The 285278-nt window shown below is 52.5% G+C and overlaps 3 protein-coding genes across 13 annotated transcripts; 1 reads left to right on the forward strand and 2 right to left on the reverse strand.

Annotated features, from left to right (window-relative positions):
• Positions 1-5192: 5192 nt before the first annotated feature.
• On the reverse strand, positions 5193-27550 carry LOC131412648 (NADH-cytochrome b5 reductase-like). 9 transcript variants are annotated; one of them, XM_058552498.1, is made up of 7 exons: positions 27493-27550; positions 22435-22707; positions 21375-21523; positions 18831-18918; positions 15382-15486; positions 12051-12254; positions 5193-8446 (listed from the first exon to the last, which is right to left on the reverse strand). In XM_058552498.1, exons 2-7 carry the CDS (start codon positions 22624-22626, stop codon positions 8243-8245), a joined length of 942 nt encoding a protein of 313 aa, XP_058408481.1. In that variant the 5' UTR covers positions 22627-22707; positions 27493-27550; the 3' UTR covers positions 5193-8242. The 9 variants fall into 9 exon arrangements, with proteins under 9 accessions (XP_058408481.1, XP_058408479.1, XP_058408473.1 ...); XM_058552496.1 differs by lacking the exon at positions 27493-27550 and adding an exon at positions 27334-27426 and having other exon boundaries at positions 22527-22707; XM_058552490.1 differs by lacking the exon at positions 27493-27550 and adding an exon at positions 27334-27426.
• A 41-nt stretch (positions 27551-27591) lies between these two features.
• On the forward strand, positions 27592-42686 carry MRPL37 (mitochondrial ribosomal protein L37). The gene is made up of 7 exons (XM_058552489.1): positions 27592-27937; positions 31277-31460; positions 31554-31669; positions 34438-34623; positions 36891-37048; positions 40566-40769; positions 42463-42686. Exons 1-7 carry the CDS (start codon positions 27592-27594, stop codon positions 42538-42540), a joined length of 1272 nt encoding a protein of 423 aa, XP_058408472.1. The 3' UTR covers positions 42541-42686.
• Positions 42687-51278: 8592 nt separating this feature from the next.
• SSBP3 (single stranded DNA binding protein 3) lies at positions 51279-213561 on the reverse strand. Of its 3 annotated transcripts, XM_058552500.1 has the most exons (18): positions 213442-213561; positions 212375-212447; positions 212092-212153; positions 209385-209469; positions 99488-99577; positions 77312-77392; positions 76370-76429; positions 72183-72249; positions 71995-72071; positions 64615-64679; positions 63860-63908; positions 63162-63197; positions 62589-62643; positions 61218-61288; positions 54355-54433; positions 54077-54105; positions 53834-53935; positions 51279-52979 (listed from the first exon to the last, which is right to left on the reverse strand). In XM_058552500.1, the coding sequence occupies exons 1-18, from the start codon at positions 213495-213497 to the stop codon at positions 52950-52952; spliced, it is 1167 nt and encodes a 388-aa protein (XP_058408483.1). In that variant the 5' UTR covers positions 213498-213561; the 3' UTR covers positions 51279-52949. The 3 variants fall into 3 exon arrangements, with proteins under 3 accessions (XP_058408483.1, XP_058408484.1, XP_058408485.1); XM_058552501.1 differs by lacking the exon at positions 77312-77392; XM_058552502.1 differs by lacking the exons at positions 76370-76429; positions 77312-77392.
• Between the last annotated feature and the right edge of the window lie 71717 nt (positions 213562-285278).

Genomic DNA, 285278 nt, shown 5'->3' on the forward strand with positions numbered 1-285278 from the left:
GGGGCAAACCCAGCCTGGAACGGATGACTAAAACCTGGCACTCGGGAGATGTTCAGCAATCTTGCTCACCTCCATGCTCATTTTCACTTACAGAATCGGACATCTTCGAGAACACAGTCGGCTCCAGCTGAACCACCAGGGCCCATGAGCATCATCCAGAAGCAGGTGTGGGCCAGCGGCCTGGGGGCGCAGGGGGTGGGGGGAGTCAGGCCATGGGCCCTAGGGCACTTATAATAGGCTGAGCCACTTGGAAGCCAGGCCAACCTCTGCACACCACGACACAGTTATAAAGTCATTTTCTTGTTCCAGGTTCTGTGTTCCCTTTTCCATCCCACTGTTCCAACCCACACGCTCCAACTCAGGGGTCCACACCCAACATCAGAGGCTTCACACCCGAATGCAATGTTCTCCCACCGTCACCTCCCTCGTCTCCCCCTTCCGGGTTCCCTTCTGGTCGGCCAGGCCGGAGGTGAAGTTCCCCTGCATCTGGGTAGAGGTGCTGATGCAGGCCCACCTGCCCTCCAAGCGGGCCGATGTGGCCCACCAGCCGGTCCATGTGCCCACCTGGGCACGGTGCTCAGCGCCAAGATCCAGGACCTGGTCAAGGCTGCCACCCCGCCCTGCTACAAGCTCGTGTTCTCCACCAGCATCGGGATCAAGGAGCAGGACGACATGGTGGTCTCCAGCCAGAGCCGGTGGGACCCGCACGCAGACAGCTTTGTCACCTCCCAGCACGTGAACCCCCACGCTCTTCCGCGAGGCACTGGTGCACACCATCTATTTGGAGTGAGCCCTGTGGGATGGCCCCTTGCTAGAGCCTGGCACGGAAAACTCAGCCCGGCCCGTCAGTGAGGGACTGTGGAAGCACCCCCGCCCTAGGCAAGGCTCACAGCCACTGAAAGGAAAAGGACGATGCATCTACATTTAGCCCTCCTCAGGCCACCCAGACCACACACAGTCCTTTGCCTCTGGCTGGAATTACGTTAACCGCGTGCAGCTCCCAGCTGGTCATACAGATCAGAAGCTCTGAGGGGCAGCTATCTATGTCTTTGATTAATAAAAAATGTGAGATAAATTAATAATGACTTAATACACGCAATTTGGGATCAAAATCTTCCAAAGCATGGGAAAAATAATAAAAAGGAGAGTTCTCGATAGTGAAAGTTTGAGAAGAAGTGCTGTCCTCAGAGGCCAGTCATGAGCCAGGCACTGCTGGGGCCACCAGGGAGAGGAGAGACAGGAGGGGACTGGGCTCCCACCCCCACTCCGGGCCAGGGGCTGTGCTCGCGCGTCATCCTCACGCAACCCTGGGAGACAGTGCCACCATCCCCATTTTATAGATGCGTAAACTGAGGCTCAGACAGGCCAAGTTACTTGCCCTGGATACTCACAGAATCAATAAGAGATTTGAACCTAGGTCTGCCTCACTTAAAAAGGAAAACGAAATGAAACAAAGAAAAAAGAAGAGTCCAAAACTGTGGTGTCTGGACAGTCATTCTGGTTTGAGTTTATGAGGAAAAGAAGAGGGACAAGCAGAGGGAGCAGCATGTAAGCTAGGAGTGCTGACACTTTATACCACCTGTTTTATCTAGACTAGGGCACACAGTAGGTGCTCACAATACAGTCACACGTCCCTTAAGATGGGGATACGTTCTGAGAAATGCGTCGTTAAGCAATTTGGTCGTTGTGTGAACATCCTAGAGTGTACTTGCACAAACCTAGAGCCTACTCCACACCTAGGCCACAGGGTACTAATCTTATGAGATCACCGTCGTACATGTGGTCCGTCGTTGACGGAAATGTCATCGTGTGGCGCATGACTGTAGTTTCAAAGACAAGTGTGGAGGCATAAAAGGAAAGAGCTTGAAGGCATAAAAGGGCACAGCCCACCCCAAGGTGGGGGAGAGGGAACGAATGTTTTTAAGCCTCTAGTTTCAGAAGTGCATTGACCAGGCATATTTAATCTTTTTTTAAAAAAACTTTAATTATGGATCTATTTCAAACACAAAAAAAGTAGAACATAATAAAGCAGACGTCAGTGATGCTTCAATTTTTCCATATTCATTTCAAATGTTTTTATGATCAAGTGATAGAGACAAAAAAGCCCCCACCCCGTTCCCCTCCCTCTGTCTCCACAGGTCACCGCGTCCGTGAAGCTGGTCTATCTCCTTCCTGAGCACGTGGCATTACTGCGTGTTCTTAAACTCTGCAGATATTGATCTCTCACTGTACTCCTTTCACAATTTGCTTTTCACTCAATTATTATGTTTTTTTGGATTTAGTCTATGTTGACACATGTAGATCCAGTTCCTTCATTTTAACTGCTGTATGGTATTCCACTGTACGAATACCCAACAGTTTACTTCTCTATTCTTTTATTGATGGACATAAAGGTAGTTTTTCTTCTTTGCTATTTCATACAGTGCAGCAATGAAAATCTTCATACACATCTCCTGGTGTGCTCATGTGTCACATACAGCCTTCGTAACAACTGCAGCATGCTGGAATCTGTGTACCCCTACATGACCCTGAAGAACCGCTTAATGTCTCAAAAGCTTAGTTTCCTCATCAGTAAATTGGGGTAATAAAACAGTATGCATTTTGGTGACAATTATGTGCTTCAGTGTAGATGAAGAACATTTTGCAACCTGTAAAGTACTCCACGAATCTTAGTTGTTTATTATTTAGGAATTGGACATTCAGGATGTACTGAGAACCCTCCCATGCTGGGCACACAACGAACAGGCCTCAGTGTGGGCCCTGGATGTGCTCACATGCAAATGAGACAGTCTGAGAAGTGCAGCCACAGAGGAACGCACAAGAATCTGCCCACTCATCTAGCCTGGAGTGGCAGAGGCAGGCAAGGCTTCTGAGGAGGGGGCACTGAGCTACACCCTCAGAAGACAAGGAGGCAAAGGCGAGAGGAGGACAGGAGGGTGGGAAGAAGGCCCAGGCAGAAGGGGCAGCAAATGCGAAGGAACTGACTGACGCAAGGGAACGAAGAGTTGGGGGGAGGAGAATAAGTCTGGAAAGGCAAGCAGAGCTGAGGACAACAGGGAGCCATTGAGGGATTCTAAGCAAGGGAGTGACAGGCTCAGATCTGTGTGCTAGAATAAGCTCTGGAGACCTGCTGTACTGAACGTTGTACCTACAGTCCACAACAACATATCGTACACTTAGAAATGTGTTAAGAGGGTAGATCTCATGTTGTTACAGCAATTTAAAAAAATCGGTGTGGCTGCAGTATGGAAGCGGGTGTGGGGGGAGCGGCTGGAGGCCAGAGACCAAGGAGGGAATGCTGAGGTGGTGCAGGCAAAACACGGAGAGACGGAACTAAGGCAGCTGTCGTTTTTGCTCCTGCCACCTGACAGCGCACCTCCCACGACATGCAATGGGGCATCCTCAGGAGAGATGGGAGGAAGGGGCCAGTTGACGGGAACCTCACCCCCCGTTCAAAGAGGTCCACCACCCTCACACATCCCAACCAGCCCTCTCCCTGGGCTCACTTATCATCCTGGGAGGCACAGGACCAACACGAGCCCTCAAGTTTCCGGGTGATATGAGCCCTTCTGGCATCTTGGCACCAAAGGCATGGCTGGGTCCTCACCCCTGTCCCATGATGAGACCCCACCAGTATCCAGACTGCACAGACCCCACATGGAGTGAGGGGACAGGAGGGCAACACATTCTAGGACAAGATGAGCTGCTGGTTATCACTGGGCGGCCTCGTCTAATATCTAAACATCAAATATCTAAAATGGAACAAAGACAGACGTACCAGAACTGCCCCAGACCCCCACCCCTTAAGTGGGGACCCCCACCACTCCTGAGTCTGAGTGGGAGCACTGCCTTTGAAACCTCTGTCCTCAGTGCACTGGCGTGTCCCCGGCCCCGCCATAACCTCTCCTGGCACTCCCTACTTCCCTTTTCAGAACACTCATCCCTGCTAGAATTACAGGTTTAATTTCTGCCCTCCTTGTAAGCTGTTAGCTCCCAGATGGAGTTTACCAGAACTGCATCTGCCTTGTTCACTGTGATTTCCTCATGCCTAGAACAAAGTCTGGCTCGGAACAGGCCCTCCGGGAGTATCTGTGAGTAGAATCAATAGGATGTGCTGAGGGAGAGGAAAGGGTGGAGGAAGACACCCACAACCCAGAGGCCCTGAGAGAGGAAAAGTGCCTTGCCCAAGTCACCGGCGAGGTGGTTAAGAGATCCCAGGTCCTGCTGGGGACTGAGGTGCAGTGCAGGGCCTCCCGCTCATTACACTGTACTAAAAAGAGGCCGTGCAACAGACCAGCGTTCCCAAAGCATATTCCACTCAACGCTAGTCTCAAAAGATTCTAGAGGTTAAAAATGTCCTCTAGTCAAATAAGCTCGGGAAACTGGGTTAAACAAAATGAAAAAAAGTATCTTTTCCACCAGACTCTTCAGCCTTTAATATGCTCACGTGCACGATTCTTGGCGAAGGTCAATGCAGTATTTCCCACATCTTTGTGACCGTGGAATTCTGCCTGTGGAACTTGGCTTGAAACCTTTGGTACCATCCCCCAACTGCTTGTCATGATTATTTACTGAACAGGGCATAGCAAGGAGATTTGTTGCAACTTTTTGGGCAGTACAAGAAAACTCTTTTGCACAAATGAAAATGACTCCAAGCTCCAAGATATAAATGGGATAAAAATAGAACTGCTCTGCAATTAGGCAAGAAAAAGGAATAAACGGAATCCAAAGAGGCAATGAAGAAGTGAAACTCTTGCTATTTGCAGATGACATGATTTTAATTTTTTTTTTTTTCCCCAAAGCCCCAGTAGATAGTTGTATGTCATAGTTGCACATCCTTCTAGTTGCTGTATGTGGGACGCGGCCTCAGCATGGCTGGAGAAGCGGTGCGTTGGTGCGCGCCTGGGATCTGAACTCGGGCCACCAGTAGCGGAGCGTGCACACTTAACCGCTAAGCCATGGGACCGGCCCACAGACGACATGATTTTATATAAAGAAAATCCTAAAGAATCCATCAGAAATCTATTAGAAATAATCAACAACTATAGCAAAGTTGCAGGGTACAAAATCAACTTATAAAAATCAGTTGCATTTTTATACTCTAATAATGAAATAACAGAAAGAGAACTCAAGAATAGAACATTTACAATCACAACAAAAAGAATAAAATATCTAGGAATAAATTTAACCAAGGAAGTGAAAGATTTTTCAATGAAAACTATAAAACGTTATTCAAGGAGATCGATGATGACATAAACAAATGGAAAGATATCCCATGCACATGGATTGGAAGAATAAACATAGTTAAAATGTCCATATTACCTAAAGCGATCTACAGATTCAATGCAATCCCAATCAGAATCCCAATGACATTCCCCATGGAAATAGAACCAAGAATCCTAAAATTCATATGGGGCAACAAAAGACCCCAAATAGCTAAAGCAATCCTAGGAAAAAAGAACAAAGCTGGAAGCATCACAATCCCTGACTTCAAAATATACTAAAAAGCACTGATAATCAAAACAGCATGGTACTGGTACAAAAACAGACATACAGATCAATGGAACAGAATTGAAAGGCCAGAAATAAAATCACACATATATGGACAGCTAATCTTCGACAAAGGTGCTAAGAACATAGAATGGAGAAAGGAAAGTCTCTTCAATAAATGGTGCTGGGAAAACTGGACAGCCACGTGCAAAGAATGAAAGTAGACCATTATCTTTCGCCATGCACAAAAATTAACTCAAAATGGATCAAAGACTTGAAGGTAAGACCTGAAACTATAAAACTCCTAGAAGAAAATATGGGCAGAACACTCTTTGACATCAGCCTTAGAAGGATCTTCTTGAATTCCATGTCTACTCGGGCAAGGGAAACAAAAGAAAAAATAAACAAGTGGGACCTCATCAGACTAAAGAGCTTCTGCAAGGCAAAGGAAACCAAGATCAAAATGAAAAGACAACTCACCAGTTGGGAGAAGATATTTGCAAATCATATATCCAACAGGGGTTAATCTCCATAATATATAAAGAACTCACACAACTGAACAACAAAAAAACAAATAACCTGATCAAAAAATGGCCAGAAAATATCAACAGACATTTTTCCAAGGAAGATATACAGATGGCTAACAGGCACATGAAAAGACGTTCAACATTACTAATCATCAGGGAAATGCAAATCAAAACTATAGTAAGATATCACTTTACACCTTTGAGAATGGCTATAATCACCAAGACAAAACTAACAAATGTTGGAAAGGACGTGGAGAAAAGGGTACCCTCATTCACTGCCCATGGGAATGCAAACTAGCGCAGCCTCTATGAAAAACAGTATGGACACTTCTCAAAAAATTAAAAATAGAAATACTTTATGATCCAGCTATCCCACTTCTGGGTATTTATCCAAAGAACTTGAAATCAACAATCCAAAAAGGCTTATGCACCACTATGTTCACTGCAGCATTATTCACTATAGCCAAGATGTGGAAGCAACCCAAGTGTCCCTCAACTGATGATTGGATCAAGAAGATGTGGTATATATATACAATGGAATACTACTCAGCCATAAAAAAGACAAAATCGTCCCATTTGCAACAACACGGATGGACCTGGAGGGTATTATGTTAGGTGAAATAAGCCAGACAGAGAAAGACAAACACTGTACGACTTCACTCATACGTGGAATATAAGCTAACACATGGACAGAGAGAAGAGTTTGGTGGTTACCAGGGGGGAGCTGGGGGGGTAAAGGGGCACATTTATGTGGTGACTGACAAATAATAATGTGCAACTGGAATCTCACCATGTTATAAACTATTATGACATCAATTAAAAAAATAGTAAAAAAAAAATAGAACTGCTCTGGTTGAAGGGGGGTCTGGAGACCCCATCTGGCTGTCCCTTCACTGCTGCCATGTCAGGAACCCTAGTGTCCTGGGAGCCCAGTTTGTAAACCACAGGCACAGAACTCTGAGCACGGGGCTGACACTGGGAGACCTGGCTTCTAGAGCTGGCCCTCCGTGAACTGTTTTACCCTGGGCAGGTCACTTAGCCTCATTGGCCTTGGTTTCCCCATGGATACAATAAGTCTGGTACCTTGGATGCTTTTTGGAATCTTGAACTTTAATCTCTGATATGATGGGGACTGCGGTTCTACGACTGTAAAATTCTAACTCTATGATTCTATGGTTCTCTAATTCTGAGATGCCACGGCTTAATATTCCAATTCTGGGATTGCCTGTAGCCAGCCTGAGCTGGTGCCGCACACTGGAGCCCAGGCTGCAAAAAGCAGAATTCATTAACTGCAGTGCACTGCCGGAAGCGCCGGGTTCCCTGGGGAGGGCATGTCCCAGGCAAGATGGAGGGGGCGGGGTGGAGGGGAGGGGTGGGTGGATCGGTATCAGCAGCGCTCAGCGGCAGAGCAGGGAGACGGACCCAGGTCTCCTGACTCCTGCTCTATCTTTAGATCTCCATAGCAACCGTCACCAGGGCGCCTGAGCCTAAGGCGTGGGCTGAGCTGGCCGCCTGCAGGAGGGAGGGGTGTTTGATTCTGTGCCTCTTTTGCTGGAGAAAGGACTCTGGGCTGGGCTCTAGAGCCAGGGAAGAGTGAAGCCGTCTGCAGAAGGAAAGGCGTGGGGCCAATATAAAATAAAGGTAATCCAGGGCCCCGCCTCGCTCTGAGAACGTGGTCAGGTCACAGAACCCAAATCCTTCGTTGTGTCAGGCTCACGGCACTGGAGGAACAGAAGGCGAGTTCCTCCACCGAAGAGCTCTCAGCCTCTATGGTCATTCCCTAAACACTCAGCGAGCGCCTCCTCTGAGCCAGCCTTAAGGCCACAAGAGGGACACACAGTCCAGGGAAAGCAGGCTTTGCAACAGTCATGGCAGGGCAGGGTCCTGCGGGAGCCCCTCCAAAGCCCTCTAATCTGAGGAACCAAGGAAGCCCCCTCTCCTGCCAACTCCTACTCATCCTGGGGCTCAGACTGCCAGGCTGGTTACTCTCCTCCCTGAGGCTCCTGCAGCCCCCGCCTCCCTCCACACGCAGGATGCCAGCCTGAGGGAGTCAGTGACCTCATGGCAGATAGATGAGAAAGAGAGGTGCAGAGGTAAAGTCATTCGCCCAAGGTCACCTGGAGAGTTAGGGACGGTCTTCCGCCCACGTCTTCTGATTCCAGTCTGGGCTCCTTCCTGTGACCCAATGGCAGGTCCCCCCCCGGGCTTTGGAAGGGAGGCCAGACCTAGAAGAGGAAGTAGGAGTCCTCGGCCAGGCCGGCGTGCAGCAAGCAACTGGCCATGTCCTTGGTAAACTCGGCCGAGCCACAGACCAATGCAAACGGCTTTCTCCGACAGGAGCCGACCAGCTCTTCAATCAGGTCCTGAGCCAGGCGGCCAAAGCGGGTCTTCTCCCGGTAACTCCAGGGAAGCTGCTCCAGGCAGTCCTCCTGGGATGATGAGAAACAGTGGGGGTGACTACTGGGGGGTCCTCAGAGTTCACATAGACAGCTCTTCTCTGCCAAATGAGGCAACTGTGGCAGAGAGGGTGGGTAGCCAACCTTCACCCAACCCTACCAGGAGCCAGGCACTTCCTCGCGCTGGGACTCAGAGCACCCTCACACAAGCCTGTGCGGGGTGGTTATCCTACAACAGGAGAGGCACAGGAAGGAGGACGGATGTCCCCTGGGGCACACACGAGACACGGGCAGCCGCAGGACTAGAACTCGGGCCCCACCATTTCTCACTGCCTCCCGGGGCCGCTGCACCTGTCACTCTGGGGGAGTGTTTTCTCCTCATCACCGTGGTCTCCCAGCATCTCTCCAAGACTATCCATCACCATCACTCTCGGAGCATAACTTGTTCATTTGTTTTAAGGTTCAATCAACTTGTTAATTTAACCAGCATTTTCTGAGTGGTCACTCTGTGCCTGGCACTGTGCTAGGCACTGGGGACACGGAGCTGTTCCACACGGACAAGGTCCCAGGCCTCACTCTGGCTCTGTGTCCCAGAGATGCCAGGCAGCACGGCCTTCACCAAGGGACGGGTTTCGTTCTCCCTCATAACAAGGCTAGAGGTAGCATCCAGGGGTATGTGCCCGAGGGACCTCGGCTCCTTCTCTTCCTGCCTTCTGGCCTCAGCTTGTGGCTTTCGTCCTCAGGGTCACAAAAGAAACCTCCACCGCCAGCTGACTTGGAGGGACTTCTTTTAAGTAAACATTATATTGAAGTATAACATGCGTAGAGAAAAGTGTACGAATCATTAAGTATATCTAGTTTGAAAACTTCTAACAAAGAAGAAACCACGTAACCAGAGCCCAAAACAAAACAAACAACACAGCAGGACTCGCAACTCAGCAGGCCCCACTGAGGCGAGCTTCTAGTTTCTGGGGCGAAGCAGACACAGGACAGGGGTGCTGGAATCCAAGCATTGCTGCCACTCCCTGGCTAAGTGGCCGTGACCTCTCTGAGCTCCCGTGATGAGTGCAGGGTGAAGCCCTGGTCGAAGCTCCATGAGTGCAGCCTCTGGACCCAGGGGCATTCACAGGGCCATGACCCCGAGGGCCCTCTGAGGACAGCACTGTGGTGCTGACAGGGGCTCCTCTGTCATGATCTGGATCTTTCTGTGCTCCTCCCTGCTCTGACCCTCCAGATGGGCCCTCGAGGGGAGGGACCAGCAGGGCCCGTTGGCCTCGCCTTTCCTTCCTGCTGCCCAATTCCCTCGGGCCTGTTTGGTTCAGCTCAGCTCACCCCAACTGCACAGCCAGAGATGCGTTGGGTCTGGTTGCTGCTCAGGTTGGGGGGAGGACCTGTAAACAATGATGGCACAGCAGGGTGGGTGCTGTGAAGGAGGAGAGCTGGGCTGTGACGGCAGAAACAGCTACGCCAGCCTGGGTGCTCAGGGAAAGCCTCCAGGATGGAATCACACCTCAGCAGAGAGAGGTGAGGGATGAGCAGGTGCTGGGTGAAGAGGTGGGGAGAAGCGCTCCTGGCAGGGGGAGCACAACGGGCAAAGGCCCAGCAGCCAGCAACACGGAGCACTTGCAACCACAAGCAGACCAGGAGAGCAGAACACAGCGTGCAGGGAGGGTGGGCCAGGAGACGAGGCTGCAGAGGGCTGGCATAGGCACGCGGGCCTGGACGTGGTCCTGAAAGCAGTGGGGAGCCAGGGAAGGGCTGGAAGCAGGGTGGGGCGTGGTCAGAGCTGCCCTTCCGGCTTCAGGATGAAGGACGAATCGGCAGGGAGTGGCTGGAGCAGGGAGACCCGTGAGGACGCTGTCACTGTGGCCGAGGCAGGAGAGGGAGCACCCCGAGTGGAGGGGGTAAGGGTGGGCAGGAGGCACCTCTCACTCCACAGCCCCTCACCTGCCCTTGCCATTGAGGCCATCCCAGGCCACCAGCTTCACTGAAGCCCCGGCCCAGGGTGAAGGCCCTCCGTTGCCAGTGAACTTGAACTCTACCCTCAAGCCCAGGCTCAAATGCCCTCTCCTCTGGGAAGCCCTCCCTGCTTGCTGCCAGCATCCTGAACCCCCTCCGTAGCACCTATCCCTGTGCTGTCTTACACTGATGAGCAGTGAGAGCACGGCCTCTGGATCAGGACCACGGAGGTCCAACCCAGATGGCCACCAGCTCGCTGTGTTACCTTGGGCAAGGTTCTTAATCTCTCTCTGCCTCAGTTTCCACATCTGTAAAACGGGTATGATGGTAGTACCAGCCTCCTAAGATTCTGGTGGGGAGTAAATGAGCTAACACACACCAAGTGCTTAGAACAGCGCCAGGCACAGAGAACGTGCTCAGTGAAGGGAGCGCCGTCAGCGTCCCTGTGGCTGTCACCCCACACACAGGTGAGCGCCCGGAGGGCAGGGAGCAGGTCATCTTCCTGCCTTCTTGCCCCTCCTCCCGCCTCCCTGACCAGGCTCTCTGGCAGGGCTGAGTGAGCTGCCTAGCAGCACGGGCCTTCCTCACCCCACCCCCTCAGGCTGCACCTGCCCTGGGCACTGCTGCTGCTACTAATGGTCACCAAGCATGGCCTTCTCCACGTTCACACTGCTGAGCACCTGCCCAGCGACAGGCCAGCAGACCCTGGCCCCTGGGGATCCCAGGACCTCTGGTGTTTCCTGACAGCCCCCACCCAGCCACAATGTCGAGGATCACGTAAGCGTTTAGGGACCCTCGAAAGCTGCTTCAAAGAGGAAACTGATAAGAAGGGTGCTCCAGAGTACACGGCAATGAGGCTGACCCTGAGCAAGAGGACGGAGGAGAGGCCCCAGCAGGGGACCCCAACCCAGGGGGTGCAGGAAAGAGAACTAAAGCTACAGACCAGCGGATGGCAGGTGAACAAGAGAGCTGAGGGCCTGGCTTGAGATAAGGCCTGGCTGAGGGCGTGCCAGAGCGGACACCTGGGAAGGGAGGCCTCAGTGCATGGAGGGGATGGGGAATGAGAGGGGCGAGGGGGCATGAGGCAGTCGCTTCCAGCTGGAGCATCTGCAGCTTGGCGAGTCTGAGAGCAAACGTCCTCCCACGCAGGGACGACGCGACGTGGCAGGGCCCTAAGAGCTGCAGTGACCTGGGGCCCAGTTCACTCCCCAGTCGAGGGAGCCAGTGCCTCCTCTGGGCCTGGCACCACGCTGAGCACTGAGGAGCGTGTCATCCAGACACGTGTCCTTGCCTCAAAGAGCTTATCACAGCCTAGAGAGATCAGTGGCCTGACCCGCTGACTCCACAGCCAGGCCCCCAGCCATGCACCTGATGACGCCAGAGGGCGGACGGCAGGCAGCAAAGCACGGTGAATCAGACAGCCCCGGCTCAAAGCCTGGGTTCACTCATCTAGCAGCAGGACACCGCTGGCACCTTCGCCTCTCTGAGGGGCAGCTCCCTCATCTGCATAGTGAACATGACGATACTGGCCTTCCTAGCCAGGCGCGTGGTGGGGGCTCCACCAGTGGCAGGGATTCTTATTATGGCCTGGGGCAGAGAGGCCACAACAGATACTAGGACAGGTGCAAGGGGACAGCAGAGTCTCAATCAGGGAAGCAAGTCACCACTGTGGGCTCACCTGGCTGAGTACAAAGAAGGTGCGGACGTTCCAGAAACGGTCCTGCTCCTGGAGGAAGGTCTTCAGGTAGATGCCCTCAAAGGTCTTGAAGCAGCCGACCAGGGTGACAAAGGTCTCGTCATCTGCATTGTCTGTGATGCTCTGCAGGATGGGCACCATGGGGGCCAGGCCGGTGCCCGCAGCCAGCATGAGGAGCTCACCGTACTGGGGATGGGACAGGAATATGATGGCGGGGGCAGGGGGGTCACTCCCCACCCACCTGCCACCCACTATGGGGCCTTTTCTTGGTCATGCTTCACTTGGACGGCACTGCCCTGCCTGATGTCCCCCAAGAGATGCCCCCTCCACCTCCTCTAGGAAGCCATCCTTACTTGTGAAAGGTTACAACTGGTGAGGTCTAAGTAACAGAAATCACAGAATGTGGGGGCTAAAAGGGAACCTAACGGTGTAGCCCATCCTACAAGTGGCTAGGTTGCCTTCTAAAGCATCCCCACAGGACTCTGCTCACGTACTTCTGCTGACAAGTAGCCCACTACCTCCTAAGGCAGTTTGCTCTATTACAGGCTGACTCCCCTTGCCAGGGAGGTCTTCCCACCTCACACTGAGCTGAAGTCTGCTCCCACCAGAGGCTTGCCCACCGCCCCCAACCCACCCCTGCCCTCTGCTCCCTCTGCCCCAGGGCAGCCCTGAAGAGACCTGAGGGTCCCAGCTTGGACCCCTGAGCCTGCTCTTCTCTGGACTAAATAAGATACTATCCATAAGTGCCTAGCACAGTGCTGGCATGGAACAGCCATGCGATAAAAGTGAGCTTCCACCCCAAGAGGCCCCAGTTCCACCAACTCCTCCTCACTGAACCCATTTTCTGACTCTAGGCCCCCTAAAGTGGGGCAATCCTCCTTAAGGTTTTCACCTCCATCATTCTAGAGATTAGACCTCTGTGAATGCAGTCCGAGTTTTCACTCTCTTTACTGACAGCCACTGCACACCACACTACTGCATGAAATACTTCCTGGAGTATCAGGAGTCAGACAAATCTGGGTGTAAATCCCCAGCCATACGATCTGGGCGAATTCTTTCACCTCTCTGAGCCTTGGTTTCCTCACTGGTAAAAACCTAATAGCACCTCCCCATAATAGTGGCTACCTCAGAACTGTCGTGAGGATTAAATGAGATGACACCAAGTGCCTGGTGTGGAGCACAGGGCTTCATACCATCAGAGTCCTTCCCCCACTGAGCCCCCACTGCTGGCCTGTCACCCGTCCTGTGTCAGCGCTCTCCCAGCCTCCCGGGCTTCACTCTGCCGTGCTCCTCCTTTCTCTCCCCTCGCTGCGCAGGCTCTCCTGAGCCCGGGGCAGATGAGAGGACCCCCTTTGTGTTGCCACAGCCCTCTGTGCACCCCTCCTAACACTGGCCACACTGTGTTGTCATCATTGTTTGTGTGTCTGTCTCCCCATCAGACTATGAGCTTTTGGAGGACAGGGGCCTCGTCTGACCATCTGTGGCCCTAGATGGACACCTGGGAAATGTGTGTGGAACAGACGCACACACAGATGCTAACGTGCCAGTCTCCGGGCTGACATGACATCCACAAACTGAGGATGACCGCAGAGTGGCAAGGCAGGGCTGCGAAGAGGGCGGCACCACCTGGTGTCCTCACAGGAGAGGGCCAGCCTCAGCCACAGTTTCAGTGGCCGAATCTTAACACGTGAGATGCCATCGCTTTTTCGTCACGGCCAGGCCCTACGACCTCCCTAGATAAGAAGTACAGAGGCTTTCCAGTCGATTCTGCAGAGGCAGAGGAGCAGCATCCACAGGCACCAAGAGGCTCCACTGGAAAAGGTGGGCCCCTCCAGGTTGGGAGGAGACAGGGACAATTCCCAGTCCCTGCTCTCAGGGGCCTGGGGGACACAGGGACACCCTCAGCTGAAATGCAAGGCTGAGCGTGGTTAGTACTGGGAGAATGCTAAAGAAGAGTATCAATGTGCACATGTCTGTAAGCTGGGGGTAGCACTTCCCAAGAGCTGCTGTGAGGATTAAATGAGTTACTACACGGCAGGTGCTAAAATCAGAGCCTGGCACAGAGGAGGTGCCACGTGCATGTTTGATGTTATTGTTATACCCACATATGTGTGTGTGCGTGTGCTTGTATGTACACACACGTGTGGAAGAGGATCTGGAAGGACATACGCCAAGGCAGTAAGGCTGGTGTGTCTGGGTGGGCGGCCTGCAGGTGCTCTTTATTCCCTCCTTTTGCCTCTCTATCGCTGCTGAGTTTTTTGGTAATGAACATGTGCTGCATTTGTAATAAGAAAAATATCAATAAAAGCTACTTTTAAATTAAACAAAAAGAATGGAGAGAGAGAATGACTCCTTGTTTTCCATTTGTTTTTATTTTCCTAATTATAAAGGTAATAGGTGTTCTCTGTGGATAATTTGGAAAGTATAATGAAGAAAACAAGTCACCCACAATTCTACCACCCAGAGCTGCTAACATTTCACTGCTTTTTATTTTCATATTTTTTCTGTGCATTTTAACTTAATTTCCCAAGCTGCTGTATATTCAGTTTTTTACCTAGTGTCTGTCACTTGATCTTATAGCATAAACATATAACATCATTTACAAACATAATTTTAAAATCCAAGATAATATTCTATTAAATATCTGTAACCCAGTGTACTTAACTGCTCCCCTGTTGTTGGATATTCCGTTGTCTCCAATTTCTTGCTATCATAAATAAAGCTGCAACGAACATGTGCCAAAGAGTCAGTATTTTGGATTCTTTCCAGAAGACAGACTTCCACGAAGTGGAATTACTGGGCCAAAGGATTTAAAGATTCTTAAGACTCCTTGTACATACTGCTTTCCAGACATGTACTGACTGATGAGAAATTAATAACTAATTCCTCCCTGGAACATCAAAGAAGGATGTGAACACTCCGCAAAGACGAGGGGAAGAGCCTTTGGGTTGTGAAGCAGTGGGCTCCCAAGCCGCGAGCTCTGGGGTGTATCGAGGGAGCAGTCTCCATAGTCTTGCAAATGCAATGAGACACTGGAAGGTATCTGAGGGTCAGATGGTATAGGGGCCCTAAATACCACATACACAAGTCTGGATTTTTCTAAGCAATGGGCAGGCGTGGATAGTTCTGGAGTATGGGCAGGCAGTTTTGTTTCTTAGTGCCTATTGCATCCCCTCCCATGTCTAATCCCAGTGATACTCTCAGGATTGAGTTTGGGCTCAGGAAGAATGGTGCAGTGAGATTCTATAGCCTAAAACATGAAAATTGAAGTCCTGGAAGCTAAGCTGGAAGGACTTAGCCTGCTGGTACTGACCTGGTTTGGCTGATAGCAAAAGCCTCCAAACGGTCCTCGCCAGAAAGCCGTGTCTCCTGCTCTCCAGGACTCGACATACTGGGACATCAGCCCAGTCTGGTAGCACTGGGAGCAAACACAGGGAGACCTCACAGTACACAGAAGGGAGATGGTGAGACTGGGATGAGAATCCACAGGACCTACAGCCTTAACTACAGAGGTCTCAGACGCAAATAACTGCAGGGCCATGCAGGTAACATAACCCAGTGGAGAACCGGATAGGAGATGATTAATGGCAACTAACACTCAGTCTCAGTGTCAGGGAGACAGGAGTGAGTGGTGGTGACTGTGGGATACTGGTGAGTGAATACTCTTTCTAAAGGAGGAAGCCACTTTGCAAATTCCAATACATAGTCTGTGGGGCCCATGATCCCAGATCTTCTGATTTTCCAACAAGGGCAGGAATCCATATTTTACAAAAAATCTCCCATTTTTGAAATGTCAGCAATTAATTCAAAATTTTAAAACACTGCAGGCCAAAACCAAATATATTATAGGCTAGAGTCAGTTTGCAGGCCACTCATGTGCCATCTCTGCATTACCCTATACTGTCTCCTAGCTGGATGAAAAAAATGAAGGTTGTGGAGGGGATTCCTCCATGGGGAAGAGCAGTCTGCATTTCCTGGGTGCCTACCCACTCGGGGCCAGGCACCATGCTGGGGCTGCAGGGCAGCCAGCCGGACCTTAAGCTCCATGAAGGCAGCCAGTGCCTGAACCACAGAAAGGACTTCATCAATATCTGAATGAATGAATGAATTAATTAATCAATCCAGATTCAGGTTCTCCCCTTAAGGAGCTCCCAATCTAGGAGGGACCTAAGTCTCAGATATACACAAGGCAGAGACTACCTAATACCCTATGAGAAGCATCAAGTGCTAGGAGAACCCTGAGAAGGTGCAATCACTTCCAGTGGAGGGGGACTGAGGATACTCCCTGGAGGAGGAAGCATTTGAGCTGGACCTTGAAGGCTGGGCAAGATCGAATTCACTGAGGAAGGGCAGAGAGGATTCTGGGCATCAGGTATGGTATGGTCAGGGGTAGGACAGCCCAGGTCATGTTCTGGCAACAGCAAGTGGACATGGTAGGATGGGGTGCGGGGGAAGCACTGGGAGACGGGACTGGAAGGGGGTTTAGAGTGAGATTATCACCAGCCTTGAAGGAGAGATGGGGCTTTGGTCACCAGACATGCTTTTATGCACCCACAGCCACCTCTGGCACCATCCCTGACTTCCTCAGGCACCATATGCATAAAGCAAGGGAAGTCGTTGGCTCACTTGGGAGAGGTCTGGGAAGAAGGCTACAGTGTTTCTCCTAACTTGCTGGAGGTTGTGTCTCCGAGCACACCGTATTTTCTGGCCCCAGCCTTGTGGGAGGCACAGCCTAGCTGTGCCTTAGAGGCCCCACGGCACAGATAGCACTCAAGGGGAGATGAAGGATTCTTCTGTGTCTCCAGCACCCACACAGAGCCTGGCACTGAGGAAATGCCCAACAGACACGTGTTAAACAGAACTGAATCAAACTTCTGTTCTTCCACTTGGGATCATATTACCCAAAGGGGCCTTGGGACAATGACATCATCTCTCTGAGCTGCAGTTTCTTCATCTGTAAAATGGGGATAATATGATCTACTCTTGCAGGGTGGTTATGAGGTTGAAAGGAGACAATGAAAATAGCCAGAAGCAGTGCCGGGTGCCAGAAGGTTCCTGAGAAACGGGAGTTCCTCCTTCCCATCTACATGGGAGGGCAAACTGAAAAAAACCCGTCTGCCTTACCAATCTGCAGACATTTCCAGCTCTTCCTGGCCAGTGGCTTAGGGATAATTAAGCATCTCTCTAAAGAGAGGCTTTCCGGTAAACGAAGGAGAAAATCAGCCTTGCAGCTGGGTAAGATCCAGCTGCCCTGAAGAACTGTCTCCAGGCTCATCCTTTCAACAGAAACACACCCGGACAAGCAGCCTGGGGAAGCAGGCCATTTGGAGAGGATTTGTGGAATCTCTCAGACAAACAGCTGTGTGGAGAAGGGATCCCATCCAAGCTTACGTGGGAGGGAACAAACGCTCGGGCTCTGCAGGCAGGCAGGGAAGGTGGGAGCTGGAGCTGGGCTCTTGGAGTCAGGAGTCAGGGCTCACCCACCAGCTGCCCTTCTTACTAGCTGTGGAGCTCAGGTCCTGCTGGGGCCTCAGTTTGCTTATCAATGAAATGGGATAATTCCTGGCCTACAAGGAAGGTAAAGGATGTGAAAGCTACTCTTAAATACTGGTGTTTCCTAGCATTCCATTTGGGAAATGATGATCTAGAACTATATATTAGGTTGACCCACAGGAAACTGCTGTTTCTGTAGGTTAAATACATTAGCACATCAGCAACTTCATGTAGTTCCACCTAATTATTTTTTCCACGTGATTGGACCTTCATGACTTCTTATACATTTGGTGCCTGTTCCTCAGGTCTCTGGGGTATTTGTATCCAGCCCACTTTGTTCATCTCATCTCTGCCAACTCCCCCACACACCTTGGCTGCCCCCACAAGCACTTCTCCTCCTGCCGTTGAGACTGGGGACAGTTCCCACAAGACCCCCTGTTCCGTTTCACCCCTCCCTGCCTTTGGTTATCTGTCCCCTCGGCCTGGAATGCCATTCTCTGCCACTGCCAATTTGGACTCCTTCTTCAAGGCCCAACTCAAACGCCCCGGCCCACCTCCCTGGCAGGTGATCTCACGTTAGTTTGGTCCACAAGGTCCTCCATGTCCCACCTTTTCCTGCACGCCCCCTTCTGATCCAGGACAAATGACTAACAGTTCCCCAAATCATGCCTCCTCTGCCGCTGTAGGTGCTGTTCCAGCACAGAGAGCTGCCTTCCCATGTTTCCCCTGTGGTTCTCCACTCCTTACCTTAAACATACAACCAATCTTACAGCTTCTGCTGGGAAGCCCCCCTGCCTTCCCTGCACCCCAGCTGCCCTGTGTTGGGTTGGGGCCTCTTGTCATGGTGTCTATCACACTGTACTGTCCTGTTCTGGTCCTCTGCCCAAGAGCAGACACCGTGTCTGACTCATCTCTGGACTATGTGCCCAGCACATAGTAGGTGCCCCTTTTCCCCTGGCTCAGTGCTCATTTTCCACCAACAGGTAAGAAAGTAAGAAGGAGCAGCTTTACCTTTCTCAGTCTGAGCCTCCTTTTCATAAATTTGTCAGGAATATGCCCTCTGTTGGTGGTCCAGCAGCCCTCCCTTCCCCAGGAAAGAAGGAAATGGGAGAAGCCTCCTTCACTATCCCCACTCTTCCCCCAAGCCAGCCTCCTCCCATGTGAACAGTGGTTTTTCCCACATGGCTGGGAACTGCCCCAGCCCAACTAAGCTGTCAAATGGAGGTTCCAATCCACAGCATCTTAGAGCATCAATGTGAGTCAGCTTACCTTGATTAAAACTTCAAAGTATCCTTCTGCGTTGACAGGGCTGATGGGCGTATAAGCTCTCTGAATTTCTAAGTCATCTACTATCCCTCTGGGAAAGAGAAGCACTCAGTCAGGCAGTCAGCCAGTCAGTCAACAAACTGTTATAGGTACCTACTCTGTGCCAGGCTGGTGAAAGTGAAGGTGGGGTCTGGTCACCCGTAGTGGTCTTCACTGAGGGGCAGGCAAGGTGGAGCAGAAAAAAAAAGAACTGGGCTCCCCCACTGCCATGTGCTGGCTGTGAGACCTGGTCATTAATCTCTTAGCTGCCCCTTCTGTAAAACAGCGACAGCCATCTGTGTCCCTGTTGTACGGTTCCATTGGGGTTACACATGGGAATGTGCTTCAAAAAGTACATAGATGATGTGAGCTGCTTTGAGGACACTACTGTGGATTTTCCTGACCTCTTCTTGACCACAGAGTGATAAAGATAAAACTACCATGTTCAACATTTATTAAACACTTACTGCCACGTGCCAGGAGCATGAGAATTGGAAGGATCCTCTAAGGAGCCCTAGGTCAAAGCCCGACCCCATGTATGAACCCTCTCCACAAGGTCATTGAGAGGCCAGGATGATGATCCTCAGTATGTAATAATAATAATAGCAGCCTTGTATTAAATGCCTACTATGCAGCAAGCATATTATATGCATTATCTTATTTAATTCAAATAATAAGCCAAATGAGGAAACCAAGGCTTAGAGAAGGGAAGTCACTTGCCTGAGGTCACACAGCTAGAACCCACCCACAGCTCTGCCTGACTCCAGAGCCAGTTTCCTCAGCACCAATCCTCAGAGCTTCCAGGAGCTCCTAAGCACTGCTCTCTCTAGTCCTACGATGTACGAACTCTCTTCTCTGAGGTATGCAAAGATTAAAAAGGCCCCATCCTAATGCATCAAAAGTGGGAGAGCTGGACAGAAATACTCAACAAATGCTTGTGAAACAAATGAGGAAATAACAAACAGACATACGGCGTGGCTTGGATGCAAAGAGCTCCAGGACATTTGCTACCACAGAAGTGAAACTCGCACGCTTTGGAGAAAGCGACCACTCTCATCGGAGGAACCTCAGGAGGCCTCCCAGAGCTGGGAATTAGAGGATGAGCAGGCCACTGACAGGTGAAAATGGGGACAGGAAGGGAAGTAATTCCAGGCAGGGCGAACGGCCTGAGCAAAAGCTTAGAGACAGGATAATGCAGGCCAAGTCAGGCACTGGTGAGTGGATCACGAGGCTGGAATGAGAGGCAAGTATAAGGGAGGGGGAGGGAGAAGAACTTGGTGGGAAAGGAAGCTGGGGCCCTGGGTTAGCATGGCACTGGGGAGGCATCGTGGAGCACCGGGTATGGAAACAGGGAGTGACATAGTCAGCTGCGTGTGTTAGGAATGTCACTGGAGTGGCAGAGAGGGTGGAGAAAGTCCAGCCTCGAGGCAGAGAGTTCTGGGGGTCCCTGATTTACGCATAGAGGGTTGCATGGGGCTGTGACCTGCCCTGTGGCCCCTCCTGTCCACCAGAATAGGGAGCTTTAAGGACCACCAGCCAGGGCACAGGCTGGAACGAGCCAGGTACAAACACCAGGGGTCAGGGCAAGGCAAGTGGCCAGAGAGTGACCAGTAACATGCTCTCTCCTGGTTTTCCTTGTCTTCTGGCTGCACCTCTGCCTCCTTTGCTCGCTCCTCCTCCTCTTGCCAACACCATAAATGCCGGAGCTGCCAAGATTCAGTCCTTTGCCCTTCCCTCTCCCCATGCCACACACGCTCCCAAATGCCGTCCAGGTACACGCCGATGATTCCCACATCCGAGTCTGTAGCTCCAATCTCTCTCCTGAGCCTCCGATGCACAGAGTTGACTGCCTGGCAGACACCTCCAGCTGGAGGTCCCAAAAGGTCTTGTCCCTGGGCAGGTGGGGGTGGGGATCGAGGTGGGAAGAGAACACAAAAGCAGGCTGGGAGGAAGTTCAGAGGAGTGGCTAAGAGTGTAACTCAGGAGCCAGGCTGTCTGGCTTTGAACTCTGGCTCCACAATTTATTAGCTGTGTAATACTGGGCAAGTCCCTTATTCTCAATGACAGTGTCGTTTCTATCAGTCACATTAGGATACCACAGGCTCTAGAGCCAAACTGCTTGCCTTCAAATCCTGGCTCCAACATATCCTAACTGTGTGACTTTGGGCAATGTACTGAACCTCTCTGACTTCAGTTTCCTATCAGGTATGACAGTGGTACCTACCCCACAGGATCTCGTGAGGATTAGATGAGTCCATGCACATAAGCACACAGAACTGTGCCTTGGATAGTAAGTACGAAAGAAGTGTCTGCTGTTATTATTATTATTTATTAGGCAAATGCATTATCTAGTTCAATCCCAAGAACCCTTTGAGTCATGCATTACTATGTCTATTTTGAAGATGACAAATGGAGGCTTAAGGGGGTTAAGCAAGTCGCCTAGGCCACACAGCTAGCAAATGGCAAAGCAGGGCTGCAAAGCTTGGTCCCCCCACTACCTGAGTGTACCGTAGGATGAGGTGCTGGCCAGGTCGCAGGCCCAGCTGGCTCTTCCCGGGCAGTGCAAACCGGACATGGTAGGTGTCCTTGGTGAGTCTGTGCACGGCAGTGATGCGGAAGGCCAGGAAGGTGTCTGGGCTCAGCTTGGAGGGGCAGCTCTGCAACGGGAAAAGATCCAACAGCTAGAAGCTGGAGCTCGGGAGACACATAAGCACCCACAAGCACCCACCCCACCCTCCCCAAGGAGAGGCTGTCTTGGCTGCTAAGTTTTCCGTGTAACAGACGGTAGTCCTACCTTATTTCCCTCTCATCTCTGATCTAAGAATGTCAGGGTACTTTACATTGAGCTCCCCTGCTCTTAAGCCTTCCATGGCTCCCCTAAGCCCCAGGATAAAGTGCAGCCTTCTAGCTGGACACTCAAGGCCCCTGTGGATAACCCACAAACCTCATTTTATCTCCCATGCATCAGATGCCAGACTTTTCTCCATCCTCCCAAGAACACCCTGCTGCCTCCTACCTGGGAGTCTCCATTTGCTCAAGCTGTGCCCTCTACCCAGTACACTCATCTCCAACGCATGAACGACATACCCATCCTTCAAACCTGCTAAAATCCAGATTCACAGAATTTAGAAATTAATGGGACCTTAAAGATTATCTAATCCTATAGGCTTATTTTACATGTGGGGAAACTGAGGCCTGAGTGGTAGTGACTTACTTGTCCAAGACCACATCATGAGCAGGGACTCAAATTCATGTCTTCTAAGTCTCAGCTCACTGCCCTTAACATTCCACCCCACCTGCACCTCCTCCAGGAAGCCTTCTCTGAATGCCATGCCTCACGGATCTCTCTCCTGTAAAATGCCCACAGCCAATTCACTCCTGGGACCCCCTATGCCCAGCTCAGGGCTAGCCTTTGAACCTGGATCTGTCTGCTTCTGCTAAGCACACTCTTTTCTCTCTGCTGTACAGAGTGAGGGAAAGCTTCCCCGAGCAGGCACCCCCAGCAGGGCCGAAGCCAGGTAGATGCTGCCACCCTGGCCCTCTTGTCTCAGGGACAGCCCTCCCTCACCTGTGACTCCTCCCCACTCAGCAGGCTCCTGTCTTTGCTGACTCGGGCTGCCTCCCATCTTGTCAGATCTCGGAGATAGAGGTCAAACACACAGGGTGAGCAGCCGCTGCCACAGCACTGGGAGGGCAGGGGCTCCACAGGCCGGAGCTGCAGCCAGGCTTCCTCATCGTCGTCCTCCTCCCTCTCGTCCATCGTCAGCGGGGCCTGGACAGCCTGGGAGGGAGAGCAGGCCTTGCTCTGTGAGGCCACGGGCCCAGGCCTGTCCCCTTCAGTCTGGGAGAGGAAAAACACATGGTCACACTCTGGTCACCTCTATTCCTCCCATTCTCCCTGAGGCCTGCAGGTGCCAAGCTCTGCGTGAGCGCTGGGGACAGGGATGAACCAACCCTGGGATCTGCTGCCTGGCGGGGAGGCAGGCAGACAGGACACAACAATCCTCACTGGCCACCACGGTTTCCGACCTCTTCCAGCTCTCAGTGCTGGATTACGCACTTCACATAGAAAATCACACAGAACTTAAAAGATATTTTAAATGATGAAGTGCATTTATGTACAATAAATAATTATAAAAACTAAATTAAAATGTTATAAAAGAACACCTTTGTAACTACCACTCAGTCAAGTAAAGAACCTACCAGCATCCCAGAAGCCTCCCGCATGTGTCGCTTTCTGATCACACCCCTCCCCTCAGGTAACCACCAGCCTGACTTTTGCTATAATCATTTCCTTGCTTTTCCTTAGTTTTGCCACCTTTGTTTGCCACCTTAACGACTACTGTTCAGCTCTGCACGGTTTTTACCTGCATACGAACAGAATGACATGATTATATTCTTCTGTGTCTGGTTTCCTTCACTCAGGATTGTCAGTGATCGCCCACTAGAGTGCTGCATGTCATTTAATCTTTACAACAACGAGGCTGGTACTAGAGGTGTCATTTTATAGATGGGAAAATCGGGGTCTGGAGAGATTTAATAACTTACCCAAGGTCACATAGCTCCTAAAATGGTTGCACTGGGATTTTAACTTTGGTCTGTCTGGTTTCAGAACATATTGTTCCTCAACCACAGGAAAACAGAAGGAGGAGGTTGTGATGGTCCAGAGAAGTGACAAGGACCTGGACCAAGGTAGCTTCAGGGAGGATGAGAGGGCGGAGTCAGCTAGAGAAATCCTGAAGAGGGAACTAATAGGACATAGTAACTGACAAGATGTGAGGTGAGGGAGTGACAGGGATAGAGGGGTTGATGGGACATCCAGGTGTCTGGCTTGGATCCCTGGGTGGACAGTGGGCTCAAGAGAAGGAGTTTAGTTTTAGGGGAAGGAGGAAGGGGTGAGTGCCCGTGGGGCACCCAAGTACACAATCCAGTTCTCTTGTTTGATGAAATAGGCCTAGGAACATGAGTCTGGAGATGGAGATCCAGGTAACAGACACCATGGGAGAGACGAGCAGGTAGCGGAAGAGAACAGGCACAGGCTGGAGCCCGCTGTGAAGGCCTGCCTGGCTTCACCCCTCCTGCGAGCACTCACTGCACGTGGTCCAGCCCTGGTCATCGCAGGTGCTCAATACTTTCCAAATGAATGAATCTCTATCTTACAGCATGCACTTCACACTCACCAGAAATTACATGTTTACATGTCTTTCTCCTCTTTGAGACTGTAAACTCCCTGAGGGCAGAGATCTGTTTTTTATTCATTTTATGAAACAGCACAGTGGATATTTAAAATTATGTGTGTTATATGAAAGGAAGGCAGGAAGGAAAGGGGCTTGGTTTCAGGGCTGTTAGGTAAATGTAGTCTGAAAGATCAGTGAGGACAAGTGAAATGGCTATGATTTATTTTGAGATGTTTCTGTGAGGGCAGTTTGGGATTTATCAAGGTTCTCCATATGTGGAATTCCATACGTGGAACTCCACAGTTTATATAGAAATAGACCTGATCATCTCACCTGCAAGCAAATTATTCATTTAAAATTCCATAGGCAAATCAAAGGAAAGGAGGGTGTTCCTTCCCTCTTGTCTGAGAACAGACAAGGTCCGATGTCACAGAACATTATTTGATGTAAATATCATTCCTCTAAAATGCAACTACGGTCATGAGCTGCATGATGTTTCGGTCAATGAGGAACCACATATCCGACAGTGGTCCCACAAGATTAGGACCATATAGCCTAGTGTGCAGTAGTCTATCCCATCTAGGTTTGTGTAAGTACACACTATGATGTTTGCACAATGACCAAACTGCCTAAAGACGCATTTCTCAGAACGCATCCCCATCGTTAAGTGACGCCTGACTGCACCTCTAAGAGCTCCAGCCTCCGCCTTCCTCCCATTCATTCCTGCCTCACACACTTACTGGGCAGGGGCTGCAGCATGAGGCGCTGGGATGCACAGGTGAGTGACACTCTTCCCTGCCCTGGAGGAGCTCCCGGCCTAGTGGGAGAGTCATCCACTAAGCAGATAATAACTGTTATAAGAACAGATGTCACTTACTGAGCACGTTGGTCTGTGCCAAGCACTTTGCAGTGACTCACTCAATCCTCCCAACAGCCAGCTGTAGGCAGGCCATGCTCTTCCTCATTTCATAAGAGAACTGAGATCAGGAAACCAGAAGTGGTAGTACGCACACCTGGATCTCCTCTGCCTCCAGGCTGGTGCTCTTCCTCACTAGACTTCATGCTTCTGGAGGGCGGGGGGGGGGTGTGTGTGTGTGTGTGTCTTCATCTCCAATTCCCAGTGCCTGGCACTGGGCTGGCACAGAACAGGGGCCCAACTTGCCAAACTGTCACTGAATTTTATGGGCACCATGGAGCCTCCCAATGGCACTAATTTCATTCATGCATTAGGTGCTAGGATCAAGATGTGGGCCAAGTCTGTGGACGAGTAGAGGAGCAAACCACCAAGTCTGCCAGAGGACAGGGAAATCCTATTTCTTGTTACCAATCATTTCCCAGGAGTCTTAACCTTCAAGATCTTTTCCACTTTTCCTCCTTTCCACGGGCCCAGAGGATCTGTTTTCAGTCTCTGCCTATACCATCCATCAGCACACCTGCCACCAGCTCTGACCACACCAGTCCCCTGCTTAGCAACCTTTAACAGCTCCTCATTGCCTCCTGGATAGAATCCACTCCTCTTGCCTGGTGTCCAAGGCTCTTCCTGATCAGAACTTGTCCAAATTCTCTTACCACTTACTATCATTGGTTTCAGAAGGGCAGTCCCTCTGTGAGCAATAAATCTTTCTCTTATAGAGGAAAGGGTTTGGTTTCAGAAAACCTGTATCTGCTGCTGGTTCTATGATTTCAGGAAGGTTTAGCTGGCTGGGACCCCCTTGAGGGGAAGAGTGGTGTCTAATTCTTTCTGTATTCTACCACCAAGCACAGGCCTGGCAGATGGAAGGCTCCGGTGAGTGGCGAGTGCTCATTCAGTTTACAAATAAGGTCTGGGAGCCAGTGCAGTGCTAGGTGCTGGGATACAGCAGAGGTAAATAGAACGCGGGCTCCACCCTCATAGAGTGTGCAGCCTAGCCTGGTGTCACAACAGTTCAACCCATTGTTATTGCATGTTAGGTACCAGGTATGCATTATGAGTGAATGAGGTCTGGTCCCCTCCTTATGCCGATTTCTTACTCCTGAGGGTTTTCAGAGATAAAGTGAGGTTAAGCGAAAGAGCTCTGTGAATTGTAAACTGCGGTACAGTGTGAGGGTTATTCATATCAGTCTTTGCCTTAAGTTTACCTTCTCTATATTTTAATAATCCCACTTTCCCTGGTATTTTGGAAACTGGTAGTGAAGATGGCCACGTCAGTCATGAAGTTTAAAGATCAGCTTCACGCTTCCTCTCAGTCTCTACCTTTTCAGTCCAAGAAGCACCACCTTTAAGCCAGGCCTTGACAAAAGTTGTGCCTCTGTCCCACAACTCGCCTCACCCTTCAGGCCTTGCTTAAAGGTCACCTCCCCTCAGAGGCCCTCCCTGAAACTCTCCTTTCTCATTCTCTAGCAGGTTTCCCATTTGTTTCTACTATGTATTCCTTCACTGAACATGTATTTACTATGTGCAGGGGAGATACAGCAGTGAAGAAACATACAGCCCTGCCTCCTGGGGGTTACATTCCAGTGGGAGAGAGACATTAAACAAGATCGAAACAGAAAATACAGAGTATGTCAGTGTTAAATGCTAAAGAGAAAGAAAATTGGGGAAAAAGGATAGGGAGATAGGGAGATAGGGAGAGAGGGAGAGAGGGGGAGAGGGGGAGACGGGGAGAGGGGAGGGGGCGGGGGGGGGCGAGAGAGAGTGTGTGTGTGTGTGTGTGTGTGGCGCACTTGCTTTATTTGCTATGTTTACTTGCTTTCTGTCTGTTATCTCCCACTAACCTCCAGGCTCTACATCGCACATCTGTTCTATTCACCAACGCAAACCCGATGCTCAGCACGGTGCCCGACACACAGTGGGCACTGGATAAATACGTGATGCGCAAAGAGCGGGGAACACCTCCACCGCTCCGCCCTGGCTTCCAGGGGGCGGAAAAGGAAAGCCCGAGGAAAGAGGAGGAAAGTACCTCACGTTGGACGCCGAGGGAGAGGCATGCAGTAAGAGCTGTCGGGTGCGGGGTGGGGCAAGGTCACTCTCAGGCTCAGGGGAGGGGCAGGGTAAAAGCGCCCGCAGCGGTGAGAAGCGGGTGGAGAGGAAAGGAGACTTAGGGCGCAGCCACTACGGGCCGGCGCTGTACAGGCGCGCTGGTTGAGGCACTTCTAGCCCCATTTTCACAGCGAGCGACGTTGAGGCTCAGAGGGACACGCCTGCCCAAGCTCCAACTGCGCGTAAGCAGTCAGGGTTGCCCTGAGTTCAGCTTTGAAGCTCTGGTGCTCTTCTCCTAGGCCCGTCCCAGCTCCTACACATGATCACTCACCTACACTCCTGCGCTTCTCCTCACCTGAGGATCCTTCAGGTTCCCTCCCTCCCCGGGAAGGCGGAGAGGGTCCCACCAAGGAGAAAATGAGAACGGCCTGCGGGGTGGGGCAAGGCAAGGATTCCCTGACTGTGATTGGTGGGAGTGGCTGCTACTCACCAAACGAGCCCTGGCTTCCGGCCCCTTTCGTTCCCAGCAGGCTTTGCGCGCGGGAAGATGGCGGCGTCCAGGTGGGGGTCTTGAAGAGACCAGGTCGGTATGGCATTGGCGTTGGGGCCCGCAAGGCGGGCGCTGGTCCGCCCCGGGCTCCTCAGCCTTGGGGGCTGCGAGGCCCCGAGACGCGGGGCGTACGAGTGGGGAGTGCGCTCCACGCGGAAGCCCGAGCCTCCTCCTCTGGACAGGGTGTACGAAATCCCTGGACTGGAGCCCATCACCTACGCGGGGAAGATGCACTTCATGCCCGGGCTGGCACGGCCAATCTTCCCGCCCTGGGACCCTGGCTGGACGCACCCCAAGTTCCGCCGCTTGCCCCCGATTCACGAACAGCCGCTATACAAGGACCAGGTCTGCCACGTCTTTCACCAGCGTTGCCGCCTCCTCGAGGGTGAGGCCCCAGGACGAGCGAGAGGGAACCTTGTTCCTCTGCCCAGCACTGCCCCCAACCTCTTGTGGCCTTAGGCAGGATATTGAAACTCTGTGGGTCTCGGTTTCTTCGTATGCGTAACGGGGCCGATAGTGATTTCCATCTTTCCATCTTCTGAGAGTTGTCAGAATTAAGTGGGATGTAAAGAGCTGTGCCTGTGTGAGAGAGTTTGAGTGGCAAAGGAAAAGACTGGGTTTCTAGGCCCAGCCCTGCCTCTTACTCTCTGTGTGATTTTGGGCAAGTGGCTCAACCTTCCTCAGCCTCCATTTCCTGTGGAATGAATGGTTTTGACTAGGTGGTCCACACTTGCCCTTCCAGATCTTGACACCTCGGAGATGTAACTGTACATTTAACAAGTAGATGGAGGAGGATTATAGTACAAAGAGACAGCAGAAGGAGTGCCTGATCTCCTGGTCTGTTGCTTGATTTCACATGATTGGTAATCGTGACGGAGAGGGGAAGTAATTTGCCCACAGGTATACTGTGGGTTAATAGTGAAGCCAGGACTACAACTCTGGTTTCCTAGGTCAGTGTCCTTTGTCAAGGGTCAGAGCTGAGATGTTTTCAAGGAAAGGATCTGGACCTAAAAGCACACTTCTGCTTCCCTTTCACTCTCACTAAGAACAAGTCAAAATGACTTGAGCCAAAGCCAGGCTGTATGTCTAGAGCAGTACCGGAAATTATTTTCTGGAGTCCATGGGGGGCCTTGTTTATTGACAGTCCCTTTCCCCATTCTTCCTCCCCATTTTTCCTTAGTCCCTAAATCAGGATGGGGATAGCGCAGGTCCTGAAAACACAAAATGGCCAAGGTAAGTGGGAGCAGTATTTTCCAAAGAGTGATTAGGAAGGAAAGAGACCTGGCAGGATTGGGGGACTAAGCCAGAGAATAAATGCTAGGTTTGAAAAAAACTTAAGTCAACCAGCCAGCCTCTTAAGCTGCTCAAACCCATTCCTGAAGGCTGATTTCCCAGCCTTTAAACACTTCCATTGTCCTCACAGAGTGCTGTGAAGGCCCTCACAAGACTTGGCACCCTTGAGTGACCCTGGTAACATCACCATGTGGATGAATGCATTAGCGGTATTTTAGAAGCACTCATTTGACTTACACTTGTGTGATTAGACTGAAAACATACCCCATGCAGAGAGATTCTAAAAGTCTATAATAAAACTCTGCAAGATACAGTGCTAGAGAAGCAGATTGGGGTAATGGAGAGATCATGGCCTTTAGGGTAGACAGACTCAGGTTCTCCTCCCAACCCCATCACTTACAAGGTATGTGGCTTAAAGCAAATTCCTTAGTCTCTCTGAATTTCATCATCTCCATTCCATAAAATCTCATCCAGCTTGTAGATAAAGCTCCTGGCATGGGGTAGATGGTGATGCTCAGTAAATGGCAGCTCTAATTATTACATACTATTCATATATTAGAACCATAAAATCTTAATATTTTATCCATTTTCAAGTTTAAGGAAGAATGGCAGTGTCAGGACTAAAACTCAGATTACCTGACTCCTAGTGCAGGGTTTTTTCTGTTGCACCACAAAAATCAAGAATTTACAATTCTAAATGTTTGTATTTCCAATGTCTTATAAGCCGTCAAGTGAAAAGTCTCATTGCCTTTCTTATTACCACAAAAGAAATTGCCTGAGGGTGTCGTCTCCAAAGTGTCCTAGGCTCCCTTTAATCCCAGACAGCTTTTCAAAGGAAGATATGCCTCTGAGTCACAGTGGTGTTTTTCCAGCTCGGATGAATAGCCTGCCAACCAAAGCAGTCACCAGCCTCTGTCAACTTGCGGGCACAACCATTGGAAAGAATACAGTGTGCACTCTGATCTGAGGGTAGAGGCCTGGTATGTGGACTTAATGCAGAGCTTAGGTCCCTAGGTCTGTGCCTGTTCCTCCCTTCAGGAAGCCAGGTCTGGGAAAGTGAAGCAAGGGAGTTTTGCCCGGCACCACAGGCCATTCCACTGAGAGGAGCTGAGGCTCCTTAATGTTTAAAGACTAAGTAGTCTGAATCATATCTATTTTAGTTTATTTATACTCTATCTTTTCCTGAAAAGTTTTTGGGGCATCTTACAGAAATTTACAACACAGGTACATTAAATTAAAACTAGATGAGTGAGGGAACCAGCACAAAGGAAAAATAAAAAACAGTGAGGTGAGTAAAAAAATCCGTTCTGGGGTACTGCCTGCTAAAGGGGCTCTTGGTTGCTAGCAGTCAACAAATGGTGCAGAGACAGGGTCAGCTGACTAGGCCAGTTGCCTGTTTCTGTAAGTAGTTTTATTAGATCACAGCCATGCCCACTCATTTACTTGTTGCCTGTGGCTGCTTTTGTGCTACAGTGGCAGAGTTGAGTAGTTGTGACAGAGACTTTATGGGCCAGAAGCTGAAAATATTTACTATCTAGCCCTTTAGGAAAAAGTTTGTTGACCCTTGGGATAGAGAAAAACATTTTTAGTTATGCAATTTACCATGTCCATAAGACAAAACAGTACTAGACCCAGGAAAAGCCCAACCTTCCTATACTAAGGCCAGGGAGAGGTTCCGAAGGTCTCAGGGAGGACCCTGTGTAATAAATAGAACGTTGTCAGTATGATCCTTTTGACAAATGTGGCAGTACGTTTCATAGGGCTTCATACACAAATCCACTTATAAAATAGCTCATTATAGAATCTCAGGGTTAGATGAGATGTGAAAAATTATCTAAGTGCTCCCAAACTCAGGGCTTCTCAAGTTATTCCTGATCCAGAAGTTATTTCCATTATTTCCAAAAGCTGCTTTCCCTTGGTAAAGCAGCATGGGCTTACTCCTGGGCCTACACCTGATAAATGAGGTGTATATGGTGTACTTTGTATATGTATATGGTGGGCTTTTCCGGTCAGAGGCTGAGGTTTGGGTTAATAGAAGAGGGCTAGGTTTTGAAAGGTTGGCATCCATTGATCTAGTCCCATAGTCTGGGTTCTGTGAATCCTGCGGTCAGCTGACAGACCCTTGCCTGCAAGATCCAGCCTTATGATCTCAGCCATCTTTGAATTCCTCCTGTGGCAGGCACTAAGAGCCTCAGTAATCAACTGTTAACCATCCTTATGTAGACAGTCATTCCTGAAGTTGAGTTGAAATTGGGCTCTTCTAGCTTTCACTCTTTATTTTTAGTTCTGACCCTTCAGATGTCACAGAACAAATCCTGCCTCTCTCTCGAGGCAGCCTTTTCCCCAAGATGCTGCCTGGCAGGCTTAAGCATCTCCTCCTGAATTGTCTTCCTTTTTTGTTTTTTGTTTATTGTGACTGATAACTCCAAAGGTGTAAAACAGGCCCTCTGGCTTACCAAGGCCAAGTTAATAGAAGGCCTTCCTGAGAAAGTGCTTAGCCTCGTTGACGATCCAAGGAGCCACATAGAGAACCAAGATGAACGCGTTCTGAATGTGATCTCTCACGCCCGTCTGTGGCACTCCACTGAAGAAATCCCAAAGAGAGAGACCTACTGGTAAGTTTCCCCGAATCGATAAGATTTCTAGCTGATGGATCTTGGGGTCAACCTGTTGCTTTACATCTCCAAATGTCTCTTCTTTTCTCCAAGCCCAGTCATTGTGGACGGTCTGATACAGCTGTGTAAATCCCAGATTCTCAAGCATCCTTCTCTGGCCAGGCGGCTCTGTGCCAAAAACTACAGGTTATCTACCACCTGGAATCGAGGTTGGTCATCTTGTACACCAGAAAGCCTTGGTCTGTTTTTATCTTTCTGCTCTTAGCCCCACCACCAGCTCACATCTACCCTACCTCCAATACCTATCCTCACTCCCATCCTTCCTGGTCCAACTTTGTAAGCTCAGGCACAACCTTAATAGCATTAGCCCTAGCCCAGCCTTTTTTTGTTTTAATCACTTCTTTCCAAGACTGTTCATTCAGCCATATCTCTTGAGTACCTCAGAGTGCCTAAATGTGGAAGGTAAGGAAGTACTAAAGCACGTACGGTCTCTGCCCTGACAAAGCTCATATTCTGCTGCAAGAGCTTTCTTACCTGATTAATGCTTTCCTCCTTTGCCAAATCCATTGTTCGCATAGCTGCTAGAGTGATCTTTCTCAAGGGCAAGTCTTTATGTCCCTCCCGTTTCAAAGCCTTCACTGTCCCCCAATGGCTTCAACCATTTATCCTGGTATCCCAGGCCATCTGTGATTTGGCCAGCACCTGGCTTTCTAGTCTTCATCTCCTGCTTGACTGCCCCAACCCCATCCCCAAATTTACGCTTTAGCTACTTGCAGCTTTCTGGCATCAAGCTTTTATACCTTTGTGCCTTGGCACATGGTATAGGTCCTGTCTGGAATGCTCTTTTCTGCTTTCCTCTTTTGACTAAATTGTACTTGTCTGCAAGTCTCGACTCATCCCCCTTCCTATGTGAATCCGTAGGTTAGCTGTTCCTCCTCTGTTCCCTAGACCCATTATGTCTATTTTTATCATAGCACATGTTATACTATATTGTAATTATCTAACATCTTTTCTGTCTGCCCTACTAAGCTCAACTGCCAAGGGCAGGGACCATGTCTTATTCATTTTTATCCATAGTGTCTAACAGTTCATGGCACACAATAGGTGCTGACTGAAGGAATGCGTGAATACACCAAATCTCAGGTGTTTTGGGCAGGGGTGTTCAGAGTACATGGTGTTCTAATTGGTGGAATCCTGGAGCAAGGAAACCAGCTATGGAATAATTTGGGATTTTCAGGACATCTGCTTGGTCAGGTTTCTCTAGCTTGCTTCCTTTGCCCCAGGAAGTATGGACCTCCGGGCAAGGAGTCAGCTTTGCAGAGGTAATGGTGCCACTAAGGAAATAGTGAACCTCATTAATAGAGGAGTACTTGTTGGCCCATCATCAAATATTAGCGCTAATTAAACTGCCCCATTTGGAGCTGTCGCTGGAGGAGGGGTGTGGAGGGAATTGAATTGGAAACCACTCTAGAGTGGTCTGTGGGGAGAACCTAAAACCCAGGGTTAGGAGAGGTCCAGGCACATTTATCTTCCTTGCAGATTCTACGTGAGGAAACAGGAAATACTTTAGAAAACTATTCTCGAGTGTGAATATGATGTATTTTATCAGGCAGATCAGAGTTTATCCATCCACAGATATGCTGTCCCGTTTTTACCTACCCAATAAGGGAGGCCACATGCTAATTAGATGACAGTGCTGTTGGCCAAACCAGTTTTTAGACATAAGATCATCACCCTTGATCCGTTACCATCACACTGTGAATTGACTATTTGTAAAAACCCAAGTACCTTCTCAGGAAGATTTACCTCCATGGAGAACCCTCAGGAGGCCATTCTCAAGGAGTCTTTCGAGGTACTTTTTGTCTGGTGGTGGCATGTGGCCTCCTGCGGGGACCTCTTTGAAGGGTGTCCGCACACATTCACAGTGGCAGGCTTGCCGATGGTTGGACATGAGTCTGTTTCCTTGCGCACCTGTGTCTCCCTGTAGCAACTATGCTAATCTGACTTAAGTGACGCTTTCTGACTGGCCCGATCTTTTTCACTCCTGGTTGTTGAGGACAACCTGGCCCTTTTCCTGGGTTTAATGGCCTTCCTCCTTGGCCTCTAGTCTCAGTGCTTCTCTCTCTCCATCCCTCCTTCCCTACCGTATCATACTCTAGTCACGTGGATTTATTTCCTGAAACTCTGCCATGCACTAGCGCACTTCCATGCCTTTGCACGTTATTCCTCCTTCTCTAGCATGCTTTTCTCCCTTTCTTTGCCTGGCAAACTCTTACCCAGCGGTTTTCAGCTAAGGGTAGTTTTGCCCTCTATGGGAGATTTGGCATTGTCTGGAGACATGTTTAATTGTCATGACTTGAACTGGATTGGGGAGGGGGTTGTAGGAGGAGTTCTGCCAGCATCTAGTGGATAGAGAGGTCAGGGATGTTGCCAAACGTCCTACAGGGCAAGGGACAGCCTCCCTCACCAAAGAATTACCTGGTCTATAATGTGAAGAGTGCCAAAGTTGACACACTCTGCCCTCATCCATCCTTCAGAACCTAGTTTGAAGGCATTGCCTCTCTCAGGAAGCTTCCCAGAGGAGGTCAGGTTTCCTCACCTCTAAATCTCCTAGGATGGTTCATACTTTTGTTGTAGCACTTACTACCTGGCAAGCTCCTTGAGAGCAAGAGTAACTCTCACTCGTGTCTGGGTCCCCAGCTTAGAGCAGCTGCTTGGGAAGAGCTGTGTTGGGTAGCCCTGAACCCTCTGGACCACCAGGCCTCAGGATTCATTGGAGGGGGAACACAGGAAGAAGAGTGCATTGGTTCATCCCCTCAAGAATCCCAGGTTTAACATCTTAACCCAAAGTTTTGTTTTCTGTGATTAGGCTGATCAGCTAGGAAAGCTATAAAAGACTTGGAGCACGGCAGGATGAGGGCTTTAGACTTTGCTGAGCTTAGAGCAGGCTAGACTAATTGTCTTTCTCCTCTTTTAGAGTCTCTTCTCCTTCAGGTCCGTGGTTCTAGTGGAGCCCGACTGAATGCCAAGGATCCTCTGCCCCCCATTGCCTCCAGAGAGGAGGTTGAAGCTACTAAGAATCATGTTCTTGAGACCTTCTATCCCATATCTCCCACTATTGATCTTCAGGAAAGCAATGTTTATGATGTGAAAGACGACACAGGTAAGTATCAAAGCCTTTGACTTTCAGGCAGCGTGGAGATGAGGGACATGCTTTTTCTTTTTCTTTTTTTTTTTTTGTGAGGAAGATCAGCTCTGAGCTAACATCCATGCCAATCCTCCTCTTTTTGCTGAGGAAGACTGGCCCTGAGCTAACATCTGTGCCCATCTTCCTCCACTTTATATGGGGTGCTGCCACAGCATGGCCTGACAAGCGGTGCATCGGTGCGTGCCCGGGATCCGAACCCCGGCCGCCAGCAGCGGAGCACGCGCACATAACCGCTACGCCACGGGGCTGGCCCCAGGGACATGCTTTTTCTGAAGGGACAGAATATACTGGATACTTAGTATGTGCTAGGGACCTCACGTGCATTTTCTCCAAAGATCCATGTAGCAGCCTGTGAGCTAGGTACAATTATCCCCATTTTATAGGCAAGGAAACTAAGGCTCAAGGAGGTTAAGTGATTTGCTCAAAGGCTGACTTTTGCTTTTGACCCCCCTGAGAAGTAATTGTTAAATCAGAGTTTTAATGGGTGGCTTGAGGGCTTTTTGACCAGGCACGAGATATTTCCTTTATTCATAGGTCCCTTGAAAGACACCGTCTTTCTATCTACCCTGTCGACTCTGGCCAACTTCCTACTAGGACTGAGGAAGCCCCCCAGGTCTTGACTGTGGCTCTTCATCCAGAATCCATCAAACAAGGAACCTCCATCTACTCGGTCAGCCAAGACAGAAACTAGGGAGTCAGGCTAGGCAGGCCCACAATGCCTGCCATCCACTCAGTCGTCATGAGCTGCAGCATCTTCTTCCTAACTTCTTTTCATTTCCATAACTACAGCCTAGGTCAGTCCCTATTGTCTCTCACCCAGCCTGTTGCCACAACCTCCCAACTGTTCGTTCTGACCCGGGCTATTTTCTCTCCAGTCCGTCTAGTTCACAGTTCCAGAGGAGCCTTTCTAAAACACAAATTTAATCCCATCTCTCTCCGTGCCTGCCTCCCCATTGCTTATTGGATGAAGCTTGAACTCCTAGGCTTATCACATGAGGGCCTTCACGTCTGTCCTCTGCCCCTCTCTAGCCTCATCTTGCCTGCCCTCCCCCACACACGGCCCCCTTATTCCAACTACACTTATCACATCCTGCCCTTTCTCACCACCATTCGTTGGCACCTCCTCTTCCCTCTGTCTGGAGCTTTTGACCATTCACCTCTTTTTGTCTTCAGCTTGATAACTCCTCATCTTGCACAATTCATCTTAGAAATCACCTCTTCCCAGAAATGCTCTGGGCTCTTCCAGTCTCATCAGGGGCCGTTACTCTGTCCTCCCACAGCCCCCTGACTCCCCTCATATCTTGACGTGTCCCTCTATATGGATATGATCAGCTTTCCTGTCTGTCTCCCCTGCAGACTTTGTGAGCTCCTCAAAGGCAGTGGCAGGCTCCGCTTGGCCCTGTTCCTGGTCCCTGTCTTAGAGCTTGGCACACAGTGAGTGCTGAGTGTTGGGTGTTAACCTGTGTGGGGAACTGAAGCGAGGACTGAGGCAGACGGGAGAGCCAGGTCTCTCTCTCTTAAGTCGTGCTCTCCTCTGGGATTTTCAGAACCCACATTTCCCCAGCCTCTTTTCTCCCTCCTTTTCACCCAGTTTCACTAATCCAGGTCAGTCATTCTAGAATCCCCCAGCCTACCAAGGGTTTACTCACAGCCCTTACGGGGAAGAGAATGATGACCTGGCAGGGCCATGGCTGAGATGAACAAGTGCTAAACCTTGATTCTCAGCGCCAGTGTTGTGCGGATCACTTGTGAAGTATGAGGCAAGTCATGTGTTACTAATAAAAGTATTGAATTTTGCAAATGATTTGCTTTTTAAAAAAATAATGACCATAGATTTCAGGTTATCCATCTACTAACATCACTGTCATCTGTGTGCTTGAATAAGAGAGAGGGATGGAGTTAGAGCTGTCACACAGGAATCACCTATCGAAGGTTGGCAAACATTTTCTGTAAAGAGCTAAATAGTAAATATTTTAAATTTTGCAGGCCACATATGGTCTCCATCACAGCTACTCAATAGATATATGTCAGTGAGTGGGCGTGGACGGGTAGGAGGCCAGATTTGGCTGCGGGCTGCAGTTTGCCAGCCCCTGAGCTGAGGTGATGATACCCACCTTGACTGAGGCTGTGTAAGTGCTTGCGCTGAGCTGAGGTGACTTTCCTGAGGCTCTGGGGCAGGCTGATTAATCTTTTCCACCTCCATGTGATTACATATCTTGCAGGATTCCAGGAGGGTTATCCTTACCCCTATCCCCACACCCTGTATTTCCTGGAGAAAGCCAATTTACGACCACACCGCTTTCAACCAGATCAGCTGCGGGCCAAGATGATTCTGTTTGCCTTTGCCAATGCCCTGGCTCAGGCCCGGCTCCTCTATGGGGTACGTATGTGGAGAAGACCACCGAGCTGCTGTGCATGGTGTTAGTCTCCTGCGTTATTCTGCTCAAAGAAAGAAGGGGGGTCTCGGGGGAGTCCTTGCTGGACTGAGGAGTTTTAGGGATAGGCGCTTCCATTCACCCTACAGAGATGAACTGACATCTGCTGGGGCCTACTGTGTGCCTGTCATTTACATAAAATACCTCATTTGTTGATCATAGCAGCCTACAACGTTTCATTGTGATCCCAATTTTCCAGATTATGCCACTGAATCACAGGGAGGCTGAATGGCTTGTCTAGCATTACATAGCAGTCAGTGGTAGAGAAAGGATTGGCAGCAGGTGTACCCACCTCCTAAGGCTTCAGTTGTCTGTGCTGTAGCACGCTGCCTCTGTTCTGTACTATCGGAACTGGAGCACGAGGCTCCATCGGGCAGGCAGGAGGAAGTGAAGCAGTAGAGATGGTCCAAATGCCAAGTCAAGACAGGTTCTGACTTGGTGGTAGCCCCTTGATTCTAAGAGGAGGTCTCAGGGACCAAGATGGTGTAGAATGCAGGCCAAGTAGTTGTCGCACAGAGCTGTCCCAAGATTAGGGGAAAGCCTGGCCCGAGAGCAAGGGCCCTCAGGGAGAGGATGGTAATATGGGAGGCCCCCAGCAGGCCTGGAACACCAGATACCTGGTTTTTTGGAGGGGGCAGTGGGAGAAGCGTGTTTCTGAGAGCTGCTATCTGGTTCCTAGGTCTTAGTTAGAGCCTAAGGCCCTCCTGGAGGAGTGATGAAATTCCGAGTGTTCTGTTTCCCCTCCTACTCAGTCTAGGAACTAGGTAGGGTTGGGGAGGTGTGGTTAGCCAAATGAGCTAGGGAGTGGAATGGACTTTCCTGTATTGAGCATCTGCTACGTGCCAGACTTTTTTTTTTCAATTACTTTATTGAGGTCATATTGGCTGGTGTAAATTTCAGGTGTACATTATTATATTTCAATTTCTCTATAGATTGCATCGTGTTCACCACCAAGTCTAGTTTTTATCCATCACCATACATATGTGCCCCTTTACCCCCTTCACCCTCCCCCCCCCACTTTTTTTTTTTTTTTTTTTTTTTTTTGGTGAGGAAGATTATCCCTGAGCTAACGTCTGTTGCCAATCCTCTTCTTTTTGCTGCGGAAGATTGGCCTTGGGCTAACATCTGTTCCCATCTTCCTCTACTTTGTATGTGGGACACCTGCCACAGCATGGCTTCATAAGCAGTGTGTAGGTCCGTGCCCGGGATCCAAACCTGCGAATTCTGGCCACCAAAGCAGAGTGTGTGAACTTAACCACTATGCCACCAGCTGACCCCCATGCCAGACGTTTAATTAGGGTCTTTATATTGGTGGTTCTCAAAATATGGTCCTGGATTAGCAACATGAGCATCATCTGGGAACTTGTTGGAGATTCATATTCTCAGATCCAAGCCAGACCTGCTACATCAGAAACTCGGGTGGGCCCAGCAGTCAGCGTTTGAACAAGCCTGCCAGATGATGCTGGTACAGACTTAAGTCTATAAACCACTGCACTGAAATTTGAGAACCACTGCATTATTTAATCCTTGTAGCAACCCTCTGTGGCAGGTACTGTTAGCTTCATTTTACAGATGAAGAAACTGAGGCTCAGGGAGGCTAAGTAACTTGCCAAGGTCACACAGCTAAGAGATGAGCAGCTGTCACATCTTTATGTGACCTTCTTGTGTCTTTCCAATCCTTGGGAAGTTATCTTTATTCTCATTCTCTGGCTGTATACTTCCTGACGGCTCTGGAAGTTTAGGTAACTTGCCCAAGATCCCACAGCTAATGAGTGGGGAGCAAGCATTGGAGCCCTGATCCCTCCAGCTTTGAAGGATATGCTGTCTCCCCACTCTGCTGCAGGGGAAGGAGGCAGAGATAGTCACATGCCAGGTCCCAGGCCTGCAGGCTCATTGCAGCGTCTGTGCCAGCTATTGCCAGCAGAGCATGGGTAGCAATGCTGCCACTAATTGCCACTCGGTTGGGTAGGAGAGGAGGCTTCCCCAGCCCCTCCAGGTACAAATTATTCCTGGGGATGTGAAGTTGAGCAATTATGGGAAGAGCCTTCGTGTAAAAGGTAAAATTGCTGAGAAATTTATGTACTACCTGCAGTTTTATTGATCTGTAGAGGGAGATAAGAGTCAATACAGAATTCTCAGCTGACACTTAGAGGTACTTTTCTTTTTATTTATTTCTCATGCAGCTTAGAACAGGTATTTCTAAGGCCAACAGTCCCAGTGTGGCCCACACCGAGCTCTGACTTTAGCTGTTCCTAATGTCAGATTCAGCCCTGAAGCAGTGAATGTGGGAGCGTTTTTGGATCAAGGATGCTCTGCTTCCTAGGGCCTGCCTATTGGATCTTTGTCCAGTGGGTAGCAGTCACCAAACTGGATTGCTGCGAAGTCTCAGTAGGGTGAGCATAAGAGTCATTATCCAAACTAGGACACTACTGGGAGTGGAAAGAGGGGCTGCTCTCAGATACAGTGGGACACCAGGTGTAAACCGGAGTGATAGCATTGTTAGTGATTTCATAGCGTGGGGTCTGATCCTGGCTCACACCTCATGATAGGTAACCTTGAGCAGATTGTCCCACCTCTGTGAATCTCGGTTTCCTCATCTGTTAAGTGCAAATGTACCGCTAGATTTAGGAGATTAGAGGTGACTACGTCAAACTGCCGTCATGCATGGCACATGAGAGGCCTTCAGTAAATGGATGCTGGTATTATTACTCTTACCAAGTGGCACTAATTGAAAGAGAGAATTAGCAGATATGTGGACTGGTGAAATCCTGATGCTGACGCAGCTGGAGTGGACACTCTGGGAATCTGATATGTTCTGAGAGTTGCACCGAGAGCAGGAAGCCCAGGGACGATGACCTCCTGCAGGCTTAGGGCATTCCCCGATGCCAGGCTCTTTGGAATAAGGCAGAAATGGAAAATGTGCGTGGTCTAGCATTAGCCAGTCTGGGTTCCAGTGCCACACGTCTTTGTGACTTCAGACAAGTCACTTTGCCTCATCGAGTCTCAGTTTCGTCATCTGTCAAATGGAGTGAGAACTGAATGAGATGACATCTGTTCGTTGACCCTCCAGGTTAACATTTGGTAGAGCTGATGTTGCCATCAGGTAACGCCATGAGTTTGAGGGATTTCCTGTCATTAACCTCCCAGCTCGCCTTCCTGTACTGTGTGCATGGTAATCGCCTCTAATGGCAGGAATTAGTACTTGAATGTGCTCAGCTTGCAGAGCAGGCACCCTGGGGCCACGAGGCATCTGAGACCAGGCAGAACCAGGCTGGGTGAGGGAGGGAAGGCCTGGCCCTTGACAGTGCCCGGAACTGCTCATTCTGTTCTCACTGCCCCGTGGTGAAACCGTGAAAGGGGAGTGGGTGCTTGTGTTAAAGCCAGGACTAGAAATTGCTTGGTCTGTCTGTTCTCACACCCAACAGTTTCTGATTTGATTTACCCATCCTCTTTTCCTCTCAGAATGACACTAAGGTTTTGGAGCAGCCCGTAGTTGTGCAGAGTGTGGGCACCGACGGACGTGTCTTCCAGTTCTTGGTGTTACAGTTGAACACCACGGATCTGGCCTCCAATGAGGGCATCAAGAATCTGGTCTGGGTGGATTCAGACCAGCTTCTCTATCAGCATTTTTGGTGTCTCCCAGTGATCAAAAAGAAAGTGGTTGTGGTAAGTGCAGCCATCTGGAGCCTGGTGATTGGGTTAGGGCCATGGCCGCCGTACCCAGAGTGAGCCTGGGGTGGGCTTGTGAGTGGGACCCTGGCTTTAGGAACTGCGTGCCTAGGATCTGTGCCTGGAGGGCTGCTTCATCCCTGCCCATCACCTAAAACGGCACTTTCCACCCTCGGCCCTGCCCAGCTCTTCCCCTCACCTCCTGCTTCCCCCACACCCCTCCACGCCCAGCATCTCACAGCTGCCCAGTGTGCCCTGTGGCTTAAGTAGCTCTGGATCTTAGTAGATGCTGCTGCTTTTGTATAGGAGATTTCTCCCTCCTCTCCCTCCCCCATTTCTCTTTTGTCTGGCCATCCTCTACCTATCCTTCTGGGTTTAGCATAAGGACCCACCATCCCACTCCCAGCCTCCCAGTCCCCACCCAGCACTGTTCTGTAGTTATCTGTTTACATGTTTTTCTCCTCTATCATACTGAGCTCCGAGCCCGGGGAGGATGCATTCTTTCATTTCGTTCCACAGATATGGAATTCCTCCCATGGCATTGTCACTGCTGCACCCCCAGTGCTCAGCAGACAGAGTCCAGGCCTGCTTTCTGTGCAGTGGACAGCAACAGTATCTCAGTAAATTCAGAATATAACGTCAGGCAGTGATCAGCACTCTGAAGAGACAAAGCAGGCTCGGAGACGAGAGAGAGCAGAGTAGGGGGTGCTGCCGGCTCTGGGTCTCGCTGTGTCCCGTGGCCCGCCCGGGGCCTGAGTAGATTTGCTCAGTGGAGTTGCTGAGCCTTTGAACCTTATCAGCATGTCGGTGGTAGAATGAGTTGTCCAGCACCTGTTGTTTCTACTCTTGAAATGCCTCCCGGGTCTGGGCCCTTCTCGTTGGCCCCGGACACCATTGTGTCTCAGCTGCACAGCCACACCAGCCACCTCGCTTGTCTCTGCTCTTAGTCATGCGCTCCCTCTCTCCTGCATGTCTTCAGCTCCTCAGCTGCTCTTCCTTCCAGAATACTAACTTAGTGCCAGAGCCGTCCTGGTTCAGTCAGATGACTCCTCCAACTTCAGCTCCTGCCCCTGCTTGTCTCCCCGCCCCCAGCACAGGCCTTGGGCTCCAGCCTCACCCTGGCTCTCTGGACCAGTGCATATCCTGGTCTCACTGAAGTCTCCTTCCTTTTCTTTTTCTTTCTGGCCCATTCTACTTGCCCTTTAAGACTCATTCATGCATGGTCTCTTCCGTGTAGGGAAGTCAGTAAGTTCGTCATTTTCTCCCCTGGTTTCTTAGTGTCTTTTTCCTACTTCTGATATGAGGTCCATCACCTTATATTATCACTGTTTGAGCATCTGGCTGTAAGCTCCCTGAGGGCAGGAGCCAAACTCAGGTCACGTTGGGTTTCCAGAACGAGGGAGAAGGTGGTGGTTTGTGGTGGTTGAAGTGAGAGGGATTAGGGACAGTGTCGGCAGACGGTCTGGCTGGAAGGTGCTGGAAGTGCTTCCTGTCCTCCATCCTCTCCATCCGCCCCCCGCCCCCCCCTCCCCCCCACATCTCTCCTGGTCAGCTCCCAGCACCCCTCCTTGGTCACAGAGAAAGAAACGGTTGTGATGCAGGCACTTAGGATTTACATAAAACTGACTTTTGTTTTAATTGCTGCCATTAAACCTAGTAGCAGGATCCTAATGGGCTGTGTTCTTTCCAGGAACCTGTTGGGCCGACTGGTTTCCAGCCAGAGACATTCAGGAAGTTTTTAGCTCTGTATTTGCACGGTGCTGTGTGAGCCAAGGACCGTTCTGAGGCCTGAAGCCCCCTCGCCCCTCTCCCACTGAAGATCCTGCGTCCTGGGCGGTGCCTGGGGCCGGCCCGGAGCCCTGGGGATCTTTTGGCCTGGTGGTCTCACTGACAATAAAGAGCCCTTCCGGTGCACTGGAGCCTGTGCCTGGTGTGAGGGTGCTGCCAGGAGGGGCCCTGCTGTGAGCCTGCCTCTGCACAAGTGCAGGCCCTAGGGCCTCACCTTACGCCCAGCTCTCCCACGACCCATTTTGTGACTTTTATAGATAAGAATCTTCATCTCCCTGAGTTTCAGTTTCTTCATCTGAAACTTGGGGCTAATATGATCTACCTCATTTTGAAGACTATAGATTATGTCTGTGTAGTGTCTGCCACATAGTAGGTGCTCTGTGATGGTCGCTAGGTTCGTATGGGGTTGTTTAAACTGTGGACACTTTCCACAATGACTGTAGAAAATCTGCATAGAATATTCCTTGTAGATTTCTCACTAGTGTCCTGGTTAATGGACTGAGTACATCCCTGGTTCAGCTGGCCTTGTTTTGTTCAAATAGCATCGAGTCCTGCTCTGGGCCAGGCACCTTATACACAGCATCTTGTTTAATCCTCATACAACTCAAGAAGCTTGTTGAGTGCCTGCTATGTGCCAGCCACTGTTCTGGGCCCTAAAGATGAGGAAACAGATAGTGTAAGGAATTTGCCCAAGGCCACACAGCTGGTGTTTTAGGTCAGCTTCCCTAGGAAACATTTTGAGATGGAGATTTGCAGGTGCAAGTTGGGAGGGGAACCTTGGGGATCAGGCCGTGTGGGGGGTGATGGCGGCAGCTCTGGGCAGAGCAGAGACTGGGCTCAGTGGGTTTGCACCTGTGGCCTCGGCCACTTCCCAGTTGGGTGGGCACTCCAGAGCAGAGGTGTCCCACCCAGAGGCAAGGTGCTGAGCCTTTCTACAAATACATTGGCCTGTCACCAGTCCTTGGATACACACTGGTCCCACAGCTGGGGAGACCTTGGGTTAGGTGGCTTTGTCGGGCTGAGCACAGCTCCCAGAGGGACTTTGCTGAGAGCTGTTAGCCGCGGACACTTACTGCTGCTGCTGGAGGATCTCCCTGAAGAGAGATCTGGTGCACATTGTGCATCCACCACAGCTGTAAAGTGCAAAGCTGAGTTTCCAGCCCTGTCCATCTCAAACTCCCAGGCTTGTGCTCCTTCCACTGTACAACTTACCTTTTGGGCTTGGCAGGGCAGGGATGGGGGCAGCAAGAGCGATTACCAGAAGGAATCAGATTAGACTCGTGGTGGCGCGTGTGTGAAGGGGTTACTGGGAGCAGGCAACGTGGTGTGCAAAGGCAGGGAGTCACAGAGGATCCTGGTGAGCCGGGAAGTTGGGAGCACAGGGGCTGGAGGGGCCAGCTCACAAGGGGCCTTGAATGCCACACACCTCAGGCTGCTTTGGCATACGATCTGGGGCCAGGGGAATTCACTGAGCCCTGTTGCCCATTTTACTTTTTATTTTAAAGATAAGGATTATTACATTACATATACATGGTGAAAATTGAAAGAACTCAGAAAAGTATAATATATAAAGTTGTCACCCACCAGCAAGCCCTAGTCCTCTTCCCTGAGGGTTGTAAGCACAGCTTCGAGGTCCTGGCGCAGTGCCATTAAAACGTGTGTGTATAATAAGAAGGTAGGTATGCGCAGTCCTCAGTGTCATCCTATCTCTAGGCTCTTCTACACCTTCCTTTCGTCCCCTAATACCTTGGTATCGCAGCATCTTGCCACATCAGGACATGTGAGCCACCTCGTTCTTTTGAGCAGCCGCATTCATATCTATCGATGGACATTCGAGTTGTCCCCAGTCGTTACCTATTACAAGCAGTGCTGCAGTGAGCATCCTTGTTCACGTGTCTTAGAGGACTTTTGCCAACATAGCTGTCAGATAAGTTCCTTGCAGAATTGCTGAGTCAAAGGGATTTTTTTTGAGAACACTTGGGTGGGCGTGTGGAGGATAAGTTGGCAGGGCAACTGTATGGAGTCCCGCTGGAGGCCAGTGCCGTAATTCTTGGGCGAGTGATGGTGGTGGCTGGAAGGCAGGCTGAGAAGGCTGAAGCCCCCGGAGACCGGGGGAAGAATGGCAAGTGAGAGGGCAAAGCAAGTCTGAGTCTTGAACATGTGGGACGGAGGCTGCGAGTAAGCGGACAGTTGGCAGACGACTTGCAGCTTGAGGACTGCCCTGGGAGGGCGCCCGTGCTGCGGGGCAGGCCTGGGCAGCGTGCCTCGTCCTAGCCCACTGAATGAGGACAGCCCTAATGGTTGGCCTTGGTGTGTCCACTGTGGACCTCGGAGCTGAGCTGTGGAGCCTGGCACCCACTGCGTTCTCCCTTCAAGCCCCTTGTAGCTGATCTGCGAGGTGAGGCAGGCAGGACTGGTGGGTCTCATCCTCTGTACAGATGAGGAAACTGAGGCTCAGAGACCACGTGGTGTAGTGTGAAGAGCTGGAAAGCTGTGTGATGACAGCTGCCCCCTCCACAGAGATGTGCCCACTTCCCCAAATCCCAAATGCCCACCTGCCTCACCCGCACCACCTTCTTCCCTTCCTTTCCTCAAACACAGCAAGGGAGGAAATGCAGGATGATTTTAAGGGCCTGTTTGGCCTTAAGGCCTGAGAACAGACTGCCCGCCAAGTCAGAGGGAGTCTGGGGGAAGGAAGCAGGGAAGCACTGTGTGGGGGATGTCACACTATTGGTGTAAAAATCCCACCATAGGGACTTCTAAGCAGCAGACTTTTGGAACTAAGATTTTGACACTGCCATTGTGAACATGTGAACAGATTCTCATTTAGTCATATATTTAGGCATCCTGTTGATCCATTAGAAAGGTCCTCAGTTCATTTCCAGCAGACTTACGTGGCAAGGGTATTAGAATCTTGAACCGGGGAAGCCATTTCTTGGAGCCTCCTGTATTCCAGCTTCCCTCTCAGATCGTCAGTTTCCTCATCTGCAAAATGGGGATAAAGCACCCCCCTTTCCGGTTTTGCCCCCTTTGGGATTAACAGGCTGCATTTGACTGGAAGGCTTCAAGTAGATGAGGTTTTCAGAAGCCCCGTGAAAAGGCAGAATCACTCTGGGGGCACTTCAGGCTGTTGTCTGTCCTCCCACGGCTGGCTCAGGCTGGCCCTAGGGCAGGTGCTTGCCAGAGGCTCTGACTTGCTGGGCTCTGTCCCTCAGCTGCAGGCCCAAGGCTGGCGAAGGAGCAGGCCAGGGTCACCTCAGGCTTTAGACAGCACCCCCTTCCTCTTTGGTGGCAGGAGTCCCCTACAGCATGCGTGTGACCTGAGTGTCTCAGACCGTCTGCCCTTGGACGTGAGTACGCAGATGACCGTGACTGAGGGCCTACCTGCTCGGCTGCTGGAAGACCACCCTGTTAGAGGGACCCTCCCCGCCGATACGTCTGGAAGCCCCAGAGATGTGCACTTGTTACAGATCAATCCTAGTGCCCAGGACTCACCTCAGGACGACAAGCTCTCCGCCACTTGATTCATTCATCCACAAGTGTCCTTGAGTATCCACGAGTGGCAGGCAGGCCGCGAGGCCCTGGGTCTAGAGCTGTGAGCCAGGCAAGGTCCTCGTCTCACGGAGTTGGCATTCGAACATGGGGAGACGGTGAGGAAAGAAGCGTATGTCGGAGTGACAGGAAGACAGTGTAGCAGGCTGTCTTAGGGCTCCCAGGACCGGACTCTGAGATGGAGAGCCGTGGCCGAAGGTTTAGTGTGGAGAACTCTCCAGAGGCCTGTCAGCAAGCCAGGAGGGCAGGACGGGGCAGAGGGAGGAGCTGGGGCCTCGGCTCTCCCGTAGAAAGCTTGGAGCTGGATGGCCCTTCAGACTTGTCCCAAGTCAAGGCAAAGTGGTGGGGCTTGAGGTCCCACAGTGGCCATTGGCCACTGGCCACCGCCTGAGGAGGTGAAACCTGGGTGAGGCAGTTCCCTGGGGCCCGGGGCAGTGCCCAAGAAGGGACCGAGTCGTGAGCTGTCAGCAGCAGGGGAGGGGCGTGTTGGCCCTTCCGCGAAGGGCGAGGGTGCTCTCTTAGGTAACCGGGGTCAGGGAGCGCTTCTATGAGGCAGAGACTGAACCAAGTGTGGGAGCAGGCCAGGGAGAGCGGGGAAAATGCAGCGGCACTGAGATGGGCATGGCATGGGTGTGTTTGCGGAACAGCGAGGAGGCCAGGGGCGCCCTGCTGGGGCACAGGCTCCATCATGGGAACTCGTGTCCCCACCTCTCACCCCCGCCTGCAGCCACCAGCCCTCCCTTGCCTGCAGCACCTGTGGAACTGGACTGGGCGTGGTCTTTGGCAGAGGAGGACTTAGAGTCACAGATCAGCGGAGTCTATGGGGACCTCTCCCAGAGGTGGCGAAACAGCCAAAAAGCTGGGAGGGACCTGGAGGTCAGAGTTGGGCCCAACCCCAGCTCTGCCCCTGAGAAGGGGCTTGTTTATCTTCCCCTCTGCCCCCGACCTGGGATCCCAGGAACCGCCCCCCCCCCCATGCATCACATGTACCTGCCTGTCCTTCCCCCCACTGACTTACATGCTTCCAGTGATGGGGAACTTACTACCGCTCAGTGCAGCCTCTCATTCTTTGGCAGCTCCAGCTGCTAAGTGTTCTCATATCTTGGGAGGAATGTCATCCTGTAGCTTCAAATCAAGGGTCCCAGCTCCACCCTTGGGGGCCCCACCTCCCATCTGTTCTCGATTTGAGGCTGGGAATTACATGCTTCAAGGTCAAATAGCCCAGTGTCTGCCTCCCACCACACCTCTAACCCACATCTCAATCCACGGTTCACCTCGGCCACCAGCTCCAGGCCGGTCACAGAGCAGGACCCAGGGACCCGATTCTTCAGCTGGGCTGACACGGCAGGGTGAGTGAGGCCAGCTCCTCCCCTGTCCCGGACACTCTGCTTTGGTTATTGCCCCCTGAGATCCTTACTCTATCCCATGCCAGACACCCCAGCCACATCTCCCGGTACCCAACGCCCGCATCCAGTGGGCTTTCTGCCCAGGGCAGGAATCCAGCCTGTCAAGGGCAGCATAGCCCCTCCCAGCTTTCTGTCACTCTCCCCCTCAACACACACACACTCACCCCCCCCCGCCCCCGCAGGTCTCCTCCTCCCCAGCTGGGCCAAGACTAGGTCAGGACTGGAAACTGAGCCCTGAGGTTGCCCACTACAGACCTCCTCTAGGGGCAGTCCAACAATTCAGCACGTTTTATAAATACCCACTGCATGCCAGGCCTCGTGCTGGGAGCCAGAGATACAGAATGAGAGACAGGGTCCCTGCCCTCCGGGGGCTCCCAGTTTGCTGGTAGACGCTGACAGAAAGCCAGTCTCCTTTGGATCTGCAGAAGCAGGTCGTGACAGAGACCACCTGTTGTCCACCTGTGGGCACCTACCCACAGGTGACAGCAGGCAGTGGGGAGGGATGGGGAGGGGTGACAGTACTCAGTAAACTTGCAGTTACTCTAATACTCACTGAGCACCTACTGGGGCCAGGCCTTGTGCTGGGTGATTCTGGGGCAAGGAACTCTTAGATACGCTCCCTGGCTTCCAGGAGCTCCCAGCCTGATGGGGGAGGCAGACGTTGAACCATTACAGCTCAGGGCGGCGGGGCCCGGAGAAAGCCTCTAACTCGGGCTAGAAGGCTGCCTGAAAGAGGGGCCATTTGCGCTGGATTTGGAAGGACCAGTAGGAAAGGCATGCCCAGAGGGCACAGCAAGGACAGGGGCCAGGTGGGCAACAGTCCGGAAGTCGGTCCACACAGCTGGAGCGTGAGTGCTGAGGGCCCAGAAAGAGCAGTAGAGGCCTGCAAGGCCCGGCCTCGCGGGGTCTGAGTGACATGATGAGGTGGACTGCGTCCCTGGGCGTGGCGGGCCTGCCGTCTTGGCCCCTTAGCAGCAACCGCACTCTCTGCTGTTTTTCCTCTTCTTCCGGTCTCCAGGGCCCCTCGCTCTCCCACTCCTTCTCTGCCTCCTCGTGGTTCCTCCTAGTTCCCTGCTCTCTCAGTGCTGAGGGCCCCGCGACCGGCCTTGGGCCCTTCTCTGTTCACTCTCCACATGACCAGACCATCCAAACGCCAACAGCTCCCCATGTCCTTCTCCAGCCCTGACCTGCCTGCTTGACACCTTAACCTGGACGTCCAACAGCATCTCAAGTTTAACTTCCCAAAACGGAGCATCAGCTCGGCCTGCTCTTCCCGTCCCTGCCCCTCCTGAGTGAGGGGCAGCTCCATCCTCCCACGTCTGTCTGTCCACTCCTGTATCCCTCGTGCTAGGACAGTCCCCCGCCTATAACAGGCGCTCAGTAAATACATGGACGACGGGACAGATGGAGGGAAGCGTTTAAGGACACTCAGAAATGAGCTAGGTCTTTGTGGCACTGGAAGGGCTGAGATGGAGGCAGGAAACCAAGGAGGTGGCTGAGTGTCCAGGTAACAGATGCCAAGGGCTGGGGCTCCCGAGGCACCAGGCATGGAGAGGAAGCACCAGCACAGGACACAGTGGACCCTCTAACTTTCAGCAACCACCCCCTGCCTTGGTCTGGTCTTGTTTCCAGCACCCCCAGTGCCCATGTCCAGTGAGGCCGGGGCAAAGCAGAGGAGGACACATGGCCTCTCGCCTCTTCTCCTCCCCTGCCCAGCCCAGCCCAGGGGAGCCCCAGCTCCACTCAATTTAGGGCAGAGCCCACACAGAAGCCCGGGGTGTGCTCCGGGCTCAGCCCCCCGGAGACTGTGGAATCCTCGTGGAACAGCAGAGGCCGGGGGCAGGGGTTCCTCAGGGTCACCTGGGAGTCCTGTTCTGGCTCTGCGCCTGGGCTACAGACCTGCCCAGCCCCCTACTGCTGGCCTCAGCTAGTTTGCCGCAGGATCCCCTCTTCTGGCTCCAGGGAAGGGTGCCCGGCCAGGAGGGAGAGGGCGCGGATCTCTAGCCAGGCCAGCTTTTCCTGACTCAGGCCTGGACCCCCTGGCCAGCTGGCCCCTAGAAGTGGGCCCTTGTGGACAGTGATGACTCCAGCAGGAAAGCAGCTGCCGAGCTTGGGCCTTTGGCCCGGCTCCTCCACTCCTGCCTGTTCCAGTGACGGGCTAAAGCCCTCCTCTGTGAAAGAGCAGGAATGACGTCCCCCTTTCTCCTGCCTCACTCCAGGATCCTTATCCTGGCGCTGCAGTGCCTGGGTCTGGCCTGGCCCCGCGTCTCTCAATCAGGCCCGGACACGGCAGACACTTTGGGGAACAGGAGCCAGTCCTCTCCTCAAAGATCTGCCCCTGGTGAGAAGGCCAACCCTGAACCAGCCCTCGCCAGCGCCGTGACTGTTGCAAAGGCAACCACGGGGATTCCTGGGGGCCACAGGCTGAGGGGTGGTGTGGAAGGGCGCTCGGTGTTCTCACCCCCCAGGCAGAGGTGGGCAGTGAGGCGAGGCAGGCTCTCATTACAGGCTGGGCCCTTTCCTGTCCTTTCCGCCGGGGCCCCCATGACCTGGGTTCCCTTCTAGCTCGGTCCCCAGGCCATTGGTCCTGTCTGTGCCTGAGTCCTGCTCCAGGGAGCAAAGGTGGCAGCAAGGGAACTGAATGGATGTTCGCCCGTTATCTCCACCTTCTCTATTGCCCAGCACTGGGCTGGCACGTGGCAGATGCTTAACGCAGGTGGAACAAACGCAGCTCAGTCACAGTGGGAGTCCCCTAGACATCCATCAGTGATGTTTTCCCCGTAGTTCAAAGGTGTCTGTTCTGGACAAGGCCTAGGAAACCTTCTTTCAAGAGGAAAGAGCAAAATGGAATCTTCTAGACCCTCCCAGCTACTCCCCATCAGATCCATTTGGACTCTCCCCAAACATGAGCAACAATACCACTAATAGCCAACACTGCTGCTCTTACCACGTGCAAGGCACCGTTCGAGCCCACAATTCACTCAGACACTGTTTTCCTCCCCTCCTGCTGCAGGCGTGGAGTGAGGGCGCCAGAGCTCTAGGGAAGCAGGAGGTTCTATTTTCTAAATGTTCAAATCAGCACCCAGCGCTGCTCACCTCACCCCAGCTCTCAGTACTTCCTGCTGGACGGCAGCTGGGGCCGAGTCTCCCCTCATCTGGCCAGCCCCACCCACCCACCTTCCAGGATTCGGCTTGCACCGGGTTTCTAAAATTCAAGTCAAACTGTGCTGCTCTTCAAGTCCTTCAAGGATGCGCTCCCACTGCGTTGGAGGTAAAAAAAAAAAAAAAAAAATCAACCTCTCCGTGGCCCTGTACCCTAGGACCGGTGAAGTGAATTCCACCAGAAGGCAGAAAGCAGGGTGTGGCCGCAGCCCACAGGGCCGTCCTGGCTGATACCAACTCTCGACTGAAAAAAGGGCACCTTTTCAGGAACTTCTTCCTACTTTCAGAAAAATAAAGACATCCCGGCAAACCAAACTGTTTGCAAGCAACGAAACCCAAACTGGCTTTCCAGATGCCCCCAAGTATTTCAAGTGAGGCTGATGTCTTACCTCCAGCCCACCTTCCCCAAAGGCCACCACGACTCTCCACGGAAAATGCAGAATGAACCCGCCCAGGAAAAGGCGGCAGATGCTCAAACACAAAGCAGCATCTTGTTATGCGCCGGGAACAAAAACTCTGTGCCCGACCAGTCGCCTTGCATCCTGTAATCGGTCTAATCAACTCCGACCCACGTCCCCCCAAACATGTCAGGAAGGGCTGCGGAAAAAAGATGTCCCTTTAATAAAACGTTATCAACATATATCGTACACAAACTACAATGTATCATAATTACTTTTTTTTTTCCTCTCTTAATTCAGAACCAGACTACAAGGTAAGAAAAAACACAGAAACAGCTACAATGTTCCCAATAATCCGCACAAGGTCTTTTTTCAGGCAGATGATATCTCACATAATATGATATACACGGATCAGAGCGGGGAGGGACGAAAACAAAGGCCAGCTACAGGGGAGGGGACGGGGCAAATGTACAAAGAATTCGGGTGTCCTCAGGGCAAGACACAGAGGTTTCCATGGGGGTGGTGAGGTGAGGCGGCCACGGTCACCCCTCCTGGGAGGGGACAGGCTCCACTGTCGCGTTGGTTGGTTTTTGAAAATAAAAACAGGACTGGAACGGCACGTCTGTTTGGTTGTCGGTGTCCCCCCGCCCCCACAGCTATTCCAAGGTCCTTCCATCCAGTTCCGAGCATATACAGAGCAATTCGGGTCAATATCCCATCTTGGAAAAAGAAGGAAGAATCAAGAGAAAAAAACAAAAGAAAACCCAAACTCCAGCCCTCCAGTGGCCGCACACACGACGAGGACGCGAGGGCCACGGGGAAGAGAACGAGGTGGTCACGGTTTCCATGTCCCAGGTCATGGCCATCCTGGTGGGGGCGCCTCCCCCACTCTGCGCCAGGCCACCACCCAGCTGGCAGGACTCTCGCCGGGAAGACCAGGCGGGGCCGGGGCGGAGGTCCAGGAGAGAGGAGGAAGCAGTCCTGGGAACACAGTGCATGCCACCGGGTCACAGCGGGTCTCCGCTGGGGCAGAGTCCTGAAAGCGGTCAGGTGGTCTGGCCCCTCCGGCCACTTAACGGGGTGAGGGGTATTCTGGGGTCCAAATTGTGCAGCTGCTGTCACCACCACCTCGGCCGGGAGAAACCAAGCAAAAACAAAACAGGTTCGCCCTCCCTTGCCCAGCCGTACAAACAAAAGTCCCCAAGTGGAAAAAGGTGACTTCCTTTTTTCTTTCCAAAAAAGGCCTTTTGAAAGAAACCACTGATTGTAAACTGCCCAGATTATTATTATTATTATTATTTTTAGATGGCTACAAAGATAGCGAGAAACCTCACACCTAGACTAGCATTCCTGGTGGGAGGGCTCGGGGATAGACAGACAGCAGGGCTTGGTGGGTTTTTTTTTTGTCCTTTTGTTCTTTTTTTTTTAAAGAAAGCAAAGAGGTTGATTGGGGTGGGGGTGGGGCCTGCTAGAAGCTTCCATTTTTAAAAATTTTTCCCCCAAAAAACCCCCCTGAAAACAAATAAAAAAATCCCAACAATGGTAAAACCCCAAACAAAAAACAACAAAAAAGTGTCATGTACATAAAAGGTCCTTTTGGGAAAGGGCAAGGGTGGGGTGTTTCTGGTCATTGACTTGAAATATATTTTTGAGTTTTGTCCTTCATGTTTTATGGAATAAAAAGTTCGGCCTTTTTATTGCATGAAACTAAACTTGGGAAAGGTGGGGGAGTGGGGGGCGGGTGGGGGAGGGGGCAGGCGATGCCCCTCCCCCAGCTCCTGGGTAGTAACACCTCACTTCTTGCATAATTTCTGGCATCTTCCCGCCTGCAATGCCGGCTCTCTCAGCGTCTCGGAGAAGAGGAGGGGGGATCACACACTCATCGTCATGCTTGGAGAATACTGGAAGGGGAGAGCAGAGAAGGGGGGGGGTCACGAGGGCTGGTGTGGGAGCCTCAGGAAGGGTTGACTGCACAGAGCTGGACAGGGCCAGCCTCAGGGCTGGCAGGGCCGGGAGGCGGGAGGTAGGAGCCACCTCAGCATCAGCCTGTTCCCCTATAGGGGATGCCTCACCTCCCCCTGCCCCCTCCCCTCTCCAAATCGCCCCTTCTTCCCAGCGAAGGAGCAGCAGCCCCTGCCCTCCCCAGCGTAGGGCCAGGGCTTTCCTGGAGTCAGGGGCCAGGGGACTTGCGGGGAACTGGGGTGTGATGAGCCGGAGCACGGCCAGGGCGCCCTGGGGCGGGAGCCAATCTGGATTCTCAAAAGCCGCTTAACCATGACGTTCGTTGTTCCTTCAACTGAGACCATAAATAGAGGCCAATATGGAAAAAGAGACGGCCAGCCCCTCAGTGCTGAGACCCCAGGAACGCACTGGTCACATGAACCTCTTCCCTAGGACAGATGGAAATGGATCGCCAAGGACAATGACCCAGTCCCAGCCCAGGGCTTTTCCAGCCACATCAGCTTCATCAGTGCCAGAGGCATCGTGCCTGCGTGTAGCCTCCAGAAGGACCTGCCGGCAGTGAGATGCGGGCGGCGGCGGCGGTAAAGGCCACGCAGCTGGGAGAAAGGCGAGGACTCTGCACCTGGTGTGGAAAAGTACCCACGGCAAGAGGCCTACCATACGGCTGCCGGACACCGGCCCAGTGGCCAGGGGGCCAGGAGGCTCCGAACCCTGTGAAATAAACAGTCGCCAGACCCCAGGGGATGAGACGGTATTCCAGGGATGAACTGAGGGTGGCGGTGGGCACACTTACATTGTCGTTCTGGAAGGAGTGGAGGAAGTTCCCTCCTAATTCGCCGTCGTCTCGAGGGGTGCCTGGAGGATTGCTAATGCCACTTATGTTGTTAGGAGAATTCTGCAGAGAGAGGAGAGGAGGTGAGCCCCAGGGGGCCCAGCAACCTGCCCACCCGGATGGGGAGAAAGGCCTTCTGAGGGGGTCTCGGGGGTGGGGGAAGGGGGCGTGCTATCAGGAAGGAGACATCGAGTACACACTCACTTTTGGAAGTCCATCTATGTCACCTGACCCTGGAGAGAAAAAAGAATCCGACTCAGTTTCCTGCTTGCCCTTCCATGGAGGGGCTTCCAAGCCCTTCCACGCAAACCCCACACTATTTCTGCACCGAGAATTTTCTATCCAGGCGGTATCTTGCTCTCGGGATCTTCCGGTGTGCCCAGCCAAGGCCAGGGCTGTGGACCAGGCCTACTTGAGCCCGGAGCTGAGGCAAAGGGACGCTGTCCGGGCAAGTGCAGCTCGACAGGGCGGGCGCTGCTTACCTAATGATCCGTTCATGTGGTGTGGCTCCATGCCGCCCATGCCCCCCATCGGGCCGTCGGAGCCTGGACCCATCGGGAACTGAGGGAGAAGCACAGAGCGACGCACTGAGTCTCACGGGCCCCCATGCCCGGCTCTGCCCTCAGGGAGCTTCCACTCCGGGGGGCTCCTCTCTCACACACACCCAGGCATTTAACGCCGGGAGGCTGGAGCTGGTGTCCCCCGCCGGCCCTCGGAATTGTGCGGAGCAGAGGTGCTCTCATTTCTACGCACACGCGAGGAAACAAACCCAGAGAGGGAAAGGGACTGACTAGCCCAAGGCCGCCCAGCGCCATGCAGAGGCAGCTCTCAAACCAATCCTCATGGATCCCATCTGCAGCTCTTCCCATCCCTGGGGCAGAGTGCAGGGCTCCGCAGTCAGAGCTTCAGACAGACACACAGGCAGGGTGGCCGACTGTGCCAGGCCAGGGACACTAACACTTTTCGCCCCATTTCACAGATGAGGAAACTCAAGCACAGTGTAGGAAACGCTCTGCCCGAGGTCTCCCAGGTAGGGGAGGGAGGAGCCGGGACCGGAGCCTGGGCAGCCTGGCCCTGGAGCCATCACACTAGCCTCCCCCAAGCTCTTCCTCAGAAACCAAGTTTCATGGGGGTGGGAGATGAGAAGAGGTCGGGTGTCCTGAATGATGGGAGCTGGGACGTGGGCGGCAGGAGTTTTCAGGACTATGTGGGAGGGAGGTGACCAATGAGGCCCCCAGGCAGAACTGATGGTGCAGTCTGCTCATCCTCAGGCCTGTCTGGAACTATCAGGCCCACCTCAGAAAAGAAGCAACCAAAGGCCAGAGGCCACACTGCATGGCCGTGAAGGGATGGAGCCCATGTGGAGAGCCAAGGCCCTGTGACGCAGATCGGACATCGGGGTAGACGGGGTGGAGGTGGCAGAATGGAGGACTGTTTGGCATCTGGCCTGTACTGGGAGCTGAGGACACAGTGCCAAGCCACACCTGGGTCTCCGCCCAGAGGAGGAGCTCACAGCCACCGACACCCAACTACCCCACAAGACAGATGTGCCGAGTTCCAAAGGGAACTGCAGACAAAGCATGGCTGCAACTTCAGAAAGAGGCACCGGAGAGGGCAGAAAAATCACAACAGGCTGCATGCAGGAGAAGGCCAAGTGTCAAAATAATTGAGGGACAGAATTTGGGCAGGCAGAGACAGGTCATGGAAGTCTCTCCGGGCAGGGGGAGTGACTGAGCAAAAGAGGCCTCCTAGCAGGAGGCAGCAGAGATTGGCTGGAGCAGAGACCTGTGTGATGAGACTGCGGGGTTGGACGGGGGCAGAGGCAGCCTCCTCATGCCCATCTGCCCACTCACACACACTGTGGGTGCAGCATCCTTGCCTCCCAGGGCTGCTCACCGGCTCTGGGGCACGTTTTGCCATCTGGCAACAAATTTCATGCTTATTAACCCAAATGATATGAGGATGAGGGTGTCAAACTTCCTAGGGAGCCAGCCCAGGACATAGCCATACCAGACCAAAGAAATCCCAAAACACGATAATATAATAAACAATTATGCACCTGCGTTATTATTTCAACATAAATACATTAAAAAACAGACTATCTTAAATTATATATTATTGTGTATTTTTTGATTAATAGCTTTATTGAGATATAATTCACATACCATACAACTGTCACAGTTAAAGTGTACAATTCAGTGGTTTTTAGTATATTTACAGAATTGTGCAACCATCACCACAATCAATTTTCCAACATTTTCATCACTCCAAAAAGAAACCCTGTACTTTCATTAGCAGTCACTCCCCATCCTCCCTCAAAGCTCCAGCCCCAGGCAACCATTACTTTATTTTCTGTTTCTACCAATTTGCCTATTCTAGATATTGCATATAAATGGAATTATATAACATGTCACCTTTGGTGGCTGATTTGTTTCATTCAGCATAATGTCTTCAGGGTTCATTCACGTGGTAGGTAGCATGTATCAGGACTTCATTCCTGCTCATGGTCAAATAATACTCCATTGTATGGACATACCACATTTTACTTACCCATTCATCGGTCAGTGGACATTTGGGTTGTTCCCACTTTTTGGCTATTATGAATAATGCTGCTATGACCATTCATGTACAATTACTGTGTGGACATAGTTTTCATTTCTCTGGGGTAGACTGCTAGGAGTGGATCTGCTGGGTTATATGTTATATGCTGGGTAACTGTGTCCAACCCTTCCAAGAACTGCCAGACTGTTTTCCAGAGCAGCTGCACCATTCTACATCCCCACCAGCAGTGTACGAGGGTTCCAGTGTCCTCCCATCTCCACCAACACTGGTCATTATTCGTCTTTTTGGTGACAGCCGTCCTAGTGGATGTGCAGCGGTAACTCATTGTGGTTTTCATTTGCATTTCCCTAATAACTAATGATGCTGAGCATCTGTTCACGTGCTTATGGCTATTTTTACACCTTTGGGAAAATGTCTATTCAGATCCTTGGCCCATTTTTTGTTTTTTATTATTGAGTTTTAAGAGTTCTTCAACATATTTTGCACTTAAGTCCCTTATCACATACTTGATTTGCAAACAGTTTCTCCGTTCTGTGGGTCGTTTTTTTACTTTATTGACCATGTCCTTTGAAACAGAAGTTTTAAATTCTGATGAAATCCAATTCAGCTACTTTCTTCTCTGGCCACTCGTGCTTTCGGTGTTGTAGCTAAAGGGCTTTGCTTAACCCGGGTCACAAAGATTGACTCTTATGTTCTCCGCTGAGTGTTTTACAGCGTTAGCTCTGACAGTCAGGTCTCGGGTCTACCTTGAGTTCATCTGTGTGCTGGTGTAAGGAAGCTGTCCAACCTCCTTCATTCACATGTCAACAACTGGTTGTCCCAGCACCATTTGTTTATTCTGTATTATTTACTTTTCTGTTACATAAATGCTATTATTTAAACAAAACATCAGTAGGACTAGGTAACAGTGGCAATTCATAGGAGGACTAGTTAAACATCTAGTCCAACCTGATGGGGCCTCCAGCACTTGTGTAGTGACGGGACTGCTTGTGGCACAGATTGAGGCTGCTTTTCTGGATCAGACCACGTCGATTTGAGAAGACACGGCAAGACGAGAACCCTGGCTGAGTTTCCTCAGGGGCTCAGCCGAGCTGCTGGGGACCCATCTTGCTTTCGGGGGTGCAAGAGGGCGAGTGTGCTTGCTTTTCCACTTACAATACTTCTCTGAATTGCCTGCAGCCTCTGGGACATCCTTCTTTTCCGGCACGTGGTGGTAAAACTAAATACAGAGTCAAATGTAAAATTCACGTGGACTTGCTGCCCTGTTCTTATCAAGCCCTGGTGTCAGTCCAACGTGCTAACACCAAGCCAACCATCCTCTCCACAAGAACGTCTGCACGTGGGGTCTTAGGATTTTATTTACTCACAGAGGGTTGTGGACCCATAGGAATTCGCTTCCAGCTCTCCAAAGACGTCCATCCACTTTGTATCTACAGGCTGGTTTTGGTAGACCAGCTGCTGTCAGGTGGGTCCTTTGTATCCATAAATCCATCCGACGGGCTATCCCTGTCCAAGGTGTCCATCACTTCTAAATGTTCCCAAGCATGCTGGATGTCATTACCAATTAAACCTCTCTTGCTCAGGGACAATGGTTTTAAAGCACAAAAGTAATTTGAACTTGTGAGATCCCAAATAAGTTACAGTTTTAATAAAGAAATTGTGAAAGTCCTGTTTAACAACTTGGCTGCCCTTACTGGTGACATTTTTGGAGTTCTCAGTCTCATCCCAAAAAACGAGTCGTTACTTTGGCCATATGAGGTTTTGTTACTACCCCCTCCCTCCGCCTGCGGCTATGAACAACTCAGGTGCGGTCCGCTCATCCTCGTCTGGGTTCCTCGTAGCCTCTTTAGAGATCATCACACAGTTCTGGAGAAACAGCACATACACTTCTGTTTTAGTGTAATTCCTTTCTCCATTCTCATCTCTACGTATTTCAAACTAGAAATGGACGGCACAGCAGGCCGACATTTCCACATCTATTCTGTGGGTAGCAATAACAAAAGCCATCTTGTGGGCGGGTGCGTGCCTGAGGCTCTCTCCACGTCTACAAAGTCACAAATCTCATGAGGTGCTTCTGTATGTTTTGAGGAAATTGACGAGTGACCAAAATCTTTCATTTTGAAAGCCTAGTAACAGAGGTAAATTATCACACCCCTGGGCAGCAGTGTGGGGACAAGGGGTGTGGGACGTTCAGCAGGTGAGACATTTACAGACTAAACGACATTTGCCAAATTAACTGTGTACTATCTGCCAAATATGCAGACAAATGAGCAAAGTCTAGTTTGTAACTGGACAAGAGAACAACACCTGTTGTCTTCTGCAGTTTCATTAACATCTTCATAGAAATCCAGGCGATGATCTGAAGCTCCAGTTTTCAAGTCAAGCTTCCTAAGAGCTGGGGCCAGAGTCTGATGCACCCCCTGAGGGACTGCAGGAAGCTCACCTGACGGTTGGTGAGGTCCATCCGACAGAATCAGCTCTACCTGTACAGGACCAACACATTTGTCACCAAAATTCCCCTCTGTTCACCCACAGGCCTCAGCTGCAGCCTCTGACTCAAGAAACGTGCCCTGAAGGTCATGGAGCAACGGGGGGAACAGCCTGGTGATGGGGTCCGTTCAAGGGGGATGCCCAAGCCAAGGCTGTGGCCGCTGTTTGTAACCAAGTGTCAGTGTCTTTTTGGTTGACTTAGAAGCTCTGCCTGTCACACCCCAGACCTGTGTGATTTAGTCTCCAGCACGCTTCCACATGCCCCACCTGCACGCCCCTTCTCTCTTCAGCGTACTGTGCAGTACGTCCGCTGTGGTCATTTACCTCTAATCCGCCCACCTGGCATTAAAATAACATGGTCCATTGGCCTTTTCTTCTGGTGATGTCAGGGTCAGGCTGATGCTGGTGTTGTCATCATTCCCATTTTCATTATCTGAACTCTTAGAAAACACAGTCACACTACTCACAATACGAAAACTGAAAGCTGCGCTATCTCGACAATAAGCGCCACAATTAACCTGCAGCAGAGTCGAAGGCAGACCCCCGGTGCCCACGACTGCGGCCACTTGAGTCGCACCCCTCGGAGCCTTGCAACATGATGAGCCATCATTGAGAGCCACGGGTCATGACCACCAGCCTCCGTGGTCAGGGGAAGACAGCCACCATGGGAGGAGGGTGATCTACGCCATTTCCATCTGACACCAAACGCAGCTCTCAGTCCGTCTTTTGGGCTGCTGTCTGGGTCTTATACTTTTCTGCCCAACCTTCTGCATCCATTGCCAACAACCAGGACTTTCTGTGTCCTGGGACCTTGTCTCCCAGGACATAGGGCTTCTAGTGCTCAAACCTGGGTAGCTGGTCACTCTAAGGAGAGCCAGGGGCGATGAGGCCAGGTAGTCGGAGGTCCTGGCTGCCAAGAGGGGAGGGAGAGGGGTGGTGGAGCATCAAGGGTGGCGTGTGGTTCCCACACCTCTCAGTCCCAAGCCCCTCTTGGCACCCCAGGAGGCAGGCCAAAGACCCTCACCCCAGAGGCTGCAGAGGATTAACCACGTGCAGTGTCCAGCATGGGGCAGCTCTTGATCAGAGTTTAACACATGGGGTGATTCAGGTGTCACATCCAACACTGAACCACAAAACCAGGGGCTGGCCCAGTGACCCAGTGGTTAAGTTTGTGCACTCCACTTTGGCAGCCCGGGGTTCACCAGTTCGGATCCCGGGTGCAGACCTATGCACTGTTCATCAAGGGATGCTGAGGCGGCATCCCACATAGAAGAACTAGCAGGACCTACAACTAGGATATACAACTAGGTACTGGCGCTTTGGGAAGAAAAAAGAAAAAGAGGAAGATTGGCAACAGATGTTAGCTCAGGGCCACTCTTCCTCAAAAAGAAAAAAACAAAAACAAACAGAGCACCCCAAAAGGCCACAGACAACTCTGGGGCCCCAACCCCACCCTCTGGCTCTGCAGTCCACAGACTGTTGATTTGGTCACAAGGCAGCCTCGTTTCCAAACCCTGAGCTCCCCAAGGCCAAGGCTGGTCAGATTCACCCCCCGCCACCTGGCACAGAAGGGTTGTCTGTGGAGGTGAGTCAGCCAGGCCTGTCCTCACGGAGCTCCCAGCTGAGAGAGGGCGCTGCAGCTAAACATCCAACATGGGACATGGGAGCACGGGGCCGGGAGGGGTCGGGGGGGGGGGGCGATGAGCAGGCCCAGAAAAGGTGGGAGTTGAGTTGCAACATCACTGAGGGTTGGAGCTTTGAAAGGCACAGAAGGGGGAGTGGCTTCCAGAAAGGGACTATCCACAGAGAGACAAAGAGGCTGCAAGGTGCCAGACTCACAGGGCTCCTGGAGCGCAGGCAGGTCCACAGACGGGCCACGTGCTCCTGCCGTGGCCTCCACCCTTAGCTCCACAGCCAAGGAAACAAACCCGAGAAGGTGAGGGACACCCCAGGGTGGCACAGCCAACCAGCCACGACCAACCACCCCACCTGCAGCCTGGTGCTCTCCCTCACCAGCACCCCACACAGAGCAGCGGGGGTACCCACATCAGGGCCTGGTGTTCTACTATGACCAGAAGGGTGGGAATCCGTCTACCCCCTTCTCTCCCACCCCCGCCAGCTATGAAATGGGAACTGAGTTGCCCAAAAGTTAATCATTTCCCTGGCAGTTTATTTTATTCATCTTTGGTAACAAATGGCTGAAATCAATTAAACTTGCTTTCCCCTCAGCTGATGAAGTTAATTATGATTTGTTATGGTATCTGATATGTAAATTATTAGAAAGCAGACTTACGTTGGACCGGCTGCCTCCAGGCGGCACGGGATTAATCATTGTGTAGATGTTGTCACTGGAATTTGTTGAATCTGCAGAACAGTGGAAACCCGCAAGTTGGGGTGATTAATTCATTTCTTAATTAAAACAAACTCGTGCCACTTGAACTCATTCTTTTGTATTTCATCACCTAAAATTTCCTCTAAGTACCACCATTTTCTGGCTAATTTGTATTTAATGAAGATTCACAAAGTTTTTAATCACAGAAAATTCAACTGTGAAAACCACTCAACCCTGAAAGGAAGAATTGCAGGGTGTCTGGACGGCAGGGTGGACACAGCAAAGGGGGATTACAGGTTCAAATTCTCGTCTCCCCACCCCAAACCCAATCTGGTCCCCTGACGCTGCCAGGGATGACGCAGGGGCCGCCAGACCGCCACCTGTGCTCTCCCAACCCCACCAAGTGGCCATAATCAAATCAGCAAAGAGAAACGCCACCAATTCCCTGGGGGCCACCCTGCCAAGCTGATGGGGCAGGAGGGAGAGGCAGGGATGGGGCTGGAGACACATTAACATATGGAGTGGTTTAATGTGACCCAGTCTGAATGTAGGTCATGCTGCTCATAGAAATGCAGCAGCGGAAAGAGGGAGCCGGAGCGGGAGCCGGAACATCACGGGTGCTGCCAGCTCCACCTCTGCAGCCGAGCAGCTTCCCTGCGATGGGGAGCTGAGGAGGGGGTGGGAGAGAGGGACCCCACCAGCTTTCCAATTAGCCAGAAAAGTCTCCTTAGGAAATGAGCTCGCCTGTTTATATTAGGAGCAGGCACCATTTCTCGGGCAGAAACCCAATTACCTCTCACTCGATATTTTGGGGAGGGTAAGGATTGTATGTTGAATTCCTTCTAGCGGATGGTAAGCTATTCTTAGCTGGGAAAGAAACACAACTGTGATACTGCGTGTGTGTGCGTGTGTGCATATGCCCACGTGTGTACACGCATGCCCTCCTTTGATTAAAGAAAAACAGAAAAGGGGTCTCCTACATAGAGGACCAGAAGCCAAGAGGCCTCATGCCAGAGAGTCCTGGTCCCAGGATGCCAGATCCCAGAAGCCCCTTTTCAGTCATCTGGGGAAACGCACAACCAAGACAGGGTTCTCTCTGATGGTGGGAGCTGAGGGCAGCGAGACCCCTCGTGTGCGGATATCCTTGCTCTGCCCCTTTTAACCAGAGATGAGGAGACCTGACTGAGGCCACACAGCAGGCTGGGGTACCAAGAGCCTCCTGCCCCCAAAATCCCTGAGGCTAAGATGCCCAGTGGGGACATGCTGCTCAGGAAGAGTGGCGGGTGAGCCTTGGCTCTGCACCCGGGCCCCTCCAGGACTCCTCCCTCTTACCTGCAGGACTAGGCATGATGGGTGTTCCTGGGGGGCCGCCACCACCAGGGGGTCCCTGCACATGAGACAAAAACTGACATCAGAAACCCACGGTGATGACATATGTGGAGAGAGGCCACCAAGCTCCAGCCACGTCAGCAGCAGCTGCTCACAGGAGCCCAGCCCAGCATCCAGCTCTCGCTAAACCTCGGGCGCCAGGTGGAGCCCAAGCGGTTAAGCCCCGGGGGAACTGGACTTGGATCCCTCCCTTCCTTTCTTTAAACCAAGAGGCAGCTGAACGTGTGTGCACGTGTGCGCTCACACACATGCCAATCGGTGAAACCAGAGGCCTGTGGTGGAAGCCAACCGGCCCACTGGTCAGCGCCCCAGATGGAGATCTCAGCTCCGGGTCTCGTTTGGGGACTTCCAGGCCACCAGAAGGTACAGATACCGGAACACTGACAGCAAGTTCTAGCACAGTTGGAACCTGTGCTCAGAACATGCTTTGAAAGGGAAGGATTCCCTGAGCAGCTCTCTTGCACACTCAGTCCCGTGTGGCTACACATGCGATGCCCCACACTCGCACACACTTACCACGTAGGTACCGGGTGACGAGGAGGAGTATGGAATCTAGAAACAAGAAGTGAGGGAGCCACGTGTCAGAGTCATTTCCTCCGACAGGCAGCGCCCTTTGGTTTCCAAATCCACTTGGGGCCACAACCCCACTGTTGACAGGAATGGCTGTGGGACCCGCTGAACCATCCGGTCAGTTTCCCTAGGAGGGCCTGGGGCAGGAGCAAAGTCCAGCTCCTATGCGGAACTGACCCTGGGAGCCTCGGCAGGGAACCTGGGGGCTGTGGGCCATGGGAGGCCCTCCAGTTCGAGAGGGCAGGAAAATGACAGCTTTGCCCCAGCCCCTGGCCTTCTGCCCCAGACTGCCTGTGCTGAGGCCCCTCCCGGCTCCTTCCTCTGAGTGCTGGAAGCCAGCCCTGCCAGGGAAGAGGAGACTGGCAGGAGCCCCCATGTGAAGTGCTCTCTGAGCCAGGCTCTCAGTTCCCACCTCGGAGTTTCCGCAGAGCAGTGGGCTGGAGTGGGCAGGCCCAAGCCGCTGAGGGCCCCAGCGTGTCACTCTCATGCCTCCACCTACAGGTGGGCTTCTCCTTGGAGGCGTCAGGTGCAGTCCTGCTGCATCTCCCCTCCCTGTGACACCTCCAACCTGGAGACAGGACCCCCCCCCTGCACCCCAGAACCCCCTCCCTGGCAGACACACCCCACTTGACCTGGGTACTCACTGAGTTAGCACTGTTAGGATTCGGCCAGGGTCTGCCGGCTCCTGGGCCCCTGAGAGAGCGAGAAAGAGACGGAGACAATGAAAAATGTGCTATAAACTCCAAGATGGGGGTTGGGGGGGGGCAGTGCTGGCAGGGGCAGAAGAAGAGGGCTGCCATCACTACAGGAAGCCCGCCCTTCATACAGCCCTAGGGCCTTAGGGACTGTCTGGCTCTGGGGTAGTGACAGGTTGTACCATGGATAGAAACCTCCAAACTCCTATAAATTACTTGCAAAGTATATAAAATTTCCTCAGCATGTGCATCTTCCCAGGAGGGGAATCCATAGAGTCTCATGAGGACTGATCATCACAAAGAGATTAAGAACCACTAAAGCCTAGAACAGTGCTCAGCTGTACAAGGTTCAAATCCTGACCCTTCCACTTTATGCTGTGAGCCCAGGCAAGTGACTTCACCTCTTTGTGCCTCAGTTTCCTCATCTGTAAATGGGGGATAATAATAACTGCTTCCTAGAGTTACTATGAAGATTAGCTGAGCTGGTCCACGGAACATGCTCCAAACCATGCCGGGCACGGCGAAACACCATACAGGGGTGAGCTCTCAGCACCCGTGTTGTCCACATCCTCACTTTACTGAGGAGGAGACTGAGGTCCAGAGTGGTACCAGTAAATACTTGGATCACGAGTCTTCCGGGGAGGGCAGTAGAGGGTGGGGAAGGCCTGGGCCCTGAGCGGCCGGCAAGGTGGGTTTTGCCTTACATGTTAATCCCGGGCATGGCGGGGCCGAGGGAGTTGGGTGGTGGTCTCATGCCGCTGCCGTAACTCTGCAATGACAACCAAGGGTCAGTCTATGAGAAGGAGGAGGGGAACCGGAGAGAGGAGGAGGGGGAGAAACAGACAGAACACAGCGAGAGGGTTAGTCTGTGAAAAGGATCTGATGAGAAACAACAATCTATTTGTTTAAAAAAGGTGTGGGGAGGGTGGGGAACAAGCGACAGGACCATAGTGACAAGCCAGCACAGAGGGACAGTCACAACTGTAAACGCATCGACTTTAAGATGGTTCTCTCAGGAGCCTATGGACATCAAGCAGGCTGCTCCTCTCTCCAGGATCAAGGCGCCGGCTGGCACCTTCCCCGGGTCTCAGGCGGGTAGAGTGGAATGGACTCGGAACAGAACCGACTGTGAACATCAGCACCTCAGACACTCTGGGGGAGGAGAATCTGCTGGCGGCTGGGGCCAGGGGCCGGGCCTGGATGTGGCAGGGGAAGAAATGCTCCTGAAAGGCCTGCCCTGCAGCAGTCCCCAAGGCCTGGCAGCTAGAGATGCCCCACTGCACCCCAGGTCTGTGTTGTCCCCCACCCTCACCCCCAGAGCAAGTTGCCTGATTCAGGCGTCAGCCCAGGGGGCCCTCAACAAACACAGCGCTAGAGGAGCCAGAGGAAAACTCCGTTTCCACCTTAGAGAGCATCCCTGTTGTTTGAGAGAAGAGTCTACACAGAACTCAGAAACTCCCAGGAGTCCCAGCTCAGCTCAGCACAACCCCCAAGGCAGAGGGGGCGGGTCACAGAGCGCCTGGACCAGGCACCCCAGGCCTCTCATCTGGTTCATCTCCTGTCACAATCAAGCCAGTGCTGCCCCCTGACTCCCCTCTCTCAGTGCTATTTTCTTCGCAGGTATAAGTGCCTTGCTTCTCTTCTCTACCTGGTGGGCTCCTATACATCCTCCAATACCCAACTCAAACATCACCTCCTCTGTGAAGCCTTCCCTGCCCCACCCCTTGGAGCTAACTGCTCCATCCTAGTTACTCCCACAATGCCTTGTAATTTCCCTCCTCCACAGCCTGTATCACATGGGGTTCTGATCGTAGCCACACGTTCATCTCTCCTACTGGACTCTGAGTGCCTTTTGAAGATAGAAACTGCGTCTTAGTGATCTTCAGATGCCCCCTCACTCCCTGCACAGGCTGGCACAGACTGGGTGCTGCATCAGTCAGTGGAGGGTTGAAGAAGTGAACGAAAGGCAAGTAAAATGGGCCTGGCCACAGCTTAAGCTCTGTCCTCGTAGGAGAATCTGACGGCAGCAGTTGGTGGAATTCTGAGGGCAAAGGAACAGCTGGCGCTAACTGTCCTTTACTGAGCACATAACACGCTTTACATAGTCTTTGTTTTGGTCCTTACAACACCACCATGAGGCTGGTATTATTCCCATTTTACAGAAGAGGAGACTGAGGGTCCGAGGGGAGAAAGATTTGCCCAAAGTCAGTCAGCAAATGACACAGCTGGGGTTTAAACCTGGACCTGGGAGCCTCCGGAGTCTGCGCTCTACGCCCACACCTGGTGAGCGGAGAGTGGGAAGGGGGACTGAACAGGCGGCTCGAGAGCCAGCGTTCTTCAGCCAGGGCCGGTCCTTCAAACCTCACGGCCTCGGGGCCCCCTCCTCGGCTTCGTTACTCACCGAGTTGCCTGAAGGCCAGGAGAACACCCAGACGGGGTGTGGACAATGACAGGAGCTGCACCAGGCAGGCTGGCAGCAAGCGAGGCCTGGAGTCGGGGTGGGTGGGGGCAGGGCAGGTGCCGCAGGGGACCCTCAGGAAGCCCACGCCCCTGTGCCCATTCACGGCCGAGCCCCGGGCCAGGAAGATGTGTGCCTGCCTCCAGCACAGCGGCAGGCTCGGGGGACATGCAGGGGCGGGCCCCTTTATAGAAGGGCGGCGTGAGGCAGCGTGCAGGGCCTCGGGAGAGCTGGCCCGGCTCAGCCATGTGCTGGTGACTTTGGGCAAACGGCACAAGTGACAACAATGCTCAGCCCAGGCCTGGCCGTGCTACGGGCTTTTTATCACTACACTTAATCATCACAGCAACCCCAACCCTGTCCCCACTTGAAAGATGAAAACACTGAGGCGCAGAGCAGAGCGGCGGCCCCTGCGCAGCGATGCTCGTGGCAGAGCCAGCACCGAAGCCCTGCAGCCTCTACTGTGCCGCCTCGTCCATGAAACGGGGACAAGGAGCCCCCAACCCTCCAGGCCCCGGGGGATCACAGGGAAGGACGGCTCTGCAGCGCTCGGCGGCCGGGGAGTGTGCGCTGATTTGGGCCGTCAGCAGCAGAACAACTGCCAAAGCCCTTAATGCTGCCTTAAGCGTCACAGAACCTCGGGTCTTAAAGGGCCCTTTCTAAGCCCCACGTGCAGCCGCTAAATCCCCGCCACAAATCTCAGCTTCGCTTCCGCTCCTCCAGAACAGGAGGCTCACCACGTCCCTAGCAGCCCACTGCTCCACCGCGTGCAGCCCGCCCAATCAGGAAGCTCTTCCCGAGAGAGTGAGCTCTGTTCCAGGGGCCGCAGCTGCATCCTGCTGCCTCTCCCACCACAAGAGTGACCGGCACTGCGGGGCAAGACGGGAGGGCTGTCCTGGGAGCTGGTGGAAGCCCAGGACACTGCAGCACAGAGTGAAAGGAGAGGACGGGGGGTGCTCGCTCCCGAAGGAGGTCTGGACATGCAGCGCGAAGCCACTTGGGAGGCTGTGCGTGCACCGTCTGCTCTTCCCGACCCCACCCGGCCACCAGGGTGGAGGGAGTGTGCCCACCCAGGGCCTTCCTCCTTTAGAGGTGCTGACCCTGGAGGCTCACTCACACCTCCCCATTTCACAGATGATAAGCTGGAGGCCCAGAGAAGCTAGAGACTTGCTGAAGGCCACACAGTAAATGAGGGGTGAAAGTAGGGCTACAAGTCAGGTTTTTATCAAGTTTTCAAATCAGAAACACCAGCCCTTTCACGGAGGGCGAGAGGGCTTAGAATCATGGTTTCAGAGACTGGTGAAATGGTCCTCTCTGCCAAGTGCCTGCTCCCTGCTCACAGCACTGGGCCGCAGGGTGTTACGTCCCCATTCCTCTGCTGTCAGCACTGCTTCGCAGGGACGGGGCAGCTGGATACATGGGGGCAGTCCTCAGCGCAGCCGTGGGGCCGGCCACAGCCACGGAGGTCTGTCCTACACACCCCGTGCCCTCATCCCAACGCGGGCACCCAGACCTTGTGCAGAGGGGTCTGATCCACAGTCAGGAACAACAAAGGGCCCTCCTGCTGGCCCCACCCTCTCAGTCTCTCCGTGCTCTGTGCAGGATCCACAGTGACTCAGGAGGGCACTAGCAGCGAGCAGGGGCTGGGGCCTGCGACTCCTTTCTGTAGTACCTCCTCGTCAGAGGGGCTCTCTCGGTGCTGCCTGCCGTCTGCCCTGCGCTATCTTCACCTCAAAACAGGAGAACAGCCATTTGGTCTTTAGGCTGGATCTGTCAATGCAGACTTCTGGCCGTTGAGAAAGTTTCCTGGGCAGCAGGGTCCTGCCCTCCACCCCCTCTAATCACAGGGTGGCCTGGCCATCTCACACCGGAAGGCCTCCAATGGGCCACCTGGGCAAATCCCTGCAACGGCCACCTCCTTCCTCACCCAGCTCCCGGCTGCTCCGGCCAAGTTTACAACCCTTCTATCTCTTCCTGGAGTCTCTGGTCAGAGGACTGAGCTTGGGCTGTCCTGGCTCAGCCGGGAGATGTGGTTTCTCCCGGGAGGCACAGGAGCGTCCCTCGGGATTGTGGATTATCTTTCATCTGAACTTTCTCAAATGCAGACAAGACAGAACAGCTGACTCGAGGCTGTGCTGGCTCTACCCACAACCTGAATACCAGAAACACGGGGAGTCGGGACCTCGGCGTCTGTGAGCCACAGCACCTCTGACGGCCTCGCAGTCTCTCCGCATGAACCTGGCTGGCAGCCCCTGCAGTCTTGGCCTCATTCTAATAGGATTCACTTCTGAAAAACTCAGCCAAAGGTTCCCACCTGACACCAACATGCACGTAATTCTTTAAAAGAAAATACAATTAAGTGGAAATATGACGTCCTTTTTAGCACTGGCCATTTGGCAAAGTCAGAGTAAAATCTCCCCAAGGCTCCGAGGGCAAAGGGGAGGGCGATCCCTGGTCGGCCGGTTCCTCTGTGACATTTAGGCTAAAATGCAACACAGGCTCAGAAAGTGTAACGTCACTCCATTCGGTTTTGAAATCTCTAAAGTAGCCCCAAGACCACAGTATGCCTATTCTTTGTTCAGAAAGTTCTGGAGTGCTCACTGACTATTAGCAACCTTATTCCTTGCTTGGAATAACAGGCTGATGGTTCCCCCCCTTTGTGTCTGGTCTTAGCACAGCATTGTGCATGCAGTGGTGCTTACTAAAGGCTGCCTGGAGGGCTGGCCACCCTTCCTAGCAGCCCGGGCTGTGGCAGACACAGGCCCCCTCTCTGAGCCCAGGACCTGGCGAGGGAACGGAATCTGGGGAACACCTTGAAGGCGCCCGTGCTGAGCTGTGTGTCTCACAGCTGCTGTTTCACCCAGCCCCACAACAGCTCCTGAGGTCATTTCCCAACCGCCCATTTCACAGATGAGGGGACTAGAGGCCCAACCGGGCTGAACTGCAGCCAGAACCATGTTTTCTAGCACTAAGTTCTCAGCTGGTCCCCCTCCTGGCCGCTGGGAGAGTCTGCCCTCTCCTCACCCTCAGCCTTGGGGTCTAAAACTTCCAGGCTCTGCGGTGCCTGCTCCCGGCTGACCCCAGACCCTGTGATCCACCCCACACCCCAACCTTGCCCAAGCCAAGTCCCACATGACGCCTGGCCTTTCTGGCCCCAGGGAGGGGCTGGCGCAGACATTCTGAGCTGCTCTGGGGAGGTTCGGCTCTGGAATTTAACACTGCATCCTACCCAGCGGGTACAGGAGACACAGGAAAAGCCCTTTAAGGTTTCCTATTGATGAAACAAAGTAAAATAAAGGACCAGAGAGGTGTGTTCAGAGCCCCCGAGGTGGGTGGGGTGGGGAGGGTCAGAGGGCATCTCCCTCCCCTCTGGGCACCCTCTCAGGGCCCACGGGGCAGCTCCACCCTTGCACACTGCTCGGGGAGGCCAGGAGAGCCACACTGGGCCCAGCAGGCCCTTTTCGGCAAGACCTCAGCCTTCAGCACCATCACCTCTTTAAAGCCGCCAGACTGGCCGGACCGCTGGTCTGGGACAGACACGATGACACACCCACTACGGCAGGAGGAAGTCCTCAACTTCCAGAGCACTCTGCCCTCAGCCAGTCTGACAACGTCCAATGCCAGCTTCTAGAACCTCAGTAGTACTACAGGCTTAACAAACCATTAATGGCCTTTGCCAGAAAAATAAAAATAAAAAAGAAACCAAAAGCGATCACTAAACCCAAGCAACTAGAATCCTGAACACTGGTTTTAAGCCCCCAAGTTGGACTATAAATTGCTCCCTAACGGCTACCCCGCGCCAAGCGTCACACCAGGAACTTGACCCTCCTCCTCTGGGTAACCCTACAACTGGTCTCCTTTCCATTTTACAGACGCAGCTGCTAAGCCTCCAAGAACACAGAGGGGTGGGCGGTAAGGCAGGAATGAAGGTTTCCTGCCCCAGCTCCATCATCTTGTATCTCCCAGATCCCGCGGGACGTTCTGGAAGTCCCAGGCCACTGCCGATTTCTACACCAAGAGTATTCCTAATGTGTGGCCGAGGCTGAGGGAGACTCGGGAGAGGGAAGGCTCTGCTTCAGACCCCGCCACCCCCACGGGTTCCTCGGCCGGGCGTCCCTGCAGAGGTCAGCTCAAGACACCACATGGCAGGAAGGGGTCACTCTGCTGGCTTAAAAGCAGCTGGCAAAAGTACAAGCTTTTGGGGATTTGAAGAAAGAAAAAAACAAGAAAAGTGGAGCTGCGATTGGTGTGGGCTTGCTTCCTTTTAGGATTATGGGGCCAACAGAAGACAAAGACCTCCCTGAAACCTTTCAACACCACAGATGCTGCAGCACCACCGAGAAGAAAGCAGCGGGCTGGGTGTGCTGTAAACTCAACTCCAGACAGAGCGGAGGAGCACGGGGTGCACAGACACCTCTCCCCACAAAAGGGTGGCACGTGTGTGTGAGCGGGGGCACCACTTCACCCCAGGAAACCGGAAACCCGAGGAGGGGCCCAGAGAACCCAAACATCGACAAGTAGGGGTGGGAGAGACAAGCGGGCTGCCAGGTAGGGCAGAAAAGAAGGGAAGAACACCCGAGAACAAACCCCCCTGCTCTGTGTGCGACTCCCCTCCCCTCACTCAGACCCCTAGCTTCTGAGATGGTCAGATTCCAGAGAATTCCCAAGGAGAGCAGAACACAGCAAACTCTACCACGGCTACTGTAGGACACAGAGCCACACTCATACCTCAGAAAGTGGGAGCCAATCCTGAGAAGGTTCTAGAACAGGAATGGCCTCAGACCCCTGCCCGATGGTCCTGTGGGACCCTGTACCTGTGGGGTATGCGGCTGGGTCACAAGGAGTGACCCATGTGTTGGCTCTGTAAAGAGGTAGACAGGGCACTTGAAATAATTTCTTCTAGAGGTTTCTAAACTGTCTTTTTGGCAATGGAGTCCCTCCGGTCAAAAGAAATCTTAGACAGGAGCCTGGTATCTGAAACCGGCCAAAGCTCTGGGTGAAGCGGGTACTGGGGCCCTGGCCAGCCTGGCCTCCTCTCACCAGGGATGGCATCGCTGAGAACCATGGAAAGACTCATCCCCACTGCACAGATAGGAAAACCGAGGCCTCTGGGGCTCACAGAGGTCACAGGGATCCGTCCAAGGCAGGCAGAGTTGCAGGCAGAGCTAGGACCGCCACTCATGTGTCCCGCCTTTGGGTCCTGCCTGTGACCCCTTGAGCTAGCTCCAGTCCATCCACATAGAGTGGGAGGCTTTGTGATTCCTGGAGGACCCACAACACTGCTTGGGCACCAGCCCCCCACATTCTGAATCCCTCACACCACATGCTAGCACACCCCTCTCCTGGAAGGGTCTGCCAACCAGAAGGAGCCCAGAGGCCCCTCTTCTCCAGCTCCCTGGCGGTCCCTCACCTCTGCCTGCCACCTGCCAGGGAATGGCTGCTCCTGGTTGTGGTGGGGCCAGCCCAGCCGTGGGCAGAGAGGGCAGCTGGGGACCTGGTCACGCCCTGTCTCCTCACCCCCGTGAGCTGAGAGATGTGGAAAGACTGACAGACTGTGGAAAGAGGAGAGAAGGCGGGTGCACACAGATGGCCACGGAGATGGACAGACAGACAGACAGGCGGTTACCTGTGGGCCAGGACCCATGGGCCCCATGCCTCGGGGAGGGTTCATTCTCTGCATTGATCCTCCCATGCTGGGGTGCCCTGCGTGAGAGAACAGGGGAGCTGTGAGGTGGCAGGAGGCAGAGGCAGACAGAGGGGAAGGAGGAGCCCTTCCCGACTCCCCCACCCCGGCAGCCCCGCCCTGCCAGCTACCTTGTTGTCGTGTGGGATCCATGGAATTGGGCAGCAGTGGCTGTGTCCCAGGAACTCCTCCTGGAGGCTGAAAGAGATGTGAGACATGAGCTGAGAGGCTGCTCCCCGGAGCTGGGGGACAGAGGGAGACGCAGTTGCCTGCCCCAGCTCCCCACCTGAGCATTTGGGGCCACCTCGATACCATTCCTGCAGCCTGCTGGCTGGGGGAAGATCCCCTGGGAGCGGAGGTGGGCTCGAGCTGCCATTAGGGAAAACCGCAGCACGGGTGGGTCAGGCTTCATCCGGGCGAGAGGAACCACTGCCCTGCTGTCTCTGTGGGTCTGTGTACCATCCCGCTCTGGCTGTGCGCCAGCCACAGCCCCTCAGAGGGAGCACGCTCCCTTGCTCTCACCACCTGAGCCCCAGCCACTGTGGTGTAACCCTCTCTTTCCTTTGCCTCATGGAAACCTAACTCATTTTATCTTCACCTCCAAATTGTGGGAACAGAGAGACCCACCAGCTAAAATCCTCACTATGGGGGGAGGACTCTGGCCTTTGAGATTTAGATGGGGAGACTGAGGCCTGGAGGCCAACAGCCCCAGTCACCCACTGGCAGAGCTGGGATGAGCACTCAGGGCTCCCGACTCTGTCTTCCTCCACCATGTGACACGCCACCTCCCGGCCCCCAGGGAGAAGAGGAGGCCTCTAGGAGAGGGGCGGGCAGGATGCTGAAGGAGAACCTGCCCCCAAAGCCTGAGGCAAGTGGCAGAAGCTGGTGTGAGTACTATTAAGGAGGTGAGCACAGGGTGCCACGGGTTTCCTGAGTGAATGCCTGGCACACCCGCTGTGAAAACCTATTAAAAGTGATTTACTTAGGACTGAAGTTATTTCAGCTGCAATTTGAAAAAAGAGAAGCAGAGCTGGGGGGAAAAGTCTGCTTCTAGAACCCCATGCCTTAGGACTAAGCATTGCCATTGGCTTTGAGAGATAAGCCTCTGTGAAAGCAGCAGGTGCCAGTGCTTCTCAAAGGCTGGGCACTTGTGACAGGGACCCCCATCCCAGCCGCCGAGGGTCCCCCAGCCCTGACCGCTGTGGTGGGGATGGCTGAGGGGGCAGCTGGTTTGCTTTTGGCCCAATGGTGAACTCCAAACTGGTTCTGGAATGAGGTGGTGGGAAGCGAAGGGACAAGTCCTCACTGTGCAGCTTCACAACAGGTGTGTGATGTGCCCCGGGTAGGCAAAGCTGACAGGAGGGCCACACCAGCCTGGGGAGGACCTGACGTTCACCACGTGGAGTCCGGCACCAGAGTTTCCCTCTGCCCGGGGTGCTGAGTCTGCTCTCCAGCCCCTGGGTCTTAGCCGTTCTGACCTCTCGCTTTCTCCCAGCCCTGCTTCCTCTTCCTGAGTTTCCAGCTCGAAATCACTTGGCTGGTTTGTGTCTTCCCACTTGGGGGTTTGAGCCTGGTTATAGGACTCTGAGAGGACACGGGAAGGCCTGCCTCTGAGGGTCTGGATTGGGGGCTCCCAAGATGCTGAGGTGGATGGGGAACCCTCCAGGTCATGGAATGCCCCCATCCAATGCTGATGGAGCAGCCATGGGGGTCGAGCAATTGCTCCTCTCCAGGTAGCCCAGTGTTGACCACCGGTTCTCACAGGAAGCTCCTCCTTGGGTTCCCCTAACCCTGCTGTGTGTCAGGACTCAGGAGCAGAGCTGGGCTGCCCAGAGGCTCAGAGAGGACCCAGGAGTCACTTCCCTCCTTCCCTCACTGGGGTGACCCTGAAATGAGACAGGGCAGTCTGGGCCTCCTCTATCAGGGAAGGCAGGCACGCAATGATCAGAGAAAAGGGGTCTCGCACTGAGAAGGCTGAAGCCCTCAAACATAAGAAAGAAGAAAAATTAACAGCTCGTATGTGGGCCTGCTGGGGAGAGAGATGCTCTGGGGCTGTCCCAGGGGCTCCTGAAGTGGGCCAGTGCCTCGCCTACAGCACTGTGGGGCAGGCGCAGGAAGTCTGCCCAGGGAACAGACAAATCCCAGCAGCGTCTGCATGGTCACTCAGCTGCCTGCCCGAGTCAGCCGCCAGGGGCTCTGCTGGGACGCGACGGGAGGGCTGCCTGACGACCTGGATTCCAGCCCTCCTCTCCTAAACCCAGCTGAACCCCACTGTTCACCACCCACATATTCACCCTCGTTTAAAACACAGCAGTGCCCTCTACACGGGCCGACCTCTAGCCAGGGAGGCAGGTGGGAGGCCAGCCTTGCAAGACTTTGAGGCCAGCCTTGCAAGACTTTGAGGCCAGGCCAACGACCCTCAGTCTCGTCTCCCTAAGCACCCCTCTCATCGCCCTAACCCAGCAAGTCACGTGAGCCTGAGCGAGTCCCGCCGTCTCTGCTGCCTCCATCTGCCATGGGGGAGGGCTGAGCTCTCTCAGGCAGCACAGAGGCTTCTGTTCCCCCAGCAGACCCAACAGAGGCAGGCTCTCCAAGAAACCCCCAGGGGCAACATCTGTGAAAGGAGCACATTCCTCCCTCCCCCTGCAGGAGGACAAAAACTTCTCGAGTTCACAGGAAACCAGAAAATCAGTGTGGATTTCTGAGGGGGGAGGCAGGGAGGCGGGGAAAATGGGTCTGTAACACACAGCGCAGATGACAGACTGATTCTCCACTGGCTCTCTTGGGGACTTGCTCATGCTTAATTGATAAACAGAAACATACGTGTTCCCTCTGGTGTCCCTTAGTTGCTGGAGGAAGGACCACAATTATGATAAGGAAGCACCTGTTCTCTCCCTGGGGCAGAGGCCACTTGGGGCCAAGGAGAGCCCCTGGATGGGCAGAGGGAAGATTGCCACTAGGGCCCATGTGTGCAGTGGCACAGGAGGCCCGCCTGGTGACCACTGAAGACAGAGGCCAGAGCAGAACTTTCACAACTTGGAAAGCTAAATGAATGGGGTGGGGTGGAGACCAACTCGAGCCCGCTCACTGGGAAACTCTGGAAGTCACTCCTCCACTCTGACCTTCTGTTTCCTCATCTGTGATGTATTCAAGGGTGCCTCCTTGCTCAAAAAAGTTGAGTCTCTAATTCTTGTCCAAATTTGTCCCCTTCATGTCAGAGAAAACAGGAAACGAAAGACTTTTAGAGAAAAAAAAAATAAGTGGAAACCTGATAGGCTATTTAACTTTAAAATTACAGTCCCCTGGCTATGAGCATCTCTCTGTAGTCCCTGCGTCGTTTCACCCAGGGGCTTTCTTGCAGAATACTGGGAATGGAAGGAGTCACACTCAGATAATGCCAATCTAGCTGGTGACTAGACTGCAGCTCCACAGGCCACAAGGGCGAGATGTGCTGGCATCACTGTCAGATGTTTTGAAGGGCTTTCACAAGGTCACTCTAAGGATTACGTGTAAAAAATATTTTGGCATGAAAAGAAATTTCCCTGATGTTTCTTTCAAGTTTCTCTTAAGTCTCTCTATCCTCAAAAGAGGATACTCATCTTTCTCTCTCCAGCTCCCCTCCCTGGATAGGCTAAACCAGTGAGGGCGGTGTGGGGGCCGATTTCTCCAGACCACCAAGAAATGCCAACCTTAATGGGCCAGCATAAGGCACACAACCCCAGGCTGAAAAGCCCTCCCCACAAGCAGACCACTTTTCTAATTACAGGAACAAATCCTTTCTTGTTTTGAGTTGGATCTGGGAAGCAGGCAGACATTGCTTAAAAACTCACACATGTCCTGCTCCGCTGCACCCAGGCTCCTGATCTAAGCATCCCTATGGGCCATTTTCCCCCTTAATAGCAGGATTACATTTACCAGCCTTGGCAATTCTCAAAAGCTTCCAGGAAAAATGCACGTTGTCAATTAACTTCATTAAGGAGGAAGACCCTTTTCCAAGAAGGGGCTGGAATGGGGTGGGGGTGGGGTATTACCACTTTCTCTAGAATAGCTGAAACCCTGCATTCCCACCCTGGCCGCTTCTGCTGCTGCCCTCCGAGCTCCCGAACCAGCTGCCCACAGCCCACCAGGAGAGGCGGGTGCAATGCTGGGAGGGTCCCGAGACTGCACCATGGGCACGCAGCGGACACAGGGCCCTCTCTGGGGACCTGCTTATGAGCCACCTCCCAATCCTTTCCCCACATTTTGATTTGAGTCAAAGTCCAACTGGGGTCAAGGGGTGGCCAAGCGAGGGGAGAGAGAACACAAAAAGGTACAGTACCTGGTTTCCCATTCTGATCGGAGGCCTGGGGCCGCCTGCATATCGCGGTGACATAAAAGGCTGCAATTACAGGGAATGAGTTCAATGACAGCCCGCGTTACTGCACGGTGACAAACACAAACGCACTCCACTCCTCAAAGTCCAGGTTTGTTACAACCAGTGATCTTTTAAGCTCTCTTTCTCCCGGTGGCCTCTTCCCTCTGGGCAAAACTTCCTCTGGGCAGAGGGAACAACAGATGCACACACCACATGTGACTCTCAACTCCGCATCTGCTCACGGAGATCTACTGGGTGATGGGGCAGCAGTTGGGACTTTGCATGGGACGTGGAAGAGAAGTTACATCAATGCAGGGCCAAGGAGGGGACCTCTGCTCGCAGTAGGGCCAATGAAAAAATCAGAAAAGGACTTACACATAAAGTTTTCAGGGTGTGCAGACAAAGCTGGACACTTGCGCACACGCACACACACAGAAACCACCGACAAGGTGTGGGGAAGGGGAGCGGGGGTTCTGGGGGAGACACAATGAGAACGGTGGGTGACAGCGCGCTCCCTAACTGAATGCGGGGGAATGGGCAGAAGCTTTCTCAGCAGCGAGTGCACAGAGACCAGGCTGGGGATGCAGCTTTGGTTACAAACGAATGGTTAACCAAACTCAAAAACCAAACCAAAAGTGAGAGAGGAAAAAACAAAAACGCAAAGGCCGCTGACAAGGTCACAGAAATATTTTTTTTCTTTTCTTTTGGTTTCATAGCCAAGCTGGGTGTGATGTCCAAGGAATGAAGACTATCTTTAGAAAAAAAAAAAAATTTTTTTTTAATTTCACTTGTTGATAAAGACTTGAAGGCAATGGCTAGAGCACGTTTTGATTTTTGTTTTTCCTCTGCGGGCGCCGTCCTCCTGGTGCCCCGTGCCCCCCGGCGGGCGGCGGCCACAGTGCGTACCTGACTGTGGGGTCCCATCATGCTGCTGGGATTGTGAGGTGGAGGCTGTGCGTGCGGCGAGGGCTGTGACCCCGGAGGACCCTGTGAGGCCAGACAGTAGAGGCAGGTTATAGATCACAGCACATGGAGAAGCGCAGGAGAAGCTTAAAGAACAAAAATTAAACCAAAACGAAGGGTGGGCGGCGGGCGTGCGGGCTCTGGTGGGCAGGGAGGCGCGAGCTGCTGCTGAGGTCGTTGGCTCAACGTGTAAAACGGCGAGCGGGAGGGAGAGAAGCTGATAAACACACTCACGGGGATTTACAGGCACGAAAAATCAAATCCAGCTCCTTCGTAAAGCACGCAGGAGCAGGGCCCGGGCACAGCCTACCGTGGGAGCGGAGTTTGCCATGTTAAATACGTTGGTTGAGCCAGGCTCGGAGAGCACAGAGGCGCACAGAAGCTGGACCACTCTGCAAAGCATGGAAGTGCTGCTCATGGGGGATGGGCAGAGCCGGGTGAGAGCCTGCCCACAAGGAGCTCCCAGGCTGGGGGCACAGAGACAGGTCCTCGGCACCTAGAGACCAAGCCACTGAGGGCAGGGGCCCTGATGGATGAAGGAGAACAGACAGGAGAAGTGAGGTGGTGCCAGAGACCGAACAAATGGGGACCAAGAGGAGGACACGGTTACCAAGCGCCCACTCAGTGCAGATCATCAATTCACCTTCACTTGAAAAACGGCCCTGTGTGCTGGGGTTTCTCGTTCCTATTTTTACCAATGAGGAAACTGAATCTCAAGGGACAAGGGGACTTGGCCACGGCCACACAACTGGCAAATGGCAGAGCCAGGATGAGAAGCCTGATGAGTCCAAGGCTCACCCCAACCCCTGCAGCCCAGAGCTCGAGTAGGCATGTGCAGAGGAGTGGGGATCAGGGCTGGAGGCCTTTGACCGCTGGGTGGGCGGGTGGAGGGGCTGGGCTTTCCACTCTAGTTGGTGGTGCACCACCCACGGTTCCAAGCTGACCGCTGAAGCCCTGGGCTATGCTGACCTTGACTCCCCACAGAAGAGATGGGCAGATGAATTCTCTTAAACCACAGGGTTGGTCAAACTGTGGGTTGCAACCCATTAGTGGGTGGTGAAATCAATTTAGTGGGCTGCAACCATTGTTTTTCAAAAACCTGAAACAGAATAAAAAAATAGAATAGAAAATACTGGACCAACTTTGTGTGTTGTAAGGCAATTATTTTCCATTAACCTCTATTTCATTTGTAAATATACACATGTGTATGTGTACATGGGGTCACAATGTCAAATGTATTTCCTACTGCAAGTCACAGTCAAAAAGCATGACAAGACCATCTTGGAAGCGCCTGCCCGGCCACCTGGGGCCCTCAGAGCTGAATACTGGTGCTCCCCAGTGATTCACTCTTCTCCACCAGTGACGGTGCAGTCACCCTGGAGGCTGCTTTTGATAAAAATTCAAAACACGCATTGGGGATACACCGGTGTGGTTAAATTAGAAAAGAAAGGGAGAAAGCATCTCTGAGAGACACAGGTAGGGTCTTCTTCCTTGTCTTCTCCCCCAAAGCCAGGCTGCCCAGCCTCCTGCCTGCCTAGGAAACACGGTCCAGAGCTGGGAGGGGGCGGAGGGATGGACACAGAGACGCAGAGAAGAGGTGTGCAGAGCAAGACAGAGGGGGCTGTCCAGGAAACCAGGGGCACCACTGCAGACAGGCCTGGAGTTTTCTGGCCAAGCGAGGGGCTGCTCACTTCTGGAAAGCTCTGCGGAGCAGATGTTCCCCTACCTGTCACGCTCCTAATTTCAACAAGTGTGTGTCTTTCTAGCGGCTGCCAGGGAAGGCATGGTTTGTTACCATGAGCAATTTTCTTAATTAACAGACATTAATTAGCCATTTAGCAATTTTGCAAGCATTTGTTTAGCGGCTTTCCTAAACATGAATACCACTGTGATAATGGCACTGATTAGAGGGTCCCCTAATTAACAGTACAGGGAAGGAAAATTGAAATCACATAAATTAAAAAGGGAGGGGAAGTTAATGAAGGCGGGACATATTTGCACCTGCAAGTCTTTTGTACCATGAAACTTGGGTGCAATGTAAACAAAATAAGATAATTCAAAGCCAACCCCTAAGAAAAGAAAAAGAAAAAGACCAGAGGAGGAGGGTTCAAGGGTGAGGTCCAGTTGCCAAGAGGGGGCAAAAGGCGTTCTGTGGGTTCCTTGGCTCTTGGCAGGAAGGGAGCACCTCCTCCCTCCCAACCATTGGTCACCCTCCCCAGGAACAGCCCGGCACTTCCTCAGGGCGAGCAGTAAGGCTCTGGCAGGTCCTGCACACCTGTGCACCCCACCAGCCAGGGGAGGCTATGGTGGCTGACTCGCTGACAGATCAGAGAAAACCTAAGTAAAGCACCCAAGAGTCTCTGACACCCACGGGGGCCTCAGTCGATGGCAGCCCTTACTGAGGGCGGATACCCAAACCCGAGATTGCAGGGCTCTGCCTGCCCTTCCAAGCTGCCTCTTGGCCCTGCATCACGGCTCCTGGGCCCCCAGAGGTTCAGAGGACAGGCCGGTGTGTGAGATGGAGCTCTGGGTGGATGTGGGCGACCTCTATGTCTCCCGCAGAAGCTCCCTGTTGGCTCTGGTGACTGGTCCCTGAACGGAGAGATGTGGCACAAGTTGCCTCAAGACAAATGCCTGATGAGTAGTTAAGGACCCGGCATGGCTGGTCAGCGAGGCCCTAGCCCAGCCCCAGCAACCTCTCTGGCCTGTGGAGAGCAGGGGGGAGCGGGCTGTTAAGTGTGGAGAGGGGGCAGCCACTCAGAAGTCTCCCCTCTGACTTGGAGCCGGGGTTCAGAATACTGAGGACACCCAGGCCAGCCGGTCACCCAGAGAGAAACTCCCACCACAATCTCAACACAGGCAAAGATACAGCTCAGCATTCACCCCTAAAGGGCACGAAGCTCCTCTCCCACCCTGGGCAAGTGCCAACCAGGTTCTGCTGACGCACCTCCCAGCACGGCCCCCAGCACTCCAGGGAGCTCCTCCATGGGGCCAGAAGCCTACCACTTCCCATGGTCGCCCACATCCACCCAGAGCTCCATCTTCTGCGTCTCTACTACCTCCACTCGGCCTAGAGCTGTCTACACCTCTCTGGGCTCTGTCCCCGAGACTACACACCACAGCACAGGCAGGGACCCTGCACACTTGGCACATTCTCAGGAGCACAGAATGGGGCCCTGTATTGGGGGAAATGTTTGCTTCTGTAAAGAAGACGACAGACGTGTTGCCCATCCCCATGAGGAGATATGGAATCTGCTGCCCTGTGTTTAATCAGGCCACAGAAGAGTGTTCTCTTCCCAGCCTGCAGTCTCAACAAGAGACCAGCAGGTAGGTTTAGAGAAAACAGATTTTATGGTCTTTTCAACTCTTTACCCACTTCGGCAAAAGGCTACAGAGGAGGCAGACCAAAAAAGGATCTGGTTTGAGGATTTTGATCTTTGTTGGGATGTTGGCTTCTCTCTTCCCTAAACTCTGAACAGATCTGGCGGGCAGGTGGGGAGGACCGAGGCAGAGGTGAGAGGAGGAGGGAGTCGTAATACTGTTGAGTTGCCCCACGGAGGACAAGACCCCACAGGGCCTTCCTTTCTGGCTTCTACTTGCTGACAGCTTTAAAAAAACCCCAATAGGTGCATCCGGAACTGGCTTGGCCAGGACGGGCCTCTGAGCCCAGCTCCACCCAGACCGTCTTTAAACCTCGGAGGCTTCCTGTCCCAGGTGCTGCCTAATGAACCCTCCCGGCATGCCATAGAGGAGGTGGATATGGGCAGCTGGGGTGCACAGAGTATCGGGCTAGACCAGGGTTGGGGTCCTCACTAGAAGCTTCGGGAGAAGGGCACCTGCCCGACAGTCACCTGTTTGATGGGTGGTCCTGACGGATCCTGCCATCCCTTCTTCCAACATCCTTCATTCACAGGAGAGAAAAGAGAGGCCCAGGACAGAGGTGTGGCGCCCAAGCCCACAGGCAACTAGCTGGTGGCAGAGCCACATCTCCTAATCCAGCCCAAGGCTCTCTTCATGATATCACGTCCCTGTCCACTGAAGATAAAGAAATAGGGTTTGGAGAGAACTGGGTTCAAATCCTGACTCTGCCACTGACTGCGTTTCTGTTCTCATCATGAAATGGGAACAATTATAGCAATAATAACGGAGCCACACATCCCACACGCTGGAGGTGGCCTGCATCTGCATTAGCTCACGTAATCCTCGACTCCTTGCAGTAAGGGCTATCGATTACCTCATTTTATAACCAAGGTACTGAGGCTGAGGAAGGTGAAGCCACTCACCCAGGCTTGCAAAGCTATGACGTGGTGGAGGCAGGCCTCGAAGTCTGATTCTAGAGCCCCAGGGAGCCTTAGCCGGTCTCCACATGCGAGCCTCCAAATCATGTTAGAGCAGGAGGAGCAGAGGAACGAATCCCAGAGGCCAAAGGACTTGTGGGCGCATCTAGTCACCCACCACGTACACATCCTGGGCGCTGACCTCCTGTGCGCCTGGCCAGCCCCTTGCTTGGTGGGGGGATGTCATGGAGGTGCATCAGACTCGTCTTCACCCTGGAAGCTCCCAGGCTACTTGGGGAGAAGGATGAGGATACAGTGACAAACAAGCTCGAGTGTCAGCTTAAACTGCCACAGGCTCCAAGAGAAGGTGACAGGTAAACTGAGGCCCAGAGTGGCTGTAGAATGGAGGCCGACAGGGAGCTGGGATGAGAATGGGGCCCCCTGACTGGTCAGAACTCTTCCACTGCACTGCACTGCCTCCACGGGGTGACGGCAAGAAGACCTGCGCCCTGGAGACCCCAACACAGGAAATCCCTCTACCGAATCTGGGAAAAGGAAGGAGGCAATGTGCCCACTTCCTGTCCGGGTTCACTCTGCCCCAGACTGTCTTAGTGGACTTGCCATTTCATCTCAGATGTTCCCAAGATCTCTGACCCGAGGTACGTAACTCCCGCACTTCCTTTTTATTCTTTTTCCTGCAATTTCAGCTTGGGTAGTGTTACGTCTAGCAGCCTCTGGGAGCCACTTAGGCAGGGCCCGGGGAGGCTCCACTATGGGTGTGATCGAGGCAAAAGCTGGGCCGTTCCAGTAAAATGCAGGACACTGACAGTTCAGTGAAAGAGCCTTTGCCAGGATCAATCAATGTGGTGGGAGCAGAGCGTTCCCACAGCACAGCGGATCCAAGGTCTCTGAGAAAAAGCATTTCAGCACCATCAGTAAGACACACCTATGACTCCCTGTGCTTCACCTGAAGCCATCCTGAAGAGATGGGCTTGTGGCACGATGGGGAAAGCTCCCAAGTTACACAGACCCGACAGCCCATCCCAGCTCCTCCAGGACATGCTGTGAGTCCAGTTTCCTCATATGGACACGGGATATTCTACAAATATTGCAGGGGGTGGTCCAGCTGACAGCGCTAGGCACACAGAAGGTCCCCAGTCTTCCACCGTCCCCATGCCTCATGCTCCAGTCGCCACTCACTGCCCATTAGAGGGAAAGTGGGAGCTGGACTTGCTCTGCCGGGAACGCCCTCCTCAGCCTGTTGAAAGCCCACACATCCTCCCTCGGGGAGCCTATCCCGTTCTACCCAGTCAGAGGTGCTCTCCAAACTCGGGGTGTCCTCTTCAGACATACTGCCTTATCCGCTGCATGGGCTCAAGGGCAGCAACACTGCCTTCCACCCCACGCAGACATCCAGGCAGGGCCCGAGCAGGGTGGCGAGGCTCAGCCAGCAGGCGGACCCCACAGCCACGGTCAGCCAGCCCCTAGGTAGGCACATCTAAAGCCTTTGAGTTCAAGGGACCAGGAAGAAAAGTTAGCACCAACAGGGTGACCAAGTTGGTCCTTTGAGCTAAAGACTCTTGGGGGTGATGAAGGATGGCTCCTTCAAATTAAAAATCAGATAAAAAAAATAAACCTGCATTGATTTTATAAAAGTAATAAAAGCTATGTGCTAAGTTTAATATTTCCAAAACTCACTGCTCCTTTCACCAAACACTACCCCACACTCCCCAAGACCCCAAGTCTAGAAATCATGGACTCACAGAGAAACAGAGCTGAGACTTAATTCCAGGCTTTCTGGGTGCACAGGCAAGCCTGGGAGAGAGCACAAACAAGGCCAAGCTGTGGCCAGCGGTGAGAGCACTGGCCTCAAAAGCCCAGAGCACCAGGGGTGGAATCCCGCCTTGTGTCCCTGGGCCGCAGGATGCTCATCTGTAAGGGGCGAACTTGCCTCACAGGGAAGCCGGGAGGGTACTTGGTAAACTGCCCGATGCTACCTCATTGCCACCCAGGCCAAATTTGCCTTTTGTCTTCACAGAAGGTCTTTGGGGAAAGGGGACTTGAAGTTTTAGGTTGCCAGGAGACAAAACACTCCACACATTCCTGTCCCTCTCAACTCCTGGGGACACTGGCCACGGGTCTGGCAAGGCTCAAGGGGTGGGTTTTATCGACTGGCAGCAGGAGAGGGTGACTTGCATTACTAGTGGCCTCTGTAATCCGCCTGTTGGGCGTGTCGCCTTAATTGAGGGAATATAGAATTACATTAATTATACAGACGGTAAAAGGCATGCAACAGACAATCCAATTTGCTCCTTGGACACAAATGCTGACAGAAAATGCTGTAAGCCCACTCCGGGGTGAGGGCCAAGGTATGCCTGGGTGCCACTAACACCCTAAATCCATCAACATGGTGTGCCTCCACCCACGGCCTCCCTGGAGCGGGAAGGTGACAACCTGGAGGGGTGAGGGAGGGGGAGCCTGAAATTCTCCCTCCTTTTAACATGCAGCTCATTGGAGGAAGTTATTTCTTCATTTTGACCCATGGGAACAAACTCGGCAGCGGCTTGGACAGGTGCCTTCCTATCCTGCTTCTCTCTGTCCCCACAAGAGGGTGTGCGCGCACGTGTGCGTGTGTGTGTGTGTGTGTGTGTGAGTGTTCAGCCCGGAGCTGAGAGTACCAACTCGGGGCAGAGGTAGCCTGAGCTGTGTGCCCATCCAGCGTGGGCCTGGCACATGCACGGTAGGTCCTCAGGGGGCTGAGGTGGGCCACACCCAACAGTGGAGCAACTGTCCAGGCTTCGGCACGGCCCCAGAGAGCTCACAGTCAGGGGACTGCTGGCCGCCTAGGAGATGAGCCCACAACAACCAGGACCCTCCATGGGCACCAGACAAGGGAGATGGGTTTTGCCAGGGAGAGTCTGGCAAGTGGTGGTCCCACCTTCCTAGGACAGCGGGCAAGTCATCAGTTAGGAAGAGCAGCAGGACAGTACATGTTTCCCCCCAGCGTCACCTCTGGGTAACATCAGGAATCCTCACAGCCATTGCGGTCCACTCCGTGCAAAGATCAGCAAAAAACTCAACTGATTTCCGTCTGAACAAAGGCCCCAGCTGACAGCCCCCTCTCCCCGTGCCTCTCTGAGGAGCCGGGACAGCGCTGGGCAGTCAGCAAGGGCGAGAGGTACGCACACTTGTGAATCTGGCTTCCAGGACAGGCCGCCAAGACACCCCCAGGAGGCGCTCAGCGAATGTTTTGCTCAAGAGGCATGAGGCACGCTTGCCCACGGAGACAGAGACACAGAATCAGCAGGCAGCGGTTTTCAAAACAAAGGGAGGAAACATAGCAAATGAGAGTACAGGCGGCGTCCAAGACCTAACGGGGAGTTCCTCCACATGCTGCTCCCTGCCTCTTCCCCTAGCCTTACGCACGGACAGGAAGACTGAGCCCCAGGGATGTGCGCTCACGGGTCCCAGGTCCAGGTTCGGTCCCCCACACCACACTGCACACCCAGAGTGGAGGCTGGGGTCAGCTGCAGCACAGGACCCCGAGAGCACGGCCACCACGGTGAGCCAGCAAACTATGGTACGGCTCAGGGCCAAATCTGGCCTGCCACCTGTTTTTGTAAACAAAGTTTTATTGGAACACAGCCATGCTTATTTGTGTCCCGGCCACGGGTGCTTTCGTGCTGTAATAGGAGAGTTGAGTAGCTGTGACAGAGACGAGATGGCCCACAAAACCTAAAATATTTACAATCTGGCCCTTCACAGAAAAAGTTTGCTGACCCTGAGCTTAGAGGTAATGGTTTTCAAGACTAAAGAGGGAAAAAATTGGGGTCTTTTTAAATTCTCAAGGAAAATGAAAACAGTACTATATCTACTTTCTAATTTTAATTTTACATCTCTCTAATAAGACAAAGGAGGCAAAAATTAACCCCATTTTACAAATGAGAAAACCAAAGTCCAGGGACATTATAGTATTGTTTATCAGAGCCAAGATTTATCCCACTGAGGACAAACACTCATTGAGAATGAGTGCCCGAACCAGGGGTCAGCAAACCCAGGTTCTAGTTCTCCCACCAACATACCTCTGAGCCTGGTTTTCTTGGCCACTGGTCTCGAACAAAATGATCTTTCATCATTATAACACAATGACCAGCATTCACGTCTGGCCAGTCAGTCCGAGTGTCTCCTTGCTGACCATCTCCCTGTTTCATCCCTGCCACAGTTCTGGGGAACAAGCTCCTCCCTCACTCACCAGCACAAAACATCCTGGGGGCTTGATTCCAGCCCCAAGTTCTTCAGCAGGGTCCACTGTTTGACCCTCTCCTATGCAGTGACTTCACAGAGGAATTCCCTAGGGTCATCGCAGGAAAGGGCTCTACTGTGAATGGCTGTGGTTGGGATGGGGTAGGGGATAACAGGGCTGACTTTGCCTCCATCCGCTAAACCTTGGGGCCTCCCTGCTGGAGATTCTTTGTATGCACCTGTGTCCATACAACCGGGACACCGGAAAAGCATTAATACCCAGAACATATGAGCAGAACCCACGCCTGGCATCCAACCACTGGGTCCCAGCACCCTGGGCCGCGCAGGCACTAAGCCCTGGAGACACACGAACAAGCAGGACTCTGACCCTCCCCAAAAGAGCCCCAGGCAGGCTGGAGAGACCAAGGTGTAACTACTACCACAGCAGCACTCCAGCAGAGGCAGGGACCAGGTGCGCTAGGGAGCGTGGGGGCAGCGATCACGCAACAGTCACATTTAGGCAGGACCCGGAAGGACTGACAAGTGTCTTGTCGCAGAGAAGAAATGGAAGAGGCTTCTGGACCGAGAGATCAGCATCTACGCAGCAGAGGCAGAAGTGGGCATGCTGCTGGAGGGCCTAATGCACAAGATGGTGACACTGGGGCTGGGACCTCCAAGCTGAGGAGCAGGGTCATCAACCTTTGGGAGCTGGTGCAAGGGACTGGCTATCAGATCTATGTCTTGGGAGTCATGCATCCATTCCATTCCTTTCCATAGATGTTTCTACGCCCTCTCTCAAGTCAGAAATCAAGACTTGTGGCCACTGGAAAACAGTGAGTCCATAGCTGTCTGAGGTGCTAATTCCCATCTCTTGCTGACTACACATGGAGCCTGTACCTGCTCCTCCACTGAGCCACACTCCAGCCCTGAGCAACCAGCCCTCTTCAATGCTGGTGAAGGAGCTGGGCCCCGAGCGAGTTGGGCCCAAGCTGGCCCAACACTCAGTCCTAGCCATGTGAGTTTCTGGCCAGGATCCAGATAGCACACCTCTCTCTTCCCACCATCTACTCACTGCAGTAGAGACCAGCTTTGCAGGTAAGTGGAGGAGGTAGAGATGGACCCAGAATTCAGAACCATGCCAATCCCTTGCACCACAGGCGGAGGACGCCTACCTTGCCAAGAGAACCAAATCCCCCCAACAAGACTGCCTTTTGCTCTGAAAATGAATAGTGCTGAAAGATGCATCCCGTGCCAGCCCGCCAGCCACACCACCTCTCGCCAGCACTCAGCCTCCGCTTTTAATCACGACAGCACAGCAAAGGCGAGGTGCATATTAAGAAGGCACTGCCTCGGCCACCCAGAGAATTCCTGCTCTACTTTAAGCTCTCCAGACACAGGCGCACACACAGCCTTCCTGCCCTACCCCTTCGCACCCCGACAGACAATCCAAAACGTAAAGATTCATCATATCCAAGTAGGAGGCGGGGATGCAGGGCTCTGGAAGCCACAAGTCCAGAATGCCAGAATTCAACCCCAACTGTCCACTGAGCAGAAGAGGGCTGAGCAGGGATCAGGAAAGTCGGCCAAGGTTTCTCCTGTAGTTTTGCGGTTCCCTGGATGGCTGGTGGTTTCTCATCCCTCTTCCTCCCCGAGAAGCTTGGGGAATGGCCCAGAATCTTGTCCTCCTTTCTCAGCTAAGGGGAAGCAACAGAATAGGGTGAGGAAAAGAACCAGGGCTCTGGGAAAAATGGGTTCAGGAAACCTGCCCATGGTCACCTGGGCAGCAGGCTATAAAGCCTGGCGTAGCTCAGCAGAAACCCGAGGGGCAGCCATGTGGTGGGTGCTGTTGGAAGAGCCCCAGGTTGACAGGCCAGGAGCACGGCCTGCTGTCCCCTCTGAAACTCGCTCACCTCGCCTGTAAAATGGGCCACCCCACCTCCTCACAGAGAGCTGGAGGACCGAGATACCGAGAGTCAGGAACCTAGCCCAGCGCCGGGAACTGGCGCTCACCAAAGGGAGGCTGCTGACACCTAAAGCTGTGGCTCGGGATCCTCCTCGCCTTGTGGAATTCCAAGAACCCCCTCCTTCTCTAATTAAACCTTCCATCAGCCCAATCCCAAGGAGCTGCCTCCTTGCCCACCGACATGTAACCTGTCCTAATCTGAGCTAGTCTCGGGCTGGAAGCACGGTCCTCACCGAGAGGCCCTCGCGAACCCCACCTGATGCTGGGGTGCTCTTCAGCAAACTCCACAGGAGTCGTCTAGCCTTTGAAGTGGTCCCTTATTTCTTCTGCCCCCAATGCCCTTGATGCCCCCGAGGACACAGGCCAGGCTTCTTCTGCTTTCTACCGCACCTCCCATGTCCACTCTTTCTAACACTGCAGTTTACAGACGGGAGACGGAGGCCCAGAAAGGCAAAGCCACTGCTCCGAACAGACTGCATGTCCAAACTCCAAGACCTTCCCACAACCCCAGAGTACATTTCTTGGAATCAGATACTATAACTAATCCGAAGAAGAGGCATTTAATCAGATCCACATTTGGGGCATATCTTTTTTGACCTTGGGGCAAGATTGTGTCAGCCTTTTTGAATGAAACTGACTCAAGATTGAAGAGCCTTCAGAATGGAGGGTGGGGGGAGCATCCTGCATCTGTGGAAGAGGCTGTGAAGACGTGCTGGAGGGGCAGAGGCTGGGTCTGAGAGCAACAGCTCTGGCCCTGGTCCCGGAGGATCAAGAGCTGAGGGGTGAGGGCAGCAGGGGCTGGATCAGAACGAGCTCGGGATGTCTTAACACGAACCCGGGTTCATTCTTTTAATGAAGGGCACCAATGACAGGAGAGCCCTTGGTGGAGGGATGAACCACCCCACCCCTGCACTCAGCCCAGGCTGGAGACCGCCTGTGGATGAGGAACACCTGGGGCCTCCCAACCCTGGGAGCCCAGCAGGGCCGGACAGAAAGCTGTCACTCTCTTATGTATGCTTAACGAACCAGGAGTGCCAGCCCCTGGGAAGGAGCGCTTGTGCAGATTTCTGCTCTGCCTTTCGTTCCCACCATATTCCCAAACTCATAGCTGGTGAAGCCAGGGGAGCTGAAACTCAGATGTCACCCAAGTGAGAGTCAACAGTGACCGAACTCAGAGTGCAGGCAAAGACCCAGCCCCCGGGGTGGGAGCGCCAACCTTAACTCACAATAAGGAGCTCGTGTTAATGGGCCTGGCAGGAACAGATCAGAGGCTTCTGGACATGCAGCCTGCTTCCCTACCTCTACGTCCCCGTCACTCCTGTAAGCTGGACCAGGGCCCAAGGAGTCAAGGTGGCAGGGCCCAAGGAGGTCAGCCAGGTGAGCAGGGTTAACTGAAATAACATATTAAAGGGCCAAGTAGGGTCTCGAGCTCAGTAGGTGCCAAAAATGTCAACCTAACCAAAAGGTTAAGCACTAAACAGCCAATTGCTCTGGGGAACACCCAGAACCTCTCCCACACAGCACTGCCACCACGGCTGTGCTGAGCCCCAAAGACTCCCTTCTGGAAAAGGGAGAAAACTCATGGTGGCGCTTGCTCTTGGATGAGCTGGAAGATTTAGCTCCACCCTGACCTCTAGCTCACAGAAAAGAACAACCCCAGGACACAGCTGCTTGTGTCCCCAACATGGGATCCTGACTGTTTACCCATACCAGGCGCCAGGCAGGGCTTGACAGGTGTCATCTCATGGTGTCCTCACACGTGCCCCAAGAGGTGGGGGCTACCTGCACCCCCTGCTGTAATATGAGGCAACTGAGGTTCAGACAGGTTAACTGACTTTCTCAAGGCAACTCAAGTGCCAACCCAGGCTGCGTGACCCCAGCAAGGACGGAGTGCCTTCGGAAAGGGTGAGGGAGGGGTGGGACACGGGGCAGATGAGCCAACAGGCACACGAGAGCTCCAGGGACCCAGCTGCTGGGCTTCTGACCACTGGTCAACAGGGATCCTGAAGCCAGTGGGTCATGTTTCAATGGCAGTAATGGACCACCACTGAACACACAGTACATATAGTACATACGTACAGTCAGTCCTCATCAGAGCTCCAAAAAGGAGGCATCGCGATTTGTTGAATGACTGGTCCTTGGCACAGCTGAGGAAAGCAGTGCCCAGGGAGGTGGGGTAACTTGCCAGGAAGTGGCAGTGGGCTGTCTTGCTCCAAAGCCCCTGGTCATAGCCACTGAGCGTTGTGATGCCTCTCTTCAGAGATCATCTCCTTAGGGGGCTTCTCCCACAGCTGGGCGCCCTCCTGCTCCCGTCCCTGCACTGCATACAGAGCTGACGTGGTGTCCCCCGGGTCAGGGAGCCCCTTGGGAAGCCCAGCACCCAACATGGAGATGACACTTCATGAAGGCTGTGGTCCCCTACCCATGCTCTCATCAAGTCTAACCCCACCATGTTGGTCTTAGCAAGAGACAGGGGGCTTTCTGGAAGACAAGCTCATAGAGCCACCAGTGGGCCTGGCCCAGGGGCTTCGTTTATCCCAAGGCGTTCATTTGGGGGAGGGAGTTTGTCAGGGAGAGGCGGGCTGGGGAGTTAATTTACACAGAAACGAACCCAAAGCCACATTGTGGGTCTCCTGCTGTATCCCCAGCTCTTAGGACAGCGCCTCACACTCAGCGAGGTGTGAGAATGCCCTCTGACCTCCAGCCACACCCCTGGCCTAGCCAAGGGCAGCTTCCTTTCAGGGTGGCATGATCTTATTCAGGGGGGTCTATCCTGATCCACCTAATGCCAAGGCATGTTATTACAGGATTCCGCTGGAATTCTCTTCCTCAAACCTCTTCTGCTACAAGGGCTGAGGAATTTGACTTTCTTTCTTTTTTTTTTTTTTTTGTGAGGAGATCAGCCCTGAGCTAACATCCGCCAATCCTCCTCTTTTTTTTGCTGAGGAAGACGGCCCTGGGCTAACATCGGTGCCCATCTTCCTCCACTTTATATGGGACGCCGCCACAGCATGGCTTACCAAGCAGTGCGTCGGTGCGTGCCCGGGATCCGAACCAGCGAACCCCGGGCCGCCGCAGCGGAGCGCGCACACCTAACCGCTTGCGCCACCGGGTCGGCCCCTGACCTTTTTTTTTTTTTAAGGAAAAGAACCTCAGCATGATTTGCAGAGAAGGAAGGTGGGGGCAAGAGCAGAGAAGGGTCTACCCCCTCAGCCAACTACGAAGAGACAAAACAAAAGCACAGCCCCCCTCATAAGAAGCAGGAGGATCTTGTCGGGGGACATGGCCACAGTGCTAGGACAGCCCACAGCAGAACAGCTCTCAGGCACAGGAGGAAAACGTCAATTCTAAGAGAAACCCAAAGTAAAAACCTCTGCCTCTGCCTCCCCGAGACTCCGCCCCCCCCCCCCCCCAGGTCCAAAGGGGGAAACGATAAACCAGCCCAAGCTCTTAAGAAACAAGAAGTGAAGGCAGTGCCCACACCAATCCTGGAGTATCGGATCCAGACAAGTCAGAGATCCGGGAGTCAGCTCACAGCTCAGGAGGAGAGGCCCAGAGAGAGGGGGCACAGCCGCTGGGGTCTCCAGGCACAAGGAGCAGCAGCAAGAACACAGCCCAGCCTCCCATGTCCAAGGGTCCTTCTGAAGATGGGCCCCTTGCTCTCCCTCAAAAGGGGGCAGAAACCGGGGGGGGGCGGAGTCTCGGGGAGGCAGAGGCAGAGGCAGAGGCAGCAGTGAGGAGCCGGCTGCAGCCCCGCTGGGCTCCTGGGCGCAGGGACGGCTCCGCGTTAGGGGGCAGCCGAGGCCCGCGGAGCGCTGGTGGCCGGTGCGGAGCGCACAGGGCTGCCGAGGTTGATTGATGTTCAGCTCTCCATTTCATCAGCGCGAGTCATGGCGTGACATGGGCAGTTCACGGGTTTTTTGGGGGGTGGGCGTGGGCCAAGTGTGCAGACACAAACATGCTCGCACGCGTGCACACAGGCACATACGTCAGTCAAGGCCACAACTTTTTTTTTTTCCTTTCTAGGAGAGAGGGTGAGGGGCCCAGGCAGCCTGGCACGTCAGGAGTAACCTTTTGTCCACTGTTGCTAGGAGCGCCGGCTGGTCATTTGCGGCTGGGCAGACGCTAGGCACCAGGCTGGCGGCCGGGCAGGGCAGGAGCACAGTGACCTTTGTGGGGGTGGTGTTGGCAAGAAATAAAGGCTTTTTCCCTCTCTCCTACCTGGGCCTTTCGACACAGACCAGGCACTTGTTGGGGGAGGTCTATGTATGGGTCCACGTGGTGGGGGAGGAATAGCCGAGACAACAGCGTTTCACAGTGGCCAGGGGTTTATAAAGCACTCTTGAGCACCCCTCACTGGAGTGATGAGCAAACTAAGGTCCAGAGAGGAGAGGACAGCTCCCCAAGGACACACAGCAGTTTGGCAGCAGGGGTGGACTCAAACCAGGACATCCAACTCCCTGAAGGGGTCTTCAGGCTTAGAGCCTGTTGCTGGCTTCATCCCAGTAACCAGATGAGGGGCTGCCACTGTGGGAGCCAAGTTGGCCTGGAACAGGTGGGGGCTGGGGGTGGGGAACAGCAGCGGTTCCCCACCTCCAACCGCCGGCGCAGGGCCCAGCAGTTGGGGCACCCCGCCTCCTCTCTAATCCTTCTCAGCAGGGGTGACCCTGCCTTCTGTCAGTCTGGAGGCAGACAGCAGGGCGAGGGGTGGGGAGGAGGGGGAGGCTTCTGTCCCCTGGAGGAAGGGGCACACTCATCCCTGACCCAGTACCTCCATCCGCCTCTCCCACAGACCAGCACATCTCTCAGACTCCTCGGCCCACAGGAAAGCGGACAGGGCAAGGGGCTGGGGTCGGAGAGCAGGGCCCAGAAAGGGGAGGGGATTTGCTCCCCACCAGACAGGGGTTCATCAAGAAGCTGTGGATCCCACCGCCCGTCCAGGCCTGTCTTCCTTGAGCAACTCCCTCGCCAGCTTGAACCTCGGGTTTCCTCATCCATACAGAGGGAATGCGTTAGCTCTCAGGCCTGCTTTACAGGGTTCAAATGAAATCACAGACGGGGACGCCTTTTCTAATCTGGAGAGCAACTATAAGAGGGGGTCAGACAGGTCCACTTTAGGGCCTGAGAGCACTGGCTGCGGCGGCCAGGGAGGACTAGGCTGGGCGGCCACAGGACCACATGTGGGAAGGGAAGGGTCCTGCAGGGTAGGAGGTACCTCAGACAGCCTCTCCCACCACAGCCCCCACCTCAGCCCAATGCAGGCCAGAACCCTGGACCTCCTCCCAGCTCTGCGTCCTCCCCAGCTCCAGTATCCACCAATCAAGGGCAAAGAGGCACCAGATACCGCACCCGGTCACCACCCCACCACCCGAGGGACCAAAGCCTGGACTCCCCACTGGCCAGCCTGCCATAAGCTAGCCCCTCCAGGCCACTGGGGCTCTTCCTGGGACCATGTCACTCCCCTTTCTAGGAACCTTCCACGGCTCTCCTCTGTCCTTAAGTTAAAGTCCACGTGTGTCTATCCAGGCCTCCTGCCACCCTTGCCCTTCACATCCTCTTCCTGATGCACTGCCCCCGCCCCACTCACTGGCCAGTGTCTCCTGCTCAGGCCTCAGCTTCTGCGTCAGATCCTCAGGGACGCTTTCACAGACAGCCCTAGGGCCAGGCTAGCTGCTCCCTTTGCCTGCCCCCATGGCACTGACCCTCCACCAGACTGTGAGTCCCTCGAGGGCAGGGGCCATGGCTGCCTCCTTAGTGTGCAGTGCTCACCAAGCCTGGGTGACTGTGCCCTCAGAGACCACATCTGGCCGATGGGCTAAGGGATGATCAACAAGCCTGGCTGGTCTCCCAAGGCTTAGGTTCCCGCCTCAGACTTGCCATATGTCAAATGGAGACCCAGGCCTCACCCATCAAGTCCTCCCTAATAGCAGGCTTTGACAAAAACAAAAACAATGGGGGTTAATTTTTCCCAAGTCTCCCCAGGTCCCAGACTTGCCCTAGTCAGCAGGGAAATCCTTCCTACTGCAGCAGCTTTCTGGCAGGAGGAGTGTCAGCTCCCTCTGCTGCTGCCTGCTTCCCGCCAGGGAGGAAGGCAGGAAACGGCCAGCACTCAGCCCCGCTCCTGGGAACTGCCATGCTGCTGCCACCGGCATGTTCTCATTCACTGGGCTCTGATCTCCCTGGAAACTCCTCACCCAACCCCAGGGCTCATAGTTCCCAAGGCTCTCTGCTGGGCAACTAGTCTCTGCTTGGTTACTGCTAGTACCAAGGAGCTCACTACGCTCATCATTAAATTTGGCAGGTGGTAGAAGTGTCCTCCCTACAAAGATTCCACTTGGCCTCCCTCTTTTCTCTCAAGGATCTAAGATCTAAGGGCTGATGCCTCACAGAGGCAGGTCTGAGTATCTTCCACATGGCAGAACTTCAGACACTTCAGGTCAGTCATCAGAGCCCTCCTGAGGCTGCTCCTCTCCCAGAGAAACCCCAGCTACTTCTGGGGGGATGAGGAGAGAGTGTTTCCTGTAATCTCAACAGGAAAGATCAAGGTCATGTGTCTCTCTCTCCCTCCTATTTCTGGATCATTTCTCTGATTCCTGAGGTATACACATCATTTGCTCCTTCTCCTCTCCCCCTACCACTGACGGGGAGGGTCCCTGGAGAGAGAACTCAACCTCTTTCCCAGGTGGGTGGGCTCAGCCTGCAAGAACAAGGACCCACGGAACAGGGGGACACGTCAGCCCCTCTTATCCCCACCACGCAGGCAGTATCGGGACGCTCAGAGCAGCACCGGCTGAGCTTTTGGCAAAGGGAGCTAGGTCCCCCAGGACTGTCTTTCCCATAGAAGGCACAGTCTTCAGCCCTATGACCTCTGCTGGGTCTCTGCAATGCCAGTGTTCATCATCGATGTGGTCAGCGCCCAGATCCCTGCCTCTACAGAGCAACCGTTCTGGAACACAGACCTGGCCAAGGCATCATCCAGACCAGGCTGCTCTAGTGGCTCCCACCACCCGCTGGATGGATCCCGCCCTCTTCAACAAGGTTCATCAACAACTGCCGGCAACCTCTCCACCACGTCTTCTACTGAGCACCTGCCACCTACCTCCTTCTAGGCACCATCCCAGCCAGGACCACACTGCCTCTAGGAATCCCCTCTTGTCTCCCACCTGGGCAGGCAGGCCTCTCCAGTTCCTGCTACAGTGCAGGGGTTTACCTGTTAGTCTCTCTGGTAGGCTGGGTGCTCCTGTGGGCACACTACAGTTGATTCAGTTCTGGCCTAGAGCCAAGCCCCATGTTTTCACAGGGGGGCCGATAACAGCCACTAACCACAGGCCCATCTGCCTCTGGGCCTCCATTCCACATCATAAAGGAAAAGTCTGGACTAGATCGGGGATGGCATATACACAGGACATGTACTACCATTTACGTGCCCATGTTCATGGTGGACACGGACAATTAGTATTCGTTGAGCCTGGACACAGCTTCAGAATCATTCTCAACCCAGTGTTCTAAGCAGCCACCACTAAGCAAACAGAATGGCAACATTGCCTACTTTGAAAGAAGACGGCTAGAGTTTCTCTTCCTCCCTCCGTTATTTCCCTCCTTTTTTCTCATTCTCTCTTCTTCCTCCAGACAACCAGATGTGTCCACATCTGGACTCTGACTGCCGTGGAAGAACACGAGCATCAGGAACCAGGAAGCCTGGGCTCAGACTCTGAGTCCAGCCCTCGGCAGATGACTCTGGGCAGGTCATCCACCTTTCTGAGTCGCACGTTCCCTGGCAGCCATGCCTCCTCGCAGAAACGCTGCGATCAAAATGAAAGTAAGTCGCATGTCTAAAAACACTACACAACTGAAAACAATTATTGGAATTTAAAACAAAACAAGAACAAAAACAACCTGTACCCAAAGCTCTCTTCTCCGTGACCCCTGCCCTCCCGCAATTCCCCAGCTCCGGACCCGGAGATTCTCATTGGACAGTGCCTCCCTCAGAACCACCTTAGGGCCAAGGAGCAGTGGACCCACCCAGACCAATGGGCCCGGCCAGAGCCAAGCTGAATCTGCCAGATGTGCAGCCCAACTGACTTAAGCTGCATGAAAAAAAATGCCACTGCTTGATTATGTAAAACCCATCTGGATCCAAAGCAGAAAATCCAAGTTGGAAGGGCCCTCAGAGACCACCTGGTCCACTCTGCTTCATTTACTGGTGAGGAAATGGGGGGCCCAAGATGGGAAGCAACTTGCTCTAGGTCACTCAGCAAGTGACAAAGCAGGGGACCAGAACGGGCGTCCTCGGGCTCTGGCCCTCTGTATCCTTCCCCATTCCAGAACACCACTCCTGGACCTCCAACCCGGGTCAGAACGCTGGATCTAGAGCTTTGGGGCTGGCTAGGCTCCACTCCTGGTAATGTGAGCAACACAAATAAATTCAGTTCAAACATTTCCTGGGTCCCTAGTGCACGCCAGGTGCTGCGGATGCCAAGATTAAGGCAGGCTTTTTACAAGGAACAACAGAAGTAGAATGCCCTTGCTAAGTTCTGCCACGAATCCGAGAACCTCACAATATTCCCCAGGAGTGAGACAGGGTCAGGTCGGGTCCCAAACCACCTCCTGCAGCCCTCATCTCATGCCACAGGACCAGACCAGCACTGTCCACCTTGGAAACCTGAACACTGAATAAGAAAGAGCAAACAGTCAGAACCCAGTGTGTGGACAGCCAAACCTTCTAACCCCAGGAGGCCTGTAGCCTGACAGTCGGAGGCCTGAGGAAGGGAGTCCCCAGCGTTGCTTTCTGAGGGGCTGGATGGGAGGCGGACAGATGCTCCCTCCCACTCACTCTGGAGGCCCTAAATTTAGTTGGTGCTGGGGGTAGAGTCCTGGCCTGAAAACCCGCCTGTCCACCTTGGGACAGGGTCTGGCCAGAGCTGAATCAGTCAACCCAGGCTGGGTCCTCAACGCAAAGACCCTCCTACAGCAGAACTGCCTGCCCAGGCCGCGGCCAAGCAGGGGAAGAAGCACAATTGTTGGCAGCAGATAAAACCCTCGATACCATCTCTACTTCCCTTCTAATATCAGAGTGGCCGCCTGCAAGATGAGCGAGAGGCAGGGCCGGCAATTAATAGCTAATATTCCTGTTGCGAGCCGGCCTGCTCCGGAAACGGGCAGCCACTACCTCCTTCCTCCAGAGAGATACCCTTTCCCCTCAGCAGTGACCCAGCCCAAGCGGGTCAGCATCACGGCCAGGAAGGACCCCATTTGCCTTCATCTGATTGACAGGGAAATGACTCCCCAGGGAGTGCTGGGGGTGAAGTTGGCCAGTCACCCAGGAAGCAGAGGCCAGGGCACACAAGTCCCTGCTCAGTGACCCAGCCAGCTCTCGATGTGTCCCCAACTGGGATCAGAGAAGACCTCAAGAGGGTCCAGAAGTTACCGCCGCTTGATGGTGGCTGATGGCAGCTAAATAAGGACAGGAATCAGTCTGGGCCTTCTGACCACACCCCTGAGCGTCACAGGGGAGGGCCCGAGAAGTATGTCTGGAATTAGGCCTCAACCATGGACAATTATACCAAAGCAGGAAGCTGGGACCTGCCCACAGATCAGGCAGATCTCCGCCTTGCCCCAGACTCAGGCCAAAACAGAAGTCAGTGGCCTTTTTAAAAAAATACAGCTGGCTCTTATCCACCTCTTCCCGCCACAGTGGCCTGCACTGGGCGCCCAGAGGCCAGCAAGCAGCCTGAGCAGGGAGGCACACAGGTGGAGCCTGGTACCTGGGTGGGCTCTGTCCATCAGGTAGGAACGCCACATCTGCACTGTATCGAGGACATCGATGGCATCACGAGCGAGCACATGTGAATCTGCGACAGAAGTCCCAACAAGACAGAATGCTGTGGGAAAGACCACCAGCTCGGTATAGAATGCCCATTTGCAGTGGCCACAAAGACGGCTGCCCCTTGGCATGGATAATCCCTTCAGACAGTAGCCACTTGGGTTTCCCCTCGGGGGAGAGGGCAGAAGCCCACCCGGCTCCTGTCTTTCTTGGGTCCACGGGTTTCCAAAGATTTGAACGTCTCACTTTCTCTTAGAAGTCTGGCCCCTCTTCCCGATGCCTGTGGCCTTACCCCAAGCTGAGCCCCGGGCAGTGCCTGGTCTGGTCCAACCTGGAGCTTACACACTAATTTCTGAGGCTATACCCGTTTCCACACCTGGGACAAGGCCCTAGTTTGGGCTGCATGCTAGAAATACATACAGATACACGTTGGCCATTCACTGCCGCAGAACCACTATCCCCTCGTCCCTCTTACTTCCCTCACTGCCATCTTGGTGGGAAACCTGCTGTTTCTGCTTTCGGGAAACACCCAAATTTCACTGATTCCCTCCTTGGCTGGTGAGCAGCATGTCCTAACCCTTCTCTCCTGGGAGGTAATATCAACTGAAATGTGAAATCTTATCAATAAGTGTCTTCCAGGTTGTCTCCCATCCAGGGAGGAAAGCCCCTTAACATCCCTAAGAGGTTTTTGTCCCATCTTTGCCCAGATCTCGCCAGTGCCAGGGAGCCCCTGGTCTCCCGCCGCCTGTGTCTCATTGCTGGACTCAAGAGTTCTGGCTTACGCCAAGCAAAGTCTCCTTGGACTTTGCCTCACTGGTCCCATATCTGAATTCTTGGGCTTCACGGAGAAATCTCTGCCTTCTTTTCTATACAACAGCTCTTTCCATACTCTTATCTGGAAGGCTAACCCTTCAAAAGCTGTGAGGAACTCAGGCAGATTCTCAACCTCGTTGCAGACAGGTTTGAAAGAAAGATGTTATACTCAAGAGCTTCATCATAAAATTCATTCCAGCCCCACACGCTGAGACCTCTCGAAGACAGCGTTTCCCAGTCTCAATCTGGTTTCAATAGAACAAGACCCCGGAGGGGAAGGCAGAAATGGAGGCGGCAGCGCAGAGGGGGTGGAAGCTGCATCCAACCCGGACAAAACAGAAAGCCCCCGAGAGCCCAACAAGGTGTCTTTTTGAGAAGGCCAGGCTCTCACCCCACGTGGGATCTGCTCCCGCCTTTGGTGGGCAGAGTGTGGGCACAGAGGCTTGTGGGACGCCGGCCGTGATCGCACTCGGAAAAAATCAAGTGGTTAACCAGAGGGAGAGGATTCCGAGACCTGCCAGGATGGTGGGTTTTTTGTTGTTTTAGATTACGCCTAAGGTTTGTAGTTTGGACAGGCAAAGTAAACAATGACAAGGACAGCAGCAACAAAACAGAAACGAAGAACAGTTTACTTGTTTAAAAAAAAAAAAAAAAAAGCCTTTTGTTAAAAGACAGCTCCACACGGACTTGGAAGCAGCCCCACAGCCTCCCTGACCAGGGGCGGGTGGTGTCGCGGCTATGAGGCCAGTGTGACGAAAACAAACTCCAGCAGAAGTGACACAGCACATGCAGGAGGCGTCTGCTCTCCACCTCTCTTCTCCCCCCGCGTCTTTGGAAGGGGTGGAGATGGGGATGGGAAGGGAAGGGTGTGAACCAGCATAAAGCAACTGTATTTAGACCATGGCAAACTGGGCTGCTACTGCCTTCTCTCTCCCTCCCTCCCGCCTGCCCGGGTCGGGCCTGCAGTGAGAGGAGCAGAGGACGCAGGGCCCAGCACGTACCTGAAAGAAACCCGGCGGGATGGGGCCTCCCGGCATCCCATCGTTGGGGGGAATGTTGCCAAGCACAGGGCTCGGGGCGGCTGCCGCACTCTGTGGAGACAGGAAGGTGGAGAGTTAGAGGGAGAGGGAGAGGGAGAGGGAGAGGGAGAGAGGGAGAGGGAGGAAGGGAGGGAGGGGAGGGAGAGGGAGAGAGGGAGGGAGGGGGAGGGAGGGGAAGAGAGGGAGAGAGGGAGAGGGAGGGAGAGAGGGAGAGGGAGGGAGAGAGGGAGAGGGAGAGAGAGGGAGAGAGAGGGAGAGGGAGTTCCCACCCCTGGCCCACCCCCTCCCTGTCTGCCCACGTCCTCCACAGACCCTCCTCAGACCCCATCTTTCCATGTGTGTCACTGACTGGGCAAGAATGGAACTCTCCAGGCCTCTATTTTCTCATCTCTAAAATGGGGCAACGACGTGCACCATGTGGGGTGGCTGTGAGAAGGGTGTGACATGCAGCGTGGAAGGCACCGCACACACCCTGCAGAGCAGCAGCAGGCGGCCAGCACGCCGCTGCTTCAGGACGCTCCTGGAGACCAGGCAAGGTGCTCCATAAATGCCTGTGCCCTCTACAAAAGGCTGGCGCATCGTACAGAGCCGGAGACCAGTAACTATCCATGACTCAAGGAACAGACAGCCCAGCCGGGAAATGTCCCAGGAGAGGGTGAAGGAGGGCAGGGCGAGTTTTGGTCCCTTCAGGGTCCTTGGTGCCAGAGGAGATGAGGTAGGCCGCATGAGGGAGGACTGTCGTCACGTTTCTTTTTAAACGCTGCTATTCCAGCATTTACCTGGTACATCTGCCTCCATAAATGCCTCCCGGGGTGAACAGACGCTGTTCTTCCCAGCCTGGCCTCCTTCCAGGCAATCTGGGTCCCACCTGCTCATGTGGCCGGCGTGTCTGCGCCTGGCCCCGCGCTCGCTCAGGCAGGGTGAGGCTGACTGGGAAGCCACAGGCCTGACCACCCCACTGGGCCTGGGCCCTGCTCCTCCCTCTGATTCTAAACTGCCCAGGTGCGCCTCCTGCAGGAAGCCCACCATCCAACCATGGTGGTCTCCAAACCCTGCCAGGACTGAGAATTTGAAACTGAATCCCCAATCATCTCCCAGGGGTCTGACTGGTTCCCTGGGACAAGAGTGAGCCCCTGAGGGTCAGGAAACAGAGGGTCTCTTTCTCTCTTGTGAACGCAGCCTGCCATCACCACCTTGAAGAAGCCACTTCTCCCTCCCTTTTCCCTCAGCCAGAAAACAGGAACCAGAACCCCTAACTTCCAACTCTGATGGAAGGAAATGAGGTAATGTGTGAATCCTACGAACACACAGCATGCAGCAAAATGAACAGATACCCCTGGGAACCACTACATCGGGATTCAAGCATTGTCACCTGTGCTAGCGAGGGATGGCTGTGGGCAAGCCACTTGGCGTTTTTTTCTTGTTTTTGGTGAGGAAGACTGGCCCTGAGCTAAGATCCATTGCCAATCTTCCTCTACTTTATATGGGACACTGCCACAGCATGGCTTGATAAGCGTTGCGGAGGTCCGCGCCTGGGATCTGAACCCGCGAACCCTGGGCTGCCAAAGCAGAGCGCACGAACTTAACCACTATGCCACTGCGCCGGCCCCCAACTTGGCCTTTCCGCATCAGTCTCCTATAAAAAGTAGGGATCACTACCATCCTGCCTGCTGCCAGGGTTGCAGAGGATTGAGTGACGGGATGGGCTGTGTTTTGTAAACCGGGAAAGTTGGGTAATCTGGAAGCACGGAGGACTCAGTACAGGGCATGCAGCGGGTGTTTTAACAGAACCCAGGTAAAGAGAATGGGGTGGGAGTGGGCTGCCACTCCAGCCCAACATTTCAAAATGATCCTGCCTACAGAAAAGCAACCCTCTCTATAACTAAGAGATTCTGCCAACCATCCAGTAATATGTTTACAAGTTCCAAACATCCCAAAACGTCACGGAGCTGGGTCTTCCTACCTCCCCAGGTTCGAGGCCACAGCCCCACTTAGAAGGAGAAGCCAGCCCGCCCCTGCCTTGCCCCTACCCCAGCATTATCTGGGATGAGGGCCGCCCGGGAGAATCTGCCAGGTTATCCATTAGCTGCACTGTTGTTTGTTTGTGGTTGGTGGTTCTGTGAAAATGCAACTTTACATGATTTACAGCCAACAATTACTCCTCAGCAGCAGGAGCAGAAAAGTTTAAAAAAAAAAAAACGAGGTGAGGTAAACATCCACCTGTATTTTCCTCAAGTTCTTTCAGAGAGTGGTTTTACATTTAACTCTTTAATCCTTCAGGAACTTATTTAGGTAAAGAATATGCATTCTACTCCGCAAACAGTCAACTGCCTCAGTATGATTTTCCCCACTCATCTGAAATCAGAGACAAAATTCCACAAAGGCTTGGGTCCCTTTCTGACCTTTTTAATTCCGCCCAATGCCTCTAAAGCTCCGTTCTAACGACCAGAGTTTTACAACGTATTTTATTAACTCCTTCAATTCTTTTTTTTTTTTTTTTTTTTGGTAAGAAAGATCAGCCCCTGGGCTAACATCCGTGCCTACCTCCCTCCACTTTATGTGGGATGCGGCCTCAGCATGGCCTGACAAGTGCTGCGTCGGTGCGCGCCCGAGATCTGAACCCCGGCCACCAGCAGCAGAGCGCGCGCACTTAACCACTACGCCACCGGGCCGGCCCCTCCTTTAATTCTTTAATGAAAGTTTGTTTTTATCTACTCATCCCTCCAAACTTCAGATCATTTATAAAAGTTACCTCCCTACCAAAAGAGAAAAAAAGTTCACACACACACACACACACACAAATTTGGAGGAGAACTGACAACTTTCCAAGACAGAGCTTCCCTCCCAGGACGTGGTCTTCCTCCAATTTTTCACATCTTCCTTCAAGTCCAATAGTTAAGCAGAGTGGGTGTACCAACAATGATTAGAAGGCAGGTGGGAGTAGGCGATAAATGTAGGAAAACCAAAACTCTCTCTTGTACTGACTAAATGTTTTATTCAACAAACGTGGTACACTGAAAGTTACTAAGAGAATAGATCTTAAAAGTTCTGGGATCGGCCCCGCTGCGCAGTGGTTAAATTCGGCGTGCTCTGCTTCGGCAGCCCAGATTCACGGGTTTGGATCCCGGGCACGGACCTACACCACTCGTCAGCCATGCGGTGGCAGCAAGCCACGTACAAAATAGAGGAAGACTGGCACAGATGTCAGCTCAGGGCTAATCTTCCTCAGCAAAAAAAGGAGGAATATTGGTGGTGGATGTTACCTCAGGGCAAATCTTCCTCAGCAAAAAAAAAAAAAAAGTTATTAAGAGAAAAAAAATTTTGTAACTATGTATGGTGATGTATGTTAACTAGACTTAGTGTAGTGATCATTTTGCAATATACACAAATGTTGAATCATTATGCTGTACACTTGAAACTAATATAATGTTGCATGTCAATTATACCTCAACAAAAATAAATAAATAAAATACCAAAAAGAAAAGTGACACAGACTCGTTCCTGGGATGAGGATGAGAAAGAGATGGTCCTGGCTGTGACGTGAGGAGGGTCTGGTGGAGGCACAGCCCTGGGGGTGCAGACGGCAGGAGCCATCTGGTCTGACGCTCAGAAATGGGCTGGGCGCTTTCAGACCACCTCTCCCTGAACCCCCAGGTCGCCTTCTGATGTAGACACAAGCACCCCCACTTTACAGACGAGGAAACAAACACCCATGCGGAGAAGGCTCAAGATGACCTTTCTCCACTTTTCTTCCTCAGAGTCCAGACCTCCTCTTCTTCAGCCTTCAGCCCAGAAACAATGCTTTGTTTTTGTGCAGTTTTTTTTTTTTTTGGTGAGGGAGATTGGCCCTGAGCTAACATCTGTGCCAATCTTTCCTCTACTTTCTACATGGGACGCCACCACAGCATGGCTTGACAAGCAGTGTATAGGTCTGTGCAAGTGATCCGAACCCGGGAACTTGGGCTGCCGAAGTGGAGCATGCCGAACTTAACACTACGCTACCAGGCCAGCCCCCAACAATGCTTTGTTTTTAAAGAAAGATCTGGAAAGCTTCACCAACTCAACTTTCTACATTAGCATTTATAACATAAAACACTTCCCTGTTATAGAACAGAGCAAAGTAAAAAGAAAATTAGTCACCGTATTTTGTTAGATAATGTCACGAGCACTTTCCTTCCTCTCACTAAATGGTCAAAGAAAGCACGATTTTTTAACCAGCTTAATATATATAGAAGTATCATTATTTAACCAATTTAATTAACAGGCATTGCATTGCTGTTTGCTAACTTCGTAGTTACAAAACGGTATCTCTTTGGTATTTGGTACTTTGAGTTACCTTCTGGATCGCTATATTTTGAAATGGTTTAACTGGCCACTTACAGATCTACTTTTATGGTAAAACATTCATGTCCTTTGTATTTGGGTATTTGACATTTTTCCTTAGTGATACATAAGAGCTCTTTATATATTAAGGATATAACATAAGAATATCTTACAATTTTTACAATTAAAAAAAAAAAAACAGTTTTAAAGGAAAACTTGAACCTGGGAGCACGACTTGTGAGGCTCCCTCACTCCAAGATCTCGTTTTCCTACAAAATCAGGACTGAGTCAACAGTTCTAGGAATGAGGGCGGATGGGTGGTCCGTGGTCCTTCGAATGTCGGCCCGGGGTAACCATGGTTCTCCTAAAGGGATGATGTAATTCTCTGACATGTGGGTGGAGGACGCACTTGCTACCCTCCAACGAAAGGAAGGCCATGTTAGCAGTGACTGTAGTGACTCGGCAGAAGCTGAGGAGACAAGTTTTATCATTTAAAGCCTTCTCCGGCAGCAAAACGAAGTAGCTCTGCCGTGCTTAAATCTGTGTCCTGGATTATGACAGTTACCGCGATTCTTTGATTACGCAGCGAACATGTGCTCATAACGGAAAGCTTTCAAAAGGACAGAAAGGCGTGGAGAAGAAAATGAAAAGCAGCAATTGGTGTTTTTAGGGCGACAAACAGGTTAAGAAACAACTGTTGCTCACAAAACCCAACCCAAGCCCCCTCCCACATCTATCAATATTACACTGCCCCTCACCCATCTCCAAAACTCAGCATGGTGTGAGGCACACAGCAGGTGTTCAATAAATGATTACGACCTTTATTATTCAAAGACCTGCTCCAACCTGGCCATCTGGAGCCAGGCCTTTCCGGATTGCTAGGAATCGGCCTCTCCTTGCGGTTTCTAACTTTGCGTCAGAGCTCCATTAAGGCACTCAGCAAAGCGTCTCATGTGAGTTTTCTCTAAAAACACAAAACCCAACCAAAACCCCTAACATTCACCGAGGCAAACAGCATGCCGGGGCTGCGGGAGGTGCGCGGGATGGGACTCCTTCACTGAGGGAAGAGAGGAGAGAGAATTGGACTCAGAAGCCAGAGCCCTCCCACGTACGCTCGGGTCCTAGCTGGGAGCCCATGGGCAAGTCCCTTCTCACACTGGGCCTCCGTTTCCCCATGTGTCCAATGGTGGAGTTAGAGGCGATGACCTCTAGGGCTCTTCTTCCAAGCTGCTCTCCCCAACCAAGTCTATACACCCAGGGGAGTGTGGAAAGAGCAGCTTCTGTATGCACAGGAGGGAGATCCTCTTCCCAGAGGACCTTGAATTTTAAGTCGCCTCTCTTCACTATAGAACACTTAGAGGTCAAAGATTAAAAACCACCCAGAAACGTATTTGTTATCAAAGCCAGCAGGTAACGGCAATGACATTTGGGCTCTGCCCTCTCCAGGCCCCCCTCACCAACATTTATCCATATATGCATACACACATGGACCAAAAAAAACCAGAATCAAATCAGGCACACAGTTTGGTAACGCATGCATTTTTTTCTAAAACTAACTTAAACACCCTTCTAAATAGAAAACAGGCCTTGCACCGGGTGGCGTGGCCCACTCCAGCCAGCTGCCTCTGGGGGAGAGTCAACTCGAAAAGCCCGCGGTACCTTCAGACAACTGCCTGAAGCTCTCCAAGTTCTCTCGCAAAGTATTTTCTTTTTGTTCAGAGCCAGGGAGAATTCCAGTGAGGGCTGATCCCATAACTTTCTCCCTAAAGAATAGGGTTTCTTTATGGTCACAGGATGGTTCCACAACCACCAGGGCTCGAGGTTCACGGCAGCCTCTTAGCCCCGCTCTGTGCTCCAGACACAGGCCAGCCGGTTTCATGTGTGCCGCTGCAACCACAGGAACGCCCGCCACCCAAATCTGGCTTTCCATAGTGAGGGCATACCTGAAACTCCTCCCTGGCCCCAGAATAAGTGTATTCTCTTTGAACCTGTTTGAAGCAGGTTCAAACCTGGGGCCTCACCGTCTAGGTGACTGGGAGGAGCCCTGGAAGCAGTGCGAAGACATCTGAACTTTCTGCTCTAGGCAGTGGGGCAGAGCCCTAAGAGAAGAGTGACCTCTGAGAACCACGCCTTATCAGTCTTACCCCGTGAAAAGCATCCTAGTGCACTGTTGACAAATCTACCCCAACAGCACCCGAGTACCCAAGGCTCCACGAACAAATGGGCTCAGCAAGTCCCAGAGGCAGTGCTGGGCCCTTCCCTCGCTCTGTGGCAAGAAGTTCCCTGCAGCTCCAGGAACAGCAGGGTCAGTCCAGAGGAACCAAGAGACGTGCTCCTAGGAGGCTCCCATCTCGTGGTAGACAACAAGTGTGAGTGCCTCCTTCAAGAAATGAACATCTAGGGGATATTCCCTATAAGACTTCATCTTCCAGCCTCATCCTGAGAACCCCAGTACCCTCACTCACAAACTAGCATGGGATCCCCCCACCCATTTTTACTCTCTTTTAAAACCATTCTAAGCATATGAAACTCCTGGAAAACTGACTAAAAACAAATGCTCCGAGTGAAGGTCGGGACTCCTGCCAGGTCGGCCAAGCCCTCCTGACTGATTTACAAGGCTGCAAAATGGTACTTTGTTCTGCAAATCCCCTCCCTCCCCGCCCCACCCCAATACTCAGGCCTCGGCGTGCAGCAGCGCGCACGGGGGCCCACACGCGAAACCACGAAGTGCAGGCTTCCTTGACTGAAACTCCACAGGCCACGTGGCCAAGCACCCAGGACGCCAGGGGTACAGGGTGTATGCCATGGGCGTGGCTGTATACACGCAGCTGGGAAATGGAGGTCACTTAGGGGAGTGGGGGGCACCCCTGCACTGACTACACAAGGAGGGCGAGTGAGAAGCAAAGCCCTCGAGTGATGCATGAAGAAGGCAGGGAGGGAGGGAGGAGGGCTTGCTCTGCTATCACCAAGACACAGGCATCAGCATCCTGTGCAAAACACTGGAGTGACCTGGGTCCTTCTGGGCCAAGTTTCCTGGAGGAAATTTTAGCAGCATCAACAAACTGAAAATGTAGCTGAGGGAATGGAGAGAATGGAGGGAATGTCATTGCCCAGACGGAAAGGCCAAGACTGAGAGACGTGGGGTCAAAAGAGAGAGGTACCAGAAGAGGCCTCTTGGTGTTGTGCACAGACCACGGAAGAAAGTCAGTTCTGGAGGACGGGGGCTCTAACTCTGCAGCTTGGAGAAAACAGAGAGCTGGTGCTACGTGAAGGGACAGAACCAGCTGGCATTAAAAATAGGTTCGGATGACACACGGGAGTGAGTGACACAGGATCCTTGCCTTCCAACAGCCAGGGAGCCGTCATGTGGAAGGAGTGGACGTGCTCTCTCGGCACCAAAGGATGGCCCTGGGTCCAGCAGTGGATGCTCTGAGCTACAAAAAGCTTTTCCAGATGGGAGCATCAGAGTGCACTGCCTTGGGAAGTGGTGGGCCACATTAACGTGGGGTGGCTACAGTCAGGACAGGGCAAAACCATGCTACGGATCAGAATATCTGGGCTTAAGCCCCAGCTCTGCTACATCAGAGCCAGGCTTACTGTCTCAGCCTCAGTTTCCCCTCTGTTAAAAGGAAGATACACATTACCTAGCACTGCCCGGTGTTCCCTGGGGATTATTATGAGACAAGAGCCCTGGGCTGAGGGTCCCAGGGTCAGGGTTCCAGCTCTGGCTGAAAACCACCTACTGTGTGACTTGGACAAGCCTTCCTGCCCCTGTGCCTCTGCTCAGCTCCAGAAGAGGTGGCTGAGGTCCTGCTGATCCAACGAAACAGTGGGTGTCTCAATGAGCTCTCAGCCAAGCAATCTACAAAAGGGCCACGTGTAGACAAAAAAAGACCCAACCTGCCACAGCCAGACCATCAGCCCAGGTGAGATCTGTCCCGACACCAGAGCTTCTTCCAAACAGTCCCCACCTCACTTCTGATTCCAGAGTGAGAGGATGAATGCAGGCACACAGAGAGGGAACGCAGAGAGGAGCCACTGCCTTTTCATCCTGATCCCACAGATCCCATAGAGAGAGCTAAGGGGGTACTATTTACTCTTCAACATCCCTGGGACAATGTCACTTCTGTTTACTGATAAGGAAACTGAGGCACAGAGAAGCACATTATTGTAAGTGGCTCTAACTTCAGTCTCTGCCCCTCCACCCCCGATCTTGGTCCAAGAAACCCAAATAACGGGCCCCCTCAACCCCTGCAGTTCTCAAGAAGAGTTCTGTGTACTTTTTGAAGAGAAACAATGGATAGAGCATTACAAACATAAGGTACCATGCGCATTCTCTGCGTCTGAGATCATCCATACGCTTTCTCTTCCCTATGGACGCTGACCTTCTAACTCTGCTCCTTCCAGCAAATATTCCACTTGAGTTGGCCTTCACTGCGGAGTGTGTGAGTGGTGTGTGTGTGCTTGCGCGCGCACAAGATGCTGCTGCGGAGTCTGCTGGATCTAACTGGGAAATTACCCTGGGAGAAGGAGAAAGAAGGTAGGTGGGGAGCTCAAGGTTACGCGTGCTTTACGCACGTTGGATGCATTCAGCGAACACTTGCTCCTGGGGCCGCGCTGTGCCCGCTGGGACGGGAGATGACAGAGGCCTGGCTCTGCCCTCAAGGTCTAGAGGATGAAATGAGTTGTGGTGACAGAGAACTGAGGGATGTGGGAAGGAGCTCCGGGCGGGCGCTGTGAGGCAGGGATTAGGGGGATCAGGAAGGCTTTATGGAAGAGGTGGCACTCAAGCCAGGGCCTTAAAGGACGGCAGGGCTCGAAGATGCGGGAGGTGATACGGAGGTGAGAGATTACTGCTGTCATCTTAACCCTCCGCGGGAACCAGGCCTTCTGACAGTCTCTCCTTCAGAGCACAAATCCCGCCAGGCAGCCACCTTCCCAGAGCTCCGTTCCATCTCCTGTTTACGGGGTGGGCATGGGCTTACTCACTTCCCCTCTCACAACGAGGGGGGCTCTTCAGCAGGAGTGGGGCCGGCCACCCACTCAGTCTGAGAAGCTGCCGCTGCTGACCCAGTTGGTCCAGCTAACCTTGGTGCGGCTTGTCCACTTTCCCCAGTCCTCCCGATAACCAGGTAGGGACCACAGATGAGAAGACAGAGGCTCCCAGAAATCAAGGGACTTGTCCAAAGTCACACAGCTCAGAATGAGCAGAACCGGAAGTCAAGCCCAGATCTGCTAAAACCAGAGCCCAGCTCTAGCCACGTCCTGGCTCCTCTGGCCAAGTTTAGAAACTGATGCTTAAAGGCGGCCGCCCGGGAACAGAGAGGTCTGGGTTCAAGGCCCAGCCCTCCCATTCTCCAGGAGCCAGGGTACTCGGCCCCTCACTTTACCTTTCTGAGCCCTTCATCATCACCTGTGGGAGGGGAGCCCTCTACCCTCTGCAGGGGTGTGGGGAACTTAAATACGACTCTTAGGTAAGGGGCTCAGCTCTCAGGTAAGGGGCTCGGGCTGCGACAGGTGCTCAGCAAACAGAAGCCCCTGAGCTAGTGACACAGCACCAAGCAGATGACAGACGTGCTTTCTTTTTACGATTCCACGAACAGAGCAGGCTGGGAAATGAAAGGGGCCTCAGGGCTGTCGGAAGATACTGTCCTCTGCTGGGCAGAAGCCCCTCTTCTGAGGAGTGGCTTCTCTCTCCCCCATGTTAGAAAAATACGATTTCTTTCTTAAAAAGTGAAAGAAAGGCACCCCAATCAGAACATTTCCAAAAGAAAGAGGAACTGGCTTCTCTGTGTGCAGAAGGCCACGGCCACTACCCCACCGGGCCCTGCCCATCCATCCCAGGATGTGCCCAGCTGCTTCTGGGAATTGGATCAAAGGGCACCATTCGTGTAATAGGCAGATCCTTGTGTAATGAATACCTGCTTATACCATGGATGCCGGCCAGGGCGCCCTCAGTGTGCAAACACCTCCCGCTAGGCTGCACAGCACAGAGAGCAGGTCCTCAGCGTGTACACGCAAGACAAGGGGGATTAAGGGCTACAGGTGCCCCCACAAATGAACAGTGTGGAGTGGATCAACAGCACACTATTTGTACAACACTGATTTTCTCCTTAAAGAGAAATGAGCTTCAGGCCCCAGTTTATACCATTAGCAAAACACATGCGCGCACGCGCGCACACACACACACTTCCCACCGTCTTAAAGGAGCTACTTACAACTGCAAACATGTCATGGTAGGCCAGTGACAGCTCCTTAACAAGAACACTGGCAGTCGCTTCTGCAAAGTGGAAAATTCCCTGGCGTGGACCCGCAAACACGTTCCGTTCCAATGACAACTTAATCCTGCCAGGACTGAGGTGTGCAGAGAACAAAAAGCTGCCTGCTTCTAAAAACTATTTTTTTTAAGTTTAAAAGAAATCATTAAAGGCATGGGCCTCAGAACATCATTCAAGAACAGGAGCCCACACTCGCTCAGCTGGCACCAAGTTTAGCGGGGACAGAGTCACTGCCCCTCGGCGCATCCTCTGCTGCAGTGACAGGACAAATGGGCAGTCCACTGGGGTCCCCTGATATCAACGCTGGGGGAGTTTAAGTTGGCCAGGGAGGGGTGTGTAAACGAGGGGCTGGGAATCGGAGAGCTCTCTCCCCAGGCCAGGAGGGAAGCAGCGAGCAGCCCACCAGCATGGCTTGCACGTCGACGCACAGGCTCAGAGCTGAGCAGATGCCGCCTAAGCCTTTAAAGCACACGCTAATTGCACTAATTTAGCTAACAGTCTCTGTTTGGTCCCCACCCCAGTCAACCAGCGTCCTTTGGTACTGCTGGAGAGACGCAAGCTGTTGGCTTTAGTGTTATTTTGTCAGCCATTAAACGATTCATCGGAGTCATTAATTGATTTATTACTGCTGCCTGCTCAGAGGGTTTAGCAAATAAAGAATGATGTAGGTCACCACGCGACGGAAATTGGACCAAACAACGCCACAAGGAGCTGGGCACTTGGAGAGACTGCTGCTGTCCACTCCGACAGCCCTCCACGCACAGCTGTCGGATGAGGGACAGTGTAAGCTGGCTCTCCTGCCTGAAACTGGAGTGCCGGCCTGCCTCTCGCTCAGGAGCCAATACTGCCAAAGATGGAGAAGGCGAAAACCTTTTCCAGAGGCCCCTGACAGCTGGCTCCCAGGCACCTGCCAGGCACCATCCCCAGCAACTGAGTATGAGGGGAAGAGAAGCCTACGCCGGCCCCCCACCAGGTGGGTGCTTGGTTGCAATGGTTGGGCCTGCGTCTCGGCCCTCCGGGGCACCAGGGAGAGGCCCCCAGCCAGGGCTCTATTCCTCTGGAGGTGACATGCTCCAGCCACCACCTCTCTCTCCATGCACTGCCCAAAGGAGTGACAGGACAGCACCAGCCAACAGTAACAGGTGCTCTTAATGCCAGGCCCTTTAGTACTTATCTCTGATGCTCTCAGCATCCTACGGGGTGGGTGGTGTTATTGTCCCTATGTCACAGAGAAGAAAACTGAAGCACAGATTGCTGACCTGCCTGTGGTTACACAGCAGGCCAGGAAGTGGCAGTCCTGGGATTCGAACCCAGGTCTACCTGACTTCAAAGTCCACATTTCTTCCCCTCCACCAAATTCTTTTTTTTCTTATAATTTTATTTATTTTTTCCCCCCAAAGCCCCAGTAGATAGTTGTATGTCATAGCTGTACAACCTTCTAGTTGCTGTATGTGGGCCTTGATCTCAGCATGGCCAGAGAAGTGGTGCATCGGTGCGCACCTGGGATCCGAACCCAGGCCACCAGCATCGGAGCGCGTGCACTTAACCGCTAAGCCATGGGGCCGGCCCCCCCTCCACCAAATTCTTAAGCTGACACAAAAGGGCGCTAACAGCGCGGCCTCAACAATAACCCCAACAAAAACTAGCTAGGTGAACAAGAGCAGGGCACCCCCCTCCTTCCCGGAGCCCCAGGTGCCTCGTTTATAAAACGACAGGGTTATAAAACGACAGGGTTACGGTGGGTGAGCCCTGAGGCACACGGAGGAGTGAGACTGCAGAACTCAGGCCCCTCTCCCTCCTGGCCCGCCCCGCCCACTGCAAGGCCGATGGGCTGGCCGCCCGGTGCCCCTTCCTCCTGTGAAGGCCCCTCGTGCTGGGAGTGAGCCCTCCCCATGGTGTCCCCTGCTGCCCTACCTGCCATTCAAGCCCCAGCCTAAATGCAGTAGGTCCAGGAAGCCTTCCCAGGATGAGGCCAGGCACCCAGCAGGTGCACAGTGAAGGTGTGCTACACTGGATTAGACCACAGAGAAGGAACCCTCATCCCGCCCTGCTCCCAGTCCCCGGGGCGCTGAGCAAACACAAGGGAGTGGTGTTGAGAGGAGGGGACCAGAATGGTCATTTTACAGAAATGTTAACACCCCCAACAAGAGGATTCACAAGGTCACAGATTCTGTGTGTGTGTGTGTGTGTGTGTGTGTGTGTATACAGGCGTGTTTGTGTGTGCACGTCTGTCTCTGAGGCAGGAACGGTAATGGCTCTGGTACTTAGTGTCCCCTAAGGAACCAAACACAGTCGGTCTGTTTGACTCAAATTCTGTGATCACAGGAATCAGCTCATCAAAGACACAGCACACCCCAACCCAGCCTGCAGCATTCTAGAACAGAGCCTGCCCTGGCAAGCTTTCAGAGGAGGCCCTTGGAGGGTGGTGGCTGTTTAGTTTGCTCCAAAAGTGATGGAGAGGGGCTGAGGAGGCGGGTCAGGCACACACCAAGAACTGGTCTGCTTCAGTCCTGACACAGCCCCAGCCTGCTGTCCCTTCCACAAAGAGGTCCACAGATATCTGCTGGGTGTCTACCATGTGCACCAGGCGGGGTTTCTCATTAGCATCCCCCAAGAATGGGTCTGGAACATCCCAGAACACACACATCCTCTAGGATCCTAGTAAGAAACCTGCTAAAGGAGTCAGACCAGGAACACGGCCTGGAAGGACCAAAGATGACCTGACTGGTCAAAGGCTTCTGAGGGGACAGGGGAGTTTATCTACTGAGAATTCTGACCCAAACTTGGCTTCTGAAACAGACATGGGATTTCTCACAGAGGTCGTCTACCCCCTGCACTCGATCCACTTAGATTCGTCCCATTAGAAAAAGAATAACCTATCACTACTTACACATATTTAGCGCTCTCCAGTGTACCAAGGCCTTCCTTCACCCATATTCACTTGACGAGTATGCCCAGCCTCCCTCTGCACAGGCTGGTCCCTCCCTGGAACGCTCTCTTCCACTCTCTCCCCTGGGTGCTACCTCCTCGTCCTTTATGTGTTCCTCATCACAGCACTTGTCACATCTGCCTGTTAATACCTTATTAAATTTACCAGCTGTCCGCCCAGGGATAGGGGCAGGAGTGGGGTGCACAGCACAGAGAAGGCATTGGCTCAGTAAATATTTTTTGGATGAATAAAGTTTTTACAGAAATCCTGCTTTTCAAGAATAGTCATTACGTCTACAAGGTCAAATTCCAAGACTAGCTAACTCAGTCACATACTAACTCACCATTTGGCTACATCCACACAACTACCCCCCATCCCCCCGCATACACACACGTGCACACACCTCACCTTGCCCTCGCAGGCCTTAGGATGCGCACCGTTCCCTCTGCCTGTAAAACCCAAGCGTTGGATATTCAGAAAGCCTGGCTGCTGATGCTGCTCCGCCCCTGCTGGCAAACGACACAGGCAGGCTCCTTCTAGAGTCACTGGTCAGGCTAGTAAAACAGGGTCATCACCGCACCTCCCCTCCTAACGCAGCTGTGAAGACAGCCTAAGCTACCTTCCAGGCAAAGCATGTGCAGTTCCAAGGAGGGACAAAGGCACTGAGAGGGTGTGGGGTGGCCTCAAGGAGCTCAACTCCTGTTGTCATTCCCACTTTGGAAGGAAGTCAAGACGGGCCCATCGGGCTGGGTACAGAGAGGGGATCCGAGCGGTCTTTCTGCGTTGCTAAGATCTAGCTGCCTCTCCAAGCCCTGTCGGCCAAGCCTCCCTTCCATCTCCAAAGCTAAGCATGCTGTTTATTCTCAGACAGGTTAGATGCCCTGGTTCTTGGCCCCCCTGAACACAGATCTCTGCTCCACTGGCCCAAGGAGCCACTCTCTCTATAGGACTCTTCAAGGGGCCAAGAGAATCTGCCTACTACCTTCGCGGCTTGGGGACAGGCAGAGGTGGGAGGGACCACTCCTGGGCCTGGGCGGAAGCTGAGAAGGCCAGCAGGGCCGAGGTCCCCGCCCCCGAGACGCCTTCCTCTGTGTCTCAGAAAACGCGCCCTACAGACAGAGGAATCCTCTGCCGATCCGAAGACTGCCCTTCACAGCTGGACCCTCCAAACGACAGGTTTATAAAAGACACGGTTCTTGGAATCAAAGAAAAGCCACAGAGCAGGCCCTGAGCTCACGTAGGAGGAATGCATCCTCCTCCTCCTCCTCCCTGGTTCAGTCCCTCCCTTGACACGAAACAAGAACTTAAGAGGGGCAGAGAGAAGAGAGAAGGGGGAGGGCAGAGACCAGGCTCTCTGAGCCCACAGGGGCCTCTGGTTGCACCCCTGCTCTGCCCCCTCCCTGTGCTATCACGTCCTGGGAATGGCTCCAGCCCCTTGCCAATCAGGTCTCAGAAACCGCACTCCAGGGAGACACTGTGCTACTTTTAGTTTCTCTGTTCAACAAGCTCCCCCATCACCTTCCATTTATCTACCCATAGAACTCCCAGTCACCCATCAATGCCCAGCTCAAATGTCCCTGATTCCCAGCCCAGAGCAAGCACTGAAGTCCCTCAGTAGGTTCATGAGCTAGAATTCAATATTAGAAGACATCTGTTTCCACCTGCCACCCTCTCACGAGGCATCCAACAGAACTTTCAGCACCAATGAACTCCTAACCAAGGGCTGCCGTGGTAAAGTGGACAGAGCACTGGACCGAGGGCAGGAGCTTCAGCTCCCCAGCTCCCTGGCTAATTCAGAGAGAGAGGCAATTCACCCCGACTTGAGATGCCCCCCGTCATACAAGACACTATGTCTACTGGGGCCGGCATGAGAATTAAAGCAAACAGGAGATAACGGAAGGGGTATGATCTCGTCTCAGCCTCTCTCTTCCTCCCATTCCAACCTCCCTCTTCTTGTGCCCCGGGCTTCAGTCCCAGGGAGCATTTGCTAGTCCCCAGTCTGTGCACATGCCATCCTCTCTACCCGGAATGCCCACCTCCCTGCCCGTTTCTGCCATTCCAGTCCATCCGCCATCCCTCAGTCCACTCCAGCACTGGGCAGGATGATTTCTTCATTTTCCAAGTCCACATGAAACTCTAGCTGTGATGCCTCCAACATTTCTACTTGGCCTTATTATATGGACAAAGGCTGTCTCCCTGCAGGACTGCTGGTTCCAAAAAGTAGAATCCAAATATTTACTCTGTCTGATAATCAATAACCATCGAATGACTGGGGATTATGAAAGAGCTTTTTGGACAAAGCAAGGTTGAGCTCTTCTGGGAAATTTCCTCCTTATTTTTCTCCTTTATAAAAATGTAACTTTAAAGAACAGAAGACACAGGGCAAGCCCGGTGGCGCAAGCGGTTAAGTGTGCACACTCTGCTGCGGCAGCCCGGGGTTAGCTGGTTCAGATCCCGGGCGTGCACTGACGCACCACTTGTCAAGCCATGCTGTGGCGGCGTCCCATATAAAGTGGAGGAAGATGGGCATGGATGTTAGCCCAGGGCCAGTCTTTCTCAGCAAAAAGAGGAGGATTAGCAGATGTTAGCTCAGGGCAGATCTTCCTCACAAAAAAAAAAAAAAAGAAGAAGAAGAACAGAATACACTTTCATAAACCCAAATACCATAAGGGTCAAAGAGTGGCCTTATCTTCCAAAGGTTCCCATGTTTCTCTCCTCAAGCAATTGTTGGAGGAGAGAGACCTGGAGACCTTGGAAAAGACTTGACTTTGAATCTTGGTTCTGTTCCTAGCTTGAAACTTGCAAGGTAGATGGACATGGCAGGACCATCCTTGATGGATGACCAAGCTCCCCCCTCTGCTGCAAATCTGGTCTAAAGCAGTCTGGTTTTCTTCTGTTTTGTCTAATTCCATTTGAGGTCATGGCCTGAGTCTTCACCACTGAAGATAGTTTTTAATCAGATTTGGGTAATCCACGGGCCTTCAGAAACTTTGAATCTAGAACCTTACAACAGGAAGGAGTCCCACAGTCCCTCTGTTACAGACAAGGCGTCCAGGCCACAGAGCTGGGTCAAGGGCAGGAAAAGGTCTGGGACCTGGGTCTCCCAAGACATCTGTACCTAGGTGGCCTCATCTATAAAACGAGATAACAAGCCCTGTTTGTGAAAGCCAAGGTTCCGCTGCCTCCCCTTGAACAGCACCCGGCCTAAAGCCATCAGCTGTTCAAAAACACCTGTTGAGGGCCGGCCCGTGGCTTAGCGGTTAAGTGCGCGCGCGCTCCGCTGCTGGCGGCCCGGGTTCGGATCCTGGGCGCGCACCGACGCACCGCTTCTCCAGCCATGCTGAGGCCGCGTCCCACATACAGCAACTAGAAGGCTGTGCAGCTATGACATACAACTATCTACTGGGGCTTTGGCGGGAAAAATAAATAAATAAAATTATTAAAAAAAAATTACAAAAACACCTGTTGAATAGACACTCCTTCTAAACCCTCCTCTCTAGCTCTGCTCCATTGAGGAAGGCATGTGCCCTGCAGGGACCAGCGGGCAGTGCTCACCTGCACACCCTCAGGGTGCTCCCATCCCTTCCCCCCGAGCTTGCTGGCTCCGCATCCCAGGAATGGAAATAAGTCACCACTCCACATAGACACTGTGGGAGGTTGATCTCACTTAATCCTCCCAACAAACTTCCAGGTGGTAACTCTACTCTTGGTTTCATATCTGACCTATCTTGACAGTGAAGATCACAATGGTGTGTCTTCACAAGGTCACAGTTCTTCCTGGCTGGGTCCAGTCATCACAAACCCACATACCCCACTCCCACCCCCTCCAGTGGGAACCGGAAGGAAGACTTTAGTCACAAAAAGAAAAGACCTTAAATCCTACCATCAGGCCCTCTGGTTCTGGCACCAGTCTGAGGCAGGCCCCTTGACCTTAACTTGCCCATCTGTAAAACAGGAAGTCACCGTGCCCTGCCTGGCCTACCTCACGCAGGAGTGTGAAAGCAAAATAAAGAAGCAAACACAAAACTGTGTGTCAACAGAAGGAAAACAGCATCCCCTCCCCCTGGGACAATCAAAGGGGCTAGGAAGAAAGGAGGATGCTACAGTGACCAAGGCACCAGGCTAGGAGTCAGGCCCTGGCTGGCTGCCCCATGAGTCCCTTCCCCTCACCTATAAAACAAAGGCAGTGGATTTGATTCCTGGTTCCCAAACCTGGCTGCACATCAAAATCACCTGGGGGATCTGCAACAACCCAGTTGCCCGTCCTCCCCAGGCTGTGGGGAGGCTGCCGGGATCCAGCTTTCAGAAGCTTCTGGATCAGATGTTCCGGCAGACCCCTCTGAGGGATCTGACCCTTCCTCAGCAGGAGTAATGGACCCCAGGTCCAGAGATGGCTGGACAGATGGACAGACCTCTTCTGCCCCTCACCCTCTCCAGCCAGGCTCCCAGGAGGCCTGCAGGAAGCCTCCGGATGCAGGTCGGGGCTTAGACAGCCGCCCAAACAGGTACGGGCCCAGATTTAATTGGCCTCTCGGTTAAGCTTTCTAATCTCATTAAAGCTGCCTCCATCATGCAGACCGAGGCTCTGAATTTAATAACAGCAGAGCATCGCCCTGCCCCAATGTAAGCTGATTAGGTCTGGGGAGGCCCAAGAGGACCGCTCTGGACCAAGGCCCTGGGCCCGGGTCAGCCCCTCCCCGCCCTAGCACACATGCTGCTATGTGGATGGCACTCAGACTGAAAGAGGAGGGGGCACACTGCAAACGGAGCAGGAAGGAAGCAAGTGTTTGGAGCAGGGGTGCAGGGCCAGACCTGCCTGCCCACCCTGGGGAGCCGGTGCCGCCCCTAGGACTTTCAATAAACACAAACCACCGAGTAATGCTCTTTCATATCTTATCAGGGTGCAGTAGCAGAGTCCAGCCCACACCAGGAGACAGCCGCCCCCTGGGCAGAGGGCAGAACTCACAGCAGCCTCCCCCATGCTTCCTGTAGCTCTCGACCCCCACTTCATTCACAACGGGAAGGAGAGGGCAGAGGGGTGGGGCCTGAGGTCCCAACGGCTGCTCTGTGTCTTTGGAAGAGACTTGTCCTACCCAACTCTACCCCTTCCCTTGGACCCCCTGAGAAGAGGTACCCCGCAGTCCTTCCCCGGTGAGCGTGTGTGGAGGGCTGAGAAAGGAGCCAGCTCCTGGACATCAGCTCCAAAAACACCACGGTCAACGTGTGCAAACATCCCTGTGCAAATACACATCGCCCACTTCTCGATCATCTCGCTCTATCTAAATATATCCCAAGGAAATAACTTGGCAGTGGTGAGAAATTCTACAGTAGCTCCAAAGTAGCAAAAACAACACACACACACACACACAGTGTTCTGTTCAAGGTGCCATGCTGGGTCAAGGACGGGCGTGGAGACACAAACACACACAGGCAGCAACCTCCCAGCGTGCTGCGGGTTCAGTCCCGCTGAGGGTTAGCGGTCGGTTATCATTAATATTTAACAAGGAGACAATATTTTAGAAGGGAAGGGACTCCATGCAGGTTCCAAGCCCGGCCAGCACAGATGCCCCGTCCAAGGGAGATGTTTAGGGGCACACCCAGCCGAGTACACACACACCCATCCCCACCCCCTCTGGGACTCGCTTGAAGACACTGGCATTTTCCACTCCACTTGCCAAGAATGGAGCCACCCAGCCCTCTGTGATCTCAAACCCCTGGAAACAAAGGCGGCAGTCATGGGGGCGGGCTAGCACACCTCAGGCATTGGTCCAATGCCTCCCCCGCCCGCAGCCATTTCACCACAGGGGAAAGGAAGGCCCTCAGTAGGAGACAGACATGCCCAGAACCTCGCCAGTGTGCCTCTTACCCCATCATGCTTTCGCTCTTTGGATAATTTGCATAGAGGTGGCTTTTTTAAATGCCCTCAGCAAATCTAAGTTGTTTGCAATCACCCCTAAGCCCACCCTCTTGGGCACAAGGGCACCAAATTATTAGGAAAATGTCTGAGGGTCAAGGGGGTATGGGCAATCCCTCCAATCATGCCAGCTCTCAATGGGCCAGCCCCACCTCTCGGCTCGCATACAATACCCTGGTGCCCATCTTCCCCACCTCCATCGGGATGCGGTCCTCAAGCCCTGACCACTGCACCAGCCTCCTCACTGGTGTATCTGCCCCAGTCCTCCCCTCATCCAAACAGACCTAACAGGGCCACTGACAGCGCAGGCTCACAACCCCGGGGCACTCTTCTTCCTGCCCTTCACGGCTCCAGCTCCGCCCACACAAGCCCTCCTTCCCAACTCAGCATGTCTTTTTAAGCTTCCAAGTGTTTAGAGAGGCTCTTCCCTTACCCTGGAAGGCCCTCGTCACAGTCTTCCCTTTCAGTCACCAACTTCCACTTCTTTTCCTTTTTGGGACCCACACAAAATGTCACCGTGCCCAGGAAGCCCTCTGGGTAGAGCCAGTCAGGCCTTCTCTTGGATGCCCAGCGACTGGGTTCCCTTCAGCATCTGCTTCCGTCTGTCTTCCCCACTAGACCGTGAGCTCCCAGAGGCAGATCTCTTAGGCATCTCCAGGGCCCGGCTAAGGGTCCAGCACACCAAAGGCATTTCCAAGCCAACACAATTTCCAAAAGAAACTTAAAGTCTCAGAACCAATAACCAGAGACATTGTTTAATCCAATCCTAGTTTTTTTAAGTCAAGAAAACGAAGGCCCAAGGAGGATAACCGAGTGTCAACATCACACAGCTGGTTAGTAGCTGTGTGGCTACACGCTGGACAGGTGGCTGCCTGGAGTCTTCATCGACTCCTCCAGATCAGCCAAAAGCCCCTACAGCAAGACCAAACACAGGAGACGGCTACCAGCACCAAGCATCCAAGAAAAGATGGGCCTTAGAGGTGTAGAGGCAGCGCGGGAGGAGCTGGCTTGGGGCTCAGGAGCCCAGCAGAAGGGTGCACACACACCAGCCTGGCAGCCCCGAGTGGAGACCGTCAGCTTGAGTGTCCCAAGCAGGTGCTCGACAAGGACAGGAGAAAGGACCAAGGATAGGACCTGGCACTCAACAACATTTGCTGTTGCACAATCCATGGCACAAAGGACCAATTATAAACCAATGCAACGCACACAGTATTGCACAGGCCTGCACCCGGCTCTGGGATCCCAGAAAAAAGGAGGATTATTTCTGTGGAGGGTGGGGCAGTCTGGGACGGCTTCACAGAGCGGTGACATCTGATCAGACACCATCTGTTATTTTTGTCTAATTGTTTCACATGTGTGAAATTTTGATTCTAAGCTAGAATGGGGACTCAGAGAGGTCCAGCCTATGGCTGCTTCCCTCGCCTTCCTCGACCTCTCTCTCCAAAACATCCATTCCACGGCGGGACTCCTAGTAGATACCAAGGCACGAGTGATGGACCACGCCCTTTTATTTCAAAGAGGAGGCAAAGCAACACTGGTTTCCCACAAGTCTGCTCTACCCGCAGAAGCTCCCTGAATCCCATCAAGAAATCCAGCGGTGTCCATGGGCACTCCCAATATCCCACACGCCCCGTGTACCTGGTGTGCCATTAAGAGACAGGCACTATTAGGCTCTACTGAACATTCCCTTTATCTGATGGGTGGCACTGGGTCTCTTACACACCTTAGCTACTTCCCCCTCTCAACAACCCTGCAAGCCAGGAATCAACATCCCCACTTGACAAACTGGGAAAACTGAGGCTCAGAGAGAGGTCACTTGGCGAGGTCAGTGGCAGGCCCACATGGAGTCTTGTACCACATCACACTGCCCATAATATGAATCCTCTGCCAATAGTTCCCTGCAACAGAAGCATCACCGATGGTTTGGCAGGAATGAATTAATGCCCATTCAGACATCCCCCTCGCAGAACCACCACCACCACTGGGGCTGCCCAGTGGCGTAGCGGAGCGGTTAAGTGCGTGTGCTCCGCTGTGGCGGCCCGCGGTTCGATCCCAGGCACGTATCGATGCACCGCTTGTCAAGCCATGCTATGGCAGCGTCCCATATAAAGTGGAGGAAGATGTGCACGGATGTTAGCCCAGGGCCAGTCTTCCTCAGCAAAAAAAAAGAGGAGGGTTGGCTATAGATGTTAGATCAGGGCTGATCTTCCGCACACACACAAAAAAAGAACCACCACCAGCACCAGCACCACTAACCTGAGTGGCATGCTGTACCAGGTGGTGTCACTCACCCAGACTATGCTGTACCCTGGTTTCCACAGCTGCATCCCACCTTCTCACCTTCCCGAGGCCTCGACACCCCACTCACCCCCAGCCACATCCTATTTCCCACAGAGGCTCAGAAGAATGCCAACTCCAACCACTCCCTTTCTTGTTTGGATAACGGCCACTTCACAATTCTCCCTCCCACACCGGGACCCTCGCTGCTCCTGAGCAGGAGCTCAGGCCAGGAAGAGAGAACAAACGGGAGGGGGGATGGAAAACACACACAACAGTGAGCTCCAACCCAAACAGAACTAATCCATTCAGAGCGAAAGAGGCTGAGCAGATGGGAAGCCGGCATCCCCCGCCTGCCACCACCCTCGGTTCCGGGGCCTTCACCACAGTGTTGTAATTATAAAGGGTGACCCAGCCACATGCTCCAGGGGCCGCCTCCTGCTCCCAGGCACCTGCGGGCACTGCCTTCATCTGGTTTGTGTTTAGAGCCCTCCCCGAGCCTCCCTCAAATCATATACGCAAAGACAGGAGCACAAACACCCAGCCTTGGGACACGCTTCCACGGGAAGGAGGGAGGCGCCAACTTTGTGTGCTTCCCTCTCCTTTGGATTCTGCGCCTCAGGTCTCTGGGCAGGAGGGGCAAAACACCCCCAGAAGGGCCCCCACCCCCATTCTTCCCAGACTGGAGCTCCTGTTCTCCCTCGGAGCACCTCCTCATGAGCCTGATGACATCTTCCTTTGGGTGTGTCTGTGTGTCTGTCTTCCCCTCCAGTCAGTAAGCGTGACGGCAGAAACAAACTGTGTTGTTCACTGTGGCGCACCCAGCGCTTAGCACAGGGAGAGGCTGTGCAAAAGGCATTCAAGGGTCCGCTGAATGAATGGAGATCACAACTCTAAGTATAATATTGACATTTTTATTCCTTTTATTTGCTCCCTTCTCTAAACCTTAAGCATCCTGAGGACAGAAACCCTGTCTCATGCATCATCACCGCCCCAGTACCCGGCACTCCATGGGTGCTCAACAAATACTTGTGAGCAGAAGAATGACCCTTCACCACTCTGAGAACATTGAAGATCAACCAATGGAGGAAGATTCACTGAATCAGGGAACATAAGGGCTGAATGGGGGCTTAGGTATCATGGGTGCCACCCCACTCGTTTGTAAAAGGAGAGTGACTTGTTCACAGCCAAAGACCAAGTCAGGACGGCAGATGCAGGACTCGAACCCGGGCCCTGATGCCCAGCCCGCCCAGGCTGGGGAGACGAAAGGCACTGAAGACGGCGCTTGCTGCTCAGAAGGAGCAGGTAATCTGGCAGGGCAGACGAGACAGACACGTGAAACAATTAGTGAACAAGATAACTGCAAGGATCACGGTATTATACCCTGATATAATAAAGTACACACTGTACAACACAATTAGAGACAAGAGTGAGGCACACTGCACTAATTACACAGGACAAAGAGTTAGCAAACGGGAGCCACCGTGGCGCCGGTATTGTCACAGAGGGCTTGGAGGCCAAGGGACCCGAGGTGAGCTTGGGATGGGGGCGCCTCCACCAGGAAGCCTCTTCTGATTACCATTCCCTCCTCGGTGCTCTTGCTGGCTCTTGCCCTGAGCTGGCCAATCCCTCTGTCACTCACAGCCCTTGTTCAGGCAGTTCGAAATCGATCACCTGGATGGCCAGCCAGGGGGCAGGGGGCAGGGAGCAGGTCCTGGTACCAAGCCAGCCCTTGGTAGTCACTCAGGGATCATCATTTCACCATAAACAATCATCAGGACTACAAAGGGCTGGGCACGGCACTGAGTCCTCACATGCATCATCCGGTTCAACCCAGACAGCAACCCCATGAGGTGAGGTGCACGCTTTTCCAGATAATAAGCTCAGAGAGGGGCAGTTACCCTCCCAAGACCACAATGCCAATAAACGGCAGAGTCAAGAGATGACATAAAACAGGTCCACCACTCTACCGTGCTCTTAAATTTCCACACCCACACAGTCCAGCATGGAAGCCCCAGCACCAAGGGCCTACTGAGTACTTGAAACGTGGGCAGTTCACACTGAGATGCAAAATACAGACCAGATCTCGATGACTTAGTATGAAGAGTATGTAAAATAACTCATTAATAATTTTATATTGACGACATCTTAAAATGATAATATTTTGGACATATTCATTTATGATTAAAGTATATTATTAAAATTAATTTCACCCATTTCTTTTTACTTTTTTTATGTGAATACCAGAAAATTTAAGATGACCCGTGTGGCTTGCATTCTATTTCCACTGGACAGCACTGCCTCCGTGATGTTGCCGAATGAATGACGGGCAGGATGCCGACAAGAGGACGGGAGAACGGAGAAGACGGCAGTTCAGGCACAGGGAAGCTTGGAGCCAAGATGCAGGGTGGATGGGCGGGAGCCAGATCTGAACAGAACCAGGGGAGGGGGTGTGGTCAGGTATGTTGGAGCCAAATGACAGAGACACAGAGGGCAGGGCAGAGCTCCGACCTGGGGGTTCTGGTAAGAAGAACAGGCAGCAAAGCTGTTTTATTTTCCCGCAGAGACCGACCTGGGGGTTCTGGTAAGAAGAACAGGCAGCAAAGCTGTTTTATCCCGCAGAGAAGGGAGCTGGAGACGATGACTCGTGTGACTTCAGTGGTCTAGAACCAGTCACCCACCCAGCTGCCTTCCAGAACACAGCAGCAATGCCTCAATTTCCTGAGTTAAAAACCTCCAGGAGTGAGTCTCCCCCGAGGACCAGGAAACACCCGTTCCAACGGGCACCAGACATTCCAGGGGCACAGGGCTAATCTGACGTGGAGGCGCTGGAGAGGGCTTTCAGAGGAGGAGGTGTGAGGCTGAATGAGGGTTTAGGAAGTGCGGGTGGGCAAAGGACGCAGCAGGTAGGGCTCTACAAGAACAGGTCATTCCAGGCAGAAGGACAGGTGTGTGCAAAGGCCCCACACACAGGGAGCAGAGGCGAGAAGGCAGCCACGGGCAGAGGCGGAAGAGCCGAGTCCAGAGGGGTCACTGGAGCCAGACCCCGAATTTTCTGCTGATAGGGAATACTGTGGGTGCAAGGCTGGAGGCTGAGTCTGGGGATGCTGTCAGAGAACAGTCCTCACTGGTGGAAACAGCCCCTGGGCCTGGTCCAAAGCCTCTCAGCTGTCCTCTGCTGAGATGAGCCTTGGTCTGCTGTGGCAGCTGCTGAGAAGGCGAACACAGAAAAACCCATCCCACAACCACCAGCACCTCCACCGTGAAGGGGCGAGGACGCACGGGACCCGAAACTGCCCTCATCGGAGCACTCGCACTCCAACACGCCCGACTGAGACTTACCACGATGGGAGAAAGGCCGGGCAGAGACCAGGGCTGAGTGTGTCTGGTGGGAGGCGTGGCATGGAGGGCACGGCGGGAGAAACAATCCCAGCGTTGACATTTGCAGGCTGAGAGATCTCAGGCTGTTTGTTAACTAAGAGGGAAATCCCTATCGTCCTCCCCAGGATCCTCATGAGGAATCAACATGTGAATCACCCAGCACGGACCCAGGCCCTTCCTTTCCCAATGTCACTGGTCCCCCAACGCCTCCCTTCCCTAGTCAATGGACCACCTTGACAGCACCTGCCTGGCACAGTGGGCAGCACATGATAGGCATTCAATATATAGTAAGCGTTCTATTATGAGATGTCACAGCTGAGGAACAGCAAATTAGATCCAGTTAGGAGAGCAGAAAGTCACCTTAGTGAGAATCACAGGGCCATGGCATGTTCTTAAAAATGAAAGAAAGCTTCAAGCTGGAGGCCACTGGATTCCTTTGCCAAGCTGGGCAATTGGGAGACACAGAGAAGCAGCAAGGGGACTCAAGTCTGAATATTCTTGTAAAAGATGCACCATAAGCAGAAGGAAACTCTCACTTGGTTTTAGGGCTCAAAGAGGGTCATTACTATCTGGTTCTCTGTCTAGCAGACTTTCCTCCCTTCCTCCCAAGCCCAGTCACCCTTACCTGCTAGCTGGTTTCCATCTTCTACCAAGATATCCTCCCACTCCTCCTTGCTTGAGCAAATGCCCTAACCTCCAAATGCCATTCCCCCATGGAAATGCCATGTTCCCAGTAGCCCTTCCCAGACTCCCCTACCCGAATGTGTTCCCTACTCCCACTCTGTCCCCAACTCTTGGCACCCATCTTTCTGGGCTGCCAGCTACTCGGTTCCTTTCTTATTCCTCCTCCTGGACTGTAGGCACCCCCAGGACAGGGTCAAGTCTTGCCCACATGGAACCCAAGCGGCTCTCCCAAGGAGGGAATGGAGATTCTGCACCTGCTAAGGGTCACAACAGGAGGAATACGATAATGCACTACACCTCGGTGCGATAAGGGCCAGGCTGGTGTCACCCATGTATCACAGAGCACATCCACTGGAGGAGAGGGGAAAAGCTACAGGTCCAAACAGGCATAGAGTTTCAGGCCTGGACACCAGCCTCTTTATCAGCAAACATCAGGTTATTTAAAACCAGACTGGGTAACAGTGGTAAGAAGCCACAGGCACAGCACGGCCTCACCTGATGCCATGTTCGCGCCTTACCTGGGTTAGCCCTGGAATGAATAGCAAAGATGCTGGCTGGGTCGAGTGGAGCTGGCACTCTGACATTTCTTAGGAGCTGTTACTGGTAGTGTCATTATAAAGATGATAATAGTACATGTGTTTGGTGTTTCGTGTGCTGAGCACATATGATCTCTTTATCTACCTTCACACCAACCCCAAGACATAAATATTTTGTAAGATCCATTTCACAGAGCAGGAAACTGAGGCTTAGATTACCAAGGGTCACACAGTGGTAGTTGGCAGAGCTGGTGTCTGCCTGACACTGGGCTCCTTCAATGACAACCAGAGCCTTTTCCACTGGGGCCCAGAACCACGACTTACCTTGACCCTCAACCTCGGATTCTTTTTTTTTTTTTTTTTTGTGAGGAAGATCAGCCTTGAGCTAACATCCATGCCAATCCTCCTCTTTTTGCTGAAGAAGACCGGCCCTGAGCTAACATCTATTGCCAATCCTTTTTTTTTTTCCCTTTTTCTCCCCAAAGCCCCAACAGATAGTTGTATGTCATAGTTGCACATCCTTCTAGTTGCTATATGTGGGACGCCACCTCAGCACAGCCAGACAAGCGATCCATCAGTGGCGCCCGGGATCGGAACCCAGGCCGCCAGTAGCAGAGCGCACGCACTTAACCGCTAAGCTACAGGGCCGGCCCCTCAACCTCGGATTCTAATGGTGAACAATGAAGACTCTAATAGGATTCCAGCCGTTCCCTGTGCCCACAGCCACCAGGATGTATGAGGCCCAGGCTTCAGTAGACTCCCAAACCCTGCTACCTTGGGGCCCCTCCTTCTGCTCTTCCGGCCCCAGAATCTGAAGGCACACTGCCTCTTTGAAGGAAACGGCTTCCCCACCATCCTGGCTGCTCGGCCAACACCCACTCTCCACTCCCAGATCAGCTCTTGAGGCATCTTCTCTACCAATTAATATCTACCCCATGCTTCCCCTGGCCCTGGAGGACCAAACTCTTCCCTCTCCTCTCTGCCCGCCCGGGCCCTGCATGGAACCTACACCACCATATGGTGTTCAAGGCTTTGTCTGGCTTTACTTGACGGTGGGCTCCTTGAGGGCAGAGATCCTAATTTATCTTTGAATCCCTAGTGTTTGTAGACTAAACTAATATTTTAAAGCACATCTTCCCCCACAAACAAACAGCTCTCAAGTCCCTCACTAGAGCTGCTCATCAGTAATTAAAATGACAAAGAAAAGTAGGATAGGCCACAATCAGGAGGACAGGGATTCATTCCTCGGCCAGTTCTGAAAATTAGAACACCTAAGAAAAAGGCAATCTCTGCTAGTTGCTTGTACAAGAAAAATCTCGCTGATCTGGAATAATTAGAGATGGGAGATGAAAGCCGGTCTGACTTACCACTGTAACAACGTTGTGACACACTTCTGATGCACTGTATGAGGCAGACACAGAATGTAGCGTTAGTGACTGAACAGGGCCCGCTTGTCAACAGCGCACCCAGTGCATGTGAGCAAACAAGACTCGCTGACTTCGTGTAGGATTATCAAGCAGGTTTCGTAATCTTCCCGCGTCTTATTAACACCACTCGTTGGCTTGGCAAATCGGCCTCCTGGTCTTGGCCCGAAGGAATGAGGCGTGAGCTCTGCCTTGAAGGAGGTTATAAAATTTCTATCCGACCCCATCAAACTGAGCTGCCTCCAAACAAGACGCGATTTTGCAAATAGCCTAATGAGAGCTGATGCTGCTGCGACAAGCCAAATCAAGTCAATATTGGCCGGTGTGGACTTGAGCCATGGTGTAGTAACTGGATAATGAAAGAAACAGCATCCCTTCTCCGCACAGCAAGGAGAGAAACAAAGCTGGTTCTCAAAACAGCCTTGCATTCGAGTGATATTTGGGGAAACATTCTGACTAGGATTCGAGGCTGGCTGCACGGTGAGAGATTATTTGTCCCTTACACATGCATACAACGGGCTAAGAAAATGCCAGGCGGTCGGAAAGTTGGCTTCTCTGCCACTAACTATTCCTGACACCACATGGCAACTCAAAGACCCTGGAGCAGCCCCGAAAATCCCCAACTCCCCAAATGCCCTGTACTCAGAAATAACCAAAAGCCTTACCACTGCCAAAAAAAAAAAAAAAGAAAGAAAACCCCAGGAACACACCAAATCCATGTCCAACTTCTTTGCCCCTTAGAACAAAACCCACTGCAGGCGCACACAAAGGGGGGAGGCTGGACAAAGGAGAGGCCAGGTCACACTCGACAAGGCGCTTTCTTGTCGTTTCCAAAACAGGACTTGTCCTCTATTAAAATGCTCGTTGCTCAGATGTTGATGCGGGGAGGGAGGGGGCACAAATCTCAAAACAAAAGGCAAGCATGGCGGGTGGGGAGGACCTGGGCCGGCTCCTGCTCCCCGCACACTCCCAAGCCTTTGAATGCCCGCAGACCTCGGTCCCAGAGCCGGCAGCTGTCCGTTATTATCCCAACAACTCCAAGGGCCCCAGCACCAGGGAGCGTGTCCCGAGCAGGTGAACGCCATCTGCCCGGCTCTGACAAGATGCCCGTCTTCGTGCCTGCTGCTGCCAGCAGGCTGTGCAGACCTCAGGGAGGTGCGGCCAGCCTCCACCCTCTCTGGGATAGTTCTTCAACACTCAGCCAGGCTTTCTTCTCTCTCCCCAGGGGCTGCAGGCTCAGTCACTACCTGGCATTTATCACAGAGGGGGAGCTCTTTTGAAAACGATTTGGTCAACTTTTATAGAAATTTCTAAAGGCATTGAGAGTATGTTTTTTGAGGGGGGCGGGGTTTACACAGAATTGGGTATACATAGGAAAACAGAGCCCACCAACACACCTTTCAGGGGTTAATTTTAAGAAGGGTCTTTAATTGATCTACAAAGAGAAAAAAGTTTTTTTCTACCTGCCTTTTAAAAAGCACTCCCTGCGTTAGCTAAAACATTCCCAAGGCACCCCAGCCTATTTCCTCCCGCCCTCACCCTGGCTGTTTTAATTGGGATAAGTGGTTCCCTGATGCAATCTGCAAAGTACCAGTCCAGACCACGGGAGAGCAAGAGCTAAGTGGAAAAGCAAGGCTGGGGTGGGCAGAATCCCGGGATGGGAGTCGGAAAGCCAAGCATTCCACCTCTGCCTCCTCTACTCCTGGGAAGAGGTGCTCCCCCACTTTACAGGATGGTCCGTCAAACAACATGCGTGACAGGAGGGGGAACAACTCCACTTTTCAGGACAAAGCAAGATGAAGGCAGGGGCAAGCCTGCCTGCCCGTGAGCTGGGTCTCCGGGGGGTCAGATCCAATACTCTCTGCACTAAGAGCTAATGGCACCTGGAAGGACTACAGGTCCCCACTCTCATCTCTCGGGGGATCCTGAGCAATGAGAAATCTGCGGTTTGAAGTCTTCCCAGCCACACATGCTTGGCTCTATTTCACTGACACCCAACAGTGACAGAATTCTTCTCTGCTCCTGCCATGGCTGAGTTTTTGATGGGAGAGCAAGGGGGAACGGGCCTGGGAGAGAATGGGCCATCCCAGGAGGGGGCAGCAGAGTTACGGTCCGGCCCTGGGCGGCCTGGGCTCAAGGTAGAAACCTACCAACAACCAGACCCCATAGTCCTTGTGTTACTCCACCCAAAGTAAGCTCTGTGCTGTGTCCCCAGGTCCACGGTTCCAGGGACACACTGGGACTACAGCAGCCAGGCCCCTGCCCAGTGCACCCCACGGCTGGCGGAGGCTCTCAGACACACCTGTCTTAGCCTAAACCCAACTACCTCCAGCATTCAGTGGCCCATTCGCCTTTTCTCATTCTCGTACAACAAAGCAGCAGCCCACAAGAGAAAGGGCTCCAGCAAACAGCACGCACAGCACAAGCTCCGACCTTTGTAGTGCTTCAAAGGAAAGGGAGATTGTTTGGGGCAACTGGTCCGAGAGGGCTTCCTTTCACAAGACCGTGAGCTCACGATGAGCCTTGAAAAACAGGCAGGATTTCATAAAGGACCAGAGAACACGCTCCCATTCACTCCTTCACAGCCCCCACTCTGGGCCCAAAGGAGAAATGACCCTCTCTGTGCCCTTAAGCCTGTCCCAATCTTGTTGTCACAAGTCCTAAGTCCAGTGTTCAGATCAGACCAACTCCCATGCCAGTCAGTGGGGTGCCAGGCCTTGCAACATGCCGGTCCCACCCGGGAGGCAGAGGCCAGAGGAGAGCACCCCATTAAGGCCCTGGGTGTCTCCTCCCAGCCAAGCTCCCCCTCCAGCAGGGGGTGATTGGTCCAGCTTCCTGGAAATGTCTCCTCCACTTTGAATCCACTTTGGGAGGGCAGGCCTAGGGGGGAGGCCGGGGAGGGGCTGGGATGGGAACATCCTGTCTGCATCAGAGCAGGGGAGACTGGAGGGCTGCCCACGTGTGCTTCAGGCTTTTTTTTTTCATTGAGCAGGAAGCGCTCATTCGACAGACAAACAAGCATCTGGGGGTCGCAGTAGGGTTAGGGCAGTGAGGCCAACCTCTGATTTGTGGGAGTGAACAATCCAGGACTACGGGTGTGTGACAGCGGAGAAATCGGCTCCAGATGCAGGCCAGAGCCAGCTGCCGGGGGACCAATCGGGTAATCAATCCTGTTGATATGTTTATTCTCAAAAGGAGGACCTGGGGGAGGGGGCTCGGGTGCTGCTGCACAGACAATGGAAGGCAGCTGGGAGCACAACCCCAGGATCCTACCTTCTCTGCACAGTCTGGGGGGTCTGTGTTCTCTTCTGCCTCAAGGCTTCCCTATTTTCCAGCCAAAAACTTGGGGGGAAGGGGAGATGACCACACCAAAGCCAGCTGTGTACCTGTGTTTTCTGACACCAACAGTCAAGTCCCCTGGGGCCTACAGTGCCCCTCCCCGCCATGGCTGCAGGTTGCCCATCACCCGGGGCAGAGGTCTTAAGCAGCCAAGCGGCCGATACTTAAGGTCAAGGTAGCTAAGCTTTCCCAAACCAGCCTTCTCACACCTCAGGGCAGCTGGTAAGCATGAACCTTGGGATTTTCACTTTTTAGTCCTAGAAGGTATCAGAGTGGCTGAGATGGAAAATGGGGGCCTAGAGGGGTCTAGCCAGCCAGTTAATAAGTAGCAGAGTTGAGACCAGCACCCAGATTTCCCCTCCTGTCCTAAGGCTCTCCCCGTGTGCCCAAAGGGCACCTTGCCCCCAATACATAACCCTAACCCACTCCCCAAGGGGAGACACGATTACTTGGTTCTCTGCCAGGGGTGGGTGAGGGTAGCCACACAACGACAACACACTAACCAAGTGTGGGAGGGACACAACCAGAAAAGCAGTTTTGAGGACCTACCATGTAGCACAAACTCCATGGAGAAGCAGAAAGAATAAGGACTCCCCCACTTCACAGGAGTCCACAAGGAACTGGGCACTAGAACCCTTCCATATAAATGACACAATGTGACCCAGAGCTGTGGCCTGGAGGCTGTGCCCAGACCTGACTCGTGCACTTTCACCAACGTTGGTGGGGGCACAGGGACTACCCCCTGGCACACATACACAGTGAGCCCTCAACAACAAAAAAAGATTTGCTAAATAGGTTGTTCAAGGGGTGGGAAGCTGGGCCTGACGCCTCTAACACTGCTTCCCAGGACAAACATTCCATGACCTTAAATGTTTCTTTAGATCCTCCCTGAAAAGGAGCTCAAAAGGCTCCGGAGAAAAAGGCTGTGGAGTAAGTTGCCAGTTAGGCAGCAGGCACACAGCCACTGGCTGTGCCCCAGCAGGGATGGGCACACTGGCTTCCAATGGCCCTTCCCAGCGTGGACATTCCATGAAGTTGAAAGGCACCTGCATCTGAGCACTGGACAAGGAGGGGATACTTGTTGAGTTGCCCAGCCTTCCGTGCCGGTAAGGGAAGCCCCTGATGATCAGGAAAGGGAGCAGGGAGGTGAAAATCCCGAGAACAAAAGAACAGCAAAGCTTGTCACTCCGGCCCTGATGGTCCATGGCACCCTTCTCCAGCCATCTGTCACATCCTATAGAAACCCCCTGTGCGCGATTCTGTCTGCCTAGAGAGACTGCTGGCTCTTCTCCATCTTCCTATCCCCAGGGAGCTTGGTGCCCAGGAGGCCCCCAAAACGCTGATGAACAGGGGTCCTACCAGAGCCTTCCTGTACAGAGCAAGCACCGGCCATGACCACTCCTCAAGGCCAAGGTTCTCCTGGCCTCACAACTTGTCTTCCTTAACCTCTGAGAGTGCGTGAAGCTCACACTGCACACAGCAGCGTGAAAGCACACCCGGTCTACCTGTGTTCCCACCAGCTGCCTGTCTCTCCTCTCTCGGGCAGCTGTGAGTCCCCGGCAGTCAGGGAACAGAAAGGACTCACCGTGCTCCACCTGGCACCACAAGGAGCACACGGCAGCTGGATTTGGTGGTGGGTACAAAAAGGAGAAAAGTCAGGGTTATAACATTTTTCATCCAAGGCAAAAAAAGAGCTTTCTTTAGAAACCTGTTTTATAATGCCCAGTGCAAGTAAAAACGCAGTTACAATACCCATTTATCTATTCTAGCATCAGTATAAATCAAGACAATCCTTTTGAAAATAATTTGGCAAAATGACTCAAGGATCTTGAAAGGAGAGGTCCATACTTTCTGACCTGGTAATTTCACTTCTGGGAATTTATTCCAAGGAAATCACGCAAAATGAAATGTAAAGATGTTCACTGTAGTGTTATATACAATGGCAGGGTGGGGGACAGGAAGGACTATCCACTAACAGAAGAATGGTTAAATAAAACCTATGAGCCATTAAAGGATAACTGGGAGTGACAGGAAACATGCTTATCAAAAGAAAGCGTGTGAGGCCTGTGTCTCCATCCTCCTCATCTCCAGGCCTGGGACTTAAGCAGCAGGAGGGCGGTGGGGGAACACGCTGAACCCCAGCAGACGGACCTGTTAACGTGACACCTCTAAGAATGACATTTAACCAACAGGAACCTTCTGGGAATATTGAAATACCCTCCAAAAAACCGTATAGAGAGCCATAATTTTCAGTATATAGAGAGAGATACACCATTCCATTCCCCAACAGCAGCAGTGGCCAACTTTACGCCCCAATCAGCCATCTGGGGCTCAAAGGGAAGGTGTCAGATTGATCACCAGGGTTGGATTAAATTTTTTTTTCTTCTTAAATCCCCTTAACTGAGAAAGCAGCTTGAGCCAATTCTGCTTTTCTCACAGACACCAAAACACCAAGCTATAGTTACACCAGTTCATCTTCACACCCCAGAGTGTGGGGGAGGGGAGGATAAAGCCTTCCAACAGCTCTCCGCAGAGTCTCACCTCCTGGCGGAGAAGCTGGAAGCACAGGCTTAAAGGAATAGGATGCTGGGAAAGGACTGCGTCCCCAGCTTTCTCCCCCAGGTCTCCTTCAGATGAAGGAGGAGGCACCACTTCCCAGATCCCTTACCCCAAGCCAGGAGTCTTCCCCCCTCCTCAGCTCTCCCCCTGCAAATACTTCCTAGACTATTATACTATTTGAACCAGCCTGACCTACAACCAGTTAAAATATCCTCAAAACTTAGAGGGACTGATGGGAGGGAGAAGCTTGTCCTGTCCTAGAATATATCAGGCACTGTTCCACCCCATGATTTCATTTTCTCTCCTCAGCAACCCGACGGGTAGATACTCCCATTTTATAGACGACCAAATTGAGGCCTGGAAATGCTGCAATTCTGTGGCTGAATCCTTAATGTTCTAGGCTTTCTCCACCACACTAGCTGCTGTAGAATGCTCAACAGGGAAGGGAAGGAACCACTGTTGAGCACTGAGTACATGCCAAGTGCTTCTGCATGCATTCGTTCTAATCCTTACAACAACCCAGAGAAGCAGGGACTACATCCTCACCCCCAAGCTCCAGACGGCAAAACTGAGGCTCCAAGACGAGCGGACTTCCTTCTCACACAGCTTCTAAGTGATAAGCTGGACTTGAGCCCAGGTCACAGAACCAGATCAGAGCTAGGGCCCACGTCCCCCCAAACGACGACTGTTCAATCATCAAAAGCTCCTCCAGGAACGGGTCTGTAGACTACCTGTGTAGCTCCCAGCCAGGTCTACACCAGGCACTATGTAGGTACTCAGACATGTTTTTGTTGGGGGAAGGGGGGCGGAAACCAGGGTAAGGGGAACCCTCAGGGAGTTCCCTTTAATGGGGGAAACTTTCAAACATACAAGAAGTGGTTCCAACACCAGACAGGGGTTCTCCTGGGAAGAGGGCACTGCCTCACGGCTCAGCTTCTTGCGGCACCTTCTAACTCGCTTAGCACCCACACTCAGCTCAACAACTGGGAAGGTCCTCAACGCGGCACTCCCAGTGCAAGTCTCCTCTGTGTTACTGCCTTTACCATCCAGCCCCTCCCTGTATTTGTTAATGATCAACCCTTCAGGCAGGCGCCAGCTTTCCAAAGGGATGACAACCACCTCCAGGAAAAATGGCCAAAAGCAGGTTCTGTACCAATTTATGAGGTTGTAAAAAAGGGTCCTGAAGAAAGAAAGAAAAAAAAAAGAAAAGCAGCTAAGCCACGGTGTTTCCAGTATTTTTATTGTTCTTCTGTTGGCCCCTTCTCTTTGAAGGAGGCAGGTAGTCTGGGAGGTCTAAGGAACGAGCCGACCACGAAGACCGGGGCTGGGAGACGGGTTTCAAACTCATCATCTGCACAGACCTCACAACTTTCCAGGTTTTAACAGGAGCAGGGGGGCTTCCCTCAGCTCCCAGACCCTCTGAAACGCAACAACAGGAGGCACGTGCTGCTGCCCGCCATCCACTCACGCGCTGGGTACCGCCATCACTCACACATCAGGACCTGCTTCATACCAGGCAGGGGGAGGGGCAGGACTTCAGAGGTGAATCCAATGTGCCCTTGGTCTCCAGGGGCTTCCAGTCCAGTGGGGGAGATTCGACACAAATATCAGTGACTTCCAGGGAGGAAAAATACCAAATAAGAGTTATATGGAAGAAAAGCCAATTTCTGATTTGCGAAATGCTGGTGCTACCAAAAAAAAAAAAAAAGGCCAAGGAAGGGGAGAGGCCCGGCTTCAAAGAAGCCCAAGACAAAGGTTCTACCAAACAGGTTTCAGGTTAATACCCAAGTCACTGAGCAGTCAGTAAGGATCTCGAGCATCAACCAGGTGCCAGGAACCTGGGGCAGAGACAGGAGACAGGCCCTGACTTCAAGGAAACTGGGCAGCGGAGAGAAACAGATAAATAACTTCAATGCACAGAGGTAAGCGCCAGAGGCTGTCTCGGTAACTCTAGCAACCAGCACCATGTCTCGCACACAGGAGCACTCAACCAATCAATGTGTGGGATGGATGGATGAATGAATGAATGGGAGTACAAAAAAGCGAGGAGTTCATTCTACCTTGAGGAGGCAGGAAAGATTTGCCGGGAAAAGAAACCAGAGCCCAGTTGTAAAGCGAAACTTGCCCTCTAAGCAAACAAAAGGAGCATGGGCATCCTGGGCACAGGGGACTGCACATGCAAAGGCACAGTGGTGTGAGGGGATGTGGTATATCCAGGGGACTCCAAGAAGCCTCCCATTCATGCTTGAGAGACAGGGATGCTGTGGGCAAAGGGGCTGAGCCCGCAGGGCCTTGGAGGCCCAGCCGGGGAGCTTGGGCTTCATCCGGAAGCAGAGGAGAGACTCCTCAGGATGTACAGTCACTGATGCAGCCTGGCCAGACTGGCATTTCAGAGCGAGACCTTGGCGGCGGTTTCTGTTCATCCCAGTGCCCCCAGTTTCCAGATGAGGAAACTGAGGACTCGAGGAGGGTCATCACTTGCCTGAGGTCAAGTGGCTGGATGGCATCCATGCCTGGCTTCCGTCCCAGGGCTCCTTTCACCACACCCTGCTACCGTCCTGAAAGCTCTCACTGCATTACCTAAGTATCCCACAAATGCCGCAGAGGCTCCTCGGGATGAATCTGCACAAACGAGTAGTGCAGCTCTCGGGCCAGGGCTGGGGCGGGCCTCACCTGCCTGAGCTCCAGCTCTTCCTCCTGTGAAATACGGGGGATTGATGCTAACCCCAGAGAGCTGCTGTGCACATCAAATGAAGGAGATGCACACAACTTCAGAATCATTCATTCACTCAAACATACCGGAGCGTCTACCATGAGCTGTCCTGATCATTAAGCACAGGATGAGTTAAAAGGGAGCTGAAGTCCACCAAGGTAAAAATGGACAGAATGTCCCTTATAGTGGAGGCCACTTGACCTCAGGCAAGTGAGGAGGTCCTACTTGAGTCCTCAGTTTCCTCGTCTGGAAACTGGGGGCAGTGGGATGAACAGAAACTTTAGCCTTATTATAACATGAGGGGGTGGATAAGCAAAGAGAGTAAAGCCATAATGTTTTCTGTATTGCTGGATTGCTTGGAGATAAAGCAGAAAGCTGGGTAGGAAAGGGGCTGGAAAAATGGAACGCAGACTGCTCTACCTTGCCCCTTCCAAAGCTCCAGGACTGGACGATTAGAAAGCCTACCCGACATCCAGGCTATAGGAGGGGAAGGGAGAGGAGCACCGCTCCACAGGCATGGCCCTGGTTCTAGCCTTCCCAAGGCGCAGTTTATGAGACCACTGTACGAGAAGGCTCTGGTCTGGCCTCTGCTATCCCTCCTGTCCCTGGCCGGCTGCTGGGGACAGGTGGACAGGGCAAGAGAGAGTGGTAGGAGGTGGTAAACAGTGCTGATGAGGACTAAAGAATCTCATGGATTTGTCGTCTGAAGAGGTCCACCGCAGCACCGCAGTGAAGTTCTGTGGCATGGGGGAAGCAGAACGCTCCAGTGGGTTGAGGTGCATGTGTATGAGCAGCCAGGGCCAGCAGCCACCGGCATGGACAAGGGCCAGCCTTTTCTGATCTGTGCACACCACTAAGCTGCTGCCTCGGGGCCAGGAGGCAAGCCCCTCACAGACCCACAGTGAAGCTTCTTCTTATCGCCATCACCTAATAATGCATCTGCCTATCAATTTAAGATGGCACCTACTGAATACTGAAAGATAATGGTTACGCCAAGTCAAGCAGGAACAGGGGGTGTGCACTGGAGAGATGCAGAAGAAAAGGCCCGTGCTCCGAGGATGGGCAAAAGGAAGAACAAGAAGGAACGGCTGTGGTCTCCAAGGAAGAAGTCGGCTATCTCTCCCTCCCTCTAACCTCAGCACCCCAATCAACTCAGCAAGGGTCAGGCAAAAGCAACAACCCACTTATGCCCCCAGTGTTACGTCACCTGGCATTACTTTAGCTTTCAAGTCCAACACAGGGCCTGTCTTAGGGCAGGGACCCCATATAATTGCTGGTTTCCTCCAAAACTGCACCAGGCACCTTACTGGGGCACTGGGAAGAAAAACAGATAGGATCCCTGCCTTCTGGGACAATACTGATAAATGATGACTTACATCCCACAGGGTCTGTTCACTGAACCCTAGCCTATGATTTTCAAGGAACTCAGGAGACTCCAGGCTTCCAGGACAAGAAGCCAGGGATATTTGAATTATTAGGACATGACGGCGGGGGGAGGGGGGGGGGCGCACAGAGGAGAGAAGTCCAGGGTCCTTCATCGTCACTGCTCCCAGGCCCGGGAACCAGTGGTTGGCCTTAAGCAAGTCAATTAAGCTCCCAGGCACCTAAAACTACTCTTTAGTTGGGAAAGGAAAAATCTAGGCCCCAAAGTTATGTCTCTAGGGCTTAATTAGCTTTGTAAAAGGTCAGGAGATGCACAGATAACCGGTACTTCTGCCAAAAGGGAAGAAAAAGGTAAACTACTCCAGAAACACTGACAAGATCCATGTCCCCCGACCCCGGGACCCCTCCAGCAGGTGGGGCTGGGAGTCAGGCCCTGGAAACCAGTTCCTCCAGCAGGGCAGGATGCCAAGGTGTCCTGCTGGAATGAGGCTCCCCATCTTCCCTGGAGAAGGTGGTGCTCCAGCCTCCTGTCCCGGCCTGCTTGCCAGACCCTGTCCCAACAGGCAGCAGAGGACTGCTCCTGGACTCCCCTGCTTCGCTATCTGCCTTCAGGCAAGCAGAGAGCAGGGAGAAGGCCTGCAGAGGTGTGGGTCCTTGGCAGGAAAGCTCAGCCTTGGATTCCAGAAGCCTGGATTCCAGCAACAGCTGAGACACGCACTGGATTCACAGAATTCTCACCTGTTCTAGAGGTGCGAAGGACTGAGCCTGGAAGGAGCAGAGGAAGGCCCCGACCTACAGAGACTCTCCAACTCTGCTTGTGCCCGTCAAGTGAGGCTGCAAAGACTGGGGGGAGGGCAGTGGGGAACTAGCAAAAAAGAGGGCCTTCCTCCTTCAGGCTGCCACGGGCCCACTCTGTAGGATGAACAAGTTGGGTGCAGCAGGTAAGCCTATGTGCCCCCTCAGTAAGACTAACTACCATTTCTAGACAGCCAGCATTGCGCCAGATATTATCCTAAACATTTTACAAGAATTAACTCACTTAATCCTCAAGCACACTTGCAGACTGTGCTTTATCCCCATTTTACAGATGCAGAATGGAGGAGCCGGGAGGTAGGGAGGCAGGGAAACAGTGCACTTGTTTCTGGGGGACCATAGCCGTTCCTTCCTGTTCTTCCTTCAGCTCATCTTAGGCCCCCACTCTACCAAGTCACATCTTTTCTTTTTCAAATGCCCCTGAATTCCTCAAGTTAGTGACCAAGAAAGCTGACCATCAAACCCACCTGTGAGCTCCAAAGCCCCAGCTCACGGAGACCAGACATGTGGATGGACTCTCAACCATCTTTGGGGCCAAGACAAAGCCCCATCACAACAAAATCCCTCTTCAGCAACGAGGGAAGATTCAGAGAAGGGGTCTGCCCCTTCCAGACAGTCCTTGGCACGGCCTCATTTGACCCCCAGGACCGGAGCCCGGCTCTGCTTCTGTGCCACCAAGGGGCCTGCCACAGTTTCTGTAACTCCTCCTGATGACGGCCCCAGCCCCATCCGCTCAGAGAGCACTGTTCATTCAGTGATCCCACAGGTCAGAGCGGGATAAAGACGAGCAACCCCTCAAGACTGACATCCATCCTGGGACGCTGCTCTGAAACCCTGCAAGGCTGCAGCTTTACCCACCCCATGGCATTCCATCACCAAGGCCATCAAGGCAGGCCTGGCGGGGAGCAAGGAGAGGAGAAAACCAGCCTGATTTACAGAATTTACCAAATGGGTCCGTTTTTCACCATGTTCCAGTCCTTTTGGGAAAACTCCAGGTTTTTAGGAGAAGTAGATTAATGGCAGGGAGTTAATGGGGCAGTGATATATCCTGCCCAAAATTTTTTGAAAAGTTCTGCGTCGAGGCGTCCGAGTCCAGTGGACCCGCTGTGATTTAGTACGGCAGCCCCCGAGAACAGGCAGGCCCAAGACGTCGGTAAATCTGCTAAATGAGGTCGTTTCTGGAGGGCGGTTTTCAAGATATATGGCCTGACGTGTTGCCAAACTTCCCAGCTAGCTGAGCCCCAAACGCGAAGGCAATGGGAGGGCACCAGGCAGAAGGCGGCACACTCCTCTAGGAGGCAGAAGGTATGTCGGAAGCAGCTGGCACTGGGGAACCAAGGAGAGCTGAGCTCAGGTTCTCCAGCTTTCTGCTTTGGTGGGAGAATGGGGTGCGAGAATAAAGGAAGTGAAGACAGCAGAGCCAAAAGGAACTTAGCTTTCACCTACTGCAGCTCCATTCCACCAACGGGAAAGCAGGGCCACAGACTCGGGCACATGGCAGCCCAGTGTCTCCCACCAGGAACTGACTTGACACCGGTAAGCACACCCCCGCCCACCCCGCAAATCCTAGCCAGATCCCACAGCCCCGGCCCACCCTTGTCCCCAAGGGCCTCTGATCTCACGGGGAGAAGGTGGGATGCAATCCCACTTCTCTAGCTCAGGTATCACCAGGCTCCCCAGCTCCTGGGATCTACAGACGGTGTCTGAATCAAGAAGACAGAGGGCTGAGGGTGGAACCTCCTCTCCGATGAGCCCTGCGGGGAAAGGTCACACACGCCACCAAATCTTTCTGTGGGCCAAGGCCTTAGAGGTGCGACACATCCCATCACAATCAGTCGTCCCGAGATGAGACACTCCCTTATTCTGCAGCTCCTGCTGATGTAAAGCCCCTATCAGATCAATTACGACACCATCATTCCCTGCTACTTTTGCTGGGGGGGTTCACTCATTGGATTAATTTATAATCTGCCTTCCCGGTTGGTTTTTGCTGATTGCTCTCTTTATACCAAAATCACATGTAAGCAGAACTTAGCCCAAAAACGCATTTGAATGTCTTGATTGCTGATGTCAATTCATTACAGGCATTACTGGTGCTTCTTGGGTTTTCTCCACACTCCTTACCTTATTTTGAAATCCCGAGAACCAAACGTCTTATCTGTGGACTTAACACAGTGGCAAAGATACTCCGATGGAAAGTGCTGCTTGACATCAGAGGTTGCGCTTTTGGGTGCATTTCCAGGGCCCACTTCCCACCGTCTGTGACACCTTCACGCAATGGCTTAGGGGGCACTGACTGGGAACCGGGCACAGCGGGCGAGGTGCTAACCCTGGGTCCCTTTCAGGGGAGGTGGTGCCCGTGGTGGCTACAGCAGCTCAAACTCTCAAATCTCCCTCCCGGAGCTCAGGGTAATCTGATGATTGCAGTGGATAATTAGAGTCTCTTATCGAAACAATTAGCGGATGAATGAAGAGCCGGTCCTGTCTCTGACACAACTGCACAGGAGCATCCCTGGGAGGGGGAGGCAGAGGCCATCCTGCTCTGCTTGGGGACAGGCATCCTCGTTCTAAAGTGGGAGAGACACTGCTCCAGCCTCACCTCCCACACGCCCATCCCACACCCCATCAGCGTCGGCCAGAATGCCCTCCTCTAAGGCCCAACTCGAGTGCTTCCCCTTTTCCAGCTGGGTCGGGCTCCTTTCCCTCCTCCTCAGTGAGGTATCAGACATGCCCCCTCCCCACTGAAGGTTTCCGGCACCCATGGTGTCCCCTCTGCTCCCACAGTACCAGATCCCAGCCCTGTGATCTCTTTGCTCTCTGTCCCAGGCTGGGACACCCCAGGGCAGGATACAGAGCTCCCGGCACTGGGAAGGGGCTCCAGAAATGTCTGTGGAGCTCATGGGCAAGCCCAGGCTGCTTCTCTCTTACAACCGACCGAGAAGTATTTCATGGGAATACCCAGGCCGTTCCACCCCGTGCCCCCATCTGCAATTTCATTAGCTAATGTTTAAAATTCACAGCTCCTCCATCATTCCCATGTCTCCCCATCTGTAAACAGGCCTGTGGGTCCGATACCATTTGTTTCCACCAGCAAGAATACACAAGGATTAGCCAGAAAGCCCTCTGGAAACACAATCCCAAGTCGCCCAGATCCTAAGGTGGGAACGATTTGCCAGAAGAGCTGATCCTCCCGGTTTGGTTTTCAGACCTAGGAAATGGGGCCGAGCAGAAGGTGGGGGTTGCCCAAGATGTCCATGGGGCTTTCACCAACAGGCGACGCGAGGGAAGAGCCTCGTGGTTTCTAAACAGGACTGACACCAAGGGTGGGGCGCTGTCTTGGGTCTTACCCCTGCATCACCCCAAAGCTGATGCATTCTGTGGTGTGCTGACAGAATGGGGTGCCCCCACTTCCTAACGTTGGAGGGAAAAGGAAAGAAAGAAAAAAGAGAAAGTCAGGCCCAAAGCGGAGTTCTCCACCTGCTTTTGTTTTCCATCGCGTTCCTTCCAAGGCCTGGGTTCTGCTAAGCCTGAAAGCCAGGGCTCGTCTGTCCATGTCCCCCTCTGCAATCTGCCGCCCTGCCCTTCCTGACAGCCATCAATCACGCTGTAATGCGCTGACCTCAAGCCTCAGGGGACAGAATTTTCAAGTCAAATGTAGCCGTTAACATAAATAAAGCATTGCCCTGGATTTCTGTCTTTCTTTTTCGAGTGCTCTCTCTCTCTTTTTATGATTCTGCAGCTGCTGCTGGGGACTCGGTAGGCAACAAAAGTGAGGGCAGACAGGCAGAGTAGAATGGCAACTCTACTTTTTTGAGTCATAACAATTATGACGTTGTGATAAGAAACATTTTCTATGAATTTTTAAGTACCAGTTATCCTGTTTTGCAATTGTCCCCGGGGAAAGGACGACAGATTCAACAGGACTGAAGGCTACAACCTAACTGTCCTGAGCAAGGCAGAAGGTGGGGTCCCTTCTGCGCCCCACCCCCACGGCCCCACCCCCATAGCCCCTCTAGCTGGGGCTCACTCTGCATCTCAAATAAAGCAGTGGTCCTTTAAGCACATTTACATGCAAACGACTTCCATCTACCAAATATAGTTCTGTAAGCCAGCGTTTATTTTTAAACATGAAGAAGAGTCTCCCATAATAAAGCTCAGGATAAATGTTATGATCCTCAAAATGGATTTAGGGGCAGAGGAAGAGCGACTAGAGGGACTGGGAGGGAGAAGGGGGCTTTCACCCCGGAGTCTCCCCATCTGCTCCACAGCCATCTTGACCTCACATCCAGGCAGACCTCAAGCAGGGAGATGCCTCCTCCCCTCCCATCCTCTCTCCCTGCACTCGGAGCAACACACCAGGGACCAGCAGGCGAATCATGAGCACAGGCAAGGTCCCTAGAGAGATAACCCAGACTAGGGCAGGTGGCCCTGAACGTACCAGGTGTCCGGTAGCGCTCTGTTCATGTGCTACCGTCAGGACCTTTGAGTTACCAGCAAGGGCACCGAGACAGTAGATCAAGGTGACTAAAAGCTTCTGACCAGGGGTCAGGATACCTGGCTGGGCTCTGGTTCTGGCTCAGCTGCTGATCTTCTGTGTGACGTTGGCCAAGTCACCGCCCCTCTCTGGGCCTCCATTTCCGCATCTGTATATGGCGGAGGCTAGCCTAGGGAGAATGCTCCAGGTTCATTCCAGGCCCAACTATGCACAACTATCCATCAAACCAGAAGCTCCCGGCCACTCTCCCTCAGGAGAAGGCTGCTCTGCCCACTGGGGTTTCTAAGTTCCTCAACCAGACTAACAGTGTCTTGACATCCTCACTCACATCTTGAAAAACCCTGGGGTTCCTCGAACTCCTTCTGGGAGAAAAGTCAACAGCTGGGCTGCCAGGGCATCTTTATAAAAGGCACACACAATAACAACAGGATATGAACCCCATGGACTGACTGACCCTCCAGGGGCATCCCCTCCGTGGCCCAACCCCCTTCCAGAATCCCAACTGAGTTCAGAAGGTCCATTACCCCAACCTTGGAAATGAGGTGCTGGCCCAAGGCACCACCACCGGAGCGAAGCCCCCCTCACCCCAGGCCCAGCTGCCTCCGAGTTATATGGAACAGGGCACCGTGCTCACCCGTCTCCACAGGGAGGGGCTGGATTGAGCATTTTCCCTCTCGATTCTCTGGCTGGTGCATCTTCATGGGAAGTGAGAAGGGTCCCCTGACAGAAGCAGCGAGAAGCCAGTGCCTGTTTCACAGGTCCAACAGTCAAGTCCAAAAAGATATTTTGGAAACTTTCTGTACAGCTTTACTGGCCTCCCAACTGGGAAAACAAACACATCTCCTGAACTTCTGGAAGAAGGAGACTTTGAGTCTAGTCCCAGTCCCCACCAAAACTCTGCTCGTGGAAGGGAGATGGACACACCATCAAAGGCAAGAGAGTGGGGGTGGATTTGAACACGCCTGTGACCCTGAGGATGAATGACAGACTTTTTTTAAAGGCTGTTCAAGGCAGACACATTAAAAAGGCTGCATATTTATCTTTCTGACATTTAAAATATGCTGCAAAAGGCTGAATCTTAAATCAAGGTGCATTTCTAAAGGCATGTTATACCAGGGACAAAACCGCTTCCTTTCTGCCTTCAAGGAGCACGCCTGCGCGGAGCAAGGATTACTGACTGTGACAGAGTCTGGGCCTCGTGCACAAGCAACAGTGAATTATGTTTTGGAGGCAGCAAGACCAGCAGGCTTGCAACCACACGCAGCCCGTTGTCAGGGCCTCTGCCGCCCACTCGGGGCCCCAGGCCCCATGCGACAGGGAGCTGAAGGAGCCTGTAGGAACCAGAGGATCTGCAAGGGTTCACCAGAAACGGACATTTTCCGGACCCAATTCAGGGATTCAGGTCCCTGTCAATTGTTCCAAGGCACAATCCCAAGCAGGGAGCCCCCAGTTTCTTAGGAATCTGGATGCCATGGCAGCAAATGCTCTACACAAAACAGCTGCCCCAGCTGCACCTCTCCCTGAACTGGGGGAGGGGACGGCCCTGGCTGGCTGTCCTCCTCACCTCACAATTCATGGTAGGCTGCCAAGGCTGGCGCAGGCAGGAGAGAGGAGCCCCGGATTGCTTTTTGGGTGGATTTTGGTCAAATGTTCCACAAGCTGTGGGGAGAGCCTTCAGCGTACACTAAGGGACAGTACACCAGACAATCCAGGTTTATACCTGCTGCCTGGCCCACTGATGCACAGCAGGGCCTGCTTATAAAAGCATCCTGGTTTAGATGCCGGTCCCTAACACACACACACTCAGAGCCTTAGCCAAAGGAGGAAAGAGACCTGCATCCATCCCCCATAGGCAGCCCCCAAAGCAGAGAGGGCAGGTCTGCAAACCTACAGGAAATTGCTTTCAAGGGCTCTCACTGCTGGGCTCTCCAACACACCTGAGCCAGAGAGAGACCTGGGCCAAACTCCGCTGTCAACAGAAAAAAGCAAAAATCAATAAACCTAACTGCTGCCACCACAGAGGGAAGGCTGCCCCAAGGGGCACTGGTGCCAGGTGAAGGAGGACTGGTGGTGACCATGAGGGAGGTGTCACCAACCCCTTACCTTACACCCCCACCTCAACCTGCAGTTCAGAGAGGAGGAGTTAATAACACACCCCAGGAGTCAGCCAGCCTGGCCTCGCTCGCCTCCATGTGCCTCCTCCAAGCCCACCCAGTCCTTCCCCTTTCATTCAGCCTCGTGGTTACCAAACTCTTCCTGGCATCCAGGCTAAGATGTTACTACAAATCAGCCCACCAGCAGTCCCTTGGGGCAAAGAAGAGCAAGGGCGACCCCTTGTTCACTGGGGCCCCTCTCCGCCACCCGTCATCTCACTCACCTCCCCCTGGCCATTCTCCACCAGATTGAAGAGAAGTACTCAGCACGCCCTGCCTGTCACCCACAAGGTGAGGACACTGGGTCTATCTGCTGACACAGCCCAAATCGCAATACAATCAGCAGTCAAAACACTCCTTCCCTGAGCCTAAATCTGAAGGACATAACTGGCCCAGAAATCACCCAGGACAGGCCCCTACCCTCACCAACACGGGCTGCAAGGAGACACCAATAACAGATGGCCAACGCGGGCCGCTTCTCTGGAGCACCCAACTCTGGGTGGGGGATCACCACAGCAGCGGTGGAACAGGGGTCCTGGATGCCTGTTAAGACAGAGCCTGGGAATACTGAGGAAATAGCTAATTACCATCACTGAAGGCGTTGTTAAATGGTTTATTAAACTTGGAAAAAAAAAATACATCAACATCTATCAATGCAAATGCTTTTCTATACACCAAGCCCTTGAAACTTTCCTCATTCCAAGTAGAAATAAAGGTTTATACATGCGTATGCACATAGAAGAATATGTCCCAAGATAATAACCTCCATATGTAAAGTCATCTCTACAGAAAGAAACACAGGAACACGCCAGGCTGGAGAGACAAAGGCATCTTCTCTGGGTAAGGGGACGTTATATTACAGAAGGGTGTGCACACACACACACTTAACCAGATGCCGAATCATTTCCAGATGCTATAGTCTAGGATATCCTTTGTGAAGGGAGAAGAGAAAAAAGCTTGCCCTTCATGTCCAGATACATGGGTTCAGGTTACATGAAACAGGATTAGTTCAGAAAATAGTGTAACTTCACAGCCAAGGCAAAATCCAAAGAATGAAAACCATGTAAACAGCCAACACGCCTACAGGACTGAACCCAGCAACAAGAGGCCAACGACTTCTGGTTTTGCTCCAACACTCCCTCGCTCCCCCTCACACCTGTGGTCTAACGAGGAGTGGGGGTCTCTCAGGCCTAATAACAGGGCTTGAGTTCCTCCCACTACAAATCCAGCGGCATCCAACCCAGGGGAGAGGTCACAGGATGTGGTGCCCGCCTCTGCCCGGCTGTCATCTCTGACCCAAGGCCATGCCAATCAGCTGGCCAGCCCTCCACCAGCAACCTCTGCAGCCTGAGCGCTCGCCACCAAGGACGAGCAGTGTCTGTGCCCACAGCCTGGCTGCAGAGAAAGAAGAAGCCGCAGAGAAGGGGCCAAGAATAGTGGGGTCCCTTGCCCCAATCACCTGCCAGCACCCACAGCCAAGGCAACAATCATCTGGTGAAGCCGCCCTGTGCCTCCTAACACAGGCCTTTTCCCACTAGTCCACGCACCTGCCCTTCTAGAGAGCCTCCAACCACAGGTCCGCGTGAGTCTCACTCACTCTCTTGAAAATCACTAGTCACAGACCTGAAGGGCTGGAAGGTCACTGAAGGTTATCTAGACCAAATCATCTTATCTCCAGATGATGATTAACGCTCAAAAAGGTTAAGCAACTTGCCCAAGGTCACAAGGCTCACAAGTAGAAGAGCTGGGATTAGATCCCAGAGCTGCCTAGCTAAGCCTGCACTCCTGCCACTCAGCTAAGTCCCAGTAAACCAGCTGCTGCTACCAGTCCTGGGAGGCAAAGGAAGTGCCACCTGGGATCATCAGACACTGGCAGCCAAGAGGGCGGCGGGAGCAGCCGGGGAAGGGAACCTACACGGCAGTCGGTACCTGCAGTAGCCCCGCGGGAGAGGCAGCAGCAGACGGGAGATGCAAGGAAACCAAGTGGAGCAGGGGTGGCAGAGTGGGGAGGACACAGAACTGGGGGCCAGGAGACCGGGGTTCTAGTCCTGGCTCTGCCGCTGCTGACCTGAGATGCCTTGGCAGGGTCAAGCTGCAAATCTGGGCCTTGTTTCCTCATCTGCAAAATGGACGGGTGGACAACACGATCTCGAGAGCCCCCTTCAAGTCACAGGGCCTGAGTACAGCCTCAGCCATACTTGCTGGTCATGTGGCCTCCAATAAGTCACTTCACCTCTTGGGCCTCCATTCCCTGACCTGAGACAAGGAGGTGACAGGATCCTCGGCTCCCTGGTAAGGCTCCGAGGAGGCCGTGTAAGCCTAAGGGTGCCCCTGAGCGCCCTGCCATCAGGAGGGACCAGAGCCGGCTGACTAGCCCCCCTGCCCTGCAGCCAAGGCTGCAGCTGGACAAGGGGCCCGAGTGGGAGTCAAATTCAACAGCGAGTCAGGCTGACTGCCCACAGGGGACCAGAGGGGACAAATAAAGTGTGTCACTGCTGGCACTCAGGTCAGGAGGCGAGCAAACACACTCAACACGCCTCCTCCCACGCAGCATTGTTCCCGGTGCCTTGGTCAGCAGTTCTGCTGTGCTTGACAGCCGGGGCTTCCTAATAGGGCAGGCTGGCCCGGCGGACACCCGGTCACTTCCCCTCCTGTGGTCCACAGGGACATACCACTGCCTGGGGGTGGGGGATGTGCCAGGAAAGCTGGGCTTGTCTTCAACAAAGGACTGGGAGCCAGCCAGCTATAGGGTGGGCCCTGAGGGCCTCTCATACCCAACACAGGTGGTCTCCCCCACCCTCCCATCTCTGCGGGCATCCCTGACCAGTGGGCAGTCACTCGGCAGCAGGGAGCTCACTACCTCCCTCAAGAGGCCCAATCCATGGCCACCTGGTGTCCAGATTTAGGAGAGCAGAAGCCTTTCCCATTTATGTCCACCCACTGGCCGTGGTTCTGCCCTGGATCCAAACACAACAGACAGCGTCCTGCAGACAGGCTGCCTCAAAGAACAAAGAGCACAGCCAGCTCTCTCCCTACCCACTGCCCCCTCCCCAACCAGTACTACTCTCCAAGGCTGCACGGCCTAGAAATTAACTCTAAGCCAGGCTACCTGGGTTTGAATCCCAGCTCTGCCACTTACAAGCTTATCATCTTGGGCAACTTACTTAACCTCTCTGTGCCTCAGTTTCCTCACCTGTAAAACAGAGATAGTAATGGAGTTGACATACATAAACTGTTTAGAAGGGTACCTGGCACACAGTGAGGACCACAGAAAAGTCAGACGCTATTAAAACTGCCTTCAAGCTGAACGCCATCATTTCCCTTGGCATTTCTTCATTCAGAATCCCCACCATCTACTAACTCTCTAGTTCAATCCAGATAGCACGGGCTCTGGGTTCCAGCGGGTTCTGCCACTTTCCTGCAAGTAACTTCACCTGCCAAGCCTGGGGTTTCTCATCCAAAAAGAGGATCCTCTGACCTACCTCAAAGGAGGACATCGAGGATGGAATGAGAATGCACGTGAAGCAGCTAGCTATTACTATGAATTATTAACAGTAACAACATCATCCTTCTCCTTTTGGACGTGATCCTTGTCCAGTGGGCCTGCGCTACTTTCTTTCAGCGACGGCCCACCGCTGGCGCACAGAACCAACTATCAGGTAAATTCGAGGGTCACTTGCTCGCTCGCTGTTCAAATGAAGCTTCCTCACCCTGTGCCTGTGAAGTTGATTTTTTTTGAACCCACATACAGGACTTTACATTTATGCCTATTAAATTTCACCCTGTTGTTTTCAACCTGGAATGGGAGTGGGAGGATTTGCTCATCAGCCTTGACTCAACCAGCACAGAGGCACTGTCCCTGGAGGAGCTGCCATCCCTGAGAAATTACAGGGTCCAGAGAAAGCCGGACTCGCCGAACTAAGGAGGTGACAGCCACAGCTGCGAGGGCCTTGGCCAGCTCTGCCCTCTGTTTGCCCAACACCCGGACACAGGAGACGGCTCTTATTACCAGAGTCCCATCAAGGGGGGAAGTACCACGCTTTCAAAAATAAAGCCACATGTGCAAACTGTTGTCATAAACACAGCCCCCTTTCAAGGCCTCTACTGCATTCCTCCCCGCACAGTAATGTGTTTCATTTCTTCAACATAAACACAATCAGATTTATTGCATTCCGGCAATATTTCCAGGATGGGGATTGAAAAAGCTGCGTTTCCTGAGAACAAAAGGCACTTGTGCATAAGCATGCAAAGAAAAAGGAGAGAAAAGGCAAAAACCACCTTCCAGACTCTGGGTCCAGGTGAGGGTGGGCCATGTCGAGAACCTCTATGCAATCTGCCCTGCAGTGGCTGCACGGGCAGGGGCAGATTTCAGGCTGGGATTCAAGATCATGTGTCCAGCCAGACTTGAAACGTGCCCGCCACAGACTGCAGAGCTTCTCACCATTTAAAGTTTATGTCTTCTGAGCCCAGACACGTCCACGCCACGAACCCTTTCTGGGACCCTGAGCGGCCCAACAAGGCGAGAGACTCATCCCAGCCTGTCCTCGGGAGACAGGTGTGCACGCCCGGTCCTGTAAGACAAGCACTCTGTCCCCTGGAAGGTGGTGGAGAAGCAGGTGGAGCCGGGTTCTTGCTCAGACTCTCCTACTCCTTCTCCCAGCGAGATGAAACAGCACCCGCAGAGGGATTCCGGGGGAATGCAGGCAGGAAAAGGAAGCAGTTGGGGGAAGGGCAGGAGAAATGAGTCTCACAAGAAGGGAGGACTCCGAGCTGAAGCCAACGTGATGTCATGGGACAAGTACGGGCACTGGAGCCAGAGAGACTGCTCAAATTCCAGCTTCACCACTTCCTGTGTGGCTTTGCACAGATTACTTAACCTCTCTGAGCTTCAGCTACCATATCTGCAGAAAGAAGGGAATGAACGGGACCATATCTAAGGTTCTTTTAGCAATGACACTCCAGGTTCTAGCCAGGAACTTCTGCACCTTTGATGAGCACTAACTTTTTAAACCTCTCACCATCCATTCAGAAGGACAACAGTACAGTAGTCCATCTAGCTCCCTTTTACCTACTGATCTTTGCAGTAGGCAAGGTAAAAACAGTCTAGACTAAACAGATACTGACTGACATGGCCCCCACCTTGGGGGACCTACCCAAACCCCTCTGAAACCCTCGGAAGCCTCACCTCCCAGCCTCCTCCCCTCCTGCTCTCACAACATTAATGAGAAGGCACTGGATTCAATTCCTGCCCGAGTTCAGTGGGCACCCTCGGCTGACACGCACCTGGAGGTGGGGAGGAAAGAGCCAGCACTGGCCAGAGCACCCCCAGCCCAGGGAGCCAGTGGGCACCTCGCAGATGCCCCTGCCTCTGCAGACTGGCCCAGCTCAGCAGCTCTTCGAAGTCAACAAAGGAAGGTTTTTCAAATCCTAAAAGGCTTCTCAAGCCCGTTCTAATCTGTCTGCCATTTTGTTTCGTCTGCTCAGCTCAAGTCAAGGGGAACTTGACATTTGGAATACTAACTGCACATAATCCCATACCAAGGACAGGGCTTGGCAGGCTGCAGTGTCAGCATGTGGCTCACAAGGATGGAGGGGACACTCCAGACACTCCAGCTATCTGCAAAGGGTTCCAGAAGGCACATGTTGGGTCAGGCCCCTCAGCCACCTGCACGGGACCACCCAGAACTGTCAGCTACCCCAAGGGCAGGGCTGTACCTAACTCACTGGCTTCCTCAACGCCCCGCCCAGGGTGTGGCAGAGACAAGATGCAATGCTGGATGCTATGCTGGTAGAACCTATGTTGGACCGATGAACGCATACCAACGGTGGAAGTGGAGAGAGCACTGAATCAGTATTCTGCACATTCTAGACACAAGCCCCTGCTCCAAAGCAGCCACAACACGCTGGGCTGCCTCCAGAGAAGCACTCTGCTTCACTGCACTCCCACTTTGCAACAGATCCCACAGTCGGTCTTAACAGTGGGATCCGCCAGCAACCCTCCACCCCTGGGCCACATGTCTCAATCGGCAGGATTTACAGGTAGGACCACATGCCCGTCGCGTCATGAGGCCCAGTGTGCAGGCTGGGCCCCAGGGTTGGGGGAGCTGGTTGCCTTAACCCCTGCTGTGCAATAATCCATTCTGGCCTGCTCTTTTAAGAAGAAAAGGTGCAGAAGCGTCAAGAGGCCAGGCAGGAAGACTTCAAGAGCAGGCTTTGTGCGGCCGAGGCTGACCTCCAATCTCCAACCTCTGAAGTAACAAGGGCTGGGCTGTCACACAGCACCTTTTCTCAAACTTTTCAAAGACAGCGAGTCCTTTGGGTATAAAAATAAAATCCCAGGACCTCAACTTAGTAAAATAAGATATAACAACTATAACCACCTGTAACGTCACGTATGTATACAAATAAAGCTCAACAACAAATAAACCCAAAGTACATACTTGAAACCTCTTGTCCCCCAATTCATGAAGTCAACTACTGCCACTCACTGCCTCCTCCAGGAAGCCACCTCTGATCACCCTGTATGATCCAGGTGCCCCTCTGCCATGTTCCCACAGCCCCTGTGCCCTCTACTATGACAGCACTGGATCCCAGTACCTCCAAAGGAGCCTGGCACATATGCTTGGCTTCCACATGCTAAACTGAATTTACTTTCCATTTCCCCAACGGGACTATAAAATCCTTGAGGGACAATACTTTATTCAACTTCACTTTGCAAGTACCTGGAAAAAGGTCTAGCATGTCTCTCAAACTGAAAAACCATCTGTTGAATAAACAAGGGAGTGGATGAGCACATGGCTTCTTGCCTATGCTGTCCCTCCACCCCAGGAAGGAGTCTGAAGAGCCCTGGAAAATCTAAGCCCTAAGACAACTCCAAACCATCCGGGGTGACTGCACAGTCCCTTTGGGTCTCTCCACCTTTGGAGAAATATATATACCCAGGGGTATGAGCTTGAGTTTCCATACAGACCCAGGCAGCAAAGGGAGTTCTCTCTTCCCGGCTGAGGCTAAGCAGGGACCCAACCACAAACATCCAGTAACGCAGAACATGACGCGAACAATGTAAAAATAGCTCCTGGATCTCCTGTCCCCACCCTTCTCCCCAGCAACACGAAGGGCAGAATGCAGTGACACCCTAACAAGCCTTAGCTTGTTCCAGCACGGACAGCCCCGGCCTCCGACATGTGCACCCGCTGCTGGCAGCCAACAGGGGATTCCAAATTACATTTTAATTACCATAATTTTTCACAGGTACCTGAAACCAGACCGTGACAACGGTGTAAGCAATCCCCAAGGATGATGCATGAGGGCCACGTTACAAGCTAGTCTTGTACACACACACCCCTGCCCCAATGCCCATCATTTCATTGGGCACTTAACAGTTTGCAGAACACTTTCAGAGGCCTTCTCTCTCCCACAGGCTCTGGATTAAGACAACATGGTTTAATTCTAGCCTCTGAAGTATAGTGCCCTCTACAGAGACCTTGGATTACAAAGGGCAGGGGGAGGATTGGGAGTTTGGGGATACAATTCTTATCCCGCAGGGTTACTAGGAATATTAAAGATCAAATAGAAAGCTTAGTAAAGATTTTTAAAGAGAAAGCATCTATTTAGGATAATTCATGCTGGGCAGATAGTGGATGCTTAACAGACACAATCTCAGTGTGGACGTGTCTATACCGCTAGTGGTTAAGAGAGTGAGCTCTGGAATTAATCTGCTTACATTTGAATCCAGGCTCTGCAACGTTTTAGCTGTGGGATCTTGGGCAAGTTAATTAACCTTTCTGGGCCTCAGTTTCATCAACTGGAAAATAAGGATGATAGTAGTAATTACTTCACAGGGTCAGGTGAGTCCAACGAAATAAATACAAGTAAAGGACGAGCAGGTGCCCAGCCCTGGCACACGGCAAGCCCTCAAAAAAAAATTAATGGGGGAGGAGGGAACTGCAAGTGCCTTAAACAAGGGAAAGGCAAAATGCATGGTTCAGCACTTAGTACCCGATTCAGGCAGACATGGTAAGCGAGTTCTGGAAGGAAGGGTGGTGTGGGGAGCAGGGCCCGTAGCTCTCCTGCTCTAGTTGTCTTAACACTCACATCTTTCTTCCTCCACCTAGAGGATATGCGCCTTCAACGAAGGAACTGTGTCATGCTGCTTTCTGGTAAGCCCTTGGGTCCCTGACATGTGACAGGCATAAAACTTCTGCTCAGTCAATATTTACAAAATTAATTGAACAAATTAATTTATCTCTCTTGCCTCTGTGCATTCCAGATATCAAAAAGAGCAGACTGCACAAAGAAAGTCCTCTAAAGGTGGCTTGTCTCTTTTCAGCAGCGGTAATATTTGCAAAGGGAGTCGGCGTCCCTGTGCGTGCCAGAGCACCAGCCTACCAACGCACTGTTTGCTGCCGCAGGGAAGCAGAGGCGCTTCCTCGTCGAGGCCCCGGGGGCTCTGTTCTCAGGGGGGTGAGCTGCATCAAGTCCACCCATGTCCCCAAATTGTAGGAATCCCCGCGTCTGCAAGCAGCGGGGAGGAGGAGACTAAGAGGCAAGTGGCTCCCACTGAAACCCCAAAAGAAAGCCTACAGGCAGTGAGGAGCAAGGACATGTTTTGTTTCTAGCCACAAATGATGGAAAGTTACTCGTGGAATGGTACAAATTCTGCTCCATCAGCCTCAGTACCTCTCCAGGAGCCCCAGTGGCTTCGCAGGGAAACGGTGACTGATGAGAGAGAGGACTTTCTCAGGCTCTCTCAGAGGTAGAGCAGGACACGGAAAAAGGAGATGAAACCTGGTGAGAGAGGAAAGATGGTCTCCGTGGACCACCAGTCCCCCCAGCCCAGGCAACAGAGGCTCCTACAAGCAAGTGGCTACAACTCCGTTGGCAGCAGGAGGCTGGGGTCCCCACCAGGGCCAATCCAAGAACCGAGGCTGTCCCTGAACCCCTCCCCTCACTGGGAGGCACTGGGCTACACAATCAGAAAGATTCTAAAGCCACCTCTGCCGTGTTCTGAAGCAAGCAACCAAGTTCCCTGAGCCTCCGTGCCCTCCTCCATACATCGGAGCTACCACAACGGAGCCACTATACAGAGCAAGCAACATGATGCCCACCAAGGAGGCAACTGACACCTGGTACTTGATTCGTTAACGTTTAACAATTAAACTGGGGCCCAAATAAAGGTCTTCAAAGGCTCTGCTATGTGATCTTGGCCAAGTCCTTTCTGTTCTCTGGGCTCCACGTCTTTCCAACCACAAAGGGAACAGGCTGGCTGGGACAACCTCCGAGACACGCCAGCTCTGGGATGCTGCAGCCCGGCCTACTGGACTGGAGGCAGAAGCCTTCCCTGTCAAGTGTTGGGGGCTCCATCTGAAACCACATCCTGACCTCAGAGTGGGCCCGCACCTCTAAAAACATTAGGAAATGGCAGTGAATTCTGATTACAGTGTTTATTCCCTCCACCCTCACCCAAACTGCATCCCCGAGCCAAAAACAATCGACCCTGACCGCCCTCCATCCATTCCATGAGGATTCACCACCCTCTACTGTGCCGTGCTGGGCAGTAAGCATTTAGCAAACAGGACAGACCAGTCCCTGCCTTCCCCAAGCTTAACTGCTAAATGCTGTAAAATGTAAGTTATTTCCTTTATTACGCTTGTGGTAAGAGCTACAAGAAGAAGTACTCAGAGGCCTGGAGGTACATAACCGGAGGCCTGATCCACGCAGGGTCAGGAAGTGCCTTTTAGGCTGAGATGTGAAAGACAGACAAGCAGGTGCTAACCTGGAGACCAGGAGAAAGAGAAGGGAGGGACACACCTTCCAGGCAGAAGGAACAGCATCCAGAGGTTCCAGGCAGGCTTTCAAATATGGGTTGCCACCACAGCGTGTGAGGCCTCCTCCGTCCCACCCACCCCCAGAGGGGTCTCCCGGAACCTCTGGATTTGGGTAAAGACTCCCTGCACAGACTGAGCCAGGAGAGATACAGAGGGCCCAGGGCACAGAAAGCAGGGCTGTCTCGGGCTCCAGGATCCAGGCACAGAGGACTGACACGTACATGGAGAAGGACCCTCCTCAAACACCCTTTTAGTTTTTCTAAGGTTTTGCTCCATCCCTGCCCCATACTCCCACTTGTTCTGCTTTGTGTCTTATTTGTATTTATTTATTTTTAAACTGGGGCCTGCTTACAGTCAAGTTAATGCATTTTTAAAAAGAAAGCCTTGAATGTGCTGCGGCCTCTCTCAGAGATGGGTGGATCGATAGCCCCCTTAGGCATTCTTCCTCTGCCACCAGCAGGCCAGAGTGCGGGGCCCTGAGGCAGGCCCTGTGCTCCTGCAAAGTGGGCCTGAGAGCAAGGCTGACCCCCTCCCATCCCAGGCTCGTCAGCCACACCCTGCCCTGCACGACCCACAGTAAAACCCAGGAAACAGGAGGACACTCTGTCAGGGAGAGAACACTGGGCAGAGTCTAAAGACTTAAGTTCAAATCTCGGCTCAGCCTCTTGGCAGCCTTGAAATCTTGGACAAGAGACTTAGACCCCACTCGCTTAACTAAAAAGTAGGCATCTGTCTAAAAACTGAGTTATGGGAAAAGGATCTAGAATGCAGCTGACCAGCACCCCAAGGACCCCTACCCCACCTCTCAGGCGGCAGGCCCCCACCGGCAGACCGGGTGTTTGTGGAGCAGCAGATCCACCCTGCTGTCTTGAGTCCTCCATGCCCCCCCCCCCCCCCCCCCCCGCCTCCCCTGGTGAGCTGGCAGGCTTCGGGCTCCTCAATTGCCGACAGATGGGGCATCCTAAAATACAGCGTGTGGATCAGGTTTCGTGACTAGCAACACACGCCAGCCGGGACACTCTGAGAACCCGGCCGGTTTTCAGGAACAGGATTTTACACATTTCCCAGGACTGCGGATCTGCGCTCGCCTCCGCCCGCCCGCCTGCACGCTCGGGAGCCCGGATCCTGCACCAGGAGGATCCTTAGACAGGTGGGGGCCTGTGCGGGAGGGGGAGCCCCACCGTCCATGGGTTGGCTGTGCCTAACCCTCTGCTGCTTTTAGTCTTGTTATTACCACTTACTGAGCACCCACTGCGTCCCTTGCTGCGAGGCAGGTGTCTGGCACCCGCTCTAAAGCTACACTGCCTGGGCTCCAATCCTGACCCGCACTAGACGACCCTGGGCACGTCACTTCACCTCTCTACGCTGCCGTCTTCTTGTCTGTGAAGTGACCCCTCACTGGGTCACAGTGAGAATTGGAGGAACAACCTAACGTGAGCTGCTATAACAACCACTGTCAGTGTCACAAGGCATAACTGTCAGGTAACTACAGTATCACCGCCACTATCCTACAGAAGGCATAAGGGACACTAAGAGGCCACGCCAGCCATCGGGGCCACCACGTGGTGGGGGGGCTTGTCTGTCTCTGAAGGACCTCAGGGACGGCTTCAAAGGGTCTGCAAACCCTGGACGTATTCTGCACAGTTATTTGTACATGTGAACGTGCAGGGTCTGGAGAGCGGGATCAGACTTGATCAGTCTCACAGGGATCTATGGTCCCATAAAGGTTCAAAACCACAGCTCCATACAACCTGGTCTGCTCGACACACGTGGAGTCCCCCTGGCAGAGAAGTTTGGACTCTAGGATTTGGAGCAAGGATTACACCCCATTCCCTTCTCCCCAAGGGGAAGAAATCGGCTCTTAGCAACATCAGTTATAAGGAGCTCCCGGTTGGAGGAAGGAGCTGGGAGAGCCACAGGCAGTGAAGTGTGTGGGCCAGCCTCCTGGAAGGGAAGCCACGTGTTACACAGGCTCTGGGATCTTAGAAGAAGACACGCAACTCGGCACACAGAGGACAGTGGTCTGCACTTCCAAAGGGTCTGAGAAGACCAGAAGGAAGAAGGAAGAGGTGGCAGGAAGCAGGAAGCACATAGCAAGAGGAGCACAATGGCCAAGGGGTGCCTTTGGGTGAAAGGCCTGGGGTCAATCAGCCAGGCGGACTGACGTCGCCCCACTGGACCTGATCTCCTGACCTGCTATTAGAAAATAAGTCAAACCAACAAGATATAATCAGGGTATTAACAACACTAATCTTTGGACAGTGAAGTGCCAGAATTTCGTTTATTATCTAATTTCCTTCACAATGAACATATATCCATATACTTCTTTGGAAATAAGACATGAAACTAACCTATTGCCAAAGCTGCCCATGTAAAGCACACGATCACTCTTGGCATGATAAATACTTTTGCTTCTGCCTAAAGTAGGCTCTGGAAAGCCCCCTTGGGAATGGGTGCCTCAAGCCCTACCCAGGAAAGGTACCATTCTGGGGACAGAGTAGGGAGATGAAAGTATGTTCAGGATACTTCCTTGGCCCCTCTGTGGTCTGGTCACTCAGGGACACACACATGTGCTCTGCCTCCCTGTAATGACTAACACAAACAGCAGTGGATCTAGTTGAGTCAACACACCTTCAGAGTGGTGAAGGCCTTGTAAAGAGATGAAAGAATTGGGGGGCCAGCCCAGTGGCGCAAGTGGTTAAGTGTGCGCACCCCGCTGCGGCGGCCCGGGGTTCGCCAGTTTGGATCCCGGGCGCACACCGACGCACTGCTTGGCAAGCCATGCTGTGGCAGCGTCCCATATAAAGTGGAGGAAGATGGGCACGGATGTTAGCCCAGGGCCAGTCTTCCTCAGCAAAAAAAAAAAAAAAAAAAAAAAAGAGGAGGATTGGCAGATGTTAGCACAGGGCTGGTCTCCTCACAAAAAAAAAAAAAAAAGATGAAAGAATTGGGGAAAATGCCTAATTAATTTTGCTCTGTGTTTTTGGTTGGGGGGCAGGCAGGACAAGGAGAGGAGGGGTGGAGAACACAGCAAGGTCCCCCACTGCCTAGGCACCCGCCTGCAGCCTGCGCTCTGAAGTCCACACGCGCACAGCTGTAAATTTCATCTGGCGTGTGTGGTTTTCAGTCCCAGTGCTCTGAGGATACACATAATCCCGACTTCCTATTTACATTACATCGGTTTTCACCAACACAATAGCTACAAATGCTCTCTACTCCGGTCCTGTCATCTGCGTGGAAGTCCTTCTCAGACGCGGGACACTCACTGTAAGGTTATGGGAAGAATTCTCATGCGTGGCGAGTGGACGAGGTCTCAGTTCCTCCTGCTCGTACGGAAAACTTCTGTGAGGGACAAAAAGGGCAGGCCCGAGCCATGAGACGCTAACCCACCTTGGCTTCTTCATGTTTATCCACAGCAAAAACACAGAAGCCCCTATAAAAAAATATCCTTACTGACACTACACAGTATTCACCCTTCCAATAAAACAGTTCCTAGCCACCAAGGCTGCCTGGAACAGACAACACCAAGAAGCACACTTCAAACACCTTCTGAGTCCCACCCTCACTTGAAGAGAGGAAACTAAGGCACTGAAAGAACCTCCAGATCCAGGGGTTCCCACCACCTTCCCCATCCCCTTTTTCCAGAGGGCAGGGAGAGTAAATCCTGGCTTGACTGAGTTGGCCTCAAAATTAATAGGGCAGGAAGGAAAAGCCTGTCTGTATTTCTAAGGTCATCCCCAAGGTACCAGCACGAACGTTTCCTTTAAGCTTTCTTTTAAAAACCCTGGTTTCCATAGAAGTAGCTTCTCATTGTAAAGGCCAGGCGTGTCTCACCCCTGTGCAAGGCTGAGCCCAGAACCGGGCACACAGCGGATTCCTAACATAAGTTTACTGACTGAAAATACAGAGGCAATTAGGATCTTTAAGGCTCCTTAAACAGGAATCTGAACACGCCCTCTGGATTTGGGGCCTGGCACTGTCACCCTGTGTTGTGGGTTGAATTGCATCCCCCTAAAAGATATGTTCAAGATCTAACCCCCAGGAACCTGTGAATGTGACCTTATTTGGAAACAGCAAGATAAGATCATATGGGATTAGGGTTGGCCCTAATCCAATGACTAGCATCCTTATAAAATAAGGGAAACTTGGTCACACAGACACACAGGCAGCACGCCATTGCGATGACAGAGGCAGAGACGAGTGATGCAAGCCAAGGAATGCTGAGGATGGCCAGCAACGCCAGAAGATAACAGAAAGGCACAGAACAGATTCTCTTCTAGGGCCTTCAGAGGGAACGCAGCCCTGCCGACCCCTTGATTTTGGACTTCTACTCTCCAGAACTGCGAGAGAATAAATTTCTGTCATTTCAAGTCACCCATCTGTGGTACTGTTACTGCAAACAAAACAAACTAATATACCCTGAATTCTTTCCAACCCTCCAACTAGCTCTCACATCCACTCACTCACTCTGCGCTGTTCCCAGTTCAGGGTTACGTGACCCACCTCAACATCCGTGCAACCACCCATGACTTTCCACCAACCCCACCTGGGACAAGTCACAGTCCCCATCTCGTCTGGGTCACGGCAACACAAGGTCTGCCCCTTGGACTGCCAACTGAGAACAGCCAAGGAGAGTCTGAGGAAATGCGCAAGGCGTTGGAAAACACAGAGAAGATATGGGGAGGGGGTGGACAGTGGGTGGAAATTAGGAGAGTTGGCAGAAAGGGGGAGAGAAAAGGAGCAAGTTCAAAAAGGAGCCTGAAGGTCAAGGGCATAGACAAGAGACAAAGAAAGTCAACCTGGTCTCCCCTGCCCCACATGTCCAGCCACAAGCTTCTAGCTCCCTCCCCCACCCGCCTGACGCCTGCCTGGAACTTGACTCCAACAGCCCACCAAGCAGGTTAACACCCAGAGAGCTGTCTACCCACACAGCTGTTGCACTTTGAGCTTCCGCAAAGAGAAAGCCAACCTGCTTCCGTCCAGGGGCTGGGCTTTATTTGTTTTTGATTTTCAATACCTGGAACTTGGTGGGGCCAAGTCAACATCGGATGGCCGAGAAGCTAACCGGGCAGATGGATGGGGCTCAAGGTTCCACACGTTGCCTCACCTGTGCCAGCTCAAGGAGCAGAGTCACCTGGGGTCCTGGGGCAGCAGGGCAGGTGCATCTCAGTCACACTCACAGCTCAGATGGTGGCACCAATGTGCCTGGAGCAGCAAGGGCAAGGGACTGACAGTGGTCAGCAGGAAAGTGAGTGGCCTCTAAATCTCACCTCCTTAAATCTCACCTTCTATAAAACCACCAGATACAAAGGAATCCTCCAATAGGGGCAGTGATGGTGGATAATACAGATCTAGTTGGTTACAGACCATACCAGGCCCTCGTACCACAATCCTCCTGTGCTCCGGCACTCACTCACACTCAGAGCGAGTCACCAAAATGAAGCCGGCCTCAAGCGACAGGGGCAGCACTGGAGAGGCAGGTTGACCTCCAGCCTGACGTCTTGGTGAGAACCTGGGCCAGGCTAGAAACCCAGCTCCACTGCCTGCAGGCTGTATGCCATTCATCCGGACAAGGATTCACTGAGCACCTACTATGTGCTCTCAGCAGCCTCATCTGCAAAAATGGGGTGACAATACCAGCCTTAACAAAGCTTTTCTGAGGATGAAACATGATGACAAATATAAAATGCCCAGCACAATGCTGGGCACCCTAAAAAGAGCCACTATGAAGGAAAGATTAGAATTATTTTGGTCCTGGGCCGGCCACGTGGCTTAGCGGTTAAGTGTGCACGCTCCGCTACTGGCGGCCCGGGTTCGGATCCCGGGCGCGCACTGACGCACCGCTTCTCCGGCCATGCTGAGGCCGCGTCCCACATACAACAACTAGAAGGATGTGCAACCATGACATACAACTATCTACTGGGGCTTTGGGGGAAAAAAAAAAAGGAGGAGGATTGGCAATAGATGTTAGCTCAGAGTCGGTCTTCCTCAGCAAAAAGAGGAGGATTAGCATGGATGTTAGCTCAGGGCTGATCTTCCTCACACACAAAATAAATAAATAAATAAAACTGTTTAAAAAAAAAAAAGAATTATTTTGGTCCTATCTTCCAAATCGGAGCTTGAGACCCAAGGTCTACCAGAGATTTCTGCACCCACTAGAACATCAGCCCCCTGAGGACAGGCAGGGTGACCATTTGTTGTGGTTTCCAGCTGTAGTCGCAGCACCTGCAACAGTGCCTGGCTTGTGGGAAGCGCTCAGATGTTTGTTAGATGAATAAAACAACTGCCTGGTATCCAGAGACCCAACGCTGTATGCAGAGGTATCAAAAGGACACACTGAACATCCTGGGGACCAAAGGACAAAGTCTGAGGTTATAAATAAGCAGTCAGCCCTGCCCCTAGTCAGGGAACAAAAGGGCCAGGTGCCCACTGGTTCCCCCCCAAATGAAGCCAAATTAAAAGAGGAGGCCAGCACAGAGCAGCCTCCAGTTTCATCCTCGGAGAAGCACATCGGCTCCTCTTGGGGAAAACAGGTAAAGGATTAGCGTCGCCTCAGCCGTCTTCGTAAAACTAGGGCTGGGGTCACACGGGATGGGTAGCTAATGAGGAAACAGGTGTGGAAGGGCCAGAAAAACATATCAAAATCATTATTTTGCAGACGTCTTTTTCAAGAGATGGCTCCCACTTCAGTTGGGATTCACAGCAATGTCATCTTTCTTAACCTCCCTCTCCTCTACCTCTTTCCATTTCAGCTTCAGACACACCTGGCAAGTGTCCTAGAATGCATAACACAAACTGCTGACCATCTGGGGCCCCCTGGTACATCACCTGTCCTGGGTCCCTTCAGCGCAGCTGTTGGCTGTCACTCCTACACTTCTGCCCAGGTTAAACCTCACCAAATCCCAACCCGAGGTATATAACTAGAAATGCCTTTACCATTTCCATCCCTGGTGGCTGTGCCTCACCTGCCACTCCCAATTTGGGATTGTTAAGACCCACCAAGGTATATGATTCAGGGAGCACCCATGTGGAAAGGCATTAGAGCAGAGGGACAGTCTGAAGACTTGGGAATCTGAAGGCTGAACCGCCACCTTCGTTAGGTGTGTGACTGGAGGACAGGCTGTTTACCTAACTCTCTGAGCCCCAGTTCTACCATCCACAAAAATGGGCATGTATAATAACAGTACCTCTCAATGGGGTTGTTGTAGGAGACTCAAGGGAAGAACATGGCAATGGCTGCTAACTGATCTTTTTTAAAGTATAGTACAAATGCTGTTAGTAGGAACCCTAGTCTTCCCTTCCTCACCAGTGGAAGACCGGAGCAAAGGACAAGCGATAAAACCGTGGGGCAGCCATGCAAAACAGAAGTGGTCCCGTTCTCCTCCAGTGACTAACAGAGCCAAGAAAGGCCGGGGTGCGATTTACGAGGGCCACAGCCAAGAGATTTATACGTGTATGGGCTTCGGATGGTTTTCTAAGACTGTGCACAACCCTCGTTTGGCTCAGCATCTCAGCAGCAAGTAATTTTCTAATTGATTCATTAGCACTCCAATCAACCACTACTCTAGACACAAAGAATGCCTGAGCCCAGACGCTGAGCTGAAGGGACACTCCTGCTCGGGGTTAGCACAGCCCTGGGAGGGCAAAGGGAACCCCACACAGAGACGTTCCAAAACCCACACCAAGACAGGAAAAATACTCCGAGTCTGGAAACAGAGACAGAGCCTACACAGCTTCTTAAACGTTATCTTTTGTAATGAGAATTTTCTGACTGGAACATGATTACGCAAAAACGTTAAACGAAAAAGGAGGAGAACAGCCTGAAAGGAAATAATCCCCCTCAAAAGTCAGCACCAAGTTAGTTTTGGTGGTGGAATGAGGGGTGACTTTTTCGTCCTCCTACTTTTCAAAGTGAGCATGTACAGGACACATAATTTCTTCAGTTTTCTCAGGTGTAAAGCCGCAGCAATTACACTCAATTCCCAGGGTTACTGTAAGGGTGAAATGAGATTATGTATGAAACAAGCAGAGCCCGAGCTGTGGGCACGGGACGGTGCGCCAGGTCTGCCCACCAGCTCGGCGACTCGTGGGCCCACCTGTCTCGCGGGCTAAGAATCAAAGTTATGCTCAGGAAGGTTATAAATTACTTCTGTCACTTGTGAACTGTTAAAGCCACAAATGCTAAAATTCACAGATCTCAAGAGTAATGCTGTAATAATTTAAATATAAATTAAGCTTTAAAAACAATCTTCCTTCATTGTTCCATATTCCTGTGGTGTGTGGGATATTCATATGAGACAGACCAAGCCAACAGGAAGGAATCTCCAGCAGATACTCTAAGGGAACAATCAGAAACTTCGCTGGGCCTTCACGCAATTCAGGACCTGCTTGCTGCCTGTATACCCAGCTGTAGAAAAGTCCTCAAATGTAACATGGCATTTTGGAAGGACTCCTCCTGGATCATCACTCTCCTCTACCCAGCCACCCAGCTATCCATCCATCCACCCAACCCACCCATCCATCCAAGCATCTCTAAGTTGATTCTCCATAAAACATTCCTGGTGAGCCAAGAAGCAGAAGGAACTCCCAGCAAACTAACAGGCTTCCTTATGATGAAAGACAAAACATATCAAGGACCTCTGCCTGCACAGCCTTGGGCTAGACAGGGCTCAAGGTACATGAAAGGACCAACGGCCTAGAGACACTAGTGCACTCATCAAAGCCCAAACCTCAGCACTAGCAAGGACACCTTAGGAACTGGAATCACGCCCTATTTCAGCTAGCAAGGAATTAACTTTTCACCCCAGGACGTGGCACGCTCCAGAAAAGCCAAAGGGTCCAAATTTCTTGGATGGTAGGTAACGTGGCTTCTCCAACTGACATCGTGAAAAGAAGTCAAACTTTTCCACAAAATATCCCTAGGGAACCTTTGTCAGAAACTGTCCCCACTAGGGGCCCCCACTTTGTATGAGGTTTCATCTCAACTCCAAACCCCTTCCTCCCTTCCCCTCATCTCCCACTCTCCAGAGTAGAAAGTCACCCATTTCGAGTCTTACTATGGCCACTTTAACACAACAAGGCAAACATAAAATGTGGGTGGCTGTCATCTACGAGCCTCACCTTTAGAAACCATGGCAGGAAGCAGCTGCCATTTCACTCATTTCTTGACGATCTGAGCATCTACCATGATTGGCACTGTACTGACTACCATTATTACCATTAACATACATGTGCAGACAATGCACAATTTGAGAACCACCATCTCAATCAACTGCTCTAAAATTTCAACATAGGGGTACATTCTTGTCATTTTTTTCTATTCTAAAACGGAGGAGGATTCTTGATAGAAGAACCTCAACAAGACTCATGAGGCTCAACCAAGATCCCCCACAACACATACACTGACACTGGGCCCCTCAGCAGACTCTGAGGGGCACCCCCTGAACGGCAATCTGAAGAACCGCAGGAGAAACTTGAGGCAGCGGGTAAAAGGGAGGAGCTGGCCCTCAGGAGCCCCAGGTTTGGTACTGGCTCTGCCAGTAATGCGTCTTTGGGCAGTCATGCCATCCCCCGTGTGGCCCTCGGTTTCCTCATCTGTAAGGAAACCCCTGAGGTTCCCCACACACCCCCGCCATGAGGAGGGCGTTCTCTGAGGGCCTCAGCCAACTTGGGAGCTGAATACACGGTCTGTTTTATTTATTTTGCATCGAACGGAGGCCTCAGCTCTCTAATTAGAACAGGGCAGATCCATTCTTTCCATAGAAATCAGGCCCATTGTGAGAGGAAGAACCTTGGGCCAAAACCTAAGCCAAAGTGGGCAAGACCAAAGTCACCTCTACTTTTATATGCCAGAGGTCCCAAGAATCTTCAGCTCAATCCACCCCCACCCCGACTCCATCCCGTGACTTACACACACACGCGCACGCACACAGTGAGCGCAACCTCAGCAGCTGCAACCTTGCACATTTTTTCCTTCAGCAGTTCTGAGATGCTCCCCTTGTCAAGGCCTTGTGTACCTGCTACACTCACACCACCCCCAGGCCAAGATCTCTCCCTACAGGAAAAGGAATGTGGAACATCAACAGAACCACGCGCAGAGTCGGAACCCAACTCTGACCACCCTCTCCTGGGCTCCATGAAAGTCAGACAAAAGTGAGCAGGGTCTCGAAGCTGCCTCCAAGGCGTGGTCTGTCCTCGCCTCCCCCGTGCTGCAGTCCAAAAGCAAGGGAGGTGGCACTCAACAAACCCTCACTGAAATGCGCTGAAGTGGACAAAATTATACCCAAGCCAGATAAAAACTAGGCAAAACCCTAAAGCCACCTTCTACACTGAGAAGCCAGCCTGAGGCCCAGCAGTGGTGCAGAGATACTTTGCTAAGATGCTTCTTCCACCCACAGACGTGGACGGAGGGGCCTGAGAGGGACGGAGGATAACGAGGTTAATCCCCATGTTTTACAGATGGGAGGGAGACTGTGGTGCAGAGGGGACTGACTCCCCAAATCACATGGGGACCAGAAGCTGAGCTGGACCCAGACCCTCGGCTGCAGGTGGCAAACCATGTCCCCTCCCAAGAACATTCCCCCACCCCAACGCTGGGCCAGGCTGGCCAGCAAGGGATGAGTCTCCCATTCCACTGCCCCCAACCCGATCCTCTGAAGCCAGAAAGCTAAGGCCCACAGATAGCGCAGCCTCTGCCTATGGACTCTCCTGGTCTTACAAGGGCGCACGTCCCTTCGCCTTCTGCAGCGTAGGTACACCTCCCAATCCCCCAAACTCCCACGCATCAAGAACCATGTTCCAGCCCAACATGGACATGGTACAGTGAGGCAAGTCCATGCCTGGGATCCTGGAGCCCCAGGAGGGGATACACCCTTGCCTCTAGTCCTCGACTTCTTCATCTATGAAATGGAGCAGAACCTCCACAACTACCCACTGGGCCTTTAACACACAGACCTCTCCTCAGGGCACTCACAACTGTGATGGGGAGAGGGAGTAAGCCATATAAAATTCCTTCACAAATTCCAGAAACACTCAACCTCTCCACAGGGAAGAAATCCAGAAAAGCAAGAAACCCAGGAAGCCAACCAACTGGAAATCCCTTTGAACTTGGGCCTGGGAGAACACAGAACTATGCATAGGACAAGGTGCTTAGGAAGGTGTGGACTTCAGAACACGCCATCTACACATGCCATTTATCGGGCCTGTGGATTCCCAGGTGATTACAGCCAAAAGGAAAAGGGGAGAAACAGCAGACCCCTTGAGAAAAGGGTGGTGAGAAATGTGCATGTCTCATGCTTTCCCAAACCGAAAGACCACTTGCTGCCCTCAATACAAGGTCCCTCTAAAAGGAAGGCATGAGTTAGGCAGAAGGCCCTTCACACTGAGAGCCTCTGAGGCCAGGAGAGTGGTGTGACCTGCCCCTTCTCTGCAGGGCCTGGAACATGCAGCGTCCAACAAGTGTTTGCTGAGTGAATGAATGAAACTAGGTATCCTGTGCTGCTCCTCTCTGCTCCGGGCACAGGGCCGGACACACAGCAGACATGCCGCTAAAGTGCAGAACTGAACCCAATTTCTGGATAGCATCCATCTGGAGGTAAATAAAAGAGGAGGGCCCCAAGTGTAGACGTGGCAATGGGGGTCTCCCTCTACTTTAAACAGGCCCCCCAAAATTTAAGGAGGATTCTTGGCAAACTAAAGAAGTTCTCCCAAAATCCTCCTAAAAGCCAGTCCCTCTCAGTACACTAAAAACAGGATTCAGTTTACACAGTGGTGTTTCAAGAAGGCAGCTATTGTATGCAGGAAAGTGAACCCCAGTGCACACCCTTCCATCCAGGCCCCCCTCTTTGCATGAGGGGACACAGTCCCACGTTAGGGTTCCTGGACCCAGCTCCCTCTCCCCGACCCACCCCGCCTGGCTAGACCCCCATTAACGTACTGCTCTCGCCATCAACACTGTTGTTTTGGAATGTGCCAGTAATTCTAGTGGCAGGAACAGCAAGCTTTAAGCTCAGCAGAGAAACCAGCTGGAGAGGCAGCCTCATGAAATAATGAAATGCCAAACCAACCCCTACATCTTCTCCAGTCTCTCAGGTCACCTACCAGATTAGAAGGCCTGTTGCTACGGCAACCATATCTTGCAAGTGCCGGCAGAACTTCCCCATAATTTTTAACCCTTTAACTAACTTGGGGAGAGTGGTGTGTAGACGAACCCAAATTGCAAAGAGTTGGCCTGCTCTAGCTGTGTTTTTACAAAGTAAAGCAAGAGAAAAGAAAAATAGAGGTCGGGGGAGGGGCGAAGGTCCCCAGCTAAGCAAACAGACGACAGTGGAAAGGAAACGCTGCACACAACCACCTTCCCTTCCCACCGCGGCGCCACAAAACCATCACGATCGGCGGTGCAGCAAACTTTTCCTGCACCTGGCAACTGGTCCACCGCGCGCAGGAGCCGAGGATGAGATGGGATAAACAAAGGGAGATGGGACTCCGCCCCACTCCCGGCCAGGCCCCTCCTGGCCAGGCTCTGTGCCCTCGCACTGCAGACTAATGCAGGCCCTTCTGTGGTAAGCAGAAGGCGGCCGGGAGCCAGGCGGAGGGGGACAGATGGCCAGGCAAGCACTGGCACTTTCCAGTTGTCTGATAGGTGCCTGCTGCCAAACAAGCCCCCACCTCCTCGCAGCCTCCCCGCAACCCCACACACAGCTCTTGGAAACTGTGGTGCTGCCTCTAAAGGGACAGGGGACGCCACGCCAAGCAGTGGTGCTCAGGGGAGCCGGCTTCTCCCTCCCTGTGCCCCCCCACATCTGCAAGTCATCGGAGATGCACACAGGCGGGCGTCCACTCCCTAACTGCTCCCTCTCTCCAGTGCAGAGAAGTCTGCCTCCACCCACCCCAACACTCAACCCTCTTCGTGCTCGGTGACCAGGGTTCATGGGGTCCTGCAAGAATAAATCTTTAAAACGACTTTCCGTGGCCTCTTGGATTTGACAGGAAAGACTTAATAAAACCATGTAGAGGCAGAAAAATGTCCTCCGTGGCGGCAGCACTGTGGGTGGCGCCCCCTCACTTCACACCACATCTTCTGTGGGGGGTTCTTGGGGGGAGGGAACGGGGCTCATGGACGGGAGCAGAGGCTCCTGACTGACTGACGGGAGGCCTGTGTGGTTTCCCCAGAGGACCAAGAAAGGTCCCTGGGAAGGGCAGATGGAAGAACAGGAGAGAGGAATGAGCACCCCGAGAGGAGAGAGAAAGCCCAAGGGGGCAGGAGGGGAGCAAAGGAAAAGGCCGTGAGGGACGAGGGCCGCAGGGGCAACCTAGACTCTTCGGAAAGGCTGGGCAGCGGAGGAGTGCCCGGTCCAGCGTCCCCCCAGCGGGCACACGATGAACGAGGCCGCCGTGCTGCACAAAGATGGCCAGCCCACTTCTGACAGAGGCTCCGGACTCACTTTCAGAGTCGGGCAGGGGGCAAGGGGGCAGGATGGGCAACACAGAGGTGGGCAGTGCTCAGGAGGGTTTTAGGGGTGGGATGAGAGTACCCTGCCAGTGTACTGGCACTATTAGCAGAGAAAAAGGAGAAAATTCAACCCTATACACCCCTACCACCTCACCCTCCTGCTACCCGGCCAGCCTGGCCACCTCCACCTCTCACCCGCACAGGGGGAGACCTGGGAGGAAACCCAGTCCGGTGAATTAAAGTCCTAATGTTCTCTTTGCCAAGTAATTAAGGAGACGCACCACAAACGCCCAGCGCCCGGAGAGGAGTGATGATTTTTATTAGCGTGTTCACCCATCACCTAGCCCTTCTGCGTGCGGAGCAGTCAGGTGGGTTAAAGAGGAGCTGAGAAGAGGCCGTGGGGTGGGCGTGAGGGTGAGGGCAGGCCCTGTCCCCCGGGAGAGGGAGGGCACAGCTTCAGCTGGAGTTTTATCATTGGGCTGCATGCTTAACAGGCATCTGAACACTGGGCACTGTGTTACCACGTCTGGGACACTGACAGAGGTGGCTGGGGAGGGACCCCTTAAGGGAGGACCCTCCCTAACCAAGATGAGTGAGCAACCAGTGCTTTCAGAGTCCCTCCTATACCATCCAGGCATGGGGCTGTCCTTAGATTAGGGTCGCCTTCCCTAACCTCCTCCAGGGCAGGGCTGTGACCACACCTTTCTATCCTCTGCAGTGGCCAGGACAGGGCAAGAGCTTCAAGAACACTTGCAAGATAAAAAGGAATTAGCTTTTTCCATTGTAACCCACCACGTGGGCAGAATGCCACCAAGCTTACCCACGGTTTGGTCTCACTTCTCCAAATCCTTTGGTTCATTTAACAAATCCTCATTGGGCACTTACTACGTGCCAGGACCATGCATACAAAAGTGAAGACTAACATCCCGTCTGCCCTCCAGGCGCACTTCTTATCCGGCAACTGAACATCGTGCTCTGACAGCGCTCCACTCCTGCCTCGTGCACAGCAGGCGCTCAGTATCTGACGGACACAGGAGACTCTCGGATCCTCATTAGCTGTGCCCCTGGGCTTGGCCAGCGCACTCAGCCCAGGTAGCGCACTCAGCCCAGGTAGCGCACTCAGCCCAGGTAGCGAGGAAAGCACGGGCAGGGTCTCGGCACTGCTGTGCTAATCCCAGTACCTGACGACTGTGATGACCAACCGGAAGCTTCATAAGCAATTCTACAACTGCTAACCTGAGGATCATTGTTTAGGAGCTGTAGCTCACACCTTGCTCCAGGGCAGGAGAAGGAGACTGGCTTCCAGCCATGAAGACTAACTTAACCCTGCTGTGTGACAGGAGAAGCGGGACTGACTTCTACCCTCTGGGCCTCAGTTTCCCCTGCTAGTAGACTGAGGGGGTTTATCTAGTCTGATCTCTAAAGACATCCTAATAAACAACATTAGGAGAGCTGTACCATCCTGGCCGGACAGAGCTTTGGGAAAAAAGGATGAAGCGAAGGATTCCAGGCAGAGCGGGCACCCCACTGCTGATCCCCACCCACGCTCTCAAGGACACAGGGAAATTCTACCCACAGCTCTGAATAATAATAGAAGTAACATTTAGGTAAGGTTGGGGATTAAGCTAAACCTCACTTAAGAGGCAGAGATGTTGGCATTTGGGAGCAGGAAACAGGCCTGGGAACATACTTAATACCTACCACAGAGCAAAGGGGATCACAGCCAGCTCCAGCTCCTAACTCAAGAGCATCTTCTGCCCCTGCCATATGCCTCCCTGTTGCCAATTCCAGACACTTCAAGAGAGCCAGGCCAACGAGTGAGGGCTGAAGGTCAGTTTTGGAAGCCACATTTTCAGAAGCACATTAGCAAGCCAGAAGCCAGGCAAGATGCCTTTCAAAACAGAACAGGAGCTATTTTAAATGGAAACCCATTGGTGGGGGCGGAGGAGTTTCATGGGAAGAACAGAGAATATGAATGAATGAGCTGCTATAATTAACCCCCCCAAAAAAGCTGTCAGAAGGATGAAGTCTTTCTACTTGGTGGTGACAATATCAAGAATACAGACTCTAACCATTTTCACTGTCTAAAACTGAAACGTGCTGCCCCGTCAAGTAGTGAGTTCCCCATCACCGGAGATGAAGCAGAGGCTGTAGAGGAAACTTGGGCCAAGGAGACTCTCATGTTCAACAGGGACTTTGGAGGTTATCAACTGATAAAATGCTGATGGGAGAAAAATACAAAGGAGAGCATTCAGGACCTTCATATTTTAAAATAGCTTTTCCTTAAAAAAAATAAAAAAATAAAGAGTGTAGGACTCCCAGGGTACACGGAAATGTTCTGCCTCCCCCTCACTGACCTGCAGAGAGCTTTTCATAAACAGGTTTCCCCGACATCCTTGGTCAAACCCCACCGACCCTTCTTCCCAGCTGCAAAGGTCACTCACTGTGTTTTTGTGGCAAAAGCTGCAAGTGGTGACTGAGATGCTGGATGAGTAAGAAAAGCTCCATTATGTAAAAACTCACACGTTTAGGGTTCTTCTGTGGAACAGAGAATCAGAAAGCAAGCTCGGGAAGCAGATCCCACATACGAAACGTAGCAGGTCAGCGTTCATCATTTTAGGAGGATGAGCTGGCATCCTGGCATCCCACACCAGCACTACCCAGCCCGGCATGAGGAAGGATGGCAGACCACTTGTAAACACTCACCACCTACTTTGGAAAAATGTTCGGATCACAAATCAGTGATCACCACAGAGACAAACTGGGACCTCCCAGTTTCAGGGAGAATCAAGTGCGTCAGAATTGCCAGCTCTTGCAGAGCTTTGCTCACTGCTGAATTCTCCGGACCTAGAAGAGTGCCTGGCACCTAACGTGAGCTCAAGAAATACTTGTAGAAAGAATGGGTATTTAAAACAAATAAGCAAACCAACCATTTTCTCTTAGTTTTGGCATCAATTACATAACTTCTTTTTCCCAGTTGATTCACTTATCTCCTTGCATTCAGCTCAAAATATTACACTAAAATTACTTTGCATTCCCTGAGTCCATCTGGGATAAAGGAGCCGTTTAGAACCTTAGGGAGAAAAGTGACAGCATGGGGATGTGGGACGCTCATTTTGAGCTCCATAGGGGTAAGACTGTCTGTTTTGTTCTCTATTATCCTCAACAATGTGGTGTAATACAGGCACATGGTGTGCGCTCAAGAAATACCTAAAAAGAATCAGCAAACACATTCGCTGTACGATCTTGGCAAGTCACTTCTCTCTCCAGACCATTTTTTCTCCACTATAAAATGACAGTGATATAGGGGCTCAAGGGTCCCCAGCCAGTTCTAATGTGTTTGAAAGTCTGTGATCCAGGTTAGCCGGCCTCGGAATGGCTTTGATCAGAGAAAGCTTGCCTGGGTCCCCCCAGGTGCTTCCACAAGGGAGGAAGCTAGGAGGCAGTGTGGTGCCATAGAAAAAGCACAGGCATTCGAGCCCAAATGTCTAAGTCGCAGCTTGGCTCAGGACACAGGACCTTGAGGATGTCACTGAACCTCCTGAGCCTCAACTTCCTCATCTGCACCATGAGAGGCCATGCCTAGCCACCTCCCCAGGCTGTGGACTAGATTACAGGAAAATGCACATAAGAGCATCTTGCAAGGGTTAGGGTTAGTGGTAGCACCGAGTGAGGCTCCACAAACCCTCACTCACAGAGGGACCTGTGTCACTTCCAGCTCTAAACTTTACAATGACTTCCACCCGCAATGCGAGATGCCAATTTGAGACAAGGGATGATCAAGACCAGATCACAAAATAATATTATACAAAGATTCATATCTGTAACTTGGCCTGTTCTAACTACAAAGATGTAAATTTATATATAACACAGTTCATCTTGAGCTTTTTGCCCCTGTCTCAGGAGACTAAACAGACAGAGGTTTAAAGCACAGAAGAACAAAGATTTGGAAAACTGAACACCCCTAAAAAGAATACAGGAGCACTTCCAAAGCTGCAATTCAACCCCACACTAATGGCCAGAGTGGGATAAGCAGAGAAATGCTGCCCCCAATAGAGCAAGGCCCTCCTGGGCAGCATGGCATTTAGAAAGAGCCTCTGAGATAGCGATGATCCTGGGAGGCCTCAGAGAGGAGGTGTGGAGCCTGTTCTCAGAGGGCAGGGGGTGCTCCCCCTCCTCCCCACACCCTGGCAGCCAGCAAACAAGCAAGGCCATAATCAGTGGTATATATCAACATAGCATCTATGAGCAGCAGAAGTGACAGCGGAAATCAAGACAAGTGACCTTTCTGGACACACTGGACGCAGTCAGGCCCCCCATACCACAATGACACTGCCAGGCAATGTGTTATCATCAAAGGGTAAAAGGTCTCATTTTTAACTCTCCCTGACTGGTAGGCGTTGTTATCCTCCTTCCCCCGCATGGGTTCAGTTCTCCCTTCCTCGTTAAAAGAGGGTGCAACCAGAAGTTCTCCTGGAAAGAGACTGGGGGGCATAATTAAAAGAGTGCAGGAAAGAGAGGGGTTCAAGGCCTGGCAAAGGCTTCTTGGGGGGCTTAAGGCAAAATTTAGAATTTACATCTCTTCATTCCCAGTCTGGCATCTTATTTAATTATCTTCATCCAGGTCTTGACCTCCATGGTAAGGACAAGCAGAGGAGACCACAAATAAACACATGCACACAAATATCCTAGCAAGAAGAAAACCCTCCCCTTCCTCGCTACCCAGTCACTTCCTCCCTCTGGGCCGGGAGCTCCCCAGGAGCATGCTAGGTGGCTGGAGCTAGCACTGTAGCCCCTGGACAGTCCCAAGCACCAAGCAGGTGCTTAATTAAGAACAAACTTGCTCATGCCTAACAAGTGGTGCTTGTCTGAGAGCAGACTCTCCACCAACAGTCCTCTCATCCCCCAGAAAAGGCCTGGCAAAGAGGGGGGCCACCAGGGAATGCTCTGTGGAAAGACTGGCTTAGTTAACTGGGGGAGGGATATCTGGGCTCAGGCCCCCATCAGGGCCACAAATAGTGGCATTCCATTCGGCGAGCGAGGACCCCGACAGACAGAAGCCTCCACCCCATCCCCGCCCTCTAGGTGGCCCTCCACAGGCACAGGCTCCTGCGATCCAGGGAAGGAAGCTATTCCCCAGGAAGGAACACCCAATGGTATATCTCCCACCCCATAAGCCTTGAAGCTTTGAAAGCTTCAGGAAACAGCAGGCCCCCAAATCTAACTTTTTTCATAGGCCAGGTAGTTGGTTTTATTTATTTAAGTTCTGGTTTATCTTCTTAAGCTGTCCAAACATTTGTTCGAGCATCTCAGCCACATGCTAGGCTGCCCCGGGGTTAGCTTTCTCCCTGACATTCTCTCCCCCAGATGACAGCAATGCCTCCCATTTATAAGAGCTGTATGCTTCCCAGGAGTAGTCATCTGACTGGATGGGGGTGGTGGGAGAAAGTGAATTGTCTCAAAGCAGCTTTAGGAGCACACTTGTTTTACCGAGACCGCATATTTACATGGGGAATCTTGGAAGGAGGGGCATGGTGTAACCTCCAGCCTCAGAGATCTGGGTATACCACTCTCTGGAGGGCATTCCTGGGAAGGAGGCACCAGGCCTTAGGAAGCCCACCTGAGCATAGCACCCCTGAATGCCGGGGTACTGTTTGCTGAGTCACATCTCAGTCTTCATGGGAAAACGATAAAGGCCCTTCGCTCATCCCAGCCATACGAGATTTTCAACGAGAACCGCAAACCTCTTAACTGCACACTGCCTTGTTTTGCCAATCTGGGAATGGGGACATAGCTTCCCTCCCCCTCCCTCCAGCTCAAAAGGGGGAGGGCACACACAGCCTTCAGCAATCATGTGAATAATGAGCATTTCTTCACCTGGAGGAAAAGCATTTAGCACAATTCAAAGAAATGAGAGACAATCTCGCAACCAAATCAGCCATCTGCTGCCACACTGGACAGTTACAAAGAAGAGGGGGAGCCTTTATTTATACTCCCTTCCCTCCACTACACAGTCTTCTCTGGCCCTCAAAGACACAGCCTCTTAAAAACCGAGAAGTTATGTGTGAGGGGAGAGCACAACACTAGTGTCCCTGAAACCACCCTGTGCACTACCAATTTTTTAAATATCAAAATAAAAGAAACCCCTAACTGAAAAAGGCAAGCAGAATCTGATTCCCGCCCCCCCCCCCCCGCCCCGTAAAGGTATAGCACAGGCAAAGATACACTGTTGTGTGGTTGAGTTTCCTCAATCAGACTTCAGCTGGGATTTACCAAATCTTACAACTCTTCAGGAACAGGGTGATTTGCATAGAGCTAGGCACACCTGCCGTCGGGAGTTCTGGACAGGCCACCTTCCCAGCTACCAGTGGGGAAACACAAGGCACAGACCAGGTTCCTGACACAGTCAGGCCTCAGGAGGGCTCAGGTGTTGGTCCCTAATTCGAGTAAAAACATCTCCCCTGCAGACTAACCGGGTGCACGGGAAGCTATTACGGCAGCCAGAGAGAACACTCTAGAGCTGGAGTTGGCAAACTAAGGTCCATGGGCCAAATCTGGCCCACAGCCTCTCTTTGTAAATAAAGTTTTATTGGAACAGAACCACACCCATTCATTTCCGTCTTGTCTATGGCTGCTTTTGTGCTACAATGGCAGAGCTGAGTAGTCTGCGACAGAGACCCTATGACCCACAAAGCCTAAAATATTTACTATATGGCCCTTTACAGAATAAGTCTGCTGAACCCTACTTTAGAATCAAATGCTTTCCATTATAAAGGGTGTAGTAATAGATGGGTTTCAAAAAACGGGGACAGCTGGTTCAGCACCTCCACCGTATAGATGGAGAAACTGAGGCCTAGAAGGAGGGAGGTGACCTGCCACGGCCAGACTGCTAGGAAGACCGAGGTCCCATCTGCCTTCCAACCCAGCACAAAGTAAGAGGTGAGGCTTCTCACAACAAAACACCAGCAGCAGGGGAAAATAGAAATAGGAAATGAAATCCTACAAACAAACATTAATGCTCGGCCCAAATTTAACATCAGAAATGTGAAGTATGGGGAGGGGAGAAGGCAGACATGGGATGGTCTAAGCAAATTAATAGCCAAAAGGACAGACTATTTTAAGCCCTTCAGAAACAGCCCTTCCACACACGCAGAAGCACATGTGCTAATTACAAACCCTGTCTTTCTCCCCACCCAGGCAGACAGCCCGCTCCTCCTCTCCCCGGTGCTGGTGAACTTGGCAGTCCGACCCCAAACAGCCTTTCTTTACCAGTTGTCTGCAATTTCAGCTCTTCCTGACTCTCACACAACTCTGCCCTTGAGGAGTCCAAACTGGTGAGGCATGTGCTCAATTTCAACCCTCCAATAACTAAGACCGCTCCCAAAAGGAGTGCCCAGAGCTTCCCCCAAAACAGCTGCGGAAAATCAGGCTGAGAGGGACATGCAGACGGGAAAGACCCCAGCTTCAAAGAGGGGCAGGAGGGCGGGAGCAGAGGCAGAAAGGGAGGCCATCTCTGTTTCCAGAGCTCTCCTCAAACTCGCACCCGGGAAAACACTGGGCAATGTGAACAGTGCGTGGAGATGAAGCAATATTATAAAGTTAAAATTAATTAGCTGGCATGTTGACAGAGGTTCCATTGTGCCACGCAGTAAAGCAATCAAAGTGCAAGGGCATGGCACACAATGTCACAAAGCCCGTGGCAGCCACAGGTACAAGAGGTGAGGACATGCTCTGTCGTGTCACCAACGTAAGGGAAGGCGTACTTTTATACACACACACACACAGATCTTCCTCAACTTACGGTGGGGCTACATCCCAATTAACCCATCCTAAGTTGAAAATACCCTAAGTTGAAAAATGCATGTAATACACCTAACCTCCTGAACATTCTAGCTTAGCCTCGCCTACCTTAAATGTGCTCAGAACACTTACACTAGGCTACAGTTGGGCAAAATCATCTCACACAAAGCCTATTTGATAATAAAGTGTTGAATATCTCATGTAATTTATTGAATACTGTACTTAAAGTAAAAAACAGAATGGTGGAAAGTGTATCGGTTGTCCATCCTCGAGATCGCAGGGCTGACAGGGAGCTGTGGTGGCGGCTGCCCGGCAGCACACAAACGATTGTACTGCATATCGCTCGCCAGGGGAAAGATCAAAATTCAAAACTCGAAATATAGTTTCTACAGAACGCATATCGTTTTCACACCATCGTCAATTTGAAAAATCGTGTCGAAGCATCGTAAGTCGGGGACCATCTGTATATGCGCGCACACACACGTATGGCTAGTGGTAAGACAAGTCTGGAGTTCGATTTTCTTAAATTAATTTCAAAAAAGCAATAAGCAAGATACCAATAATAAGTACTGTACTGTTTGAGAACCTAAAGTGAAAGACAACAACGCGGGAACTGGATGGCACCAGCCTGCCTGTAAGCAGCTGAGTGGCCTGTGAGAGGCAGGCAGGTGGCTGGGAGCTGGCGCTCACGTGGTGGATGCCAGGGAGGGCAGATGCTGAACTCAAGTGACAGACCCACAGAGGAACTCCGCCCAACCATCACAGGCGTTAGTGACTCCAGGTACTCCCTTATCTGCTTGCAATCACCCTATCCAGCAGTGTCATGAACTACCACTCCCACTCACCTGCAGGCCCTGCCGTTTCCCAGATCTGCCAACAGCAGCCTCACCCCAAGCCTTGCTCATACTGGCTCCTATACTCCTCCAGCCAGACTCTCCTTGAAATCCGGCAGACTGCACTGTTAAGTGCACTGATTGCCGATGCTCAAATCCTGGCTCAGATACTTACTAGCTGTGTGACCTTGGGCAGGTTACTTAACCTCTCTCTGCCTCAGTTTCTTCATCTCAGAAACTAATTATAGTTCTGACCTCGCAGAATTACTGGTGTGGGTTAAACGAGTTAGTTTACATAAAGTGCTTAGAACACTGCCTGGCACAAAGTCAGGGCTAAATAAGTATTACTAAGGCCCCACCCCTCCTTCTTGGAGGGCACTTCCTCCAGAAAGCCTTTCCTAAGTTCCCTCTGTGGGTTAACTGCTCCCCCCTGGAGCCTGGAGCTCCAACTGCTGCTAACACCTCTCTGATGGCATTTATAGCTTATTTATAGCTTATTTTGTATTCATGACTATTTATATAATTGTTGTCCACAGGACTCTGAGTTAGGCAGTACTAACTATATCCATTTCCATATCCTGCAACATGGGGACACAATCTCAGGTAACCTTCCAGAACCTTCCTTTGTGCCATGTACTGGGCCATGACATGGTTATCTCATAATCCTTTCAACAACCCTGTGATACCCCAGGACCATCACTCCAACTACACAGAAGAGAGATCTAATGCTCAGTCTCTCTAGGATCAGTGACTTACCCCAAGTTAGAGTTAGTTAATATGCTGCTATTTAATCAGGTTTGTTGAAATTAAAGAAATAGAGTAGGTAAACAATGGGGCCTCCAGTAAGAACTGAAATGGCTTTCAGGGCTCAATTAGGACAGATATTAATGCATGTAAATGCACAGAAAGAGTCTAGAAGGACCCCCTCCAACTGGTTAAACCTGGTTACCAGAAGAAAGACGACATCCAGGGATGGGGGACTGGAGGATTCTCTTTAACTCTTATTTTATACACCTCTATATTTTAGCAATATTTAACACAAGAAGTACTTAAGTATTACTTACATAATTAAAAATAACAAGAATCATGTTAAATTCATCTCCTACAAAAGACCTTGAAACCATTCAGATTTAATTCTATAAAACTTGAGAAGTGTTCGATTTTCCTGGACAAAAAGCTTGGTAAGAACCGGTTTGGGTTTCAGACAAACCTGGCTTCCAGTCCCAATACTGCCCCTCTGTGCAAGTGTCACAGCCGAGTGACACCACTGTTCAAGGCCCTAACCCTCTCAGAGCCATGAACCGCTTGTGCGGGAAGGGAATGCATCTTATTTACCCTCCGGGCTTTCCTGAGGTTCACCTGAAGTGGCCTGCACGCAGCAGGCCGGAAACATAGCCGCCCCCCTGGTTTTTAAGGGTTAATCCTAGTCTGTATCCATGAGTCAGTCCTTCTCCAAAATGATCTACTTGGGCAAAAGAAAGGAAAAAAAAAAAGAATGCCACCAACCACTCCTGCCCATAAACCCCTGCCCCTGAAACCCCCCTTGCGAGAACACCAGCCATTTAGGAGTCAGGAAAGATGCAGGCAATAAAAGTGGCGACAGAAACCTTCTTGCAAACGAGGTCCCTGATGCCCCATTGTCTCTGTAGTCCACTCTGCACCTCTCACGCAAGACTTCAGGGACGTAAAAAGCAGTCAGATAAATGGGTCTCCACTACCGAGCTCTTACACAGGGAAAAACATCTAAATCTAAATCAATTAATATGTATGAAGACCCCACAGGGCCCACTGCAAGGGGGAGAAGAGAAGAACGAGGGGCTGGGTTCTAGCCCTCCAGTGCCAGACCAGCCAGATAAGGCAGCACAGCCAATGACATGAGGCTCTGCTCTGACTTCCCAGGTACTAGGCACCTAGGCCACAGCTGCCTCTGCAGGTGGCCCCTCCCGGCACTGCTCACCTTTACCAGGAACAACACTGGGAAGCAAAATTCAGACTGCCAAGCAATGTGTTGGCAGTTCTGGTGGACTTCAGTTTTTAAAGCATGCTGTGTATACCATAAGACCAGCCAATCCACTTCGGAGAATACCATCATGTCTATGTGTGCAAATGAGGATGTTCATCACAGCGTTGTTTACAATACGAGAAAATTGGACACCACCTTAACGTTACACAGCATGAAACTTGTAAATTATGTCACATCCAGGAAGAATACTTGGTGATCATGGAAAAAGACGGAAAATATCTAATGACATGGGAGGGCAGAGGTTTACGGGAGCCCTTCGCCTGACACCAAAATAGGTGTTTAATGAAGAAAGACAGACTGCTCTAAAGGAGGGAGATGCTGTGCTATAGCCCAGGAAAAGGGACTCGTTCTTAGACTGCCAACTGGACCCACAGTTGCCCACAATTTGAAAAAATCCGGCACCACCTCACAACCCAGTCACTTCCCTGCCTGTAGTATTTCTGAAGCAGTTTGAGGATTCCTCAACCAGATGAGGTCAAATAAGCTTGAGAGTCACTGTATTTTATACTGTTGATCCACCCCACTCTACCTCACTTCTGAGATCTACAATGCACCCTAATACACTAAAAAACTCTTGAGAAGCACTACATTAAAGAAACTGCTTAACCCTGCATTTCGCACAAGGATCTGGCTGCAGACCCTTCCCTGAAACATGTCTGAACATCTCACTTGAGAGCTGCGGAAGGCTGGTGGACTAGAAACCACCCTGGATGTAGCTGGGAGGCCTGGGGACCCCCGTGTCTCTCACCTACTAGGGAATCTTCAGCCAAGTCATCTCCCTATCCTGAGCACAACCTCTCCATCTGGGAGCTGGACTAAATCCGAGGGTCACAGGGGCCGCAGGGGAGGCATAACAGTGGGAAGCTCAGCAGGCAGCCGACTCCCCTTAAACTAGTTTATTATTTGGCCTTCCACATAAGACTTCATTTAAAGAAGGGCTCTCCTGCCAAAAAGGCAAAAAAACTTAAGTTAAAAACCACCGAAGCCCATGTCCTGTAAGGTCTCTTCTAACCATTACAGCTGACTTTCTTTAAAACTGTATTTCATGTGGGAAAAAGTCCTCTCAAATGGAGGGGCGTAGCCAGGCTTCCTGGAAAAGGCGAGGGTTTGAGCTGAACTTACTCCAAAAGAGGCTACGCAGGTTTACGGTTGTGGATGAACCAGGGAGCCTGCCTGTGGGCAGGAAGGTAGGGAGCTGGGTGACCACTGCTGGGGGAGACGAGAGGGACTGTGCAACTAAGTGGACGGATGAAAAGGCATCTTGAAACCGAGGTCAAGAAGATCCACATGGAGGCTGACAGCAAGAAATTGGCTGATGTTTGAAGAACTATGCGATCAAAACAAGAGAGCCACTAGTTAGGCGACTGTGGAGGACAGTTTCTGTGGCTCGGCGTGGAGGAAAGGCTGAGGAGAAGTGCCGCAGGCACCTGTGCTCGCGATGCATGGGCAGATGCAGAATTCAAGGTTCAATGTGAATGAGAACTCCAAACTCAACCTCCAGATCAAACCTGGTACAGGAAGATGCCCAGAATAAGATTATTCAGATGCGTCAGCCAGTCTGAGAACTTGACCTTGCCTTTTGGCTGATACGGGCTTTCCAAGGATGATACCCACAAAGACATCCGGGCACACACACTCCTCCGCTGCTCAGGATAGCCACATCCTATGAGGGTCTTGTGTGGTGTGAAAGGTCATCCTGGGACATCCCAAAGGAAATCAGAACGTGGAGTGGAACTCGCAGTGTCTCGAAGAGAAAGGTGTTCGTGCTTCCTCCTCTATGCTTCCTCCAACTAGGAGGGTTTGATCACATTTCAGCAATTAGCTTGTCCCACCTTCCATCCCCTTCTGGATCACCATCTGACACTCCAATTTGAGCAGCTCTTCTTCAGTCAAGCACCAAACACCTTACTGAGATTCTCCAGGGCCTTCGTGGAAGCTGGTAGGTAGTTGGCTCTGTCAGACGAGTATGGAGCTTCCAACTGGAATTCAGTTACAGTCTGCATCCAGCTTTCACTTATCTGGAAATCTAAACAACCAGGCAACTCACACAACATCACTGGCCAACTTCCAGCCTGGTGTGTGACACCGATGACAAGGAACTCATCTTGCGAGCCGATGTTACTCGACTATCAATGGCTGATTAGAATGCGGTACTGAAAACAATTCTGAACCCGGGTCGGATGGAAAAGCCTTCCTGTGATCAACGTGCAATGTCTGACACGAGCAAGGCAGGAATGTTGGCGTATGTGCCAAGCATTTGCCATCTGCCAGTACATTGTGTCTAGCCCTCAGACGGGACTTCTACACTTAGCTTCACCATATACTGGTCGTATGACTTTGGAAAGTCACAAAAGCCACCTAACCTGCCTTTTCATCAACAAAACAGGGTAAGAGGCCTTGTCGTTCGCTCCCCCATGACTGCTGGAGGGTGTGAACAAGCTCACGTACAGGAGACCGTTCTAGAAAGTGTCCAGTGTGGGGATTATTATATTTAAGGGATTACAGTTCCTCTCCACGAGCGTGGCCCTGAGGCACTGCACGATCCTGAAGAGGCTTCTAAATCAACAAAGAATTAGCATGAGCGTGGTGGCAGCCCTGAGTGAAGCGAGGCTCGATTCTAAACTTGGGAACGGGCGCAGGCCTGATTCTCTGTTCCCGTCACATCGGATGAAAGGCCGCTGGGATCCCTGTGTCTTGACTAGGTCTCCCCGATGTCACTTGGCACGGTGCGTGGGCACACACAGCCTGGGGACCAAATGTTCAAAGCCACGGGGCCCAGTTTGCAAATCGCAAGAGCCAAGCAGCTCTTCCCAGTGGCGGTGGGGTGGGAGAAGAGCAATAACATCGCTGCCAGAAGACCAGCCACAGGGGGTGTACCGAGGCCAAGGTGAAAGGTCTCCAGGCAACCCCAAAGCTCCAGTCACCTCTTCCAATGCACTATGTTTATAACCGTAGGGTCACCCTGCAGGCAAACACCGCACTCTCTGGAGAGGAGCTGCATGTTCTTGTAAGACTGAGCTGTGAAGGGCCCAGATTAGGTTTAGGGTGGACTCGCACGCCGGCACCAAGGATAACTGCATTGCCAGTGGAGTGGAGCTGTCACGAGCTCAAGCATCCAGGTGGAGAAAGCGCCTGTGCGGACACCACACGTGCACGAGTACGCTTCACCTTCACAACTGGCACGCTCTGGAAGGCTGTCTTTGAGGAGGCCTGGGTAAATTTTAAGCCTCGCCTTATGACACACAGGAGGGCCTGCTGGAGCCTTCCTGTGATGTAACACAGGACCGCGGGGACAGGAGGGCGACACCGCATTTAGAGCCTCAGCGTGTCTGCCAATTATTGTGACTTTGGATGCATTATTATCCACCCTCCAAGCTGTTTCCTCTTCTATAAAGTGAGGCTAAAATCACCCCACAGGACTGATGAGAGAACCATCAGTAATAATTACTAATATCGAGATAAGACACAATAACGAAAATGACTACTGTTTACAGGGGCAATGCGCATGCCAGTGCCATGCTGGGCACTCTGCCACGTTTTATCTAGAGCCCCACAGGCTCCTGGCCTCTCCAACAAGGACAGTTGGTGGGGGCAGGGAGAAGCCTGCCTTAAGACTGAACACCGTCTACCTTGCCACCACCGCCTGGTGAAGTAGCTGGGGAGGGAGTGACAGCTCCCCACCCATGAAGCACTCTCTGAGCACGCTGCACAGAGCAATCTCCACCCAAGAACCTCATCTCGTTTCATGGACGTGGGTCATTCTCATTTTACAGATAAAAAACTGAGGCGGGGGGACTCCCCAAATTGCCCAACCCACAAACCCATGGTCATACAACTAGTTAATAAGCACCTATGTCCCAACAAACAGAGTTGGGTCCTGTCTAGTGAAGCAGTGACTCAAGGGGCCACAGGTGTTCGTGGTCTCTGGAGCCTGGCTCTCAGGATTTGAACGCTGGGTCTTCCATGCTGTGCGAGCCTGGAAAAGCTCCCTAACTTCTCTGTGGTCCAGTTTTTCAACTGCAAAACGAGCTAATACCTGCCTCACAGGGTTGGTTACGGGAATTAAATCACTTCATACATGCAAACCACTTAGACCAGGGCCTGGCGCAGACTAAGAGCCAAGAAATGTCGGCCGATATAACTGTTCACCATCTACAATCCCCCACGACCAAGACCTGCACCAGCCTGGATGCCCTTCCCCTCCACCGTCTCGGTCAGTCTTCTTTGAGGCCCAGCTGCAACGTCCCCTCCAGGAAGCCCTCCCAGCCCCTGAAGCAGCCGGTGACTCCCCTCTCTGGGCTCCCTTCAGATTCTGCCTGTGTCCCCCTCCCAGCATGACCATGACCTGCCCACTCCGTTGTCAATCGGTCTGTCTGCCCTTCTGGAAGACAATCAACTTGATCCTCGCCCAGCTTTGTATCCCCTCGGCACCAGGCCTCTGGTGGGACCTAGATGACACTCGACAAATGGTAAACAAGTGCCTGGCCAGCCATCCACCCACTGCAGGCCTCCAGCTCTTCTTACACCAGCAATCTTCCACTGAGGACTCAGGAGTGTCGAGCATGGTAGCATGGCGAGCATCGCACACCTGCACTGCTAATGCACACCTGTACCATGACCGGTTTCATGGTTGGGTAAACTGAGGCTCAGAGGGGCCAAGGGATTAAGCTAAAGCCACATAGCTGGAGAACAGCTGGGCCAGGACAAAAGCAATCTCCTTGACTTCAGGAGACCTTCCTGCCTAGTCATCCTCTATTGTCTTTGCTTTGCTTCCTTTCCTATTCTTTTGTGTGGGGAGGTGCGGGGGTGGGGGGGGCCGTAGGCATCCTTTTGCATAAAGCGAAGTGTCCCTGCATATAACTTCCCCATTACTGGGAACAACTAATAGCAAACCAACAGGCCGTGCACTGGATGGCTCTGATGGGCCCGGGCCCTCCTCCCAGTGTCACCAGCACTAACCCACTGACACACACTTAAATGCCTCCTGACTGACTAACAGCCTGGCTTCCACCTTCTTCCCTCTTCCCCCCAGGGCCCCCAGAACCAACAGGGGAAGTTGGTTGCTAATGGCAACGGCCTTGGGAGCAAGGTGAGACCCACCAACTGCTGGTGAGGGCGGGAGGGAAATTTTCAACAGCCTCTGGGGCCCCTTTCCGTCAATCAAGATGGCCTCTTCCCTGCCTGGGCCTCAGTTTCTTCTTCTATAAAAAGCAGGTGCCGCCCTCTATGATTCTAGTTGTAGAGCTGAGAGGGGCTGAGGGGATGCAGCCAATCTAGGCCTCTGGGGTGCCCTGGATAGACTTAGACGGGTCAGCAAAGTATTGTTTTAAAAAAACAGGAATGCCTTTCAGCACTCTAGTTCAGCAGAGCACCCCCTCTTACACCCAAGGGCTGCCCACCAAGGCGTGTGAGCTGAGTGCCCTGCACTGAGCCCGTTCGGGGCTGTGTGTGATCTGGGACCATGGGAGCTAGAGTTGCCACTAATTATTTTCATCCCATCATCCCTACTAGACTATAGGGCCACTCGGACAGGAAAGACAGGCTATTATTGATGCTTCCCCTTAAAGCCGGCACCCAGGAAGTTTACAAGAAAAGTTGACTGAAAGGCTCAAAAAGCCAATGGGCACGGGGGATGGAAGCCTGTCTTTAAGAAGCTTTCCAGAAGCAGTGAGGACGTACACAGAGCAGCTAAGAGGCAGTGGGCAGGAACGTGTGCAGGGGCCAGGTGGCGGGCAGCACACAGGGTGTCTGGGGCCCAGGGACAGAGTGGCCGGGTGGCTAGCAGGGCTGAGCTCTGGCTCCTGCAGCCACTCACAAGGGGGCCTGAGCTCTGGGAAGATGGCCCCTCTGCGCAAACCCCCTGAGAATGCTGCCTCACCCCATATGACCTTTGTTATTAATCCCCTCAGCAAGCCACCAAAGGGCAGAGTCATCAGTTCCTTCAGGCACCAGTGGCCCTGGCCCTCCTGCCCAGAAGTTCTTGACCTGTCCAAGGCTCTCCAGGATTATCAACACCAAAATACCCAACATTTTCTAGAGTGAAATTTGTTCACAAACCACCCTCAACTGTCCTGTGATGGACACTGCCATTCTCCTCAGTTCACAGATGAAGAAGTGTGGCTCACAGAAAGGCAGTCAGTGAAGCTTGTACCATGTAGAACAAGCTTTCCCCATCCCTCTCCCTCTGTTCCCCACCCCACCTGGCGTTGTGGGATGCGAAGCAAACCCACAGTTCCCCCACGGGACCTGCCAGGAATACTGCGCACCCAGCTCAGGCCCCCAAGAACCTAGAGGGAGTTGCATCTGATGTCTGGACTACCGACCCCACCCAACCCAACATGGGTATCAGGAACTAACTGGCCACTTGCTGTAAAATGTTTTCAGTCCTCATTTTGTGCAAGGACCACAGACAGCCTAAGCACAAGCACAACAATCACACTTTGGTATGAGGGAGGGGAAGAGGGCACCCCCCCCCCCCCGCAGATGTCAATGGAGCATGGCACCCCGCTCCGCAGCATAACCGTAGGAATTATCACCCCAGATAACCTTGTCCTGGGGCAAAACAAACAGAGTGGCAGAGGAGGCACCAGCCAGGCTGGAGGCCACTGGCCTGGCCAGCCTCTTCAGATCAGCTGCCAGCAATGCCTACTAGCTTTCTGCCAGATGGTTCTCCACTTGTCTGCAGATGAGTCCAGGGCCTCCTTCTGCCCCCATGTCCCCAGGTGTTGGGCAGGACCCTCTGGTTAGACCCTGAGGGCTAGGTGTGCTCCGCATTATGGCAATAATCACCACAGAGCATCTCACTTGAGTCTCAGACAGCCTAACCAAGGAATGTCACCACCATTTTACTGATGGGAAAACTGAGGTTCAGGCAGGCAGGCAGCCTCCCCAAAGGCACTGGATAACACTGACACGCTAGAAAAGCCTAGAGGTGAATGACAAATCACTAGGTAGTATTTATTCCTGCTTGGGGTCATGCCGCATGCATGCATCCATTCATTTACTGGCTTAGCAAAGACGTGTGGTGGACCCACCAGACGTTACTGTTTAGGGTCTGCACTGGTGACAAAACACTCCGAGCTCTTTCGCCCAGACCTGTGCACGGGCATCTCTACCTCGCCTCCATGGGATTCTCATTCTGAGACTGGGGTGATGCTGCTATGGAACCAGCCACCAGCCCCCTTTCATTTCCAGCAGCTACCCTCAACTCCAGTGAATCTCCAAGGGTCAAATGTGGGTCATAGGAAACAGGCCCTGGAAAATCACCTTATGAGAGGGGACACCAGCCACGGTCTCCCTCCAGAAGCCTCCAGTCTCTAGGCAGAAAAGATGGTCGGGGCAAGCACTTCAGAGCTCACACAGAAACCGTTTTTATACAGTACCAGCTTTTAAAGAGAGACACATAGCCCGAGGCCTTCCTTTGGACTTTATCTTGACTCACAGGCGGCTGCGGTGGCCCCGCCTGCAAGTGGGGCCCGGGCAGCAGCACGCTGAGCCACAAGGACAAGGCCGCCCTGCACCATCAGAGGGGGCGCAGGTGGTGCTGACCAGGCTCCGGGCCTCGCACCGGAAGGGGGAGGGGAGGGAAGGGAGGGTCAGGGAGGAGAGCGGGGAGGAAAGAGCCTTTGTGCTGGCCTCCCTTCCCCCACCACAATCCCCAGGAGCGACAATCAGTTATGCAAATAGTGACCCCTCCCCCAAGCCTGAGCCACCCACCACTCGTGGGCCCCCTCCCCCGCCCCCTCCTCTGGGTCTCTAGGGCTGTCTCTGGTGTCCCCTTCCCCCTCCCCCCTTCCCCCCACCATAACAGGCACAGGGGTCCTAAGGCTTTGCCCGTTTGGAAAAGAAACCTGCCCCCGCCCCCCACCTCCTCCCTCAAGGTCTTTAGTCTTTTCAAATTAATTTTACCCTGATTTTACCACTGCCAGCCTCTTAACCCATTACGCCTTCCTCAGTTTGGGGCCAGGAAAGGCTCATCCAGGGACAGTTCCTAACCGGGAAGGGGGATGCCTGGCCCAGAGCTTCACTGCGATCACACCGCGCGTTTCCATTTCATTTCGCTAATTCTCGAAGAAATACAAGAATCTGAAGGAAAGACATGTGGTCAGTCTGGACCCCTGCCATTGGCATGGAAAGTCTCAGCCAGGTAACAACTTCCCATGGGGGGCTCGTATCTCCCCTGCTCTTCTCTTTTCATAAGATACATACTTCTGATTGTTTCAGTTTCAGATTACCGTCAGCCTGTCTAAATTGGGAATCTCAGCGCCTCCACCACAGCGCATCAGAGGTGGATATTCAAAGCAGCCCTTATTTACAAAGGGCCATGCAAATCTGCCAGTAAACCTGGACACGCAGGACACACACCGTGGCCACTGTCCATCCCAGGACTTTCCATCCCAACCAAGGACCAGGGGTGTGAGTGTCATCTGTCACCCGCAGCCCCAAGACAGCAAACAATGACCATGATGACAGACATCTGCAGGGACACTCAGAACCTGGCAGCTGTTATATCTCCAGTTAAGCTTTTGCCAGCTTTGAAATAAAGATCATTAAAAGACAAAGCCTAAACATTTTCAACGAGTCCCATCGACAGACTGGAGAAGTCTTCTCTTCCCTCCTGGGCACACAGGCCCAAAACAAGGACATTCAGAACATTCCACTGTGGGAATGCCAGAGGGCAGGCCACAGGGACTAGGGACATCAGGAAATGGTCCCCGGGCCACAGGCCTCACCTCGCCCCATTCCTGGGTTCTCATCAGCTGAAAGTGTGACCCTGTTCCCCTGGAATGGTTTCCCCACTCCAAAACCCCAAACCAAAACCCACTGTGATCCCGGCTTTCCCCACAAGGGCTGCCTCCAAGCCTCGCCTGATAAATCCTCAAAGTCACTCTGCAAACCGGAAGGGCCACAGTGCTCCAACCAGTCCAACCTCCAACAGTGTATCTGCTGAGTGCTTACTGTATACAGGGCACTATCCTGCATTCTGTACATGCTTGATCCTGAGAAGCGAGCCTTAGACGCTGCTGTCGTGTGTTTTTCACAGATGAAGAACTGAGGCTTGGAGAAATATCAGGGTCACACAGGGACACTCAGGAAGGACAGTGCCCCTCATTCTCCAGCATCAGAACAGGGGCCTCAAATCAGCTGAAGCATCTTCAGCAACGGACACCTATGAGACAAATTTTACAAATCCAACTGTCTTAACGTTATAATGGGTCCTTGGGGCTGCGGATAAAATTCCTAGAGACAGAACCATACATAAATTTGAAAAATAATATATCTCAAATAACTGAGATAGAGGGTTGATGATATGTCCTAGAAAGGTGGGTCAGAAGACAAAAAGCGGCTTTGGTGACAGCATTTAAGACACTGATGCCAAAAATGCATACGAAGACCTAAAATAAAATTTATGTAAGTTGAGGACAGAATACAGTATTTCTAAATTTACATGTTACCTTCCATAACATATGATTTTAAACATATATATTTAAATTAATAACAAATATTTTAAGTAGGGAAAAATACTTTCGGCAACAACGCAGCCACAAGATTGGCCACAGTTCCGCTCTCCACAAATCCACACGCACTTTCAGGAAACCTCCGCAGGCCTTAGCGCTCTGGACTCGAATTCGACTGCCTGGCCACATCACCCCAGGAAACCACGCCCTGAGAGCTCTGGCCACCAGGCTAGAAACCAGGCACTAGAGTTCCCATTTGCATCATGAAAAACTAAATCAAGCCCATCCTTTCCATATTCTCAGCAAATTAAGTTAACGGACAGGTTTTTCTCCAAGGTTCATTTTTTCTCCCCCAATTTTTGCTTAACCCCCAAGCGACTGGTCACGCTTGCTCAGAGATGACTAAGACCATCTTCTAACAAAGGTGAGTGCTTCGGTACCAGAAGTGTGGGTCTGGCTCTTTTAGAGTTCAGCACGTCCTTATTTCTAGGTATCACCCACAGAACTCATGACCAAAAAGGCCCCAGAACCACTCGGGCAGGAAAAAGAGGGGCTTCGATGGAGACCCCAGGGCCCTTCACCAGGAAAGGGGTCCCCCACCCACAGCTGCAGTCCCAGACCCCTCTGACTAGGGCAGCAGGCCCCCCACAACGCTGCTCCCTCTGAAGGGACTGCCAACAGCCAGCATCAACCTTCAAAACCAACCACATTTGGGGGGCTGGGGCCCCCATCTTGTTCCTTTTAGTCCACGTGCTGACAGTCAGGCCGGGGCCTACCAGCTACTTTTGTTTCTGGGGGAGCAGAGAAGGTAGGGGCCTGGGCGGTCGCTGGAGGCTCGAGTTAAGTTTCACTGGTGAGTGGCGGGGGCACAAAGGAAGGAACCGCTGGGGGAGGGGAGGCCGCAGGGCTGGGACAAAGGGGACAAGAGACAAAGGGACAGGAAAAGGAGCCGCTTTCTCCTCTGAGGAGGAAACTCTCCATGTAGCCTAATGTTTCACTCACACATCCCTGGGCAAGAAACGCACGATGACACGTTGCAGGAGGCGGCTTCAGGTGTCCGGCACCCGGCCCGCCTCAGCTGTACACCGGGCTCCTCGTCCCCTTCCCGACCCCTCCTGCCATCCAGGCCCCCCACCCCAGCCCACTTGTTCAAAGTCAGCGAGGCTGGCTGCCGTTGATCGGCTGCCTCTCTCCAGCCCCGATCCGCCACCCTGAAGAGAGACAAAGAATTATTTATTTAGAGAAAAGAAAAACCCTCCAAGTGTCAGCCAGTGACAGACAATACCTTCCATACAGGAGCGAGGAGGCAGGAGCGAGGGGCCGGGTTTTCTAGGCTACGGGGGCTTTCACCAGCAACACAGACACAGGGCCAGCCCCGCACCCTCAGAAGCTCTGTGAAATCCTACCTGCTTGGCCCTTGGCGTTTCTTCCCCTGAAGACCACTGCCCACCTCACCGGGAGGTTGTGATGATTAATCTACACTGAAGGTGAGAGTGTCCAGCACCAGGACGAGTCTGCAATAAGGTGGCAAAATCTGAAATGTGGACGAGGTCAGACCAGAAAGACCTTGAAGGTCTGGCTCACGGTCTGGAGCCTCTGTCCCATAGTCGGGACACCTCAGGGCTGTCTTCACTGCAGCTCCTGATTTGTTTTCTTTTGATTTTGGTTTGATTTTGATTTAATAAGGCACAGACATGATACCATCACATTTTACATTAACAAAGCAATGTGGCATCCACGCCTAGGCCCAAGCCAACAAATGCGCAGTTTAAAGGATGAGGCCAAGAGGCTGGCTGGCTGTCGTCAACGGCAGGGACAGCAGGAGAGAGCCAGGAGCCACCGGAGTCCCTTCAACAGAACACAGCCCTCCTGCACAGAACAAGCTAGGCTCCTTCCCTCCCTGCTGCCACCCACAGCCCTGCCCACGCCAGAGTCCTGCTTTCTCTGGACACCACTGTGTTCACCCAAGTAGCTGAGTAAGTCCAACGTGCCAGGCGCAGCACATGGCGGGATGGTCCGGGCCCTCCCAGCAAGAACATCACTTATAACACATCAACTCCTTCATGCCCACTGTTTTAAAGCACAAGACTTTTATTGAGCATCAACTATATGCCAGGCACTGGGGGCTCACCCATTTGTTGGGGCCTGGGAAGGGGCACTCCCAGTCCCGCAACAGGGACAATGGGGACTTGAGGAGTGGTAAAGAGCCTGTCCCCAGAGAAGGGCAGATGGAACCAGGCCAGGTGAACAGCAAGGTGAACAAGCAAGACTGGGAGGCCAAGCTGGTAGTGGCCATGGCTCCTGCATCAGGTCAGGGCCAGACCCTCCCCCAGAGCAGCAGATGCTGCTGTTCCAGAGGAGAGTGACCCGTTCTGTGGCCTGAACAGGGTAAGTCACAACTCCAGGGTAAGTCACAACTTCCCCAGCATGGCAACCCGTCCCGTGGTTCCTCCTCACTCCCAGACCCCACGCGTGATCCCAGTTACACCCTGGACAGGGCCCCAGCAACTGGCCTACCAAGTAATCGGACCAGGATCTGCCACCACCAGCTCTGGATCAGAACCAGTCCCTCTGCTGTGTGCAGTGACAGCTTCTGTCCTCGTGAGAAGAACGCCATGGTGACACATGCTCTGCGTGAAAAACATTTTCAAAAAGAAACAAGGGAGGGGAAGAAGCCATCTGTATCTCGAGTCTGCAAGGCAGCTCTGGACGGGCCAGCATCAGCTTCCTGAGAAGCTGCGGCCCAGGGGGGCCCCAGCCCGTGACCCCAGTCCTCACCCGGGGCGGGATATTCCAGGACAAACTCGCTGACTCACCGGAAAGGGTGGCACTGTGGCAGGCACCTGTGCCTCAGAGGTGGCCACAGCCTGGCTGCAATGCCCAACCTCCAACCACGAGGAGAGGGATCTGTGTTTCTGGTAAAGCCTAGAAAAATTAACTCAGGTCTGAGAGAATATAGGCTCCTGAAAACTTCCTGAAAACCAGTATATCCTTCATTCTTTTAGTGTCTGTTCCTGTGGACTTGTGTTTGCAATACTTGTGAAAAATTTTTTTAGAATAACAGCCATACAAGACCATTTACTCTTCTCCCGTCTCCAAGGTGCAATCGTCACTTTCTCCAAACTCAGCCACACCTTGAAGAGGCCCCAAAACGGCTCAGCTGCGTGGAGCTGCACACAGACGCAGGGACCGCAAAGGTACTGTTTACCACCATTCTACAGGGAAGGAAGTGAACATTCAGTTAACTTCAAGCAACTGGTCCAAACACCACAGAGCTGCCCGGCCAGAGGGCCAGGGCAGAGTGACCTCACTGGTTTTCCCATCAAGGGCAGCGGTCACCTGAGCGGAGGCTAGAAGGCATTCCAGTGCCTTCCCGGGGGACAAGGCCATCTGAACCTGCAGGATATACCTTTTATTTAAAGACACGCAGTCAGCATCTTAAGGCACATAAACCTCAGATAAAGGGGAGGCAGAGTCTACAAGCAAAGAATTTGCCGACGTCCTTCTGTCTGTGGCCACATCTCAGAGGCATCAGCCATTTGATGGATAAAGACTAGACTGCCTGGATGAATATCTGAGAAAAACAAATATCTGTTCTGACTCCTCAGTGGATTTTGGATAAAACATCCTCCCGAACTGATACCATTAGGCTAGTCTTAATAGAAGGTGGTGGTTTAGAGCATGTGAGCATTTCAAGCCCTTGGAAAAGCGTGAATGGCGGGCTTCGAACTAAAGAAATCCCTCTGCTAGGGTGTGGCCAGACCCTCCCTGAAGAACAGATAAGAGCTGCTCACAATTAGAAGCCACGCCTGCACAAAGACCACAGCCCAAGCCTCAGGCTGCCCCCCTTGGAATCTTGTTTATCCTCCTCCGCTAAGCAAACAGGAGTCTTCTGAGATAATGCAAAGGTCAACTGTAGACTTGTGTGGCCTGATAAAATCGCCCCCAACCCTGAATTACAGGGGGTCACATCATAAAATATTCCTGCAGAGAGTTAGAGGAATCAGAACCAGGCTGTTTCCCATCATCCTGGGTTATCACGGGCTCAGGGATGGCCTTTAGAATTCCAGACCACACCCCTGCCCACTCACTCCCCAGCACCCGTTACAAAAGGCAAAAACTAGGCAAAAGAAGAGTCCTGGGGCTTCCAGCCCGAGAGGCCTCAGAAGTTGGCAAAAGGTTGGGTTAACTTAACACTGAGCATTTTTCCAGGCATCTCTGAGGACACTTCACGTCTGAAGCTCCATCGATATGTCAAAGACCCATTTCAGAAAAGAAAGGCGAACACCAAGGCCAGAGGTCAAACGTCAAACCGGTAGCCAAACTTGGACATGTTCTGAGGTCATTAAGGCTTCAGGGAGCCGTTCAAATGCACAGACTGTATAGACAGGGCCCAAGGAGGTGGGCAGCCCCTGGTCCTTCCTGATCACTCTCGTAGTCAATAAATATGAATCAGGTATCCACCAGGTGTCAGGCCCTGAGTTTACAGGCCCTGCCCCATGGGCTCAAAGATGATTATAAGAAGTTTCTTACAATTAGGTGACATCTAAACTGAGATGTGAAAAATGAATAGGGTTTCCCAAAGCACAACAGGCAGGGAGAATGGCCTGTGCAAAGGCCCGGAGGTAGGGAGCCTGCCTGGCCCTTTCCTTCTTTAACTGCAGCCCGGCAATGTTTGGTATCTAAGTCCCGGGGTTCACACTCCACTCTAACAACAAAAATACATAGTCATAATTTTTATTTCTAAACACAAAAACATTCCAAAATTACCTCAATTTTTTTCCAACATACAAGGTCCATCACCTCACCTCGCCCTGCTGACCACTCCATTTCTGCAGTGGTCTCCCAGGAGCAGTAGCTTCTCATTCCTGAACAGTTCACATGGCCTCCAGCTGAGGACACACGCCAGCTCCTCGCCGGCCAGTGGTCGCCCCAGCTGCCTGTCCACGTCTCAGAGCAGGCTGGGCAGGGACGGGGGAGGACATGTTTCCTAACCAAAAGAGCAAACCCGATCTGCTCCAGGCAGCGCAGGCCAGGAAGGAAGCAGGAAGTCATCCTGAATGCAGCAAGTCCTCGCTCATCCCTAGGTGAGACCAGAGCACAGCCCAGCAACGGGCACTCCGTCCGGGAAGGTAAAGACGGTTTAGCGGCAGGACGCAGGGCTGAGAACACTGCTCTGGCCCTGTACACGGCATGCACTGGGGACGCACAAACACTTCTAACCTAAAAGCACTTAGTTCCCTTGGCTGGCTCTGTCCTCACTCTCACTCCCCACCAAAAAGAGACTTCAGGAAGAAAATGAATCAAGTTTTACAAGCTTCCCTATTTACCCAGGGCTACAAATCTATCAGTGGGGAAGCTTTTAAAATAAACTCTCTCCTAGCACTGTCACTTCCTTTCTCCTATTTGCCACTACACACACACACACACACACACACCTCCTCCTCCTCCTCCTCCTCCTATGGGTTTCTTTAACCTTGGCTGTGGATCCTGAGTCTGAAAGAGGAATTCCAAACTCAGAACACACACCAATCCACCACTCGTAAATACTTCCTGCTTTTTATTCGTCTCCTCCCATTTACTCCTGTGTCTAAACACATCCAGCACATCCAGCACAGCTCCCTGAGCAGGGATACCATCCCCAGAACACTGGCCACCTTTCAGCCTCTTGTTCTTTCATTCTAGAAATATTTACTGGGCATCTTCTAAGATGTTCTGCATCACTGCCTCGAAACAGTACTGCAAGCTGAGTGCAACCTCCATTTTACAGATGCGGACACTGAGGCCCAGAAGTCAAGTAACTGGCATAGGTTACACTGTGTGTCAAGGCTCCAGCGGGGATTAGAACTCAGGCTGTTTCACCTTGTGCTTTGCACCCTGGTTCCCTAGCACTCCATATCTGTCAGACACAAAAGCAAAGTTGCTTCCCTTTTTTTTTTTAAAAAAAAAAGAAAAGGACTCATTCTGGATCGCCAGCAGCTTTAATATTAAATCTTGAAAGCTAAAGTCCATTTCAACTGTTGCTTCCCAAAAGGATCATGGAAAACCCAGCCAGCAGAAAATAGAGCCTGTGCTTCAACATCGACGACACCATTCAGTGCGGTTCCTGGAGGCACAAGGTCTGGGGCAGCTTTCTCTAAGACAGGGAGGATGCCAGATGGGCCTAAGGAGCTGGCAGCCCAGTGCTCAGGGGCCTGGGATTAGCGTCTCAACCTCTTGCTGCCCACAAGACTCTGGGCCAGGAGAAGTGAAGGCTGGGTGGCCTTCCTGCAGTGGCCCCTGGACCTCTTCTACAGCTTGAGGTTCTCCAGATAGCTGACCACATCGTGAACTCCCAGGAACTGGGAGGAGGGTGGGGAGATGGGAAGGCCCTTCTGGCAGATGAGGCGATGCAGGCTGTGTGCTGAGGTCTGTGGCTGGAAGCAGCTCAGATCTTCTCACGTCCAGTTCCAAGGCTACTTATAACCCGTACTTCAGTGTCTGCAGGGGAGGCAATCCACAGCATCCCCCAGAAAAACAAAATGGGAGGAAAGACTTGCTCCATTTTCAAACCAGCCTACCCCACTCACCCTAAACTGTCTGGCTCCTTTCTATACCTCTAAATCCATAAACTGGCCCTACTTTCTGATCCCATCTTCCTTCCAAGCAAAAAGTCCCTCTCCTCTCTGGCCTCTGTCCATCTGCAGCTACTACCTATCAGAATTCCCTTCCTTCCTGCCTGTCGGGATCCCTCCTCCACCCACCGCCAGTCCATTCCTGCCCAGCCCCTCCACACCTGGCACCTCCGTCCCCAACTCTCCACTTTCTCAGCCATAAAGCAGAGCAGTGAGAACTTCCATTGCATCTGTGCCTCTCACTGGGTCGCCCAGTACATGAGAAAATATTTTCTAAAAAGTCAGAAGTTGGGCCGGCCCCGTGGCTTAGCAGTTAAGTGCGCGGGCTCCGCTGCTGGCGGCCCGGGTTCGGATCCCGGGCACACACCGATGCACCGCTTCTCCGGCCATGCTGAGGCTGCGTCCCACATACAGCAACTAGAAGGATGTGCAACTATGACATACAACTATCTGCTGGGGCTTTGGGGAAAAAAAAAGGAGGATTGGCAAGAGATGTTAGCTCAGAGCCGGTTTTCCTCAGCAAAAAAAAAAAAAAAAAAGTCAGAAGTTGTTATTCACATAACAACTCTGTGGTGTTGGTGTCTCTGAGGTCCCGCCACCCTTCATACACACAGCAGTCTCCTCAGTGGATTCTGTCTCCTATCGCTTTCGGGGTATTGGTCAAAAAATCCCCTTGAGGTGAGAGACTGGGGAGACCCTAAAGAACTCTAACCCAATGACTCGACAGCAGGAAGCTGAAATCCAACTTCTCCTTTAGAGCAAAAACAAAGTTGCCAAGTGTCAGGCCATCCATCCTTCAAGAAAGGAGGATTTCCAATCAACCCTTTCAACAAAATCCAGTGTGGCCTCTTAACTCAAATCCCCCTACACCACAGAAGGGTCTTCTCGGATTATTTTCCTTCAAAAACACATGATTTACACATTGAGTGTCTTTACTTCCCAAACCATTCAGAATTAGGGAAAGGGGGGAAAAACGTCTGTTTCTATTTGAAACTGTCAAAATTAGCATTCAGTAATTAAAAATCACACCCTTTCTCTTAATAACCTAACCAGCATGATACAATCAGGTTGTGCCAACTCTTTAATCTAATTGACTAATTACAGATTTTAATTTAGTCAGTTACTGAACAACTGTTGACAATTTGTTTTCATTAGGGACAGAACAGAATAAATATTTAGGCTTCCAGTCACAAAGACTCCTGCGATCAGCTCTCCACCGTGACCCCAACCTCAGAGCAGGCTCTGGCTGCGGCAACATCCTGAGATGTAGGTACGCGCTGCTCGCAAGCCACTTCCCGGCCACAGCCTGCGCCCGCCCAACCCGCCCACAGGTCCCTCCTAAGGCAAAATCCTTACAGGCAAGCAGCAGCCTCCATTCCCAGAGTACAGGCAATTCCCAAATTCACACACGTCACTCAAGAAGTGGCAAACACTTAAACGCTGTGAAGAAAAATAAATTCAACGCTACATGTCACTGGCTTTTAAGCAACAAAATAAGTTAACAGTCAAAATAGGTTTATCTGCATTCATCTCACTGGGACGCAAACTGTCACCGACATCTTTTTTTTTTTTTAAAGACATACGTTTACAGGTTTCTACCGAAATGATCCAGTTCTTTCAAAGTGCATTTTTCCCCCAAGGTCCTCCATCTCCCAAAGTCATCCAAAAGTTTGTTAAAATAACAGTGTGGCTCAGAGGCTAGGAATGGGGCTCTGGGTTCAAATCCTTAATGGCTTCACTTCTCTGAGCATCAGTTTCCTTGTCCAAGCAATGGACTAGAAACAGCCTCTGCCTTGTAGAGAGTCACAGAGATTAATGTCACGCCCCTACACAGGGCCTGGCCCAGAGTAAATGTGCAATAAATGCTGGTCACCACTCTTTCAGAAATCACTTTCGTGTTCCTCGCTGTCCCCATGCTACAAATTAGGAAAGAAAGAAGACAATGGCCAGTTGGTTGAGACAGATGATTTCTGGACTCACTGTCCAGCGGTCCACCTCCTCCGCTCGATGCCAGCTCAGAAGAGCAGGGAACACGGTACTTGTGCCTTTGCAGGTCTGTAGGGATGGGGGGCCCTGGCGCATCTTCTGGAGACGGGAGCCTTCCACTCAGGGTCTTACACCCCTGCGGCGTCCACCCTTCCAGCTGCATCCTCCCTAACAGGAAAGCCTTGCCTGCACTGCATGGATGACCTAGAGCAACCTCTGCATCTGACCCTCCTAACTCCCAAGGGAAAACGTGAAGCCCTTCCCTCCACACAGCCAACCCTGCCCATCCCAGAACAAAGCTAGCAGCCACCTACACTGCTGGGTAGGCGGGGGAGGCACAGAAGAAAGCCAGCAGTTCCCCCCAAGGGCTCTAACCGGGTCTCTCAAAAACTTTCGGACTCTGGAGCACTGCTAGTATTTTTTAAGCTCACCAAGAATCAGGTCTGCCTCAACTGAAATGGAACCCAAATTCCCAACATTTTCTGTTGGCTAGATTTCCACCCACCTGGTGTGCTCACGTGGCTTCCCCTGAGCCGAGGAGAAGCTCTAATCAGCAACGACATAGTTCTTGTTTTTCCTATTTCTTTATTAAAATGGTGACTCAATGCATGCAATCTATCTGTAAATGAAATATTTCAAGCATGGAGTCCACAGGGGATGGCAGAGATTAAGAAAAGGGGCCTTGTAAGTGAAAAGATGGGGAAACTCTTCTTTAAGGTACACGGGCCCAAAGCAAGATGTCTTCCTCCGGAGTCAGGCACTGAAGACCAGCCCAAGCCCCGCACCCGCGGGCAGCACAGCACCCGTGACCCACACCACCCATGGGCAGGGCTTCAGTGTGCCTGTCCCCCAGGATCCTCTCCCACCTAGTCCCGCTGCCCCACCATCACACCACCCTGGGCTGAGCAGTGGGTCATCCATTAATCAGGCAGCAGAGACACCTGAGCTGGTATGAGTTCTTAGGGAGGCAGCAGGGGATGGTAGGAAGAGCACTTTAGTTTAAGTCTACCTTCAAATTCCTGAATCCCTCCAGTGCCTCAGGTTCCTCGTCTACAAAGCAGGAATAAAAGCAGAACTGAACCCACAGGGCTGTTCTGAGTATACAAGAGACAAAAGCTAAAGCACTTAGGAAGGTGCCTGCATACAGTTAGCACTCAATAATTGTTCGATACTGTTATTAGTTCTTCCTCCACGAAATAGGAAGAATATCCTGTCCCCCGCACTGCCCAAATAGGGTGAGAACTGAATAAGAACACTTGTTTTAAAACTCAGTACACAGTAAGTGCTCAATAAACCAGTTTCCTTCATTAAATAGGAAATTCTTATTATTAAACCACAACGCTGTAGTTTAGTAATTTATCCCTCACCCTGAAACCACCATCCCAACTTCCAATGGCTCAACCTCCCATGGAAGATCGTCGCTCCCTAAAATCGTGGGGGCCAGTGTCAAACAGTGTGATTTTTACCTAGTCTCTTCTCCTCCAGTTCTCTTGACAAAGATGCTGTCGGCAAAATAATGCCAAAGAAAGTATGTGGCGACAGTCAACTAGATTTAAGTTCATTTCCTGTAGCTTGGGGTCAGAATCGACTGAAGCACTCTGGTGATCAAGTTTTCTGCAATTCCCTATCCCACGCATTAGCTCGCTGACAGAAATTCACTGTGGTATTTAAAGTGGCAGCCATCACAACTAACTCAAATTGTATTGGCTTCCCCGATGCTGAAATGCTCTGCTGAAACCATCAATTGGCCAATTCGGAGATAACATGGTGCCTGAAATTCCCTGTCATGCTGTAAAATCCCCTTTTGGAGCGGCTCACCAGCCCGGAGATCCACAGCGAAACCTGCGACCAGAGCTGCAGGCCAGCCCTGCCTCGTGTAACACAAGCGCTCGGGAGCGGGATCTGGCCGGCGGCGGGCGCGCAGGGCTGCCAAGAGGAAGGGCCTCCAGAGAGAGGATAACATTTTCTACTGGAAGCCTTCTAAAAGACAGCGAGAAAAGAATGGCAGCATGCACACGCCCGACACCAGGCCTGCCCACTGGGCCGCCTGCCCCTCAGCACAGGCCTGATGGCCAGAGCCACGGGAAGCCCACGGCATCGCCCAGAGAAAGCTGCAAGATTCCTAACGGACGGCACAGACACAGGTGCCAACCTCTTAAGGGGAGGTTTTCTCAAGTCAGTGGCTGCCACAGGAATCAAGAGCCCATCCGGCCATGGACTTGCTGTGTTACCACCCTACTCCAGGCCTCAGTTTCCCCATCTGCAAACTGAGAGGCTCCTTTCCTAACATACATTCTATCTGTTCAGATCTGAAACAGACTTCTCAGAAGCGGACCACAATTACAAACCATTTTCACATGCTCTCACCCGACTTCAAAAAAAGCTTGAGAGGCAGAAAAAAATCCAGGCCTTATTTCACATCACAGACGCACCAACTGAGGCTCAGAGCGGCCAAAGGACTTACCCAGGGCCATCTGAAAGAATCAGAACTTGAACCCTGGTCATCTGAGTCCAGGTCCTGTGTACTGTCCAGGACACTGCGTTGGTCCCCATCACCAACCAGCGCTGAGCCAGGCCGCAGCACGCACCCAGGAGTAACCGCCCGCCGGCCCCCTGTATCGCAGTCCGGTCTGCAAAGTCACGCTCTGTCCATCCCGAGAGCTCGCAAAGCTGCAGCTGGCATCCCGGGCCCGGGGGAGGTCTGCCACCCCGGAGCCTGCTCTCTCAAACAGCCTTCTGTGACTGCGAGAGAAGCATCAGAGGAAAACCTCCGACGGGGCCCCAGGGAGCAGCCGTGCTTCTTAAGGTCAGAGGACTGTGAAACAGAAGTGAAATGTCAGGCGCTTCACCCAGACAAAGAGCGGGGACACAAAGCCCGCCCTGGGAGCTGTGCACACAGCTGTCACCGGGAGGAGACAGGAATTTGGGAGGCTGGGCCGACCTGGGTCAGACAGGACACCCTGAGACCTATTCTCAAGATTCTTGCTGTGGCCTGAGCCCTGCAGATGTTCAGACAACACAGTCCACAGGGGGCTGGGACCCCCGTCTCAACTGCAGACAGGCAAGAAGACCTGCCCCACAGCCAGCCAGAGGGGAGAAGCCGCAAACTTCAAGTGGGAGCTCCTGTTTATTCAGCAGTCCACAAGCATCTGCTTGCTCAACACCTTCCACATGTTCAACGCACCAAGAATACAGCAGCAAACACCAAAGGCAGAGGTACCGCGGAACCACCAGGCACCGCTCTGGAAGCAAGGTGGGCAAACAATTCTCTCAAGAGCCCTCAGAGGCAAGAATAATTCCCCCCTTACTACAGATCAGGAAACTGAGGTCAGCAATCGCTTGTCACTTGGCCTAAGACACCCAACCTGCAGGGCCCAAGATGCGCTCTCAGCCCTCCCTGGGCTGGTAGCTTCCAAAGTTTAGACTAGACCCACCATGAGGCACATTTTACATCGCAAACCCAGGGCCCACATGCATTCACAGGCACACATAAATCACTGAAAACAGAAGTTTCCCAAAACAATACTTATGTTTACTCCGTGTGATACAGTTTTCTTTTTTCGTAATTGCCGGTGGTGACCCACTAAGCTGATTTCACGAGGCACTAATGGGTCACAACTCACAGCCTGCAAAACAATGTGTTCCCACGTGCCGCTTGTCCATCTCCATTAAAACGTGTACTTAACACGCCTGATCCTTGGGCAGGGATCAAACCCTTCTCACTTCCCAAGGCTCTGAGTGTCACTCACCAACCACGGGATTTATTCAAGACTCTGCAACAGGCCCCAGGAGGGGGGGTGGCAGAAAGGGGTGAAGATAGGGAGGGCTCCTGCCCTCAGGAGCTTTCAGTCTAGAAGGGGAAGGGAAGAGATACAGCCTTGACCCAAATCACTCTCCTTCCAGGCACCGTTAGCAAGTGAATAAAAGACACAGAGTTCCTGGGAGGAAAGGAGAATGTTCTGGTGGGGGTGGTCCTGGCAGGCCCGGAGGAGGCAGCCACATTCCAGGCTGGCATCTGCTCTACAGAACGGCTGGCTGGCAGGAGAGCAAAAAACCCAGCTCAGGTGGTGCGACAGGAAGGAATCCGGGGAAGGGTCAGAGCGGGCTGGGGAACGTTCTAGATTCCTACAGCAAGAGAAGAGGCCAGAAGAAAATGGACACTGACGATGCAGTGAACACAGGCCAGGGGCTGACCAGGAGTGTCCCCGCGACATCTCACTTCATCCTCACAAGCAGGGGGCTGGTTTGTAGGCTGTATGGGAAGTCCCCTCCTGCCCTAATCACTCGAGGGCTCTTGAAGAAAGCGGATTCAAAGACAGGGAGGGATCCAGAGAACTAATCAACAGGTGAGCAAGACTACCAGCTCCTGTTTCACAGGCACACACTTCTCATACCAACATGATTCTGCTGCCACCCTCCTTTGGGCCAAGAGAAATCCAGGATTCCCGCCAGGCCAAGGTGAGATCATAGAACGACAGCACACATTAACATAGCACTCACACTGCACCAGACACCATATGCACCGTGTGTGCGCTGTGCACACAGAAGCTCATTTAATCCTCATGACCACCTGATGAGGCAGGTGTACTTTATTAACCCCGTTTTCCACCTGAGGAAACTAAGGCACAGAGAGCTTAATTAAGGTGCCCAAGTTTGCACAGCCTGTAAGGCAGTAAGGCAGCACAGGGCAAAGGAATGAGTCCTGGACCCTGATCAGGTTTGCAGGTTTGAGTGCTACTGGTGACCTCAGACAGGGCATCTTTCCTCTCCTGGCCTCAGTTTACCTACTTGAAGATGACTAGGTGACCTCCAGTTCCATTACCTGCAACCCTGCTCTCTACATACATCCAATACGTTGCCCAGCCACGCTGGGTGGGACCGTTCACCTCCTCCCATCCACCCTGACTCTGCATCCTGGTCTCTCCGAAGAACAAGATGATTCCGCACAAGTCTTTTTTTCTTTTTTTTAATTCAAAGTAATGAACCCAAGATAAGAATCTATAACCTTGGGTCATTTTTAAAGATTTTTTTTATTTATTTATTTTTCCCCCCAAAGCCCCAGTAGATAGTTGTATGAAATAGCTACACATCCTTCTAGTTGCTGTATGTGGGACGCGGCCTCAGCACAGCCCGAGGAGCGATGCGTCGGTGCGCACCCAGGATCCGAACCCGGGCCGCCAAGAGCGGAGTGCGTGCACTTAACCGCTAAGCCACGGGGCCGGCCCCGCACAAGTCTTTTTAAGCACTTGTCCCAGCTGGGCTGCATCTGTCTCTCCAACTAGCCGGTGAGCCGAGAAACTCAGCAGTGTCTCCTGCTCCTGGTCTGCGGCCAGCTGACCAAGGCCTCAGGCCCACCCCAGGAAGTTCAAACAGAAAGCAGCCGATGCACCCAGAACCAGCTTCCCATAGACCTGCCATGGCCAACACCTCCCTTCCGAAGCTCACCATCTCCTCAAGGCCCCTTTTTGGGACTCCTCGCTCAGAGAGTCAAGTGAGGCCTGAGGCCGGCCCAGGCAGCACACATACCAAAGAGGACGACGACAGGACCCTGACTTAGGGGCTTTCGATCCTGTTTAGCCCTGTAGGTATTTACACCGCACTTCACAGCACAGCTAACTTTCCCCGCACAGCTTTCCATGCCTTCCCAGGGCCACCCCACGGTGGGCTGAGCAAGGACAACCCTGTGCCTATTTTACAGTCAAGAGACTAGACTTTGAGAAGCGAAGCCCTCACCAGCTAACAGCTAACAAAATTTGAATCCAGATTTCCACTGATGCCAAGTCACAAGCGTTTGGGTCTTACCATTTAGCTACACGGCGGCCACATGTGGGAGTGGGACAGGGCCCCTCTGTCCAACGCAGATAAGGGGGCAGACATCTCAGGGGAGTATTTATCAGTGCCAGCCTGTGGCAGGACTGCCTGCTCTGCCCCTTGCAGGGGTGTGGGGGTGAGACAAGAGGGCTGGTATGGGAGGAGGACACATCAGGGAGCCTGGGACCCTAGGCACCCAGGCACCGGAGGGCATCACTGGGAAATTCAGTTTCCTGCAGTCAACTCGCTCTCCCAGAAAAATATGCTGTTGTTTCCATCATATTACAAGTTTTGGGGGAAAACTTTAGGACTGTAAAGAGAAAGCAAACAAACTTACTGAGCACTAACCACAGAGATGCCCATTTTATATACATACTACTAGTTAACCCTCCTGACAACCAGGCAGAGGAATCACTTATCTCCTCATTCTACAGATGGGGAAACTGAGGATCCAGAAGTCTGCCCTGCCAAGAAATGACCGAGTGGGGACAACTCAGGTGTGCGTCCCAGCTGCCAGTCAGAGCCCAAGCCCTTCAAAATCCAGTGGATTCAAGGCCCAGGAAAAGAAAAGCATAACCGAAGAGCAACATTCCTAAAACTCATCTCGCCGAGGCTACAGAAAACCCCATTACCCTGGCGAATCAAAAACAAACAATCATTATTGTCTATTTGCTGTAAGCTCCCAGCAACATGTATTAAAGAAGTTTATGTGAATCGTCTAATGCACTTGTGCCGTGGTCAGAATTATTACCAAGCTAAAAAAGATTAATTTTTCTAAATACTCTAAACCCTAGACACTATTATAAAGGCTACAGCTAGTGTAACATTTCTGTTATCTTGGTTGACAGGCCCTCAGGCACACACCTCCCTTCCACTTCTCCCTCTTAAGACTTACACACACACACTCACATACAGAGGCGGGAAGGCCGAGGGAAGGGGCCGAGGCGGCTCTGGGTCCCCGCTGGAGAACCCGCTTCCCTTGGAAAACTGAGACGGACGGCCTATGCGACACCGCAGGGAGAGCTGGGTGTCTTCCGCTCCCTCGGGGCGGTGGCTGGCACAGAGCTGACTCTCTGTCCAAGTTTGCAAATGCTTAGCTAACAAAGATGGCATTATGCAAAGACCGGTGCACACGGCTGGCCTTGGAGTTCAAATGAAGTAACCACTGCCAAAAACTTTGTGTGGGTCCCCACCACTCCCCCGCCCCACGTCCCGCCTTGAAATAAAGGGCAAGGATTTGCAATTTGGGGTCTTGTAGCCTCTTGAAACCCATTAAGGTGGCCTCACTGCCTGGGTTCTGGCAAAATGCAATTCCAGTTACTCACTTAGTATTTAATTAGCTACCAATGGAGGAATCTGGCAGCCTCTGGGGTTAAGGGGAATTGCAGCAAACCGGGTGCGAGCCCGCAGAAAGGACGCAACACACAGTCTAAGCTCCAGGGGAATGGGGAAAAAAGCAACTGTGTGTATGTTTTCTTTTTTTAACCTGCCACACAAGGGTGCCAAGGGTCAGAGACAAAGGCAACGCTGTGAACTCGCCAGGACCTCTGCGCAGATAGCTTGGCTGGCTTATCGCAGGGGAGAGCACTCCCCCAGCTACTCGGAGCCCAGCTGCGGCCTTCTCCCCTCCCTGCCCGCACTGCCACCCTCTCATGCCCCTGCCCCCAAAGGGTTCTGGCAGGTGAGGACACTCCCTGCCTGGCAGGAACCTCAGGCCTGCACATCCAAGGTGAGCCCTCTCCAATATCACTCTGCTATTTCAAACCCACCAAGGACGCTGGACCCCCGCCACGGAGCCACAAATACCTCAGCTCCTGTCCTCGTCCAGGACTCTGGGGCACCTTCCTACTCTAACCAACCCTCCTGGAGGCACAGGCTCACAGCTGAGGGTACAGGGGTCAGCAGAGTCCTGCTGGGTGGGAGGACACGGACAAGGGAGCCAGCCCGCTGAGGGAGGATGAGTCAGGGGCTCACAGGGGCACAGCTGGAAGGGACCTCAGGTCTTCAGAGCAGGGAAACTGAGGCTCGAGCCTCACCAAGGTCATGGGACTCCATGTCCACTGCGCTCCCCAAGTTCTTCACTGGGGACCACAGAGGGGCTCGGGCTCAGGGGCAGCAGTCTGTGAACCTCCTGAAATCACGTACAAAGTCTCCTTTGTAGGGACACATGCATTTTCTGGAAGAAAAGGCCATAGCTTTTATCACATTTTCCCTGCCAATGGAGCCACTGCACCATAACCAACTCCCTTCCCGAGCCCAGGTCCCTCCTCTGCCAGTGACTCTGCAATTCACCTCTCAGGGGCTCGGTTCAATTCCCTGTTAAATTCATTTCTTCAGTGAATATATATGGGCACACTTTGGGTCAAATGCAAATATCTTCCCTCTGTGTTGCAGGGATTCTGTATCAAACGGGTGTTGTCAAAAACTGAGAGGTGGAACTTCAAAGACCGTGGTCTAGACTCTGCCACCTCCTGGCTACATGCCCTTGCCCTTGGACAAGCCATCTGAACTCCAGGCCTCAGTTTCCTCATCTGTAAAAGGGGGAGAGATTTAATAATAAAACCTGACCAGCAAGGCACCTGTGAGGCCAAACCATAACCATGTATTGGAAAAGCATTAGGAAAAGAACAGCACATGAGCCGTGCCAGGAATCAACACTGCTCTCCAGCACCTGGAGCTCAGCGGCCACTTCAGGGCCTTACCTCTGCCACTCATTTCTCGCCCCCAAAAGGAAAACACAAAATCAGCTACCACAAGGAGAGAAAAGACTGCTGGTAGTGGAGAAGGCACCCAAGACACTTCTATCAACCCCACAGACCCTGGAGGAGATCAAAGTGGAGGAGGGGGCCAGGACAGCACCGGGCCCGCAGGAAAAGACACAGCTCGCAGTTGAGAGTGTCTACTCCACGCAAGGCCAGGACCCAGACAACAGCGTCCAAGAGAACCCAATGGGACCCTAAGGACTTTCGTCAACATTCAGAACCACTGCTCAGGCTGGAGCGGCGGGAACAGCAGGGAAACCCAGGCAGGGTCCCTGCGAGCCTCCTCCCATAGCCCCAGGGCGCTTCTGACACAGGGCAAACCAACTTCTCAGAAAGGTCCACTCCTGGTACTGAACCCTTAACGCTCCACACTATGTGTGGTCAACATCAGGGCACTCGGGCTTACAAACAGTGAGCCAGGGAAACCGAAGTTGCAGGCGTGTGGCGGAAAACAGACAGTGACTCAAACAAAAACTCACCAACTCAAAGAAAATTTAAACCCCCTCCTCGCTGAGCCACCTGGTTCATTCCAGGCCCTACAGTCCGGCCTTGACCTGAGAGGAGCTTTTGAGATGACCTGACCTCTGACCCAGCCATAAGGAATGGGAGACAACTCGCCAGGAACACAAAATCATTTCCCTCAGAGAGCTGAGACGGGGATCTTCCCGATGGAGGTCCTTTCCAGCCTCTTCATCCTGCCCCGCAAACACTTACCACTTCCTACCCACCACGCCCGGCCTGGGACCTGGGCTGCACAGACTCCCGACAAACCTTCAGAATCTTTCGTTCTCCTTGACCTAAAACAGGAGGCCAGTTACTGCACACTCGCATCTACACTCCACTTAATCTTGTGAAGAGGATTTAAGGAAACTAGTGAACCCACAGGAAAATCACCTGGCTCAGGATCACCCAGCAAAAATGAAGTCACCAAAAGAACACCTTCCAACACTCCACTGGCTGCTCCAGACCAGGTCGGAGCCCAAATTCCCTATTTTTCTTTACCCATAGTCCCTTAACCCCTTCATTCAATGAGCACACACGCCTACTATGTACAAGGTACTGTGAGAGCTACAGAGATAAACAGCTCTGTAGATGAATGGTCTCAGGCATGGAAAAAATTAATAAGCTGTGGTTGGAAAGACAAACCTGAATGAGAAGTTAGTCGGAATAGGTGCAAACAAATGATACCCACCGTGGACCTTGGGGCCGCGCCATGGCGGGGTCAGGAGCACCAATATGGAGCCAGTCGTGGCCTGTGTTTAGATCCTAACTCCACCACTTACTGGGTGTGAATTAACCTCTCTGTGCCTCAGTTTCTTTACCTGCAAAATAGAGTTAACGTGCCTTCTCTCACAGGGTCACTGGCGGTTTGAAATGAGACTGAACCTATAGCATCAGCACGGGGCCCAGCACATGGAAAGCCACCAAGGAAGACTTTGTATAGGTGGTTTTTATAGACATTGAGATGAAGGGGCCATCAGAGTGCAGAAAACTATCATAAAAATCCTCCATGAAGGAGAAGGTAAAAGACAGATAGGATGTGAACAGATAAGAGACACATGCATTCCAGACAAGAGGAAGGGAGTCCAAAAAGAGGCTACAGCAATAATTCTAGCAAGAAAGCATGAGGGTTAACTGGATGGTGGCCATGGGAATGAAGACTTGAGAAGGACAAGGAGAAAAGAGGGTTCCTTTTCTTAATTTTCTTAAATATTTCTTAATTTTCCAGTTGCTTCTGTCACCTCTGCAACTCAATACCACCCCTTAACTCCTTCACAGTAGACATGTTTCCTTCCCATCCCCACTCATCATTCATTCCTCCCTCCCACATGACCTGACTCTCAGGCCACATGAGACAAAGTGGATTGCAATCCAGGAAAAAGGGTTTTGATCCCCAAATCTGTAAATCCTGGGCCTCAATCAGTGTGACTTCAACTCTTGGCAGCATCTTCTAAATGTCTATGCCAACCTCAGCAATCTCTACACAATTCTGCTGCCATTCCTTGACAAGTTACTGAAGGCAAACCCATGCAAGCCTTCACTGCCACCACACTGTTTCAAGACGGCAGACCAAACCACAAATTGCCAGAGAGTCTCATATTATTTACTAGAGCACCAAACTTAGTTAAAAATCATTAACTTCTCTGAAAAATACTCTGCAAAAGCTAGCACAGACATCCTATATCAACAGACTGACTTGAAGTAAGTATGTCCACCCATCCCCCACTCTAAAATGAAACTATTTGCATAGCAGTCAAAGACGGGCCACACAGGAATTGGCCGTCCACAGGTTTAAAAAAAAAAAAAAAAACACGCAGGATTTTTACCAGGTAGAAAGGTCAAATTCACCGACTATTTTTTGTGTGTGTGTGTGAGGAAGATCAGCCCTGAGCTAACATCTGCCAATCCTCCTCTTTTTGCTGAGGAAGACTGGCCCTGGGCTAACATCCGTGCCCATCTTCCTCCACTTTGTATGGGATGCTGCCACAGGATGGCTTGCCAAGCAGTGCGTCGGGGCGCGCCCGGGATCCAAATCGGCGAACCCTGGGCCGCCGCAGCGGAGCGCGCACACTTAACTGCTTGCGCCACCAGGCCAGCCCCACCACTGACTATTTTTATATGGCTAATATGCCTCTTAGCCTCCTCCTCCAACCTCCAGCTCAGGAAACCCTATGATCACCACCACAGATCTTCCCAGAAGAACCACATCACAAGTGAACCGGTCACCTCACCTTTTACTACTAAAAGTTGGCCAGGCCTTAAGTACCATTCGCCAGCTTCTCTTTTTCAGCCCTGGAGAAGGCACAAGAACTGGTCAATTTCCTCAGCATTCCACTCCAAGGGCATTCACTTTTCAGTCACAGCAAAATTTCATCACATTGAATATTCTCAAAACCAGTGAGCCTCCAGCTGAGTCTCTAACTCCTCGTATTACAGGAGAAATTTTCACCATAAAGATATTCCTGGTAATGGGATGTGACCACTTGCGAAACTCAACCAAATGGGTTCTGGTCTCTTAGGCCAGCTTCAAACTCTGCACGCGGGGGATACAGATGGCCTGGCCAAGTAGGTGGGCCCTGACGACGTTCAAGAGACCAATTTCCATGCCCTAGAGCTTGGGGACCATTCCTACCCACCTCATCAGAAGTGTTAAGACCAAACAAATCACTCTTATGTGCACATGTGTGTGCACAAAGACAGACAGACACAGACACACACTTAACCTTCTACAAGGCCAATGAGAAGACTGGAAGGAGCTGGGACGATCTGCAGACACTTCCCCTTCCCTCTCCCCCAGAAGATCCTAACCTGACTCATCTGATCATAACGTCTGACTCCAGCCCAGGTTTGGAGTCCAATTTTTTCTTTGAGGGGGACTGCCATGGGAGATGGACATGTGGCAGACATCTCCCTCATAAGCATTTCACAAATCTTAAGCAACTCATCCAGGTAGAGGATGAATGATAGGGTACAAGGCACCACAATGTGACGAAATTAACCATCTCCACAAGAATATTTTGAACACAGGATTATGGACCAGCCAAGGAGCTCAAAGTATACATCATCCTAGTGGATACAACACAAGCCCCACTACCAAACACACCCCCCGCCCAAAACATCATTTAAACGATCGCTCGCTAGAAAGTAATGCAAGAGTCCATTTCATCAAATTCTCACTCAACCACTCCTTCTACTCCAAAACACGAGTTTCATATTTGTTTTTTTTGTTGTTGTTATTGTTGTGGTCAATTTTTTCTTAATCCAGCACCAAAGAGGCTCAGTCCCCTCTCAGCTAACTGTCCACTTGGAACATAAATCTCACATGGTTGAGCCCCACACAAAGCCATTTAACTCTCCAGATAGGCATCTACACTCTTCCACATAATTACAACATTATGAAATTCCGTTCACCAAGTTAGAACGCTGCTGGAGGAGGGTCCGGAGCAAGGGCAGCCGGGAGGTGGGCAGAACAGAAAGAAAGGCAAGGAGAAAACAAAGACTACTGCCAGTTGGCTGTGTATTTGCTTTTGGTACTAAAGAAGTTAGAGCTATCCAACCCTGTAATTATTGCCGGGATTAAAAATTCGTTACTCACGTAATCATGAAAGGCTTTCGCTTCACTTGAATGTTCACAAGTGTCTCGCCTTTCAGGAGCTGCACAGTAAAGGTCCCAAAATACGCTGCAAGTCGAAAAATAAAATAAGATCGGGTTACTAATTATTATTTGTGTACCAACGGCAAGTGCCCCACGCATAGTGCTAACAGCACCAGATCTCCCAGAGGTTGGATCCTACCTTCCAGACTCATTGGGCAAACTCAGCTGAGAAAACAAAATGGACCGAACCTCTTCTGTAACTTAGCCACTTGTAACCACTGTAATAGTTCTCACGTATCAGGCACCTAGTATGTGCTAGGTGCCTCATACCCATGATGCTGCTTGTGACTACCCAGCGCTGTAACGTACATGATTTTATCCCTACTGTAGACATGGGGCACCTGAAGTTTGGACAGGTTAGTACAACCCACCCACTGATGCCCCGACAGGACGGGTGGGAATCTGGAGGAGAATCCACACCCGTCTCATCTGTGCTCCTTTTATCACCCCCCCAAACCAAAACGGCTGCATTTAGTAAAAAGATTTAATTGTCAAAGTCAGGACTATGATTCATATACGCAGCAATCTGAGTGACCGGCAATAAAGAGAACCTACAGGCTCTTAATCCCAGAGCCCACCCCCCAACCCCAGACCCCTCCTTCCTCACCCTTACCCCTCCCCCCTCACCCCCACTCCCACTCAGACCCTCCCTCAAGGTATTCTTATGCAAGAACCATTCCTGCCCTGCCTACCAAAGAACACATATCAATCAGCCAAAGGAGAGACTGGATGACCAAGAAGCCAGTCCTTTCACTTTGAAACAGAGAACCCTCCTCAAGAGGCACCTACCCTAGACGTCCCTGCCTCAGCCCCCTCCGTGATTTTGTATGGTCACTCCAACACTTTGTATTACAAGCCCTTTGTTGAACAGTAAAACCCTATACAAACATGCGGTAGTCATTAACAAGGGGCCTCAGAAACCCTCTCCAGGTCAGAAGCCGAAGGCCCAGGGATGGGAACCTGCTGGAAGGGTAAAATGGGCTCTGAGCGAAAGTCCGACTCCTGGTCCAGAGCTCCTGTCCCCACCACAATCTGCCAGCACAGAAGAAACCATCTCAACCACCAGCTCTGCCAGTCATCAGACGAGCCTCTCACTCAGGTGTGTGAATTCACAGCCTGGCCCCTCGGTCAGCTCGACGACTCCCTCCTACCTCGAAAGCTGTGGTTATTTGTTCAGAGTCAAACTGGAGGTGGCAACTTTTAACTAACAAGATCACAGCCACAGCCACTCAGAGCCACCACTGCCTGTGTCCAGCACGACAGACTCTCCGTGTTCCAGGGGCTGAGACAAGGCTGGAGAAGTTTCGGGGGATTACAGATAGAACAGGAAAATCGCGGGCTTCCACCAGCTGCGGACAGAGGCTCTTGAGCCGCACACATTTGATTAACTCCTCCACACACTAAAGATTTCTAACACTACACGCTCCCCAGCCCCTTCTAAGGAACTTTAACTCACAAGTCTAAGTTTCTGCAAAATCCATGACCAGCAGACCTGCCAACCCCATCCACACACCCCTCTCCAAAAACGGCCAAGGAAAACCCATCGCCCACTCTTACAGGTAAGTCCTTGCGCCACACCACAGGCTGCCAACACCGGCAGTTCCGAGGTTGGCAGGAGTAATTAAAAACTCATTTTCTCTGCGCAAGTTAGAACAGACTCTTCATCCTCCTGCATTTCAAAGAGACTTGAACAGTAACCTGAGCTGGCGGTCAGGTAAACGCTAAGATCCCAAGACACGGGCACTTCGAGTGCTTTTGAGCTCAACCAAAATATCAAAAGCCGCTCTGCTTTCTTCTCCTTTTCAAAAGGATGTCAAAGACTCCGCCACTCGGCCCTACAAAACACCCAGGTCTCACACTCTCGCAACTCGCTCCCGCTGACCCTCAGCCTCCCTCCCACCTGCAGCAAGCAGAGACCAGACCTGAGTGGCCCCACGCCCGCAGGGGCCCCGGGCCTGAAAGAGGGCCACAAACAAGAGGCAGCCCCTAACTCCCAACTACAGGCACTCTGTGAGGTCAACCAGCTAAGGTCTGGGTAAAATGAAACTTTGTGGTTTTAGGGATGTTGGGGGTGGGAGGAGGGCCCTCAGAGGAGAGGAAGGTCCAGTCAGTCTGAATCAGTATCTTTAAAGGAAGTGGCAGCCCCTTCTTGCTTTTTCTCAGGGTGCCTGGAAAAGGCCCCAGTTGATTTTCATTCTCAAGGTTTCGAGCTCACAGAAGAAAAAGGAAGGGACAGACAGGCTAGTTGTAAAACAGACCTGGTGTCCCCTCCACCCCGCCTCGCCCTACCCCCACTCCCTCTAATTAAAGCAGCATGCAGAATTGACAAAGATCCTTCAAGGTTTTTTCAAGCCCCTGCCTAATGCCCAGAGTGAGATGGGAAAGTAAGGAGTTTCTACCCAAACACCAGGCAGGATTCAGTAGGTTCTTAGTAAGAGGGAAAAGAGGAGGCGAAAACTTTAGACATCAGCCCCTTCTGCCCTCTCCCTCTTGCCCCAGTGCTGGTCCCACTGCACAGAGGTGCTCTGCTGCCGGCAACACCGCATGCTAAGGCGTGGGGGGCCTGCTGTAGGCCTCCCATCTTTGTTCACCAGGACCCTGGGCTCAGAACAAAACAAACACACACAAAACTATCACATAAACTTACCACCACCACGAGTGCAAAAACCCTGGTGGTTCTCCCAACGTGATGTTTTTTTCCCATCGAATCTGAAAAGGAGAGAGCAGAAACAGCTTAGAGGAGCAAAGGGAAGGGGTGGGCTGGGAGCTTCCCCCAGCCAAAAGGCTGTGAAGATCAACTAACAATAAATGCCAAAAGGTGATAAAAATTCAAAATGGTGGCCACAGTGGCTGCTCCTGAAAACAAAGGCTCTAAGAATGGGGGCGGGGGGGGTGTCAAGAAATTGGATGATGGGGGGAGTTCCACTCACCTCCGACAAGAAGGTCTGTGCAGATTTCTGTGCTCCTACGTGCAGTAAATATTCGTAGACGTATAAAGCTAACCTAGAAAGTGAGCAGAGAACACAGAGAGAAAGAAGGGTCAGATCATACGGGGCGCTCGCTCCTGGACCTTGCCAGCCAGCTTCCAGCCCTGTCTGCGCTATCCCACCGTGGCCCCGACCAGAGGTGAGCAGCCAGCTCGGCCCTGCCTTGGGGCCGCGGGTGCGAGCAGTCCGGGGTGGGGACCAGGGAACGCGTTACTTCAAGCCGTGGGGGCTGGAGAACAGCCCCCAAACTTGAACTTCAAGAGGCGCCGGGACGAAACCCACCTAGGTCTCTCAGACTCGCAAGCCACCGACCCCCGCGAGCCTCCCTCCTTTCCCCGACCCACTCCTTGCCACCCTCTCCCCAGCTCTGGGGGTCCGGAGAGACGCCATCCCGGACTCCGGCGCTCAGTGAGCTCTGGAGAGGGCAGCAAAGCGCCACCGTCCCACCTCCCCCAAACAACTGTTCCCCAAGCCTAGGGCCAAGCCGGCGCCGCCGTCCCTGCCCAGCCCGGCGCCCCGGAGGGCGCGGAGCCGGCAGCGAGGCCGAGGGCAGGCAAGGGAGAGCGCTCGGGGCCGAACAAAGCCCCGGCACGCACTCCTCACGCCGCGGGCGGACAAAAGGAGCCTTCGGGGCTGGAGAAGCCACGCGCCCCCTGCCCGCGCCCGGTGGGCGAAGTGCGGCCCGGCGGGAGCGCCCAGGCCGGGCGGGCGCCGGGGCTCGCTCGCGGGACCTCGCCCACTCCTCCCCGCGGGCCCCGCGCCCGGCACGCCCCGCGGCCACCAAGTGCCCCCTCCCCCGGCGGCGCCCCCGTCGCCCCTTCCCCGATGCCCCAGCATCGCCAGCTCCCAACAATGGGCTCTCCCACGCCGCCCGCCGCGGCCTCGGGAAGAAGCCAGGCAGCAGCGCCGGGGCAAGGGCGCAGCAGCCCCCCGTCCGCCCGCCCACCTGCCTCCCACCGCCCGCCCGAGCCCGGCGGCGGCGCGGCCGCCACTTGGAAGACGAGGCTTACTTTTCCCGAGCCTGCCCGTCCGAGGGCACCGCCGAGCCTTTGCCTTTGGCAAACATGGTTTGCAGAGAAGAGGGCGCCGAGCCTCGCCGCCGCCGCCGCTAGCGCTCCGCTGCTCCCGAGCTGCCCCTGGCTCCCGGCCCCCTCCCCGGCTCGCCCGCTCGCTCGCGCTCTCCTCGCCGCGCTCCCTTCCCTCCCCCCCCGGCGCTGGCTCCGCGCTCTTTCCAGCTGTCAAAGCGTCAGCCCTGGCCGCGGCCCCATCGCCCTGGAACTCTCCCGCGCCGGCTCGGCCTGGGTGCCGCTGCCGCCGCCGCTCGCCCGCCGGCCCGGCTGCCGCTGGCTCGCGCGCCCGCCCGCCCGCCCGCCCGGCTCCGCCTGCGCCGCCCTCTGCGCCTCCGGCACCGCTGCCGCCGCCGCCGCCGCTGGTCTACTTGGAGCGCAACCGAACGTGGCTGCCCGGGCGGGCGAGCGCGGCGGGCGTCAACGGCCCGCGATGGATGGCCGCCTCGGCCAATCGGCGCTCGGGGGCGGGCCCGGGGCGGCCGGGAGGGACGCCCTGTCAGCGCCCGGCCGCGGCAGTCCCCGCGGCGGCCGCCTCCTAGGAGCCGCTGTCTCAGCTCCTGCGGGCGAGCCGGGGTGTCCGGGGCGCGCGTCGCCTCTCTCTCCTGTAGATGTGGGGAGGAGGGGACACGAAGCGGACGGAGCCCTGGTCTCCCGGCCCCACCGGGGAGGGGGGTTGACCAGCGCTCTCGGCGGCGAGGGCCACTGGGGGGCGGGGGGCGCTGCGGCAGCGTCGGAGGGGAGGGGGCGCGGACCCCTAAGCGGAGCAACGCGGGCCCCCTCCCGCCACATCCCTTCCCTTATCTGCCCCTCGCCTCCCCCCGCCGCGGTCCGCGCCTGCCCAGCCCTTATCTCCCCCCTCCTCGCCTGCCCTCCCCCTGGGCCTGGGCCCCGACCCCGACCCCCTCCCCAGACTTCAACCCGGCCGCCCCGCCCCCGGTCCTCCCTCGCGCCCAGTCTGGCCTCCGAGCGCCGGGCCCGGGGCTCCACGCTGCGAGCTGGGCGGCTCGAGCCGGCGCCGAGGCGCGCGGCTGCTCCTTTACTAGATCATTAAAATACTTTGGAAAACCCCAAAGTGGGGCCGCGCGAAAATGGCCTTTGGCGTGCTTTGGGGAGTCTGGGGGAGGGGACGGGGGACTTGGGCTAAGAGAAGGGAGAGTGAATGCTCCCAAATTTCCAAGGTCTGCCAGCCCTGGCAAGTTAGCCCCTTGGCTTCTCTACGGGAGACGGTACCATTCTAGGGGAGGGGGCGTCACCTGGGCGCCCCGCGACGCGGAATGCGCGCCACAGAAATCTGCAAACTTCAAATAAATGGAGCTAAATTGGGGAGTGGGGGACGAGAGTCAGGCGTGGGGGGAGGGGAAGCTTCCATTGTCAGTGACCCAGGTGTACAATGGGAAATTGAGGGGGGCGCTGGCAGAGTGACCCAGCTATTTGCTGCTGACTCCTTTCTGCCCACGCTGAGAATCCCGGGGACACACTGCGTGTCCCTCACTAGAGACTCTTAAGACCAGAAACCAGCGAAATAGGGGAAGACTCCCCCATTTTCAGACTGTTTTTAGAGCGCGGTTCTCTTTAAATGTGATAAAACACAGTCGGCTCTGTCTCTTTAAAAGAGTCAAGCAGAAAAAGCTGTGTAAGCGCTGATTGGCTGCCTGTTTGGATACATCTTTAGGGGAGCCTTGAAACTGTTAGCCTAGGTTGATTTTTTTTTTTTTAAACTGTGCTGTTCCAATAAACAAGTAACGCCCCTCCCCCTAACATGCCTCGCACCAAACAATTAAAGGATAGGTCAGTGTCCTCGGGAAAACACGTTTCAAGTAGGAAAACTCAGAAGTAGATTTTAACAAAATAAAGAATAATTCCCTACCGTTAAAGTTTGCTTATTTTGATCTGTTGAAGAGAGAAAATTGGCTTTTAAAAGAAATGCCCCGCAGCAAATGGATCTGCATTGGTTCAGGAAGGAGACTCTGGGTGCATTTTTGGAATAATGTTCTACTCAGTGTAGAGTAGAACATTCAGCCTCCTTGAATTCGAACACAGCCAGGCCCCGCAGACGCCTCTGGACGCACTATGCTCCCTGTGGGGACCGGGAGGTCGCAGTGGAAGGGGCAGAAAAGGGAAACTCTGAACCCTGGTCTGTGGTTGTCTGCGTGCTGGCCCCTGGTTTAAAGGTTGTTCTGTGAATGAGAGAGGCATGGAGGTTGGGAGGGAGTTGAAATACAACGATAGGGGAGAGAAGGAAATAATTACAGTTATTTTTTCCCCTAGGCGGTTTAATTTAATAGGGCTAACTTAAGCTACCTTAGAGCCCACACTAATTAAATTGGCCTGCTCATACCCTTCCCCTGGACTTCTATTTTTGATGGGCTAGGAACGGCCGGGGATGGCTTGTCAACAGACTGACTCACAAGAAGCCTGACTCATCTTGGGTCTGCAAGGCCCACAAATTATGAGTATCAAGAGTCTCGGTTAGGTCCTGGCTAAAGGAAAACACTGCCCTTCTCTCCAGCAGGTTGGCCATGCCTCCCAGCGTCAGGACTGCTGCACAGGCGGATCTGTTGATGCATCCTTTTCCTCATCTGTCAAATGGGAAAGGGAGGTTAGAAGACCTTTGATATCTTTCGAGAGTCTGATGTTCTATGACGCTGATTTCCCTTCTGTAGTTTTCTTCCCCATCCCCCACCCTGAAAAAAGGACCAGCACCTCCTTCCAGAGCATGTGTGGCAAGAAGAGAGGGGATGGCATTTGGGGAACCTGTACCAGGCACCCTGTCCCTGTTGTCTGCGCTTGGCTGGGGCTTGACGTGGAATGAGCCCCCATGTCATAGGTTCCTGGTAGAGCTAGAAGAGGCAGTGGGAGGGCCCATGCAGAAAGCAGGGAGCCTCCCAGCCTGCTGGAAAGAAGGGAGCTGATGGGTTCCCCGGAAGCAGGACCACTCAGCAGCCCCAACTAGGTGTGTGGCTCCTACCACAATGATCCAAAATGCGGTCGGATCAGAAGCCGGTCCAAACACCCAAGAACAGCATTCGAAACCCCAATTTGCCTTTCCCCACTGGATCCCCCAGTCCCCACCTTCCCTGGACCACTTCTTGGGGCCTGGTGTCTCTGCCTGGAATGTATCCCACCCCAACCCCCTTCTTTGACCATTCCTTAAGGCTGACGTCCCCTTCAATGCCATGTGCTTCACAAAAACCTCCCTGCCTCTCACTACTGGAGCAAAGCCCATCCCTCTATCCCTCTGCTGGGTCTCATTTTCTTGAACCTCCATAGTAGCTGTCCATTCGTTCTATGTATTGTTGAAGCCAGTTGTTTATTGTCTGTCTCCCCTGCCAGACTGGGGGTGGGGGGTGGGCAGGAGCTAACTCTGAGTCATCTTTGTGTCTCCAGCCCCCCTACAGCTTCAGTACCTGTGTGCAGATTAACATTCAGTGTACACACCAGGGGCTATGGGGACCACGAGAGGAAAAACGGTCCCATCCCCAGTAGCTCTGGGCCCGGGGGGAAGATAAGAAATGGACACCACCAACAATAGGCTTAGATAAGGCCACTCCCCCGGCCCCATCTGCCTCAGCTACAGCCACCTGGGACTACTGTACTTTCAATTCCCAGGATACACCAAGCTGTTTCACACATCTACCCTGGAGTCATTTGTTCTTTCTCCCTCTCTCTCTTCCTTCCTCCTCTCCCTCTTTCTGTTCCTTTTGTCCTTTCTTTCTTTTAGGACATGTTTCTTGAGCATCTACTACGTACCAGGCACTGATCTAGGCGCTGGGTAATAAACCAGACAGAAAGCCATACCCCGTGGAGCTTCTGCTGTTGTGAAATCCTCTGCCCAAAAGCTTCTTCCTCTGACAGACTGCTGCTCACTCTTTTATTTTATTTTTTTGCTGAGGGAGATTAGCCCTGAGCTAAGATCTGTGCAGATCTTCCTCTATTTTGTATGTGGGACACCGCCACAGCATGGCTTGACAAGCGGTACGTAAGTCCGTGCCCGGGATCTGAACCCTTGAACCCCAGCCCACCGAAGCAGAGCACTCGAAGTTAACCACTATGCCACTGGGCTAGCCCCCTGCTCACTCTTTTAAAATCCAGCCCAGGTACGTAGCACCTTCTCCAGAAAGCCTTCCCAGGAAGGCGTCTCTGAGCTCCCAGTCAGGGCCAGGTGTCCCCTGGCAGCCGCTGTGCCTCCCCCGACCACGACTGACTGCTGCTGTCCACACTGCGCGGGCGTGGTTGTGTGTGCATGTCCCCCACGGGAACGTGAGCTCCTCCTGGTCAAGGGTTGATGGTCACTCACCTGAGGACCTCCAGTGCCCAGCAAGTGTGGGAAAGGAACAGAAGAAATGAGTAGCTGAGTGACCAGAATGTGCGTTGAGAGAGGAGGAGGAGGAGGGAGGAGGGTGAATTCGAAGAGTAGGCCCGCACGGCCACCCCTTCTGTCAGCTGCAGAAACAGAGCAGAAATCCTGGCTCTGGTTGGCGGGGGGCTGGGCCTCCAGAAGGTGGCGGTTAAAGGAAAAGGAGTCCAGGCCCATGGGCTCAACCGTGGAGGTTGTGTTTGCCGGCATGCCAGAGGGCCTGTTTCCTCTCCCTGGTCCGAGGCTCTGTTTCCATATCCCTCACAGCCACTGGGACGACGGGGCGGGGTGGGGGTGGGGGGCTGTGTGAATGGACGCTGAGCATGCGGCCTGTCTCCCTCCTGCCTGCAGCACACGGGGTCCTGGAATTTCATTGGGTCACCTCCAGTCAAAACCTCAGGCTGCTCTGCCAAGGGAGGCTTGGGCCAGGCTGGTCAGCCCTGGTTTTAGCAGAAGTTTCCTCAAGGGCATCAGGGGTTTCAGGGGCCTCTGTGGGGAGAGTGCAAAATCCAGCACCCAGAAGCCTAGCTTCAGCCTGGCTCAGGGCTTTGCTGGTGAACTTCAGGCAGGTGACATCCCCTCTCTGAGCCTGTTTTGAAAGGAAGATGTTAATGCCTGTGTCAAAGGCAGGCGGGAGGACAATGTGCAGAAACTGATGGGAAATGGCTGTCGGTCAGTGCTGGCCGAGCCCACCGTCCAAAGCCCTCTGGACAAGGGAGGGTCACAACTTGAAGGCTGTTTAGAGGCTCAGCGAGATAGTAATTGGGGAACGTTTTATAGAAAAAGACGATGACTCCTGGTGTTATTAGCATAGCAGAGCCGGCAAACAGAGAGGTGCTGAGGAAGAAGGAAGCGGATTTAAGTTCAACATCAAATGTGTTTTTGCAGGGTCCTCCGATGGACAGATGCTTGTCCTGAGCCAACTTGTCCTAGCAAAATGAATTTTAGGCAATTTCTTGAATGGGTTTAGTTCTATCTAGAAAGCAGCTACTAAGTGCTTAGCCCTGAGCCAGGGCCACGGGAGGTACCAGAGAATACCAGGCGAGGTCCTGCCCGGCGTGGCTGGGGGAGGAGGCTGACCCTGCGCCTCCCTCGCCTCCTGTCCAGAGTGTCCTGACCTTGAGTCCACTCCCATCCCACCCTCCACAAAGCCTTCTGTCTGGGACCCGGGTTCAGTTCCCCCTTCCGTCCTCTACCCGGCCTTGGACCAGCACTCGGTATTGTCACTCACCTGCCACACCTTTGCTCGTGCTGTTCCCTCCGCCCGGAAGGCTTTCTCCCAGATGGAGGCTTCACTCATCCTCTCATTCCTCCGGGTCCTCCATCAGACATCACCAGAGCCCTCCCTAATGAACCTCTGTGGAGTGGCACCTGCCCCCTTATCCTGTTCTGTTTTTCTCCATAGCAACCATCACCGCCTGACATGTTATATGTTTGTTTATTTTTTTCTTACCTATGTCCCTCGTTAGACTTTAAGCACTGTGGGAGTTTTATCCCCACTTTTAGAACAGGTAATCCATAAAAATGTGTTAAATGTTGAATAGAATAATTCCTTAAACGAAGGCTTCCTGAACATCTGGTATGAGCTGGGCATCACGGTAGGTGCTGAGAATGCAGTGTGGGCAAGATGATGGCGGTCTCCCTCTGCGTGAGCTCACAGCCCAGCGGGAGAGACAAGGGTTAATTCAGTAGGCATACAGACAAATATGTCACGACAGAGTGTGCCAAGTAGAGGATGCTCTAAGAGCAAATAAGTCTGACCTGTGGGGGAGGGGCGGTGGTCAGGGAGGGCTTCTCTCTGGAGGTGACATGTGAGTTCTAAAGGATGTGTGTGAGTTAACCACGCAGAGGGGGAATGTTCCAGTCAGGGAAGGAAAGTCTCAGCAGCAGGGAAGAGCCCTGCCAGGTGGAGTTATTGATAGCTGATCCTTGTGGCAGGAGCAGACGCCCAGCAGTCCTGCAGGTGCCCCTTGCCATGGTATCAGAGAAACCCCAGAGCAGAAAGCAAAGCTTGCTCACGTAGCTGAGGGGAGGTGCTGTTGGCTAACACTGCGGGAGACAGGTTACTGTAGCAATGGCTGGAGTCAAAATGGGCTGACCACTTTCTCAGCTGTTAGAATGGCTATTATAGAAAAAAGAAAGAAAATAACAAGTGTTGGCGAGCACATGGAGAAATTGGAAGGCTTGTGACTGTTAGTGGGAATGTAAAATGGTGCAGCCACTGTGGAAAACAGCATGGCAATATCTCAAAAAATTAAACACAGAATTACCGTAGGATCCACCAATTCCACCTCTAGGTGGAACAGATACCTAAAATAAATGAAAGTAAGGACTCAAAGGTGTTGGTACACCAAGGGTCACAGCAGCGTTATTCACAATAGCCAAAAGATAGAAACGACCCAAATGTTCTTTGGCAGGTGAATAGAAAAACAAAACATGGTATATGCATTCAGTGGAATATTATTCAACCTTGAAAAGGGAATGCAATTCTGATGCACGCTACAACATGGGTGATCCTTGACAACATTATGCTAAGTGAAATAAGCAGACACAAAAGGACAGATATTGTATGAATCCACTCACATAAGGTATCTAGAATAGGCAAATTCATAGGCAGAAAGTGGAACGGTGGTTGCCACGGGCTGGGGGAGGGGGAATGGGGAGTCATCAAATAATGGACACAAAGTTTCAGTTGGGGAAGATGAAACAGTTCTGGAGATGGGTGGTGAGTATGGTTGTACAACAATGTGAATACACTTAATGCCATTAAATTGTACACTTAAAAATTGTTGGGGCTGGCCCCCAGGCGTAGTAGCTAAGTTCGCCTGCGGCCTGGGTTGGCGGGTTCAAATCCCGGGCGTGGACTTACACCACTTGTCAGCCATGCTCTGGCGGCAACCCACATATAAAGTAGAGGAAGATTGGCACAGATGTTAGCTCAGGCCTAACCTTCCTCAAGCAAAAAAACCGAAGAGGATTAGCAACTGATGTTAGCTCAGGGCTGATCTTCCTCAGCAAAAAAAGAAAAAAAAAAGTGAAAATGGTAAATTTTAAGTTATGTATATTTTACCACAAAAAAAAAAAAGGAAAAAAACTAGGTTGAGAGCTATGAGGCAGGGCACAACCTAATACAGGATGTCATGGGGCTTCAAAAGGGGCGCCTAAAGGAAAGGCGGGTACCTAATCTAGCCCAGTGGGGGTGGGGTGGGATGGAGCAGGAGATGGTCAGGGAAAGCTGTCTGGAGGAGGCCAAGGCTAAGCTGAAGTCTGAATGGGAGTTGAGGGGCAGCAGGTGTGGAATACCTTTAGACAGAATGGACAGCATTAATTAATTTATTCAACTGAGGCTGGACCGTTCAGGCCTGGGGTGTCATGCTAAGAAGTTTAGTCTTTGTCCTGCAGGCAGGGGCTTTAACCAGGGGTGACCCACCTGTGCCTCGGAAAGAGCACCCTGGAGGCCATTGTGGACTAGGCAAGGCTGCGAGCAGTGAGGCGTGGGAAGAGGTGCTGGGCCGGCAGGATGAAGAGCAGCTGACAGGTGAGAATCTCCTGGGCTTGGTGGCCAACAGGTGTGAGGTGTCTACGCTGACTCCCAGGCATGGGTGATGGGGCTCCCACTCGGGGAGCCCTGGAGGGGAGGCAGGTCTGTGGGTGGGGAGCATGAGGAGATCCGTCTGATGCGTGGAGTGTGAAAAGCCCGTTGGATGCCCAGCAGGAGCTATCCAGGACACAGATGACGAGTCTGGAGGTCCGGAGAGAAGTCTGCCCCAAAGATGTGGTCTGGGGAGCCATCAGGACCTAGAATGTAGATTCAAGCCCCGGGCAGAGCTAAGATGACCCGAACATATCTGTGAGAGAGAAGACGTGTGGGCGTGGGGCACGTGCACCCCCAACTAGGAGCACCGGCTGTCCCCATGCTCCTGAAACCCTCTCCTCTCACAGTTTCAGGGACTCCGCTCTCTCCCAGTTTCCTTCCTTCTGCTCTGACTGTTCTTCCTAGTACTCTTTCAAGGATTCTTTTTTCTCCAGCCTCCTCTTAAAATTTCATTAGTCAAGCTATTGCTGATACAATGTTACATAACAAACAGCCCCAAATCTCAGTGTCTTCTGATAAAAGTCATTTATTTCTCACTTACAGGTCTGCAGTCAACCGGGTGGCTCTGCTCCAGGGTGCAGCTCAGGTCTACTTTGGGGGTCTCCCATGCCGGTGCCCAGGCTGAAGGGCAGCGGCTGCCTGGCATGCTGTTCCCAGAGCGGGGAAAGGAGCGCCAGAGGCGGAGCCAATCCACAGGAGCATGTCTGCTCCCAGGTCGCAAGGCCAACCCCAACCCCAGGGGGCAGGGAAGTTACGCCTCCCGCAGAAGCGGGTGGGTATTTGCTGAGCAGTCACACAGTCCACCACAAACGAGCTCCTCCCAGGCTCCGTCCTTGATGTTCTCCTTCACTTTGGGCAAGTTCAGCCGTGCACACAGCATTGACCCCACCTGAACCTCCATGATGACTCCTGGACCCATCCCACCGGCCCAGATCTTTTTCTCCAGCCCCCCTTCTGTGTAGTTACAGGCATTCCCACCTGGATGCTCGTCGGGCGCCTCAAATCCCTGTGTCCAGAATTGGACTCGGTATTTCTCCCCATCCAATTCCTGTAGTCGGCCCCCATCTCTGCACTCAGCACAAACACCTAGCCAGTTACCTGGGCAGAAACCTGAGAGCCGGTCTCTGCTGCTTTTCTTCCTTACCCACTGCCAGCGCCTCAGTTGGTCGGCTGGATCTAGTAAGCATCCCACATTCTGTCCACTCCCCACCACCTGTGCTCTCGTCACCACAGCCTAGTCCTGGGTTATTGCACGGCCCCCAGCTGATCTGTCTGCCTTCAGATTCTCCCCTGACCATCCGCCCTCTCCTTGCCAGCCAGAGGGATGTGTTTGCGGCACAGGTGTGACCATGGCATGGTCCTGCTCGAAACTCTTCAGTGGCCCCCCATCTCATACAAGATGAAGCCCGAGGTCCTCAGCAAAAAAGTTCAAGGTCCTTCATGATATGACTCCTGTCTCCCTCTGCAGCCCATTGCTCCCCAGCGTCCTGGGCACTGGGCATGGATATGCTCCCTGGGAGCCTGCCGCCTGTGGGGGAAGCAGACAACTCCATCGGTACTTATGATACAACACAAGTGTCACGATGAGGGTACAGGCCCCTGTGGGCATAGTGCAGGTGTGCTGGTCCAAGGGGACAGGGAAGGTGGCCTGGAGGAGGTGGCCTTCCTTGGACTATAATGGGAGTGGATGAGTGCTCTCAGGGAGAAGCTGGAGACGGAGCTCTGAGGAGCACCAACAGGTCTGATGGAGGAGGAGCTGGAGAAGGAGACTGAGAAAGCCTGCCCAGAGGGGTCAACAGGGGGAAAATCCGGGGATGGGGTGCCCAGGGAAGCAGTGCTTCAAGGAGGACGCTGAATGCCAGAGAGGTGGAGCAGGAGAGATTTTGAAAACGGCCTTCGGATGGAGCTCTGCGGGGCCGTGGTTGGCTGGGGAGAGCAGTTTTAGGGGAGCGATGGGGACAGAAGCCAGATCATGGGGGTGGAGGCCTGGGAGGGGAAACAAATAAAGACAGCAAGTGCAGACAACTCTTCCAAGAAGTTTGGCTGTGAAGGGGTAAGAGGCAGGCCAGCACCCTGGGGGGAAGGAGCTTTTCTGTTTTGGTTGAAGACGGGAAAGATTAAAACCTGTGTAAATGCTGATTGGAAGGGGCCAGTAGAGAGGAAGAGGCCGAAGGTACTGGGTGGAGGTAAAGGAGGACGTTAGAGTGAAGTCCTAAGATGGGAAGGGAAGGGACTCAACACAGATGGAGAGACGTCTTCACCTCTCTCTGGGAACACAGAGATGAGGAAACTCCGCCTGTGCCCTGGAGTCCTCATAGTCTAGGGGAGGGGGCTTTGCAGAGGAGGTAAGCTTGGAGCTGGGGCTTTGACAGTTGAGCAGGAGTTTGCTAGGCAGACCAGCAGTGTAAATGGATCCCAGTCAAGGGAGCAGCACGAGGCGTGGGAGAGCCAATATATTAGAGTACCACGTTTGAGGGGGACGTGGTGAAAGGAGAGGGGGACCAGGGGCTTCTCGCACCTTCCACATTGACTTCATGAGAGCCTGTGAACTCAAGGCCCAGCATGGGCACCAGTGCATCCTGAGGGAAGCCAAGGACGCTGCCCTGTTCGTCTCTGTGTTGCCCAGTACCTGGCCTATGTGTGTGCTGAGTGAATGAAGCATCCAGGTTCTGGTGGAGTAAGTCTCTCCTGAGGATGCGTGCTGTGGAGACTGCAGGGTTTCCTCAGGTGAGTCGTTCCTTCTGTTCCTTCCGTGTGCCGACGCTGTGGTGGGCCAGGGCCCCCAGTGAGTGCCGGGCAAATGTTAGCTGTGTCCCTGGGAGCCCCGTGTCCAAAACCTCCTTTCCAGCCACCCCTCCACCACTGTGGGCGTCAGCCCATGGGGGGCTGAGAGGACTCCAGAGACCCCCATGAAGGAGGGTGCAGGAGCCGCCCTCTCCCCTGCTATCTGGGGCACCCAGAGCAGAGCTCGCAGGCTCGCGTTCTCCACTTCTGAGCCCCGTTTCCACGGAAACAGACATCGGCAACCATCAGAGTCCCAGCTTTCAAACACAGGTCTCTTCCAAAACTTACTCTCACGTGACTCATAGACTCCACGATTGTCGGGGCTGCAGGAGCTTAGAGAGCGTCCCACCCTCCCCCGTGTGAGGAGGGGAGTCGGGCACTGCAGGGCAGAGCCAGGCCTAGAACTCAGTTCAGTGCTCTGATCTTCATCCGTTGCTCCCAACCTGGGAGGCCCAGCAGCCATCCGTACCGTTAGCCTGGGCCTCAGTTTGCCCATCCATCCGTGTAACAAGGAGCTGGTACCTCAAGTCCACGTGTGCTTGTTGCGCACCTCAGGATCCTGGAGCTCAGGGCAGGGAGCCCAGACCCGTCCAGACCAGTGGGAGTGGGGTGGGTGGTGGTCAGACTGGGAGCTTGACCCTAGCACAGCCCCCGGTCTCCAGGGCCTCCCCTCCAAGGCTGATGTCACTGCAACCCAAGACCTGCTTCCCGGCCACTGTGGGCTGGGCTCCTGCCCCAGAGGACATTGGGAGGGGGGAAGCAGGGGGCGCAGAGCAGGCTCGCGGGAAAAGGGCTTCTCGGCCACGTCCCCTGGCTCTGCCTCTCTGTCCCTGGAATACTGTCCCTCTGCTTGCGCTCCGGTCTCCGCCTCCTTCTCACTCTACTCTGTCTCGTGGTCGCTTGCGCTCTCTGTTTCTGCATCCCTGTCATCTGTGCCTCTTCTGTCTCTGGGTCTCTCTGTACAGTTCCCTCTCTGGCTCTTGCTGGGTGGCTTCTCTGGGTTCCTCTGTTCTCACACTAGAGACCCGTGAGGACAGGATTGTGTCTGTTTCATCCGTTGTCGCATCTGCAATGCACCTGGCTCATAGTAGGTGCTCAACAAGTGTTTGTCGAGTGAACTACCTTCTTATATGTCTGCCTGTGTCTCTCCCTCTCTCCCTCCTGCATGTCCTCGTCTCCTCTGTCCTCTCTCTTGGCCTCCTCTGCTGATGTTGTGCATCTTTTGACTTCTGCATCTCTCTCCTTTTCTGTCTTTGTCTCTTTTGCTCAGTCTCTCTCATTCTCTCTCACTGTTCTGCCTCTCAGTCGCTGCCGGCCTCTCTTACACACACACACACACACACACACACACACACACACACACACACACACACAAAACCATCTGTGGCATTCTTTCCTGTAAATGTTTTCTAGGTTGATGTGGGTTTAGGAAACCTAATTTCAAGCCTTCAGCTCCAACCCTCAGAAAGGCGCCTACACACGTTCCCCCTCCCCCAAATTACCATTATAAACAGGACCAGGCACTGGGGCAGCCCAGCCACACTGGGAAGTCAGCTGTTTGTTTCTAACGCCTTCAGCTGGCTCCTGAGTCACTGTTTCCCTGTGTCCAGTGTCCTCCTGAACAGCAAGACCCCCAGGGCCAAATGACTGCCCTTCCAATAGCCTGCTGTAGGGAAAGGCTCTGAGACCAGTCCCTCATTGCCCTGCTGTGACCCTAGTCACCATCAGAATCCTTCAGGGGCCTGTCTGAAAGTCTCTTCTCTGAGGGGCTGGGGGGATATGAAGGTTTTGCCCCGGGAAGAGGAGTTTTAGGCACCTAGAAGCTTGAGGGTGCAGTATGTGGGGGGCTCAGAGAAAGAGGTTGTATACCCCCAAATACCAACCTTGTAGGCAGCCCGCTAATTGAGAGAGTGTGACGTGGTGGTGGGAACATGGGTATGGAGTCCAACAGAAGAGCTGGTTCAACCTCAGCTCTACCCCTTATTCACTGTGTGGCCTTGGGCAAGCTATTTGACCTCTCTGGGCCTCCATTTCCTCCTTTGGAAAATGGGGGTCGTCATGCCATCCTTTTGGGGTGAGGTTTACAGCAAGGTGTAAAAGCACTTCACACATAGTACATGCTCAGTGAATGATCATTTCAATTTCTCTCAGTGCATAGGATATACCGGGAAAAAATAGATAAAGACATAGTAAATATCTGTACTGTGCCAGGCCCTGGCTGGGACTGAAGGCAGTCTGTGTGGTGGTTAAGAGCTCTAACTTTGGGATCAGAGAGGCCTAAGTGTGAGGCCTGGTTCTGCCACTTTTTTGTGTGTGTGTGTGTGTGTGTGAGGAAGATCAGCCCTGAGCTAACATCTATTGCCAATCCTCCTGCTTTTTTTTTTTTTCCTTTTTCTCCCCAAAGCCCCAGTAGATAGTTGTATGTCATAGTTGCACATCCTTCTAGTTGCTGTATGTGGGACGCCACCTCAGCATGGCCGGACAAGCAGTGCGTCGGTGCGTGCCTGGGATCCGAACCAGGGCCGCCAGTAGCAGAGCGTGCGCACTTAACCGCTAAGCCGTGGGGCCAGCCCCTAGTTCTGCCACTTACTGCTGTGTCATTGACCTTCTGTCGGCCTTGGTTTCCTCTTCTGTAAAATGGGTGTCATCACACCAATGCTTTAGGTTTGTTGGAGGGTTAAATGAGATAATAACTGTAAAGTGCTTGGCCAAGTGTCTGGCCTGGTATGTGATAGGGAAATATTAGGTGGTGCTAGTTTTTCAAATGTGAGCTCACTGACTGTCACAGGATCCTAAAAGTAGGTCTTATTTCACCGATTTTCCAGGGGAGGAAGCTGGGCTTGGAGAGGAGGGGCGATTACCAGGTTACTCCCTGGCAGGAGGCAGAGTGAGAACTGGAATCGGGGCATCCTGACTCCAGCTTCTTCCTCAGCATCATCACTGTTTCAACCTCTTTCTCCCTCCCAGAGCCCCCCAAAACCCAGAAGCTGAGATCTAGCCCATGAGTCTTCCCTGGACATACTCATATGCTCACTCTTGCAGGGCAATGGTGTGATTGCAAGAGGAAGCAAGCTGTGGGAGCAAGACCCGTGTCTTGGAGGCTAAGTGCCCAGGCTCATCCAGGACACCCCAAGCTCTTGAACTTGACATGGAACCACAAATGGTGGGAGGGGGTGGTGGGAGCCAGGAGCCATGAACAAGGAAACATCTGAAGTCCTCCAGCAAAAGAGTGTCCGTTGACGTGAGTTCTCAGGAAGTCTTATTCACAAGTGTGGTTCATCTTATATACTGACACGGAAACAGGAATAGTAGGCGTGGCACCCCGCTGACACTCAGAGGCCTCCTGGAGGGAGGGAAGAGAGGGAAGTGTTTGTTCACAAGAATGATCCTAGAGACAGTGACGGGATCTCAAGGCAGAAACCCCAGCCGGGCACACTGGAGCCTGCTGACTCCCAGACTGAGTCCCCCTAGTGCCTTGAGGTTGGGTCTACCCGATGGGTAGCCTGGAGTGGGAGGACCCAGCTCACACAGCATCTGGGCCACATATGCCCCATTCTGTCACCTAAATGGCTCAATTCCAATGGCAGGATGGGTCTATTAACTGAGCCATCTGGGGGTGAGTGGAGGGGTCCTTCTGGAAAGAGGGTGAGAATAGAGATTAGCAGCAGTGTCTTTGGCTGATGGGAGTGCTTGATAATACTAATCCCCCCATTTTTGTATTTTTCCAACTTGTCAGAACTGTGAGTCACCCTCTCAGGGAAGGGATTCCCACGCCTAGGTACTGCTTGGCTGGCAGATGCCAAAACAAATCAGAGACCCAGGAGCAAGGTGCTTGGCTCGCTGTGAGTAAGGGGCCGGGGCCGGGGTAGTATGAGTGAGGTCCTTGGGTGCTGTGAGCGAGGTGCCTGGCTCAGTGTGAGTGAGGTGCTGGGGTGCTATGAGCCAGGGGCTGGGACACTGTGAGCAAGGCGTGGGGCGTTGTGAGTGAGGGGCCGGGGCAGTGCGAGTGAGGTGCTGGGGCAGTGTTGTAGGGGAGACATTGTCACTTCTTGAAAAATGAACTAGGCTGGCCCAGTAGTGCAAGCGGTTAAGTGTACACGCTCTGCTTCAGCTGCCCGGGGTTTGCAGGTTCGGATCCCGGGCATGCACAGACGCACCGCTTGGTAAGCCATCCTGTGGCGGTGTCCCATATAAAGTAGAGGAGGATAGGCACAGATGTTAGCTCAGGGCCGCTCTCCTCAAGTAAAAAGGGGAGGATTGGCATCGGATGTTAGCTCAGGGCTAGTCCTCCTCACAAAAAAAAAAAAAGAAAAAGAAAAAGAAAAATGAACTGTCTTCAGAGCTGCAAGTCTCTCTACTAGGCATTTATTTATCCTCTGCCACTTTGCAAGCATGATTCCAGTTCAAAGAGCTTACAACAAAGGGCTTGTGTTTGAAGTTAGTTAAAGAGAAATAAAGGAAAGAGGGACCAAGGAAATAAGAAGAAAATAAAAATGAGCAACTCTTCTGCTGTGATGAGCACCAGATGAAGCTATAAGCTCCTGACTGGCCAAGGCAAGAAGGGAAATGTGATCACTTATGGAGCTCTTGACATAAAGGGGATAGAAACCAACATTTGTTGAGTACAGTCTGGGATTTTTAACATGTGTTATCTTATTTCCTTCCCAATACCCATGCCAATAAGCCATTGTTATCCCATTTTCTGGGAAGGAAAGTGAATCTCAGATGTCGCAGTGGATACTGTGATGTCCTTCACGGAGATGCCCTCTCCAGGACCAACGCGCTCATCCCTCAGCTTCTGAGACTTTGGGCTGCTGACGGCTCACAGTGGCATTCCTCCCTGGGAATTGCCTTCAGCTGCAGGGAACTACTTCACCCAAGGTTACATCCCCTTCAAGGGGAACTTCCTACTGCTGCTCTGAGGGTCTACAGGTCCCAAAGGAACCTCCATTGGGGGAGGAGGTGTTTCCATCAGGGGACACAGTCAGAGTTCCAACAACCTTTAAACTATGGCTGCTGCCTGATTACTTGGAACTTCCTGAGCTAAGATACCATCAGCAAGGAGAGGAACCCCCATACTGGCAGAGGTAACTGACCCTGGTCATCAGAAAGAGATGTGGCTGCGTCACTAAGCGATAGGAGCAGAGGAGAATGTGTGTCATGCTCAGGTGATCCACTGGGCTGTCCTTTGTGCTACAAGCCTGGCTTTAATGGCACAGGGACAAGTCAAGCAGAGCATGGTAACCTGGGGCTCAGACCCTTCATGGTTGAGGGTCTGGGTCTCCACCAGGAAAGCTACCTAGACCAGAAGAGATGCTAGCAGAAGGGGAGGGGACTCTAGATCAGGTGGTGGAAGGGTGATCACCAGTATCAGTTATGGCCTTGAGATCAGCCTCCGCAGCTAGTGCTGTAGTTCACCCCCTAACCCTTCTCTTTCAAGTTTCTCTGGAAACAAACCCAACCAGAGCCTTGGAGAAGTGATTCCCAAATGGGTCAAACTTTACAGAAGCAAACAGATGAGGATAGTGTAAGGGGTGGACTGTAGTGGACACTCCGGTCCTCCACCTAGATCCCCTCTTCAAGGCTGACCCACCCAGCCTAAACTGTGTGGAAAATTGCTGTGGGGGTCCTCACCCAAGATTATGCCTCCTCCCAGGAGTGCTAATGTGGAACGGCAGTGCCCAGCTGCCTTGCGTCAATTTGGGATACCTCTGAAGGGCCAATCCAGCTCCAGAGCTCTCCGTAGGATCAGCTGAGGCCTCAATTACAGCCATACTGCAGGTCAGCTTCTGCCTCTGACCCATCCTGCTTTCCTACCTTCCTTACAGGCCCATCTTCCAAGAGCACTTCCCAGTAAACCTTGGACCGCAACTCTCAAAGTCGGGATTGGTTTCCAGGGAGCCCAATCTAAAGCAGATATGTTGGTTAACTTGCTCAAGGTAACAGCCCAGATATACACCTGCCCCACCGTGTCATGGAGGCAGTTTTTCAAAGGAGGCAAAAGTGTTCTAGCATTGAGTTATAAAAGTTTAATTAAGTATTTAATAGAGAATCAAAAGATTTAAAATGTGTATACTCTTTATAAGAGAAATTCCCAGTTTTCCAGATACTATTGTTGTATAACCAACACCTCAAACTTAGTGGTGTAAACAATAGCTGTTTTATCCTGCTCAGGGATTCTGTGGACCTTGGACAGGGCACTGGAGGGATGGCTATTCTCTGCTGCATGGTGTCTGGGAATTCAGCTAGCAAGACTCCAACAGCTGGGGGCTGGAATCTTCTGGAGGCTTCTTCTCTTCCACATCTGGTGCCTAGGCTAGGATGACTCAAAAGTTGGGTTCAGCTAGGGTTGTTGTGGCCTCTCCATGTGACTCTGGCATTTCACCACATATCGCCTCGGTTTCAAAAGGGAGAGTCCTGAGAGGGAGCATTCCAAAATCCAAGGTGGAAGCGTCGTATATCTTTATGACCTCTCCTCAAAAGTCACACATCATCACCTCTGCTGGACTCTAGTGGTCGAAGTTGCGCAAGTTCCCGCAGATTTCAGGAGGGGATGTGGACCACACCTCTTGATGGGAGGAGTATCAAAGAATTTGCAACCGTTTGTTTTTTTAAACCACACACCACTGGTAGAGATTTATCATAGGGAACTAATACAAGTGTTTAAGATCCATGTAAAAGGAAGTTTATTGCAACATTGTTTAAAATGCTGAAAAACTGGAAACAATCTAAATGATCAACGATCCACATGGGTTGGTTAAATAATTTCTAGTATAGTGTGTGAATACTATGAAATATTATGTAGCTATTTAAAAAGATGATATAATATGATGGAAAGATTTTTATAATATATTTTTAAATGGGAAACTTTGGTTGTAGACAGAATATATGGTAAGATACATTTTGCTTTAAAGAATAGTTTTTTTAATTACAGAAATATTCAACAAGCTAATTAAGTTTCTCCTGTGCCAGCCCAGAGCTAGGCACGGGGAATACAGAGTAAATAAGAACCAGCTTCTTGCTGGGAAAGAGCTTACAGTCCAGGGGTTGGGTTGCGGAGTTGGGGGTGGGGTGGCGGTGGCAGACAAACACATATGAGGAGGGATGTTTCTCTTTGGCGATTTTCCGGAAGACGTAACACTTGAGTTGACTTTTGAAATCAATTAGCCAGACAATTGAAGAGGGCACGTTTTGTGGTCATGGAGGCTGACCCCCAGCATCCTTGCCACCAATCATAATCCCGTATCCGTTGCTGGCAGTTGGTTTGGGAATGAGCATGTGACCAATCCTGGCCAATGTGAGGTGGAGGGAAGTCTGCCAGGGGGCTTCTGAGAAAAGTTTCCGGGTGCCTAATAAAGAGACGCCAGACGTGGTCTCTCTTTCTTCCTGCGGATGTTGTTATGTCTAGGAGTGAAGTTTGAATGTACTGCCATCTTCTTCCCACCTAGAGAGGATTCAGCTTTAGAATGAATCTGATCCTAAGGGTGGCGGAGAAAAGAGACAGGAAGATCTGGCTCCTCAACATTTTCGAGCTGTTGATTTTACAGTAGCCCCTCCTTATCCGTGGAGATACTTTCCAAGACCCCCAGTGGATGCCTGAAACCACAGATAGTGCTGAACCCCATATATACTATGTTTTTCCCTATGCAAACATACCTGTGTAAAGTGTAATTTATCAATTAGGCACAGTAAGAGATTAACAACAATAGCTAATAACAAAGTTGGCTTTGGGGCCACTATTAAGTAAAATAAGGGTTACTTGAACACAAGCACTATGATACTGCAACAGTCAATCTGATAACCCAGATGGCTACTAAGTGACTAAGGGCAGGTAGCGTATACAGCGTGGACATGCTGGACAAAGGGATGGCATGAGATTTCATCACACTACTCTGAATGGTGCACAATTTAAAATGCATGAATTCTTTATTTCTGGAATTTTTCATTTAATATTTTTGGACCACAGTTGACTGCAGGTAACTGAAACTGCAGAAAGCAAAACCACAGATAAGGGGGGACTACTATAGTGCCTGGGGTCCACCTTGCCTCTACATCAAGTGGGATAATGCATTTCCTGATTCTTTAAGCCAGTTTGAGGCAGTGTCTGTTACTTGCAGCTGAAAGTCTGCTAACTATTGCAGAAGAGCATTCTAGGCCCCAGGAGTAGATGAGAGAGAACGGCCTGTAGTTCAGTATGGCTGCAGGGGCAGCTGTATGGGGAGGAGGAACACGAAGGGCTGACAATGGAGAGGCCAGTAGGGCCAGGTCGTGAGAAGACTATACCACTGAAGGTTCCAGGACTTCCTCCTGAGGGCAATGAGGAGCTGGCCAAGAGTTTTAATCAATGAAGTGATTTTTTCAAATCTGCATCCTAGGAAAATCACTCTAGTAGCTAAGAACAATTTGTAGGAGAGAGACAGACAGACAGACAGAGAGGGAGCAGGGAGATAGTTGGAAGACTGGTGCGTATGGGGGGAGATGATTGAGCAATGGCAGTGAGGTGGTGAGCAGGAGAAAAATCAAGAAACGTTAAGGAGGCAGAGTTACCAGGCTGGGTGATCACCTGGCTGTGGTGGAGAAGGACGGGGACGAGGCTCCCTCCCAGGATTCAGGCTTGGGCATCTGGGAGGATGGTGGTACCATGGACCGAGAAAGGCAAGGTCAGAAGAAGGTGTGTGTGGGAGACGAAGAGCTTGGTTTAGACATGGTATGGACATGGTGCCCCAAGAGACTAATAGTGCAGGGAAGCCTGCTGAAGCCATCTGTCGCCTTTCTTCTGATAACCGTCTTGATTGGCTTTCGGGAACTATCCCTCCACCACTGGATAGAGCCTTGAGGGGCCTGCCATCAGTCTGGCGAAAGAGTGGACCATAATACAAGCCTGGGCAATTAAATGCTTTCCTTGGAATCTGAACCTTGACCTGTCTCACAATGTAGTCATCAATTCATCCCCGAGATGAAGTTTAGTTTTAGTCTGGTCTCCCTGAACTTAAAGCCTGAGCAAGGGCTTGTGTGCAGAAAGTGTATTTGGGAGGTGGTTCCAGGGAGCAGGAGAGGACTGGGGAGAAATCTAACCCAAGGGTCATCATATTGGATGCTCCACCCCACCAGAACCTTCTGAGGAGTAGAGCATGAGTCAGCATAGTCTGCATGGGGGGAAAGGGAGAGGCCAGTGTCCACTGGCTCCTGGCCCCACTGGGTAAGGGTGGACACCCCTGCGTCCCTGGGTTACCCATGCATGCGTGCCCAGCAGGCTCCCATGGGCACCTCAGCATCAGAGAAGCTGGGGACAGGAGGTGAGAGGTTGCAGCACATCTCATTTTGAGATGAAGCACTGTCAGTGCAAACTGGGTCAAAACCTGTACAGAAAAGACCACAGTGGCAGTAGAGGGGAGCCTGAGAGGATGTGAGGCAAGGCACCAGAGCTGTCTGATACGGACCTCAGCAGGCTGCTGCTGCTTCCCCTGCCTGCCTCTCCAGAACTATTCCCACCGTGTCCTCTCGGAGGCCTGATGGTCCAGCCTTTCTTTCATTTCTGCAAGCCACACCATAACCTTCCAGTGGATTCCTTTTGGGCTCACATTAGTCACAGTCAGTTTCTGTTGCTGAAGACCAAAAACACTAATGGATGCAGCATGTATCATCATACAGAGAAAACTCGAAAACTGTTGTGGAGCAAATAACAAAATATTTTCCTGTGGTATTTCTTTCTTTTTTTTTTTTTTTGCAGGGAAAGATAACGTCCTGAGCTAACATCTGTTGCCAGTCTTCCTCTTTTTTTTTTTCCCCTCCCCAAAGCCCCAGTACGTGGTTGTATATCCTGGTTGTAAGTCCTTCTAGTTCTTCTGCGTGAGCCACCTCCACAGCATGGCTGCTGACAGAGGGGTAGTGTGGTTCCACGACTGGGAAACAAACCCGGGCCGCCAAAGCGGTGAGTGTGCCAAACTTTAACCACTAGGCCGTCAGGGCTGGCTCGCCTGTGGTATTTCTTGAAAGGTCCCTTGGTAAAACTGGAGGGCTGAGGCGTGTCTTCTGAGGGTGTGGCCTCCCACTGTCCTCCCTGAATCTAAGGGGGCACTTAGACTCTTAGGGGAGAGTGTCTGTCTCCTCATGCCTTTATCACCTGTGCTCCTGTCTGAGAACAGCAAAGACATACCCGTACCTCATCAAAAGCCTTGGATGGGTGTGCTCCCGGGCTGAAAGAGGGTCCTCAAGGTACAGCATCTGTGAGTGCGTCTGCTTAGACCAGTGTCTTGACCTTGAGTAAGGGGGCTTCATGAGTTAATGGGCACAGGATGGAATCACACTGTAATTGAAACATATGAGTGTGTGTGTGCGTGCGCATGCTTGTATGCATATTGGGCCAGCATTCCTCAGCAGAGATAATACTGAGGGTCGCTGACCAGCTATCACTTTTAGGGAACCACAAAGAAAAGGCAGGCAGAGAAGATGTCTTGGCAAGTAAAGACAAATTGGTGGAATAGAGACATCAAGTGGCCTGCTCTTTTTTTTCACTCTACGAGCATTAACTAGGCTTAGATATGGGGTACCTGTGCCTTCAAAAGAGCTGCAAGTCTAATAAAGCTGACAGACACGAATATAAAGTTTAATAGGAAATTATAAGAGCTAAGAGAGAGCAATACACAATGTATCATGATGCGGTGAGTGATTGTTTTATTGTGGGAAATCTGGAAAGACTGCCCAGAGGAGGGAGTGCCTGGGTGGGTCTTGAAGGATGAGGAGGAGTTTCCAGGCCGTTGACGGGGAATAGGGAATGGGAGACAAGGAATCAGCATAGTGTGTGAAGAGCACGGCGTGTTTGGGGACACGGGAAAGGTAGTGGTGGGAGGTAGTTAGGGAGTTTGTACTTGATCCCATGGGAAAAGGAGCCGTGGAGGATTTCACTTGGGAAATAACATTCGTGTATACATGCTTTATATATTTAAGAAAAAAACTTATGTGTGTCGTAAAAAAAGGTTCAAACAGTACAGAAAAAGTGAAAAGTAAAAGCCCCCACTGTCCTTTCCTCCCACATAAACCCCCTCAAGTGACCTTAACAGCTTACAGTTAGCAGTTTCTTGTGTGTCCTGCAAATATTTTCTATATACCTCAAAACACATTCATGTCTATACCCTTTTTATTTCTAACAAATGAAATCTGTTGTATATACTGTGCTGTACCTTCCTTTTTTATCTTAACAATATATCCTAGACATCTTTTCATATTACATAAAGGTGCGTCTCATTCTTTTTAACAGCTTCATAGTACTGCATAGCAGAGATGAACAAATTACCCTCCAGAATTATTATGCCCATTTATACAGCCACTAAGCATGTATGAATGTGCCAGTTAGCTTTCCTCCTTGTCAACATCCTAGCAATCTTCTTCATCTTGACAGTCTGATATCTCATTGGTATCTCATTGACAATCTTGACAATCTGGTAGCTCTTTGTTTTAATTTGCATTAATTAAATTAATTATAAATGAGATCATCTTTTTCTGTGTTTATTGACCATTTGTATTTGTTTTTCTGCAAACAGCTTATTCATACCCTTTATCCACTTTTATGTTTGTTGTATTAATTTATAAAAATTATTTATATATATATATATATTTTGTGCATGTGTGTGAGATCAGCCCTGTGCTAACATCTGCCAATCCTCCTCTATTTTTTTTTTTTTTTTTTTTTTGCTGAGGAAGACTGACCCTAGGCTAACATCTGCGCCCATCTTCCTCCACTTTATATGGGAAGCCGCCACAGCATGGCTTGCCAAGCAGTGCGTCGGTGCATGCCGGGGATCCGAACCGGTGAACCCCGGGCCGCTGCAGCGGAGTGTGCGCACTTAACTACTTGTGTCACCGGGCTGGCCCCAAAAATTATTTATATTTTAATGAAATCAGACTTTTGTTTATAAGTTACAATAATCTTTTTGTGTGTGTGTGTGAGGAAGATTGGCCCTGAGCTAACATCTGCCAATCCTCCTCTTTTTTTTTTGTTTTTTTTTTTGCTGAGGAAGACTGACCCTGGGCTAACATCCGTGCCCATCCTCCTCCACTTTATACGGGACGCCGCCATAGCATGGCCTGACAAGCGGTGCATGGGTGTGCACCCGGGATCCGAACCGGTGAACCCTGGGCCACCACAGTGGAGCGCGCACACCCAACCGCTTGCGTCACCGGGCCGGCCTCTGTAAATTACAATAGTTTTTATATATATTTTGTAAATATTAATTATCTTTTGACTTCATTTACAGTGTTTTTGCCATGTGGAAATTTAAAGTTTTTTATGTTCTCGAATTTATCATTCTTTTCTTTAATAGCTTCTAGGTTAATGTCATACCTGAAAGTCTTTGCCTGTTCCTAGGTTATGAAATAACTCGTCGATGTTTTCCCTAGCACTTTTATGATTTCATCATTTATGTTAAAATCCTGATTCTGTCTGGAATTTAATTTAGATATGTATGCCTCTGAGCACACACTCTGCTGGCAACTTGCTGTCTTTGTTGTCCCTTATATTCCCAATTACTTCTCCATTTGTTCATTTGTTCAACCATGTTTGGATTTTCTTTACCAAGAAGGAGTCTTCCATTTCCAACTTATGGGTGAGGCTTACAATGAGGAGCTGTGCCCAAACTGCAAGTGACAAAGACAAAAGTGACAGGAAATCCTGAAGCCTGCTGTCCTGTCCGCATCTGAGACCTTTCCCATTCTACGCAGATGGGTCAGTGCCAATTTGGAAGCTTATGTTATGGGAAGGGTGGTGGGTGGCAGGTGAGTAGAATAGTGACCAGTGCTGATGAGGACGTGGTGGCCTTGGCAGCTCACAGATGCTGCGGGGACTGTACTACCTGGAACCGGCTCTTGTGGAGGGACAGGTGGCAACCTGTGCCAGGAGGTTTCATGTTCTTTGACCCAGTAAGTCCACTTCTGGGGGTGAACCTGAACGAATACCCAGAGAGGCGGCCATTCACATACTAGAGAGTTTATCACAACAAAAGTGACAAGAAAGCAACATTGAAACAGTTGTAATAGCCTTAGGGTGTGATTAGATAAGTTAATAATGCTTCAGTCATATCAGAGAATATTTTACAGCCATTAATCATGTTTTACAGAAATATTCAATGTCACAGAGAATGTTTATGATATAATTTTAAGTGAACAACATAAGAATACAAACTACTTATATAGTGTGAGACGATATTTTCCCAAATTATGTGTATATGATGAGTGGGATGTATCCATCAGTTAGTAGCTCTGAATTTGAGCAAGTCATTTTCCTCTCCAAGGGTCAATTTTATCCTCTGTAAAATGAGACACTAGTGGTACTTACCTCATAGGGTCACTGTAGGAATTAAATAAGACTGAACAACAACAATAACAAAAACATGAAAAGTAATTAAAGACCATAAAGAAATATCTTTTTTCTTTTTCTTCCTTTTTTTTTTTTTTTTGCTGAGGAAGATTCCCCCTGAGCTAACATCTGTGCCAGTCTTCCTCTATTTTTTGTATGGGGGTCGCCACCACAGCATGCTGCTGACAAGTGGTGTAGGTCCACGCCCGGGAACTGAACCCAGGCTGCCGAAGCAGAGTGCGCCAAACTTAACCACTAGGCCACGGGGCCAGCCCCCCAAAAGAAATATCTTAAAATGCCAACCAGGTGGGGTGACAGAGGCTTTGACTTTTCTTCTTTACAATATTTTGGTATTTTTCAAATTTTCTAAAATTACATGATATAATTAGGAAATAAGTAAATGTGTTTAGTTAAGTGAGCACACTGTTTCTATTATTCTTTAAATAACAAGTTACATGGCTTGAATGTAAATGACTAAATTTTTAAAACAGAAAATACATTCTAACGGTAAAAAAATTAAAAAGGTGTAAAACTGTATACATTTGGAGGAAGTGAGTCCCCTGCCCAGCCCTGTCCCACAAGCCCCCAGGGGCTCTCGGTGGTGACCCCACTATCCCCAGTTTGTTAGGTTGCTTTTTCCTAATGTGATTTTTTCAGAGAGAAAAAGATTCTCATACCTGGTGACTTAATCTGGATCTGACAGAAACCCTAACTCAGAGTGGCTTAAGCAAACAGAGAATTTTTTGGCTCATGTAGCTGAAAAGCCCAGGAGTAGTGCTGGCTTCAGGCTTGGCTGGGTCCAGGGCCTCAAACACCACCCTTAGATATGTCTCTAACTCTTGGCTCTGCTTTCTTTGGTATTGGCTTCATTCTCACACAGGCTCTCCCTAGAAAGCCTCAAAGATGGCCACTGATAGTTCCAGCCTTATGTCCTACCAGCTTGGTAACCTCCCTGAAAAAGCAATATTTCTCTCCCAGTAACTCTGCCAAGAATCCTAGGTTTTCCTCTCACTGGCCTGACGTGGGTCACGTGACCGCCTCGGGACCAATCACCGTGCTCGAGGCTGTAGAATGTTCTGATCAGCCAGGCAGCATGAGATCAGCTCACTGACCAAGAGTAAGACAGAGCGAGTTCCTGAAAGGAAAAGCAGGCTTTGTACCACAGAGGAGGAACTTATGCTGAACAGACAAAGTAATACAGGAGGGCTCCACCCTGTCCTAGTGATCTAGAAGGGCAATCCGTTTACGGAACAAATCACACTCTCCTCTTCAGAGATCCACGTGGAAGGGGCCCCATGTCCCGTGCCCTTGCGCATGTGTGGTGTGGACGTCCCTGGGCGGCTTGAGTGTTGCTAAGTCCTCTGCCCAGCTACTCGCACTGACACCACTTCACTCGGGGTTCATTTCTTTCTTTTTTTTTTTTCGGAAGATTGGCCCTGTGCTAACATATGTTGCCAATCTTCTTCTTTTTCTTTTTTCTCCCCAAAGCCCCAGTACATAGTTGTGTATCACAGTTGTAGAGTTGTAGTTCTTCTATGTGGGACGCCACCTCAGTATGGCTTGATGAGCGGTGAGTGGGTCCACGCCCAGGATCCGAGCCTGTGAACCCTGGGCCGCGGAAGCTGAACACGCGAACTTAACCACTACACCACCAGGCCGGCTCCATGTGGGGGTTCATTTCTTCTTTTTTTTTTTTTTTGTGAGAAAGATCAGCCCTGAGCTAGCATCCATGCTAATCCTCCTCTTTTTGCTGAGGAAGACTGGCTCTGAGCTAACATCTATTGCCAATCCTCCTCCTTTTTTTTCCCCAAAGCCCCAGTAGATAGTTGTATGTCATAGTTGCACATCCTTCTAGTTGCTGTATGTGGGATGCGGCCTCAGCATGGCCGGGGAAGCGGTGCCTCAGTGCGCGCCCGGGATCCAAACCCAGGCTGCCAGTAGCGGAGCGCACTCACTTAACCGCTAAGCCACGGGGCCGGCCCTGGGGTTTCATTTCTTAAGTTACTTTTTTGGTTTCAATGAATAAAGCAAGAATTTTTAAAAGCACCAAAAAACTGGGGCAGTAAGTCCCCAGTCCAGGTAAGGAGAATTGACCCTCTTCGTTCATTCATTCATCTATTTATTCATTCAACAAATGCTCACTAAGCTTATATTGACATCGGTGGCAATAGCACAATGAGACAACTCCTGCCCTCAGGTAACTGTAATCTATTGGGGCGGGGGAGGCCAAGCATGGCATTGGCATGTTATGATCAGTAGTCTGCGATCTATGGGGCACTGGGGTGGCACCTAACTCAAGCCACGCAGTGGGAGATGGGTGGGATGGGGTGGAGGTCAGAGAAGGCTTCCTGGAAGAGGTGTCGCTTGAGGATGACTTAAAAAATGTAGCTCATTAGGTACAGAAAAGGGCAAGCTGAAGGAACAGTATGTGTATTGAGGACATTTGTCATATTCGTGGCTGTCTATCTTCTGAATCGTCTTTCTGTATTTGGGGTGATTCTCCCTAATGAGTCCCATCTTCCCAAAGTAGAAGACAGAACACCAATTCCAAGCTTCCCTGGCATGTGGGGGGCAGACATGTGATCTATGCTCTGCCCATCAGATGCCTGGCCCAGGACTCTGATTCAGGAGAGAGCAACACGAGGAAACATGCCCTCAAAGAGACTGCACTTTGCTGGTGCAGCCACACCTGCTTTGGGGGCAGCACAGGTGCAAGGCTGAGTCCCTAACACAGGTGTGGCATTGGTGCTTGTGTGGCCATTAGCATAGCACTAGTAGTGGCCACTGAAGTTGAAGTTGTAGCCTTTGGTGTTTGGTTATGGTGGTGGCGGTGACAGCAGGTTCTCCGATGGTCAATTCTGCAATTTGTCCCCAGAAGTGATGTTTATTATTGAGTCTGCTCTTCTCATCCTCCTGGTGATTCTCTGAAGCTAATAACCTGCAACACACCCCACTTCTGCTTTCACAGGCCTGAGTGGATTCTGTTGCTGGCAACGAAAAGTCCTGACTGAGATGCGGAGGGAGGGGAGATGCTGTGGTGGTGATGGGGTGTGGCTGGCCCAGATCACGGAGGACCAGAGCCAGGTTAGGGGTTAGGATGTAGGCAATGTGGAGGCAGAGAAGAACATTGCAGAGGAGTGGCAATGCCTGGGCATTGCTGGAGGCCGAGGGGAACATGGATACAGACTAAAATCATGAGCTTGGAGGATAGGATCCTTATTTTCAGATCCATGGAGGGGTAGTTTTTAAAGTTTGAAAGAGGGATTATAGAGAAATGGTTAAGAACATGGACTTTGTCCATGCTCTGTGCCTTGGTTTCCTCATCTATAAAATGGGAAATGTGTACCTATCTCATGTTTTAAGGATTAAATTAGTTAATATTGTAAATCCATAGAACAGTGCCTGGCATTTAGTAAACACTTTGTAAGTGTTAGCTGTTTTTATTGGAAGTGATACTGAACAATCTTGGGCCTGGGATTTAGGGAAATAGGTTTCTGGTCCTTGTTTTGCCACAGCTGTGATGTGTGACCTTGAACAAGATGCTTCCTCTCACTGAACCTCTGTCTCTGACGTATGAAACGTGAGGACCGGATCTCTGATCCTGCTGCCCCATGGGAAGCCAGCTCTTCTCTCTGACCTCCCAGCCCTGCCACTGCCTCTGTTCGCCAGGGGGTCTTGGAGATAAATCCAGCTGGGTCCTTTTATCACTCAACCCCTTGTTTGGCACAGCTGACCACTCCCTCCTTGGAATGCGGCCTTCCTTGGCCTCCTGGATATCCTGGGCTCCTGGATTTCCTTCATCCTTCTGGCTGGTCTTTTCTCCATGTTCTTCCCTGGCTCTTCATCTTCAACCTGTCTCCACTATGGGCCTTCCCGGGGCTTGTCCTGGGCCTCTCTACTCTTCAGCCTGCACTCTGTCCCCTCTGTTCTCAAGGCTTCTATCACCTCCTCTAAGACTCCAGTCCTGCATGGCCACCTGTCACCTGGACAGCTCCACCAGATATATGTAGTACCTCTAAAAGAACTCTTCATTCACTGCTAGCCCAGACTTATAGTCCCCTTCCTGGAGGATGGCACCACTGTCATCCACTTAGATGCCCAGACCAAAAGCCCTTGTTTTCTTTTCTTTTCTTTTGCTGAGGAAGATTTTCCCTGAGCTAACATCTGTGCCTGTCTTCCTCTATTTTGTATGTGGGTCTCCATCACAGCATGGCTGCTGACTAGTGATGTAGGTCTATGCCCGGGAACCAAACCTGGGCTGCCAAAGTGGAGCAAGCTGAACTTAACCACTAGGCCATGGGGCCAGCCCCCAAAAGCCCTTGTTTTCCATGGGCCTCAAATCTCATTCATCACTAAGTCCTGCCCACTCCGCCCTCTCAGAGTATCTTCTTCACTCACCACAGCCTCTGTCCTAGCCCAGGCTCTCCTCCTCTCTCACCAGGACCTTTGCACCGGTCTTCTCACCGGCTTCTCTGCCTCCAGTCTTGCTCACTCTGATCTATGCTATACAATGGTATATGGGTATGATCAACTGGGGCTTATTCCAGAAATGCAAGTTTAGTTTAATATCCTAGAATAGATCAATGTAATTTATCAGATTCACAGAATAAAATAGAAATATGATCATTACAATAGATAAAGAGTGCTTGATAAAATTCAATACCAGTTCATAATAAAACTTTCAGTGAACTAGGAATGGAAGGGAACTTCTTTAATTGGAGAAAAGATATCCATAAAAACCCTATAGCTAACATCATATTTGATGTGAAGCATTGAACACTTTCTCCCTGATGTCAGGAACAAGGCAAGAATGTCCTATCACACCATTTTTGTTCAACCATAATACTAGTGGTCCTGGCAAGAACAATAGGCAAGAAAAAGTGATAAAAGGCATAAAGATTGAAAAATAAGTAAATCTGTCATTTTCTGATGACATGACTATGTACATAAGAATTCCAAAAATATCTATAAATAAAGTATTAGAATTAATTTAGCAAGGTTACTAGATACAAGGACAATATACAAAAAGAATTATATTTTTATATACTAGCAAAAAACAATCAGAAAATGAAATTTGAAAATAGTACCATTTATAACAGCATCAAAAAACATCAAATACCTAGGAATAATTGCAATGAAATATGTGCAAGACCCTTACTCTGAAAACTTTAAATATTGCTGCAGGAAGTAAAAGAAGACCTAAGTAAATGGAAGGATATACCATGTTCATGGATTGGAAGATTCAGTATTGTTAAGGTACTAATTCTTCTCAAAGTGGCCTTATAGACTCAATGCAATTCCAATAAAAATTCCAACAGATTTTTTTAAGTTAACACCCTGATTCTAAAATTCATATGAAAATGCAGAGAAACTAAACAAATAATGCAATGTTGGACAAGAACAAAGCTTGAGGACTTACACTACTATATATAAAAACTCATTATAAAATTTTAATAAGTAAGACAAGATAGTATTGGCACAAAGTAGACAAGTAAGCCAATGATACAGAATAGAGAATCCAGAACTAGACTCATACATATACAATCACTTGATTTATGAGAAAGTGCCACTAAAATTCATTGGAAGGAAAAGAGTATTTACAAAAAAATGGTACTGGAAATTTTGTAGGGGAGGGGGGAAATAAACCTTGACTCCTACCTCACATCATACACAACTGTTAATTCAACATGGATCAGAGTCCTAAGTGTGAAAGATAAAACAATAAAGCTTCTAGAACAATACATAGGAGAATCTCTTATGACCTTGAGGTAGGCAAAGATTTTTTAAACATGTCACATACACACCAAAAATATCAACCATAAAGGGAAAGGTTGAATGATAAAGGAAATGAATGCCATTAAAATTAAGAACTCTGTTCATCCAAAGATACCATTAAGAGAGTGAGAAGATAAGCCACAGACTGGGAGAAGATATTTGCAATACATATGTCCAACCGGGGACTCATATTTAGAATATTCAAAGAACTCTTATACATCAAGGAGAAAACCAGACATCCCATTTTTTGAAAAATAGGCAAGAGACTTGAACAGACACTTCACAAATTATCGATAAGCATATGAAAAGGTGCTTCACTTCATTAGTTATCTATGAAATGCAAATTTAAACCACAATGAGATGTTATTAGACACCTACCAGAATGGCTAAAATGAAAAGGACTGATATTTTCAAGTGTTTGCAAAGAGTGGAGCAACTGGAACTCCCATACATTGTTAGTAGGAATATAAATTGATGTAATACTTTGGAAAACTGGCAGTATTTACTAAAGCTAAAGGTATATATATCCTATGTCTCATGAATTCCACTCCTGGATATTTACCCAACAGAAATGACTATGTATATGTCCACCAAAATAAATGTTCAAGAACGTTCATAGCAGCATTATTTATAATAGCCACAAATTGGAAACAACCCAAATGTCCATTAACAGTAGAATGGATAAATAAAATATAGTACATATATATACAGCGGACTATTACATAGCCATGAGAAAGAACAGATGATTGCTACAGGAGGCAACACAGATGAATCTCTTGGACACAATGGTGGGCAAAGAAGCCAGGCACAAACAAGTACATAATATATGATTCCATTTATATGGTGTTCAAAAACGTAAAACAAATATATGGTGATAGAGATCAAAATAGTGGTTACTCTACAGGGGTATGGCTGGGAGGGGGCATGAAAGAGCTTTCTGGGCACTGAGAATGCTCTGAATTTTGATCTGAGTGGTGGTTATAATACTTCAAGAGGTACACTTAAGATTTGGGCAATCTACTTTTTGTAAGCTATACCTCAATTGAAAAAAAACATTGAAAAGTTTCAACTATCAATGTCCATCATTGTCTCCCCATTGCTCACAGGAGAAAATCCAGATTTTTATTCAGAGCACTAATCCCAGCTGTAATTAGTTCATTGTTTGGCTTCTACCCATCCCCCCACTAGACTATAAGCCCCATGAGGTCAGGACCGTGACTGCACTTTTCATTGCTGTAATCCCAGCTCCTAGCATAAGACCTGACAAAGAGCAGATGCTCAGTCAATACGTATTTCTAATAAATTAAGTGAGGAGTAGTGGCTTTATCTTGTCCAATAACAACACTTCTGAGATCCCTCTCCAGCCTCCCCCCAGAGGTTTCTGGGACCTTCTCAGCACTCTCCAGCCCTGCAGAGCGGCTCTCTCCTGCCTAGTAGGCGGTGGTCTTGCACATCTCCAGCCTTTGTGTGGGCTGTTCAGGATTGTCCTTTCCCCTTTCTCTGTCCCACAAGTTCCTGCCTATCCTCCGAGCCTTTCCAAACCCTCCCAAGACTTGCTCCTTGTGCTCTTAAAACTTGCATACAGCATACTTCTCATTCTGTCTTCATTTCTGTGGCTCCACACTCCCTGACTTTGAGACCTTCGACAAATTACCTAACTCTCTGGGTTGGTTATTCTCAGTTTGCACGCCCCACCCCTCCCCAAGATCTGTTCTTTCTCTTTCTCTTCCCTTTGTGTGCCCCAGAAGGCTGATGTCTGTGATTACATCACCTAGGAAACCTTGCCTTCAGATTTCCTATGGACTCAACCAATGGGAAGGACCAGCAGGAGCAAAGGAAAGGGTATTAATTCTCACCTCCCACTCCCACTCTCAATGGCCACGGCTCGAGTCAGGCGGCTTCTCTTTGCAACCTCAGCTTCACTTGGTGCTATTGACAACCTTCCCTTCTCTTCCCCCTTCAGACTTATAGGTGGTAACAGTGCCCCACTGCTGCTAACCTCAGAGCACCCCACCATCCCTTGTAGGTTTCCTTAACCCTTCCCTCACTGCTGTAAATAGTCCCTTTATTAAACTCTCTGCAGGAAACCCTTCAGTTGTCATCTGTTTCCCACTGGGACCCAGTCTCACATTCTTCCTAACCTTCAGTTTGCTCATTTGTAGACTGGGAGCCATCTGTGATGATTGAACGAGATGCTGTATGTGCAGTGCTTGGTACATGCTGGCCACAGGAAGTGCTCAGAGAACATCAACTATGTCTATGATTATGATTTGGCTCCATCACTTGGCCATGAGCACCCTGCTTCATTTGATGGAGACTCAATAAATATTGTTGAATGAATGAAAATAAATGAATGAATGGGTGAGCAGTGACACGGTATAAGAGTCATCGTGTCTCTTGATTCTTACAGAATCATAGAATCTTTTCATTTAGCTGAAGAACTTTCTAATAGAACTGTCTTATAAGGTAGTGGTCTCCCCATGTCTGGAGGTGTACAAGCTCTGGAGGTAGACAATCAACCGATGGTGAGGTTGAAACAAAGTTCAGCAGAGTGGGTAGCATGGAGCAGGGGGAGTTGGTTAGACTTTTTAGGTCTTTCAAGCCTCAAGAGTCTGGAATTCTCTGACTCCAGGAGTCAGAGGAAAAGAAAACAGAAAATCCCTTGGTTCAGGAATTGAAGAATGAACAAGGGCAAATCTACACATGGACTCACCATATTTTGGGTCAGCTTTTAAATACCACCCAGTTGGCCAGCCTCATTCATAGAGGGGCAAATGAAGCCCAGAGAGGGGAAGGGACTGGTGCAAGATCACACAGACAGGCTAGAACCCAGCTCTACTAACTCTTGGCCTAGTTATGCCTCCACATGCATCAGGCCTCAGAAGAAAATGTACTTCTCAAAAATTCTACAAATGACTTCTCTCCATACCTTTGCGGAATCAGATGCACATCACAGCAGTGAGTCGGTGGGCTGGCAAGGGACAAGGTTTGGGGCAAGGAGGAGGCCCCATCTGAGATCATCCCCAGGATAACTCACAGGACGAGAAGATGCGGGGTGGGGGTGGAGACAGGAGCCATGTCCTCCCCTTTTGGGGACTGCTGGGGCAGAGGGAACAGATGTGGTTAGTGTGGCCCAAGTCGGGGTGGGGGCTGAGAGCAGCGGGAAGCTCTCAAAACTTTCCAGCAGAGTGATCCATGTGGGGAGCGAGTTCTTCATCCCCTATGGGGCACAGCAGAGGCTGCATGATCACTAGGCACCAATTTTGGAAAGCAAATACCTGCTCAGGTTGGGGAGAGGGACTAGGAGTCTCTGAGGTTCCTTCTCCAATCCACAAAACTTCAGGATCTTAAGGGTGGGGAAAAATCTAATTCATCTGGCTTAATATCCCCCATGGGATGCTGGAAACATCTCTACACCATCTCGTGACAGCCAAGATTTATCTGGAGCCCTCTCCCTGGCCCCCTATAATATTCAGGGCCTCCCTCATCTGGCACTTATCTTACTAAGACATGATTGTCCTCGCCCTAGTTAAACCAGCAGGGGCTCTCACCTGGAACCCCCCCCCCCCCCCCCCCCCCCCCCCCCGCCTCTCACCTGCTCTCCCTGATCTCACCCTCCCCTCCCTGCCCCTCCTCCACCCAGAAGCCAGGGGAGTGTTCATAGGTGATTATCAGATCACTCTTCTTAGAGCCCTCCCTGGGTGGCCCTTGACACTTGGAATAAAGTCCCTTGGTTCACAGGCCCTTCTGGACCGGCCTGAGCCTGCCTCGCTGACAGTTGTTCTGTGACTGTCCAACATACGGGCCTTCTGTCTGCGCCTCAGTCGGGCTAGCTCATTTTTGCCTCGCAATTTTGCGCTTGCTGTTCCCTCTGCCTGGAACGTTCTCCCCCCAGGATCTTAGCAGCCTAATGGATGCTGAGAAGTGCCACCCAGATCCCACTTCAGGACCGGGGTCCTCATTCCCCAGCTGCTGAGAGTGTTGGTAGCAGCCGCTCTCAGTTGAGACTGTGGGAAAGACAGCTGGCTTGCCCAAAGTCTTGACCCTTCCTGGGGGCAGCCACCCAAAGGCTGGTCAGCGTGGGGTACAAGGGTCCGGCCGGTTGCCCGGAGCTGGGACAACTCTGAAAGGCTATTTGCTTCGAGGGAGCTCCATGGGGTCAGCTGAGGCCTTCGTTGGCACTGCGGGGCAGCACAACTTCCCCCCTACCCCGTCCTGCCTCCCTCCCTCCCCCAGAGGTGGAGAGCCCACGTGTAGAGCCCACGAGTGCACCTCAACAAGCTCCCTGCACACAATCTCCATCTTAGCACCTGCTTCCGGGAGCCTGCTCTGAGCTGGGCCAGTGGGCACCTCCTCATCATTCAAGTCTCAGCTCGAACGTCACCCTCCCTGGCCCTCTCCCTGTGTAATGTTGCCCCATCTCTCTGTCCCCGACCCCATTCTATTTTTATCACCTTTTGAAACTACCTCTTGTGTTTGTTTGTCCCTTCATCTGTCGTCTCTCTCCTCCACTAGAACCTCAGTTCCCCTTGAGCTGCTGTCTTGTCCTCACTGTGTCCCCAGAGCTGAGGACACTGCTGGGCGCATAGCTGGTGCTCACTAAGTATTTGTGGACTGAACAGACGTGTGCAAGGGGGTGAGGAGGTGAAGGAATGAATGACAGTGAGTGATCCTGCCTTTCCTGCTCTCCACTGCCCTGCCCCACCCCCCAGAGTCCCTGAGCCAGGCTGCAGCCCCCTCCCCCGTGTGACCCCCACTGAGCTGGGGCCTCCTGGGAGGATGGAGCCTGCAGCCGCCTTGGCGCTTGCCCAGTATTGATCAAAGCTGGGAGGCCTGCTGGCTGAGGTCTGTCCCAGCCCATGGGGGTGGGGCAGAGGGAGGGGGATTCTGGCTGATATACGAGCGGGCTTGCCTGGTGCAGGGTAGTGCTGGCTAAAGACCCTCTGCTTTAGGGGCTGATAGCACCCCTTCCCCACAAGGGAGGCCAGACTAGCCCCAGGAGGATGGCTGGGCAGCAGGGTGGGGGACAGAGGCAGGGCGGCGGCTGGGCTCGAGCAGTGCATGCTCCTGGCCTCCTGCACAGCCGCACATTTGATCACACGTCACTGTCGACAGAGATCCTGCTATGCTCCCTCTCAGGGCCAAGGAGTGGACAGGTGCCTGGTTATACAGGTCTGTGGAGCATCCCTGTGCAGAGCACTGTGTGGGACCCAGGGACGGGGTTCTTGGAGAGCTCGGGTTCTGGTGGGAATCATACTTGTAACAGCTTCTTGGGATCCGGGGCACAGCAAAGGAAATGCTGAGGGGAGATGCCAGGGAAGGAACCCAAGGATGCTCCCTCCATTCAGAGTACTGACTTGACAATGAATAATAGCGATAATTCCTTTGTGGCCAAAAGGGACCTTGGTCCAGAGAGGAAAAGTAACTTGCCCAAGGTCACACAGCTATAGCAGTTAAGCTAGGGTTGAAGCCCAGTCTCCTACCTGGCAGGTGGACTCGAAGGGGAGGATGCTCTGGCATCCTCAGTACCCTGCGTGTGTGTACCTGCTCTGGGCCAGGCCAGGGGATGGGTGCTAGAGATGATATGTGGATGGGTGGGGCACCCACCCTGACCTCAGGAGCTCACAGCCCAGGAGAGTGCATGCAAGCACGTGCGTGTACACACACACACACACACACACCAGTAATTCAAACTGGTCCCACGATGAAGGTACACAGGCTGGGAAAGTGGACTTCCCTTTCATTAACTGCATCAGAGCCCACCTGAGAAGACCTTACAGAGGGGGTGGTCCCTGAACTGTGTCTTAAAGACGGGTGAGCTTTACAAAGCAGGAGATACAGGGAAGAGGCAGGGCAGCCAGGCATGTAGCACAGCCCGAGGAAAGACAGGAGGCTGCTGTCTTCTGCTGCCTGGGCAAAGGCAACAGCCCTCTTCCAGGTCTCCAGACCCCAGACTCCCCGCCCTGCTACCCATAAACCACACACACTGCTGGGATGAGTGCTCTGAAATGTGTCTCTGACCATGCCACTCTCCTGCTCAAAGCCTGTCGGTGGCTCCCCACTACCCTCTGCATAATGTCCTGGCATCACAGAACTCGAATGCTGGAGGTCACTCCAGGCATCTTGTGTTTACCCACTCCCATTTTACCCAGAAAAACCTGAAGCCCAGAGAAAATCATACAGCAAGTCTAGGGCTGGGCTCTGTCCCTAACACCACAGCCCTCTGCCCTCCCCCTACCACCCAGCTGGTGTTTAAGAAGCCTACGAAAGTCTGGGCATCCTCATATCTGGCTAAAATTTCAGAAAATCAAAGTGGGGAGATACCCTAGCTAGCACTCAGGCCCTCAATTTACAGACAAGCAAATTGAGGCCAGGAAAACAAAAATGGAATCATTGTGACTCATCAGTTAATAAAATACTTGTGCAAAGGTTCTTACTTAACTCTCCCAACTCTGGGAAGTAGACTGGGTAAAAGTTATTATGCCCATTTGATAGATGAGAAAACTGAGGCCTGAAGAGCAGAGTGATGTCTCAGGGTCACATGGTGGCTTCAATTATTCATTCCTCATATACACACTATGCATCTGCTCTGTGGCAGACCCAGTGCTGGGGACAAGCAGGGGACAAGACTGTCCAGTGCTCCCGACGTTCATAGTGTACTTGGCAATTCCGACAAGCCGCAGCTGTTGTGCCCTGCAGCGAACACCAACATAGGAAGCTTGGGGGCTAGGAAGCCCAGGGCAAGACTTTGAGGGGGCAGGTGGGAGGTGGTACTTCAGGGGAGTTCAGAGAGGGAGCTGGGGAAAGAGGGAATTCCAGGCAGGGCCCTGGCCAACTTCATGCTTCCCGCCTGCCAACCCCAGCTCCTTCCCGGAGGATTTAAGACTGTATCGGAGCAGTTGTTTTAAATTTCCGGGCAGGGGGCTGCAGGAGGGGAGGCACTGCAGGCCGTCTGGGGTGTGGGCTGCTATTTACCAGGGCCCTTTGTGGGCTGCAGCTCTCCAGGCTGGAGGCTCCCACAATTGCTTCCAGCTGGGCCATCAGCCAGCCCAGAGGAGTTGGGGGTAGGTGAAGGGGGGGGCAAGAAAGGAGCACAGGGGCATGAGGGGTCCCTTCCAGCCCAGTGTCCCCTCTGCCTCCCTGGGTGGCTGCTCTTGCTAGTATCAGGCCTGGCTGGGCATCCTTGGACATAAACGTATCTATAAACCGGGGATCCATCCGGCCTGGACGTTTCTGAGCTTTATGGCCTTTATGCACTTAATCTTTCATTTCCTCTCCCCTGCTTCATCTCCCTGCTCACTTCCCCTCTTTCCCCGGGAGGAATTGCTCTGCTCCCCCTCCCCCACGGCGTATTGAGGCTCCATGGCCCCTTTGTCAGAGGTACCTGTGTGTACAGCTGTCTCGGCTCCTTGGTCTCTGTCTGCCCCACCGCCCCCTTTCACTCCGTTTATTACACCAGTGGTGAATAAACACTGCCTGGCATAGAATCCCCGCCTTGTTTCCTCAGTACCCATAGGACAAACTCCTTAGCCAGGCAGCGGAGACCCTCGGCCTCCTCTCTCTGCTCCCCTCAGACGTACCCCAAGCTCCAGCCAAATGAACCACAGCGTGTTGTCACTGCCTTCCACCTTGCTCACGGGGGTCCCTTCACCAGAATATCCATGGCCCACCTTTCCCCATTCAGCTCGGGCATCACTTTCCAGACACCCCCTCCCCAGACGTTGGGGCCTGCCCTGTGCGTGCCTGCAGCCTTACTTTCCATAAGAGAACATTACTGGGTCTTGTTTGTCTCACCAGCCTATTGATAGATGAAGGGGGAAAGCAATTTGGAGGTTGTAGGGGACTGTATCAATGCGATGGGAGGGAGGCTAGTTCTCCTCCACCATTTTGGGGGGTCCTACTTTCATGGAAACATGTTACTTTTACCTCAAGAGTCATTTCAGGCTCTTTCGTGATGGAATCCTACAGCCAGACCCTGGGAGCGTGGCTTGTCTCTTGTGTCCCAGCACCCGGCCAGGATCTGGCTTAGGATCTCATGTGAAAGATCTTCCAGTTCTTTCTCTTCATTTTATACAAGGGAGACCAAGGTCCAGAGAGGGAAAGGAACTCACCCAAGGTCACACAGCAAATCAGGTCAGGGTTGGAACCAGTTCCTTTAAAAGATACTAAGAAACTAGTTAATGAAAGAGCCCTTAGTTGGGAGCCAGGAGAAGAGGAGGTTTGAGCCCCAACCCCAATCTCAAACAAGTCACATGAGGGCAATCTCCTGGGACAACTCTCCTGTCTCCCTCCCCCACCTGGTTTCCTTTCTGCCCATTCTGCTGGTGGGGGTGGAGAATACTTTCTGAGAGAAGGCTCTGCTCCTTTAAGGCCCCTCCCTCCCTCCCTCTCCCCTGCGAGGAGCTCTCCTGGGGGGAAGATGGCAGGTCCCCTGCAAGGCCCTGTGGGTCCCACACTCAGAGACTGAGTGCACAGGACAAAGAATGTCAGAAGTCCCTTTCGTTCTGGGGGTGGGGTGGGGATCAGGCCCTGGGTGGGCATGGGGAAGAATGGAGCAGGCTGGATGTGTGTGCGCCCAGATGGGGTAGGTTGGGGTGAGGGCCTGCTCTCTGAGGGTCCAAGAGGGTGAAAGGCAAGACTCAGGAGTCTCTGGTCTGTCCTCCTGGGCCCAAAGGGCTTTGGCCTCTTGAGCGGGGAAGCCACTTGCCTGGTCCCACAGCAGGGTGGTGGGAACCTCGTGGGCCTTGGTCCCACAGTGCAGTCAATGCCTTCTCACGGCTTTCTGTCCACCCCTTGCCCACCAGCTGGGGAGCCCTCCACGGTGCTGAGCACTTGCTGTTCTGTGTACCTTACCGACCCTGATCTTCAGAAACCCCCCTGGACGGCCTCCTCACTCCCATTGCACAGGGTGGGAAGTGACTTATCTCTAAGCCACTCCGCTGGGGAAGAGCAGACCCAGTATTTCAGTATTTGAAACCAGTCTAGCTCCACAGCCCAGGCACTTATCTCCTGTCCCTTAAGGGCAAAGGTCACTCCAGGCCAGATTTTAACTAGACAAAGGGATCCTCAGAAAGGTGAGGTGACTTGCCTCAGGTCACCGAGCCTGTTTGGGACAGGGATGGGCCAGCCCAGCCCTCCCGCCTGCTCTGACTGGCTTCAGCCCTTGAATGACCTTCTCAAGGACTCACAGCCCCAGGATGTGGGAGACTCTTTTCCTCCTCCGGGTCAGCTTAAGCTCCCAGATTTCACCTTGGAGCCTGAGAGTGAGGAGGGGAAGTGTGAAAGCTGGCTCCTTAGCAGTTGTGTGACATTGGTCAGGATGCCCATGCTCTTGGAGGCTGAGTTTGCTCCCCTATAAAACAGGTTCTGCCTTGTGGCCAGGGGCTCTAGGAGACAGTGGCTCTAGGAGCAGCCTGACCAGGTCCTGAGGAAGGCTAGTCCCTCCGTCCCTCTCTCCTTTCTTCCTCCCTGCCTCCTCTTCTTGCCTCTTTGGCCTTGAGGTGAGATCTGACCTGATTAATGGGCCACGGGAAGCTAGTTCAGCAGGGGCTGGGAGAGGGGAGCAGGAGGAGGATGGAGGCAGGAGAGGGGACAGGGAAGAGTGGAAGGAGGAGAAGGAGGCGGCGGAGAGAGCCTTGTCTTAAGATTCCTGTTCAGAGGCAGGAGTTCGCTTCCTGGGGGCTCATAGCACTTGAGTTCCTCACTGGTCTGGCCCTCCGGAGCCCGGGCCTGCCTGTCCTGCTTGCCCCAAACTGTCCAGATGAGGAGACCAAAACAGAGCTTTGGGAAGGCACCGTCCAAGCACTGGAAGAGTGAGGGCACTGAGTGGGGCCTGCCCCGAGGGCCTGCCAGGATCTCCCCACCTCGTGGACCCCCTGGTTGAAAGGAGGCTGGATTGGGGGTGGTGGGAGAGCTGTCTTGAAGCCAGTGAGCACCCTGTTCCCACTCGGGCTGCATGTTTATTTGAGGTTGCCTGGGGGGTTGAGGGGAGATTATGGGAGCTCTCAGGCTGGACAAAGCCCCCCACCTTAGTGTCTCCTTGGAGCCAGCCTCCTGAGTCTGCTCCCCCTACACCCAGATGTTCCCCGCCCTCCACTTAGGCTGAAAAATTAACCCCAGCGAACGAGTGGGGGGATTGACTCCAGGTTGTCTCTCCCTGTGGGCGGGATTGATTCCTGGTCTTTCACGGAAGATGCTGAGGCCCTTTAAAAATAAATAAATAAATAAATCCAAGACCAGATTTAAAGTCTTGCCTGAATGCTCCCAGCCCAGCTTCTCCGCAGCCCCACTGCCCGAGCCCCTCCTGGGCATTCCAGCCTTCCAGTTGAGTGGGAAAAGCAGGCAGGAATCTCATGTGCTTTGAGGGCCTCCCATGTACTGGAGCTGTGCCGCACACTCACCTGACTCTGAACGCCCTTCCCGCTAGGTCGTCAGAGGCAGGAGGGTGGGAACCTGGCCGAGGCCGCACAGGCAGAGAGCGGCTCATCCTCAGGTCTTCCAAGCTGAGTTCAGAGTTCTCTCTCACGCCACTCCTGCCCAGGATCTCCAGGTCAAAGTGCAGGGGCAGGCTAAAATGGGTAGGCATCCGAGCTGGAAGGGGCCTCGCAGACCATTTCAGATGATCCTTTCTCTTATGCATGGAGAGACTGAGGCCCAGAGGAGGCAATAGGCTTAGCCAGGGTTCCACAGCAAGTTATTCTAAGTGCCATACAAGGAGCTGGGGCAGGGGGACACAGTGAACAAAAGACAAGATGCTGGTCTCATGGAGCTCAGGGATGGGGGACCACCAGTGTACATAGGGATCTGGCAAGGGAGGTATGGTGGCCTCTAATTGCACAGAGCAGCCCCTAACCCAGCCTATGGCTGTATGGAAGGCTTGCTGGAGGAGGAGATTTCTGAGAAGTGAAAAGTGCTAGAGATAGGCAGAGAAGGACCAATGGGTGAAGAGTGCTCCAAGCATGGGAGTTCTCCCCCTTCTCTGCCTTCCAGGAACCACTGGAGAGTTTTAAGTGGTGAAGTACACTCTGGCTTAGGGTTACCAGGTAAAATACAAGATGCTCAGTAAATTTCAGTTTCAGATAAACAACGAATAATTTTTTAGTATAAGTGTGTCATTTATCCGAAATTCAAATTTAACTGAGAGTTTGTATTTTTATTTGCTGTATCTGGCAACTTGGCCTTGGCTGCCATGGGGAGATGGGGTGTGAGGGTCTGAGACTGGAGGCCAGAGATAGCAAGGTGAGGGCAGAGACATTAGGAGTTTGGATGGAGTAAGAGGGAGAAGGAAGAGGCAAAGCTAGCACTCTGATATCTGAGCAATCAAGGTGGGGCAGGGAGGTGGCATTCCTTGGGAGGATGGTGGGCTGTAGGCAGGGAGCGTGGTGATTTAGTTATGGACAGTTATGGCTGAGATTCCCCAGGGTCCTCCAAGTGGAAATGTGCAGGTGACAGTTGGGGGCAGGGTTAGAGGCATCGTGGCTGAGGGGGGAAAGGCGATTCCAGTTGGGGGAAGAGCAGGGGCTGAAGTGTAGCAGTGTCTCCTCTCGTGTACGCCCATCGCGTGCCCGGCTGTAACTACTAGCCCAGGGCAGGGTTTGGCGGGTGGGTGCCAGGCTGCAGCCAGTCCTGGTTCCTGGCAGTACCACCCCAGGTCTACCTCAGCTAGTCTCCTTCTGAGTACTGGAATTCCACTTTATCTCCCCAAAGGTCACCTTGCTCACGGCCCTGCCCGGAGGGTGGACATTCCTCACATTCCGTGGCCCTCACAGGACACAGGCAGGCCCAGGTTTCCCACCGTCCTCAGCTCCTCTTGGCAAGACCTACTGAAGGCCTGCTCTATATCCCTGGAGTCTGGGCTTGGGGGTCTGACGGTCTGAGTTTGACTTCTGACTCTGCCTCCCACCAACGTGGTGACACTTGGGTCAGTTACCTCTCCTTCCCAAGCCACGGTGTCCTCAGCTGTAAATTGGGGGTAATTCTGACAGCGGTGTTGTGCCGTCACGTCTTTAAAAGCACCTGCCTCACAGCTTGGCATTCAGCAGGTGCTGTATAATACCAATTCCTCCTTTGCTGTCTCTGAGCCTCTCTTTCCTCATTTTCCAAGGAGAATAATAATGTAACTTCCCATGACAAGCCAAGGACTGGGCACATATGGGCTGTGACGGCGCACGAAATAAATGTGTGGGAGGCCTCAGACCCCACCCTCCCCAGAGCCAGCAGAGGCTGAAGGCAGTCCGAGGTAACCTCAGCTGGGCAGGGGGCAGGCAGATGGACAAATGGCTGCAGGCTCCATGATATAAGTGCTGGGAACTAGTGGGCCTGCCAGAGGGCCTTGGTGGGAAAGGCTGATAGGAACAGAGGCAGGGCAGCCCACAGACCTGGGCAGCTGGGACCCTGCTCTGAACTCTGTTATATATATACACGGCTCCCCTATGCCTTCCTCCAGCCCTACCCCTCCCTTAAAGGTGAGGTGTAGGTGAGACCAAGGGGACATGCCCCCCTGGAGCCCAAGCTTATCATTCTAGATCATACTCCAGGTTCCTGGGATCTGAGGGCCCTGAGCCCACTCCCAGGACCTGACTATGCTGCAGGTGTGTGCAACCCCAGGCCTGAGGGGTAGACAAGGAAGCTGTTTGGGGGGAGAGGTGTGCCTGGGAGCTTGGACATGGGCCTGGGTCCCCATGATTGCACACAAGGACGCTTACAGTACAAATGGAGCAAAGGGGAGGAAGAGGAGGAACCTGGCAGGGGGGCTACAAATGTTAGGGGTGGGCCACCCCATGGAGGGGCCTATGTCAGAGTAGTCCCAGGGGGTAGTTGGAGGCTTTGATCCAATGGTGAGCCAGTTTTACCGGCAGATTCCCAGACCCATCCATGGAAATTCATATTCCTGGGTCTTGGAGAAGATTCCACAATTTGCATGTTTAACAAAGATGGCCAGAGGCCATGCTGGGAGCTTTGTGTCCTGCATCCCATTGAATTCTTATAATAACCCTGCAAGGTAGGTAGCTAGGAGGAAACCGAGGCTCCCTGAGAAGACTTGCCTACGACCTCACAGCTGGTAAATGACAGAGCTGGGACAGGCCAGCACAACATGCTCTCTCCTTGTACTCCTCTGACCCTTCCTCTCCCCAAAAACTCTCCAAAACCCCAAAACCTCAGAGAGAGATAATGGCACACATAGAACTTGGGTCACAATTCCTGAACTTCTTTTGAACAAATTCTACTTGGCTCCAGGGAAATGAAGCTTAGAATTTGATCCTGAAGCGGAAGTCGTCTTCTCTGTGGAGGAGGATGTGGCCTGGTGAGGGCCCCCACCCCCTGCTGACTCACAGCTCTCAGGCCCTGATGTCTCCCAGGCTCGTCTCTCCAGCCCAGGTCTCTTGGCTCCAAACTCAAGTGTTCTCAAGCTGGGCAGCGCCTCCAGCCCCCTTGCTACACACTCACAGCCCATCCTCTTCCTCCCCACCCCCAGACCTGCCCGTCTTCTGGCTCTGCCACCTTCCCAGTGCCCAAGCCAACCACCTGAGTGTCCATGTCCATCCTTAACTCTGCCCTCTCCAGCCACATCCAATCTGTAGGTCCCCATCCCACCATATGTGCTTCTCTAAAGCCATGAATCTGTCCCCACCTTCCAATGACCTTGCCTCTCCCCTTCTTCAGGCCTCATCTCTCAAAAAGACCATTGGCCCCTTCAAGCCATTGTATATATGGTAGCCAGAGTGATCTCTGGGAAAACAAGGAACATGTCATGCCTCTTTTCAAACCCTCCAGTGGCTCCTGTCCCAGTGCCCTCCGACTAAAAGCCGAGCTCTTTTACACTCTCCAGCAGCACCGAGGGGCTTTGTAAGTCTCCCTCCCCCTCCCCCGTGCTATTCGTCCTCTCTCCGTCTTTGCGGCTGCTGTTCCCTCCTCCCCTTGGCTTCCTGGCTAACTACTACTTCCTAAGGTGCCACCAGCATGGCCTCTTCTAGGAAGCCGCCCCTGCTGCCCCCAGGCTGGGTTAGGTCCCCTCCTCTGGGCTTCTGTGGCCCTCTCTTGCAGCACTTGCCACCTGCAGGAATAATAACAGCCCATATTTATTGAGTGCTCACTCCATGTATGTTTCTTTATTGACCCATTTAACCCTCACAACCACCCGGTGAGGCAGGTTCTCTGCTCACCTCCATTTTTCAGATGGGTAAAAGGTTAAGTAAATTGCCCAGGGTCACACTACTTGGGGATTCGAGCCCAGGGTGGCTGGCTCCGGAAAGCTAGCCTCTAATCTGAGATGCTCCTCCTGCCGCCCCGGGTGGACATTTGCCTGTGGCGGGGGCACTCTAGAATGTGAGATCCCGGAGGGCAGCGTGGCTTCTGACCCCTCAGGATGAGCCCAGCGGCCAGCCCAGGTGCTGGCGCCGGTAGTGCCCGACGCCTGGCGCTCCCGCCCTGCTCTCGGGCGCTGCGGGGCTGTGAGGGCCCCCGGCGGACGGGGCCTCGGGCGGTCCAGCTGGGCCGGGCTTGGGGCCAGATGGGCTGCGCTGCTGCAGGGAGGCCAGGGTGGCCTGCCGGGCCGCGCGTTGCCATGGCAACGGGAGGCGGCGGCCCCGCCCCGGCGGGCGGGGGAGCAGGTGGCGGGACGGTGCGCAGGCTGGGGGAGGGGCCGGAAGGGGCCCGCGGGGGCCGGGGCGGACGGGCGCGCCCCCGGCGCCTCCTCCTCCTCCCCGCCTCCCGGCGCCCGCTGCTCCCTCGGCGACCCCGGCTCTGCCTGGTAGCTGGAGGCTGGGGCCGGGGGAGCGCGGCTCCAGTCCTGGCTTGGGCTCTCACTCCCCGGGCATCTCGGGCAAATCACCACCTCCACCCTCCCCGCCCCAGCCTCAGTTTCCCCGACTGTGAAACGGAGGAGTTGGACCAGGAGATTTCCATGGACACTTCAGCGCACACTACTTTTTCTGGCTCTGAGATCGGGCCGGGAGGATTCAGGGCTGGGTAATTTCTCATCTTCTTCCTAGATGGAGGCATGTTCTCATCAAATGATGACCACCATAGGACCCAGAACCCGGGAGTGTCAGAGCTAGAAGATCTAGTAGAGTCTCCGAACCCAGCTTCTCCAATATGCAGAGCAGGCAACGGGCAGCCCAGAGAGGGTGAGGGACCTGTCCAGGATCGCACAGCCAGTCGGAGGCCCAGGCAGGCTGAGAAACCAGGTCTTAGCCTCCCAGGGCTCCACCCAGCACCTCCCGCCTGGGAGCCAAAACCGGGGGTGAGAGGTTTTGGGGGGAGGGGCAGGTTGCTGTGGGAAGAAAACAAACACCCCTGCTCTGTCTGCCAGCTCCAGCTGCCAAGATGGCAGGAAGGCTGCCTGCGAGGGCAGCCCTGAGGCGGGGGCTTCCTGTCTGCCAGAGACCCTCCTGGTTGTCCCGCCAGCACCATGCCCTCATGGTCCCCATCGTGACTACGGCACAGCTCTGTCCCCGCCCTGCAAAGAGTTGTGAGGGTTGTGGCCTCCCTCCACCGACCCTCACCCCTAGTGAGTGAGGAGCCGAGCCCGCACCAGGCAGTCTTGCCCAAGAGCTGGGCCTCCACCCCTCCCTAGCCCACAGTCCTCTGGGAGGCCCTGCCCTCCTCAGGAATAAAGCCCCTTTCTCCTTCTTCCTCCTGCAGGACCCATTTCTGAGCTCCCAAAGCTTCAGCCACGGAAGGGGTGCCTGAGTGGGCTGAGCCTGCTTCACTTCCTTCAGGCGGGAGTCACTGGGGACACCCACTCTGGTTCCCAGCTGATGGTGGTGGGAGGTGGTTCTAGCTAGGGGTGGAGGTAGAGGGGAGCAGGGCAGAGGCAGGGTCTGTGCCTTTAAGGTACAGCTTGCTGCTGGAATGCCACACACACACACACCCACAGCAGTCTCTTGCACGTAGTCACGCAGTCACACAGCCACACACACACACACACACACACACACACACACACACGCTCAGGGTCTGTTCTCTCCCTCTCTCTGTCACCCTCTCTCTCTACACACACATACAACACACATGCACTCCCAGGCTCTGTTCTGTCACCTTTCTCCACGCACAGACACACACATGACACACACACACTCCCAGGCTCTGTTCTCGCTCCCTCCCTCTCCCTCTCCTCATGCAGACATACACAGTCACACACACAGAAGCATCCACACTCTCTCCCTCTCTCCACAAGGTCTAGTTTTGAAAAACATGGCCTAGGAGAGGAGGGGCAAGGGCAGGGAGTTCTGACCTAGAAAATGGCCCTGCCTCCTTCTGTCCCTCCCGGCCCAGGAAAGGGGGCTTATTTTCCAATTTGGTATCACTGCCTTGGGTCAAGGCTGCAGGGAGAAATGAAGGACTCTGGCAGGGGGTCAGACTCTTGGAGAGGGAGGGAAGGGGGCTGCTTAGCCAGGGGCCCAGTGTGTTGGGTACAGACCCAGGAATCGGGGGAGCCTCCCCCTTCTTCCCCTACTCACTCAAAGCCTCACTCACTTCTAGCACAAAGGAATCAGGTTTAGGGACAAAAGTAGTTGCGTAGCTTAGCCATAGGGGGGTGCATGGGTTGACCTTTGACTTATGATGAAGGAGCCCTTGACCCTTCGTAGGTCATTTTACACCTTTAGTCAAATCCTGGACTAGAATTCTGCCCAAAGCTGTGGCATGAGAAGTCCTTCCTTCTTTTTAACCCAAATTCTCCTTACTGTAGTTTCATGTAGAGGCTGGGAGTACTCTCCCTATGCCGCTCTCAGCCTTCTTACCTAAAATTCCTCTGACTGTTTATGGGGAACTCCTATTTATCTTCCAAAGCCCAACTCCTATTTGGCCTTCAAAGCCCAAGTCAAAAGTCCCCTCAAGTAGAGAACTTTCCCTGCCTCAGTCCCTTGGGCAGAATGAGTTCCTATTTCCCCTAGGTGTCTGGGCTTTCTGCACTGTCTACAGTTCTAACAGTTCTGTAATTTAATAAGCAAGTGGGTACCTGGCCTGTGGAGGTTGCTTTTCTCACATTATCTCATTTATTCATCACACCCTGTCTGCCTCTCTGGTGGGGATTAGGATCCCCCCCTTTATTTTTTTGGTGAGGAAGATCAGCCCTGTGCTAACATCCATGCCAATCCTCCTCTTTTTGCTGAGGAAGACTGGCCCTGGGCTAACATCTGTGCCCATCTTCCTCCACTTTATATGGGACCCCCGCCACAGCATGGCCTGACAAGCGGAGCATCGGTGCGCGCCTGGGATCTGAACCCAGGCTGCCAGCAGTGGAGTGCACACACTTCACCGCTATGCCATGGGGCCGGCCCCTAGGATCCCTCTTTAACACACAGGAATCCTCTGGCTCAGCTAAATCAGCTGAACATCTAAACAGGATTGGAACCCACATCTACCTGGGGTTAGACCTTGGGCTTTCCCCTGCCTCTCACTACTCTTCAGAGGCACCTTTGCCTACAGCAGGCTCCACAGAGGAGGAGTAAGCACGTGAAAGGTCCTGGAAGGATTGGAACTATGCCCACTAAAATGGACCCTCTTCAGTTCAGCAAAGCTTTATTGAGCACTTCCTGGTACAGACCCTGGGATACAGAGACGAGATAGACACTGTCTACCCATCTGTGAAGACAATAGGCACACAGACGGGCAATGATGACCTGGGGCTGGCATGCTGAGGAAGCTGGGATCCCACAGGAAGCCCTGGCTCCATTGGGGGAACTGGAGGGACAGTGAAAGGGCTCCTAGAAGTGGTGACAAGGGAGCTTAAAGGAGGAGTAGGAGTCAGCCAGGTAGATGGGGCATATGGAAGGACACTGAAAGATCTTGAGTGTCACACAAGGAGCTTTGCCTTTATCCTGGGGGTGAAGGGGGTCCTCATAGGACTTTGGCTTCACCAGCCCTATTTCCCAAATGGCTGCGAGGTCAGACATTCTGCATAGGGCCCTCCTGACAGCTGCTCTTGAGTCTGGGGGTGTGGGAGTCCCAGAGTCCCCTCCCCAGAATCAGGAGAAGGAGGTTCACAGTGCCCCACGACAGCCACCCCAGCTTGGGGTTCCTTCCTCATCCCCACCTTCATGGAGGGCATGGCCAAGGTGTTACAGCTGGCATTGAAGTTTGCTAAGGAAAGTTCCTTTGTAAATAGAGTTGATTCCATCGCTAAATGCCCAGTGCAATTCTGACCTTCTCACTCTTTTTTAAAAAGAGGAACAACAGCAACACCTAGACTCTAAGTCAGTTTCCTAGAAAAGTGGCTGATATTAGAACTGAAGAGTCAGAGGCACACCACCCAGGATTTCCCTAAAGTCTGGTCATTGGTACCTCCTCCACGATCTTTGCCATATCTTCCTACCTCATCTGCTTAGTGTTTTTCTTTAAATTAACTCACTTTTACAAAATTTTATTTAACAAGGAATCTGTATCTGTACTCTAAATGCTTTGGCTTTCCAAAAACAGAAGGTAAATATAAAAATAAATTCAATGAAAACAGAGCCATTCTAGTTTAGACACTCGTGCTTGCTGGGAGGCCTCTTTTTGCTGTAAAGGGAGATTAGCAGGTGTCAGAGAGGCATTAAAGGCATACCAGCCTCAGCCTGGGCCTTTCTCCTTCACCTTGTCTTAATTAGAAGCAAGAACGGAACAGGAATAACTTTCCCGAGATGAGTTTGAGGTTGCATGTTCTGTGTGGCCAGGTCCATGGCCTCCCTCACCTCACTCCCCATCCCACTGGGTGTACCTGACCCACACTTTGGGACACGCTGCCTCAGCCCAAGCCCTTTGGTCCAGAGAGAGGAGGAGATGTATCCAAGCTCATTCAGCGAGGGAGTAGCCAACTAGAGCCAGAGACTCAGGATTTTGGCCAAGGGTGGGCCACTTGAAGACAAGCTGGGCCTAGTGGAGACCTGGTGCAGGACAGTGAGCCCTGGGCTGCGGGACACCAGAGGCCCAGCTCTGCTATTGCCTACCTCCATGTCCCTGAGCACGTGCAACACGGCTCAGAGCCTCAGTGTCTCGTCTATGTGGTAGCACCCCTCCACTCCCACGCTCTGTTCTACATTACCATGATTACTTCCCGGAAGATATAAACCCCTCAGGGCTCCCCATAGCTTGCAGGGCAGGGTCTTGACTCCCTTGCAAGACACACAAAACCTCCCCCCCTACCGCCATGGTCTGGCCCCTGCCTCCCCCTCCAGTTCATCTCCTTCCAATCCAGCCACAGCCATCTGCTGGACCATCACAGGCACGCCATCAATATTTGTTGAATGAGTGAATCAGTGAATACTTTGCCATGTGCTCTGTGCTGCCTCATCTTTGCATCAGTTCTTCCTTTGGCTTGGAATGCCGTTTTTTCCTTTCTTGGTCTCCAAGCTTTGATTCATTTCTTAAAACCCAACTTAGATGTACCCCTCTTATAAGTCGCTTTCCCTGAAATTTCCCAGAAGATTCATCACCATTAATTTTTAACACCTATCTGTTGAGTGCTTACTGTGTGCTAGGTGTGATGCTGAGGGCTGAGGAGACAAGGAGGAACCCGACAGAGGAGGTTCCATCCCTCTTGGATCTGCCATTCTCCTCTGAGACTCCCAGAGCTTGGCTCTCGGTGCTGCTCTCGCAATGGCTACACCGCACAGCAGAGTTCTCAGCTTGGGTCATCTTGGGGCCCCAGAGCCCAGCCCTCAGCTTTGTATGGAGTAGGTTTCGCTGTCAACCGCCAGGCCCCCCTCCCCACCTCCAGAGCTGGAATTTATAGAACAGCGTGATCACGGACAGAAGCAATGCCAGCCACCATTTACTGAGCCCACGAGGGCCTACCGTGTGCCAGGCACCTGACCCCATTCCCCACCACTCTGACAGCACACTGTAAGGTGGCAACCATGAACTGGGACTCAAACTGGGCCCTGTGGGCCACGCTTCTTCCCCAGCGGCCCCTCGGCCCTACAGGAGCCTCTTTCCACAGCCAGATTCCAGGAGCCTTCTCATTCGGAGCCCTGCTCTGCGCCCCCACCCCCCCAGCACCGGCCTGGCTTCCTGGAATTTGTTCTCCTAATTGAAACCAAACACCGGGGCTCCTCGAGGGCTGTGCCCCAGAGGCCCCGGTGGGTTTCTCCTTCCTCCCCTCCTCCCCTCCGCAGCTGGGGGCGGGTGCTCAGCCCTAGGCAGCCATAGGGGGAGGCACTTCTCTTGCACAGGGTGTGGGGTAGGGGCCTTCCCTGCCGCTGGGGTCTGAGTTACGCTTAGCCTCTCACAGGCTGGAGATGACAGAGGAGAACAAGGAAGCAAGTGAAGGGGAGAGAATGGAGAGCGGTCGACTGAGATAGTCCCAGGAAAGCCCTGGACTTAGGCCAAAGGCCTGGGAATTGGAGGGCGGATTTGTGCAAGTCAGCTCCATCCAGACCTACTGTGTGACCTTGGGCCTTGGGCAAATCACTTTACCTCTCCCAGCTTCCGTTCCTCTTCTGTACAAGGGGGATATGTGGAACGTATCTCACGGGATTACGGGGACCATGAAACAAGACAGCCTGCACAAGTGCCATGTGGCGGATGGCGGGGCTCAGTGACACCGGCAGTAACATGGATACAGACGGCTGGTCGGTGGAAGGCACGTCTGCGGATGTGTGGGGTTGTGGAAGGATGTAGTTGGAGAGGTCGCTCAGGGTCAATGAATGTTTGTTGAACGAAGGAATTCATTCAACTTTCAACAAACACTCACTGAGCATCCCCCTGCGCAGAGCCCGGACGCGACTGTGAGGAAGTGCTGCGAGGTCCTCAGGCCCAGAGTCCGGGGGAGGGTCGCAGAGGGTCACACCCATTAAAGGCGATGACAAGGCAGACTGATCAGGGCTGTGATGGGGAAGCAGAGGGGCCTGTGGGAGCCCCCAGGAGGACCTAACCCAAGGGGCCGAGGACAGGGTGGTCAGGGGTGGCTTCCCAGAGAAAGTGACCGGATGAGAGCAGAGCTGAGGCCTGGATGTGCGCCTCACCTTCCTCTGTGCACTTATTTCAATCAGCACTGTCACTGTCTGCCAGCTGCACCCAGGTGCTGTTGGAGGAACTGACCACCGTCAGCGGGGCTCGCTGCCCTAACCCGCACCCCGAGCACCTGTGTTCCCCGCCTCGTGGCTCCCACCCCGTTATCTTTAGAACCACTGGTTTTCACGTCTGTGTTCCTTGCGGCACTGTCCCGTTGACAAATCGGGCAAGTCACAAACGTGAGGCAGAGCTGCAATTTTAAATTCTTTAGTAGCCACGTTTTAAAAAGTAAAAAGAAACAGAAGAAATTACTCTTAATAATATATTTTATTAAACCTGATAGATCCAAAATATTATAAACATGTAATCAATAAACAAATGAATTATTAATGAGCTAACTTACTTCTTTTTCTGTACTAACTCTGTGAAATCCAGCATGTATTTTGCACTCACAGCACACCTCAGTTTGGATTAGCCGCATTTGGTGCGCTCATTCGGTTCATGTGGTGAGTGGTCACCATCATGGATAATGCAGCCCTAGAATGTGGGTCCCTCTAGGGTAGGGGCTGTGTAATTTTCATCTCTTTCTTCTGTGCCGAGAGGGGTGTCCTAGGCAGAGGGCACAGCATGGACAAAGATACAGGCACGAAAGCACAAAGTGCGTTCAGGGAACAGCCAGCCGTTTGGTGTGGCTGTGGCGGAACGGGAGGAGGGGCAATGGATGGCGTGTGTGCCCGCAGCCAAATTAACAAGGGCCTGAACGGTGTGCTAAGGAATTTGCATTTTGGTTATGTGGGCAAGTCAGGTCATCATTTGTTTACAAGCAGACTGTCATATTCAGGTGAAGGCTTTAGAAAGAGTCCTCTGGTAGGCAGCACGGACAATAATTTGGATGGGACTAGTCGGGAGGCAGGGAGACCAGCTAGGAAGCTGAAGCCACCATATAGGTGAGTGATGATGAGGCAGTGAGGATGGAGACCAGAGACAGTCGGAAGGTCAGGACTTGGAGACTGACTGACTGGAGGGGGACAGGACGTCAAGAATAACTGCCACGTTTCTAGGTTGTGGTGCCAGTGTTCTGAGCAGGACACACAGAAGGAAGAGGAGGAGGAACAGGTGTGTTGAGGCCAACATCCAGTTCAATCCTGGTACATGCTGGCTGTGAGATATTAGCAGGACACCTTGGTGGACAGGAGCACTGAGCGGTTAGGATATACTGTGCTAGAGTTCATAAGTGATGGTGAGCTCCCTGTCACACATGGCATTCAAGCAGGAGCCAGACAAACACTAGCCTGGGATGCTGTAGAGGCCTTACATGCATCCCAGGTGAGCTGGGCCTAGGGACCTCTCAGCCTGGATGGTGTCTGACCCTAGAGTTTTGCTGCATGTGTGTGTGGGAGAGACTGTCTATTCGAGCTTGGGCATGTTTGTAATTTGGGGACCTTTGTGGTCTAAAGGTGGTTGGTGTTTTTGGACCTTGGCCCACAACCAGAACTGGGGGCAGGATACGGGCATGACGGCTGCCTGAGGGCAGAGGCTCCATCCCAACAGACCACAGACCGGGAGGGAAAACAGCCCTGAGGTCCTGTTAGACTCATATCTTAGAGCTAGAGAACAAGAAGGATCCTTGGTCTTCAACTAGGCTCCCTTCCGCCCCAATCTGATTTGTGGGAAAACTGAAGGCCTTGCCTAAGATCACACAGTGGTCATGACTTCTCGGAGAGGTGGGCTCCTGCTGGAGCCTGGTACCACCTCCCCAAATCCCAAGTGCCTAGAGCATCCGCACCCTTGCCTTTCCTCAGCACAAGAGATGTTCTGTAACACATGTGGAAAGGGATCCTGGTCCTTTTTAATTAGGAGGATACAAAGAGAGAAGTCAGACAGCCGCCCCCACCCACGGTTGGGAGACCAAGTGCTCCCCAAATTACACAGCAGATGCCAGGGCTCCGGCAACAAGACCCAGCTTGACAGCTCTGCGGTAACCTCAGCCAGCACAGTTTTATTTTTATGTTTTAACTCCTCAGTGATATACAGACCTCTCACAGGCAGGAGAAATGGCATCCAGAATTTCTTTAAAAAAAAATTATTTTTGAACTTGCGCAACACCCTCCCAGTTTAATTAACCCTTTTATCAGGACGCTTGGGCTGCCCCGGGCTGGGTGGGAAAACTGTTTCGCTCCTCTGAGGCGGGTGTAGTGCAAATTACTTGAGAAGGAGGCAAAAAACGTGGGAGTGGTGTGCCCCCTCAGCCTGTCTTGCTGTGGGACCCCTGACTGGCCCCTGATCCTCTTGGGGCCTCTGAGCCCCAAATGACAACTCCCTGGACAGACAGCTCTATGGACAATTGTCTGTGCCTCCTCTGGGGTCTCTATGTTTTTCTGCTTTTACAATTTCAGTCTCAGGTGCCTGTTCTGTAGGACTCCCCGCGTCTCACCTCTGTGCCCCTCAAACACCTATTTCCATACAGACTTGCTATTCAGAACTGGAACCAGAATGTTCTGAATCGACGCTCACCTCTGACCCCTTCCACTCTCTCATCTCCATGTGCTAAAGGTAGTGAGCCACCCCCCACCCCCAATCTCCTGTGTTCTTTTCTCTACCATGCTGACTGCCTGTCGCCTGTGTTACTGCACCTCTCTGGTCTCCTTCATCCAGATTAGTTTTTCACAGCTCAGCTCTGCTCTGTCATCTCCTCAGCCAGAAAACTTGAGGGGTGAGCTCGTCTCCCATTGTCTGAGGGCTAAAGCCCCAACTCTTGTGCCCCCAGGGCATGGCGCCCCAAGACCTAGCCCCTGGCCACTTTTGCAACCATTCCCCCACCCCCATGCTTCGTTCATTCAACGTGCAAATATTTGTTGAGCCCTTACCATGTGCCAGGAGTTGCATTGGGAACTCAGGAAGCAGTTGAGGCACAAATGCCCAGAAACCAGTGGGTTTTGAGAGCTCAGGGGTTCAGGGGCTCTGAGGAGGGGCACCGACGTGAGAGAGGGACTGGTTTCCTGTTTACTAGTAACAGCTGCCCATCCCGCCCTGTGCACAAACACCCAAGAGAACCGAGCTATGTTTTCAAACCCACTGCTGGATCACAAACATGAAGCAGGCAACTCAAAATTCGCCTTCAGCTGCCTCGAAAATCTGCAGAGGAACCCCTTTTAATCCTGCCCTTCCTACCCCATGCTCTCCTCCTTTGGAGGACATATGGCCCCTTGAAGTTTTTGTTTGCTTGCAGGAAAAAAAAACCAAAACCCAGCTTCAGTGTGGAGGGTTTTTCGTTTTTTTTTTTTTTATTAAGCATCGAGAGACAGCAATCTGCTTGCAGATACTGTACGTGCATAATTAATAAAATCTCATTATTTATTTATAAAGAGACACAGGAGGAACTGGAGAATTAGGGCTATCCCCATTATATATGAAGAGAGAGAAAGAGTGGGAGAGGCAGGCAAATACTTTTTGAACATTAGATTCTTCCAGAGAAGTGAATCTTTTAACATGCAATGAATAAAGAGGCATCTACTCTTCTTCGAAGTGGTGCTCCGTGCCCAGGAGGCATCAGAAAGCAGAAAGCTGGTTCAGGGAGCTTAAAAAAGGAACGGGACCAACTCGGTGCTCGCAGTGCCCAGCATGCCGGCTTCGGGTAGTCGGCAGGAGAGCAGGAGGCACGGTGGAGGGCCTGGCCGCGGGGGAAGAGGCTTGGGAGCCAGTCCGGGGCTCCTGAAGGAGGGGGACTTGGGTACAGAATCCCCGGTAGGTGGAGGCGAAGCGGGCACAGTCACTCCCCCCCCCCCCCGGGCACCACATAACCCAGACGCCAGCTGAGGGGAGCCCCTAGTTTCTCTGGTCCATTACCAGGCAGGTAACATTAACCGGGAGTGGGGGATAGGGGGGGACTAGGGGGTTCTAAATGCCACCTCTGCCCTTGGACCTCTGCATGCCAGATGCCCGGCCAGGACCGCCAATATCAATAACTCGACTTATTATATAACAGCTCCTGCGGCCAGGCGAGCAGGGGTCAGAGCCTCCCAGGCTTCTTGAGTTGGGGTGGACCTTCGCTCTTCATTTTTTCTTGAGACATGCTTTAAAATAGAAAACAGGCTTGTGCAGGAACCAACCCCATAGGAAGGGGTGGTTTGGTGAAATTTTTCCTCCACCTCCCTCAAGTGCAAGCAACTCATGCAGCGGAACGCTCGGCCTGCCCGGGGCGGTGGGCTCGGGGAGGGGGGCGGGGAGAAGGGCTGGGAGGGGGTCGGCCTGGGCAGCTGCCCCCGCAGGGTTACCCGGGCGCGTGCAGGGAAACGTCTCAGCAATTCCAGCGCCCGAGCGGAGCGCGCGGGGGGTGGGGGCGCGCGGCGCGGGGCACCTTGAAACCGCCGGCGGCCGCGCGCTGATTGGCCGAGGCGCCGCCTCAGCGTTCCAGCCAGGCGCCCCTCCCCCCGCGCCGTCCACCCCGGAAGGAATTTCCTCCTCTGGCGGCCGCTATTGTTGTCAGCCTTCGCTGTTTGGGTCGGATGGCGTAACCATAGTATCCAAACTGTGTCCGCGCGGGGCCCCAGCCTGGGACCCCTATGCCCCCAGCACCCTCCGCCCACCCTCCCCCAACCCCCTTTTTTTTGCAGCCTACTTATCATGACTTCATCGGACTCCGGGGAGCAGGGGAGGGGGATGGGGCGGGGGGAGCTGGCCCGCACTGGCGGCCCTTACTTCGAGATGTTTTCAATTATAATTTTTTAAAGTCTGCTTTGTGGGTTCGGGGCTTTTAAATTTTTTCTGCCCCCCTCCCCGCTTAAGCTGTTAGATCAAACTTGAATGAGGTTTTCCGTTTACGGTCTTCACTCCAGCCCCTGACTTTGCTGCTCACAGTTGGGGGGTGCGGGGGACTTCGCAGGAGGAGTCACCCCCCTCAAACCCAACCCCTCAAATCCCGGCTGTGTCCCGGCCCCTGGGCCTGGGCTGGAGCTGGGGAAGGTGAGGCCAGTGGTGGGGTCGGGAACATCGGACCCTGCAGCCCCCACCCCCCGCCCCAGGGCGCTTCCTGGTGGGGTTGGGGGCTCCCTGGAGATGGATCCTGGGGAGGAGAGGCGGGGTGGATGCCGGCCGAACGTAGCGGGTGGTGTCCACGGGATAAGGGGGTGAGAGGGGAAGCAGCTGACAGCTTCTTGGAAAAACAAGCCCCCTCGCCCCTCAAATTTCTCCCTCGGATCTCCGAGCACAGATATCCTAGACCACGCGAGCAGTCTGAGCCCAATACCTGACCCCCACTCCTGCAAAAAACAAAAACAAAAGCCGTGTGCCTGCGAAGTGCACTCTGCCCGGAGATGGGGGGGAGCCAGCAGCAAGTCCGCACCGGGTGGGCAGCGTGCGGCGCGGGAGCCCCAGGGCCGGGCCGGCAGCGGGGGGCGGTGTGTGCGGGGGGGTGTCAAACATTCCCAGAACTCGAGTATTCTCCCGGCGCCCGGTGGGGCGGGGGCAGCGGTGGAGGCGGCCCAAGTTCGGGGCAACACTGCCCCCTAGGGGCCGCCGCCGGAGGTTTGCAGCCCAGGCGGCGATTGGCCTTGAGGGGATGTGGGTCTAGTCTTGGACCCACTTGGAGTACCTAGGCAGGGGCTGCAATGATCCTCCGGCCGACCAGTGACAGGCCAGAGGAGGGCTTGCACGTGCCAGTTTCAGGGGCTAGGAGGGGTGGGGTGGTATGTGGTGGTGGGGTTTGTGTATTTGCTCTAGAATTTAAAACTTTGGCAGACAGTTGGGTGCATCCTACAGGCTCCCAGTGATGGACTGGATTTTTAAGATCAATGGATCTAGTTTCCTCAATGTGCATTTGGGGAAACTGAGGCCTAGAGAGAGGGGCGACTTGCTCAGGGCAAGGAGGTGAGATTTGAGCCCAATCTTCCTGGGGTCCTGTGGCTTTTGGATTCACAGAGTCTTCCTTCATCCCTCACCTCAGTGGCTCCTTGTCGGAGAGGCATTATCAGGCATCTTACAAATGACTTGCTCAGTCACACAGCTGAGCGAGAAGCAAGTCCCCTGTCTTTCAGCCCTATACTGTAGGGACTTTGGGGGACTTGAACCGTGGGCTCAGGTAGCTGGCCATTCCACACTGGGTCCTCTGGGGTGCTCTATACCCATCCCTGCCAAACCAGGGTAGAGGTGGCTGCTCCAGGCTGAGGGGGACCAACAGAAGCGTGTGGTCTGCTGAAACCTGGGTTCCGGGTCCCTAAACTGCTGCTGTCTCTGAGCCTCAGTTTCCCCATCTCTAAAATGGGGGATGGGCAAGAGGATGGGGCAGGCATTTGCATCTCCAGTGCTTGCGTGGTGGCACTGTACTGCTCCTCCTCTTTTGTCTGTCACACCCTCTCTTCTGCTCCCTCCTGCTCCTTGGTTGGGGTCTGCTGGGCTGGCTTCCTCCACCACCCTTCCTCCCTCCCTGCAGGGCTTCTGTGGCCGCCCCTCCCCTGCCCTGCTGGCAGACGCAGAGCTGACTGCTGGAGGGAGCGGTGGGCAAGGAGCCAGCAGAGCGTCAAGTCAACCCCTTGGGAAAACAGGGTGGGGAGGCTGCTGTCAGAGGGTGCAGCTCAGCGCTGGTGGGGACAGGGTCCCTGGGGGTTATTTGTGTCCAAGGTAACGGGTGTCCGAGCTGGCTGCTAGCCTCCTTCCTCTCTCCCTAGAGAGGAGGGGAGCTGCGCTGGGAGTTGTTTCCACTCCTCCCTCCCCTTACCGCCCACGAACAATCAGGCGCAAAGTCTGGTCCTTTTTCCCCTTAAATATCTCTGCAGTCGTTCCCTTCTCCACATCCCTCAGCCACCACCCTAATCTGCCGCACTGCTGGTTCCCCCAGGGGCTCTAAACAGGCCCTTCTGAGCCTTCCTCCACACTGTCCGGCACCAAGCTTTCTGAACCACAGAGCACATCCTCCCTCCCCTGCTTCAGGCTGTGTGCTGCATTCCGTTGCTCTGGGATCAACCCCAGGCTGCCCCTTGTGGCTGGTGAGACCCTCTGTGACCTGGGCTCGCCCACCTCTCCAGCCTCGTTTTGGGCCCCTCTCTGATACACCCTTTGTGTCCTAGTGACACTGCATGTAACTTCCAGAGCCTGCCCTGGCCCCTGGGCTCGCAGAGGTCATCACTGTCAGGTCCTGCCAAGCCTTGGGGATACTGAGGAGAACAAGACCACCCCTCCCTGCAGAGAGCTCGCAGACCATGGCAGAAACAGCCAGCATGGTCATATAATGATTGTTGGCAGAATGGAGCCTTAAGAGGACCCTCACCCAGCCTGGGGGAAAATCAGGGAAGGCTTTCTGAAGGAGGTGATGCTTGTGCTGAGTCCCAAGGGAGGAGCAGGAATTGGTCAGACACACAGAGGTAAAGGAAGAAGCCAGTGCAGGGAGAGGGAAAGTCATGAGCAGGCAAGAGTGTGGGCAGGCACAAGTCATCATAAGAGAGCAAGACCCTTTAGGAAACTGGAGGACAGTGTAGCTGAAGTGTAAGGGGAGAAGGCAGTGGGGAGAGAGGTAGCTGGAGAGGCAGCCAGGTCAAGGTAGTCCTTGTGTGCTGGGCTGAGGAGCTGGGATTTCCATGTACAGGCGGTGGGGAGCCACGGGAGGGCTCTGAGCCCTGGACTGGACTGCACGTTGGGTACGCCCTCCCTCCTGCAACCAGGCCCTGGGAATGCAGAAATGACTATTTTTATTTACCCAGTCTACCTTCTTATTCTCTGCCTCATTCCATAAAGGATATGAAAGGATCTAAAGAAAAATCAGATACGGCTCTTGCCTTCAAGGAGCTCACAGACTGTGGTAGATAAAGAATAAACTGGGTCAAGGCAGATTGAAGAAAGCAGAGAGAACTTCCTAAAATACACACCTAAGTGGTCCTGTTAATCCCTGCTTTAAACCTCCTCCTTGGCTCCCTGGTGCCTTCAGGGGCAAGTCCCTCTCCTTTCTGTGGCATTCAAGAGTCTTGTGGTCTTCCCTGCTGGCGCCTTCAACTCATCTCAGCCCACACTTCGCACTTCCTTGATTCCAGCCAATTGAGTTATTTGCAGTCCCCTCAATACACCGTAGATCTGTGCCCCTACTGCTTGCTCTGCTGAAATCCTCTTCCCCAGCGCCCAGGATTCCCACCCTTTCTTCATTCAACTATTGGCTGTTTCAGGATGCTGCTCAGGCGTCACTCCCTCCAGGAAGCCCTCCTTGATCCCGAAGCTGGGTTGGGCTTCTCCATTCAGCTCCATTGTCCCTTGTGCTGGCTTTGATCATGGCACCCATCCCAGCGTAGTTTCACATCCGTAGGAGTCAGGCAGCCTCCATCTCTGTTCACCCCTGGGTTTCCCGCAGGTCATACACGCCCGGGCACAGGGTAGATGCTCAGTCAAGTTTTTGTTGTTGAAGACTGTACAAGCTGCTTGTGAAGAATAACAAATAGTAAGAGACATTTACTGCCTGCCTCCTGTGTGCCAGGCATGGTGCTAGCCCCTTGTATTACTTTTCTCTCTGACAACAACCCTATATGGTTGACATTATCCCATTATATAGATGGAGAAACTGTGACTCAGAGAGGGGAGATGACTATCAAAATGACGAAGGTATTTGTCAAAACTCATCGAATTCCTTGAAGTTAAGATCTGCGCATGTAAATTAGACCTCAATTTTTAAAAATAAAAAAGCAGATAAAAAAACTACCATAGCATATAATACTACTTCTTTTTTTTTTTTTTTGGTGAGGAAGATTAGCCCTGAGCTAACATCTGTTGCCAATCCTCTTTTTGCTGAGGAAGATTGGCTGTGGGCTAACATCCGTGCCCATCTTCCTCTACCTTATATGTGAGATGCCTGCCACAGCATGGCTTGATGAGTGATGTAGGTCAGTGCCTGGGATCCAAACCTGCGAACTCCGGGCTGTTGAAGCGGAGAGTGTGAACTTAACCACTACGCCCCTGGGCCGGCCCCAGTATTATACTTCCTTTTCCTTTTTTTTTATGTGAGGAATATCAGCCCTGAGCTAACATCTGATGCCAATCCTCCTCTTTTTTTGCTGAGGAAGACTGGCCCTGAGCTAACATCCGTGCCCATCTTCCTCTACTTTATATGGGATGCGCCATAGCATGGCTTGACAAGCAGTGTGTTGGTGCGTGCCTGGGATCCGCACCTGCGAACCCTCAGGCCGCTGCAGCAGAGCGTGCACACCTAACCGCTACGCCACGGTGCCGGCCCCAATATTATACTTCTTATATCTGAAAAAACCCTGAGGAATAGTTTTTCCTTATTACAAAAGAGAAAAAAAGAAGGCACAGTTGGTGAGAGGCAGGGCCAGAACTTGACCCGTGCGGCTTGTCTCTAAGCGCTTGTTGGTGTGACATCACTCTAGTCCACTAAGCCATCTGGAGGGCCCCAAGAAGGCTTCCCAAGAGCAGGTGGTCTTTACAGGCTACGGGAGTCCCACTGGCAGAGAAGGGCTGGGAGAAGGCCTTCAAGGTGGGTGTGAAATTCCACTGCACGTCAAGGCCAGAAGCTTGGTCTGATGTGGTACCAGCATCAGAAGCCTGTAGGGGAGTGGCGGGAGATGAGGCTACCCTGATCCTCAGGGGGCTGTGAACACCTGGATGGAGTTGGACTTAGTGTACAGGCGGCAGGAGCCATCTTTTCCTGCAGAGCACTGAGCTGAACTTCTCTTGGAGGAATCTGTTCCTGGGGGTGGGTAAGGGGTGCTGGTTGCTGACTAGCGTGAGGCTGGATTTGGAGGGGCCAGAGCTGAGGGGAGGGGGGAGTCCCAGAGCACGGAGACATACAGAGGAAAGGCAGTCTGAAGAGGAAGCTGGGGTTCTAACGCCAGCTGCCTAGTGGATACCCCAAGGCCGCAGCACCAGATGGAGAAGCCAGACCAGGTCATGGAGCCGAATTCAGAGTTCGGCAGAGCTGGGATTGGGGTGAGGCCCCCAGTGACCATGGCCACGGCCTGGGGTCAAAACTTGGCACTTCCACTCCCCTGCACAGCAGCGTGACCTTGGATAACATAACGACCTCTCTTAAGCCTCAGTTTTCTTGTGTGAAAAAATGGAGATGTTAATAGTACCTGCCTCATAGAATATTCCAAAGATTAAATGAGATGATACATACAAAGCTCTGAATACTGAGCCTGGCTCTTAGTAAATACATAATTTGTATTGGCTTTTTTTCCTCCTTCTTCATCCCCCCGCCCCATTCTTAGTCCCCTCTCTCAGTCTCTTCTTTCTATGAGCACCCACTCCAGTGAATTCCACATATGACCTTAAATATGTGCATATCTTCATAAAATATCTAGTGTTGTTTTGGGTGCTAGAGGTCTCATGCTGCATCTTTCATTTCCCCCCACTCAACACTTCGTGTTGGAAGATCTCGCTTTGTTGCTTGCAGCTGCCGTGTAGTTTTCTGAGCGCAGATCCACCACATTTTACTCATCCGTTCTCCTGGTGATGGGCATCATTGCTGCCTCAAACTTCTTCCTGTCACAAATGATTCCTTGAGAAAACACTCTTGTACACATCATGGACGTGTCCCCTTGTGGGCCTGTGTGAGAATTTTCCTGGGGTGTCCAGAGGTGCGATTGCTACGTTATGGGACATACACCTACTTAATTTTACTAAATGTTGTTAGGTTGTTTTCTAGAATGACTGAACCACTTTGCACCCCATCAACAGTACGAGAGCCTCTACCTTCCCGCAGGCCTGTCAGCGCTTGGTACTATCCACTGTTTTAATTTTTGCCAACTTGATGAATTTAAAGTGCCAACACATTAATTTGTGTTTCTTGAATTACTAGTATAAAAGCAGCTCTTCATGCACTTGTTAGCCCTCAGGGCTTCTCCTTCTGTGAACGGCTTGTGTCCTTTGCATATTTTCCTGCCGGGTTTCCTGGTCTGTCTTCCTGTTGGGTGCTCCACAATCAGCATGGAGGAGAGCCTACAGCAACTGCCTCAGAGCAGGTCTGTCCTCTGGGGATGGGGTGGTCAGCTGGGCTTGAGGGGCCTGAGCTCTGGCAAATGATACCCCTAGGTCCCTGGTGTCATTGCCATTTGAATTGCCGTCATTGCATAAACCTTTCCTGAGTGCTTACCCCTTGTGGGCTCCAAGTTCACACACGACCAGGCTGCACCTGCTTCTGAGGACTCATTGTGCAGTGAGGGAGGCAACTAGACAGAATAGAATATCCCAGAGATTAAATGAGATGATACATGATGTTTTTCCCCATTAGAGCCAGTCCCACTTGATGGTCCTGGCTTGAGTAATGGAGGAAAATCCCATTGCTGCATCAAGGAATCCACACCAACCTTCTAGGGAAGGCAGCTCTGAACTTGGAAGGCCCTTTGTTTGAGCCTCCAAAAGGATGCCTGGGCCCAGGTTTAGGGCCAGGGGTCCTGGAGAACTGCTTATCTTAGCTGACAAATAATTTGGGTCGGGGGGTGGAGTTGCGAGGAAAGCATAAGGAAGAGAGAGGAGGATGGAAGAGGGGAGAGAGGAGATAAAAGAGGGTGAGGTATGCAGAGTGAAGAGACCCAGGCATAAACCTCAGTTACAAGGAGGGACGTCTAATATTCAATTTTGAGTCACCAGAGTTGCTCCTCTGTCTCCTTAAATCCTTGGCAAAGCCCACCTCGTCCTCATTTGCCTTAGGTAAGTGTTGTGTGGAAATTGAGGAAGGGGTTGAGTTTCTGTCGATTGTGACAGAATTCTGTGGCTTGTGACAGTCAGCACCCACAGGCCAGTGAGAGAGTCCAAACATTGATCAAATAGGGCAGAAGCGGGAATTTGGAAGCAGAGGTGGTCCTGGAAGTGTAAATCAGCCTCTGGGGAATTTGCAGGAATGTGCAATGTGGAGGGGGTAATTCCCAGGGATGAATGGAGGGTCTGAGGCCACCTTATTTAAATCTGAGTGGGTTTTGTAGCAGATTGTATTTTCCAAAAATGGTCGCAGTAATGTCTCCCATCCCATGTGCTCCTCTTTCCCTGTGACTTGACACTCTCCCGTCAAATCAAGAGATGGGGTCTGTGTGTCCTCTCTTTGAACCTAGGTGGACCTTTATGACTGCCTTGACCAACTGAGTGTGGGGAAGTGACACTCTTCTCATGACCAAGGCTGGGTCATACAGATGCTGAGCATGTCTGCTTTGTTCTTTGGGGGAATTCGTTGGGGTGGAAGCCAGCTGCCATGGCTGCCCTCACCCCGCCATGCTGTGAGGAAGCACAGACTCATTTCCACGGAGAGTCCTGAGACAAATGAAGAGACGGCGCTCAGCCTTCCCCAGCTGTTCGGCCCTCTGCATGGCCATCTCCAGCAGCCATCTGACTGCCGCACACGGAGGACCCTGTCCCGGGACTGCCCAGCTGTACCCTTTCCAAATTCCTTACCCACAGAAACCGTGGAGGGAAGAACATGGTTGTTGTTATTTTAAGCCGTGAAGGTTTGACATGATTTGTTGCACAGCAGTAGATAAATCCAGACAGGTTTACACTTATTTTATTATCAGTCTTCCCTGGTAGACTGTAGTTATTGTTTTCAGCTCTATACCCAGCACTTAGCCTGGAATGTACTATGCTCCATAGATGTTTGTTGTATAAATGACTGCAAGTTAGCAGACCACATCAGTATGGTGCTGGGGGAACCAAATGGGTTGTGGCAGCCCACACAAGGCTCCTAACCCAGCCTGGGAGATCTGGGCAGGCATCCTGGGGGAAGTGGTGCTCTGAGGCCCTGGGCAGGAATAGGTGTTCCTCGTCTCTGGGTGCTGCTTATTTGTTTTTTGGGCCAAATGAGGCTTCCTGGCTTGATGTGTGTCTGTTTTGGGGGTCCCTCTTTCCTCTCTCTGTTCCAGCTCTCTTTTCTCCCTCCCTCACTGGGCCGGCAGGCTCACTCCTCCTGCCTCTTCTGACTCTGGGTCTGGCTGGAGAAAATTAAGTCAATGGGGAGGGAGGAGTTGACAAATAGACGGTCTGGTAATTGAATTTTTTTCCTCTAGCCCTCTCTCCACCCCCCAGAGAGCAGGAGGAATTAGCTCTCTCTCCAGACAGTGGTTTTCCCTGCTAAGGAGCTCTGGGGTGCATCGCCTTCCCTGCCTAGACCAGCGGAGAGGGGTGGGGGGCAAGCAGGAGCCTTCTTAGGGTCCCCCAGGCTAAGTCTTGTCCAGAGGAGGAAACTGAGGCCCAGAGAGGGGAGGGATCTGCTGCAGGTGCTAAGTGGGTTAGCATCTGAGCCAGGACCAGAAGGGGAAGGACCCAGGGCCAGCCCTTGCACTGCCCCAGGACGCAGGAGCAGGGACTGGGAAGGGTTTGTGTGTGGCAGGGACCCAAGAGCCGGAGGCTGCAGGAAACCTGGGGCTCTTGGGCCCCTGGTAGGAGCCTGTCCCTTTACCACTGGTTGGCGTTTCCTTGCCTCGGAGGGGGTGGAGTTGGTAGGGCGGCCAGCCTGCTGGGCACCAAGGAGTGAGCCTGTTGCTCTGCAGGACCTGGCTCCCCTGCAGGTCTGTCTTCATGTAGAGCACCTGCTAGGGGCGGAGGTGGAGCCGTGGGTTTGGTAGTGACTTTGGGCAGAGGGTTGGCAGGACTGGAAATAACCCGGCCACATGCTCTGAATCTCACCATTTTGACAAATGGGGCCGCCTCTCAGATCTCCCAGGGCTGTGATGAGTTATGGAGGTCACCGCTCTTGTAGGCCCTCCATCAATGGTGTCTTTTATCGCCTCAGTGTGGAGATGAAGACACTGAGGCTCTGAGGAGGCCCTCATTCGAGGTCGTGGCTGGCAAGTGGCAGCGCTGGGATTCAAACCCCGCGTGGCCCGGGATCCCAAGCCCCCTCCACCCACAGGCTTCTTGGTCCTGGGAGAGGTGGCCGCGGGGTGGGGTGCAAGTGGGCCCCGCGCGGTGGGGTGCAAGCCTGGCTTGCTTGCAGGAGGGGGCGGGTGGACCGCGGTTGTTGTGGGCTCCCCGGGCCCAGCAGGGGTGGGCGCTGCGGCCCCCCCTCGCCGAGCGTTGGCGGCTGCGGGTCTCCGGGAGCGCTTGATTTATTAAGCTAATGTTCTAGCACATTTTCCCCATCCCGTAATGAGCTGTTTCCACCAGGGGGTGTCTGCAGAGTGACTGCAGGCTTCCGGCTGCTCCAGGAGGGAGGCAGCGCTGGCTGGCGGGCGGTCTGTGGGGGGCCGGGTGTCTGGCTGCCCAGGGAGGGGTGAGGTTGGAAAGTCTGGGTTGGAAAATCGCCCCTGGTGCGGGAGGGGGACTGCTGAGAGGAGGCGTGAGGCCAGTCCTCTCGTGCAGCCTGGGAGCCATCCCACATTCCTCCCTGTGCCATCCTGGCCCTGCTTCCCAGGGCCTGGATCCTCCATGCCTCCCTCCGCCCTCTCCCCAAACTTCTGAGAATTCTGAGCTCAGCCTGCCTACTGCCTGCTTGTTACCCCCCAGAGTTGGCATTTCTGTGGCTTGATGTGACAGTTATGTGCCTTGTAGCCAGACACATGTAGGTTCAAATCTCAGCCCAGCCACCTTCTAACTCTGTGACCTGGAGGCGAGGAATCCCTGACCTCTCTGGGCCTCAGTTTCCCATTTTAAAATGGGGATGAGAAGCCATATTTTGTGGGGCTATTGTGAGGATCAACGATAATGCATGTAGAACTCTGACCCCCTGGTCTGCTGACACTGGGGCAGAATACTGCACCACACAGCTCCCACGGGCCGCCCACCATGTGCACAGCAGAGGCGCCTGGACGCCGTGGTCCTGAGATGGCCCCTCGTATGCAGCAGGTGCCTCTAGCAGGCCCTGCACTTGTCTGCTGACAAGCCCAGGTATCACCGGCTTCTTCAGAGGCTTTCCTCACACGGGGCAGATGGTACTTGGGATTTTGGCTTTAAAAAACCGAATTCATGGGCCGGCCTGGTGGCGTAGTGGTTAAGTTAGTGTGCTCTGCTTCGGCGGTCCGGGGTTCGCAGGTTCGGATCCCGGGCACGGACTGACACACCACTTGTCAAGCCATGCTATGGCGGGCATCCCACATATAAAGTAGAGGAAGATGGGCAGGGATGTTAGCCCAGGGCCAATCTCCCTTAGCAAAAAGAGGAGGATTGACAACGGATGTTAGCTCAGGGCTAATCTTCCTCACACACACACAAAAAACCCGAATTCATTTGTTCCTCATCAAACTCACATCCCCCAGAGCCTGGACTCTGTGCCAGATGGGTGACCTGCTCAGTAGTGAACTGTTCCCTCAGTGCTCACTCTTTGTTTTGTTAGTCTTTTTTTTTTTTTTAATTTTATTTACTTATTTTCCCCCCCAAGGCCCCAGTAGATAGTTGTATGTCATAGCTGCGCATCCTTCTAGTTGCTGTATGTGGGACGTGGCCTCAGCATGGCTGGAGAAGCGGTGCATCGGTGCGAGCCCGGGATCCGAACCTGGGCTGCCAGCAGCGGAGCACACACACTTAACCGCTAAGCCATGGGGCCACCCCGTTTTGTTAGTCTTTATTGCTACTTTTTCTTGAGTACATGCCTGGCACCTAGAAGGGCCTCATTGAGGGGTAGCGATCACTGCTCTTCACGTTGGAGACAATGCTGTCGCATTGACCCCATCCCCTAGAAGGGAGAATCTCGTGAGGTCAATCCCCCATGACATGGTGTACAAGGCCTGCTCACCTTCCCCAGGACCGTTCCCTGATTTTACAGAGCAGGGTGGTTGAGTGACTTGCCCAGGCATCTAGGACATATGTGGCAGAGCAAAGACTGAAACCCAGTCTGCTGGACTCCCAAACCAGTGCTCCTTCCTCTCCTCACTGGAGGTCACTGAGGGTGCCTCAGTCTTCACTAGGTCCTTGGGACCAAAGTGAGTTCTCTCAGCTTCTTCCTTACGGGGGGCTCACTGGCCTTGGGCCCTGGGTGGATACGGAAGCTTGTGGACCCTCCTCAGGAAGGGCTAAGTTTGGAGGAAGGGAGCCTTGGAAGGGCCTGCCCAGGACCCTACTGGCTATCTGCACCTGTTGTCTTGGTTTTTGTTCCTTGCTGAATTCAGACCCTCCCTGAACCCCCACCCCCAGGACAACGAGCCACCTGAAAGCATTAATGAACAAGTGGGATGGACTGAAGGCTAAAGCAGAGAAGGACGAGGCCATTTCTGTTATGCCTTATGGCAAAGAACCTAACAGAATTGTGCTACATGTTCTGCTCTCCCAGGCCCCTGCTCGGCTGCCTGCCCGGGGCTTCCCCCATCCTGCCCTCCCAGGCACTGTTCCCCGCCTTAGTGGCATCTCTCTTTCCCTCCCTCACCTTTGGCAGCCTTTGCACACGCTGTTCCCTCCTTGATGGCTTCCCCCCGCATGGCTGGTGCCTGTGAGCGTTTAGTCCTCTCTCCATCACCTCTCAGAGAGGCCTTCCCTGACTCCCAATCCAGAGAAGCCCTCCCACCACCGCATCACCCTCCTGGCTTCTGTTGTCTTTGTGTCCTCACCTGAAGGGAGCTTGTTTATTGCCTGTCCCCCTCTAGAACTGAAGCTCTGTGAGAGCAGAGACTTGGGCTGCTGTGTGCTCAGAACACTCACAGGAACGCAGTGGTGAACAGTCCACCTTAAGTTCCTCTCTTCTCCGTTCCACCTGTGCCCCAGCTCCCGGCTTCAGATTCACGCACCTAAATTCACCCCAGGACTCCAGGGACTTGACGTCAACAGCATCCACTTTCCCCACTTTTGCTAACACTTGTTGGTCTTTGCCGTTAACAGGCACTACTAAGTGCTTTCCGTACATTACCTTGCTTACTCTTCACAGCGACCCCTTGAGGTGGGTACTATTATTGTCAGCAGGTCCGTTTTACAGATGAGGAAACTAGAGCCGGGGACAACTGGTCTGCTTTCATACAGTCTAAGTGGCAGGGCTGGGGTTGAAACGGAGGTGGTTGGTTCTCTGGAACACTTACTCCAGACTGCTTCCAGAAGCAGCATGATGCCCTCCCCTGCCTCTCAGAGGGCAGCCTCCCCACCACCTTGTGGACTGTGGACAAGCCCTTCGAACTTGCACCCTTACATCCCTACTGCACCCCAAATGGCTTTTCAGAGTATTTCTTCCAAACACTTACGATGTTTGTTCCAAACTCTACATGTTTGAACGAGCAAAGTTTCCTCCATCTTTTACACATTTGACAGAAACCAGGGTAAGAAAGAAAGGACGGTGTTTGAGGAGATGGAGATGGGAGCCTCTCCTGGAACCCGATGGAACCTGGCCTGGGGGAGGGACAGGCGTGGTGTACGAAGCCGCCTGGAATCTTTGTGTCTCTCATGCCCCTCTTCTTTCCCTTCTTCACGCTCATCCCTTTCATTTATCCTCTCCAGGCTCCAAGTGGATGATAACCTCCCCATGGCTCCTGAGCCCTCATACACCCCTCAGTTCCACATCTGGGAAGCCCAGTTCCCAGCGGAAGAGAGAGAATCTGATTGGCTGAGCTTGGACCAGGCAGGCCCAGCTGAGGCCCAAGCATGGGGTGCAAACATGGCTGTTATGGCCTTGGCCTGGGCGTGGGGGTGTAGCCTACAGAGGAGGGGGGTGGCAGTGAGCTGTGTGGGCAGCGCTAAAAGTGCCTACTGTGGCTGTGAAGAGCCTTGAATGCTCAGCCAAGGAACTATCCTCAAGGGGATGAGGGTTAAGTCAAGGAGCAACGGAATCCGATGGGCAGTTTTGAGGGCTTGTGACAGCTGTGCAAGGCAGTGAGGGCCTGGTGGGGCACAGGATTCCCGAGGAGGAAGCTATGGTCCACTCCACCCTCTTCCCTAGGCCATTTTTATTTCCTCCCCTCCAGGGGCCAGCTCTAAGACTCATCCATTGCCTCTGAGCACTTACTCCATGCCAGGCCCATGCTGGGGGCAGAGGCCCTGCCCTCAGAGGCTCACTGCTGGGGGGGAGACACATACCTCCATTACATGGGGGAATTGATGTGTGAGAAAGGAGAGTCAGACGAATCGCTTCAGGAGGTCCCAGGAGGCCACAAGTACTTAGGGGTGAGGCGTGGGGTGGGAGAGAGGATCTGAGCCCTATTCTGCGGGGTGAGCATTTGGTGGAGGAACAGGTAGGAATTGAATGCATGGGGCTGTGGGTGAAGGGCTTTCCAGGTGGAGGGGACAGCATGGGCAAAGGCATGGAACTGGGAAAGTGTGAGGCAGGGCTGGGGACGGCAGGCAGCTCTGTCAGCAGGGTGTGTGGACTTGAGTAGTGGGAGATGAAGGTCCTCGGTGGTCGTTCCTTCGTGGAACATTTAAGCGCCAAGCAAAGCTGTCTAGACTTTCTGCTGGCAGCGGGGAGCCATTGGTGAGCAGGTAGTGAGATGGTCCGTGCTTCCCTTTAGGACCCTGACAGCGTGGGTTCTACAAATTAAACCGGGGTGGGGTGGGGAGGTACTCAGGCCCTCTGAGTGCTGGGGCCTGGGGGCCACCCTGGAGCCTTGAAATTCCCCACCAAAATGCCCCATATCGCAGGGCCTGTGGGAACACAGCAGGGTGGTCAATGAGGCCAGGAGAGGTGCGTGCAGGCGCAGGGTGGCCGTGGCAGCCACCACGTGGCTGAGGGCCTGCAGAAGCTGCTGATGGCTGGAAGGTAGTTAACAACTGTAATCACTCCTGTCGTGACATCATTAAACTCCGATTGCACTGGCTGGGCGGCTGACGGATGGGCCCTCGAGTCACAGCTCTGGGGAAGGCAGGATCATTTGTCACTAGGTGGAAGATCAGCAGTGGGGGCTCAGGTCTCTACACATGGGGTGCTGGTAGGCCCCCGAGGGGCTGGCGGCATCCCGGGCCAGGTCAGGGCGGGCAAGGCTGGGCCCAGACCCTGAACAGGTCCAGACTGTGTAGTGTTTGACAGTAGGTCTGAGCTGGGAGATCTTTTTTTTTTTTAAAGATTTTATTTATTTATTTATTTTCCCCCCAAAGCCCAAGTAGATAGCTGCATGTCATAGCTGCACATCCCTCCAGCTGCTGTATGTGGGACGCGGCCCCAGCATGGCCAGAGAATCGGCACGTCGGTGCACGCCCGGGATCCGAACCCGGGCCGCCAGCAGCGGAGCGCGCGCACCTAACCGCTAAGCCACGGGGCCGGCCCTGAGCTGGGAGATCTTGAGAACCATCCAGTGGAGGTGCTCCAGGGCCCTGAGGTGGGGGCTGAGGGGGGCAGAGGTTGTGTGGCTCCAGGCATCCCCCTCCTCGCTTCAAACCTCTTTGCTCTCTAAATGGAAATTTTCTTATTGTTGATTATACATGATTATTGAGAAAGAAATCCAAACAATATGGAGGGAGCATAAGTCTCCGTGATTCCATTCCCTAGACGTGATCATGGTTAAAAGTTTGGTTTCCGTTCCAGTTCCCAAGGCTCCTGGAGCCCCCACCAGGTTCCTGCCAAGATTCTTCTTGTTCTGTAGCCTATCCCGGTGACCTCCGAGAAATCCCCTTCTTTGCTTAGAAATAGTTTGATGTTTTCCTTTCAAGTGTGGTCAAACTCAAGGAATATGAAATTCCTACCCCGCCCTCCAACCCGCCCACCCCCAACCTATGCCCCTGGGGCTGGTTCCTAGGGTCTCCTGCCGCTTAGTCCAATAAGCTCAGGATCACCCTGGAATGTCCCAGCCTCTGCTGGTTCTTTGTGTTGCCCTAAGCAGCGGCTGGACTAGAAAGCTCTGTTCAGCCAGGCCCTACATATTTACAGATGCTGGCTCGAGGCCTGGAGGGAGTGGCGGAGAGGAGGAAGAGCTTACGTGCTGGAAAAAGGAGCAGGAATTGAGGGGCTATGCAGGGCAGCTGGGCACAGGTGTGTGGGCGTGGGCTGCACGGGGGTCTCCTCCCGTCTCCGTGTTCCCCCGCAGCCGCAGGTGAAGAGGTGTTGGAATGAGCACTCTTGGCCTCTCTTCACTCCTATTGCTTGTTCCAGGGGGAGGAGAGGAGTAACCCATTTGATGGATAACGTTGCAGGGAGCCTGGCATCCTGGGCCAGGTTAGCCTGGGGCAGAATTGCTGATTTAAAATGCGATGTATTTGGGGATAGAGGGTGTCTGGTTACTTGACGCTGTGTATCAAATTCTCCCCAAACTAAGTGGCTTAAGACAGTCCTGTCTTCTGCTCACAGCTCTGTGGCTCACAGACTCTGGGAAGGTCTGGCTGGGTAGTTGCTGTTCAGGGCCTCCTCAGGTGGAGCGCAGGCAGCCTCGGGGGCCGATTCTCTCTTTTTCTGGCGGTGGTTGTTGCGGGGGGATTGTCATCCTACAGTGTCTGCCAACCACCGGGGGTAGGTAGAAGGCTCCCCACCCCATTCCCCAATCTGGCCTTACCAGCAATAAAGTTGATTCTTCCGTCTGACCCTCCTGGGCTTCTGGTACCCACAGGACAGCAGGCGATGATGGGGCCCCTCCCTGCCCCAGGAGTCCTGTGCGCTGGTGAGAGGAGCGTGGCCTGAGAGAGGGACACTGAAGGGAATGGCTGAGGAGCTTCAGGACAGGGACAGCTAACAAGGGCTGTGGAGACATTTCCTACTTGGGCCCCGTGCCTCTGCTGCCCTGAACTCTTGGTACACTCTATTACACACCACAGTCTCCTGTTAGGGGAGGTTTAAGGTGAATGAAAGAAGAGGCCTGTATTGAAGTGGATAGGAACATGCCCCTCTGAGGAGTGAGGACGCAGGCAATGTAGACTGCCTGGGGGTGGAGAGGGCTCCAATTAAACTTCCTGTGGTAGACAGCCCCCAGGATGGCCCCCAGGACCCATGCCTCCCATGCAGTTCTCTCCAACACTGACTCAGGGCTGGCCTGGTGTGGCCAATAGAATAAAATTAAAGTGATGATGTGGCTCCAAGACTGGGTCACGAAAGGCATTGCAGCTTCTGCTTGGATTCTTGGCTCTCTTGCTCTGGGGGAGGCAGCTGTCATGCCTTGAGAACTCGCCAGCAGCCCACGTGGAGAGGCTGAGGCCCTCGGCCAACAGCCAGCACCTGCCTGCCGGCCGTGTGA

The sequence above is a fragment of the Diceros bicornis genome, chromosome 13 (assembly GCF_020826845.1).
Source record: "Diceros bicornis minor isolate mBicDic1 chromosome 13, mDicBic1.mat.cur, whole genome shotgun sequence".
Classification (NCBI taxonomy): domain Eukaryota; kingdom Metazoa; phylum Chordata; class Mammalia; order Perissodactyla; family Rhinocerotidae; genus Diceros; species Diceros bicornis.

Bases quoted from the DNA above. Each gene is read 5' to 3' on its own strand.
- MRPL37 (XM_058552489.1), top strand. From the start codon at position 27,592: ATGGCATTGGCGTTGGGGCCCGCAAGGCGGGCGCTGGTCCGCCCCGGG. The intron at 27,938-31,276 runs GTGAGGCCCCAG...ATAACTCCAAAG, and splicing joins GCGTTGCCGCCTCCTCGAGG to GTGTAAAACAGGCCCTCTGG. The intron at 31,461-31,553 runs GTAAGTTTCCCC...CTTTTCTCCAAG, and splicing joins CCAAAGAGAGAGACCTACTG to CCCAGTCATTGTGGACGGTC.
- LOC131412648 (XM_058552498.1), bottom strand. From the start codon at position 22,626: ATGGACGAGAGGGAGGAGGACGACGATGAGGAAGCCTGGCTGCAGCTC. The intron at 15,487-18,830 runs GTAAGCTGACTC...GTTTGCTCCCAG, and splicing joins ACTTTGAAGTTTTAATCAAG to TGCTACCAGACTGGGCTGAT. The intron at 12,255-15,381 runs GTCAGTACCAGC...TCCCATCCCCAG, and splicing joins TTTGCTATCAGCCAAACCAG to TACGGTGAGCTCCTCATGCT.
- SSBP3 (XM_058552500.1), bottom strand. From the start codon at position 213,497: ATGTTTGCCAAAGGCAAAGGCTCGGCGGTGCCCTCGGACGGGCAGGCT. The intron at 72,072-72,182 runs GTAGCTGGCAGG...TCTCTCACGCAG, and splicing joins GGATCCCACACGACAACAAG to GGCACCCCAGCATGGGAGGA. The intron at 61,289-62,588 runs GTAAGAGGGAGG...ACTGTTCTGCAG, and splicing joins CATCATGCCTAGTCCTGCAG to ATTCAACAAATTCCAGTGAC.